At 36.2% G+C, this 276,760-nt stretch overlaps 38 protein-coding genes, 2 long non-coding RNA genes, 3 other non-coding genes and 2 pseudogenes across 56 annotated transcripts; 27 read left to right on the forward strand and 18 right to left on the reverse strand.

Annotated features, from left to right (window-relative positions):
- Positions 1-8,252: 8,252 nt before the first annotated feature.
- On the forward strand, positions 8,253-15,128 carry LOC147555180 (mediator of RNA polymerase II transcription subunit 14-like; annotated as a pseudogene). The gene is made up of 8 exons (XR_015234915.1): positions 8,253-8,462; positions 9,275-10,345; positions 10,463-10,560; positions 10,708-10,882; positions 11,109-12,629; positions 12,849-13,682; positions 13,898-14,702; positions 14,825-15,128. The product of XR_015234915.1 is annotated as a mediator of RNA polymerase II transcription subunit 14-like (transcript).
- Positions 15,129-15,624: 496 nt separating this feature from the next.
- On the forward strand, positions 15,625-19,729 carry LOC147555181 (NADH-ubiquinone oxidoreductase 24 kDa subunit). Its single transcript, XM_086662814.1, has 10 exons — positions 15,625-15,830; positions 15,918-15,950; positions 16,055-16,120; positions 17,354-17,470; positions 18,159-18,236; positions 18,340-18,445; positions 18,580-18,626; positions 19,089-19,166; positions 19,258-19,323; positions 19,424-19,729. Exons 1-10 carry the CDS (start codon positions 15,756-15,758, stop codon positions 19,529-19,531), a joined length of 774 nt encoding a protein of 257 aa, XP_086518940.1. The 5' UTR covers positions 15,625-15,755; the 3' UTR covers positions 19,532-19,729.
- Positions 19,730-20,654: 925 nt separating this feature from the next.
- On the reverse strand, positions 20,655-24,784 carry UNE12 (basic helix-loop-helix (bHLH) DNA-binding superfamily protein). Its single transcript, XM_086663568.1, has 7 exons — positions 24,036-24,784; positions 23,776-23,883; positions 22,827-22,946; positions 22,484-22,549; positions 22,205-22,270; positions 21,692-21,769; positions 20,655-21,471 (listed from the first exon to the last, which is right to left on the reverse strand). The coding sequence occupies exons 1-7, from the start codon at positions 24,456-24,458 to the stop codon at positions 21,241-21,243; spliced, it is 1,092 nt and encodes a 363-aa protein (XP_086519694.1). The 5' UTR covers positions 24,459-24,784; the 3' UTR covers positions 20,655-21,240.
- A 2,882-nt stretch (positions 24,785-27,666) lies between these two features.
- Positions 27,667-29,793, reverse strand: PNSB5 (NAD(P)H dehydrogenase 18). The gene is made up of 5 exons (XM_086661611.1): positions 29,364-29,793; positions 29,217-29,280; positions 28,495-28,557; positions 28,200-28,258; positions 27,667-28,069 (listed from the first exon to the last, which is right to left on the reverse strand). The coding sequence occupies exons 1-5, from the start codon at positions 29,598-29,600 to the stop codon at positions 27,839-27,841; spliced, it is 654 nt and encodes a 217-aa protein (XP_086517737.1). The 5' UTR covers positions 29,601-29,793; the 3' UTR covers positions 27,667-27,838.
- A 617-nt stretch (positions 29,794-30,410) lies between these two features.
- On the forward strand, positions 30,411-32,993 carry LOC147555184 (vacuolar ATPase subunit F family protein). Of its 2 annotated transcripts, none has more exons than XM_086663091.1 (5): positions 30,411-30,619; positions 31,044-31,122; positions 31,965-32,046; positions 32,337-32,419; positions 32,630-32,993. In XM_086663091.1, the coding sequence occupies exons 2-5, from the start codon at positions 31,060-31,062 to the stop codon at positions 32,792-32,794; spliced, it is 393 nt and encodes a 130-aa protein (XP_086519217.1). In that variant the 5' UTR covers positions 30,411-30,619; positions 31,044-31,059; the 3' UTR covers positions 32,795-32,993. The 2 variants fall into 2 exon arrangements, with proteins under 2 accessions (XP_086519217.1, XP_086519218.1); XM_086663092.1 differs by having other exon boundaries at positions 30,540-30,690.
- A 1,615-nt stretch (positions 32,994-34,608) lies between these two features.
- Positions 34,609-37,185, forward strand: LOC147555185 (light-inducible protein CPRF2-like). Of its 2 annotated transcripts, none has more exons than XM_086661631.1 (6): positions 34,609-35,099; positions 35,502-35,559; positions 35,834-36,050; positions 36,214-36,289; positions 36,391-36,516; positions 36,602-37,185. In XM_086661631.1, the coding sequence occupies exons 1-6, from the start codon at positions 34,734-34,736 to the stop codon at positions 37,016-37,018; spliced, it is 1,260 nt and encodes a 419-aa protein (XP_086517757.1). In that variant the 5' UTR covers positions 34,609-34,733; the 3' UTR covers positions 37,019-37,185. The 2 variants fall into 2 exon arrangements, with proteins under 2 accessions (XP_086517757.1, XP_086517756.1); XM_086661630.1 differs by having other exon boundaries at positions 34,678-35,099; positions 35,816-36,050.
- A 124-nt stretch (positions 37,186-37,309) lies between these two features.
- Positions 37,310-44,879, reverse strand: LOC147555186 (histone acetyltransferase GCN5-like). Its single transcript, XM_086661629.1, has 14 exons — positions 43,820-44,879; positions 42,602-42,666; positions 42,388-42,468; positions 42,209-42,280; positions 41,632-41,800; positions 40,890-40,933; positions 40,688-40,787; positions 39,748-39,816; positions 39,052-39,106; positions 38,761-38,873; positions 38,258-38,351; positions 37,847-37,988; positions 37,664-37,758; positions 37,310-37,567 (listed from the first exon to the last, which is right to left on the reverse strand). Exons 1-13 carry the CDS (start codon positions 44,450-44,452, stop codon positions 37,698-37,700), a joined length of 1,698 nt encoding a protein of 565 aa, XP_086517755.1. The 5' UTR covers positions 44,453-44,879; the 3' UTR covers positions 37,310-37,567; positions 37,664-37,697.
- Positions 44,880-48,642: 3,763 nt separating this feature from the next.
- LOC147555187 (uncharacterized) lies at positions 48,643-51,049 on the reverse strand. Its single transcript, XM_086661681.1, has 8 exons — positions 50,914-51,049; positions 50,769-50,828; positions 50,587-50,672; positions 50,341-50,508; positions 49,946-50,203; positions 49,592-49,804; positions 49,157-49,428; positions 48,643-49,074 (listed from the first exon to the last, which is right to left on the reverse strand). Exons 2-8 carry the CDS (start codon positions 50,806-50,808, stop codon positions 48,951-48,953), a joined length of 1,161 nt encoding a protein of 386 aa, XP_086517807.1. The 5' UTR covers positions 50,809-50,828; positions 50,914-51,049; the 3' UTR covers positions 48,643-48,950.
- Positions 50,916-54,367, reverse strand: LOC147555188 (uncharacterized). The gene is made up of 8 exons (XM_086661682.1): positions 53,870-54,367; positions 52,809-52,911; positions 52,116-52,185; positions 51,954-51,992; positions 51,499-51,616; positions 51,348-51,405; positions 51,075-51,241; positions 50,916-50,974 (listed from the first exon to the last, which is right to left on the reverse strand). The coding sequence occupies exons 1-7, from the start codon at positions 53,956-53,958 to the stop codon at positions 51,128-51,130; spliced, it is 591 nt and encodes a 196-aa protein (XP_086517808.1). The 5' UTR covers positions 53,959-54,367; the 3' UTR covers positions 50,916-50,974; positions 51,075-51,127.
- A 1,255-nt stretch (positions 54,368-55,622) lies between these two features.
- LOC147555189 (uncharacterized) lies at positions 55,623-56,099 on the reverse strand. The gene has a single exon (XM_086657520.1). The coding sequence runs from the start codon at positions 56,097-56,099 to the stop codon at positions 55,623-55,625; it is 477 nt and encodes a 158-aa protein (XP_086513646.1).
- A 3,059-nt stretch (positions 56,100-59,158) lies between these two features.
- On the forward strand, positions 59,159-63,124 carry LOC147555190 (3-ketoacyl-CoA synthase 11-like). The gene is made up of 2 exons (XM_086661680.1): positions 59,159-60,139; positions 62,186-63,124. The coding sequence occupies exons 1-2, from the start codon at positions 59,369-59,371 to the stop codon at positions 62,966-62,968; spliced, it is 1,554 nt and encodes a 517-aa protein (XP_086517806.1). The 5' UTR covers positions 59,159-59,368; the 3' UTR covers positions 62,969-63,124.
- A 1,749-nt stretch (positions 63,125-64,873) lies between these two features.
- LOC147555191 (GDP-mannose 3,5-epimerase 1) lies at positions 64,874-67,475 on the forward strand. Its single transcript, XM_086663412.1, has 6 exons — positions 64,874-65,343; positions 65,709-66,116; positions 66,220-66,313; positions 66,393-66,655; positions 66,747-66,954; positions 67,061-67,475. Exons 2-6 carry the CDS (start codon positions 65,710-65,712, stop codon positions 67,214-67,216), a joined length of 1,128 nt encoding a protein of 375 aa, XP_086519538.1. The 5' UTR covers positions 64,874-65,343; position 65,709; the 3' UTR covers positions 67,217-67,475.
- Positions 67,476-78,301: 10,826 nt separating this feature from the next.
- LOC147555192 (GDP-mannose 3,5-epimerase 1-like) lies at positions 78,302-80,813 on the forward strand. Its single transcript, XM_086661753.1, has 6 exons — positions 78,302-78,508; positions 78,997-79,404; positions 79,507-79,600; positions 79,711-79,973; positions 80,068-80,275; positions 80,383-80,813. Exons 1-6 carry the CDS (start codon positions 78,384-78,386, stop codon positions 80,536-80,538), a joined length of 1,254 nt encoding a protein of 417 aa, XP_086517879.1. The 5' UTR covers positions 78,302-78,383; the 3' UTR covers positions 80,539-80,813.
- Positions 80,814-81,072: 259 nt separating this feature from the next.
- On the reverse strand, positions 81,073-82,280 carry LOC147555193 (Ubiquitin-conjugating enzyme/RWD-like protein). The gene has a single exon (XM_086661754.1). It carries the CDS (start codon positions 82,178-82,180, stop codon positions 81,206-81,208), a length of 975 nt encoding a protein of 324 aa, XP_086517880.1. The 5' UTR covers positions 82,181-82,280; the 3' UTR covers positions 81,073-81,205.
- Positions 82,281-86,165: 3,885 nt separating this feature from the next.
- Positions 86,166-88,130, reverse strand: LOC147555194 (uncharacterized). The gene is made up of 3 exons (XM_086663667.1): positions 87,262-88,130; positions 86,946-87,135; positions 86,166-86,854 (listed from the first exon to the last, which is right to left on the reverse strand). The coding sequence occupies exons 1-3, from the start codon at positions 87,670-87,672 to the stop codon at positions 86,301-86,303; spliced, it is 1,155 nt and encodes a 384-aa protein (XP_086519793.1). The 5' UTR covers positions 87,673-88,130; the 3' UTR covers positions 86,166-86,300.
- A 9,266-nt stretch (positions 88,131-97,396) lies between these two features.
- On the forward strand, positions 97,397-99,541 carry LOC147555195 (putative histone H2A variant 1). Of its 2 annotated transcripts, none has more exons than XM_086661777.1 (3): positions 97,397-97,528; positions 97,701-97,824; positions 99,095-99,541. In XM_086661777.1, exons 2-3 carry the CDS (start codon positions 97,714-97,716, stop codon positions 99,389-99,391), a joined length of 408 nt encoding a protein of 135 aa, XP_086517903.1. In that variant the 5' UTR covers positions 97,397-97,528; positions 97,701-97,713; the 3' UTR covers positions 99,392-99,541. The 2 variants fall into 2 exon arrangements, with proteins under 2 accessions (XP_086517903.1, XP_086517904.1); XM_086661778.1 differs by having other exon boundaries at positions 97,416-97,528; positions 97,707-97,824.
- A 3,022-nt stretch (positions 99,542-102,563) lies between these two features.
- LOC147555196 (protein LONGIFOLIA 1-like) lies at positions 102,564-106,901 on the reverse strand. The gene is made up of 4 exons (XM_086661776.1): positions 106,458-106,901; positions 104,874-106,367; positions 104,571-104,772; positions 102,564-103,359 (listed from the first exon to the last, which is right to left on the reverse strand). The coding sequence occupies exons 1-4, from the start codon at positions 106,608-106,610 to the stop codon at positions 102,770-102,772; spliced, it is 2,439 nt and encodes an 812-aa protein (XP_086517902.1). The 5' UTR covers positions 106,611-106,901; the 3' UTR covers positions 102,564-102,769.
- Positions 106,902-116,748: 9,847 nt separating this feature from the next.
- On the forward strand, positions 116,749-120,108 carry LOC147555197 (uncharacterized). Of its 3 annotated transcripts, none has more exons than XM_086663929.1 (3): positions 116,749-116,964; positions 117,541-117,970; positions 119,007-120,108. In XM_086663929.1, exons 2-3 carry the CDS (start codon positions 117,572-117,574, stop codon positions 119,796-119,798), a joined length of 1,191 nt encoding a protein of 396 aa, XP_086520055.1. In that variant the 5' UTR covers positions 116,749-116,964; positions 117,541-117,571; the 3' UTR covers positions 119,799-120,108. The 3 variants fall into 3 exon arrangements, with proteins under 3 accessions (XP_086520055.1, XP_086520054.1, XP_086520056.1); XM_086663928.1 differs by having other exon boundaries at positions 116,749-117,382; positions 117,438-117,970; positions 119,007-119,918; XM_086663930.1 differs by lacking the exon at positions 116,749-116,964 and adding an exon at positions 116,968-117,092.
- An 18,278-nt stretch (positions 120,109-138,386) lies between these two features.
- On the forward strand, positions 138,387-140,935 carry LOC147555198 (2-methyl-6-phytyl-1,4-hydroquinone methyltransferase, chloroplastic-like). Its single transcript, XM_086661947.1, has 3 exons — positions 138,387-139,325; positions 139,824-140,130; positions 140,630-140,935. Exons 1-3 carry the CDS (start codon positions 138,757-138,759, stop codon positions 140,783-140,785), a joined length of 1,032 nt encoding a protein of 343 aa, XP_086518073.1. The 5' UTR covers positions 138,387-138,756; the 3' UTR covers positions 140,786-140,935.
- LOC147555199 (uncharacterized) lies at positions 139,800-141,426 on the reverse strand. The gene is made up of 2 exons (XR_015234706.1): positions 141,142-141,426; positions 139,800-141,081 (listed from the first exon to the last, which is right to left on the reverse strand). It is a non-coding gene; the product is annotated as an uncharacterized LOC147555199 (long non-coding RNA).
- Positions 141,169-141,240, reverse strand: TRNAC-GCA (transfer RNA cysteine (anticodon GCA)). The gene has a single exon. It is a non-coding gene; the product is annotated as a tRNA-Cys (tRNA).
- A 292-nt stretch (positions 141,427-141,718) lies between the features above and the next one.
- Positions 141,719-144,162, forward strand: LOC147555201 (perakine reductase-like). Its single transcript, XM_086663617.1, has 7 exons — positions 141,719-141,967; positions 142,275-142,445; positions 142,722-142,931; positions 143,041-143,213; positions 143,327-143,423; positions 143,536-143,689; positions 143,777-144,162. Exons 1-7 carry the CDS (start codon positions 141,914-141,916, stop codon positions 143,956-143,958), a joined length of 1,041 nt encoding a protein of 346 aa, XP_086519743.1. The 5' UTR covers positions 141,719-141,913; the 3' UTR covers positions 143,959-144,162.
- Positions 144,163-144,229: 67 nt separating this feature from the next.
- Positions 144,230-144,302, forward strand: TRNAE-CUC (transfer RNA glutamic acid (anticodon CUC)). The gene has a single exon. It is a non-coding gene; the product is annotated as a tRNA-Glu (tRNA).
- Positions 144,303-144,750: 448 nt separating this feature from the next.
- LOC147555203 (early light-induced protein 1, chloroplastic-like) lies at positions 144,751-145,891 on the forward strand. The gene is made up of 2 exons (XM_086663696.1): positions 144,751-145,146; positions 145,244-145,891. The coding sequence occupies exons 1-2, from the start codon at positions 144,982-144,984 to the stop codon at positions 145,703-145,705; spliced, it is 627 nt and encodes a 208-aa protein (XP_086519822.1). The 5' UTR covers positions 144,751-144,981; the 3' UTR covers positions 145,706-145,891.
- Positions 145,892-147,079: 1,188 nt separating this feature from the next.
- Positions 147,080-147,152, forward strand: TRNAE-CUC (transfer RNA glutamic acid (anticodon CUC)). The gene has a single exon. It is a non-coding gene; the product is annotated as a tRNA-Glu (tRNA).
- Positions 147,153-149,172: 2,020 nt separating this feature from the next.
- On the forward strand, positions 149,173-150,308 carry LOC147555205 (early light-induced protein 2, chloroplastic-like). The gene is made up of 2 exons (XM_086662832.1): positions 149,173-149,416; positions 149,520-150,308. The coding sequence occupies exons 1-2, from the start codon at positions 149,258-149,260 to the stop codon at positions 149,976-149,978; spliced, it is 618 nt and encodes a 205-aa protein (XP_086518958.1). The 5' UTR covers positions 149,173-149,257; the 3' UTR covers positions 149,979-150,308.
- Positions 150,309-152,274: 1,966 nt separating this feature from the next.
- Positions 152,275-153,287, forward strand: LOC147555206 (early light-induced protein 1, chloroplastic-like). The gene is made up of 2 exons (XM_086662831.1): positions 152,275-152,540; positions 152,644-153,287. Exons 1-2 carry the CDS (start codon positions 152,382-152,384, stop codon positions 153,103-153,105), a joined length of 621 nt encoding a protein of 206 aa, XP_086518957.1. The 5' UTR covers positions 152,275-152,381; the 3' UTR covers positions 153,106-153,287.
- Positions 153,288-155,692: 2,405 nt separating this feature from the next.
- LOC147555207 (early light-induced protein 1, chloroplastic-like) lies at positions 155,693-156,683 on the forward strand. Its single transcript, XM_086662965.1, has 2 exons — positions 155,693-155,964; positions 156,069-156,683. The coding sequence occupies exons 1-2, from the start codon at positions 155,800-155,802 to the stop codon at positions 156,519-156,521; spliced, it is 618 nt and encodes a 205-aa protein (XP_086519091.1). The 5' UTR covers positions 155,693-155,799; the 3' UTR covers positions 156,522-156,683.
- A 3,725-nt stretch (positions 156,684-160,408) lies between these two features.
- LOC147555208 (early light-induced protein 1, chloroplastic-like) lies at positions 160,409-161,554 on the forward strand. The gene is made up of 2 exons (XM_086662964.1): positions 160,409-160,826; positions 160,931-161,554. The coding sequence occupies exons 1-2, from the start codon at positions 160,452-160,454 to the stop codon at positions 161,378-161,380; spliced, it is 825 nt and encodes a 274-aa protein (XP_086519090.1). The 5' UTR covers positions 160,409-160,451; the 3' UTR covers positions 161,381-161,554.
- Positions 161,555-166,839: 5,285 nt separating this feature from the next.
- Positions 166,840-167,803, forward strand: LOC147555209 (early light-induced protein 1, chloroplastic-like). Its single transcript, XM_086663221.1, has 2 exons — positions 166,840-167,101; positions 167,189-167,803. The coding sequence occupies exons 1-2, from the start codon at positions 166,934-166,936 to the stop codon at positions 167,639-167,641; spliced, it is 621 nt and encodes a 206-aa protein (XP_086519347.1). The 5' UTR covers positions 166,840-166,933; the 3' UTR covers positions 167,642-167,803.
- Positions 167,804-170,825: 3,022 nt separating this feature from the next.
- LOC147555210 (early light-induced protein 1, chloroplastic-like) lies at positions 170,826-171,797 on the forward strand. The gene is made up of 2 exons (XM_086663213.1): positions 170,826-171,077; positions 171,183-171,797. The coding sequence occupies exons 1-2, from the start codon at positions 170,910-170,912 to the stop codon at positions 171,633-171,635; spliced, it is 621 nt and encodes a 206-aa protein (XP_086519339.1). The 5' UTR covers positions 170,826-170,909; the 3' UTR covers positions 171,636-171,797.
- Positions 171,798-175,017: 3,220 nt separating this feature from the next.
- On the forward strand, positions 175,018-175,981 carry LOC147555211 (early light-induced protein 1, chloroplastic-like). Its single transcript, XM_086662974.1, has 2 exons — positions 175,018-175,258; positions 175,363-175,981. The coding sequence occupies exons 1-2, from the start codon at positions 175,091-175,093 to the stop codon at positions 175,816-175,818; spliced, it is 624 nt and encodes a 207-aa protein (XP_086519100.1). The 5' UTR covers positions 175,018-175,090; the 3' UTR covers positions 175,819-175,981.
- A 6,857-nt stretch (positions 175,982-182,838) lies between these two features.
- On the forward strand, positions 182,839-191,011 carry LOC147555212 (lysine-specific demethylase JMJ31-like). The gene is made up of 16 exons (XM_086663631.1): positions 182,839-182,962; positions 183,061-183,138; positions 183,587-183,670; positions 183,779-183,937; positions 184,448-184,516; positions 184,633-184,759; positions 185,468-185,540; positions 185,698-185,814; positions 186,571-186,690; positions 186,872-186,890; positions 187,360-187,438; positions 187,575-187,870; positions 188,057-188,172; positions 188,263-188,356; positions 189,774-189,834; positions 190,500-191,011. Exons 1-15 carry the CDS (start codon positions 182,849-182,851, stop codon positions 189,831-189,833), a joined length of 1,605 nt encoding a protein of 534 aa, XP_086519757.1. The 5' UTR covers positions 182,839-182,848; the 3' UTR covers position 189,834; positions 190,500-191,011.
- A 2,005-nt stretch (positions 191,012-193,016) lies between these two features.
- Positions 193,017-195,799, reverse strand: LOC147555213 (uncharacterized; the record flags this gene model as incomplete). The annotated part of the gene is made up of 2 exons (XM_086657531.1): positions 193,017-194,223; positions 195,393-195,799. Coding segments are annotated over 2 exons (1,371 nt in total), but the record flags the coding sequence as incomplete, so codon positions are not given.
- Positions 195,800-198,620: 2,821 nt separating this feature from the next.
- Positions 198,621-206,784, forward strand: LOC147555214 (lysine-specific demethylase JMJ31-like). Of its 3 annotated transcripts, none has more exons than XM_086661951.1 (16): positions 198,621-198,744; positions 198,856-198,933; positions 199,371-199,454; positions 199,563-199,721; positions 200,229-200,297; positions 200,414-200,540; positions 201,249-201,321; positions 201,479-201,595; positions 202,352-202,471; positions 202,653-202,671; positions 203,141-203,219; positions 203,356-203,651; positions 203,838-203,953; positions 204,044-204,137; positions 205,556-205,616; positions 206,282-206,784. In XM_086661951.1, exons 1-15 carry the CDS (start codon positions 198,631-198,633, stop codon positions 205,613-205,615), a joined length of 1,605 nt encoding a protein of 534 aa, XP_086518077.1. In that variant the 5' UTR covers positions 198,621-198,630; the 3' UTR covers position 205,616; positions 206,282-206,784. The 3 variants fall into 3 exon arrangements, with proteins under 3 accessions (XP_086518077.1, XP_086518079.1, XP_086518078.1); XM_086661953.1 differs by having other exon boundaries at positions 201,273-201,321; XM_086661952.1 differs by lacking the exon at positions 206,282-206,784 and having other exon boundaries at positions 205,556-205,816.
- A 1,979-nt stretch (positions 206,785-208,763) lies between these two features.
- LOC147555215 (protein indeterminate-domain 12-like) lies at positions 208,764-215,410 on the reverse strand. Of its 2 annotated transcripts, none has more exons than XM_086661950.1 (5): positions 215,254-215,410; positions 214,533-214,638; positions 211,849-212,094; positions 211,151-211,544; positions 208,764-209,970 (listed from the first exon to the last, which is right to left on the reverse strand). In XM_086661950.1, exons 2-5 carry the CDS (start codon positions 214,576-214,578, stop codon positions 209,007-209,009), a joined length of 1,650 nt encoding a protein of 549 aa, XP_086518076.1. In that variant the 5' UTR covers positions 214,579-214,638; positions 215,254-215,410; the 3' UTR covers positions 208,764-209,006. The 2 variants fall into 2 exon arrangements, with proteins under 2 accessions (XP_086518076.1, XP_086518075.1); XM_086661949.1 differs by having other exon boundaries at positions 214,533-214,649.
- A 1,176-nt stretch (positions 215,411-216,586) lies between these two features.
- On the reverse strand, positions 216,587-222,140 carry LOC147555216 (heat stress transcription factor A-6b-like). Of its 3 annotated transcripts, XR_015234707.1 has the most exons (6): positions 221,190-222,022; positions 219,822-220,795; positions 219,647-219,699; positions 219,107-219,213; positions 218,945-219,025; positions 216,587-216,934 (listed from the first exon to the last, which is right to left on the reverse strand). XR_015234707.1 is itself a non-coding variant. In XM_086661955.1 (3 exons), the coding sequence occupies exons 2-3, from the start codon at positions 221,256-221,258 to the stop codon at positions 220,016-220,018; spliced, it is 849 nt and encodes a 282-aa protein (XP_086518081.1). In that variant the 5' UTR covers positions 221,259-221,323; positions 222,067-222,140; the 3' UTR covers positions 219,889-220,015. The 3 variants fall into 3 exon arrangements, 2 of the variants coding, with proteins under 2 accessions (XP_086518080.1, XP_086518081.1); XM_086661955.1 differs by lacking the exons at positions 216,587-216,934; positions 218,945-219,025; positions 219,107-219,213; positions 219,647-219,699 and adding an exon at positions 222,067-222,140 and having other exon boundaries at positions 219,889-220,795; positions 221,190-221,323; XM_086661954.1 differs by lacking the exons at positions 216,587-216,934; positions 218,945-219,025; positions 219,107-219,213; positions 219,647-219,699 and having other exon boundaries at positions 219,764-220,795.
- Positions 216,670-219,215, forward strand: LOC147555217 (uncharacterized). The gene is made up of 2 exons (XR_015234709.1): positions 216,670-218,390; positions 218,698-219,215. It is a non-coding gene; the product is annotated as an uncharacterized LOC147555217 (long non-coding RNA).
- A 4,306-nt stretch (positions 222,141-226,446) lies between the features above and the next one.
- LOC147555218 (DNA-directed RNA polymerase V subunit 7 pseudogene) lies at positions 226,447-228,652 on the reverse strand (annotated as a pseudogene). The gene is made up of 2 exons (XR_015234708.1): positions 228,615-228,652; positions 226,447-227,111 (listed from the first exon to the last, which is right to left on the reverse strand). The product of XR_015234708.1 is annotated as a DNA-directed RNA polymerase V subunit 7 pseudogene (transcript).
- Positions 228,653-230,518: 1,866 nt separating this feature from the next.
- Positions 230,519-235,590, forward strand: CFM3A (CRM family member 3A). The gene is made up of 9 exons (XM_086661948.1): positions 230,519-231,568; positions 232,141-232,624; positions 232,701-232,831; positions 232,987-233,337; positions 233,825-233,981; positions 234,103-234,395; positions 234,839-234,898; positions 235,004-235,093; positions 235,197-235,590. The coding sequence occupies exons 1-9, from the start codon at positions 230,672-230,674 to the stop codon at positions 235,356-235,358; spliced, it is 2,625 nt and encodes an 874-aa protein (XP_086518074.1). The 5' UTR covers positions 230,519-230,671; the 3' UTR covers positions 235,359-235,590.
- Positions 235,591-236,379: 789 nt separating this feature from the next.
- LOC147555220 (Signal recognition particle, SRP9/SRP14 subunit) lies at positions 236,380-238,742 on the forward strand. The gene is made up of 4 exons (XM_086661957.1): positions 236,380-236,759; positions 236,890-236,958; positions 238,064-238,157; positions 238,401-238,742. The coding sequence occupies exons 1-4, from the start codon at positions 236,688-236,690 to the stop codon at positions 238,475-238,477; spliced, it is 312 nt and encodes a 103-aa protein (XP_086518083.1). The 5' UTR covers positions 236,380-236,687; the 3' UTR covers positions 238,478-238,742.
- A 1,933-nt stretch (positions 238,743-240,675) lies between these two features.
- LOC147555221 (putative WRKY transcription factor 74) lies at positions 240,676-243,486 on the forward strand. Its single transcript, XM_086661956.1, has 3 exons — positions 240,676-242,630; positions 242,721-242,846; positions 242,993-243,486. Exons 1-3 carry the CDS (start codon positions 241,867-241,869, stop codon positions 243,135-243,137), a joined length of 1,035 nt encoding a protein of 344 aa, XP_086518082.1. The 5' UTR covers positions 240,676-241,866; the 3' UTR covers positions 243,138-243,486.
- Positions 243,487-249,923: 6,437 nt separating this feature from the next.
- Positions 249,924-250,807, reverse strand: LOC147555222 (uncharacterized). Its single transcript, XM_086662938.1, has one exon. The coding sequence runs from the start codon at positions 250,683-250,685 to the stop codon at positions 250,086-250,088; it is 600 nt and encodes a 199-aa protein (XP_086519064.1). The 5' UTR covers positions 250,686-250,807; the 3' UTR covers positions 249,924-250,085.
- A 17,743-nt stretch (positions 250,808-268,550) lies between these two features.
- Positions 268,551-270,733, reverse strand: LOC147555223 (small ribosomal subunit protein uS19-like). The gene is made up of 4 exons (XM_086663390.1): positions 270,533-270,733; positions 270,290-270,432; positions 270,128-270,185; positions 268,551-268,996 (listed from the first exon to the last, which is right to left on the reverse strand). Exons 1-4 carry the CDS (start codon positions 270,533-270,535, stop codon positions 268,748-268,750), a joined length of 453 nt encoding a protein of 150 aa, XP_086519516.1. The 5' UTR covers positions 270,536-270,733; the 3' UTR covers positions 268,551-268,747.
- A 1,658-nt stretch (positions 270,734-272,391) lies between these two features.
- On the reverse strand, positions 272,392-276,707 carry LOC147555224 (calmodulin calcium-dependent NAD kinase-like). 2 transcript variants are annotated; one of them, XM_086664124.1, is made up of 9 exons: positions 276,511-276,707; positions 276,138-276,306; positions 275,782-276,005; positions 275,471-275,532; positions 275,064-275,288; positions 274,360-274,486; positions 273,726-274,045; positions 273,361-273,505; positions 272,392-272,862 (listed from the first exon to the last, which is right to left on the reverse strand). In XM_086664124.1, the coding sequence occupies exons 1-9, from the start codon at positions 276,523-276,525 to the stop codon at positions 272,578-272,580; spliced, it is 1,572 nt and encodes a 523-aa protein (XP_086520250.1). In that variant the 5' UTR covers positions 276,526-276,707; the 3' UTR covers positions 272,392-272,577. The 2 variants fall into 2 exon arrangements, with proteins under 2 accessions (XP_086520250.1, XP_086520251.1); XM_086664125.1 differs by lacking the exon at positions 276,511-276,707 and having other exon boundaries at positions 276,142-276,306.
- Positions 276,708-276,760: the final 53 nt, after the last annotated feature.

Here is a 276,760-nt window from a genome sequence, read left to right on the forward strand (position 1 = left end):
TAAAACAACAAATAACTTGCTTTCAGGTCAAGAAGGAAATTCGAATAGATCATCCCAAACTCAGGTTAATAACAACAATGCTTCCCAGATCCAAAATTCAACTGTGATTCAAAGTCAGAAGGATGTAACCGAATCAGCTAGCACCACATCTGTTCCCAACCATCAGGTACCTCTTTCATTCTCGCTTATTAATCTAATTTACACTTTGCTTTACCCTAATAATAGTATTTTGGGAATTTACTTAATCTACCCTCATCCTAAGAAAAAGATGAATTCACACCTCCCTATCTCTATATTGAGTTGGAATTGCCAGGGTCTTGGGGGAAAGATTACTAGATTTCAGCTTAATAAGCTCATTAGGATTCATCAACCGGATTTTCTCTTCTTATCCGAAACAAAGCAGAACAACAATTATGTTACAAATCTCATTAACAGGGTCAGCTATGAAAATGTTATTACAGAATCTCCTATAGGTCTAAGTGGAGGATTAGTTGTGGCTTTCAAAAACTCCTTTCAAGTTAAGGTTATACATACATGTGCAAACTGGATACATATATCTAGCTTAAACCTCAGTGATAAAATCAAACAGTCCATTATGTTCATTTATGGAGAACCTAACAGCTCTAAAAGGAAAGATTTCTGGATAGGATTTCAAAATTATGTCAAACAGTTAGATGAGGAATATAAACCTCAACTAATTATAGGTGATTTAAATATCATTTTTGATCCTACAGATAAAGAAGGAGGAGCTAAAGTTTCAATTACCCAAATCACCTCTATAACCTCCTTTATTTTGAATTTAGGTCTTATGAATATTCCTTTCACAGGGAGTTCTTTTACCTGGACAAATAACAAATCAGGTGCCTCTCTGGTTCAGCAGCACATAGATAGAGCCATGGCTACTCAAAATTGGCTAGATATCTACCCTCACACTCTAGTTACTCATCTTCCTAGGACAGGTTCTGATCACAATCCAATTCTTCTCAACACAGTCACTAAATACACTCAAGGAAAAAAGCCTTTCAGATATAACCCCAGCTGGGTGGAAGACAGAGACTGTTATACTCTGATTAACAATTATTGGACTTCCCTTTCCCATGATCACCCCTCAGTGAAGGTTCACAACAAGTTAATGGGTCTTCAAATTATACTGCAAGATTGGGATAAGAACAATTACAATAGTCTTCTGACCCAAATAAACAACCTATCTGCTAAAGTGGAGAACTGCAAAGATAACACTCAATACTCTACTATGATTACTCAGCTAAACACTCTGCTGGATCAACAAGAGAAATTCTGGAAATTAAAATCTAGGGATAACATTGTCTCTCTAGGAGACAGAAACACAAAATTCTTTCATGCCCTTGCTTCAGCCAGAACTAGAAACAATAGAATAAAGGGTTTAAGGAATGAAGCTGGTGAGTGGCTAGTCAAGAACAATGAAATAGAAGACTTATTGCATCAACACTTCACAAAACTCCTCTCCACAAATTCAACCCTTTCCACACACAGCTTAGAAGAACTATTCTACCCAACTATAAGTTCAGAAACTAATTATTTCCTCACATCCATCCCAACTTCAGAAGAGATTGAAATGGTAGTTCATAGGCTTAAAGCAGATAAATCCCCTGGGCCAGATGGGTTCTCCCCATCTTTCTTTCATCAAAATTGGGATTTGGTGGCTGAAGATGTAATCAAAATGGTTCAGGATTTTTTCATTCACAAAGCCTTAGCCCCCCAGATAAATCAAACACATATAGCTCTCATACCCAAATCAAAAAATCCAACATCACCCACTGAATTTAGACCTATTAGCTTATGTAATACCACCTATAAAATCATATCAAAAATCCTAGCTAATAGGCTTAAACTGCATCTCAACTCCTTTATCAATCCCTGCCAGAGTGCTTTCATTCCAGGTAGACAGGGCACAGATAACATTTTGCTTGCTTCTGAAATTGCTCACTCCATGAGAACCACAAAAGGTAATCAGAAATACCTAGGACTAAAGTTAGATATGAGCAAAGCTTTTGATAGAGTAGAATGGAACTTTCTTATTGCTATCTTGAGTAGACTGGGGTTCTCAGAAGATTTCTGCCAAATGATATCTTCATGTATCTCCACTGCTTCATCCTCTGTGCTGCTTAATGGTGTTCCAGGTCCCCCCTTCTCTCCTTCTAGAGGACTTAGGCAGGGAGATCCTCTCTCCCCTTATTTGTTCATTATCTGTATGGAAGCATTAAGCAGAATGCTTTTACAAGCTGAATCTAGAGGTCATCTGCAGGGTTTCAAAGTCAAACACAACTCAAACAGTATATCTCATTTACTATTTGCAGATGACTGCCTCCTTTTCATTAAAATGGACATACCCTCAGTCCACCACCTCCTGGATCTCCTTAATCAATTTGGGCAAATCTCAGGACAACTTATCAATTTCCACAAGAGTGGTATATTCTTCAGCTCAAATGTCCATCACAAGCATGCTAAGTTAGCTTCTAGAATACTGAAAGTCCAATACATCAAACACAGGGACCCATACTTAGGAACAAACATCTTCATTGGTAAGGCAAAGATTGATCCTTTTCTTCCTATTCTTGACAAGCTTCACCAAAAACTTAGCACTTGGAAGAAGAATCTTCTATCTCAGGCTGGAAAAGGAGAATTAATTAGGTCTTCTCTCTCAGCTGCCCCAAGATACCAGATGACAATTTTTAATCTCCCAAAAAAGATTAAAAGTAACATCACATCTCTCCAAAGAGATTTTTGGTGGGGAAAACAATCTACCTCAAAGAAACTTTATTTGAAAAACTGGAACTCTATCTGTAAACCAAAGACCATGGGTGGACTGGGATTCAGGAACACCCATGTAGATAATATAGCACTCAAGAGCAAACTTAATTGGATCATCAGAACCAAACCTGAAAGTTCATGGGTAAAATTCATGGAAGATAAATATGGTTTCTCTAGTCAATTCAAGCTCAATTGTCCTCCTAATGCCTCCTGGGTTTGGAAAAATATCAGTAAGAACCAAGAAGACATAGACAAGCATATCAGTTGGGATATTGGAGAGGGAACTCAAGTTAATATATGGACAGATTCCTGGATACCAGGTATCCAGTCCCTGGATCTCCCTCATAACAATATGGGGGTTGACAAAGTATCTCAACTAATCAATAATGATAAAACCTGGAATCAACACCTACTGAACTCTCTTTTCCCTTTAGAAGTGGTCAATAAAATTTTATCCATCCCTTTGACTTCTGAAAAGGACACAAGAAAATGGGACCTTGCCCCTTCAGGTTCTTTCTCAGTCTCTTCCTTATATAAACAATTGATACACAACACACATCACAACCCAAACAACAAAACTGATCTTTGGAAAGCAATTTGGAAATTAAGAGTCCATCCAAGAATTCACCTCTTTTTATGGAAGATGGCTCAAAATGTCCTCCCTCTAAATAACTTGCTTCAAAGATACATAGCAAATATTCAAGATGTCTGCCCTATGTGTCATGAAACAGGGGAGTCTGTCATCCATCTAATTCAGGAATGCAAGACAACCAGAGAATTGATAAATCTTTTGTTGCCATTCACCCAGCAGGCACAACCACCCACAACCTTTGAACAATGGTTCTTCAATTTGAAAAGGATAGATCAACAGCTTGACCTTTCTAACACACTCTCTATCATAGAAAAATTGTCAATCCTCACTTGGGAACTATGGAAGCAGAGATGTGAGATTGTCTTCCAGGGTAAACAGTTCAATTTAAACAACACTGTAGCTCTGATTACTAACTCGATTAACACCCAAACAATGCTACTGCCTTCCTATCACATTTCACAAAACTCAGAAAACAGCACCTGGATGCCACCACCCTCTGGAACTTTGAAAATTAATTATGATGTAGCTTGGGATAGGGAATCTCTTTCTTCTTATACTGCTATTATTATAACTGACTCAACAGGATCAATAATTGCAGAACAATCAAGATCCAGCAGCAGCAGATCAGTAGATGAAGGGGAAGGTAAGGCCTGCTTGCAAGGGATAATCTGGGCCAGAGATCATGGGTATAGAAGCATCATTTTGGAGGGAGACTCAGTAAATGTGTGCAACTTTTTGAATGGAAGGAAGAACTCAATACACTGGACGGCGAAGCATACTCTTCTCTCCACTAGACAACTGAGTCCTTATTTTGATAAACTCACTTTTACTTATGTAAATAGAAAGTTCAATTGCAAAGCTCATGACCTTGCGGTGAACTCTAGGAAAACTAAGTCTTGTACTTCTGTTTGTTTTCCTTCATGTCGGATATCACAATGTAACATCTCAGACTCGCTCTTAAATCTCAATCAATAGATGTTATCTTGTTTAAAAAAAAAAATGTAGATTACGAAGTTCCACGTATTGGAATTGTTATTCTTGTTAAACGCATTCTCTATGTAAATTTTGTACAAATATGCAAAGCCTAAAATCTCTACAAATTTAGACACGATATGTAGAAATTATCAATCATTTTGTAAAGGTTATGGTTTTGAGGATTGAAAATATTTTGAGACATAAAAAGGTCAACAGAATTGACGGAGGGAACGAAAACCTTGATTTGAGTTCAAATATCAATTGGTTTGTTTTTACCCCCAATCTTTTTTAGCCTCACCTTTGACCATCACCACAAGTTTTGACCACCACCCACCACCTCACATCACCACCCCCAATTTTCTCTTCTTGGTTGGAACAAACTCAGAGAAGAGAGAAATGAAGAGGAGAGAGAAAATTGGCGATGATGATCAAAGGTGGTGGGTGGTTGATGGGCCTAAAAATAGGTCTTTTCCCGCAAGTATACGGGGTCAAGTTATAGTATTGAAAATAAGATCGAGTATCGTCCCAAGGGATAAGTAGGCAATTTCGAATATTGACGGCGAGTTTAGCCCAATAATCAAAATGTTAATAGCTAACTTAGACTAACACACACACCACTCATGAATTTGATGGTTGATTTGGAAGAAGTAAGAAAACGAATAAAACTAAATAAACTAACTAAGAGAGAGGAGAAGATATCTAAGGTTATAAAATCCACCACATAATTTCACTTTATAAACACAAGCACTTAATTACTTAAATCTCTTTTGTATTTACTCGGGATCCAATATAATGAACTATTTGGATTCCGGATGATATTCTAGATGAAACAATTTTATAATTAAGAATGTATGATTGACTACCATATAAAACTAATTTCCTACACTATCATTCAAGATCTAAAAGGCATATCTCATCTAATAAATCAATAAAAGCATGAAATATCTAATTATAATACATGAATGACAATAAGGTTATAGAATCAACATGAAATGACAATCAATAGGCATTAAAGCACATCAAAGGATTTAATTAATCAAGAACAAGTATTATAAAGATCCAAAATGGGTTTCATTCACAACCTTAGATTGCTAAATTAACTATACATGAAATCTAGAATAACATTCATTGACATTGTAAAGTAAATGAAAATACTAAGAAATTAATGGAAAGAAATCACCAAGAATGCTCAAATTCCATATCCCCATGTATCTCCAATTTGTCCAAGATTTGCTCCATTTATGCTCAAGAATGTTACTCCAAGAAATCCAAGTAATAGCTATTTTATTGCCACCCAAATAAGAAAAAGAGATAGAAGAAAGAAATTAGATCTAGAAAGAAGTTGGAAAGAAGAGATGAAGATAAATAGAAATGGTAGAAGAATATGGAAGAAAGAAGGAGATGACTATTAATGGTAGAAAAGAAAGTGGTAGAGAAGAAGTAGTAGTATTAGTAGAGAAGATAGAAAAAGAATGGAGAAGATAGATTTAGTAGTAGAAAAGAGAGAAAGAAATAGGTGAGAAGAGGTAGAAGAAAAGAATGGAGGATTAGGGTTAGAAGATAGGAAGAGAAGTGGCTTAGAAATTAGGTAAGGAAGCCATTGAGAGGGTTTGCAAGTCTAGGTTCTAATGGAGGTGAAATTGATTTATTTATAGGGTTAGGGTTTTGGCTAGGTTAAAGTGGTAAGAAAGGGAGAAAGTAGGGGTCAAAATTGGAATAAAAAGGGTTAAAAGGATAAAACCCTAGATAGGCTGGCGGCTAGGGTTTAAGTTTGGAAATTCAGGTGATTTAGTATAGCCGGTTGTAAGATAATAACGTGAGACGTCTCAGCAACCGTCGGACTTAAAAACGCGCGGATCTGGAGGGCTGAAAGTCTGACACGCGTCCGGGACTATCATATTAAGCAGCTTCGGTCGCACGTAATAGGTAAATAACGCGCATATCACAGGAACCGTCCGATCTAGAAAACGCGGAGGGATGCGGCTGAGATTAAAACGTGAGTATGGGACTACGGGAACTAACTTGCAACGCGTTACACGAATCAGCCTATAGCGTCCGTTTCGCTGCTTAGCGCGAACACGGGAAAAGAATATACCGGCCTCCGAAGCTCGCCACGTGTCCTCTTGTATACCGCATGCCCGAATTTCTACCAAAAGTGTCCCACCAAGTCAACAGCATTTGACCCAACTTTGACTTTGGTTAATTCCTTCGTCCGGACTCCGATTTGACTTCCGTTTTCTCCTACGGGCTCGTCTCGACCTCTACTTTTCAACCACGCACTGACCTTGGCCAAATTACCTGATTGTCCTTGCCTCCAAATGACCAAAATACCCTTCATGCATCTTTTCCTCGTTTTTAACCGTTTTTCACACCTAACTCTCCAAAAGACACCTAATCAAGAAAATCAACCATTTTATTATAATAAAGACCCGAAACGAACTAACTCGACTAAATTAAACGACTTAGATGGGACATTTTCATGACCCATCAGTGGTGGTCAGATATGTGTTAATATTCGAAGGTAAGAATGAAAATGAAAATAGAGGGTGTGTGAAAAAACTTTCTCCAAACCCAGCTTGTCTTAGGCAGGAAAAACTTTTTCACTAAAAAATTTCAGCCTAAAAAATTCAGCTCCAACCTCAGCATCTCTTGAGGCTGAAAATTCATGCATATTGAAACACGTGTGTGAATTTTTTGTGGGTGTTCAAAAAACGTGTGTGATCTTGTGTATACGTGAAACACGTGTTTTAGACTATTTTCGGAATAATATTTGTTTCTAATGTTGGGAAATTATTTTCGAAATAATAGTTTTTGTTAGAATTTTAAAAAAAATTAAAGGATAATATATTAAAAAAAAACGAAAAATTCAGACCATAAAACTAGATCTGATCGTTGGAACACATCAAACGGTTGGATTTAATCCCTAGTTGGCTGAAGTGGTCGGAATCGGGGTTGGACTCCTTGGCTGAGGCCGAAAATTTGAAATTTGGGCGTTAGTTGGGCGCAGGTTGGACGTGCTCTAACATCCCAGATGTTCATAGAAGGGAAATTTGGCCAAAACTCCCTAAAAACTTTGGCCTTTGGTTAAAAAGGATTGGACAATTTTTTATGGGCTTCAGCTCCCTGTGGCATTTTTGTAAATTATCTAATATAGGGAAAAAACAAAACTGACCTTATTGCAAACTAGTTTGCAAACCAGTTTGCAAACCAATTTGCAAAGCAGTGCAAACTAGTTTGCAAGGCAAACCAGATTGCAAACTAGTGCAAACCAGTTTGCAAACTAATTTGCAAACCAGTTTGTAAAGCTTCGCAAAATCAAACCCTAACAAAATAAGTAACTAAGAAGTAAGATTATATAAAATGTGAGGGTTTTTGGAAAATCTGAGGGTGTTTCTAAAATTTTCCTTTATACAAAGGTCAATTCAGGTATACAAAATTAAGGGATTTTTAGAATTGTCCTTCAAGCCTATTTCCAAACTTTTCATGGTGCCTAGAAGGAAAAAAAGATAACTTGTCTTTTTGACAAAAAAAAAAAAAAAATTGGGTCTCCAGCCCAATTTCCTGATCATAGAATGTCAAAAATAAGTCAATCCTTTGTCGTGGGTCCAGCTAAATCTAGTTTGAGCTCAACCCATACATATACTCGGGCGGGCGCCATACGGAAATCCCGCGTCCCTCAGCGGAACTCCATTTGGAGTTTCCCTCGCTTTTCCTCTCTCTCTCTCTATAAAAAGAAAGAAATCAAAATCAAGAAACAATTTTTTTTTGTAAAAAAAATTTGACTCAATCATTTATCCAATTTAGTTTTCTCTATATAATTACAATTGTATTACAAGAAAAACCCTAACTTTCTTTTAACAATATGTTGTTGTAGAATTTAATTGAACCGATAACAATGGAGGAATTAGAACAAAAAACTGTTGATTTCTCAACACTGGCTCGTCGAGCTAGTCAAGATGCTTATGGTTCGTTAAAAGATTTAGTTGAAGAATCGAGGTCTACTGAAAAATCTGATTCTGAGAAAAAGATTGGACTTCTTAATTTTATAAACAATACTCGTCAAAGAATGCTTCGTCTTAATGTTCTTGCTCAATGGTGCCAACAGGTTGGTGGTGATCTTATTTAGGGTTTTTAAATTTTACTAGTATATTTTGTTTAAGCTATAATTAATATTGTCTCCGCTTTTCTAATCTCAGGCCCAAGCCCACAGATAAAAGGTTTTGTTTTTGGCGAAGGCTCCTTGAGCCTATCCAAAAGACCCCGACACTTGCTAAGTTTGAGTATACACACACCTATAGGATGGGGCCAGACACTCTCGTGAGCAATGTGGGACTATCGCAATCTCCCACCGCTAAAAACAAAACCATGTACCCGTGGACTTGGGCCTAGGGAGAAAAAAGCGAGGATTACATTGTTAGCTGCTAAGGCTTGAGACATCACGCAAGATTCTACCAGGGATTTACTTGGAATTGTAGTGAACTAGGAATTCCTTTTAGACATCTGGACATTGATTATCAGCTTTCCCATTTGGTTGACGTTACCTATACACCCTTAGGTCTCTCGCCGGTAATTAGTTTTGAACGGAACTTACCGCTGGCTTTGGGTTGCGTTCCCAAATAACCCGACTCGTCGACAGCCCCTTGTGGTGCGTCAGGGTCTGGGCACGTTTGGGTTCTCCCCCGCTCCGGAACCCTCTTTAGGGTCCGTCTGTGTACTAGCTATGATGATTATGACCTGGTTATGATTGTGCAACTTTTGGATGTTGACTTTGTAGTGCTATAGCATGCACATTTTGTTGAGTTTTGCCTCATACACTAATCTAGATTCTAGACTTAGTTATTCCTACTTGTACCATGTTATCACTATCTTTTGCCGTGTTAACATCCATTGCTTATTTCTTCACGTGTACGTTTGCAGGCTCTGCTAGTTGAGCAGCATCAACAAATAGCATCTACTTTGTCGAGTCATGATACATGTTTCACTCAAACTGCCGACTCCTTGTTCCTCGTGCACGAGGGACTGCAGCAAGCCCGTGCACCTACTTATGACGTTTCATCTGCTATTGAAGTTCTCATCACTGGAACTTACAATAAATTACCAAAATGCCTTGATGGTATTGGAACTCAGAGCGCCCTAGTTGGTGATGAGCGAACATCGGCTTTGAAGAAGATAGACATACTCTTGCGATCTAAATTGCTTGAGATTTCTTTACCCAAAGAATTTTCGAAAGTCAAAGTATCTGATGGTACTGTGCTTTTACGTGTTGATGGTGAATTTGAGGTTCATATGACTCTTGGTTATCGTGGGCACCTATCTTTGTGGAGAATACTACATTTGGAGTTGCTTGTAGGTGAGAGAAGTGGGGTTGTAAAGATTGAAGAATCAAGGAGACATGCAATTGGAGATGATTTAGAACGCAGAATGGCTGTGGTGGAGAACCCATTTGTGATTCTCTATTCAGTTCTCCATGAGCTGTCTGTTGCACTCATCATTGACATCGTGGTAAGGCAAGTACAGAGCCTTTGTCAGGGAAGGTGGAAAGACGCAATCCGCTTTGAGCTAATCTCTGATGGTATTACAGGACAGACTACTGGTTCCTTGCAGATGGGTCAGAACAGGGAAACTTCAGCTACTTTAAAAACAACTTCTAGTGTAAAAATCTTATATTGGCTGCACTTCGAAAAAAATGTTGAACGCCCCGATTATGTGTCCCCATTTATTCAAATTGAACAAGGGCATGATGTGTCAATCAAATGTCTTCACAGTGCTTTTATAATAGACCCACTAACCGGCAAGGAATGTGAATTCTCACTTGACCAGGGCTGCATAGATGTCGAGAAACTGCTCCTAAGAGCTACATCTTGCAATAGATACACTCGCTTGCTTGAAGTCCACAACGAGCTAATGAAACATTGCGAGATATCTAGGGCTGCAAATGATGTTTGCTTTCAGTGCTCCGGGAATAAACCATATGTGGAAATGAAAAAGGTTGGTTTGAGAGATTTATTATCCTGTTGAATGTGTGTTTCCTCTTGTTTCAACTGCTCATGAGTTGATTCAAGCTTTCCTCTTGTTTAAGTAATCGTTTTTGAAAATTTATTGCAGGAAGATACCAAGTCCAGCACAAAAGAATATGGGCGCACCGAAGTTTTACGTGTTCGGGTACATGGGTCGTCATATATTACTGTTGGAATTAACTTCAGGTTTGCCTGCCTATCCACATGTAGTTGATTTTTCTTTGCAAGCTGATGAATGAGTATTTGCGCTTTCATGGATTGGTAGATAAAACGACACAACTGTATAATAGTCATTATTTCACGTGCAGTAATTTTTTCTTATCTATATTGCAGGAGTGGACGTTTCTTTTTCCAGTCATCAAGAAATACTCTTGCACCATCTTCTCTGTCGGAGTGTGAAGATGCATTTAACAAGGGAGTCGTTTCCGCAGCAGATGTATTTAAAGACTTGAAGAGGAAAATCATTTCGGATTTATTTGCATCTACTGGGAGATTCTTAGGTCTTCAGGTAACTTTTCTTTGTTTCTACGGTTGTTCCCACGGCCCTTCTCTAGAGCCGTGGACAATTATTTGCTGCCTTCGCATTAATGGTGCAACATTAAGTTATAGTATTTATGTATCGTTGATATAGCACGTGCCGCTTTGTTATAGGGTATAAGCAAAAAGCGGAGATGATTTTCGGTATGTTATATTCATGTGTAGATATAACATATAGACACTTGATTTTTTTTCAGGTATTTGAGCAGAATGTGGCTGCAATGAAGATACCCGAGATCGCTTTAAGTAGATCCGATGTGTTGCTTATGGGGTTCTCTCAGTGGGGAAGCTCGTATTATTTGCTGTTGGAAGTTGACAGGGACTTCAAACCTCTCTTTAGCTTGGTGGAGACCCAACCAGAAAATAGTGGACATTCACATTCCATCTGTGAATCTAACAAAGTGATATGCTCCACAAAGATAGACATTAATCAGATCCAAATGGTTGAAGACAAAGTAAATCTGAGTCTTCTTGATTGGAAAAAGCTAGTCCCCACTTTACCTTTTGTTGGGTGTACGAATCGGACTTCAAAACCTGATGTTCTCTTTTGTTCGAATGCTTCTGCTCAAATTATGGGATCCACCCATTCAACTTTTTCATCTCTGGTCGATGAAGTATTTGCACATGAGAAAGAGATAGCATTACCAGCTTTTCTAACTCAGTATCATATTTCATCTTCATTTGGCAAATCTCCTGCTGTTGCTTCCCATTTAATTGGTTCTGATAGCTCAAGTTATGGTAGTGTTCCGATACTTGATAAAAATCACAGAAAGCGATCTCTCTCTGATATTCTAAGGATGATACCATCACTCCAACGGGAAGAAGTCCGGGCAGCAGCTTATAAGAGAAGGAAGATACCAGATTCGACTGTTTGTCATTCTCCTGCATCACAAGAAGTTTGTTCATCAGACGTGATGGGTAATTCAGATAGATATACGTACGGAAATCTTCTAGCTGACGCAAGTAAAGAGCATGCGCCTTCTGGTATGTATGTCATGTACCTTCTGCATGTGGTTAGACACTGTTGCCATTCTATCAAACATGCTCGGTTGATTAACCAGATGGATGCTCTTGAAATTCCATCTGCGGAAGACACGGGTTTTGCAGATCCATCCTCTTGCATATGGTTCCAACTACCATTTGCAAGTGGAAATCCGTGGGAACAAATATGCTTACAACTTGGGAAACCTGGAAACATGTTATGGGATGTGAAAGTAAGTGACCAACATTTTAGGGACTTATCGGAACTTCAGAAGGGAAGCAGTACCACAACACCATGGGGCTGCAACGTTCGTATTGCTTCAAAATCTGATGTTGATTCTCATATCGATTACGATCTCGACGGTATTGTTCTTAGTTATAGGTGTGTTGAGGATGATAGCATTAAAAAGTTAGTGGCAGACCTGAAAAGGCTCTCAAGTGCAAGGGCGTTTGCTATTGAAGTTCGGAAGCTGCTTGATGATAAGTTAGAAGAGAGCCTGTTAAATACAGAAAGTAAAATACCGAGGGGATCAGACAAAACTCTAGATCTTATTGGAAAAATGTCAGAACATATGAAGAAGTCATTCAGAATTGAAGAGGTTGGTCTGACAAGTTTTCGGTTTAGTTATACTTCTAGTCCTTCTGGAGTTGTGACTCGTTTTTCTGTTGAATGGGAGTCAAGTAAAGAATGGTGCACGATGCATATTTCTCCAGACCAGTTTTGGCCTCATACCAGGGTATGTGCTGACAACCTTCATCATGTTACTAACTGATCTTTAGTTTTCGATCATCACCACTTTTAACTTCATCTTATTATCTGGCTTGACAGTCTTTAATCTAGTTTTTATTTTTCATTAGCAGTTCATTTTGCTTTGTTCTTTTCATAGATCCATCGTTCCTTACCAACGAGGTCTTAAAATTTAGAGACTAATATTATCTTTTTTTTATTTCTGCAGTTTTTCGAAGATTTTATCGATAGAGGGAAGGCTGTGTCTCTTTTGAAGTGCATTCATCTGACAGCAGAGCCCTTAATATATCTTGCAGGTGCAACTCGAGCTTCACGGGTTGATCCTGCTTTTGCCTTTCCCATAACAATTCCCGGTGCTCCTATCGCAAAGCAAAATGCTTTCACACCATTCCAAGGACTGTTACCAAACAGTTCATTGTCGAATTCACCACAAGATACTGCTCCTCTTGGTAGTCGCATCCTTCATAATGCGGCTACGTTAGTAGTGTCTGGAAAAGGTACAAAAGGAATTTTTTCCTAGTTCACTTTTTCCTACCGATGTCTCTGTAATATATCGTAAGCCTCACTGGATACGCATAATCTATCGGAAGAACTTCTCAGTGGACATGGGCTGCTTTTCTGGGGAGCACGTTTGGCTACAGCCAGCAACGCCTCTACAGGAGGGGAGCATAACTGGAGGCTCGTTGCCATGTCCTCAGTTTCGTCCTTTTCTTATGGACCTTATTGCTCAAGAACTCAAATGTACTGAACCTAATATCCCTAGTGGACAAAGTACTATACAAGGTTTTCCTATAGTTGTACGAGGAGAACAGAAGACAGCTTTCGTTGAGCAAGGAGATTATGGAGGGTACGGAGGTGGTTGGGTTCCCCTCGTTGTCCTTAAGAAGGTTTTACAGGGTGTCCTCAAGTATCTGGGGGTGCTATGGTTATTTTCTCATTTGCCTGACCTTGTGAGAGAGACACTATCTCCAATTTTGAAGCCAAAAGAAGGCGGACTCGTAACAACAGACCCGTACCAGCCCGGTTTCCACTTCTTCGTGGGGTAAAAAACTCTTACTTGACTATTCATTTCATAAGAAATTTCTTTTTTTCACTAAATTAATTTTTTTCAATTAATCTGAATAAATATGTATTCGTTGTTTTTATTGGGCCTTTGGTTGGATTGCAGTAATTAGCATTATGTCATCTTTTCAGTTTCCCTTTTTGAGCCACAAGTCTCATTATCCATCTCCTGACTGAATTCCTTTTTTTTTACAGGGGATATAGTTATGTTATTGATGTTCGTAAGGTGCAGCTTGTCCTACAAGTATCGTGTCGTAGGCGCATAACTCATCAACAACATGGTGTTCAGGATGAATTATCTCCTTCGGAAATATCTGAAATATGTCACTATTTTAGTTGTCGTGTTGCCTCTGCGCCTTATGTTACTTCTAAAGTTGCATCCTTCATGACTCTCCTTGCTCTGCCCATTCAAGTTTTCCGGGAGTTCTTCAAACTAATCGCATGGAGAAAAGAAGTAGCACAGATACAAGGTGGGGACATCGCAACCTCAGTAAAACCTCGAATCGAGGTATGCCTAGAAAATCGTGCTTGGTTAACTACATCGAGAAGCAACATTCACTATGACCGACTTAATAACGCGGTAAATTTTACTCTTACTGTTGTTCTTGATTCTGCTCATATACCTCGGACAAATGCTGGTGGTGGTGCTATATGGTTACCTTATTGTGTTTTCGTGAGATTGAGATATTCATTCTGCGTAAAAAATCGTACTTATTTAGTCGGAATGGAGGGGAGCCATGGTGGGCGAGCCTGTTGGCCTAGATTGGTAGACTGGGAAAAAACCAAAACGAGGGTAGCTCGAATAGTGGATTTGAACACAAGTCCGACCATTGAGGATATTGCTCAAGGTAGGTTAAGAATAGTTGCCGAAAGTGTTCAAAGAACTCTGCATCTTTGTGTTCAAGGCATAACTAGAGGATGGTAATGGCGTCGAAGCAAGAAGCTCTGATATTTTTTTCTTTCGTCGTATAAAAAGCGAAAACATATACAACTATACAAGGTACTTCAAAATCTTTGGTCTACACATAATCTTTTTTTTGTGCTTCAAACCTTTAAAACCCAATAAGTTACCATATTTCAAGTATTTATCTCTACTAGTGATCAAATTTGTATTCTTTGCAGATAAATTCCGATGAGAGTCCCGATGATGAATTAAACCTAGAAGAAACATTATGTGAGAGTTTGTTGCCGACTCTATAGAGATTCAAAGAAGCGGCTTTTTTTTTAAAGAAGCATCGTGGTACGAGAGGGAAGTTTTGTCGTCTATGAAACAATTGAAGATTAGCTAAGAATCAATTTTTGCATAACCCATTGGGGTTGTAACATTAGATGCTTTATGTTATATTTTTCAGTTTCTTACCTTTTCTCAACATTGAAATGAATATTTGAATCATCAAATTTAAGTATAAAGATTGACATTTCAGTCTAAGCATTTGATATGGGGATATACAGAGGATTTTAGCTATTATATAGCTGAATTTTTTCTGATATATTTTGTCGTATAATCGTATCTTCACGTAGAGGGGCATTTCGACTATTCAACAAGCTAAGTGAATTCCAGAACTTCCTAAGATGGTTCGTTCCCCTTTAAATTTCCTATATCGTTCTATTCTTCGTTTTGTTTGGACATTTAATTTGACTGCACCATTCCCGTGCCGAAAAGCATTGTGTTTTCTTTCTTGTAAGTCCTTTCGCGCATTTAGCGCGTGTCCACAAAACCGTTAGATTTCTAATGACTTGTGATCTTTGGCTTCCAAGATTTCTTAATCGAAAAAAAACACTCGTTAAATTTCTAATCGTATGATTTGCGACCAATCTGAAATTATAACAGATCCAAAATAAATGTAAGTGAGCGATTCAGACGAGTCAAACATGGCAGACGAGTCAAAATAAATATAAGGTGCTCCTCTAAAAATGTCATTGGCGCCCCTTTTTCTCAACTCCCCCACCAAAATAAATGTCCAGGGCTTAATAATACTCACTACCATCTTCTTCATTAGAGTCCTCTTGGGGTTGTGATTTTTCATCCTCTCTCTCTCTCTACCTCGTCAAAATGTTTACGCCAGCAGCTCGTCTCGCCGGCAAACGGTTGCTCGAGATCCGTCAAATTTTCCGTCAACCTTCTCAGGTTTCATCAGTCTATCTCTCTTTCTCTCTCTAGAATCCATCATCTGATATCGATCTAACACTATTTTGATCCATTTTTCTCTTGTAGACTTCTCGTTCTTTATCAACTGCCCTAAACTACGTGAGTATCAATTTATCCCAACATTCCCCTTTTTTTAATTCAGCTCTGATTTAACTATCAATCATTTAACCCTTGATTTTCCCCCCTTTTTATTATTTTCACAGCACATTGATTCACCGGATAACAATCCCAATGTTCCATGGGATTTTACCGACAAGAACAAAGAGAAAGTAAGTAATTTTCAGTTTTCTGATAGAAATTTTGAGTTGATTTAGGGTTGTTTTTTTTTTTTGTTAGGTTTCATAAATTTAGGGTCTTGATGATACAATGTGTACAAAAATGTCTAATTTTTTTATCAAGTATGAACCTTTTTCTACTTGAAATTGTCTTTTGTTCGCAAAAATTACATCTTTGTGATGTTATTTTGCTATGATGCAACAAGGCAAGATCTAGAGGGCAAATGGATTAACATGGTGTTTAGTGAAATCATTATTGTTTTGGTTGTGGTGATGCCCCTTAGAATATTTTTATAAAGAAAAAAGGATCGATTCGATTGTTGAGAGTGTTAAATGGGCGATATGATGTGGGTGTTATTTCCTAGTCTTCTATGAAACTGATTTTACTTGGGTATGAGTAGAGACCAACTTCGTTGTAATTCTAATTTTGAGGCGGTCTCACGTTTTTAGGTTTTGGTGTTTGTATTCAGCTATTTGCAAGTGAATGCTGTATATCGGTCCCGTTTCGCAATCACAATCAAGTTATCTGGCATATATCTTAACGTTTGCCGTTGTTTTGGAAATTGTATTCAAAGAGCAATGGGGAATTTTTGTTTCATGTGTCTGTGAATGGATAATGAAATTTAGGAGAGTCTGAAGAGTTTCTTGCAAATTTCAAAAGGACGCTGTTCTGAATTTGCACTTATGGTTAGATAAGGGGAAGGCACATTTCTTAAAGTAGAAATTGGATCATGTGGATTTGTTTAGTTACTGCATTTCTCTCGTATCACATCTGTGGCATATTGATAAGTAGCTCTTTTTTTATTCTTGTTGTTGAATGAGTTAGAATAGGTTTTTATTTTCATTATTTTGTGCCCGTGAATGCAAAAGTTTTGTCGTTTAATACATCGTTTTATAACTTTTATTTTTGTACCTCGATATGGCATATTGGGAAGTAGCTTTTCGTGAGACAATTGCCATCTCTGTAATGTGTGGAGTAGTATCCTAGAGACATACATCCACAATTATGTTTATTGGTGTTTAATTGTATAATATACACTTGTATATACGTATTCACCTATTTATTCATAATGTCTATTTGATGAAAGTTCATGCAAGTATTTTTTTGTTGTATGAGATATTTCCAGCCATCTGCTGTTTGTAGAGACATATGTTGGGTAGTATACTTTTAAGCTCTAATTTGATGATATTATATATATAGATGTATTTACATATACATATCTTCAGGTGAAGGAGATATTGTCGCACTATCCTTCCAACTACAAGCAATCCGCGGTTATTCCTCTACTGGATCTCGCACAGCAACAACATGGAGGATGGCTAACTGTTTCATCAATGAATGCGGTATTGGCAGATTAGTTCCTTAAAGTTGTTTCTCAAATTAAAATTTATATAATCTTGTTAAATTAATCTTCCCATAACATGAAATTGGGAACGACTATAAATGACAACCAAGCAACTGAATACATGGATATAGACAAACATGAAGAAGAGGTCAAAGGAAATGTATTTCTACTAATCACAAACATGAAATTGCAGTGTCATTTTCTAATAAAAGACAAAAGTTGGATAACAATGATAAGAGATTATAGTTGTTGAGTTCATTGTGATTTATTTCTAGATGAGGAAAGATATAATGCAAAGAACAGGATTAGAAAACTGCATCTTAGATATATATGTTTAACTCATTCCCGCATTCTGTAGACATTGTAAGGCTATCCAAATTATTTCCCAGGTGGCTAAAACTGCAACAGGTGCTCCAATGAGTGAAAAACGACAAGACATGTTATACTTGCTTTTGCAAGGTTCCTACAGATCCGCCTCTGTTTTCTTCATATTTGTCATTACTAAAATGTGTTGGATTATGTCCTGAAACCTGATGCTGTTTCCATGTGATATCCCTCTCATATTCCTCTGAACCTCATGCTTCCAAGTGCACGCACACATGAGGACACACACACACACGTGGAGACACATACATAAAAGCACACTTGTTGTCAAGTACTGAGGTGAAAATATTGTGTTTCTTCAGATAGCCAAGGTCATAGAAGTTGCCCCTATTCGTGTATATGAAGTCGCTACATTCTACTCAATGTTCAACCGTGCAAAGGTGAGAAATTCATGTCATTATTTTTTAAGATCAAATGTATGTCCATTTGCTTCTGCCATTATTTACTGGTGAACGTTTCCAATTGTAATTTTTGGTCATATAGGTAGGCCAATATCACCTCTTAGTCTGTGGTACCTCACCTTGTATGATACGTGGTTCACGGGAAATAGAAGATGCTTTGCTGAAACACTTAGGAGTGAAGCGCAATGGTGAGTTTATACTAAAATCTCTTTCTCTATTCTACCGCATTTATACTTAAATATTGAAGGTCGAGACATCTAAAACACAAGCATGCTGTTTGCCCTAGCCCTATTTACCTTTGTGGCTTTTTTGAAATATGCAGAAGTGACGAAGGATGGGTTGTTCTCCGTCGGTGAAATGGAATGCATGGTAAGTGTTTCAGTCTGTCATACTCCTCGCCATTTTACAACGTTTTAGCCTTTTAGGTAGTGTTAGTCTCTTTTCAAATTCAGACTTGAAATCTGACCCGAGATTTAATATCCGACTCCTAGTTGCACTTTGGAGTTTTTGTTTTATTGGTGGGACTCATGCATTGAACTCGCCTGTATGGCTGACTCGGGCTGATTTTGGGGCAATTTGAGACTTGTTGAAGAAGTCGGAATGTCTTGCCTATTGTCAGAAAAAAAAATCTGAAATGACTACAGTGTGTCCAGAACAAGTTAGACTTAGACAACTTATATTCAGACAACACAAACACAGGCAATGAGGCAAGTCAGATTCTACGTTGCTCGTTGGCACTGACCGTGTTTTGAGTGCTTTTACATTTTCATTTGACCCGAAAATCTGTCAGCACAGACTCAATTGAGATATATGAACTTCCATTATATGCAGGGATGCTGTGTAAATGCTCCTATGATAACAGTTGCTGACTACTCCAATGGTTCAGAAGGATATACATACAATTACTATGTAGGCCATCCAAATCTTCTCACATTTTAAGTTACGAGAACTTCACAAATTGAGTTGCCCTGATTTCTTCTCTGCTTTTCTGTCAAATCAGGAAGATGTTACTCCCAAGCGAGTTGTCGAGATCGTTGAGATGTTGAGAAGGGGCGAGAAACCTCCGGTGAGTCCATTAGTGTCTGTCAAGTGAATTTCTTTGTTCCTCGGAAAGTTGTTCGTAAATCATAACCAAGTTATCCATGGTATATGTTATATACTCGCAGGTTGGAACCCAGAACCCTCAACGTATAATGAGCGGCCCTGAAGGAGGGAATACGACTTTGTTAAGCGAGCCCACACCTCCTCCATGCCGTGATCTTGATGCATGCTGAAGATTACTATGATGAAAATGTTGTTTTCAATAATACAGAGGTTTTCTGTCGATTGATATCATCTTTATGCCGAGGTCAATCAGTTTATCCAATTTGGATACTTTTTGTTCATTTATTCTCCTGTACCAGATGAATTCGTATTGTTGACTTGTCCAGTAATCTGAAGAAGGAAAGACTAATGTTATTTGAGCATAAAAACCCAGTTGTTTCTTTGTCTTCTATTACATGAGCCAATTGTTGTCAATAGAAAACCTGATATTCCAAATGGTGGTTCAAAGTTCCACGAGTTAGGATCTGAAGCTGAGTCTAGTTTGTTTGAGTTTGAGTCACCTGAGTATGATTTGTTTTGATAGTCATTTTACATTATTTTGAACACTCTTTATGTAAACTTATTTTATGTCTACCTTGAGCGTCTCCAAAGGCAACATTCTATTTGGATCTCTAAGATGACGTGTCGAGGGTGGAATTTTGCATTGGAGATACAAAAGAGTGTAAGATCTCTATTTCTGCCACATAGGAGTGATAATCTCAATTGGAACTTGACATATATGAGAGATTTTTGTGAGTTTTGCATTGGAGATGCTCTACAATTGATTGAGTCGGTCAATCAAAGACACAAATCAGATAAAAAAACAAATATTTGAGATTTGACTTGAGTCGATTTAGATCTGAAATCGAATTAATTAGGGTTAAGTAGGGTCAGATGAAAAAACAAATATTTTGAAATCACAAATATTTGATATTTGACTTGAGTCGATTTAGATCTGAAAACGAATTTAGTAGGGTTAAGTAGGGTTAGAGAAAAAACAAATATTTTGAAATCTGACTTGGGCCGATCTAAATCTTGAGTTCAATTTCGGTCTAGAAAGATTAAACAGGAACCACTGTTATCCATATTTACTAGATGATTACTTTTGAACCCTAACCAACTATTTCTTTTTTCTCTCCCTATCATTATGATTTCAATCTTTAATAATGAAACAAGATACTTTTTTTTTTTTTTGTTGAAGATGAAACAAGATACTTGAAAAAGAGGTCAAATTACTTTTGAAAAACACTACCCACTAACTTCATCCAACAACAACAAAAGAGAAACCCTAGAAACATAATTATAGAGAAATAATTTGTGGATAAATAAGCACACATTTCTTTAATAAAAACACCAACAAAATCCATTTCAACTTCCTTTTGATTATATAACCATCCTTCCCCTTTTACAAGGCCCTACTTCTTCCCACTATCTCCAAGAAAAAGAAAACAAAAAAAGAAAACACCCCCCACCACCACCACCACCACCAAAAAGAAGGAAGAAAAGTGGTTTGGAATTCTTCCACTATCTCCACCATTGATTAATATAAGTTGCAGACCTAAAGATAGCTTTGACAACCTCCAACTATTACTTTCTTTCTCCTTCTTTTTCTCTAGGAATGACATCATAACTTCGTTGACTAAACAAAAATATAAGAGAAGATACCAAGTTTATGGCATCTGACTTTGATAGCAATGCCAAAAAGTAGGGAGTGAAGTCAGAATGATCAAACATAGTCTCAAGAAGGTCCAAGAAAAAAGACTTGAGACAAGAGAGTGTGGGGTAGTAGGTAAGGGTTGGATTTCGACTACTGAACAGAAAATGGACAAGTAAGGTTTTTGAGTTGACGTTGTGGATGGAATGTGAAGGTGCCCGTCCATCTTAGGTGGCGTGGGTCGGTCTAAGAATGGGCATTTGGTTCGGGTTTGATCATTCCGCTGTTGTCGGTTTGGTGTGTGTGATAAATAGCGGTGGCGAGTGATATGGGCATGATACAGAGGGCTTTGGACTGAAGGAACTGCATTGCTGCACCAACATCTTCTTCCATAAGCTTTGCTACTTGTTGTTCTGTACCATCATTTGACCACTTCTCCCATGTTTCCTGATTGCTTCCACCCTCGCCCGCTTCTCCCTTAAAAAGCAAATAAAGAAGCTTCAACCGTAAACCCTAGAAATAAGTATGTGCGTCTGTGCATTAACCGCATTGGTTACCATAGCACACGGTAATTATAGACGTGAGGACGTATATTATTCATTAAATATAATTGGCAACTCAAGTGTAAAATTGTAAATCATAAAAAAGAACAGTAACAACATAATATAGCTCAAAAAGCTTCAAGTATGACACCTACCTCAATTGACGAAAGTGGAGTGTCCGCAACTAGCTGGGCAACCGCACCAGCTCCTCCTAGCCTACTCATGCTGAGGACCTATAATATTAGAAACGAGAAGTGGATTTATTAAATCATATGTGATCAAAACTTATTTGTTTCGGGCATAGAAATGTTCAAGGAAATGATGCATTATCCGTCATAGATTAAGTTAACTATTAGAAACTACCGAAGGCTAATTCGAAACTTCAATTGGGAATGGTAGGTAAGAATGCAAGTTGTTAATTATATTGTGATAACGACCTTAAAGTAAAAGAAAGACTAATGGCAAATAATGCGAGAAATTAACGACAATGACGTTAAAAGAAATCAATAAACTGATAACGATGTATACTTTGGATGCTAAAGCTTTGAAGTTCTTAGCAATAATACAAAAAATCATCTGAGTATGTCTCGCTTGAGTTCAGTTTGCCCTCTATATAATATCAGTAGCTTATGGTTAAACTATTGAAGGCAAAGGGTAATTTACTTCACCTTGACTTGGAGCCGTAGGAACTTAACATAATCCACAATTTCGTCAAGCATAGCTGCTCGGTCAGTCTGCACAGCAAAGTAGATGTCAATACTATATTTTTGGGGGTTTACAGTAGCCAACGTTTCCTTTATCTTTGTCTATACTCGACTTCGAACTCTGAATTCACCTTCCCATAACAAAAGCTATAGGATGCATTAAGCATTCATTATGTACGATAAAGACCCACTTAAACAAATACTGTGTAGTGGGAACAAACACCCACATTTGTAGGAAATTACCTTGTTAGAGCTTGGAACCAGTTCTTGCAATGCTTTCATCCTTTCAGCTATTCTTTCTCTTCGTAACTGAGAGAACGAAATAGTTTCAGAAATACCATGCAAAAGAAATGAAACATTAGACATATAATGTTATCGAGATGAGCTCGAAAATGGTTTAGAAGAAGTCACAAAAAAGCATGGATCGGTCCAACCAAGATTATTTTGATCTAATTGGTCTTCGAGAAGGGTATTACTTGTTCTAAATCCATTAGACTACCATTCATCATAAAGATTTTCTAAAGTGGTTAAAGAACCTAAATACGATAATTCTGTGTGTTATTCTTACACAAAACTGCAATCTTACCCGCTCTGCTATGCTGTGGGGATCGGTGGCTTGCCCTCTTCTAGCTCGCACTCTCGGCCGGATTGCAGGTGGATGCGGGGCTGCAGCAACTGGTGCAGGTGTCGGCTGCCCATGAAAAGGCTATAAAAACACCCAAAAAAACAAATTACAGTTTTCCTCATACTACGATATCTGTTTCAGAAACAGAAACCATGGTTGATCAAGATAAACTGCAGGTGCCTATTATGGAACACGTGAAGCACTACCACGACTTACGAGTAATGCTGCAAAAACGTACCACCTTTACGAACTACGATACATGGTAAATTTGAATAAATTAAATAAAATCGACTTGTATCTGCCCAACCCGAAATAGACATCCATATGTCAAACAGCAGTCACAGGGCTAACTATCGAGCCTAGCTCGACTCACAAACTCTATGAATAACGTGAGACATTTATTTTTTATACATCGCCCTACCCGATCAATACAAGTAGCATTTTGACAACATAGTCGGGTACATTCAATGTCAGTCATATGTAACAATTCGAACTATAAGAGAAGGGAAAATTAGATACCCAAACTTTGTTTTTTGATATCATGTGTTGGTTTCGACTGCAAAAAGCAGAGTTCGAATCTTTCGTGACGAAATTCTTGTTCCTTTCCGAAACACAAAAAAAAAGGCGAAATCATAGAAATTCTATAGGTTACCCTTAATCAATCATGTCAAATTTTCCCTTGCCCAAAAGGACAAATTAAAAGTCAATCAACCACCACACGTGTGAAAATTCCTGACTATGAATCCACTTATGACAAACAATTTTCACATGCTAATAAACAGACACCCAATTTATTGCCCTAAAATCACGCCTCTGTTTTCTCCATAAAATAACAGAGTATCCAACAAAAAAAACTGTTATTTGGATAAAAACGGCCGTTTTTACACTATTATACCAGTAACATTTTTACCTGGTGAACTTGGTGGTGGTGAGATATTGTTGGCCGGCCGGAGTGAGTCTGTACATGTCCAAACGCCGGAAACAACCCCGTTAAATGAACTCCACCACCTCCTCTATCCTGCATACACAGAATAAACCCTCATTTTGACTAAATTTTACAGAAATGCCACTACCGGCTTAAAATGAAATAAAATGGCCGGAATTGAGAACAAAATGTATGTACTAGTAAAACCGAAGAAGAAGAAAGGGTAAATGAGTAAAATGCAATACGTTTTTCCCGCCGGAAGAAGGAATTCCACCACCAATTTGCTGAAGATGATGATGATGATCAGTAGTATTAAGTAGTAAATGATGATGATCGTCTCCTCCTGAAAACCGGTTACCACTTCCAGAAGCTTCATCTGGTTTCATAAAACCACCAGTAGCGGTTTCACCTAAACTTAACCCTAACGGAGGAGAAAATAGGGTTCCACCACCTCCATGACCATGGTGATAACTACTAGTAGTACTACTAGTAGTATCAGTAGAGTTATTAAGTTGTAAGATCATTGAAGATGTTGTTGTTGTTCCCGCCAAATTTACATCGTTGTTGGTTCCTGGGTAAGAAGGAATTGCTAAGATCTGTTCTAAAAAATCATCATTTAGTCCTTCTTGATTATGATGATGATGGTGATGGTGGTGGTTATCAGCCATGGAGGGAAGAGAGAGAGAGAGAAGGTGGAAGGAATTTGAGAGAGGGGAGGATGAAAACAGAGTTATGGGGTTCTAGTAGTACTAGTAGTTAGGGTTTGAGTAGTGAGAGAGAGAGGGGAAAGCGAGGTTGTCGGGAAAACAGGGGATAGAGATCCGTCACCCGATAAACCGGAGGGTTTTTGAGTGTTGGGTTTTTCTTTTTTAATGGAGAAGATGTTACTTATGGAACTTAGAGAGAGAGAGAGAGAGAGAAGTGGCGTTCGATTTCTAAAGAAGGCTCCCTCTTTGGCTGTGTCTTTTATTTATTTTACATCGCGCGCTTTAATGGAGAAGCTGATGAAAAGTGGATGTTTTTTTTGTTGAACTAAAAGTGGATATTTTTTTTGTTGAACTAAAAGTGGATGTTTTATAGAAGAAAAAAAAAAAAGAGGAGGTGGCCGATATTGAGATCCGGCGTGAACGACTGAATTCGTTGTATTTAGAGGGTGTTTGATTTTTTAGCACTTACAAGTGCTACCACTTACTAAGTGATAATCACTTAGTAAGTGATATCAAATGTAAGTGCTATGACGTTTGTTTTCCATCGGTTCTAAGTGCTTGATTTTAATTTTTATATTAATTCTAAATGTTATAAAAATGAAAATTGTCTGTTTTAACTTTGGTGTATTTATACATTAGCATTTTATACTAATTCCTAATAAGTTCGATAGTTTAGGTAAAAGAAAATTACGGTTTACGAATGTTATGTAAAAAATATTAATCGTAAATAATTAAGAATTATGAAGGTGAAAGAACTTAGTTGTATCATGGAGTTTGGGTGTTCCATGATTAGTGAAGGAAGAGATGTTAAAAAAAATTTAAGAGGACAACTTAGGTGAATACTGAGTGAAGATAGAGAATAGTCATAGCGAAAGTCATAAAATGATTTTGTCATAAAATGATTTTGTATTTATCAATTGTTTAAGATTTTCTTCTTAGTTAAAATTATATTGGTAATTACAATATTAGGAGAAGGATAGAAATGTCCTTTTTAGCACTTACAAAGTAAGTGCAGAATAATAAGCTCCAACTTGGAGCTTACTATTTTGCACTTACTTTGCCACCACTTAGAAGTGATTTTCACTTATTAAGTGAAAAAACAAACGACTTAAAATTGTCGGTCCGCACTTAATAAGTGAAAATCACTTAATAAGTGCAAAAACCAAACACCCTCTTAGTCTTTATCACTAGGGAGAGAGAGGGAGAGAAAATAGACGAAAATTGATCACTACATTAGATTGGAGTTAGATTTCAACACGTGTGTTTTAGGCACAGTGATATTGCTCGAAGAAAAAAACAGCGATACGAGTTCGCTTTGAAGATTTTGTCAGAAATTAGTTTGAATAATTAATTGGGTTTAGAACTATGGTTCTTACGGAGACCTGGAAAATTTCTTTTAGGGATATTCTTCAAATAGCCCCCAACTTTATGACCAGCTTCCTGCCTAGCCTCCTACGTTATTAAAAATACTTAGATGACTCCCTTTTTCAGCTATCGTTATAATTCCGTTAACCAGTCATTATTTCTCTCTCCTCCATCTCATCACCTCTCACTGCCACCTCCTCGTCTTTACCAACGACCTTCAAACATAAAAAAAATCTCTCTCCTCTCTCTCTCTTAAAAAAATATTTCTTCTCTCCTCTCTCTCTAAACAGATCTAGAGAGAGATGATGTATGTTCGCAGACCTTTGAAGGTCTGCGAACGTACCTCCTCTCTCTAGATCTGTTTAGAGCGAGACAGAAGAGAGAAGGATTTTTTTATGTTTGAAGGTCTCCTTCGCCAGTGAAGACGATGAGGTGGCAGAGAGGTGATGAGATGGAGGAGAGAGAAATGATGATTGGTTAACGGAGTTATAACGGAAACTCAATAAGGGGACCATCCGGGTAGTTTTGATAAACTAGGGGCTAGGCAGGAAGCTTGTCACAAAGTTTGAGGTTATCTGGAAAATAACTCTTTCTTTTATAGTTGTCCATCTTTCTTTTTCTTTTTTGCGTTCATCTTCTTCAACATAATCATTTTTTTTAGTTCGCTACTATTGACCACACCATTGAACCATTAGCACCCAAACTCTCTCTCCTCTCCTTTTGCTTTTTCTCTCTCCCTCGCTCTCCCTCTCATTTTTGTAAAATTAATGGCCTCCTCGATATTGTAGTCCCTATAAAAAATCTGAAAAATAACGCGACATTCTATTGGAACTATGGTCCCATCCACTTATTCATTTGCCCCAAAGTAGCAAGAAATTTATGAATTTTGACTTTTGTCATAACACCATTTTAAGTGTCTATTCTCCATAGCTTGTGAAGGGATAAAAATGGATGAATGGTTTTTTTTTTTATGAACAAAAATGGATGAATTGTTACCAAAGTAAGTTTAATATGGACAAGTTCTATTAATGGACCTCTTTCAATGGAGCTCCTTTCTTCAACAATTTTCCTAAACTACTACCGCGCACAAATCAACATGGTTTACTAAGTTTGCTTTTCGGCTCTCTTTGATATCGATATATTGTTTTGTTCTTTTAAGTAGATATCCATATATTGTTGTTCATCTTCTTCGGTACCTTTCCTTTTTTTCTCAAAAATGGAGATCGCACAAACAAAGAGGATCTTAATTATAAGTTGTCTTCCTCCGAGTTGGGGGGCTTATAATATACTATCTTGCAAATATAACTTTTGTTGGAGTGCGTCTAATAGACACCTTTTTTTTACTCTTAGGTCTCTTTTACTCTTAGCGCCCCTACGGATTGGGGCAGTCTTCGACTGAATCTAATTCGTGTTGGGCTTGAACAGCACGGACTCAGATCCGAGGCCACGAAGAGTGTCAAGAGAGGGGTGGGCTAAGAGCAAAAGAGCATGACGCCTTTAGATGCCCCATTTTTGCTGGACATAAGTTATAGGCACCACGACATATTTACTCTTCAAAATAATAAGTTCCTTTTACTGGCACAGCCCCAATTTGAACATTTGGGTGCAAAAAATTGGACTATCCATCATCAATAGTTATATAAGGAACCTAAACTAAGGTGAGTTGTTCAGAGCTAGTTAGATAAAATAAACTCTTCTGCAATCAGAAGATGTAACAAGTTAAATTGATATGTGTATTCTGATTACTGTTTTCTTTCGACAAAAGGAAGTAAGAAAACGTATTTAGAAGTACAACCCACGTACGGAGAATGAGAAACATAGATTAATAAAGTACATGTCATTATTTACAAACTCGAACACAACAAATTAAGAGACCAAGGAGCGAAAAAAGGATACATTAACTTATTAACCCTTAAAATGTAGATACATGTAAAAATACACACATATATATTTTGTTGAAGAAGAACATGAATTGATTATCTCTTAACTATATCTTCATTATTGACAGTGAAATCCCAAAGCTCACCATATTTTTCATTGAAATCCCATATATCCATGGTATTATACTCGGCTATTAGCTTATCACGAGCTCCTCGTTCCATATTATAGATTTGAGGTTCAAAGTTATGAGGTTTATCTGGTTTATCCATTTCAATTATGCAAAATATTATCACAAACAAACCCGCTCCGATATATAAGTACTCCCCCTAAAAAAACATTAACGAAAAACATTCAAGTTCGATATGTAAGTCTAAGCTCGTTAGAAAGTATATGCAGAGTTCGTACGTAAAAATTCAAAAAGTGATACTACTACTGGTTATAACTTATAAGAGTTACCGGAACATGGTAAGCTAATGCGGCAGCTACTGCTGGAAGGAAGAGCCATGAAATCAAGCCTGCACGAAGATATCAATTGATGTTACAAACACCATTAGAACTTTAGAAGTGCCTGGGTCGTATATGACATCTGACTCGAGGTCTAGATTGACTCAAATCGAATTTCAAAATGTTTGTTTTGGTCTGGTTTGTCTAAATAATTGATTAAGGCTGATTTTGGATCCATTTTCAAGTCGGGTGACTCATATTCGGACAATTGAAATAAAACAGATTACATAGAGCGCTTTGACATTACCTTGGAAGCCGGTTGGTGGTTCAGCTGAATTATATTCTTCTGCAACTGATTCCCAAAATGTGGCTGAAATGAAAGGAGAGAACTAATGGCTAAAACAAATAATGAAACAATTGATAATTGTGCCAAATTTTGAAAGGAAGACAATACTAAATAAGATCTGAAATCTGACTTATAGTCTGAATTGATGACTCGAGACCAACTTTCAAAATGTTTGTTTTTTGTCTAACGCGTTTGAATGGCTGACTTGGTTTAATTTTGAGTTCATTTTCTTCGAACACGAGTTAGATTCAGTCGATTAGAAAAACAGACATCACCTTAATATCAATCCAAATTGTTGAAACAAACTTTAAGTTAAAGAAATTCCTAAACTTTAACAAATCCATAAATGGGTTACCCAAAACTCTAAATATCAAACAGGATTTCTCAAGATCCTTATATCATCTTCTTCCTCAAAAAGAATAATTCAAACAAGTTATCTATAAATTGACATAAACTTGTAACACCCTAAGCCTTAGCAGTTACCCGCTTTTGGCACCCCAGACCCAAGTACACAAATTGGAGTTTTGTTCTTGGCGAAGGTTCCACGAGCTACCCAAAAGGCCTCGCCACTTAGCAAGTTTAGGCGCACACCTATAGCCCATGCTCCAGACCCTCTCGTGAGCCATGTGGGAGGATAATCATTAAACATGGATTTCAAAGAAAATGAAACAGAGAATTGTTACCTTTTTTTTCATGGCCTTCATGATATGTGTGATGTCCATCATATTCCCCAAAAACAAAATCCTCCTACAAAATTTCCAAAACCCCATGAAAAATACTGGTTAAGAAGATAAAGATTAAGAAGAAGATGAAGGGAGAGAGAGAGAGACAATATCAATTCCATTAGTAGCCCAAGGATCACGTTTATCTTCAACAAGATCAGGTTCAATATCAGTCAATCCAGCATTCAATCTTGTTGAGTTTTTACCCTTTCTACTCAAATTCAGACTCACAAAACCACCACCACCAACTTGTGTTTTCTCATAACAGAAGTTCAAGTTCCTAATAATGGAGCTTTTGGGGTTTGAATTGAGTGCAAGAACAGATGGGGTTGAAGAAACCACCATTGTTTTCTGGTTTCTAGTAATCACCTCTAAATTACCCACCTTTCAAATTTCATTATTGTTTGTTTTTTTTTCAATTTTTTATGAAATTTGGATTTTCTTTTGAGTGAACAGAGTTCACCATCCTGAAACCTTATCTATTAGAGATTTTACTGAGCCGCAGGATTTGTAAGCCGTGGGAGAAAAACTGGTGCTGACCAACGTGTCGTGGCGTGACCGACTCTTAAGTCTGGGCACAACAACGGCTCATTGCCGTGGCATAGTCATGTCATTGCCGCGGTAACCCTTGGTTAGGTGCGATGTATCAGCGAGCACCTCAATCTCCCGCAGAAATAATCAGTATTTCAAAGTGTATTTGTGGTGGGTTACGCACAACATGGTCGAGGCGTGTCCCCATCTTAACAAACGGTTATCGTATATGAGGAGCCAAAAGCCTAGACCTATTGCAACTAAAGGTGGTCGTCCGGATCCTTGTCCTAACAGGCAGTTGACGGGTTTGGAGTGCCAAAACCTCATTCTTGTTGTGTCTAAAGGTGGTCATCAGACCGTGTTGCACGAAACACGATCAAAAACACAAAAGTTGGCACAATACAACATATGTCGCGACAACAAGACATGTTATGTGAAACTCTGGTTGACGTTAGTCAACCAAACACACATGGGATACGTCAAATTTATCTGACATATTGAAATACAAAAACTATGACAAAAATAAGAGAGTTATGTTCATAAGTCCGATATATTTTTGTGTGTAACTTAGTTTTTGAAAAATCAGAAAATTAAAAAAGGGATGTGACTACGGTGCGCCACCCTGGGCCCGGTCTGTGTCTAGGGTACCAGAACGGGACACGAACCATTGGCCACCACTAGTCGGGCCTCGTGCACGCGGCTAAGAAACCCGCAACAAAACAAAACAAAACCCGAATATCTCTTTTCATTATCAAACCTTCCCCGATCTATATCTGTGTTTCTCTCGATCCAACAGAGGAAGAAAAAGAAGAAGAAATTACAGAAGAAAAAAGGTTTCTTCCCTCGTTCTAAATTAGGGTTTATTTCTATTTGAATCTTCGTCACTTTGTTTTGATCTAATAAGGTTATTATCATCCTCATTCAATTCAAGTCAACTTCTCTAATGCTGCCTGATATTAGTTTTTCTACTGGTTCTGATTCTTTTTAATAGTGTAGTTTTAGGGTTTATATCTATTGGGGATCTTAGGAATTAGGGTTTTTTGTTTCTTCATTGATGTTCTGTTTTTAGTTTGTATACTGAAGAATTGACTAATCAAGCATATCTAATTGTCTTAATTGATGTTCTTTAAGAACTTAATCTTGATTTTGTAGTTTCTTCCCTGTTTATTTAATTGTTGATCTGTTTATTTAATTGTTAACTGTTATTACTTTGATTATTATTATCAATTAGTCTAATTACTTTGATTTCATTCACAGAGTAGTATCAACTTAGATGGCGAATAGAGGTGGAGTTTCGTCGAACAACTCAGCTCTCATTGCTATGATAGCTGACGAGGTATGGGTGTTCAATCGAATTCCTTAACTCTTAAGAAAAATCATGTGATTGAATATTTGATTGGTTGATTATGAACATTTACTTCGCTTTAGAGGAATCGACCACTATTTCGATTTACTTTCGTCTTTAGTTTGTTCACTAAACTTAGATTTTAATAGAATCAACCAATATTTCGGTTTATTTTCATGCTACAAAGTACAAACTTTATGAGTTATGGTTCATAGTGTTTTGCTCATTCTAAGCTTTCACTTGTAACTTTGACGATCTAACACGGGAAAGCGTACTCTTACCTGAAAATTGAAATGCCCATTAAAACCTTGAAGATACATAAATAAAGTAAAAGGAGACAAAAGGATAAGGAAATATTATGTCACGTCTTTTTTTCTTGGAAGAAAAATGAATGAGATGTGAACCATCACGAACCGATCAATCCTTTTCTTTCATCCTCATTAACCCGTTTTCCATTAGATTACCACTTTGGAGTTCCCTTCTTCAACCTTATAATTTCATGAGTAGTGCTTCTTTACTTATGCTTGTTAAAGATGTTAAAGAGCTGTTTGAAAGTGTTATATTCCAACATCACCTAGAATAGTAGGTGTTAGTTCCATTACTAAACTTTTTGTGCAGCATTTTGTGTTCACATTAGTTATATGTTCTATTAGTTATTATATGGATCATTATCTTACATAGGCAAGACTTGGACTACGTGATTAGATAATTTAGATACCATCGAAAAGAAAAGCTTACTGCTTGGGGAATTACATAATACATAGATACAAATAATAAGCATATGCAGTTTTTGTTTGCTTAGCCCTTTCTGACACAGGTTATTTTCATTGTAGGATACTATTACTGGCTTCCTACTCGCTGGAGTGGGTAATGTTGACTTGCGGAGAAATACCAACTACCTAATCGTCGACTCAAGTATGTTCATGAACTTTGATGTATCTTTCTTATAATAATTCTTGCTGCAACGAACACATGTGCATGCCCGTAAGCTACTCGATCATTCGATGTAATATCGATTTTCTATACCTCCATCAGAACATAAACTATCACCTATATCATATCTATTATCTCTTTTTATTGATGGGAGAAACATGAATCTTGGAACAACTATTTCATTCTGAGAAAAGCATTCTAGTACCTCTATAAATGTACTTTACATATCACTGCATAATATAATGTTCTTTATATAATCGGCTTTGATTCAGAAACAACTGTGAAAGCAATTGAAGATGCATTCAAAGATTTTACTACAAGGGAAGATATTGCTATCGTGTTGATTAGCCAATATGTAAGTTCATCTAGATCCAAGACTCAAGTTTTATCTTTACAAGCATGACCAGTCCATCTAGATTTTCAACTGCATCATTTTTTTCCCATTTTTATGGTTTCTGTGGTTCTTTTCGATAAAATAAGAATGGAAACATTACCTTTATCTGAATTTTCACTTACACGAAGAGGCAAATTCCTGTCGATTTTATATATGTATTTGTTATTTCAGGTGGCAAACATGATAAGGTTCTTAGTTGATAGCTACAACAAGCCGGTCCCAGCAATTCTAGAGATTCCTTCCAAGGACCATCCATATGATCCAACACACGACTCTGTTCTTTCTCGAGTGAAATACCTATTCTCTTCTGAATCTGTGGCTTCAGACAGGCGTTAGGTAGAGAGATGAATACGCCTTCTACTGCATTTATCGTGGATTCGAACTTCAGCTTCTTTCGTATCTCATTCTAATGTATTGTCTAGCTTCTCTTTTGTTTATTATCCAAATAAAAATTGCAGATTGAAAACAATGGTTGTGACATTTTAATCAAACAAGTTATTGTGGAAGCCTCACTTGAGACGTCTTTGTTAAGAAAGAACTCGAGTTATTCTAGTTTTCTATTCTTATAATTTTGGGTGTGGGCTTGAATTTTCTTTAGAAATCGTTCGCAAGTCATGTCCGAAAAAGTGGCTCCATGTCCATGTATCTGATGGGACGTGATATTTTTTCGTAATCAATTCTTTTTTTTTTTTGGATTTTCGAGCAAATAGAAGCAGACCTATTTCAAAATTCCTCAATGGGGACCTACATTTTGAATTTTGAAACATTCTTGGTTTTGTGGCTTATAAAAATAGTGGAATAAAAGCAACAAAATTTCTAACCATAAACTTTGTTCACTTTTTCCCTTCCATATATTTGTGGATGATTTAGTATAAGACAAAAAGTTCTAAAAGTTTATCCACAAAATATAATTATTCTACAAACAAATTAAAAGTGAATATATTGCTGGTTGGAATAGTGTCCTTATCATTCCTTTTAACTTGCTTAGAGGAAAAGTAAATTGTTTTCGAGAGACCGTTTTAGTGAATCATTTTCAATCTAACAACATTCAAAGGGTATTTCAACAAAAAAAACATTTGAAGGGTTATCATCTTTTCTTTTAAGTTGCTTAGCTATTTCCAAAAAAAAAAAGTTGCTTAACTGAAAAGTAATTTTCTTTTTTTTTGAATATTGACTACAAAAGAAGTCATTAGAAAGACATTTATACATCGATACTTTTGATAAACGCAATAATTGCCGAATTATTACTGATCTAAAGTCCACAGAAAATACTATTTTTTATTTATATTCAAATTCAATATTCTTAAATTTTGACTTCTATGAGAAAACCTGAGACGTCCGCATTACAGAGTAGATGCACTGAACAACTAGGTTGTTGGTGATGGATGACAAGTAAATTGCATTTTCAATTCAAAAACATTTGAGAGAGAGAAAGAGGGAGAGTAGTGTTACTTCACTTTCAAGTGATTTTTAGCAAGTGGATATAGTTTAGTAGTACAACATTTTTTCCCCTTTTCTTCGTGTTAAATTTTAGGGCTATTTGTTATATAGGTGGTGGATAACTCTTCTCTCATCCACAAGGCAAGTGGTGAATTTTGGTGGCCCGACATGTCTCCCTTCCGCTTTCTCTTTTTCCGGTCCCTTAAACTCGCTTTCTATTTCATGGCCTGGGGGGGCCTTCGATATCCAATCATTTATTTTGAAATTCTTGTAGAAAAAAGAAAAATAAATATTCACATAAAATTCCTTTACCCATGTTTGATAGATTGGGTGGTTCAAATTTTTGTAACAAAATATATTTCGTAAGACAAGCGGAAATATTTGTCACTAAATTTCACAAGTTTGTGTTTTACACCAACAACACGCCGTTAGAAGCTTAACAGTTGTAAACCAGAGCCTCTAAAGAAAAATAAAATTTCGTAAAATTTTAATGATATAAATTTGTTCGGAGACACTATGTACACATAATCTAACATGACTAATTCGGAACAACAACTAAGTATTCATAAGGGTGCTGATTATACATTATATCGTGAATGACTAATTCTGAAATGTCACATTTTTTTATCACAATATTTCGTTCGAATTTTTAGGTGTTTATTTAGCATTGGCCTAGGAGGAATATTAGGGACACATAAAGATTAATGTCGTGGGAGTCAATGACAATTTGATAAACACGACTAATACAAAAAGTCTTCTCTTCTTATCAAATCGAATATAAACAACAAATACCCACCCAATTCTAGAGAGAGAAAAAAAAAATTAACAAACGAAAATGCGAATGGATAGGGTGTTTTCAGTGGAGGAAATCTCCGACCCTTTTTCGGCGGCGCCGCCACCACCACCACCGTCGTCTCAACAACCATCATTGTCGTCTTCATCAACAACAATACCTATTATAACAGTTGATACAAAAATGAGTAGAAGTTCATCAGAATGGGCTTTTCAAAGATTTCTTCAAGAAGCAGATGACACCTTACAACAAAACCCTCAACCTTCTCTTCCTCTTCCGCCGCCACCGGTTCCACCGGCTCCGCCGAAATATGATATTTCAGCTAATGTTCCAATAGATTCGGAAGAGTATCAAGAAATTCTTAAACGTCGTCTTGAAATGGCTTGTGCTGCTGTTGCTTTGTCTAGGGTACGGTGAGAATTACTGAGAAATTTTCTCTCTCTTTTTGGTTACCCAATTCTTTCACAAGTCAGAAAAATTTTCATTTCGAAATGAAATTTGGGTAGACAAATATTTCGAAATTTACTTGCTCAACAAGACATTTTTAAGAGAAATTTAATTAAATTTTAGTTTCTGATGAAAATTTAGGTAGACTTGGAAATGGAAAAATATTTCGAAATTTAATTCCTTGGTTAACACCATAATCATTCGATTCGATTGAGCTTCAATCTTGATACCCATTTGATCTAAACAAATTTATATGGAGTTTTTTGTAATGCTCTCTCGGTTTGTACCTTTCGTTTCGATGGTTTTCGATTATTATACGATTCTGTATTAATCTGATCATATGTTCCAATATCATGTTGACAGGCTTCTGCTTTAAAACCTAAAGTCTCTACTTCTTTACCTCAAAGTGGACAAGCTTCAGGTACAACAGTTCATTGTTTGTCCTAGCCAGTTTGCAGAAGAAACACTACTGTAATTGCATATCGACTTGTGTTATTTTGATCGATATAGGAAGTTCATTACTTTCTAGGTTTCATATTTGACATGTCAAAAAGCTCGAGTTTTTAGAGTTTCCATCGTTCCATGAGAGATGAAATTCATACATGTTTCTGCGTTTTATCCGATAATGACACCAACAAGAAGATAAACCCACTATGTTATAAGCTCAAGTCGAGTAGTTGTTTCTTACCTTGCAGGATCTGGACATGGTTTCTCCACTGAACAAGAAAAGATTGTTCAGAGGCCGATAGGTGTTCCAGCTTTACCTGTGCTGCAGAAAAAATCGGTAGCTGGTCAATCTAGACCAACGACTAGTGCCTCGTCGAGAGATCAGACAGATGATGATGGTGATCTCGATGGAGAGACTGAAATAACCGATAACATGGATCCTGCTGATGCGAAACGCATAAGAAGGTAACCCTTAGTAGCATTCCGCATTTGATTTTGGTTTCTATTCGACATAACCAACCCGACCTCTTTGGTAATGAAGCTTTAATTTCTGCATTAACTTGAGAAGAACTTCCCTGTTGTTTCATTGATCAGTTAATTTTTTTTGAACCCTCGTCATGTGGCTCAGAATGCTGTCGAATAGAGAGTCGGCCAGACGCTCAAGAAGAAGAAAGCAATCACACTTGAGTGAGCTTGAAACACAGGTTTGGCTCTATCTGTTGACTCTATCTGTTGACTCTATCTGCCATTTTTGGTAGATATTCACTTATTGTCCTGAAGAGTTCTTTTGAATGCCATTCTTTAGGTTGCACAGTTAAGAGTCGAAAACGCTTCGTTACTTAATCGTCTAACTGATATAAGCCAAAAGTACAACACGGAAGCGATAAACAATAGAATCCTGCAAGCAGATGTCGAAACACTCAAAGCAAAGGTGCGTTACTCTGTTACTGTATCGAGTAACTTTTGGAACTTGATAGTATCTTAGTTCTCCATCTCTTTTGCCTGCTAATTTTCAGGTGAAGATGGCTGAAGAAACTGTTAAGAGAGTAACAGGTCAAAATCCGATGATCCAAGCCAGCTCTGAAATATCGGTAGGGGGAATGCAGTTCGATGGTAGTAGCCCATCTGAGACATCTGCTGATGCTGCCGTTTACCTGCAAGATAACCCCAAACAGCCCATCTACCAGCCCTCTCCGAGCACTCAAAATGATGAGGGAGCCAACAACAGTTTGCCGGATTCTCCTCCTGTTGAAGAGGTTCAGAATTCGATTGGGGGAAACAAAATGGGCCGAACATTTTCTATGCAGCGAGTTGCCAGTTTGGAACATCTGCAGAAGCGGATTCGTGGCGAAGGAACAACAAACCAGGCTAACAACCCTGAACAGTGGGATCCAACGTGGAACTTGGAAACACACCAGAAAAGCCTAGACTAAAACCCTAAAAGGATTCTTCAATTTATGAGATGTAGATTGAGATAGTTATTGTACTTCTGTGTTTTTATGGAGTGGCCCTAACAGGGCTCGAACTCAATGTTCTTCATTTTTTCCAGATTAGTTTGTTGAAATGACAATGAAATATCTAATTGAACCTTACTGATCTTTATATACCTGAGAACCTAGTCTCTGTCTCCTTATTCAACATTGGCATTAGCCTAAGACCCTTATCAGGAAATTGTTAACAGAAACTAAACAGAACATTCATAAATCATTTAAAGGTCAACCTGCTAAGTTTGAAGCAACTTTTATTTCATAATCAGTTTGTTTTAATTTAGGTTATCAAATACTCAAGATTCTTCCTGTAAATATAAATGAACGGGTTAGGGAGACGATAACAAAACAACAATTTCGTCTCCCACCCTGAAAGTTAAATACTTTTACCACATTAGTAGACGTGATCTTTCTTGTATGTCTCTATATATCCTAGTAAATTTTCCGTCGTAATACATCTCTGATTCCCGCTCGAGTCCATATTGAACAACATGCCTGTTCGTTCAAACAAATGATAAGATTTGAGAACACTAGTTTTATCGATAACAAACAAGTCTTAAATTCATAATAGTATAATACAAGATTGTGTACCTATTCCGGAGTATGGATTATATATTCTCTCTAGCTAGTTTTTGCTACTGGCTTGAAGACCAGATTCCACTTTGCTCAAGAAGAATTTTTCCAGCCTAACATGCATCAAAGTGAACATTTAAATCAATTGACACAAGCAGCTCCTACTCTAAAGAAAAAAAAAGACAAAAGAACGAGACTCGCCTAGTAGCACATTTGTGGTATATGGTTTCTGGAGAGTTATAGGTGTGACAATTAGCAAACATCCTCTTAACATCGGCAACAAACATCTCGAGTGTAACATAATATTGCCCTGATTCAAGCCTCTTCGATAACATCTTTAAATCTGCAGTTCCAAAACAATCAATTAAATATGGTAACTATGGTTGGATATGCGGGTCTATTTCAAGGATCCAAGGTTCTATATTCGGTTCAACAGTTCTAAAAGGAAGAGCCAACTGATGCTGCAAACTTAATATATTAGCATTATTATAGGCGAGCTTGAGAAAGAATTTCGTGCAATAAATGGGTAAGCTGGAGTTTGATTTTGTTAATTTATGAAATACAGTGTACGAACTTAACATGAAATAATACCAGTAGACAGAACTATCTTACCAACAGGATCTTTGATGACATCATAGTAATCAGGCACATCCCGCGCATCAACTGGTTCCTTGAAAGGCCAGGCGTCAGGATTCTCTTGTATCATCTATTGTGAACAACAACAAAATTAAATCAAACAGTGCGAACAGAATGATACTTGAGTGGTGCCTATTTTTTAGCTTCTTAAGTGGCAGCTAATAACTTCTGAATTGAGGTAAAATCCATTATCTTCATCCAATTGAAAACTGAACCTCCTTTATGCACTTTTATTGTTCTGAACGGGTGAGGTCACGTACAATGTGGAATTGTGGATTTTTAGGTTCCTCCTATATTTACCATCTATGTTGATAAACTCCTCAAAACAGTAACCGGTCTAGTGGCAGCATTTCTTATAAAGAAAGTGAAGTTTGGATGGAAGCTCCCACCATTCGTACCAAAACTTACCTTCAGAAATAAAGGATCTAGCAATAATTTTTCTAGAAGAGGAAACCAATTAGAGGAGACCGTGAACTTACCTTGAGAAGTGTGAGCATGAAGTTATTCAATGACTGGCGATATAAGGTACTGTCTGTAGAACTTATTCCCCTACTCTGGCTATCCCACTGTTCAGGAGTCCACCCAGCTTCTCCTGTTGAACAGATTATTCTCCGTTCAGTATACTAGAATTCCAATAGATCCATATCTCTATGAACAGTTATAATCATGGATTGGAGGAAAAACTAGCATGTCGCGGTCGTGCCAAGAACTGAGAGCATCAACAGAAAGGAAGCATATGACCAAGGTATCACTAGTTTTAATTTACTTACTCAATCCAGGGATATCCTCGAGTTTGATGATTCTTTTCGGGACACCAGCTTCTTTCTGAAAGACAAAAGATACCAATGACAGTTATACACCATGACTATCACTAAATATATGTCGAATTATCGGCTTCTTTAGGAATGAGGAGTCTATATATTAATAAGAATAAAAGGCATTAATTAATTTACATTGCTTAGCTGTGACATGTGAATAAGGAACTTTCTTTTCAAAGAAAGACGTCTATAAAGAGTGATCTAGCTAATACCATTACCAATAATGTGCAACATTTGTCAAGCCTAAGCATCAAGAGACATATCATGATGAAACATACTTTGCAATAAGAGAAGCAAAACAAATATGGTGTGCAATCATGGTCCCTTTATGTATTTCAATACATTATTCTTTCCGTTCTTCAGAGAATCCGAATAAAGATAACTATAGTCTATCTACATATGGTTGTAGTCTTGTAGATACAAATACCCTGTCATAGATGTTGGAAGAAAAGGTAATAGGCTGTGCCTGAAATAAACTTAATATGCTAAGAGATGGTTTATTGCTTACCACATAAAGTTGTATTTCCTTCATGTATACACCAACTACCGTATTTATCAAATGCGAATAGCATTTTCTTGATGAGCATGCCATAAAATTAATAAGAGATTTGAAAGCAGAAAACTGTAGCAGTTAAGTAATATTAATACCTTTTGAAAGTCAATTCCTGGGTAAATAATGTGACTGTTAGAGAGTTCTCGTATCTTTCCATCAATTGCCTGGCATTACAAACAAATCAAGAGAGCAATATTTTAGATTATGTTAAAAACCGATTTCTAAGTATATCCCATCTTTCAAATAGTGACGGATCCAGGATTCAGACCTAGGGTTGCGAAGTTATATACCAAAGGGGAAATCATTGCAAAAACAGTGATTACCGAGAGAAAAATTAACAACACAAATACATTATATAGTACAGAGTACTATGGATCTATATCTAATCAAGGGTGTAGCCAAAATTTTACGTTAGACAGAGTTGACCATAAATTAAAAAGGTACAAAGAAAAATCGATTCGTATGACTAGTTGCAGAGAAGATAATATCTAGCGTGAATACAATCGTTCAACTATATATGTTAATGGTCGAACAAATATTTTTGTTTCTTTTTTGAAGGCCAAGTGATATTATAGAATGCTAAAATTCATACACAAATTATCTTCCTAAAGAAAACAAAAGGTGTATGTGAGGGGGTTTAAACCTAAGACCTGCTACCATCCTATGCTTCAAATAAACCAACAACCACTAAGCTACCACTCTTTTTATGGTAAAGTAATACACATACATAAATATGTATACATAATTTTTTTCTGACTAATATTAAGGAAAAAAATGGGCGGAGGCCAGGGGACCCCCCCCCCCCCCCCCCCCCCACCCCTTCCCCCGAATCCGCCCCTGCTTTGAGGCAGGGGTATCCTTAAAAGTAGAAAAGAATCGAGCAAGATTTTTAAAGAAGATGACTCTATGATTTGTTGGTTTTCAATCCTCATAATGGTGTCACTGCCTTATTTAGTAGCTCTACATGCTCTCTAATGTAAGAGATGATACATCTACAGAATTGTATCAGATTGAGTAAACAATGTTTGACATTACCTGCCTCTGTCGACGAACCATAGTTGACAAATCAGTGTACGGAAGCTTAGGGTCAATTTTGCATTCCATAAGGATTCCTCCATCATAGTCTTTAATAATCCTGAAAAGTGAAGAAATTTCATTCATACATCAATTTATTGAGACTTTGAGAATAGTTCATCTCGGAAGTATTTGAATGCATATCATTGAAATTTAACCATACCCTCGCCAGATATCTTTCTCCAAATAAATCTCCTTCGTGAACCCCTATCAATGAGAGCCCAGATTTTAGTATTCTTTCAAAATTTTGATAAAATCAATAATGTTAAACAAACATAAGTAGATGGATACTATTAAATAGATTACTTGCCACGCATTACTTGCCAACTATATCTGATGATGCTAAAGTAAGAAAGAACACTGTGTATGCTTTGAAGTTCATGGAAAGTGAAAAAGAAAAACAAAAATGTAAGTGGTAGTGTGGTACTGTTGTAAAGTTTTTATCCAGTATGCCTCCTAATTTTACCTAAATTATATCTTTCTTGGGTAGCCTAGGAAGTAATTTGAAATGTTTAGGTTCAGATTTGAGAGATTACTAAGAATAGTGGTAAATTATAGGAGCTAATGACTTTTCAGTTTCTCATTCTCGGTTACCTTTCTGGTTTAGTCCCATTTTGAGTGACTACAGTGTTTGATCATTCAAATAACTATATTTATAATATAGTACGATATCATGTACACGTGAATTTCTTGACTAATTTGCTATTTATAAAGAAGTCATTTTCTAAAACGTTAGAAAAATTAGACTCCTCTACCCCACTGCCCCATACATGGATCAGTTATAGAGGTCTTCTGAAACAAAAGTGAATAAGGCACACCATAAACCGAAAACAAATACAAGTAAAAGACATCAGTCGAAATAAATTGCACGGAATACATTTAAGGCGATTCAGAAAACTAAAAACCTGCTTAGCAAAATAGCCAACGGCATTGTTGTCTGCATAAGTTAGAAAATGAGTGAGCCCATCAACGTCACGAGCGTGCTGTTTTAATTGATTCATCAATCTTGTTCCATAGCCTTTTACCTGCTCATCTGCTGTAATTGCACAAAACGCTATCTCCCCAAATTTTTGACTGCAAAACTCCAAAAAATGATGTTACACGAAAAAAAAAATTAAACCCCTATCAAATAGAGTGCAATGTAAAATCATTATCTAATTGAGTAATAAGTTTTTTTCTCAAGACAAGCAAATGCATGAAGCCGAAGTAGAAGTTAAAACCCCAATTCAGTGTTTTAAATTAAGGAGGCCTCACTATCAAGATCCTTCAGAATTCCGAAAACATTTATATGTTAGCTATATATTGTGTCATAAGTCATAACACTACTAGGAGAACAGGACACATGAACTCATTCTATACATGAACAGCAAATCAGCAGTACTTTTTAATAAGAAAAAAGAATGAAATTATGGTATCATTACAAATTGATTTTAGTCAAAGAAAATGATGCACTAAGTATATATATATATATCACTAGTTTACCTGAGATAGGGACGATACGTGATGCCTCCAACTACCACATTACTCTTGATAATCATTACAGATTTGTGGCTTCTGCAAAAGGCCAACATGGTTATTTGATTATCGAGTATGAAATAATTTTTTTGCTGACAAAAACATGGCAAATTTCAAATGTTTCCCAAAGTTTTAAAGATGCCGACCTATCCATTACAAGACGAACAATGTATTCCTTGGGCATATTTGGTAGTTGCCTTGAAAAGATATTCTTCAATCCTATCAACCTGGTAGAAAGGGAGAAAGGCAAGAAGTCAGAGTAATTCAAACCGCATAAGTGACATAAACTAAGAGTAAGAACAAGTACATATGGAAGTTATATGGTTTCAGATTCTTCGTAGATTCAATTAAATGAGATACCAAATCATATGCTCGTCAATTCCGTCATTTGCAAAGCATACAAACTTGAGTCGACCTGCTTCTTCCTGCCAATAAACCTAAACATCAGCACAATAAAAATGCAATCTAGCGTATCATGTACAGAGAAATTGTAATAACTAAACACTATTTATATTCCCACAGTCCCATTTGCGTCATTCACTTTTTCACTTCGTTGAACTCATATACAAGTTTTTATCTACACTTCCCTCAATTTATAACAACATTCCTTTAGATTGTATTCAGAAGTAGCTAATTAAAACAACTTCTATGGTTCAAAAAGGTAAATACATTACGAACCAAGAACTAAACTAAGCATTATAACAAATTGCCTCATTAACAAATCAATGAATAAGTTTACACGATTTCAAGATTACCAAAAACTGAAAAAGAAACTACTGCCAATTAAATAGACTGTTATGCATTAGTAAGAGCATCTCCAATGCAACACTCAACTTGAAAAACTCAATTTGACATGTAGGATTACTTGAGTTTTTAACAAAAAACACTCTCCAATGCAACAGTCAACTACAATCTTAATATGATGTGGCAACAATAAATATTGAGATACATTTAGTTTTCTTTTGAGTATCTCAACATTTATTGTTGTATCTCAATTGGTCCACATCACCATTTTATATGTTAAAATAAGAAATAAGAGGAAATCTAAAGTAAATGTTGAGTTTTTTTTAGTGTTGCATTGGAGAAGAATTTTGAATTGAGTATCTCAATAATGTCACCTAGGAAAGAGAAACTCAATTCATACTTGACACATTGGATTAATTGAGTTTTTGTTGAGTGTTGCATTGGAGATGATGCTCTAAGCTTCTAGTTTTTGCCTCGTATAATCATACATTTAGTTGTAGTGGTTAACTAGTAGACAAGACGTACTTCTAGCAATACGAAAATGCAATTTAACCCCATCCCCAAGTATCGAAATTTATATAACAATGACATGGCTGAATCTTGAACTACAACATCTATTAGTTTACTTTCATTTCAAACTTATTAAAGCAATAACTTTAGGCATCTTCATGTTAAAGTTTAAACTTGATTCCCTAAGAGTCAATCACTTGACTAATATGTATAAACTTTTTCAAAGATTCAATTCCCATTATACTTTCAAATTATAGACACTATTATCCAAAACCCACAAAACCTAAAAATGAAATGAAAAATTGTTTTTTTTTTTATCTTTACCTCTCTCTTCAAGCTTTCTTCCCTAGCACTATAAGCTCCAGTTGACTGAATATTATCAGTGAAAATTCCCTTTACCAATTCATCCTTAACAACAATCCCCACAGATGAATTCGACCTAATTGCGGTCGAAGAATTAGTCTGTAATCCAGAACCATTACCACGTTCCCCTTTGCTAATCTCTCTCAAAGGATTAGCTTTTAATGAGTAATTTTTTTGCCTTAACTTAGCAAGCTTTGCTGGATTATTATTATTATTATCTAACCTAGAAGAAGTAAAAACCCTCATTGAATCATTATCTTCTTCTTCATCTTCTTCGTCAAGTACTTCTTCTGAATCGTTTTCAAAATCAGTAAAGACACTTCCTCCTCCTCTTTCTCCTCTTTCTCCTCTTGTTGTTATACTTTCAGGATCGTCGTCGTTTGAAGTAAGAACACCACCGTCTCTAGTAGTATCTGAATAAGAAAAGGGTAAGTAATCTTCTGATGTTGTTAATTTACGTTTATTATGAATGGATGAACAAATTGAAGCTGAAGCTGAATGTGATGGAGATGGAGTTTGTTGTGATGTTGTTGTTGTTCTAGATCGAATTGAATTAGTAATTGGTGCTGTTGAATGTGCTGAATGTGCTGACATTTTCTAGGGTTTATGTTGTTGTTGATGAGTTCTTATTAAAAAAAAAAAGTCTAGGGTTTTGAAAAGGAAACAAATTAATTGATAGAGAGATTTCAATTTCAAGTTAGGAAGATATGAATGAAGATGACGAGGAAGATGAAATTTCTGTAACTAATTACTCTACTTGCTACGTGGTTTGGGAAAAATATTTGGGACGGTAAATGGATAATATATCTGATTATATAAGCGGGACCCAGGAGAGTTTCTTTGGAACAAGGCCTGTGAGCCCGGATCCGCCCACAAACCGCCAGAGTCCGATGTATCCGTGGGCTTCCCGCGTCCCAAATGGACATTACTTGTCCGGACCGCCAAATTTAGTTGGACGGACGCGGACAACAGGCACTAATCGGCTTTCCGCTCGAGTCTGACCGATTGATTTTTTCGACTTAGGCTTCGTTTGGCTCCGCTTAAAAAAAGCTAAAAGCCAGCTTTTAGCATATTTTAAGCGCTTATTGAAAACTTTAAGCGTTTGGTTCAAAAAAGTTGTAGCTTATTTTAAGCTAGAAAAGTCATTTTCTCTAGAAAGCAGAAGCCACAATTTTGTGGTTTTTTTATAGTTGCTTATTAAAAGCTAGCTATGAAAATAAAATAAAATATTTTTTTGTCACCATCAATAAATATCCACCACCATCACAACCACCCCACCACCTCTGCCACCACAATCACTCCACCACCTCTGACAATCACCCCACCACCTATGCCACCATTCCACCACTTCCATACCACCTCCGACGCAACTCCATCACCACCACTCCACCACTTTCGCCGCAACTCCACCACCATCACAACTATTCTACAACCATCAAATTTTTTTACAACCACTCCCCCACACTTTCGTCACCACTCTACCACCATCACCGAACGCTTCGCCATCTCCCCCGCAACTCCACAACCTCCGACGTAGCTTCACTTTCGGCGCAACTCCACCACTACCACAACCACTTCACCACCATCGCCACTAATCAACCACTCCACCACCACACTATACCACCTCCACCAACCCCATTTCACTACCGTCTTGCAACTTTACCCCCTAACCACCAACACCCCCTCCATTCTACAACCACCATCACTACTATAACTCCGCCACCATTGAGCACCACCATAACACATCCACCACCATTGAGCACTATCACCACTGCATTAGGTTCAAATTTTGATCTTTATTTGTTTATAAAAATTAAAAAAATTCAATTATTTTATTTTAGTATTTAATGTTTATAATTTTTTTATTAATATAATGATATAAACATATCGTTTGATAACTACAATACGAAGATTACATTTTTTTTTTTACCAAATGTCATACTTAGCTTTTAAAGATATAAAACACTTTTTATGTAGCGTACCAAACGACTCAGACAAATTTTTGAAAAGCGCTTTTATTTATGGGCTTAAAGAAAAGCTCATAATATAAGCTATGTGTGTACCCAAATGAGGCCTTAGACATTTTAATCGTATAATAGATAGTTAAAATCAATCAATATAGTTAGCATTTAGCTACACACTTACATGTAAGTGCATGGAAAGGTTACGTTTCTTATTTTATAAAGTTTTGTATCTCTTTCATCTCATTACAATGGGGGATTATGTTATCGTTACGAAATAAGTTTTGAACTCCACATTTTGATCCCACATCACTAGTTATAAATAAAATAGTGATTGGGATACTTTACAAAAAAAAAAAAAAAAAAAGATAGAACACTCTTGTTTGGCCTACGTTTAAGTAGGGGTGGGATTTTGGCTCGGAAACACGAAACCCGCCCACGACCATCCGTGTCCGAAAGGTCCATGACCGTCCGATGCCCGAATTGGTCTATATCAACCCGACCAAAAGAACTTAAGGGGACGGACGCGAGCATAGGTCCTTACCCGGCGATCCGGCAGAGTCCGTCCGCTTATATAGTCCGCCCAACCGAACCCGTCCATACCCGTTCGTTTATCCTACCCGTTATACTCGCCCCTCTACATGATTGATTTTAAGCCTTTGGATTTGTAGGGTTAGCTACAACTGTTAGATTTCGAGAGTAAATATACATAACCCTAGAAATCATTTAAATCTTGTCTTTGCTTCTTTACTTATCCAGTCTTTCTCTCCTCTAAAATCTCAATATGTCATCAGTAACTCTAGGATTTACAATACACCGATCGTAATCCATGAGAAGAAGAATAGAACCGATCATAATCCATGAGAAATCTCAATGATTATCTTTTAATTTTGTACTCAATTACTTTTTAGAATTGTAAAGTGGGAGTTTAGAAAGTTGTATTTAGCTACTAAACAATTTTAATTTCGATTTTTTTTTTCTTTATTTGTTCCTTAATGATCGGTGCTCGACTGACCGAAACCCGGTTTGCCCGACTATCAAAACGGTCACGGACGGACACTTTGTTAGAGAAAAAATCTGAAATGTCCGTCCGTTTTGTCCGGATGTCCGAGTGGACACTTAGGACTTGTGTCCGTTCCGCCCAGACCGGTTGAGTTAGTGTCCGTTTCCCGCCCGTCCGAACTGATTCCAACCCCTGCGTTTAAGAGTTTTGCTTGGGTGGAATCTTAATGAGTATCTTTTATGGACACTATAAACATCGTGTCCGAGTCTGACCGGTCTGGTGTAGGGATTGCCCGACAATTTAGACGGGCAACGAAAAACCAAACTTTGTCAAGTGCCCGCCCGATTTGTTTCAAATGTCCGAATGGAAAAAATTGAGATTTTATGCGTTTAGTCCGGATCAGAAGAGTAAGTGACGGTAGACACTCGTCTGGTCCGTTTCCGACCCCTAGTAACAATACAGGATGGAGAAGTTTTATAGACAATGTGTTTTACCCTTAGGACGTGATCAAAACAAGTAGTCCAAATATGGTCAGCGACACACCCTGTGTTTGAGAGTGTATCATCCATTTTTTATTTTTTGTCTTCTTTCGATAAATAATCACGGGCCAACGACTTTAACTAAAAAATATCTCTTTCTTCTTCTTCTCTTCTCCTCCATTTCTTCTTTTTCTCTCTACCCTCTCTCTCCAGTGAAGATTTGGTCCCAAAACCTTGAAGGGGAGGAGCCCCTTCGTTGGAAACGTCTGGTTCTAGACAAAACCAGACTTTGAAAGGTCAAGTTTCCAAACGAAACCAAACCTTGACGAGCCCCTTCGTTGGAAACGTCTAGTTCTAGACAAAACCAGACTTTGAAAGGTCGACCAAACCTTCATGGTTTTGTTTCAAACTAGCTCTCTAACGAAAGGACTCCTCCCCTTCACCGAAGAGAGACGAGAGAGAGGGAGTGAAGAGAAGAAGAAGAATAAGGAGTTAAGGTCGTCGCCCGGAAACTCGTAGCTGGCCATAACTCGAATTGGCATTCTAAGCTCGAGGGCATTGCATATTGAGAAATAGACATAGAGACCTACACACCGCAGAAAGGATGCCTCTAACCAAAATATGTTAGAAAAGGGATTGCTTTTAGCAACATTGTCTCTAATAAGTTTGGGTATTGCCTATTAAAGTTCCCTATACAAAGTTCATCTTCTTGTAAATTTCTCGAAGTGCTAAATGGCCTAATGGCCTGAATATTAGTTGACCACAAGCCAAATGGTGATGTGGTAATGCTCCAATTGGCCAGGTTATGGGAAGAGAGAAATAATCTGACCAATTAGAGTCGCAACATCACCATTTGGCCATAGTCATCCCCTATTTTCGAGCCATTGAACAATTTTTCGGTAAACTATTATGATCTTTTTGGGGGTTTTGAGACTTTTTAGGGTTTTTGAAAGAGAAATTGTCTCGGTCTTCTTAATTTAATCAATTAGATGTACGAAAGAGGCTACATTTAGTGATTAGGGTTCTTGAGATGAGTGATTTATTTGTATATGGATTGATACGTGATTGGGTTTCTAGTAGGTTTCTCTATCTAGTGTCCTGCCTCCTCTAAATTCATTACTAACATCTGGATGGAGAAGTAAATATGCTACAATAAGATTAGAATTCTGCTTTACAAATATATACCACTCAACCAAATTGAACTTCATCGATTATCAATATAAAGCAATAGAGGTTGTCGTATTTCTCTCTTTTCCTCGTACAATTGTTACTACAGAGTTTGTTGTATTCGAAGACCAAAATTGAAGGTTCGAAGAAAAAAAAGAACAGAAACCCTAAAAATACTACACCAAGAAAACAGCAGTAGAGATTGATGAATTTGATAAATTTGTTTTTCGTGCACAGTTACAGTATTTAAACAATATGATCTAGCACTTCCCTATCACATCCTGAAATACAACAAAGGACACAATTTAAATTAAACAACTTCACCTTTCAGATCGTTCATCTGCTAACCCTTTCGAGTAAGTTACATAAAAGAACTTCAATATTCATCACCGGCTCCGTATAAAAACTAGGAAGTAGCTCAAACAGATGAATAATGAGTCTACGAACCTGCAGATAGCTTCGAGTATATTTCTTTCCATTGATTAGTCTGTTCTCTCTCTATTCTTGTAAAGAGGTAATAACGAATGTCCCCCGTGTTTCCTCCGTCCATAACACCGCCAGTAAAGAATAAATATCGCTAACAACACACAAACCGGAATCGCCCATCTATACAAAGGAATAAAAAAAAACATTGGTTATCGATTTAGACTTCTTTAGAAATTCTTAACTGAACAGAGACAAAACTCACCTGTCCAAGTCGAGGATAGGACTATAAACTATAGTCTCCCAAGTGGCGACAATAAAATGCCATGCTGGGTTGTAGTAAAGAGACTCGGCTGACCAAAACATCCTCGTGTATGTTTCCAAGAAAATAAATAATACCCAAGCTGCAATCTCCATTAAAAAGAACTTTACGATGAATCGGCCAACCACTACCATGACAAGGGAGAAAGCGACCAACCAATTAAAGAGCCTGTGGTTATATTCCTTAATAAACAAAGATCGAGACTTCCCCAACATCTGCAAGATTTGATGGAAGAATTTGCTTTCAGAATACTCGTAGGCATGCGAAAAATAACAAAAAGGTTCACAAGCAAACTACAAGGTTGCTCAAGTAAGAAAAGTGTCCTAAAAAGAAATTAGGTCAAGTAGTGAAAAGTGATGAAATAAGACGGGAGCTAACCTTTCCCATCCTTTGCTCGTAGTTTGTTTTAGAAGGCCCAACACAAACTTCTTCGAAGCTTTGATTGCATTGGAGAAAACCCGCATTAAATTTCGCCATGGATGGGAGTCTGAGGACCTGGAGCTGGTCCATTTTGTCTTCACATTGAGTAAATAATGCCTCACATAGCTTCGAAGATTTATATTCATTTGCCAAAATGAAGTTTTGGTATGTCTGCACAATGACAAAGGAAATTGTAAACGACACAAGTTATATACCTTCTGCAACACTCAAGTTTAGTCAGACACTCAGACTTCTATTATCCGTACCCATGTCTCAAATCAAGTTAACATAGTCGACTACTCTCATACATACCACGAGTATTTCTTGATCCAGTTTCTCAGCAGATTGCTTAGCATGGTGGTGGCCGAAGTGCTGTTCATCGAAGGATTTCATTGCTGCTTGTTTGGATTCCTCGTGGATTTGTTGCAGAGAACCCTCTGACAGAGGCAAATGCAACTCAGCCATCTTTTGACTGTATAACTTCAAGCACCGTTCGAGAATCCCCTTATTGAAAACCTCCACAAGGGAGCCTGTCGATGGGATCTCTCCTTTGTTTAATGCTTCGAGAATCTGAAATACCAATAAATTAATATCGGAGAAGAATCAAACAAGCAACTTAGACAGCGTAAAAGAACAATCCAAACCCCTAAAATTTAAAGAGTTTAATTGTATTAAGAACTAGAACGGACGAGAGACAAAAATGGAACCTGCTCTAAGAAAGATACGAACTCCTTCCCGTTCAGAGGTTTACTCTGCACAATTTTTGGACGAATAATAGCAGCAACAAGTTCTTTCAGTTGATCCCTTCTCTTAACATAAATAGGGTCAAGTTCACCATCCTTCATGTCGCAAAGTTTTGTCCGCTGGAGATGAGGCTGTTACAAAGTCACAGGATAAGCAACTAATTACAACTAAACATTGGACTTATATTCAGCAGTAGACTTAACAAGTACCTGTGGCAAGCTGAAGGCGGTACTACTGTTACCCATAATTTCCAAGGATTCTCGGATTTGGTTAACCTGATCAATATTTTTGTCACCTGCAATCACAATTGCCATTATCCAATAATGTGTTCAAAAAATTGTAAAAAGTAGAAATCGCATGCCTATGACTTCGCATCTACATAAAAGCTAACCGTGAAAATTGGGAACACGTTGAAGAGCTTCATTCACCATCTCTTGAACAGATTTCCCTTCTGTAACATAAAATAAATATTAGTAATTAACGAAGGCCTACACTAAAATTCCAGTACAAAGTTAAACCCGTCGTATTGTTCTTACGTAAAAAGTCACGTTGGATGAGCCACAAAAGCTTGGCAGGTTCAAATGCAACATCTTGTCCCTGCAATATTTATCAACTATTCAAATACACAGAACTAGATCATATTAAAAGCAAATATAGAAGTGGATGAAAGAAAAAAGGTAAAAAGACTATGGAGTACCTTCACTCTGTTTTCGATGTGCAAATAGGAAGGAAGCCAAAGAACAAGTTAGACTAGACTGGTGAAAATCTCCGGAACAAACTCGAGAATTTATAAGAAATAAGAGAGTTCAAACCTTCCATAGAATTCTTCTGCAAGTTCAACAGCAAATGACAACCGCGAAATATCTGCTTCGCGAATCTAAGTAAGAAACAGGACCGCAATTTTTTTTACCAATTAGATCAGTATGGAGCTATCAATAGAAATGTAGCTTAGCATAACATAATAGATTACCGTCTCAGGTAGATTATAGATTAACACGGAACTCATAACAGTTGCCAGAGCAAAAATCCTGTAAATAAAAGAAATCATGTAGGGTTTCACATGTAGAGAAACACCAATACAAACCAAATGAATGTGATATAAATATGATTTCACGTGGTACCTGTCATCATATACATTTGATTTTCCAACACTTTCAAAGCCTTCTGTATCAAGGTAAAGCACTGATGTTTTTACTCCGTCGATTGTCAATTCTATTGGGGTTCCCCATACCCATATTCCTACGACAAAAAACAAAACTAAGTCAGTAATCTAATAGCGTAGATTATATAAACACAATCATATGATACTGAAAAGCTTCAACTTCTAGGCATATTTCCAATGGATGCTTCTATTTAAGGTATCCATGTTTCCGCCTTATCCTTACTACGTACTGTTGATGTTTCTTGTAACATAGACCATGTCGGCTCTAGAACAAAAAGGGCCGAGAAGTCAAGGTAAACATAACCCAGGGTTCGGAACCAGTAATAGGTAATAATAGTACGAAAAGGACTATAACAGTATAGCACCGACCGACTAGTACATGCTATTAACAGGTTCAATGAGATTTTTATCAACCTTTTGTTTTCGTATCCCGCATGTGACCAACACCAAAACCTGTAAGAAACATAAATTTCGCTTAGTACGAAAAAAATTGACAGCAAAAGCGTACTAAATCTTCAAATAACTGTCAAGAGTACCACGAAGAAAAGGTTCAAATAATTGCATCTAAAGATGGACCTTCATAACAAGAAAGTGAGAGGAGTTGATTAAGCAAAAATGATTTTCCTGAACGATATGGACCGATTACCTGAAATGATTCGTTAAGAAAAAGTCAGAAGAGTAGTAACGGTTTGTTTAGAAAAGCATCATATTTTGTTTTCCACATTTCCCAATCATTCTTTCTCTGCGCATATTCATTCTAAAACAAGCTAAATTGGAGACATAAAATTGGACTTTCGTGTTAAGGACAATTTAGAAGCCCAATTTGCACGATCCAAGCTCAATGGATACATGTAAGAGATAGTATTTAAATTGGTAATCTCGTCACTTATAAGAGTTTACTATTTCAAAACATCGAAAGTGTCTACAGAGATCTGAACCGAGATTGTCATTCTAAACAAAATGCCAGCTTATGTCAAATTTTGTTAGTGAAAGTAAGTAGGGATAATGCTTTGCGCGATCTACGATTCTACGTCTTCATCATGTTAGGAACAGAGTTAACCATATCCCATATTTCTTACAGTATATTACTTCATAAAAGATCTTGCCATCAATGATATCCATGTTAAATGCAATTTTCACCTCGGAGAAGATTGCAACTAGCCATACATATTTTAATTTGACCCAAGACACAACTTTCAAAGCACTATTCCATTTTTAATATGAAGAGTAATGAATCCAAATTGGACAAGAAATGGGTCGGAGGCTTACAGCAACAGCTGCAATAGGGGTCGTTATTCTTTCTATTGCCTCTAAACCTTCTCTTGAAAGACGAAGTTTTGTATGATCATGATCGGGCTCCACAATAGGAAACCTGTATGGACAAGTAAAATAGGTGAGCGTTGGATGGATGTTGAAGGTAGATATATATAACATAAACGAGAGCACATACAAATATGTGCACCAGAAAGACACCAAAGAAACCCACTAGCTTAAGAACTTCTTTACAAATACTGCATTCGACATCTAGTCGAAGATGGCAATTTTTTCTTGATATAAGCCCAATATCAATAGTTATAGAGAATAAAGGGCGAATGTCGACTATCTCTAAGGTAATTAATTCATAAAAATTAATTAGGTAAGCAATGGCACATTTGAATGTCTTCCCAAACTTCCAACTCTAAACATGACGGATTAGTATAGACGATTAGACATGTCCATTACAGTGGAGCATGAAATGAGATCAGAACTACATGATCCACCAAAATCGATCCAAAAGCGAGTTTGTTAGTTTCTTTCGGAGTAGGACTCAGTTTTGTTTAGGAAGCTTTCCAATTTATACAGATAGACACCTAGGGGATCATCTTTAGGTGATTTTTTCTATCTCAAACAAATATCATAAATTGTTAGAGTTCGAACAAGTTCATTTGCTTGTTTGCATTTTTACCCATAGGTGCCCACTTTATATATATCAAGTATCAACGAGTTTCTTTCGTAATCCTATTCAATGGCGTTATTAAACTTGTTCGAACTCTAACAATGTCATCAAGGATATCTAATTCATACACCAGCATCAACAAGAACCATCAAATGAAAAAGAAAAGCAAGCAACATGTAGTTGATGAACTTTTGAGGCTCATTAATGTCTAAAATTGTGCAAAAGTTGAATCATTCCAAGTCAATTCAAGGGCAAGAGCTATCTCTTTTGGATTGAAAATTGGCAATTGGCATGGAAAGTGACCAACAATGACATAGTCAAAGATAACCAAAAATCATAGAAACCCATTAGAAGAAACAATCAAGCATGAAACTTTAATAAATTAAACACTTACGCTTGTTGAAAATTCTCAATTGAAGACAACCCAGATTTGAATAAGCAAAAGTAGATCGAAATGAAGAAAACCCATCTCCAAATCTTCATCTTTCCTCAAAATCAACAATGACAACAACACTAGAATGACTAATAAAATGAAGAGAAGAAGAAGAGAGATAGAATGAGGTAAGAAGCATTAGGGTTTCTAGACATGGGGAGGCAATGGATCTAAAAAAGAGTGTTGATTAAGATAAAGAATCCTCTCTTTGCTTACTCTCTGGATCTTCTTGCTTGGACAAGACCCGTTTTTTATGTACTTTTTGAAAGAAAAAAACCAGAAAAAACGGCTTTTTGGAGTGGGAAAATCAAGGGTTTCGTGAAGAAGATGAAGAGAGGGGAATGAGGGTTGATTCTGATTCTTTTCTTTGTAGAGAGAGAAGGAAAGAAAGAGAAAATAGGAAACAGTCAAGGTAGTAAGAAAGAAGAAAGCTTCTCTTATTTGAACCGTAAGATTGATAAAAACTATTTCTTGGGATTTTGACTTCAGTCAATATTTTCCTCGTAATGCTATTGGAACCGAAAGAAATACAACTCGATTTTGGTTTCCGGGCAGCTCGAGGACTCTGGGCTAGCATAGCATGCATTGACCGCTGGATAAACCCATCATTGATTGCTCCTGAGAGTGCCTCTATAGACACCCTGTCCTTAGAGCATCTTCAATGCATAACTCAATCTTAGAAACTCGGAGTGCCACATAAGATTTTCTGAGTTTTTTTAAAAAAATCATCTCCAATGCAAAACTCAACTAAGATCTCAAAGATGATGTGTCGAGAGTGGAATAGAGATATCTCAAGAGGACACTCTATTTTCAGAGTGTCCTCTTGAGATATCTCTAATTGTCCAACTCATCAATATTTAAATTTCAACCAATAGAAATCAAGTTTTCGTATATTTTCAAAATAACTAATTATATTTTTACAAAAATAACCATGACACGTAAGTAAAATAAAAGAGTTTAGAGTGTTGCATTGGAGACATACAAGAATTGAGGATCTCTATTTTCGACACCTAGGAGTGAGAATCTCAATTGGAACTTGACAAATAGGACGAATAGAGATTTTTTTGAGTTTTGCATTGGAGATGCTCTTATGTTATTGCGCTGGCCCTTCTCTCTTTTGGTACTTCAAGTGGACCTCGGACTGAGCTGTCCGATCGCACTTAGATAGGGTTGAGTCTGTATTGTTCAAACCCACCACGAACGGGCAAGTTTGAATCCCCTGACTGCCCTAATCAGCATAAGGGTAAAACATGAGGGACGCCTATAGACTCATGCTATCGTGTGATGAGTACATTAATAACAATTTGGGTGATCCTAAAAGCATCCCATTTTTTTGTTCTTGTGCTATTGGCATTGGCTCCCGTCAATCCAGTTTGACTGAAAAATTCTATAGTGCACTTTTCTCGTATTGGACTGTCTGAGAGAGAAAGTATAAACTCACTTAAGAAAAGTAGTAGGATATTCAGAACAGGGTTCTAATAAGAAATCATGATCTTTTGAATCCTATCTTCAGTGTCTTTCTCTTATGAGCAAAGTATGGATTATCCCCATCAAAAGAACACGAAGAAATTAAAAGATTTTGATGAAAATATGGAAAAGAAAAATTAAAAATGAAAATAAAAGAAAGAAAGAAAGAAGAAGAAAGGCTAATGTAGCCGGCACCCATTTTTTTTTTATAAAATTTGGCGTTGTCCTTATTTATTCTTTCAAATATTCAGCTACATGAGAGTAGCTCCATTTCTAACACTCTTACAATGCATTGTGGGGGATTGAATTCCTCCCACTGTTTACATAGTTTAAGCATGAAAGCCTCTTTTGCTAGATAATGAGCAATCTTATTGTGTTCTCTGGGGATGGCATAAACTTTCACCTCATCAAGCAGTTGTACTTCATCATGTATATCATTGATTATATTTCGAATTTGCCAAGGAATACTAGTATTCTTCGATTCACAAGCTGTTATAATCGATTTCGAATCTCCTTCTATCACCACTCTTCTGTGTGAATGGTTCTTAGCTAACCTCAGTCCCATTAAAACCGCTTTTGCTTCCGCCTCAAGCGCACTTCCTGCAATATAGTACTCCGTTTCAGCAGCTATGAATGAATTGTTATAGTTTCTCATAACCACAGCTGATGCCCCTTCTACATTTTTGTATGATCCATCCACATTTAGTCTTACTTCATCTTCCATTAACACACCCTTGTTGCTCTTTGTGAATTATTTTCCAAATTTGTATAGTTGTTGTCCTCATTTTCCTTTAAGTTCGTTTCATAGGCCATAAACAAATCAATTGCCTCTTTAATAGTTTTCAACACATCTGGAGTTTTACCATCAAATATCTTTCTGTTTCTTGCCTTCCAAATTGTCCAAATTAAGTAAGCACTTATTCTCACACCTTCATCTTCTACTCTGATTTCAATCCATTCTTTAATTTTCTCTTGGATGGTGTTATTATCCTCAAATCGATAGCCTAAAGGAGATCCAAATTAAGTAGCCGGCACCCATTGGTTAAGGCATTTATCTCTCCACATGCGCAAACCAATGAGACCGGACACATCAGAATCTGACATGTGGTCGACTCAAAATTTTGCACCAAATAACATTTCTGATGCAAAAATTGAGAATTAAGTACCTGATATCATTTGATTAGTGGAGGATTAAAAATTATAACATTTTACCAAATCAAATTCACCTCTTTCCTCATTGATTGACCCATTTTCAATATCTTTAACCTAAAAATCTGTATTGTACATGTGTGTTTGGAACACATGATTGAAAAACTTGTAAGATATGAATTCTAAAAGTTACAAAAAGAAGTGGAAGGTATGAAAAAAAAAAGTTAATTTAAATAATAAGTTGGATAAGGCCTACATAGGAACTTGGACTTGTGGCCTAAGAGGACTAAGTTGGGACTCACCAAATGAGTTGGGTGCATCAATTGAATAGAGATCGCAGCGAAAGAACTTAATATAGTTTAAGGAAGGGTTAGCTCTGATATTCTTTGTTACTCTGAAGTCACCTCCGGCCCTATGTAAATTCGCCCTTACTCTCATCACATTTTTAAACTTTAAGAAACCACATCACGTAATCTTTGCGATCTATCTTTCTGTCCCCGAACCCTTTCTCCCTCGATCTTTCTTGTGTTTGTCTCTCTTTTTTGTTTCTGGTCGTAGGCAGAGGGTTCCTTTGGCGATATGTTCATTTTGTTCCTTGGGCTGTAGAGGGGGCTCCCTTATAATTTGTTTTATTTTGGGTGGCCCCTAGTTGTGTGTGGTTAGGAATTGTAATTCTTCGGTCCCCTACCATCTCACACAGATGGGCCCTAAAGGTGTCTCCAAAAACAAAATATGCTCCCGCTATATATTGGGCCAAAATTTTCTTAGCCCAAAACCTTATATATGTCTAGTTATGTCTAGGGCACTATCGCGTACAAAATATAGAAATTTTCAATAAATTGTGATCGAGTTATCATATTGTCTGGTGCTGAAATGCACTATCTATGTTCTATACGTTTAATAAATTTTGATCGAGTTGTCATATTGTCTCGAGCCGAAATACACTTTGAAGAAAAAAAGGAAGCTTGATTTAGAGAGTCGCCTTGATTAGGGCCGACTTCATAACTCAATATAATTGCAATGGACATGGACACTTTGTCCCTTGCTAATAATCACTTCCATATAGAGAGAGCATGGACAATATCCTCTTTTAGTAAACCAATAAAAGTTACTTGTGAGACTTGAAAAGAAGAATCAATGGTGGAGAGTTTACGTGTGACCTAATAAATATGTGTTTATACACTTAGCCCATACCTCACAATCACCATCTAGACTGAGAAAAAGAAAGATATAGCGGACCGTTTACTATATTGGTTCATGTCATACTAATCGATCAACTATTAATAATGTAGTCAAAGCATTTATATATCTCCTCAACTGTTACCAAACTTCTATACAACTGTCTCCTCCATTTCTTTTCATTTATACACTACAAATTTTGAGCCATCCCTAAAATAAATACAATCCTTAATCTATTATGCCAAATTCTCATTAATGTCTTCATATTCTAAGGTAAGGTTTCACTTTCACCTAACCTACCAACCAAGTCGTATCAAACTAGGTCTTGCTTTCCAGTTTCCATTACCCTTCCTATGTTTAGTGTGGTATGTAACTAATAAATTTCAAGAAATAGAAATAATTACCAAGATTGGATTACTATTATTATAGTCCCTATATCCTCTTTTGGGGCAATTACGTGTCGATAGTTACTTAGTTAGGGCTGGAAAAAAAATCTGGAAATTTGAACGTTGTCATAGACATCCAAGTCCGTTAGAATTCATGGACACCCGTAATTTCAAATACGGACTAACTCAACCCGCGTAATAAAATAAAAATGTCAGGACTTGAGTTTTCAAGTGGTAGTTTGCTTACCGCCGGACACAAATCTGTTAGATTTATGCAATGTAGAGAAGGATTATATTCTAAAATGGTGAGATGGAGATTTCTTCAATTTTAATCAAATTTAATCAAATTCACTACAAAACAAAAATGTGGTCATAGTCTCAGTGTCTGTAAATTTTTTTCGTCTTTAGTGAATTGGACATTGTTTTCTTTATAAAATCGAGATCCTCGTATTCATACTTGTCTTGTGCCTTATTGAGTTTGGGAATGCTCAATTTCTGATAAATTATCTGCCTGAGTCCGCCAAATAATTTTAATGGGCATAAAATTCGAGAGCTCGACCAGTCTGACGCGATAGAAAGCAAGCTTAGCAGTCATCTTAACCCACGCGATTCCCACCCTTACAAAAAGTTGCATTTGTCATCAAATAAAAAATGGATTTTATTTTTGCCTCTGACATATCTACTAGTAGGGTGGTCGATAAGTGGTTGAAACGACACGCAATCCTATCTATATGGAAATGTATCTTTTTTAACGCGTTTGATATCAGTCGTCTAGGTTCTCTCACTGCTGGTTATACGTTCTAATTTCTATCTTGAGATAACTTACCTGAATAATCAAAACTTCGCTTAATGTAATTGACAGAACTTCTTGCCCTACGAACACAAGTTCCACCTAGAATTTTCCTATATCTGATTACTTTCTATAGAAATCCAATCAATTATATTTTTCTTTTCTCCATTTTTTTCCAACCCATAAAATAAATAAAATATTAGAGTTTTTTAATATAAGAGTTCGTTTGGTAGTTGTATCCTCCCATCTCTCTCTCTCTCTCTCTCTCTCTCTCTTTAAAACCCTAACACTTCCTCTACATTTTCTCACCATCTACTGCTTTCATTTGCTTCCAAACTTCCCACAAAAAAAAACATCTTTTATCTTCTTGGGTATCTGACCAAATCCCATATTCTTTACCTCAACTTCCGTTTCTTTCATCATTTTCTAACTTTGATCCCAATCTTGGTGTGTGTGATCAACAAACAGACCAACTTTCAGAAAGAAAAAATGAAAACAGACCCAGTCTCTGATTCAGTTCAAATTCAAGTTCAACCCAAGATAGATATCAAAAAGCTTCCTAATTTCCTCTTATCAGTAAAACTCAAATATGTCAAACTTGGGTACCACTATTTGATCTCTCATGCTCTATACCTCTTACTAACACCACTAATCTTTGTCACATCCGTTCGACTTTCGACCTTAAATTCGAATGATTTGGTTCAACTTTGGAACCAACTTAGATTCAATCTTGTCTCAGTACTTTTATGTTCTATACTCTTGGTTTTCATAGGTACACTCTATTTCATGTCTAGGCCACGAAAAATATACTTGGTTGATTTTTCATGTTATAAACCAGAACCCGATCGAAAATGTACTAGAGAAATATTTATGGAACGGTCTACGTTAACGGGGAGTTTTTCCAAAGAGAATTTAGGGTTCCAAAAGAAAATTCTCGAGAGATCGGGGTTGGGTCAATCGACGTATTTACCTGAAGCGGTTTTACGGGTTCCACCGAACCCGTGTATGGCCGAGGCAAGGAAAGAAGCTGAGATGGTTATGTTTGGGGCAGTTGATGAATTGTTGGAGAAGACAGGGGTAAAGGCTAAGGATATTGGAATTGTTGTTGTGAATTGCAGTCTTTTTTGCCCAACACCTTCTCTTTCAGCTATGCTTGTTAATCACTATAAGCTTAGGAGTAATATTTTGAGTTATAATCTTGGTGGTATGGGTTGTAGTGCTGGTCTTATTTCTATTGACCTTGCCAAACAGCTCCTTCAGGTTAGTTTCCTTCTAATCCTTCTCATACAAAATAACACTTGGCCCGAAATTTACGCGCGAGCATGGCCCTTTTGCTGACGTGGCATGCCTCGAGTAGAAAATGAGCATAGCATGTCATCAGTCTGGTCATTATTAGCCATAATTTCGGGTCATGTAACACCGTTGTATATATATATACTAGGTGTCCACCGCGTCCTACGGACGCGGTAGATCCCTTTTAGCTAACGCTTTTGGTATTGTACCTGTCGTGGTCGACCATGTCTCAGTGGTGTATGTATCTCGAGGTAATGCATATCCAAATGTGAAATGCGTCGCGAATTTCATTTCTACACCATCAAACATCATACAGGATTTGTAATTCGCATATTCTATGCGAATCACAGATCTTTGTGTCATCCTCGATGTTATAGAAATCAAATTTGTGACGCATTTCACATTTGGATATGCACAACCTCGAGATACATACACCACTGAGACATGGTCGACCACGACAGGTACAATACCAAAAGCGTTAGCTAAAAGGGATCTACCGCGTTCGTAGGACGCGGTGGACACCTAGTTGAGGGGGAAAAAAATGTTCATTAATGTTCCAAAAACTAAACAAAATAACAAATAATATCATTGAAGTTTACATCAATCCGATAATCAAATGGTTACATTAATCCTATAATCTAGTGAACATAACTTTGACTTGTTATAACAAACATCTTCAATCCTACAAATTCATCAACATATTCGTATAACTTTGAAAAATACAGGAAATGACATAATTTAAAAAACCTAAATCTGGAAAAAGGAGAGAACATGAAGATTATACATGTACTAAAGAAGAACAAAAAATAATTACATATCTAGAGTAATTGGAAGACAAAAGAAAACTACAAATAAATAATAGTAAAATTCCAAGAGAACTTGAATTTCCAGCAAAATCATATTTATTGAACTAATTAGTGTGATAAAAACAAAGGAATAGAGAATGTATAAAGAAAGTGAGTATTAGGAAGATAGATTTACTCAGGAAGAAGCAAATAAAAATAATTTACATTACCTGCAAACAATGATCATTAGAAATCAAAACAAAGAAAACCAAAGAAAAGTTGAGGATGTGACTAAGTAAAATTAAGAGAAAGATCGACTAAATAAGTAAAATTATGGGAAGATCGACTAAAGAAGAAGAAAATGTCGATTATTACCACCTGTAAAAGTAAACAAAAAATAATTGGCAAAAATAAAAAGAAGAGTTAATATAGGAAAGATTGAAACTCAAAAAAAAAAAATATCAAACAGTTAAAAAGAATGACACTAAAAAAAATTAAAACTTTACAAAAAGAAGAAAGTAAACATTCTTACATAATTTAAAGAAGAAGTCAATTGTTGATGTAGATTATTACTAAGAAGTTAATTGTTGATGTAGATTAGTAATTCTTCCTTCACTCATGCCTCTAACATGTCTATCTGCTCTCTAAGTAGTTAAGAAAATGATTAAAAAAAGAAAATCATGTGGCTATTTTAACATCCAAAGAGATATTTAACCTTGTGTTATGAGTTTGTGATTTCCTCACTCCTAAGTATTAACCTAGAGATAGTAGGAATTTCGTAGAGAATGAGAAATTTTAGGGTAGAAAACAGATAGCTTTGGGGTATGGGTAGTTAAAACCGAATTTAAAAGTGAGAGATTTGAGGATGTGGGCAGTTAGTTTGTTATTAATTTTAAATCTAGATTGTTCAACTAAAGAGATGTGAATCGTGGGTGGGTGGAGAAGTTGAAACTGAATTTAGTTTGAGTATTTTTTTTTTTCAATTCAAATTCAACCATTAGATCGTAAAGTTCTTGATGTAAATCCAACAGACGTGAATATCTGAGAGATAAATCAACGGTCCATCTCAAAAAACACCATTGTGTTTTATATAATAGATATATATTGGTGTAGCCCGTGATTGTGTCTGTTTTTATTCTATTTCACTTTTAGTCCAAATTTTTGGAGAAATGTCAGACTAGTCCTCTTTAAACGGTTCTAAGTAATGTTTTGTTAACAAAATGAACAGGTGCATCCAAACTCGTATGCGCTAGTAGTAAGCATGGAGAACATAACTTTAAATTGGTACTTTGGAAACAACCGATCAATGCTGGTCTCCAACTGCCTATTTCGAATGGGTGGTGCTGCAATTCTTCTCTCGAACAAATCATCCGACCGTCGTCGTTCAAAGTACCAACTTATCCACACAATTCGAACTCATAAAGGGGCAGAAGACCGATCGTTTAATTGTGTATATCAAGAAGAAGATGAAACTAAAAACATAGGGGTTTCCCTTTCGAAAGACTTAATGGCTGTAGCAGGAGAAGCCTTGAAGACAAACATCACAACTTTAGGACCTCTAGTCCTACCATTATCAGAACAATTTCTATTTTTCGCGACTTTAGTCGGCCGGAAGATCTTAAAAATGAAGATAAAGCCATATATACCAGATTTTAAGCTTGCATTTGAACATTTTTGCATTCATGCAGGAGGAAGAGCAGTTTTAGATGAACTTGAAAAGAACTTAGACCTAAGTGAAGCTCATATGGAACCATCAAGAATGACATTATATAGGTTTGGTAATACATCAAGTAGTTCATTATGGTATGAACTTGCTTATTCAGAAGCTAAAGGAAGAATTAGCAACGGAGATCGGCTGTGGCAAATAGCATTCGGATCGGGGTTTAAGTGTAATAGTGCAGTATGGAGAGCTTTGAAGACAGTAGATCCTGGTAAAGAGAAAAACCCATGGATAGATGAGATTCATATGTTCCCTGTCCATGTTCCTAGAGAAGTATCCATTAAGTCATGAACATGTTCATATTCATAATTTCATATTACAACTTCAACTTAAACCTAGCGTGATGATGTATAATTAAATTTTTCTTTTGTAAACCAATTTGATGTTGTTTATTTTGTAACTTTTAAAAGCATAATGGTATTGAAAAGGGATACAAAATTTATCGTAGTTTGGATTCTCGTAACTAATAAATTTGTGTATCTGGTAGCGTAAAAGTTAAGGCCTCAGAATTTGACAGATTCGTTCGAGATAACGTAAAAGAATAAATGTGAGAAAATAGTCCTCAATGCAATGACCAATTACAAAGTTGATATATATAGATGAACAAGCAACTTTTGTGATTGTATAGGTTCAGGTAGCCCTAGTTAGTTCTCCTACCAAATATCTTTCAACCATAGAACACCTCAAAACTCCCACCTAAATTTTGAAATTTCATGACCTATACTTTTTTTTTTTGTTGAAACTTCATGACCTATACTTAATAGTTTGGGTTTGTAAAATACCTAATGCCTAAAAGTATCCAAACTCATGCCGTCTTATAGGCCCAAGCCCAACATAGCATAAATAACTCCTTAGGTGTCTAATGGGCCGGACTCATTTTAAACGGGCCATACCGGAGGTGGTGGACCAACTTACACCTCTAAATAACTTACCCAATTCTCATCAATCCATAATTTGATTATCAACTAATTTTTGGTTAGATATCGCGACAGTCCTATGTATGGGGGTTGCTTTTAGCCAAAACAGGGCTAAGCCCACCAGCAATACCTAGTCGTATGTGTGGCCGTCTGGGGATTGCTTATAGCCAAAACAGAGCTGAGCTTACCAGCAATACCTAGGCCCAGAGAGAAGCTTCGTCTTAGTAGCAACTTTCCTGTCTTTTTTTCCTGTATCGTCCTAATTTTATCGAATGTCCCTAAAGAGACAGCTTTCCTATCTTTCCCCCCTTGTTTCTATCTATATTCCTTTTCCATATGATTGGTAATTTGGTACCATTAGTCTACTATTTACTAGCTTGACATTTTCTCATTTTTATTTATGTGAATCCAAATCACCTATTTCTCCACTTTCGTCACCCGATGGGAGTGGGAAGTTTCCTCCTCACAAAAAGTACAAAATCTGATTGTGGTGATTTCTAGCGAAGTATTAAAGACGTGATTTCTCCAGTTGAAAGACATATGTTATTACCAAAGTGAGTTTCACCAAACCAACACTCTTTGCTTTTCCGTTGCCACTACCATTTTCGAATTTACATTATTGGAATCCCTCTAGTTACATAAAACATAGTATGATTTTTCTAATGAATAAAAAATTATTACATTAGGAAAGAATCTACAAATTGGATCTCAATAATTGATAAGTTATCAAATGCCACCCTGTGGGTTGTTGGATAAGCATTTCTCTTTCTCTTTCTCTTCTCATGATTAACTTATTATATTTTTTAAGCACAAATAAAACCTGCTCTATAATATTAACCAATTTAATTATTGATGATTAGGTAAACCAGCTAATTATTAAGGAAAAATAATATTTTTCAATGTCCATTTGCAATTAAATCATTTCTCTAGTTAACTACTTAATGGTGATTAGTGGATCTATTTTCCATTATTAATTACTATTGGACACAAATTTTACACCCAAAAGCATGAGGTAGGGCGATTTTATGATACTAACATGCTTCATCCCCACACAACAATATTAATTTACTAATTAATAGACTAATTCATCTATCCTATTGACAAGTTAACCTAACATAGGTGAACATTACCCAATATTTAAACAAATAAGAAATGATGTTATGTCCAGCCACTCTCCCGCCCCGGGTGAATGTTGGTCAGGAGTTTTCCGTGGAGCCGATGAACCACGCGAGTTGGTTATATGCGTGGGACAGAGGGTTCGTAGTGCTTGCTAGCGTCTTTTTATACCTCTAGAGAGCTTATTTCACCATTTGGTGTTACCTGTGCTTTCGTGTCTCTGAGTGTGGTCATCACTGGGTGTTTTCGAGCAACATGACTTACACCCATTCACATTAGCTCGTCCAAAGTTTGACGTGGCCGAGCGAGATCTGGAGAAAAAATGTTTTCTCCAAATCAGACAGATAATCTCGCCTGCCACGTCACCCGCCTCGGATTCACCCGTAGAAAAAAAAATTCTCTATTGAAAGTGACATAGGTGAACATTACCCTCCATTCTAATTGGTAAGTCAAGAAAGGAATACTGGAGTAGGAAAGGAATGTAGTCCTGAGATGTAATAACAACAAGACGAATGCCATTGTTAGGATTATAAATAGTGGGAGAGAGTTTCAGAAGTTATTCAGTCCAAGTTTCTCTGAAATTCTTATCTTCTCTTTTTAAGTTCCCACAATTTCAAATTCAATATTGTTCAGGTAACTTATTATTCCTTTCATTTTGAGCTAGATTTCAATTTGATTAACTATGCCCTGTTCTTTCCTCCATTTTTGTTGTGTGATGCTAGAAATTTTAACTGGTTTCTAGTATACTAAGGGAATTTGAGAATTGAGATGATTTTGGGTTGTGGGTTGTGTTTAATTTTATGAGTTGAAGTAGATTTAAGTGTTCATCAATATTTCTAGCTTTGTTTGATTTTATGTTGTAGTTCTTGTGTTTGATTATATGAAAGTTAAAAAAGTGTCTGATTTTGTTTGATTTCTTCTTAGTTTGATTCTAAGAAGAAATTACATAAACCCAACTACCCAACTCTTTATGATTCTGATTTATTACATTTTTGCAGAATGACAACTAATGGTGTTGGATATGGCGAGTACACTTATGCTGAACTAGTGAGGGAACTTTACTGGCCATCCGAGAAGCTCAGGATTTCGATCACTGGTGCCGGTGGGTTTATAGCTTCCCACATTGCCCGCCGTTTGAAGAGTGAAGGTCACTACATTATTGCTTCGGACTGGAAGAAGAACGAACACATGACCGAAGATATGTTCTGTCATGAATTCCACCTTGTTGATCTTAGGGTTATGGATAACTGCTTGAAGGTCACTTCCGGGGTCGATCATGTTTTCAATCTTGCTGCCGACATGGGAGGAATGGGTTTCATCCAATCAAACCATTCTGTCATTATGTATAACAACACCATGATTAGCTTCAATATGCTCGAAGCTGCTAGGATTAATGGTGTCAAAAGGTATGTCATCTTCAACATGCTCGAAGCTACTAGGATTTGAGAATGTTGAATGAGGAGTTTATATATCGAATTTGAAACTCACTTGTCTGCCCTAATTTTGTAGGTTCTTCTATGCCTCTAGTGCTTGTATCTACCCTGAATTCAAGCAACTGGAGACTAATGTTAGCTTGAAGGAAGCTGATGCTTGGCCTGCTGAGGTTTGTTATTCGACAACCAACCCCCTAACTCATAGCTTAGTTGTGACATACTCTTACAAGTTCATTGTTCTTCGTGTAGCCTCAAGATGCTTATGGCCTAGAGAAGCTAGCGACTGAGGAGTTGTGCAAGCACTATACCAAGGATTTCGGGGTTGAGTGCCGTATTGGACGGTTCCACAACATCTATGGCCCATTCGGTACATGGAAAGGTGGGAGAGAGAAGGCCCCAGCTGCTTTCTGTCGAAAGGCACAAACATCTACCGATAAATTTGAAATGTGGGGAGATGGAATTCAAACCCGTTCCTTCACTTTCATTGATGAATGTGTTGAAGGAGTCCTTAGGTAATCTTTCATTTACTAATTCTCAAACTTTTATATTGAGAAGTTCTAGTATGTAATCTTATGCATGAGCTCATCAAGTTCTTGGGTACAGATTGACGAAATCAGATTTCCGTGAGCCAGTTAACATCGGAAGTGATGAGATGGTAAGCATGAACGAGATGGCGGAGATTGTCCTCGGCTTCGAGGAGAAGAATCTCCCAATCCAACATATTCCTGGGCCAGAAGGTGTGAGAGGTCGAAACTCGGACAACACACTCATTAAAGAGAAGCTTGGTTGGGCCCCAACCATGAAACTCAAGGTATCGATACTTACAAAACAGTCATTTGTCTCTTATCATTAGGAAAACTAGAAACGTTATGAACCTTTGACACTCTCTAAAAACTTGTTTTTCGAAACTTTTGTAGGATGGGCTTAGGTTCACATACTTCTGGATCAAAGAACAAATTGAGAAGGAGAAGAACCAAGGAATCGATCTTTCGATTTATGGATCATCCAAAGTTGTGGGAACACAGGCACCTGTTTCACTCGGCTCACTTCGTGCAGCTGATGGCAAAGAGTGAAGTTTAATGATTTTATGAAGATTGTGTGTATTTATAAGCACTGAGCCCTATCAAGTCTTACGACATGTAGTATTGAGATAATGCTCCGATTGCAAGCAAGTTTTCGAGTTTTTCTTATTTAATGTTGTTGTTTCGGGTATAAAGAGCAAGGATCGGTATGTATTCTTGGGTATTTGATCAAGCTTTCGATATTGATCTTCTTTTATTGTAGTGATGGTGTATCAATCTCTAAAAATATGAAAACAATTTGCCTTTTTAATCGGCTTCGCATTTAATCAAATTGCGTTTCGTTTCTGTTGAAATTTTTAATAGTTTCTTCTGAACTTTTCGAAAGTGATAGTATGATTTATCCTGAGACAAAGACAACCCTCAAATCCAATTACTGAAAAACAAAGTACGAGAGTATCTGTCTGAGTGTCGTCTCATTTCATTCTCTGTTTAAGTACGAAACATTGAGTGCAGAATTCAGACTCCTTGTGTCATTTTCTTGTATGTTTCTTTTCCAAGGGAAGCTTCTTCGGTTGTGTTGAAAGTGTTAGTGAGTGAAATTGAGCTTGCCTCAAGTAGGGCAGCCATTCTATTTATAATGTAGGGAGGGAAGAAGACAAGTAATTACAGAGAGGTCCTTACAAACAGGAACACTAGCTAACCAACCCCTACATTACATACTATTACACTAACACCCCCCCCCCCCCTCAAGCTGAACGCCATTAATAAGAGAAAGCTTGGATCGGAGCTCTGCAAATCGTGTGGAGGAGAGGCCTTTAGTGAAAATGTCAGCTACTTGGGAATCACCATGTAGATAGTGGACCTTGAGGCTGCCATCTTTTACTTGCTCACGAACAAAGTGAAAATCAATGGCAGAATGCTTGGTCTTGGAATGAAGAACCGGATTAACCGACAAGTAAGTGGTGCTGATGTTGTCACAGTATATCACTGGGGTTGAAGTAATTTTGATTCCCAACTCACGAAGTAAATTATGGAGCCATTTAATCTCAGCTGAAGTATGGGACACTGCACGAAACTCTGCTTCTGTTGAAGATCTTGCCACTGTTGGTTGGGTCTTTGATGCCCAAATGATGATGTTAGGTCCTAGATAAACACAAGAACCAGTGGTTGATCGACGATCATCCGGTGATCCTGCCCAATCGGCGTCGGAGTAGCCAAGAAGATGATGAGTTGAAGCTTTACGAAAACAGAGACCAATGTTAATTGTCCCCTTTAAGTAACGTAGGATTCTTTTTGCAGCAGTAAGATGAATAGAAGATGGCTTATGCATAAACTTGGAGACTTGATTGACAGAGTAAGTTATATCCGGACGAGTTAATGTCAGGTATTGGAGGGCTCCAACGAGACTTCGAAAAGATTGAGGATCATCAAGAGGAATACCTTCTGATTTTGATAGTTTGGTACCTGTAATGACAGGTGTAGATACTGGTTTTGAAGAATTGAGACCAAAACAATGGAGAAGATCATTAATATATTTCTTCTGTGTCAATTGGAGTTGTGTATTATCCCTTGAAGCCTCCATCCCCAAAAAGTAACTTAGAACACCCATGTCTGTCATATCAAATGATAATTTGAGGTGTTTGATAAGTTTGATGAGATCAGTGGATGAAGACCCTGTAACCAAAATGTCATCGACATAGAGAAGAAGAACGATGATCGAATTTGGACGACGAAGATAGAACATTGAGGAGTCAGAGATCGACTGTGTGAAATGTAATTTGAGAAGACAATCACTGAATTTATTGTGCCAAGCTCGAGGAGCTTGCTTTAAGCCATATAGGGCTTTATTCAATTTGCAGACATGAGTTGGAAATTCAGGATTGAGAAACCCCTTCGGTTGAGTCATGAACACATCTTCTTCTAAATCCCCATTGAGGAAGGCATTCTTGACGTCCAATTGCCTAATTTCCCAATTACCAGTTACTGCTAGAGAGAGAACTGTCCGTATTGTCTCAGGACGAACCACAGGACTAAACGTTTCGTCATAATCGATCCCAGCCTGTTGCGAATAACCACGAGCTACCAGCCGAGCCTTGTAGCGAAGAACAGAGCCATCTGGCCTCTGTTTGATCTTATAAATCCATTTCGAATCAACCAAGTTCATATTGGGATTTCGAGGAATCAAAGTCCATGTATTATTCTTCTGTAACGCACTAATTTCCTCTTCCATAGCCGAAATCCATTGTGGAACTTTTGAAGCCTGGGCAAAGTTATGAGGTTCCTGCAACAGAAAACTTGAAGAATCATTAGTAGTAAGTAGGATTTTGGGTCTTCTGGTTCCATCCCGACTTCTCGTGATCATTGGATGGGAAGAAGAGGTGGTCGGTTTAGGTGGTTGAGAAGAATTGGTCTCGATTTGATTCAAATCAGAATTAGGGTTTTGGGTAATTAAAGGTGGATGGTCTGTGGAAGAAGAAGGAGAAAGAGGAAAGTTCGCGTGGGGAACACCACTCTGATTAGGATCAGCAGTGGTTGACACGTTTTGATTAGGGACCACGTCATTAGAGGTCGGTGGTTGGACGTGGAGACCAGAAGAAGACACAGCCGTTTGTGGTGGGACCACTGACAGGTCAGATGACCGTTGAGCAGTGGGAGTGGAGAGAGTAGGACGAGTGGGACGAATATGCTCAAAGCCAGGTGGAATTTGCAGAGTGGGTGAAGGACGAGTACCTGGATTGGGCAATAACGGACGGTCAAGATTAGAAGACGAAGGAGGAGTGGGGACCGTCCGATGTAAGATAAGAGGAGAAGGTCATTTGCTTGGGGAAGAAGACGGACCAGGTGAAGAAGACGAAAAAGGAAACAGAGTTTCATCAAAGATGACATTGCGAGAAATGTACATCCTTGAAGAGGTGACATCGAGACACAAATAACCTTTATGATGGGAGCTGTATCCTAAGAATACGCATGGTGTGGTCTTGACATCAAGTTTAGAAGAACGATAGGGAGTGAGGAGAGGAAAGCAACGACAGCCAAAAATTCGAAACAGAGTATAATCTGGTTTCGAATTAAACAGAACCTCAAAGGGAGATTTGTTCTCTAGAACATTAGAGGGAAGTCTATTAATTGTATAGACGGCTGTTTGAAAAGCCTCTGGCCAGAATATTTTCGGTACAGAAGAGTGATGAAGGAGACACAGAGAGGTCTCGACAATATGTCGAATCTTCCTTTCAACAACCCCATTCTGTTGGGGTGTGTGAGGGCAAGATTTCCTGTGGTGAATTCCATTTGTGATTAGAAAATTTGAAAACTCATGGCTGCTATACTCTCCCCCTCCATCTGATTGAAGAATTTTGATAGGTTTTGAAAATTGATTTTCAACAAACACCTTGAAATTTTTGAAATGAAAAGGAACCTCAGACTTGTTTTTCATGAAATAGATCCATGTGAATCTAGTATAATCATCAATTAAAAGCAAGAAATAACGAAAACCAGACTTAGAAAGAACAGGTGATGGTCCCCAAACATCACTATGTATAATCTCATTAGGATAAACAGATGTATGATGAACATTCTTAAAAGGAAATTGATGATGTTTGCCTGAGATACATCCAATACAAATAGAATTGTTCTTTTTAGATGTAAACATTGGTAAGACATCATTTGAAATTAGGGAATTTAAATTCTTGTGATGAAGGTGAGCAAGACGACAGTGCCACACATCTGGTGTTGCTCGAGTACCAGTGGACATTGATTTAGCAAAAAGAGAGAAGGTTGAAGAAGGATTGATGGTGGTTGAGACACGAGACAGCCCATCTCTAATCGTGCCTTCGAGGAGTATCTTCATGGAGTGAAGATCCTGAACATAGAAACCACCACGATTAAAAACAACTTGGCAATTGAAGTCTTTAAGAAGATGAGAAATAGAAATTAGATTTTTCTTAAAAGAGGGAACAATAAGAGCATTTCGAAGAGTAAAGGATGGAGTTAGGGTATAGTTACCAACACCCGAGACTGAAGCAGAGGAGCCATTACCCACTATAACCTGATCAGGAGGATGAACATCAGATCGAGAGCTCAAAGAAGCATTATCAGATGCTATATGTGAGGTTGCACCTGAATCCACATACCAATTTGGATCTGGTGGGAGAGAATCAATACCCAAAGCAGCAAAAGATGTAGAGAGATCATTTTGTCGAGTGAGATGGAAACATTGACGAGCTGAGTGCCCAATACAACCACAATACTGGCAGGTTAATGGTGGTTTACCAAGAACAGAGGATGATTGGTGTCTAACATTACCTCTTCCAGAGAAAGAACCACGGCCACGACCACGAGAGGCATAGCCTCGACCACGACCACGAGATGGGTAAGAAGGGGTGGTCGATACAGGTGGAAGAGGATGCTGAGAGTAGAGGGCAGTAGGTTGTGGGTTTGATGAATGAAGAAGTTGAAGACGAAATTCATGGGTGAGAAGTTGGGAGTGAAGTTCAGAGAAGGTAGGAGGGATAAGCCGAGTAGTAATGGAGGTGACAAACCCCTCATATTCAGATCCAAGTCCAGACAGGACTATAAGAACCAGTTCATCATCTGAAACAGGGTGGCCAATAGCTGCTAATGAATCAGTAATTCCTTTGAGACGAAGGAGAAACTCTGAGATGGTGAGAGATCCCTTTTTGGAAGTTTGTAGTTGAAGTTTAAGATTCATGAGTCTAGCAGAGTTGAAGGATGAGAAGCTCTTTTCTAATGAATCCCAGACTGCTTTTGAGGAAGTCAATCCAAGAACTTGAGTGAGTATTGGCTCTGTAAGAGTGGCATTTAGCCAAGAGAGGAGCATTTGATCTACCCTAGACCAGTAGGCATAATCAGGGTTTGGAACAGGAGCAGAGGAAGAAGATGAGCTGGTTGAGAGAAACTCAGGTGGTGGAGGATGGGAGCCATTAACAAATTTGTAGAGGTCTTGTGAATGTAAAATGGGTAAGAGCTGACTCTTCCAGAGTAAGTAGTTGGTATTATCCAATCTAATGGATACAAGATTGGCAATATTAGTGAGGGTAGGAAGAGTTGTAACAGAGGTGGAGGAGGTAGGAAAGGAGGAGGTACCATCGGGAGAGGAGATTTGAAAGGTAGAGTCAGCCATTAGAGAGAAAAAGAAGAAAAAGAAGAAGAAGAAGGAGATAGCAGACGAAGAAGAAGAAGAAGATGAAAGACACAAGACCCAAGAGAATCAGAGAGGCGGCTCTGATACCATGTTAGTGAGTGAAATTGAGCTTGCCTCAAGTAGGGCAGCCATTCTATTTATAATGTAGGGAAGAAGACAAGTAATTACAGAGAGGTCCTTACAAACAGGAACACTAGCTAACCAACCCCTACATTACATACTATTACACTAACAGAAAGTGCATTAAATATGGGTCGATGTCTTACCCAGTTTGCGACCAACCCAATTATTTATGTTTGCCCTAGTTTTATAAATGGTTGTTATCAATGTAAAGGGGTAATGAAGTAATTCGGGAGGTGCCAATAACATTAGCACCTCCCATCCAATCTCCACCGGATCAAGAAGGTTTCTCAAGACCAAGATTAGAAGATTACTTTCCTTATTATTTGTAAATAGAAACAAGATGTTTCTATACTTGTTATTATATGTTCCCTATTTTCTTTCCATATGTAAGTTCATTCTTTGTACAACTCTATATATATTTGTTTATCAAATCAATAAAGCTACCTTTTGATTCTCTATTACTTGTGTCGGAATTCTTGATTTAACAAGGGGAGCATCCAATTGTTGGTTTTGGGCAGATAGTTAGAGGCGACTGACTGCGTGTTAGGGTTAGTGAGCTACAAATCCTATAATCTTTGAGAAATCTCTGTAATCTTGTTTTTCATTCATAGTGAAAAGTATTGCGCCATTGTTCGTCGTCGAGTAGGTCTCGCCAATCAAACCACTTAAGTCTCTTGTGTTTGATTGTTCTTTATCATAACAGGGTGCTGAGTAACAAGCTTGAGCAATGCAAAGGAATAAAGAACATCATTTTCCTTTTCTTTATGCCAGAAATGAACAACAAGAAGAAGAAATGAGACTCAAAATGAACTCACATACGGCTTGAAACAGGTGCCTGTGTACCTCACAACTTTGGATGATCCATAAACTGAGATATCAAGTCCTTGGTTCATCTCCTTCTCAATATGTTCTTTGATCCAAAAGTATGTGAATCTCAACGGATCTTTAAGTCTTGAGCCCAACCTAACTACTCCTTGGACACATTCGTCAATGAAGGTGAACGAACTATGAAAATAGTCCTACATTGAGAAATGAACACTCCAACAATCAAGAATATTATATCTACCTAGATCTTCTCCACTCATTGACAACTGATTTTTGAGTTGGGTGACCACAAACTTAACGAAGTACCGGAACTAAGTCCACACGTGATAGGTTTAAAAGTTGTTCCTAGTCACTTGAATGAAAAAAAAATACATGTGTTAGGCTCGAAGAATGTCAGGTCCTCTCCACCACATTTCAAACTTATCCATGGAAAAACCTGAACCTTCCTACAGATATTGTTGAACAGTCCTCCAACAGGATACTGGATCTCGAATTTTTCGATTTAATGCTTGCAAAGCTCCACTTTTGCTATAGTTTACCTAGACCATAAGCATCTTGAGGCTACAAAAAGTGAAAAGACCAACTCCATGCCACTTTCCACATAAAGGGAGAATTTCTTTTCAATAGGACCACATTCACCACCCAACCAAGTAGTGGTTTCTCCAAAAAAAAAAAAAAAAAAAAAAAAGTAGTGGTTTCTCCAAAAATAAATAAAGAAAAGTTGGGAGATTGTATTTTCTATGACTACACCAAGTATCTCCTTAGCAAGGAGGTTCATGGAAACATGTCATATAAAATCTCACAACAAAAGGTATTTGACCGGATTCCCTTGTATTTTTAATAAATATTAACAATAAGTTTGAAAAAATACCTAGTGAAATGAGCACTGGTGAAATATGTTAAGTTCGAGGCACTACTAAAATAATCTTAGGCATCTAGAGAATATGTTATATCTTACTGCATTACATAACTTTGTCGAGATATTAAAATTCAAGTAGATAAGTATTGGACAATCCTTTCTTTATAGACTTGTTTTGATTCGACATGGTATCAGATGTTTCAAGACCTCTTGTCTCATTTCTCGTCTTCTCTACTTTTTTTTCTCGTTTTATCGCTCTGGACCTTAAGTTACCGCAGGGCTAGAGATGTTAAGACCCTGGTTTGTTCCACATTAAATATGATATTTGTAATGATAAACCAATAAAGATGAATTACTGTAATGGTTTGTTGTTTGGATGGTGTCCAATGTCACTCATGATGAACTCCACCTTCCCTACTCAAGCAAATTAACTTTTTGTTTTTTTTTCTCACAATTTTATTTGTAATATGCAAACAATGTTTCTAATATTTGATTTAATATGAACCAAGATCAATGATTGGATTATTCATATTTTGCAAAATGTGACTTCCCCAATTGATTAGCATAACATGAACCAAAATTAGTATTGTGAAAACTTTTGTTTTCTGATCATTCCAATATTGATTTATCTATTTGTTGAGAGGAAGTAACGTTTGAGAATTATAGTTGAGAAATCGACTACGATTTACGTTAGTCATTCTACGAATGAATTTATTATTATTTATACTTTTAATAACCCAAATACAATAACTATGGATTCCACCTCTTCTAAGACTCGAATCTGAGACTCTAAAAGTTTTAGAGTTTATGTCAACACTATCAACCAGTTAGACAACGAATATTACATTATAACTTCAATTTTCCTTTGGTCAAGTAGGGCCCAATTTTGTATTGGGCTTTAGGCCTCTTAGAAACCTAGGCTAGCCCCTATTATGGAGAGAGGGCTTATTCTACGCTAAGCAAACTCTAATAATGACTATAATCAGATTACTTATCTATCCAAATGGAAATTTATTAATTAAAAATACACTAATTGTGAATTCCCTAGTAGTTAATTATGGTAGGTAGGATCTAAGAATCTAATTTCAGCCTATTAGGTCATGTATTCCTTAATCATATGTATGACTACCAACTCTCTCAACCTTAATAATATGTATGACTACCAACTCTCTCAACCAATTGAGTTATCAACTTTCCCAACATTTTTCAATTAAAAAAACGTTCTATCAGCTTAGTTTAGCCACCTTGTGATTGATTTAAAGGTAATACATACGTCAATTGTCAAACATTTGGTTGTTCGTTAATAGTTTTGACAAAAGTTCAGGTCGCAGAGGAAGTAGAATCTATGATTATTAAATTAGGGTTATTAAGTTTACTTATCACATCTTAATGATTTATTAATATCCTGCAATGACTAACGTAGATCGTAGTCGATTTCTCAAAAACTAACCCAGTTCCGTCGTTTTTTGTTTAAATGACGACTTTAATTGACATACAAAAAACAAAACTTTTTGAATTTGAGTGGTAAACAATTTCGCAAAGTCTGAGCACAGAAACACCCTATGACAACGACCTAATCGTTGTCAGATTCTCACCGTGGCATTTCTGGCAATGATTTGTACCACATCAAAGAAGAATAAAGGTGAGAACCTGAAAACTAAATAATTATGAAAACAAACTTCAAGGGAGCATTTGGTCAAGAGTGTAGATTACTAATACCTACCAAGGAAAATTTGGTTACTATTTCAAATGAAATACTTTGTTTAACTAATAATTTTCTTATTAATTATAAAAAGTGGGTGGTATTTTTTCACAAACTGAATAACTTTCTTACGGGTTAGTATGGTCGTGGCAGGTCGTATTGTCGTTTTTAGCTAACGTAATTGATGTATCTTGAGACTTATAATCTTAGACCTGACACGACCCAGTTGACTCAAGGTGGCTCAACACGACACAACACGAGTTGTTTCGTATCGTGTTATTTTGCTTTATAAACAAGTCGTGTTGGTCCGTTTCCGAACCGACACGTCCCCTCGGCCACTACTAACAATGTTGTCATTATTTTTTTTATTTGAATTTGTCAGCGGTTTGAAGGGACCCTACCCTGTACAAAGAGGAACTATAAAAGAATCAAACAAACTAATGAAACTGAACTTCAAATTCAACAAATGAAAGAATCATCAAACTCTTAAAAAATTCTCTAAACAACCTCAAAATTCACTTATGTCTAACTCTTATTGTTCCCTGCTTATCTTCCTTCACAATCTTTTCTGGTTCAAGCGGTAATGTATTCGGTTCTAGTTCCACATATCTCGAGTCCGGTTTTATTATCGATAGATGGTCAGCTGTTTGGTTTATTTCGCGATAAACATGGGTGATGGAACAATCCTTCATGGTGCGACACATAGCCCTGATCTCACGTACCAATCGTTCAATCCTCCGTGTTGTCATTATGATTACACTTACTCCCAAATGTTGAAACATGTTGATTTTTGGAAGACTTTATTGCAATAGGATGTGTTTGTTTGTTGTTATGTGGTTAAAGTTAATTTGGCTTTTGGAGACATATAACTGTATAAACCAAAGTGTAATAGAACTCTGCAGCCAACAGGCATATAATGTGTGGCAGGAGTTATGGAATCCATAAACAATATGGCCCTCCCAATCAGAGGCCCATCATCTCTGATTGGGACTGAATTGTGTATTTGGAAATAAGCTATCACATTATGATGCATTTGTTTGAGAATAAGGCACATTCTATTCTAATATTATAGAAATTAAAAAACACATAACTTGTTGATCAGTTTTTTATTACATATTTGTGTCTTTTACGGTTGACATCCTTTCCGGCATTTGAGAATGGACAAAAAAAGAACTTCGAGAAAATGAGCAAAAAGAACTGAATACGTTGATGCCTCCATTTCGCAATAGATGAAGAAACAGAACCGAGCCTCCTTGAACATAGCTAGCAAAAAGTTAGAACAAACGAAAAAATAAGTCATCAAACCAAACGACTGACGATTTATCAATGATAACTTATCAATCAACTTGTTGCTGCAATGATGAAAAAAATTCTGAAAAACAAGACCGCAAAGTAAAACTGAAGTTTATAAAACGAATAATTATATCATGTGTGTTAGAACTGAAAGTCGCGGAAGCTATCGAACCTATCCTAGAAATTGATCCGATTATGAAGATTAATCTAAAAGCTAAGCCAAAATCAAATATGCGAACAGAATTTAACGAGGTTCGGCTTTAAAGCCTACGTCCTCGGGCGAACAAGAAATCTTTATTGAAGGATAGATGAAGACGACTCACACAACCCGCAAGTTCGTCCCAAGATGGTACCGTATAGAAAATTAACCTTCTATACTAAATCTTCGACGACCGAGAACACCGCTCAAAACTATGAACAAATTTCTCTCTCACTTGCTCTCTCTTTAGCTCTCTCTAAAGAAGAGTTGTTGTTGCTTGTGTTGGTTAATGTTTGTGGTGATTGGATCCCCTATTTATATATTATTATAAGCCGACAATTGAAGCCAATTTGAATCCAATTTAGAAACCAATTTAGCTTCACCGACCGACTTCAATTGATTTCCAAAAAACTGCCTCCAATTGATTACCAAAACCTCAAAACAATGTGACTAGCCAGAATCTCAAAACAATTCATTTTATTTTTCTCGACAAACTAGACGTTAGTTTGATCCATGTTGGGCATGGAGAGAATTATAGAACAGACATGAGAATGATTAAGAAAAGGAGAGGATAATTTGGAAAGAAAATAATATTGGCAGTTAGAGGACTAGAAAATGAGTTGGTCACATCTTGGGACTAAACACGAATTATGTCAAAATAAAATGTGTACTTTCAAAGGGCATGCTCTTTTCCTTCTTTTTGTGGGACCACTAGAATTCAATCCTACTGTCATTGTGGTCCCCACCTATTGGCGGCCTTCACTAGCCCACGTGAAATTACAAAATACTAGGACAAGAATATTCCGTTTTTGTTGACCTAATTATAAAGTAGGTCAAGAAACACCAAATTTTAATTCTTAATCATCTACGTCGTTACTACAGTTTTGTTAACCCACTTGAATTTTGGGTCAACGACTTACCTCACTTCAGATCTGCTTACGTGAAACTCGAAAATATCGAATCGAACGGATAATAACGAGGGGATAGGATTACTATGGTGGATCTGTCATCACTAGAACAATCTGAAATTGGAAAACCTTTTTCAATTAGAAAGGGATGAAAATGGGCATTTTTGACAGTCTTGAATCTATAAATAGAATCGTGTTCCTTGGATACCCCAAAACCTTCTCTTATCATCTTCTTCTTCAATTCCTTCTAGACCCAAACTCCAGGATTCTCAGGTAAGGTTCTTACCCCCTTTTTCTTGGGTTTCATTTCATTTGTGGGGTTGTTAGTGATACTCTGTTTTTCATTTTCTTATGTGATTGTTTTTTGATATCTCAGGTACTCTTTATTTTATGGGTTTGATCTGTAATTAGTTTGATTTTGAGATATGGGTTGTGGTTTATTTCATGATTTGAAGTACTTATGACTGTTTAATTTATTAATGCTCTGTTTTTTTTTAATGTTTATTTTGGTTTAATTTCCACTAGTTAAGGAAATTTAGTGATGTTATATTTTAATTGTTTATTTAAATTAAACCCTTGATTTGTTTTCAAGGATTAAAATCTTGTTTATTGAAATTTGGGTATTCAATGAATTTCATATTTTTGTATTTGTTCTATTTTATTATGAATTCGGAGAGACTGAGTTAGAATAGAACATAATGATGTAATTTAGGTTTTTATCCCAAATGGAGTTCTGAAATTGAAATTGCATATTTTCGCAGAATGGCGACTAATGGAGCTGGTTATGGTGAGTACACTTATGCTGAATTGGTAAGGGAGCCTTACTGGCCATCCGAAAAGCTTAGGATTTCGATCACCGGAGCCGGAGGGTTCATTGCTTCCCACATTGCTCGTCGTTTGAAGAGTGAAGGTCACTACATTATTGCTTCGGACTGGAAGAAGAACGAACACATGACCGAAGATATGTTCTGTCACGAGTTCCACCTTGTTGATCTTAGGGTTATGGATAACTGTTTGAAGGTCACTTCCGGGGTCGATCATGTTTTCAATCTTGCTGCAGATATGGGAGGAATGGGTTTCATTCAATCAAACCATTCTGTTATTATGTATAACAACACCATGATTAGCTTCAACATGCTCGAGGCTGGTAGGATTAATGGTGTCAAAAGGTTTGTCATCTTACTCTTTTGGTGATTGAGTTTAAGTGCCAAATTGACTTTGAGAGTTGCCGAATGGATCACAATCTTTACTTATTTATTGTGATTTTCCAGGTTCTTCTATGCTTCTAGTGCTTGTATCTACCCTGAATTCAAACAGTTGGAGACTAATGTTAGCTTGAAGGAAGCTGATGCTTGGCCAGCTGAGGTATGTTCTTAGATAACCAACCAACTCCCTAGACTAACCCGTCAAGAAACAAAGAAAGAAACATAAAGATAAATACAAACCCTCATGTGGGTTTATCGTTTTTGTTGTAGCCTCAAGACGCTTATGGTCTAGAGAAGCTAGCAACTGAGGAGTTGTGCAAGCACTATACTAAGGATTTCGGGATTGAGTGCCGTATTGGACGGTTCCACAACATCTATGGCCCATTCGGTACATGGAAAGGTGGGAGAGAGAAGGCCCCAGCTGCTTTCTGTAGAAAGGCACAGACTTCTACCGATAAGTTTGAAATGTGGGGAGATGGACTTCAAACTCGTTCCTTCACCTTCATAGACGAATGTGTCGAAGGAGTCCTTAGGTAATAGATTGACCATTCTCGCGCTTTAATGTTCCAAAATGCCGCTATTTCCTCTTATTCATGAACTGTCTCTAATTCAACTTCTTGTGCACAGATTGACAAAGTCGGACTTCCGTGAGCCAGTTAATATTGGAAGTGACGAGATGGTTAGCATGAACGAGATGGCTGAGATTGTCCTCGGCTTCGAGAACAAGAATCTTCCAATCCATCACATTCCTGGACCAGAGGGTGTGAGAGGTCGAAACTCAGACAACACACTCATCAAGGAGAAGCTCGGTTGGGCTCCAACCATGAAACTCAAGGTATATTACTAGCAAAATTAGCTTTACTCATTAAACGTGCCTTCGAATAAATTTACCGATCTTTGGCAATTGGCATTCTTTAACCCTTTCTGTTTCAACTTTTATAGGATGGGCTAAGGTTCACATATTTCTGGATCAAGGAACAAATTGAGAAAGAGAAAACCCAAGGAATCGATCTTTCAATTTATGGATCATCGAAAGTTGTGGGAACTCAGGCACCTGTTCAACTCGGATCTCTCCGTGCGGCTGATGGCAAGGAATGAAGCTAAATGGTTTGGAAAGCGTTATTATTTATATGTAATCTGAGCAGCCAAATTTCCCTTAGCTCTATATTAGAGAAGGATTCAGTGTGAAACAATAACTCGGATTGCAAATCAGTTTGTGAGTTTCCTGTTTCATTTTCGGTTTAGAACAACGATTGTTCTTATCAGTGTTGTGCATAGCTCAAGCTTTTATTGAGCTTCTATTGTCGAATAACATAAATTCCAAGTAATGTATCTTTCATTTATTCTAGTGTCAATGTATTAATGTTCCCGCCTTTGCCTTTCTTTTCCTTCTCTCTAAAGTATAAAATAGAACATATTACGATTTTGATGCTAACTCAGTGATTGCTCAAAAGAACAAGCTTCGAATTCTTCTCGTTGAAACTAGATGAGACTAACTAGAAAAGATTACATATTCACAATAAAGAACCATGATTCCAGTGGTGGTGATTTCTTTTTTCTCGTTCTCTGAATTGAAATCGTCTGACTCGTTTGCATCTGAATTGTCTGAACCAAATGGACGCAATATCAAGCCAAACGAGTTACGAGCCTTTCGGATAAGTCAGAAACCACGAGGCAGACAAAAAACATTATGAAATCTGTCTTGAGTCAATTCAGCCGAGTCAGATTTCAGATTTGACTAGTGAAAGAAAAACTTAACACTACATTAGTATTGGACTAGATCTGAGCTCCTTAAGTGAACAAGTTTTGCCTTGCAGAAGAATTGCTCTCTTGACAAGATTCTAACCTGCTTAAGATAGTCACCAAGAGAGATCACTCCTTCGGCCATTGCCTTGTCTAACGCGTAAACCACATCTTCTATCGCCTCCTCTGCTGCTATATTGTCTAATATCTCACCTGAGGCTTCCTCTTCTGCCTCAAACATTGATTCTCTCATTTCGTTAGGATCATGAACTCGCATCCAGTTCATCAAAACATCTGTTTCTTCTGTCATGTCTCTTACCCTTTTCTCCAAGCTTGATTTTTCGTACTCAATTCCTAGCATTATTGAAGTTAAAATATCGGATCGATCAACAAGTTCAGCTTGTAATCTTGTCAATACCTCTATATCTTGTTCCACTTTCGACTCTATGTTTACCACATCAACATGAAGCTTTGCCACAAGACAGTCAATAGCTTCCATTCTTGACAAGTGAGTTGAAGTAGTTAACATTGAAGACGAAGTAGAGGAGAAGAAAGGGTGGTGGTGAGAGAAGAGATGAACGAAATTACATACGAGATCTAGGAGATTCGATCGAGGATATGCCCAAGTTGTAAGGTAAGGAGAGGTAATAAAACCAGTAGAATCAATATAAGGATGGTAATGAGAAATCGTTGAAAGAAACACTAAAGGCGGTGAGTGTGGATAGTTTTGATCAATCCAAATAGTTAGTGGAATCGAAGGTGTCGAAGACGATACATGAAGAAACCCATCCACATTCAAAAGGTTAACAGTCGCGCCATTGTTATAGGTGAAGCTATCAATTGAAGGAACAAACGACTCGAACTCTTTCACTAAGGAGATGAGATGTTTTCGAATTATTCTTCTCTGTTTTGATTCTTTATAGGATTGTGTAAGAGGGCTTGTACAAGACAAGGATGAATTGATAAATTTGATCGAAACTAAACTAGTAGGTGCCATTAATGGGTACAAAAGAAAACTATTGATTTGGGTTTTCAAATTATGGGTTTAGATCTATCGATATTTAAAATGTTTTGATCTAACTAGATGGATTTGAGAAATAGAGGAAAATGTTCCAAGTTCTTGGTAGTTAGGAGTTAGTTCCATTTCGCAGATCAACTTCTATTTCAGAACCAATGAATAGAAACCATGTTAGTCTTTGAAAATCTATTAAACAAAGATTGGTTGCCCAATTCTCAAATTAAACCATGAAAGAATTTATGATCTTCATTACCCTTTTTTCTAGTTATTTTGGAATATATGTGTGTCTTACTGTCTTTATTCATATTCTCTAACACTAGTTTATAGTTAGGTCACCTAGAAGACTATAATTTGACGTTCATGATTAAGCAACTTGAATTCAATTCCGGCCAACAACTAGTAGCCCAATTGGTAGTGCATCTCCTCCGCAATATGGAAGTCCCGAGTTTAATCTCATGGAAGTGAAGTATTATTATTGATGTATCAATCTCTTTGTAATAACTATCATAGACAATATCCAAAAAAAAAATTTGAACTCATCTCCTCGTCAAATTATATTGAAGTGTGGAAACTCATAAACTCAACTGAAGAACTAAACTAAACAAAAAAACTATTTTCATAGTTGTGGAAGTTGCACATATCTTTAACATAATTCTTGGTGCTATCATTTTATACGGTATATTCCTTTCTCGATTCCACGTTCAACTAATAACTCCAAGAATCTAAATGGAGAATAAGGAATTTTCAGAGTTCGAGTAAAAACAAAATTTATATCTTTTGATTTCTTAAAATATTAAACCTACTTGTTAAGTTAAACGGCGGTGAAATTATAATTTCTTTAAAACTTTCTAACATAAGCAACTTATTTTTTAAATTGAAAAGTGTGTGTGACTCTTTGTTCGTGATAAGTACTTTTTTTTATTAGAAGAGTTGTCTTTCTAAACTTCCAATCAAATGGGCAGAACTTAGAAGTATATAGGTTGCTTGTGATGGTAAGAAAGCAATAAGATTTTAGGGTACCCTCTTTAAGGGATGATTTTTAGTTAATTTTAATTTCTATGTTATTTTAAGGGTACCCTTTTCTTAATCTAAAACATAAAAGTCTGGCTTTTACCTAACAAAGCAAACACCTAATTATATTTAACTTTTAAAATTGTAATAAAAAACTAAAAAATCAGCTTTAATTTTATTTTATGTTTTTCGAAAATACTTTTCTCTTTTTTTATTGCATCCTCCATTTCAAACTTTGTAGGGTTTCCCCTTAAAAAAATCTCCTAAGATTTGAAAATTCATAATTCTATTACAGGTTAGGCTTCTTTTACCCCAAACTTTAGGGTTACTCTTTGTCCAATTTTTTATTATGGTTTATGCTAATATGGCTTAGTAAAGAATTAAAATTAGTTATTAATAAAAAGAATACTGGTACTTGAGAGTGTACTCTACAAGACATGAACCTTTTTTAATGAGATGAACTTCAACCGTGTTAATCGGGTTGTTATTTTAATACTGTAGGCACGTATAAAGAAATTTTCTACCTCAAAAAGTAATTTTGTGTTTAGAAAAAATTATTATGTTCCATTGTTCTAGAACTAAACAGTTACCTTTTTATTTATTTTAGGATGGAAGATTAGATATTTTACGCGCCTGTTGAATTGAAACTGAAATCACATATGCTACTGTCATTCTGGGAATTAAGTCATATGGTTCTAAATATATTAGAATACAAGATAACAACTCAGTATAATCTCACGTCACAATTTATTATTTTGACGCATTAACCTACCGTACAAGAAAAAAGTATCCATATTGCTACGTTTATCAACATATATTTTAAAATATTAATTGGATTAAGATTTTTATCAATCGTTGGATTGGAATAGTTAGCAAGATTAGCCAGGTTTTCTGTGATAATAAGATTTGATAACGACCTCAAGGACAAGGGATGTCATTGTCTTACGTTTCGTGACACTCCAATACAACAAACACGTATATATCACGTACGTAGCTCTAACACCATATATTATTATATTTACGTGTTGTAAGAGCGTTATTAACATCATTTTTCTCTCTAATCCATAAAACTTTGACTTTTTTTCCTCTCCCTATTGTATACGCGTAGAAAAGTTTCTAGAATGTTACATTTGCCATGGAATTGACCCGGTTACACCTGTTGATTATATTGTTGCGTCATATAATAGACAATTCAATATTTTGTGCTCATACTATAGTCGTTCTCTCACTACATTATATACTATCTAATTCGTCTATGGTTCTTAATCGTTTTGTGCTAAAATATACTACATGAAATTCTAGAAAATTGGATAAACTAGATTGAATTAAAACATCATAAAAAGAGAGATATCTTGATAAGAATGATAAAGATTTATGTACTTGGAGTTATTAAATGTAAAACTACTACAAATTCACTATATCTATTTGAAGTAGCAAATATAAATACCACTACTTAGCCATTTACGATGATGTTTCCTTTTTCCATTAACAATCAAATTCTGTCAGTCTTAAATACCCATTTACGAATACATCCATTCTAACAACTCAAAGGAAAAAAACAAATTAAGCTCCTCGAGATTCACATTGAAAAGAGATGCCCATCTGGAAAGAAAAGAAAACCCAACAAATTATACATTAAGGGCTTAAGGCCGCTGCTAGGAGTACCCTACAGAATTTGGTAACATTTTAAAATTTTGGGTGGAAAATTTTTAGCTGTTTTTCCTATGCATTTTAAGTAATCTCTGGCATTTTTGGATTTTAGGTGGAAAAATCTTACATGTTTGTCGAAGACCTTCACCAAAAAATTCATTTCCTTCTTACACCCCCGCTAGTACCACCGACCGACCACCACTACAACTTCTATCCTTCTTTCTTTGTCTCTCACTTTTTCATCTTTTTCTCTCTCTCTCTCATTCACGAGTTTAAGGAAAGAGAACGAGAGAAGAAAATGAAGGTGGGGGTGGTAGTAGGAAGAGATGGTTGTTTGTTGGCCATCAGTAGTACGAGGAATGCAGGACGATCAATTTTATCATACAGAGTCGTCGACAATATCAGTTTAGTGACGATTTTTTTCCATCTCGAAGAGAACGAGAGCTGGTGGGGTTTGGAAAACATCTAAAGATTATGGAGAGTAAGAGGCCGTGCAAGCTAAAAAAACTCGAAATTTTCACTACACATTTAATCTAACAACATGTAAGATTTTCCCACCCAATATTTAATATTTGGATTGTCCTAAAGTGAAGACTAAAAACAAAAGTTATAATGGAGTCTAGAAGTGGGGCCATAATCCCCATGATAATTTTTCTCATTTGTAATAAAGCAGGTGCAGTAGCATAGGACTATAAGTTTGTGGGTCCTTTAGATTTTTCTCGCTTTCTCTCTCTAAACACAATATGAGTTTCAGTAGCTCAACAACTATAGAGAAAATGCCATTTATTTGTATCAGAAATCCAAACCACCACCATCAGTTTCAGTTTTACGGATTTACCTACACACACAACCTTTTAGTAAATAATATGTACTTTAAAGGGTAATGTCGACACTTATTATTTATTTCTTTCTTCACCCCCCCCCCCCCCCACTGAACACTTTCTCTCTCTCTCAAATAAAAGAGTATGAGAGAATCTAATCATTACTATGGCATATCACAGTTTTCACGGTTACGATCAGAAAACCATAAATAGAAAAGCGGTTTTTTAATAAGTGAGTGGTTTCTGGTTTTTGGATGGAGAAACACAGCGTTTGAGATGCCACGAGACCTGCCGTCATCTCTCTCTCTAAAACTATTGTTTTCTAGAGAGAGAAAGAAAGAAATCCACGCCCAATATTGTTTCCCATTGAGGAACAATATACTGATCCTTCTTCATGTGCAAAAAATTGGAAAAAATCAAACCACACTTTTAATGAACTTTCTATGAAATTAGGGTTTTTGATTCAGTTATTCAGCAGGAACTAATTAACTAGATGATGGATTTTCATTAATACTCTTCAATATATATTTTATACTAAGAAAACTTGATTCTTGGAAACAAAAAAATTATTCAAGAACAAAAGAAAAAGGAACAAAATTTTCTCTTTTTTTTTTCTTCTAGGGTTTCTCTTCTAATACGGATGTTAGTCCTCCCTGAGAACTCTTCGATTTCATAGGTAATGAAATTTTTCCTCCATCGGAACTTCCGTCTATAGATGATGATGATTCAATCGTCTTCTCCGGGAAAAGAAGTTCAAATTCGCCGGAAAAATTTAAACTTTCTGACTTTTGAATTTGATTCGTGATTTTGTTATCAATTTTAGTTTCTTCTTCTGTTGGATTTGTCGTTTGATCGATGGTAGGAGTAATTGTTGTTGTTGATGATGATGATGATCTGGTGTGAGGTGAAAGCCATTTAGCGATCATATACTCTGATTTTCTCCATGGCGGGAAATGAAGTTCCTTCTTCTTCAAGCTTTGTTTAGCTGATTCTGATACAATTCTAATTATTTGTTGAAGACGATCAGATTTTCCGACGAAGATTGACGGTAAAGATTGAAGAACAGATTTGTAATTTCCAGTTGGTCTAGCAATTTCGAATTCTGATCTGAAATCAACATCAACTAGTAGTCTTTCGTTTTCAACAATCACATCGACGTATTCATATTCTCCTGTAAACAAATTCGATCAAATCAAAAACCTAATCGCTTCAAATCTAGAGAGAGAGAGAGAGAGAGAGAGAGAAAAGGAAAGAAATAGTACCGGCAGGATATGAAGAACATTTCTCCCATCGGGATTTACAAATGGCGACGTCATAACCAAGAGCTAAAAGTCCATCGGAGACAATTTTCCGGCAATCAGCTTTTCGTTTACAAGATTTGTTCATATCTACTATTTTAGCAGTATCAGCTAAGAGGTTTCGTTCTACTAAGCTAGGGCAAGGAACTAAACTCTGTACCAAAAAAAAAACAGAGAGAAATTTGGGGATTTTTCAGTAAAATTTCACGATCTGTTCAAAAAACTAAACGAATGATCAAAATATCGAAAAAGATAATAAATTTAGTAAGTTTTTTTTTACCTTGAGATTTTCACAAGCTTCACCAGAAAATGTAGTGATTGAGTCATTTGAACAACCGGATAAGTGAAATTCATCATCGGAACTATCATTACTACTACTCCGACTAAAGCAATTACAACGATTACGACCACACTTTGATGAAACAACTAAATGTTTATCATTATTTGTGTCTTCAATGAAGTTCTTAACCATATTCGCCAAGCAAACTGAACTCGGTTCAAAATCGCCATTATAATTCTGTAATTCCTCAACCGCTGGTATCTCAGGTGATGAAATCCTCAAAACACAAGGTAATTGCTTTTCAATAAGCCTCTTAAACCTAGATTTCACTACTGCTTTAACTGGATCTTTTCTCAGTGAACTTTCTTCTGGTGAAGAATTTACAGGTTGAATCTTCATCTGAAATGGCATCCTTTTTTAACAAAATCACACTCTCAGAACCAAAACCTAATAATCTCACCAAACACACTCATCATCATCATGTTCAATTTTCCTTTTTTTTAGGTTTACCTAATAATAAACTTCAAACTACTAAAGAAGAAAACGCAAAATTACTGAACTTGAACTAAAGATCTTCATAATTTGGCTTCCGATTTAACACTAAACCGATCAAAAACAAAGAAGAAAGAAGATCAAAACTAGAACATTTTCAAAATTTCGTCATAAACGTGACCGATCAGATGAAGAGAGTTATTACAGTTGGAGAGAGAGAGATTAAAGAAGAAGAAGATGAAGAATTGCCGGAACAATCATATCGTCTCCGATAATCATAATTTTCCGGCGAATTTGGGTTTGATCTTCCATTAAAAGAGGAAGTGATGAGTTTGGCGTTTTGAGGTTGAGGAAATAAATGGGAACTAGAGGAGTTTGGGGGGGGGTTTAAAAGGGGGAAAGAAGTTGAAGAGAAAGTTTGGTTTGATGACTAGGATTAGTTTATGCCATGTCATTTGCTTACGTGGACTGGATAAACTAAATCCCGACGTTTTTTTTCTTCGTGTCGAAGTGGTTCGAAGATAGCAGTTGGGTCACGATGTCACGTTATCTTGTTTGTAGGCTTCACCTTTTTAAGCAACATTACTGAAATAACCTTTCTTACAAAAAATATTTACTGAGGTTGGAATTTAGGAGCATAGGGAGCTAAAGTGATTTTATAACTTTATTTCAAAAGGTTTATGAAAATTTAGATTGAGAATCAGTTTATGAAAGATTTGGTCGGCCTAGATTTGTTTCGCGATTTATCTTTTGTAAGACGTCTAACCAATCTATATGTATCACATCGAGTCATCAACTTATTACAAGTAAGAGCATTCTGGACTTTGGAGGATCATTAAAATCATGAGATCGATAATTGAGGAGTGTGGTCTTTGTCAAATATAATTTGATTTTGTTTATGGATGGGTTTCAATAGCTTGCAAAGTTAATTTACATAATAGCTTATGTGTTATACCACTTTGTATCAATCTCTTTTAATGTAAAATGGTGATTTAAGTTGTAACCAATCTCTTAAAGATATTTTCTCTTGGTAAAACACTTCTTAAAATGGTGGTTTTAATTGACATTATGGCTCGACAGTTATTACGGTTAAGGAAAAAAAGTCGAATGCAGTTTGGTTTGTCTGGCTTCTAAAACTGAACAGCAAACTAAAAATAAAATTACTTCTTCTGTTGATAGTTCAAACAGTCCAACTAACTTTTATAGTCGTGTCGAGCAAACTCACAGACAATCTTATAATTTTATCACATTTGGATAGGAGCTATACTAGACGAAAGCTTATTTACTATCATTAACATAATTAAGAGTTGCCATCTGCCGATACTTAGTTGTCCAAATAGTTAATAGTGTTGACATTCACTAAGCCGACTGAATTGGCAAGGATGTGGAGACAAATCATTTTTCAATAGAGGATCAACAATTATTGTGGTTAAGGAAAGAAAGTCGAACGCAATTTGATTTGTCTAACTTATAAAACTGAACAACAAATTAAAACTAAAACTACTTCTTCAGTTGATAGTTCAAACAATCCAACTAATTTTTATAGTCCTATCGAGAAAACCATAGACAATCTTATAATTTTATCACATCTGATGGGAGCTATACTAGACGAAAGCTTATCTACTATCATTAACATGATTAAGAGTTGTCATTTGCCGATACTTAGTTGTCCAAGTGGTTGATAGTGTAAGTGGTTGATAGTGTTAGGCCTTGGGAGGGCGGTGGAGACAAATCATTTTCAATATAGGGTCCAAAAAGTAAATTAAGGGGTACTTCCGGTATACAAAAGAATTCATTCGCTTTAGCTTCGGGGCACGAGGCACCCTACCTAAACAGGCCGTGTGATTCGGGTGCCCGACAGATCCAGTAGGTTCGATGTGTACTTGTCTTTTACGATCTCGCCACGTGTTGATAGCATAAGAGGAATTGCTTTCGATCATACTTATCACGTCGTGAGTACTAAATGACGATAGTAAGTGCCATTAATGTCCTTATTTTCGAAATTGCCATCCAAGAATACGACAAATATTTATTGACGTTATTTACGTACATCTCCGAGAAACGATTCTCAAATGATCCAATTGTCTAGGGATTCGTGAATAGGAGTACGTTTTTTTTCTTTTGGAAAGTAAAGTGTAAATAGGAGTAACGTTAGAAAAATAAGAATTTGAATTTTCTTTTCTCTTTTCTTTTAGGAATTGGCTGTAAAAGATATTGAAATCTAAGACTTTCAAGATTTAGGAGTAAATGTATTTACCAAGTGAACTATTATTTGTTGGTCCAAAAACAAGATATTGAAATTTTCAATATCTTCCTTGTTATTAAGAGAATTAGAGTAATTTGTTTCCGAAGTATTGTATTTGATGGCAAAGAAATCTTCATCCGAATCCATCCAATGCTAGATAGAGAGGCGCATAACAGATCAATATGACATCATAAGTTGTCCCGTGATAAATTCAATCTTTGTCGATACTTCTTTCTCGATTCCTTCTTCCATAATTATGCAAAGTGCATCATTTTCGAGAGTTTGTAGAAATAATACCACTGGGGAAAAACTCATAAAACTATCTATTAAGTATAGTTTCATTACGATCTTGAGTTAAGAAGTTCAAATTTGTTTTTTGTGAATGAATAATATCAAAAATAATCTTCAATCCTCAAGAGTTGGAGTTTCCATTTATGCGTGGATGTGTGTTTTTTGAAGAGGAAGGTCTGTATTAAATGATAAAACATAAAATAGAATGAACCAAAGACGGAAGAAGATGGAGTACGAGAGATGAAACATAGAAGAGAGAGAAATGAAAATAAGTTCAATTAACGATAAATTTATAATTCAACCTCTAAATACAAGATTAGACGAATACAAGTGACCATCATGTATCAATCGATTTGAACACACCACATTGACGAAATATATTCATAACTTCAATGAGACTGCTTTCACGAGACTGATACTCCATAAATACTACCCTAAAGGCCATCAAGCGTGGATCTTGTTATGTCGGAGTGGATGTACTGACGCTCAAGTGCAATTTAACCATGTCCTAAACGAATAGTCTCACCAGGAATTAAAAAAACCTAATCAAAGAACTCAAATTGCTATGTGTATGGGCCTATGGGCCAACTCTAGACGTCCCGATCCGACCCGAATAGGTAATATTGACAATGGATCCCACAACTAGTGCTTGTGTAATTGGAACAAGACCTATCACTGCAAAAGACTAATTATACAAGGAGTTCGTACGTGTACCACGCACAAATCATGAAGACATAAAAGTGAGACAAGTCATCATTTCATATACATTTTTGTTTCATAAACTCTTCCCATTTCTAATGAAAGTAGTGTCACCTTAAGAATGTGTAATGGAAATGTGCACTCGTGTATGATAAATAAAATAATGTGTACTAGATAATACAAATATATACAAGTACAATAGATGAGAAAGTTACGTATAGGTGCTCGTTGAAACCCTCATTTTTCGATGTACTGGCGTACTACAATAAATCTAAAATATTATTTTATTTTGTTGTAATGTACTTTGAATTGGTAAGAAAAGAAACTGTAATAAAAAACTTAAAAAATAGAAGATTGTCACAGCAAATGAATTTTTTTTCCCGTTACTTGATGTTACACGCAATTTCTTTTATTTTTCATCCTTTTTAATGGGTTTCGAATGTATCTCATTATGATAAAACATAAACAAAGACATAATTTTATGCGTTGTGAACGATAGTTTTCCTATTTCGTATTACAAATTGATTCTTCTTGACTATGAAATTAATAGCTCGATCATTGTTTTAAGCTATGATTATAGTTTTATCACTTTCACTCAATGTTTCCTAAATGGCAAACATAAAGGGTTAACCCATCCAAAATAATATTGAACACTTCATGTTTAAGAAATAAACTAAACTAGTACTTTACTATAATGGTATGGAATGATACTAAATTCCCATTATAGAGACCATGAGACTTATTAGGCTCTGTTTGTGTAAATACATAAACTTATTTTAAATATCCTTACTTAAATAAAAGTGTTTTTCAATCATCCACTCAAATAGTTTGTCACTTAAATAAGTCCAAAGCTGGTTTAATTTTATGAAGTCCCTTAAATTAAGCTAAATTGAAGTACAGTCCTTTCCTTAATCCATGATTACAATTTGAATAGCATATCTCATAAAATATTATGAAAATAAAAGTAATTATTTAAAGATTAATGGGACAAAACAAACTTTAATGTATTTGTTTGTGAATGATGTACTCTTGAAATTATTGAGGCTCTTTAACAATCAAGTAAATCTCTTTTTAGCTTTTTGAACATGGGCTTGTTACCCAGCTTTTGAGACTTCAATAAACTTTTATATGATTCTATCTTTATCTGACTTGAGAAAAAGTTTTAAACTTTGAGAATTTAATTAGAATTATACCCTACTTATTTGCTTAACATTAAATGGAGATTCCAATAATCTTTACCTAATTAGACCCCTCATCCCAAAGCATATGTTTTTAATCCATTTGAGGTGTCACAAGTTCATAACCATGGGCCATGTCTTTGTGTGCCTATATTGCTATATAGCATTTGTGGGTATCTTGGTTTGGTTTTTTGAGTGATATGTTTATCATATAAAATTATAAAATTCATCTTCTTCTTAAGAATTTATTAGTACTAAAAATTCGCAGAAGCTATCGAACCTATCTTAGAAATTGATCCGACTACGAAAACTAATCGAAAAGTTAAGTCGAAAACTAAATATGCAAACAGAAGTAATGAGGTTCGACTTAAAGCCTACGTCATCGGGTGAACAAGAAAACTTTATTGAAGGATAGATGAAGACGACTCACACAACCCGCAAGTTCGTCTCAACATGGTACCGTATAGAAATTAACCTTTTATACTAGATCTTCGACGACCGAGAAATTAAACACCGCTAAAAAACAATGAATAAAATTTCTCTCACAATTGCTCTCTATCTCTACTCTCAATTGAATTGTCGTATTGAGTTGTAGTGTTTTTTTACCAATACTCAAACCCCCTATATATAGCATTGAAACCGACCCCTATGTCCCAAATCGGAGACTGACTCCAATTTGAGAATAAAAAACCAATTTGAGAATTAGAAATCAACTTCAAAACGGATTCTCACCTCACCAAACGACTCCAATTAGAGTCTTACCACCGACGCTCACATAATTGATTAATTTTTTTGATATTCAGATGCATGATAAGATGAATTAGTATAACTCTTTTTCTTTTTTGTTGAAAGTAATTAGTATAACTTGATTATTTATTGTTTGAATACATCCATAAATTTTTTTATTATTAATTGAAAGTTTTATCAAGAAGTCAATTTTTTGTGTAGCGAGTGCCTATTTATTGTGAGGAATAGAGTTTAAATATTTACTTTCAAAAAAAGATATTTTCCTACTGACTTTTTTTAAATAAAGATACGTTCTCTTGAATGGTCGTTAAATTTGTCAAAGTTTTTCAAATTGCCAAGTAATTATATCTTGTTATTATGATAATATTCACTTAGTAGGTAACAACTTAATCTCATTAGTTTAACTAAACAAACTTATCTTGATGCCAACATTTCTGCTCAATCAGAAGAAAGTAAAGTAAAACATGTCTTTCAATATCTACTAAATATATAAAATTAATTTATTTCGTTTAGATTGAGTATGTTATTAAGATCTATTTTATTGTGCAGAAAAAAAAATAATTCGCTATAAAAGTATCTCACGGATAGTTATCTATCATGTAATACATATATTATCAGTAACCACAAAATTAAAAACAACCTTTCATTCACAAATGGTAATTGCTTACTCCATAAATTGTAGGCAAAGATCACATTTTTTCATTGAAACAACATTCTTGTTACAAGAATGAATTCATCACCATCACAAGTTTTGTGACAAGTAATATGTTCATATGTAGTGCATCACAAGGTTTGTGAAAAATAGTATTATAAGAAAAGAGAAAATGTAGAAGTCTTTTTCCATCAAGTCTTGTTATACAGTTGAAGTTGATAAATGTAAGAAAAGAAAAGATGATGTGACCAAAATTTCTTTCTCCCTCATTGTTGTTGCTCTTGTATGTGAGGTAGATGGGGGGTCATGATGTCCATTCATGGGACCAAAATATGTCAATTCATGTGTAATTTGTGTGCCCAAGTCTCCTTGGAAGCATGGGATAAGAGACTATTTTTGTTTGGGATAAATGGATTATAATTTTCAATATTATATTATAATCTATTTTCTAATTCATATTGTAAATTTAATTTCCTTGTATAATCTCTTTTGGTATTTAGGTAAATTTTAGCAGTCTAGTCATAGTTTGGTAGTGCAAATATATTTATAACATGATCTTGACAAACTCGAATTAGCAGTTATATAATTGAAAATATAAGATAGAGTATAATAAAATTTTTTTTTAATGAAATTTAATGATTAAATATAAAGCAGAAGATAATTTTTTGGTGTATGCTCATAAAATAATTTTATCTCCTATTTATAGTAGAAAAGGAAAAAAGTGTCCCCTCAAGATTAATAAAAGTAGGCTCATGGAAAGGCCTTCAACCATTTTTATTTTTTTTGATAAATGTCTTTTCTGGAACACGAATTTTATCCTAGTATCCCTTCTTATAAGTAACATCAAATATTAAATATCCAAATCTAATCCAAGTTCATGTCAAAAGAAAACAAACACAAGGTAATTCTCAACTTAGTTTATTGATCATAGCTTTATGATAATTATGCATAACTTGTAGTGGTCATTTATTTGTAATCCATATAATAATAAAATCCTTTGGTAGAGCATTTTCAATACGATTCATGGGGATGATGATAATGGTTAACAGTAATAATAAGGGAAGAAGTAAATTTTGTTAAGCCACCACTTGGTGTCATTTGTATGGATATATCTAATATTGCCACAACTTTAAATGGTGGAGTCAAAATCATGAGAAATGGTCCACTTAGAAGTTATTCTATTAATGTTTAATTCACCTTTACCTCCTCGTTTCATTTAAATTTTTTTTTGTAAATAACTAATCCATGAGCATGTTCAACAAAAAGAAAAAAAATATCTTAATTAGCGGTTATGGTGCTTATCCAAATTCATCATATATTGCATATTATGTTCATAATGTATGTCATTGAAATGTAATGACTCTTGGAGTTTAATCTGAAAAAAAAAAAAAAATCACTAGTTTCATTTAGGATTTTTTGAACTTACCCCCTCAACAATATTTAGTAATTGAGTTTACCCGCTTCAATAATTAGTAATTGAGCTTACCACGTCGAGTTCAATTTTTTTTGGCAAAACTACTAAGGACGTGTTTGGTATGTTATAATAAAATCATAAATTAAATAATGTAGAAACAAAATCAATCTCTTCAAATCATATTACCAACCAAATCAAACAATAAAGTAAGGTGGAATAATTACGAGGAATCATATTGGAGGATAATTGCTCTTGATAGTCACATTTATTTCGCGTAGGCCAAACAACAATGTTCGTGTCTTTGTCAAAAATAGTAAATTTAAAGGGTAAGCCCAATTACTCGTTATTACGGGGGTAAACTCAATTACCAATGAGGGGTAAGTTTAAAAAACCCTTTCATTTATTTGTTAAATATTTTCAAAACATTTTCTTTTATATAAAAGGCCTTTTTGTGCGCCTCGTGTGCGACTAATGTAAATAAATAATTTTTTTTCAAAATTAAATACTTTTTCCTATGGTCTCTTATTTGTCGTTCTAACCAATAGTTGTTATTTTCACAACTGGTTGACTCTATCGTTTATTTGATCCAAACATGATGTAATAGGCAAAACAAATTAATACAAAAAAACATATGAAACTAAATAGGTTCTGGGTTCACATAGTATCTCAATTTATACGTTTTTCATATAATATGGCTGCAATTTTAACTAAAGATTAATATGTTTGAGCTTTTCTTTACAAAGATGAACTTAAATAAAAAGACAAATCACAAATCTAAATAGTTTCAATTAAATATAAACTTATAAAATCCTATGTGAAATTATACCTCAATGGGAAGATAGACATAGACATAAAGATATAGGAAAGAGACAGCTGAATAATTGTTGTTGTTGGACTATTACGAATAATATTTTATTTGGATACAACATACAAAAACACCTTTTTTTTTATCATTTTTATTTGTTATCCACATAATATTTTAAGTTTCTTATGTGGTAATTAGGTTAGACTTGAAATGATAGGTAAATGGTAACTAGATAGCATCAATAAGGATAACATATAAAACCCATTAAAACAATTGTTTTTACTTTATATTTTCGAATAATTATAACAATCTAATGTACGGCATATCTCTTCGGATATATATGGATATTCTGGAAAAGTAACACTACTTCATAAGTTTAAACTCAGTAACCAAAATTAACTGAAAATAATACAATTAAATTAGTTAAACATATTTTTCTGATCTAATAGTGCAATTTGCTGAAGGTGTGCCAGCTATACTACATTATAAGAATTTACTATACAATTTATATTTAGAAAACAACCAAACAAAACAACGTTTCAACAGAAAACAGATTAGCCAAAAATTCGATACAACATCTATATGTTTAATTACCAATTTGATATATCTCTTTATCAAATTATCGTTTTCTTTTGTTCTTCTGGCATGTCTATTTACATCTGAAAGTAACGATAATCCACCATCAATAATAGATAATAATGGACCACTCTTGGACCATGTATTTGTTTATATTCAACCCATTAAAAGAGTAAAAGGGACATGATAGAAAATGTCCACAAAATCCTAAAAATAGAACTAGTAAAGTAGACTTTATTAAAATATAATTGTGTTTGAGATGTTGTGAGCCAGCATAATATAAGTTTGGGCTGGTCCAGCCCGGCCCTTTTGAATTGCCAAAAGAGTTATTCAATCAGTAGGGAAGTAGGACCTGATTTTAATAGGCTAATGATGGAACATGGTCTAATGGGCTTATTATTCATGATGACAATGGATTCCATAATTAACAACATTATTTGATTTGATTTGTTCTTAATTATTTAATTACTCAACTAAATGACATTAATTATTCTTTTTCCAAGCATAACAATCAACTGCTTAATCCTTTTTTGGTAATAATTTCGTCAGAACGAGACTCAAATTGTTCTTCCGATTATGAAGGGTTTGGTTCAACGAGATAAAACGTTTCACTATTGTAATATGAATTTGTCCCGTTTGAATCTAACTTGTGCGACTCAAAGGAATCTAATATTAGTCAGAATTAGACATTTAGACGAGTCAAGTCAGATAATAACATTTTGTAATTGGACTCGGGCAATTCAGCCCTAGAGTCAAATTTGAGATCACCACTTGAATGTTTCTTAAGATGCAATTGAGGTTTTATAGGCACTACTGAAATGCCCAAATGAAATTCTAGGCTCCTCCCATCACAAATCAGAAACGAAATTGGCTAAAGAGGCGCCTATAATATTTAATCGAAATTATGACCGTATAAGGGTGGATGTAGTAATTACAGATTGAGAAAAGGGCAGTAATGTCCAAAACGAATATTTTGAACGGGAAAATATTCCCTCCAAAAATTCATTTCCCGCCCTTTTTCATGTCTCTTTCTTTGTTTGACTAGATCTAAATCCAATTGAAACCCGCCTAAATTCTTGAATTCTCAACTCTCTCTCTCTCTCTAAAATCTTTCCTTTCTTCAGCAGTTTCAGTTCTTCGATTCAGAGGTTCTTGCTTCCAAACCCAGGTTTTCTCTCTCTCTCTTTCTCTTGCTCTTGGTCTATTTCTCGGATTCTTTGTTTTCTTGAGTTCTTGAATCTAGGGTTTTGATGATAAAGCATTTGAGTTCTATCATGGGTATTTGATTTTTCATCGAATCAAAGTATTTAACTAACTTTCTCTGTTCTTGTTACTGAAAGAAATAGTGATAAAATGGCGGGAAAAGGTGGAAAAGGACTATTGGCAGCAAAGACTACAGCTGCTGCTAACAAGGACAAAGATAAGAAGAAACCAGTTTCTCGATCATCTCGTGCTGGTATTCAGGTAACTCTCATCTTCTTCCCCAAATCACATCCATAACTACTAGTTATGTTTTCTAGACAAAAACCCTAATCCACCTTAGATCATACTAATTTTCATTTGCTACCAAGTTAATTAGTTGATTACCTGTAAATGTATGTGAATATTTTGTCAGATCCCTAACTTTGAAACAATTTCGTTTAATGGGCACATTAACGTTTACCTCTTCGTTTTTTCCCCTGATTTTATTCGTCGTTATTTGATATTTCTGATATATTGGGTACCCTCATCTTGATTTTGTCCATGTAACACTATAGTGAGGTCTTTTATGGAATTTGGTCGACCATGTTAGATAATTGAAGATAAATGTTTGGTTTAGTTTCAATATCAACCTACAAGTTGTTTTCGAGATGTGTCGAGATTGCTTATGTTGAAGCTTCAAGCTTTTGCTATATAGACACATTTGAGTCGTTTCTGTCTTGATTGTTATTCAATATCTATGATAGAACCTATATCAATGAGCAATAAAGCCTGCTTTACTTATTGCTCTAGAAGATTTGAATAATATTCTAACTCTCACTTTAGGAGATTTGTAAGCCTCCTAAGAAAATGGTTCTTTATCTTAACGGAGTCGTATTCATGACTCTTGTTTGATGTCACTTGACTTTTGCCGTCGGTTATTTACATAATCGATTCTTTTTTATTAAGGAAAAAAAATGCCTGTTTTTCGTAAGCCACTCTTATGATATCTCCTGATTTATGTCGCTTGACTTTTGCCATGGTTCATTTCACTACATAATGGATTCTCTTTTATAGGAATTCTAAATTCCTCTTGCCCCAAAACTAAGAACACTTGTCTCCTTCACACGAGTAGAAGTCCTTAGTGGATGCTAACATGTGATCTAAATATGCATATGAGGACTCTAAATTGAGTTCTTGTTTGCCCAAGACATATATATCTTTTGATTTGGATATTACCATGAGCTAGTTTTTGCTGACTTTGATATACCCATGTTAGTTTCAGCAACGTTAATGTCTACCATTGCTCCAACATTTCATTCTTAATAGAATAGTTGATTTTCCAATATCAGTATTCAATCAACGATGGAGCGAGGGTAAAGAGCCCACTATAAGACTACATTTAGAAAGTTTAATTCAATTTGCTGAAAATGGGTTTATGTAAATCACGATATTGAAGTATAACACAACTAGATATTCATTGAAGACTTGAAGGTTTATTTCTTCTATTTCTAATAAAATAATAAATTTCACTTTCTTTGTTGTGTTATTCTAGTTTCCTGTTGGACGAATTCATCGTCATTTGAAATTAAGGATTGCAGCTCATGGGCGAGTCGGAGCTACAGCTGCAGTATATGCAGCAGCTATTCTTGAATACTTGACAGCAGAAGTACTAGAACTCGCAGGAAACGCAAGCAAAGACTTGAAAGTGAAGCGAATTACACCAAGGCATCTTCAGTTAGCCATTAGAGGAGATGAAGAACTTGACACTTTGATCAAGGGAACAATTGCAGGAGGTGGTGTTATTCCTCACATTCACAAGTCACTCATTAACAAGGCTACTAAAGAATGAAAAACTTGTTTCGCGCAAGAGCTTTGTACTTTGTTACTTTTCTTACCTTCCTTTGATTGACTCGAACTTTGGTATTTGTAAGTTGTTAAGGTGTGTTGGTGGTGTTAGATTGACTATAGTTTAGTTTTAATATCAGTATGTTCTTGGGGATGCTTCATATAACACTTCTTTCTCTTTCGGCACTAGTCTAACTCGGATTGGATTCTCTAGTTGAACAAGTGATTGTTAAGTAAATTTGATTGTTGGTAGTTTTCTTCAACATTAAAGCACTTAGCCATTAGTGTCATGTTTCGACCTCAGACCTTTGTAGCATTGGAAGTGTTTGAAAGTATGGGAATTGAAGAAGGGCCCATAAAGGTTACATTAATGGTAGAATAATTGAATGCAAGTGGGCCTATCATAACGAGCTTATCGTGAACATATGATTGAAGGCCCTCATTGATAAAAAGTCGAATCGTTAAGGTGTTGATAGGAGTCTCGAACTACTTCCAAGAAGAGAAATAAAATGTACCCTACAAAATGCAGGAAATGTCATTGGAAATTGGCAATGGCATGTGAGATGGGGTCTATGATATGGATAAGTTTTCAGACCCTTAGAAAGAGGACTATAGAAATGGTCCCATGCTTGGTTTGGTAATGACAATTTAGGGCTAATTTTGGTCCATGAAAACTTTCTTGTTGAAGGGGAACAAGAAAATAATGATAGGAGAAGTAGAGAGACAAGGTACCCCAAAGTTGAGAAGTGGTAAACAAACATGACAAATATGAGTAAAGCTTTCTAACAACTCTACCCCAACAATAAGAGATAATAATAATTGAATGACTATTAGATAACTTGAATCACATGAAATTTTTAGGGTTCTATTTTTCAAAACAAATAGCTTTAACTTGTATTACTTTTGACAATAAATCTTAGAGGGGGTAGTGGAGCAAGACTTTCGCGGACTCTTGAGAGTCCGCGAAAGTCTGAGGCATTCAAATCCAGACATTTGAGAGTCCACGAAAGTCTGAGGCATTCAAATCCAGACATTTGAGAGTCCACGAAAGTCTGAGGCATTCAAATCCAGACATTTGAGAGTCTATGAAAGTCCGAGGCATTCGATTGTAGACAAAATATGTCCCAGACTTTGGTGGACTTCATAGTTTGATGAATTTGTGAAGGATTTGGGACAAATTTGGAAGCCAAAATGTCTTTCAAAAAACAAGAGACATTTGAAGTCCATCATGTGATCAAACGACAATAATAATATTAAAATAATAAATGTCTACCAAATGTCCATCAATGTCCACAAATATTCACAGATGTTTACGAAAGTCGAAAAATATATTTTTGAAATGTTAGTATAAATATATTATTTCATGTGATTAAACAATAATAATAATATTAAAATAATAAATGTCTACCAAATGTCCATCAATGTCCACAAATATTCACAGATGTCTACGAAAGTCGAAAAATATATTTTTGAAATGTTAGTATAAACATATTATTTCATGTGATTAAACAATAATAATAATATTAAAATAGTAAATGTCTACCAAATGTCCATCAATGTCCACAATATTTACAGATGTCTACGAAAGTCGAAAAATATATTTTTGAAATGTTAGTAGAAATATATTATTTCATGTAATTAAAAAATAATAATAATATTAAAATAATAAATATCTACCAAATGTCCATCAATGTCCACAAATATTCACAGATGTTTACGAAAGTCGAAAAATATATTTTTGAAATGTTAGTATTAATATATTATTTCATGTGATTAAATAATAATAATAATATTAAAATAATAAATGTCTACCAAATTTCCATCAATGTCCACAAATATTCACAGATGTCTACAAAAGTCGAAAAATATATTTTTGATTAGCACAAATTATGCATTACACATTTTGTCAATGGACTCAAGATCTTAAAATGTCCCCAGGACATTTTGTCTATGGATCAAATGTCTTGAAATGTCTATAAAGACATTTTGTCTACAAACTCTCAATGTCTTGAAAATGTCTATGAACACATGTTGTCTATAATAACTCGTCCGAAATGTCTTGAAATGTCTACGGGACATTTTGTCTATGAAAGTCTGTGAAAGTCCCGCTCCACTACCCCCCTTACTTCATATTGTACCACTTTCACAGTTTCTTAACGCTAAACTTTGTAATAAAATACCCATTCGCAAAATTTAAGTTTAGAATTTTGTATTTTTTTTTTTTGAAGCAAAGAATCATTGTTTTTGACTACTGGAACTCTTGGTTGTCTAATCTTAAAAAAGTGATTCTTCTTTTCTCATTTAATCAAAAATTAATATAGTAGGTAAATTTTAATAGGCTTCCTTCCAGGATATGAAACTTGTTTGATTCAAAAAGATAATAAGAAGACAAGTAAAAAAGTTGGCTAAGAAAAAGCTATTAGTATAATTAGGCACCCTAATTAACTTAATTATTTTTTATAATGAGGTCATGTGGTTAAGAGGATTTTTTGTCTCTCTCTCTATCCATCTCATTGCAGCATAGCTTTTAGCACATGATATAGGACTATGTGCACGTGATCACATGATAATAGCCAATAGATTTGCTTTATTTATTTCATCTGCAAACATATTCTGGGTTTCAATGTTCATACACATCACTATTCATAGTTTTTTTTTTGATGAGAGCACTATTCATAGTTTACTTTACTCAAAAATAATAAAGTATATAAAATAACACAAATAATACTATCCAATACAAGAATAATGTTTCTTGACTAATATGTTTGGGTCAAGTAATTGTTGAATCTTTTTTTTGTTGAATTTTTTTTTTTTTTTGAATCCTTATTATCTGTCATCGTGAAGTGAGTATAATACTTTGTCGGATAGTATAAGAAACTAAGAATTGTTTAAGTGCACTTTCGACTTGTAAGAATCATCTCAAACTGTAGGTGTTACAAATATTTTTTCAGTGTTTGAATTTCAGATCTAAATTGAACAGACATCACACGATTTACTCCTACTTAAGGTTCCACTACCACATTCAAAAGACATCGTACCTACAATTTAGATTCCAATCTTTGTCTCAAGCCATGTAAAATTATCACAGTTTTAGTCTTACATTGGTCAAATCTTTAATCTTTCACCTAAGAAATGAATTTAATTTTCAGAAGTGGAAAGGCAATGACAAAAGACAATTTTGTCCTTGAAATAGTTAGAAGTTAAACACGTTAAAATATATTCTACCAAGCAAATACAATTGCTTTACATCACTTACAACAAAATCTCTTCCCAAGTCACAAACAAACACAACTTTTTAAAAAAGAAAACCAAAATAAACACAAAAGAGAAAAAAGGCGGGAAAAATAATCTCTAAAAAATAACTCAAATTTAATTTTGAACTTCAAAAGACTAACGTCCTACGAGGAGGGGCGGGAATTAAACATTTTCCCGCGGAAACTGCTAGATCTGAAATAGTTTCAGCTATTAGATCTTTGAATATTAACCGTTCGATATCTAAAATCGTTTCTGATGTTTCAATCGGAGATTCAACCCATCCACTTAAAGTATCACCACTCATATCTTTCTTCAATGCCCCACAAATTACTTCAAACAAATCTTCATTTAAATCCCTTTCTCTAATTCTTTTAAATTCCGACCATATTTGCCGAAAACAAGGTTTTCCGGTAGAGGAAAACAGTTTCCACGGCGGTAATTGTCTCTTCCGATCGAGAATTTCTGTAACCGTATCGAAAACAAGTCTTCTCTGAACTCTCGATACTTTTGAACTACAATTGTACTTTTGTTTCTCGAGTAACAAAAACACGTTTGTATCTTCTGAAAGACAATCAGAAACTCGAAGAATTTCCGAAATGTATACGAAGTCGGAATCTTCTGATTTACTAAAATCTTCGAATTTCATTCTGATTGGTGATATCATAGGACTACTCCATGATGTATCTTCTTCGAGATCCATTGATTGATGATCTGATTCTGATTATATTAAAAACAAAACAAAATAATAAATTAAATTAGTAAAGTCAGCAAAAAAAAAAAAAAGGGAAAATATTTGGTTTCCTTTCGAAAAATAAACATAAACCCTACTCCAATTTGACTACTAATATGAGAAATTGAGAATCAGAAACACAGTAAATGCAGTGATAGATAATGAGGAAGATATGATCAGAGAGTATCATCAGTGAGCTAGTAGAAGTCGTTATCATTAGGGTTTAGGGTTTTTCTATAAAATCAACATTGACACAGTGGTTTTCAGGTAATTGAAGAAGACAAAACAGGAGATTTTTGTCAATTTACTATTCAAGATCCGTTAACGTCTGTCTATATAGTAGTAAGTATTAAAGTTTGAAAAGGATATGAGCAGGTTCTTTTAATCTATCTAACAGCTTCGGTCAGTGTGTTAATGGCTGCCTGTTAGAAAGTGACTCATGTTGTGTACTACTACAACAGAAAGATATCGTTTTTTTCTACTTTTGACTAAATTTGCTAACATGAACCGAATTACTTATATATCGAAAAATTAAACAAGGAGAGAAAATCTCATCTTAGCATAATATAGATCAAAAGAAAAATAAGGGAATCGGAAAACCAAACAGACTCGAGTTAAAAATCCTATTTGGCTTGTCGTGATTCATGTTTTCGATGATTCTGATTCACTAAACAACGAATCGCAGCAAGCCACATAATAGTTTTGCTAGAATCTGCCTAGCCTTTTTTGTTCTCTAGCATTACTCTTTCGACGAACCACGATGTTCATCTTGGCTTGTCGTAACCATTTTCAGGCAGCCCCAATTTTTAACCAAAGAGGAAGATGACTCTCTCGTCTTGAGAGTCAACCATTTTCGACAAACAACGATCGTTTGGAGAGAAAGATCATATACATCATCATGGCCATATGAGACCATTTTCGGCTAGACAAGATTTTCGTCTATGGCCACTTCGGACCGAGAACTCCTAGATGTCCGAGCATAATAGCCCACCATAGTGCTCAACATTACTAAGCATGAAATATCAGACTAAGATCATCAAACCTATTATGGGTAACACTCATCCTCCACATCTATACCTATTAAGGGTAGGCCAAGATTTTCAACTTCTATAGCATTTCTAGTTATGTTTGTATGATGAAATGAAATAAAAGCTAAAAAAGCACAAAGAAAAAAAAAAATTGGAATTTTTTTGTTTACCTTTGAAATCAATGTATCTTCTTCTCATGATGGGTGAAGGAGAAGATTCATCTTTGTAGAATGAAGAATCAAGTACTGAAACTGGACTTGGTTGTAACTCGGTTTCGACCGATGTGATCTCAGCTATACTATGAAGAAGTTTACCACATCTTTCTAATAAACTTCTTCCTTCTTTATAATCCCCCATTTTCGACCCTTGTAACTAAACAACAAAATCATAGAAATGAATTAACAAAATTTCAATAATAATAATAATAATAAAATTTTAATCAAAAGTGAAAGAAATTGTATAATTGAAGTTACCTCTGATTCAATAGGTGAAGAAGTGCTAATACTACTTTCAGAAATAGCAGAAGAATCATCATCTAAATGACTTGAAATTCTCTCTCTAGGAGATAAATCAGTCATTAATTTTCTTGTTCTTGGAGACTGGTTTGGTGTTTGATCTGATGATCCAGCTCTTGATCTTGGACTAACTCTTGGTGAATTAATTGGAGAAATTCTTCTTTGATCAATTGAATCATTTCCTCTCCTTTGAGTTTCAATACTTAATGATCTTCTTTTTGCTAATGAACTTGGACTTCTACTAGTTGAACTTTCATTCGGATCTGATGATGATCTTAATAAACTTCTTGATTTCTTCTCTTTCTGAATGTTATTTCGTTCTATTTCTAAACGATTAGGTTTTGATCTTCCTACTACTGGTGGTAATGAGTCAATGAGGTTTCTCTTAATTACAGTTCTGGATCTGAATGTTGAATTTGGAGATGAAGATGAATACTCTTGTTCTGTTCTTCTGAGAAACTGTGATGATCTTGATGGTTTCATAATAACAATTGGAGATTCATCATCATCAAGATTAAATCTTCTATTATCAAAAACGAAATTCCGATTTCCAACTTGTTTCTTTGAATGTAAAAGACCTTTAAGTTGGAGAGCTTCAAAGATCTGTTTTAATGTATCAAGATCTTTCTCTGGTTCATCAATTCCTCTCATCTTCAGTCTCCTTTCTATCTCTGCATAAATAGATCCATTTTGTTTTGGCTCTGGAAAGAAATCTTGAGAATCATAAAAGATTTTACGATTTTGTTGATGAAACTGTGAGTTGTTGTTATTAGTATTCCATGGCGAAGAAGAATGAGGCTTCTGTTGATGGTCGTATTTAGGTTTTCTGACCAAATACTCCATTAATTCCGGCGACTGAGATTTGAATCTATTTTCTTCTGAAACTACATTATCTGAATTCAACATTTCAGAATCAATGAATCGATATTGAAAATCTTTTAAAACTCTTGACTCAGACGAAGATCTTCTAAGCTCAGATTTCTTAATCGGTTCCCTGCCGGAATCCGGCAAAGCTTCGAGTCCCATAAGTCTAGCAATAACACTAGGTGAACGTCTCTGTTTGTCATTCTCACCAGAATCCGATGATTCTGCAAAACTTTGACATCGATTGGAAGATAGAATTGCCGCATTTGTTCGGATCTCTCTTGGATACAATTTTCCTTTTCCATCAAAACTTGCTCTACTATCAAGAGAAAGTCTCGGAGCTTCTCGTAGCTTCCATGGAGTTCTCAAACTTTCTTTCGTATCAAAAACTGGTAATGGTAAAGGCATTCTAACCGGAGTTGATATTTCTTGACCAGGAGAACGATTCTCCGGTGACGGTGGTGGTTTCTTAATCTCAGAAGATGAGATTCGCGGTTGAGATACTTGTTGATACTCCGGCAATAGTTCTTTAGAATACATTGGAGATGCAACTGATGATACCTCCGATTGAGTCGTTGAATCAGCTATCTGAATTTCAAGAGTCAAATTTTTTTTTATCAGATCAAGAAGAAGAAGAAGTATAATCAAATTAGACTGTAAATGAAACTGAAATCTTACCGGAGATGAACCAGAGAGACGTTTAGTTGCGTAAATACGTTTTCCGGTAAGAATCTGATGGCGATCAAACAGTTGAAAGAAACCGGTCATGCATCCCATCTGCTTCTGTATTTCCTTCTCTAGTTTCTGATCGGAAATAGTACTTGCCGTCATTTTCAGACAGAAATCTGTTCCTCTCCGGTAATGATTCCTCTCTCTCTCTCACACACTCGGTATCAATCTTTCTCTCTCTCTAACTTACTGAATCTTGCACATCTTCTCTCTCTCTCTCTCTCTACTCGCTCTCTCCTAGTGAAAGGTCTAAAAAAACTTTCGCCTATTCTCCCGCTTTTGGGTACATTTAAAGCCAAAGACGAAGAAGTTAAACAGAAAAATCCTTACCCATATTTCTCCTTAGTCTTTCTAAACAATCATGAATATATCCTACTAGGTCAAATTACGATTATAACCTAATTGTTAGTGGGCTTAATTTTGTCTCTGTTAGGCTTTCGTGCAGATGGCAGGTGAACTTCCGTGGGTATGGGTTACGTGTCAGAAATCCAAGTTCCTCGACTTACGAAGTTTGACTTGACTATTGAAATTCCTAAACTACCCCCAGTCCCTTTGACTGGACCACGGTCTTCGTTGGTACCGAATTTAGGGCCATTATTATAAAAGGACGATGATGATCTAACGGTGTAGATTGAGTGGGTAGTTAAGATGAGTAAATAATAAAACACAGGATCACGAGTGAGAGATTGATAGAGGGTCCAGCTAAAGGGGCTTCATGAATTGCTCTTCGCGCTCTATGGAGTAGATTGACCAAACTCAATAGGGAGATTTTATACGGCTCCCTCATTTTTGTTAAAAGACCCCCCCCCCCCCCCCCTCAACGATAATTTACCAAGTAAAATGATTCATGGGGAGGCCTTTTAACAAAATTGGGGAGGCCTTATAAAACTTCTCAACTCAATATTTTTGACTCCAAATAGTAATTGTAAGAAAATCTCCAACTCTATTTTATTTCAATCTTGATTGTAATAGTAGTACAATGTTTAATGAAAAACTATTATTACACAACTTATGTACTAAGTAGAGAGAGTAGTGCCAATCTGTTATTATAACAGAAAAGAGAAGATTAGTTGTTAGATTAACTAACTAACTAATCTGTTTTATTAGTTGTTAGATTAACTAACTAGCTAATCTATTTTATTATTCCAGAGACACTGTGGGTGCCTATAAGAGAAGAGTTGCTGGCTTTGAACTGGACTCCTTATATTCACTTTGACTTGGGTCTTTGACCATACAAAGAGAAACATCAGAATCCTAAATTTGTAACTCTTCTTCTTCTTCTTCTTAACCCTAGTTCTAACAGTAATAGGTGCCCCTTTCAAACTGGACCAGTCTGATTGCCAGAGCAAGACATCGAACTTGGCTAGTTCAAAGGCAAAAACTGTTGGAGAAATTGAGTTTTGATAAAGTAAAAACAGATGCCCCTCTGAATTTGTAAAATTGGGGGCATCGTATATTGGTATGTAATTACCCACGTGAATAAAGACTTGGTTATAAAGAAGCAGTAGGTGGGTTGCTAGTTAGTGAGTGACTATGTGGGGTTTAACTGTCGTTTGAATGAGTGCCTTCAACCTGTGTTTGGGGTTTAGGTTGGTATTGCTCAAGGGAGCCCACATTTGGGTTTGTTGGGGTCGTGCCCCACATGCCTTTATGTGGGCTTGCACCTAATACTGGTCAGTCCGAAGATATCATATCTTAGATTGAAAGCAAACTCGAAAACCCTGAGTCGAAAGCAAACTCTCTTCAAACTCGAAGCCTAGGTCTTGGATCTTCATAAACAAGGTCAGATCTTCATAAGCAAGCAAGAATATCGATTCTTTTTGCTGTTTTTTAGTGTATAAGAAGAAGATTTTGAGGTTTTCCGTGGAGAGGAAGAGAAAGGATCGAAGAGAGAGAGAGAGAGTCGAGGGAGAAAGATGATAAAGAGCAATTTTCACCGTCCCCTTTAGCCCTTTTTCTAGATTTTGGTTTGTGGTAGTCCCGTGATGGGTTGGAAAGTGACGTATCTCATGCTAGTACACAATAAATGGGATCATCAAAGAAAAGAAGTTTGAGCAATAAGAATTTGACAGCAAAGCAAGTAAAATATATTATGTGATAATCAGATATTTCTGTACCTACAAGTGTACGAGATGATATGATAATGGACTAGTCTATAGAAAACAATTTAGGTCAAACAAATACTGTTGTACTAGAAACTGTAGCTAAAAGGGAAAATGAATTAGATAAAAATCTTAACCATCTGATTTTTGGGACCATCTCAATCAAGTTAAAGATTTTGACATAGGTCCCCTTGTTACCTTGGAAAATACGACCGGAAAAGGGGTATTTAGCGATACCCCCTCATCCCTAATGTCCAATTAGGGATGCCCCCTTTTTTATTTGGATATTAGGGATGCCCCCTTTTTTACACTTAAAAGTACTTAATTACCCTTATCTTCATTTGTTTTCTTCAATTTCTTATATATCTTTGGTGTTATGCTTACCAACAAGTTTTTGTTTCTCATATTTATTTTTCTCTTATCCATCATTTTCTAATTTCCCAACAACATTAATCGAAAATTTAAAATTGATAAATCACAACAATTCGAAATAAAAATCGTAAATTGTAATAAAAAAATTTTAACTTACTAATTTTTTAATGTATACGAGTTATAATTAATAAAAAGAACGATAGATATCAAGAAGTCTTCTTCAAATTAGTTACATATATCAATTTTAACGTAAAATGAAAAAACAAATGTGAAGTTAAATTTTTTTCTTAAAATTTACAATTTTTATTTCGAATTGGTTTAATTTATTAATTTTAATTTTTCGATAAATGTTGTTTGTAAATTATAAAAAGATGGATAAAAGAAAAAAAAAACTATGAGAAACGAAAATAAGTTGGTAAGGATAACATCAAAGAGGTATAAGAAATTGAAGAAAAAAGAAAAAATAATAAGGATAAGGGTAATTTTGTACTTTTAAGTGTAAAAAAGGGGGCATCCCTAATATCTAATTAAAAAAGGGGGCATCCCTAATTAGACATTAGGGATGAGGGGGTATCGCTAAATACCCCACCGGAAAATTGATTCTTTCTTTGAAAGTTGATAAAATTTTCTCAAAAAACAAGTGTGAAAATAATTTTCTTACTCACTTCAAGAAACACAAACTCCCTCTTTTCTCCTCGCTGATAACTTTTTTTTTTTTTTTTTTTTTTTCGTCGCAATAGAACACTCTTTCTTTCTCTCCTTCTCATTAGAAGCTCTAACTCTAACTCTCTCTCTCATTTTTACTCTCTCTCTAGTTCCTCACCTGAAACAACAACATCAACTGGAAGTTAGAATTATGAAACACTTATGAAATTTTAGATTTATGAAATTCACTCTTGACTCAAACTTAAACCAGTTAATCTCCTATGATCGAACTACCCTCGATCGAGCTCTACCTCTCTAATAGAAATATGTAGAGAGAATAATCACGCAAGTCTGATTTTCAGCATTTGATATTCCCATGTTTACAACCTTAAATCAAGATAACAACCCTAAATATTGGTCTAGTATTATATTAGATTAGTACCTCCTTATAGATCCAGACAATTTTATTTTGTAATCGCAGTATGGACTATAGAAGTGTGAAGTTGTTGGTTATCGGTTTCGGAAGGAGAAGTTAGATGTGGGGATTTCTATAGGTGCCCAGCCTTGCAGCGGCCGGCACCCCTTCATATGTTGAAAGGGTTTCTACTACATTATCTTCGGGTGTTTTCAGGGGCCCCATGATATTTATCTCTTACGTTTTCTTTAAAAAGAACTCCGTTTTAATTTTCACTGGAAAAAAATGTCATACATTTATACTTAGATAGTGGGATTCCCCAAATCCCTAATTGAGAATGTCTCTTTTCCAATGCCGATTAGCCATACCTCCTCAGTTCTAATTTGATGCAACCAGTGACTTTTTTTTTTTTAAAGATGCAACCAGTGACTTTAAAGTCTTTGTATTTACCTTTATCACTAAAACAAATGACAAAATAAAAAATGAAAATATAACCAATAAATCTATATTGGTAAAAAATTGTACTAAAGAATCATAATTTTAAAAGGCTTTTAAATCATGGGCAAGATAATGGGCCTAACCAGGCAGTAACCAGCTAGTCTAGACACTGGACTCCAGGTGCAGCTAGCTAGAGAAATCAGTAGTACCACTTTAATTCAATTATTGTATTTTGGTAGCCCTAACCGTACAATTATAATGTCGTCATACGGCGGTGACTGGTCCACTATCTCAATGGATTATGTATTTATTTGTTACTGGAAAAATTTGGACCCATTGAACATATCAACTAAATTAATGGATTATGTATTTAATCGATTTGGAATAAAATGGTAGTAGTGTTAAATTTAAGAAAATTGGTTTTTGTAGATTAACTTGGTGAGTTGGTGGTCTACAATTTCCGATCATAGTATAATTTAGGTTCCCTATATAGACGAAATAATCAGGGACGGATCTACATGCAGGCCAAAGGGGGCCATGGCCCCCCTTGACTTGCCGTAAATTGTTTTAGAAATGCTGATTGCTTTCTGATTTATCGCATAAATAAAGTTCGAGTCATAGGTATAACATATATTTAGCGTGGGTGAGATGGTAGAGGTCCGAGTTTTGGACGTGAGAGACCTGGTTCGAGCACATAGACTTAGATTTTTCGCTTTTTTTTTGTTCGGCCCCCCTTGACTACTACTCCTAGTTCCGTCCCTGGAAATAATTATCGAATTTGTGATACAACTTTTAGCTTAAGTTGTACTAGTATTCTACTTGCAATTTGGTGGTTATTGTTTTGACTTTATATACAACCTAATATCCTAATCCCTACTAAATTTTATAACTTATTGTCTAATTTAGACAATAATAATCACTAATTGGTGAAATAGACAAGATATTATTAAAGCAAGAGGTGAAAGGAATTTAGGTAGTTAAAGTCGATCAATCTTAGCCTATGAGTCTGTCTGAATTTGTCTTGCTCGAGTCTGACTTATTTTAGTAAAAAAAAAAACAGATAATTTAAAATAAAATTATCCATGGTCGAAATTATTTCATTAAAATTTAAATGAACTCAAGATGGTCATTTGAAGGAGTTATTTGATGTGCGAGTTTGAATACCTTAAATGACAAAGACAATTATTCCAAAATCTAACTAGAGCTATTTCACATTAGAATTTACAACGAAGATTAGTGTTTCTACATTAACAAAGCAAAAAAAGTCGAAATTTTATCTACCATTTTTCTTGCAGTACCTGTATTTTATTATACAATCGCGTTCAAGATGAAAACATCTGCTGAAAACAGATAGATCAAAAAGATTTCTTATTAATTAATTTGATGAAGTAGTAATTATTAATATTATGTATTAAAATTAATTTAATAGCAAGGAATCTTGAAAAAGATTCTCTGATCAGACTGATCTGTGTTTTGGTTTTAATCCCTTATTTACTTTTTTAATTACTAGATTAATTAAATGACAGAACTAAGATTAGGCCCACTAATGGATTCAGAAAGCTAACATGCTTGAAATTATGAAAACCTATTTACTAGTTGTGATAATAATCTTGGTCTTTGTGGATATCGAGGATTAACTAATCTGACTCAAAAAAAACTTTATTCATATTTCAGCTTAAAGAGTAGATATTATGAAATTTGCAGAACTACTTTTGCAGGTAACTCAAAGATGTGGTTAGCATCATCTTCTCCAAAATTAGGGTTCTGAATTGGTCTGACTTAGGGTGTTCAAAACCCTAAAACTCATCATATATAGCAATAAGAATAGATGAGCATAATAAATACTTTATTAAAGAATCTTACCACTCAGATCTAACTGCATTCAGTGTGTCAACGGATGGAGTTGTTCAAGGGTAGGGACTTCTCTTTTTTGTTGAAAGCAGTATTGGGGCTTGGTTCGTGAGAAAACTAATTGGTTGGGTGGTAACATGTGTATTTGAATTGAGCAGAGTGAATTTCGATCCGTTCGATTAAATAAATTTTAGAACGACGGATTAAGCGACAATCCTACGTCATAGTTCACAAAAGAGTTTGGAACCTTGGGTTATATGTGTACTCTCAAGTTTAGTAAGGGGCGAGATTTTTTGGTTGACTCGTGGAGTCCCAACCAAAAACGCTTTAAGTCATCAAAAATAAACCCTGTACTTGTTGTGCTTAGACCTGGTGTCTAAACTAGAGACAATATTGATAGCTGTTAAGTCTTGGAAAGTCAAAATTTTAACATTTGACTATTCTTGCTAAATCAGATAATACATGAGATAAGCCGACGATAATTTTCAAAATAGGTTACTTTAAAGTTATTTGATACGTCTATGTAGAAAATGACTTGAATATTACTAATCCATCACCTATGTAGAAAATAACACAAATTATACACTAATAGTGTATGTTGGCCTGCCGAGATTCTGGTTTCATTTAGCTAGGGTTTTGAGATTTACACTGTCCCCATAAAAGAATACGATTTTTGAGATTGGGGTAGAATTAGTTCCACATATGACATATGGCAGCCAGACCCATGTGAAAAGACCCTAGTTGAATATAAATAGGGACCATCCCCTTCTGCTATTTCATGTGGGTCTATGTTATCCATCCCACTCCTATCATTGTCTTCTCTCTTAGCTCCCAATTATTTGAAGATTAAAAATTTGATTAGTTAGACTTCCCCTTTTATCATCTTACACCAATGACTAATCTCATGCATGGGGCAAAATGAGGACACCATCTTTTCCAATGTACAAATTTTACGTATACAGACATAGACGATATCTCAAACATGATAATCTTTCTTATTTTCTAAGTCTCGGAGTTCTGAAGCATGAAATTCTAGTAATTGAAATACACTTCTTAATCCACCAATTACCTTATCTCTGAAAAAAAAAATGTTTTGACCACCGGTTATAAGTTATCCACGCACCGGACCTCTGTAAAAATATGTTTTGCCGGCATGTGCTTAGTAAACTAAATGCAATAGAGAGAGATGCACCATTCCCAACTTCATTTCCCATGTTATCTTACCTACCCTGCCCTAAATTCCTTGCTTATACTAATCTTTGTATACAGACCTCACATTCCCCTTATAACCTAAGTAATATATAAAAGTGAAAATATAGTAAAGAAAGTTTGCCCTAATTTTACTTGCATATAAAAATTTGGAAGCTCTTATAAAGTTTAATATTTTTTTACCAAATTTTATTTTGTGATTGGTATTTGAGATTTGGGAATGCTGAATCAATCATGGATAGTTTGATTCTTTAATTGCTAGGGTTTATTTCTGGACCATCCTGCCCACTGAACCCTATCTATTACTACTTGGCAACATGGGTTAAATTTTTATTAATGTGTTAGGCTTAATTAATCATATATTAATTAATACAATAAGATTTTGATAATGTTAGTTAGTCATTGAGATAAACAAGAGTTTTTTTTATACACATTAAGTAAATTTTACTTCCTAAAGATTAGATTAGTTCTTACTAATTGTAATTGTTAAACCTAATTAAGAGTCTCGATTTCATCTTTGCTTATCTATTTTAGTGCATTTAATGAGTATCGATAAACGAAAAGATATTTGCACATGAAGAACAATTAATTAGTCGAAAATTAGGGATCTTAATCAACATAAATATGTTCCTCTCTAACTCATAAGCTCAACTAATTTTAGATACTTAAATTCCATAATAAGTTAGTACAAAGCAAGTTGTTTGCCTAAAATGTTGATGACATTGTCTCAAAATAATACAAATTTAGTTATTATATGATAATATCTATTTTGGAGTTAATTAACTTTTAATCTGTTCTTCTCATTTCCCTAAATCTTGATTTTGAAGAACATATTGTCATGGTGTATCATAGATTGACTAAGACCATGTGACTCGAATACTCAATCCCTCAACCGACCATTTATTTAGCCCTAATATCTTGCCATTTTTTCTTTGTTAGATCTCGAGGTGATAACTATAAATAATCTCATACAGTTTACTTTACAGTATTGTTTTTTTCGTTTGTCACTTTTTGGGTATACTATCATCTTTTCATATTTCACTTTAGTTTGATTGCAATAAAGATGTTAATAAAAGTTAAATGAACTTTAGTTCATGATGATCATGTGTATGATTACGTGACGAACAAATATGATGGACGAAACTAGTAGAAGTAATACATTATCTCTTTTATTGGTGTCAATCAGCCTCCCCTAGTCTAATCAGAGTAAGAATTTGACGAGGTCTCACATAGATTGTATGATCCAGCTATACCAGATCGGTTCCAAAGTGAGCCAACATGCATGACATAATTGTTAGATTGGACCTGGTACAAGCTTACAAATAAGGAACGAAGTCGCTAGATCACCGTGAGAGGTCCATTAGTAGGGGTCAAGGTACTCCTAGAGATGATAATGAGAGAGAGGAAGAGAGGGGGTCCATTTCAATATGGAGAAGGAAGAGGTATGGTATAAAGGTAATGGTCATGAGGCAGTGGGCTTTAGAGAGATGGCAGGCTTTGAATGTGGGGCTTGTTTTCATTGAGCTCCAAAATCAGCACCATCAAAAGTACACATCTCTCACTCCTTTTTTGTTCCTCTAGTTACTTCTTTCATCTACCAAAGTATCTTTTCATTTATAGAATATAAACTTTTTCTTAGGGCAAATGGACTATTTATTTTTAGTGCAAGGGTAATCGATGTAGTTTTTATCTCGAGTACGACTATGGATGAGGATAAAATCATATCATCTATTATAAAAGTGTTATAAAATGAATTTTACTTGGTTATCTAAATCCCAATTGCTTAATTAATTATTGAAGCTAGTAATACGGAGTGGTAAACAAGAAATGATGACGTAAATTAGTTATATACCCTATGCTATGATTATTATAAATTAACAACCTGTGTACTACATTTTTTAATCGCAATTATATTACTCCTTAAATAGACGTCATCCTAAATCCTTTTATATTGTGTGTTTCCCGATAAAATGAACTTTGTTAATGGTAAAACATGAAAACTGTGATTTAGGTATGATTTTGTCAGGACTCCTTCGAAAGCCTTTTAGTTCCAATTCGGGCTTGGAATTTGTTTGGTAAACTTCAATCACCTCAGTCGAGTGCACTTTGGTCTCAAGAAGTTGTAGGTGGTGCCTATAGCTATATAGGGAGCTCTTATGGAATTTCTCAAGTTGTTATCGTTGTTGGGAGAGATGAAAGTGTAAATGTTTTTGTTCATGTTTGATATTGACGAAAAATCCGATGGTTTTTTGGTTTTTATGTGCCCAACCTAAATGATTTTCCCTTTTTTTGAGTTTCTGTTCATGTTCGATATTGAACAATTATTCAATTTTTTGTTTGACCTAGCGTATTTTGGTAATCATTTAACCATTTAGGACATCTTACCCTTGACTACAACAATGGTCGCCCATAGCTCGCTTCACTTTTGATCTACCTGCACCGTTGGCGACCCTTTCGAGAACATTGTGGCAATATTGTTAGGGGCACGTTCGCTTTCCATGCTTAGGCAAATCACTTCATGAGATGCTTTTAGTCACTTTTGGAGACATTTTTATGTCATCTTTCTTCACACATTCTCAATCCTCTTATGGCAACGCTTATAGGTGCATCTTTAGCGACACTTCTAAAGGCATTTCCCGGGCACATTTGGCAAAGATATTATATACTAGTCCATGACAATGCTTCCTAGACCACTTCGGGTGACTTGTCGTCATTCTTAGGAACTTTTTGAGCCATTTTCAACTAGATTTCAGAACACTTCACGGTGCTTTCAGTTAGGGACGAAACTACAGCTAGGTCTGAGGGGGCCATGGCCCCCATCGACCTAGCCGTAGTGATTTAATGTGCAGTGATAATTCATGAGGATTATTATATTAGTGCATAGGATAGATTAAATTAGCAAGAAAGTGTTGAAGGCTTTTTGGTAGGAATGTGGGCTTATAACCTAAGTGGCCTTGGGTTCGATCCCGTGAGGCTACCAATTTTTTAAAATGTAAACTTAGTTTCGAGACTACTCTCTCTCTTTTTGAGTTTGGCCCCCCTTACTCTGTAGTTCTAGTTCCGTCCTTGCTTTCAGTATCACTTTCGAACGCTCCAATTTCGGCATCACTTCTTGAGTCGCTTTTGGCATCGCTTATTTGATCACTTTTACCGACACAACTAGAGCCTCTTCTTGTTATATATTTTTTTTACGGTTTTACCCAAAACCAGGTTCTGAACTTTCGAACCCGGTTTTTGTTTCAAGTAAATTACTTTCTTCTCTCTAAAGACAGAGGTATTTATTCCTGGAAAGCAACAGCAACACAATTGTGGCACCATTTTTGTTGAGAATCAAAGATGTGGTTATGAATACAACCAAACCCCAACGTTGAATCCGTTTTTAACCCGTCACTCTACTATAGATCCAACCCAACCCCCCCAGGAGGTCAGTCCAATTTCTATTCTTATCCTTTATATTTTCAGTTCAAACTAATAATTCAATTCTGTTCTAAATTCCCCATATCCTATATGGGTATCTTTTGTTTCAATTTTGATTGCATTTTTCGATCATGGGTAGGTGTTTGTTTTGTTAAAAGTACTAGTTTTTTTGATCAACTCGGGTTAATCGGCATTTAGTACTAGTAGTTAGGAATATATGATAGTTTTTGGATTCAATTAGTTGATGAAATCTTTTTAATTGTAGTTTCCTGGTTGGTGACTAGTTTTTGGGTTTGCCCTTTATTTTTTCAGAGTTTCATCTGTTTTGCTTAAATACTTATTTCTTTTGTTAGTTTGCTTTTGATTTAGGGTTTGGGTTGTTCTTTGATTATTGGAATGATGAGTAACATTGGAACTTCGATTTGGTATATGAGCTATTTTAGCTATATCTGTATTGATAATTTCATAATCCTTATTAAGAATTCCTTGTTGCAAAGTTGAAATTTGTCGATAGTTCGATCTTCGATAGGTTTTTTCGTGCAACATTGCTTATGTATATCTTTCTTGTTGATTTGTATTACAGAAATCATAATTAAACTTAAGGGAATTGAACCATGAGTTTCAAACAAGGGAATAGAGTTGAGTTTTGTAGAACAAAGGAAAAGTTCGGTTCTTGGTTTTCGGGCAAAATAATTTACTCCGATGGATCCCGATACACCATTAGGTATGATTCGTTACTGAATTCCGAAGGAGAGTCGGTTGTTGAAAATGTTTGTTCGGGGTATATGAGGCCTAAACCACCACCTCTGAAAAGAGAAGAAGGATGGGTAAGAGGCGATTTAGCTGAGGTGTTTGATAATTTTAGTTGGAAAGTTGGGAAGATTGAGAAAGTGATGAAGAATAATCGGTTTGTAGTAAGATGTTTTGGATCAATCCAGTTAAAGGAATTTCATGAATCAAATTTAAGGGTTTTACAAGTTTGGCAAAACAACGAGTGGGTTTCCATTCTTGAGGTATATACAATGACCCGTTACTAATCTGTTTATTGGTATTGCTAATTTATAACTTTCCGCTTTAGCTATAATGGTGAACTCTTCATCTATTTCTTGTTTTTATCCGGGTTGAAACCATAATGTCTAACCTGAAATTTCTTTGCTTATGGGTTTCTGATTTTAAACATGATTTGGGTTTGTTATCTAACACTCGGCTTTGGTAGGCTTAGAACTATATGTTCGTGATACTTAGTCGCTCTTATTATAACATCTATATGGGTATATATGAGTATATGGTGATAGACATGATAAGGCCGAAAAGGCCAAAACAACAATAGACCATACACATACACACCTACGATATTTTACTTAAAGTAAAACTCTTATGATCTTAAAAAGATAGTTTTTGCCCGATATGACGGATACTATAAAGCGGAGGCTCTAGTGTACTATAATAGCTACTAAAGTTCATTATATTTCGCTGTCATACATTTTCCATAATCCTCAGCTAAGTTAAGAATCCACTTCATTTACCTTTCCTATTTGAACTATAAAGTATAATTACATGCACGACTAAAAGTGGCTCTTAAGTCTCTCTACATATATTTCGCTTGCCATTTCTCCACGAGTATCTCATTTAAAATGTCCATCTATTTTAACTCATAATCTTTTGTAGGATACCTTGAAACTTTGGGGTAACTTTCTTTCCACTATTGTCTAGAGATGGTTTGCAGGAATCAATAAGTAGTTTCGAGACATATAGTCCACTCTTATGACAAGTAATTCTTTTGCCTAATGGAAATTAGGTTTTGTACTTATTCCCATAACTGTATCTCTTACAATTTGAGGTTTTTAGTTTATTATCTGTTTCTTCGATGGAGTATCGGCATGGTCATATAAATTTGACTAAAGACTTTTGATGGAAATAAATATCAATGTCCTTCATTTACCCGTTGGGTTGATTCGATATTCTTAGTATGTTTTCATCCATGCCTTAGTCATTTGAAAGTTTGAGTCCTCATGATAAACTTATAAGTCTTTGTTAATTTACTTACAGGATGCAGGAGATAGACAAAACGATAACAGTATCGTAGTCAATCACTCAAAATTGTCTCGCCCCTTAAGAAAGAGGCACAAACAACATGATGTAAGAAAAGAAATATGTCTAAGACCTAAAGAGGACCAAAAACAGTTCAAGACATCCCACCAGATGGAAACCTCCAAAGGAAATCTCGACTATGGTTTGAAAAGTTCAGCACTCGGCAATGGATTTATGGAGACAGGTAGCAGGAAAAGAAAAATAGAAATCGGTAAAAGTGATCGACTTCCTAAGAAAACTCTATCATTATTGAAACAGGTAAATGCTGTTTCTTCAACAAAAGCAATTGTGGATAAGAAACCTAAACTTGGATTTTCCGATATCAAGGTCGAAGCAGAAAAAACTAGCGAGCAATCATTTCGCCCGTTTTCCCTGTCTGTCAGTATAACTGAAGAGAATGAAGGATGCTCGTTCGGTAGTTGTGGAAGTAATATCTTGCAGGATGATAGTGCTCAAAATTTACAAATATCATTCAAGAACATAGACGAAGATTCTTTTGACGATGCTGGTTCATCTTGCCGTCTATCTCTCTCTGATAAGAAAGATTTTTACCCCGGTGCTGAAGCAGAAGATGATGTTCATAAACTGGAGTTACATGCGTATAGATCGACCGTTCAAGCTTTCTATGCTTCCGGACCTCTAAGTTGGGAGCAAGAATCTCTCTTAACAAATCTTCGTCTATCTCTTCACATTTCAAACGAAGAACATCTCCTTCAACTTCGGCAACTCTTATCTTCTCAGGTTCTTTAACTTATCCCTCAACAGTTCCATCATTTCAAATTTTTTGAGCCAAGTTCGAAATCGTATTATCTTATTAGAATATCCTTTTATAGAAGCGAGAATCCTTTACAAGTATAGGATAGAGAAAGTTATTATCAAGTATGTTGATCAATAGAGATAATCGGGTGGTATCATTTAAATGTAAATACATGTAGATGTTTGGCAAACAATAAAAAATTTACTTCTTTAGGTTGTTTGAGAAACCATGTTTATGCTTTCATAAAACTCATTTTGTTAATATTATATTGTTTATGAAGTCTTGAGTTTCTATTTCTTGAAATGTATTGTGTAATGACTAATGATTAACACATGAGATTTACGAAGTTCGGTTGGTGAGATCTACCTCACAGCGAACAACGCCGCGATGAATATCATTATGAAAGAAAAACAAAGTTACAAAGATTTTCCGAGGGCTAATCAAAACCCTAACGCTATGTCGCCTCTTAACCCTCTCCCTTTACATGATAACACCCTCTTTTAAGATTAGGGCAGACACAAGTAAAGGAGTCGGGCAAAAATTCCGGAAGTCGCAAACTTAATTAGACATCATCCCGTATTCAAGGCACTTTCAACAAATTATGAGTCCTTGTGATAGACAATTTTGGGTCACTTGTTGGGTTAATGCTTTCTCTTGCAACTTTTATATGCTTTTTGGATCACTTTTGGCAACAGTTTTTTTGGTCACTACTTTTTGGACCATTTTTTAGTACACTTATTGGGCCACTTTAGGCAACACTTTTCAGTCCAATTTTGGATGCCAAATTTAATCCACTGTACCGTTAGGAATGACTGAATTAACGTTTTTTTGGTAATGATGTTAAAGAACGAGATGCTCGGAGTTTATGATCTAAAGGCCATCCGCAACAGCTATACAAGATTTGTTAGGACAAAGTTTCTTACCATGTAAGGCTACTTTCGGCTACACTTTCTTGCCCTTTCGGCTACACTTTCTTGCCCTTTCGGCTACACTTTCTTGTCAAGACACTTTATTGCCAATTGTGTCCATACTTTGGCAACACTTTATTCTAAATTCTGGTGACACTTTTTTATTAAATTTGGTGACACTTGCTTGTCACTTTCGATGACGCTTTCTGTCACTTTTTTTTTTCTTACTATCAACACCCTCAAGCAACTTTTTTTTTTTTTTTTTTGTTGAACTCACACCCTCAAGCAACTTCAATTTGAAGTCAAAGATGTTGGGTATTTATAAGCACCCTCAACCCAACAAAGATTGGTTAAGGGAAATTTCTCTAAGCGCCCTTATTTGGGTTCAAAGTGGGTTTTTTATTTGGGCTTGGGCTTTCAATCCGACTCAGAGTCCTATATTGCATGGTTTCCACGTAACATTTCCACACGTCATTTCCAAATTCTCTCTCTCTGTCTAATATCTCTGTTTTTAGTCTTCTTCTTCTTCACAATAACTGTGAAAACAAAAAAGAAAAGGTAGAGTGAGAAACAATGTCTTGTGCTACAATTTCTTCAATTCAATATCCCATCAACCTTATCCTCAAGAAATCAACAGTAATCTTCTTCCCACTATTCTCTTATTCATCATCTAATTCCAATACCCAAATTACAAGAAACTTGAACAACTATCACTCTTCATATCATCATTACTCATCTCATCATCTTTTACAATCTACCTCTAATTCAATTCCTATCTCTCTCAGAATGGAGTATTATGATCAAATCAGCAAATCTAAGGCTCACATGATCTCACCATCAAATACCCATTTTTCATCTTCACATGAATATCCGTCTGACCCACTGCCAGGAACACCGCCGGAGTTCACCCCACCGCCACCAATCCAAGAAGAACCAGGTTCTTTTCCGACCGAAATTCCAGTTAGACATGTGCCCCCAGAAATTGATCCTATACCTGGGCCGGACTTTCCAAGTCCAGAGATTCCTGGACCGGATGTTCCGGGCCCAGATTTCCCTGGCCCACCGATTCCATCACCACCAGGCCCTGATATTCCATTGCCGCCACCAGATTTAGTTCCGCCTCAACCACCGGATGATGTGCCACCAAGGCCACCAGGAATCGTGCCACCACCATCGACGCCACCGGATATTATACCTCCTAGCGGTCCATTTGTTGTTTAATGTGCTGGTCTAGTAGGTAGGGTTTTGGTGTGATATTTGTACTAGTTAATGACAACCATGGCGTGTATCAAAGTTTTTATAATAAAATTAAGAAAGACCGAAGTTTGTTAAGAAAGATTTTCGAAGATATTATATTTTTTTTCTGAATAAGATATTTGGTAACTCTTAAAAATTACACTACTTTAATATTCTGTACAATAAATAATAATTATATTTATTAATTTTATATTTTCGAAAGTATTTTAGGGTTTAGATTTTATAATTTTATTTGTTTAGAACTCGTTAATTATTTTAGGTTGGAGAGAGAGAGAGAGAGAGAGAAGCAATGCCCTCTTTTCCATACTCCATCAAGCTTATATTGGAGAAATCAACGAGAATCATCCCACAATTCTCCTATACATCAAATTTCAGTACCCAAGTCATAAGAAACTTGAACAACTATCACTCTTTATATCATTACCGATATCATCATCATTCACACCGCTACCCATCTCTGCCGGAATCGCCGCTCACCTCGACATCTTCGCCATGGCTCACCCCATCATCGCCGCCGGAGTTCACCACATCATCGCCGCCGGAGTTCACCACATCATCGCCGCCGATGTACACCCCATCGCCGCCGATGTATACCCCATTGCCGCCGATGTTCACCCCATCGCCGCCGATGTTCACCCCATCGCCGCCGGAGTTCAGCCTGTGGCCGCCTACCGGAGAAGTACCAAGTTCTTTCCCCACCGAGATTCCAGAAATTCATACACCAGGCCCACAAGTTTATCCTATACCTGGGCCTGGCTTTCCATGCCCAGATATCCCTAGCCCAGATGTTCCAGAGCCAGATCTTCCTGGGCCACCGATTCCATCACCACTGGATCCTGATATGATATTCCGTTAACGGCACCAGATTTGGTTCCATCTCTACCACCATCGACGCCACCAATTATTATACCTCCAGGCGGCCGATGCCGATTTTGAACATTATTTTTTCGATGTGTTAGTTTAGTAGGTAGGGTTTTGTTGCCATTTTGTTCATGTTAATGATACCCATTGCATGTATCAAAGTTTTTATAACAAAATTAGGAGAATAGTTTAAATTTGGGTCGAGTAAATAGTCATTAGTACATGCTAATTTATCATTGAAGAATGACACAAAGAATTCAGAAAGAGTTATACAAGAACAAACATTATAATATTTGAGTAACTTAGGGCTATTGTATGGTTCATTGTGTTGCAAATTTTCAGATCAAAGGTATCTATAGGCACTCCTTTTTTTTTAACTCTTGGTCTGTGAATATGGATAGTTCGAATTCAGAACTCGTACTGCACCTAGTCCAAGTTAGTCCAGTGGGAGTGCTAAGAAAGAGGCGGCCTAAAAGCCGAAGGATAGGGCGTCTATAGAAGCACCCTTCCAGACTTCATGACTCATTTTTTTTTTCGGTGGCCAATACGCGGACAACTATTTTTCTTATATGGACAACTATTTTCGGGCCCGATACGAGTCAACTATGCTTGACTTAATTGACTTTGATTTAATAAGGGGACAACTCCATAAAGTCTTAAATACTAATAATTAATAACTTGTGGACTACTAACAAAAATAATAGTTAAAGATTGAAAACCTAAACTGTCTTCTTCTTCTTCATCTTCTTCCTTCTTCTTAGTCTTATTCTTCTTTCTTCACTTCTACATAGTTTCTACCATTTTTTTATCAAACCCTAGATGGATGAATAAGACAAAATCTCTTCTTAGTCTTATTCTTCTTTCTTAACTTCTACTAAAAGTAAACTGTAGTTTCTACCATTTTTTTTTATCAAACCCTAGATGGATGAAGAAGACAAAATCCCTCAATCTGCAACTGAAGAAGTTTTTTTGGGCGTTCTATAATAGGCATTAATGACATTGATGAGGTAAAACAGAACATAACTTGCGACGAAAATCTTGCAAAATCAGACAATTTTCCAGATTTTCGTAGCAACTTAGCTTCTGTTATGCCGTATTTTCGGAGAAAACCGACGAAAATATTGCATAACAGAAGCTATGTTGCGACGAAAATCTGGCAAGTTTTCTGATTATGCCAGATTTTCGTCGCAAGTGATGTTCTGTTATGCCATATTTTTGCACAACCCGAATTACCAGATTCATCTTCCTCTTCACCATCGTTTTCAAAGTCGGAACCAACAGATCCATCTTCGTCTTCCACATCTTCTCTAATTTTCTCTGCCATCAGTACCATCTTCTTCTTAATGGTTGGTTTTAGAGTTTTAGGGTTCTAACCTTTGTCTTTGGGGAGATTCTACAACAACTCCATTGCCTTTGTTTGATGTCATAACCACCAATGCTTCTCCAAGGAGTTTCTCTCTCTAGAAATTTGGGTGATGATGAAAAACAAGTAATAGAAGAGATGAAGACTAAACTAACCTAGGGTTTATGGAGAAAGAGAGAGGTCATCAAATAATACATCTGATTCTAAGAGGACTTGAGTGAAAATAATAGAGAGTTGTCCCCTTAAAAACTGATGCCCATATAAAAATTTAATTTTTTTGCGTTATTCACATAAGATAGTTGTCCATATAAGAAAAACGGTTGTCCGCGTATTGGCACCTTTTTTTTCGTTTGCAAGGTCTTCATGTGCTTTTATAGAGTCGATTATCAAGTACAAGTAAAATGGAATGTCTACCCAATGATGGGTAAAAGCATGTGAGTTTGTAAAATTTCATCTTTCAATAACCTAACAAAGAAGATGAATTTATTAGCCTTTGTTGCTTCTTTCCGTTCCTTTTCATTTTTTTTGTTTTTGTTGAAATTCTTTCCTTTTCATTTGGAGCTGCAACTATACCTATTTAGGTATTTACCTTCTGCACATGTTTTCATACTACAATCACTACACACGCATATCTTTTTAGTGCACTAGTCTCTACACAAAAATGATTCGAAAAATAAGAATTAAATTCCTTATTTACTACAAACAAGTAAATCGTCCTATGAGTGAATGGTGTTTAGATAAACCTAAACGGTATTAGAAATAACTCATGTAAATTAGTAATGAAGTTGCTTTCTTTTTGTCCTTCTATTTTTTGTAAATTCAAATTTAGACCCCTTTTTTACAAACCCCGTCACTTTAATGGTTACATCTTTTTGTTAACTCTAAAAAAAAAAAAAAAAAAAAAAAAAAAAGTGTGAGAGAGAGAAACAATGTCTTGTGGTACATTTTCTTCAATTCAATATCCCATCAACCTTATCCTCAAGAAATCAACAATAATCTTCTTTCCACTACTCTCTTATTCATCATCATCATCTAATTCCAATACCCAAATTAGAAGAACCTTGAACAACTACTCACTCTTCATATCATAATTACCCAACTCATCATCTTTTACAATCTTCTTCTAGTTCAATTCTAATCTCACTCAGTATGAAATACTATGATCAAATCAGTTAAAACAATCTTTAAGGACATTATATTTGTTAACATTTGCCAACCAGGGCCGTGCCTGAGAATTTTGGGACCCTGTGCGAAATTTGATTGTAGGCCTTTCGAACAACAGAAAAGTACAAATAAAAATCGAACAAAATGCAAGATAATCTTTTGAAGAAAACTATAGATGAATCCAAATTTCATTATAGAACGTATACCAGTAAATAGATAAAAACTGTTGATGAATCCAATTGAATTTTGAAGAAAATAGTCGTAAGAAAAAAAATCTATCTTTTGATATCATTTTTATAAGAGATTTGGGAACGAAAGATACTTTTTATTCTATCTGAAATTATACTTTTTTTTTTATGAAAAGATCAGAAATTATACTTATAACTACATTTAATACAATAAAATTTATAAATTTTCATAAAATGTTGGATCATAACATATATATTTATATTTACCTATGGCTGGAATTTTATAAAAAAAATTTAAGATTTTTATGCTTAAAATCACATTAGATAATACAACAGTTAAGAAAAAGTGTAACAGAGCAAAAATAAAGGTTAATTTAATGATATCACTCTTGATCTCATAAAGCCACAAAAAAAATGAAAAAACACGGATGAGGGCCATGTGACTCGAACCTGTGTCCCTTGGGTGGGAACTCACGGAACTTCCCAACTAAGCTGATAGACGTTTTGTGCTAAGAGAGTTGTCTATTAATATAATATATAATATAATTTGGCTAGAGACTTTTTAGAAGTGGGCCCTTTGGTGGTGGGGTGCCCAGTGCGAGCGCCCTGCCCGCACCCCCCACCACACGACCCTGTTGGCAACGTATTGAAATTACTGTTACATCTCAAATTTCTGTTTTTTTGGATTAACCTCCCCTCAAAATGGGCTTTGATTAATTCATGAAGCTATTCATATGGCATGTCCGAATAGACAAAATTGGTTCGAGCACGAGAGCCACGTATGGACCGAGCGGCTCGATCGTATGACAAAATATCTTCTTCAGTTGTGTCGAATGTGCCGAGCCAATGCCGTTATTTCAGCGGCATATCTTCCCCAAGGCTTTTTGGAACTCCTAAGAGCCTCAATGTTGTTTCTTGATTTTGTTGTTGTTGATGTTTTTTCTTGGTTTTTTTTTCTTTGAATAAGATAGAAGATGAAGAAGAAGTGTTATTGTTGTTGTTAAAATCACGATTATGTGATAATCGGAGATAGATGAACATAAATTAGACGACACATATTTAACGAGGTTCGGTCGGATATTCACGACCTACATCCTCGGATAAAGCCTGAATGGCTACATACTTTATTAACCACAACTGTGGTGATTCGTTACAATAATCGAATAGTAATCGAATGATTTAACTCCTAGAATCCTCTCTTATTTATAGAGAAGGTTTAGGGTTTCCTAGTTTCCCTTAACTGAACTAGGAAACAATATAAATATTATCTAACAATAATATTAGATATATTACAAGAAATATTATAATATATGAAACTGAATATTCTAGATCTTCACATATCTTCAAATATCTTGCAATAGTCTTGATCGTCGGATCTTCTCATCTCGATCCGCCTCTTATATCACGTGTTTACACACGTATCTCAATACCCTCCCGCAAGTTGGAGCACGGAAGATGTGAAGTGTCCAACTTGAAAAAAAAATAGTGATATCACATCCAAAATTGTGACTTGAATCGCCTTGATTAGACGGAACAACCTACGTAATCAACGACTTCAGTAGGCTGAAAAAAACTCACTTGATGATGGGTCTTGAACATGACTTGAAGATTGATATCCCAATTATGATATGAACAAAGAAGATGATCACTTAATGTAGCAACAAATTCTAGTTCTCCACCGAAAAGGAAAATGGCTCGGCTGGATTGGATATACGGGCCTTTCTTCTTATTTTGCTAATAATAGTGTGACCATGGGAGGGAGTACTTCTTTGCTAGTGTTGTTTCTTGTGGTGCTCTATTTGGACAGAGAAAATGCATTCTTCTTGTGTCAACTCAGGTGGTTTCGGTTGCTCAATGAAGCTTGAAAAAAAAAGAAGTCACAAGACACAAACTTGGTGTTGAAAAAAGTCGACCACGAGATTGATCGATTATATAATCACAACATTTAAAAAAAAATATTAGAAAATTGCGGAAGCTTGAATCAGGATTGAACTACCTGCTCAGATACCATGTTAAAATCACGATTATGTGATAATCGGAGATAGATGAACATAAATTAGACGACACATATTTAACGAGGTTCGGTCGGATATTCACGACCTACATCCTCGGATAAAGCCTGAATGGCTACATACTTTATTAACCACAACTGTGGTGATTCGTTACAATAATCGAATAGTAATCGAATGATTTAACTCCTAGAATCCTCTCTTATTTATAGAGAAGGTTTAGGGTTTCCTAATTTCACTTAACTGAACTAGGAAACAATATAAATATTATCTAACAATAATATTAGATATATTACAAGAAATATTATAATATATGAAACTGAATATTCTAGATCTTCACATATCTTCAAATATCTTGCAATAGTCTTGATCGTCGGATCTTCTCATCTCGATCCGCCTCTTATATCACGTGTTTACACACGTATCTCAATAGTTGTTGAAATCCATGAGGTGAAAATAAGATATTTACTATCCGATTATTTGATCAAGATTCCATGACAAGCAAAGCTTTTAGAAGATATTTGCTAACTCATGATTGCTATCTAAGAGCATCTCCAATACAACACTCAAACTCTAAATCTTAGAGTGCCACATAAGATTGCTATCTAAGAGCATCTCCAATGTGTCAAGATTTACTTTAGTAGTGCTACATAAAGTCATCAATTAGTTTTTCTCTGAGTCTTGCATGGCAGATGCTCTATAGAAGTTTGTTACAAAAAGATTTTAGAAGATATTTGGTTAGTCTTAAATAAAATTAACAAAAATATTCTTTTTTTTTGTTGAATTAACAAAAATATTCTAGTCCTATATGTTATTATTGTATTTACTTAGAAGTTTTTTAAAATAAAATAATTGTATTTAGTAGTAATTTTTGAGGATTGAGTTTTGGAAATCTTGTTAATAAAATTTCGTAATGGATTAATACGGTTTAAACCTAGGGTTCATCTCCTTCTCTTACTCGTATATTCATTCTATGATTTCTAACCTAACATATATCCACGAACCCTGTCCCTGTCTTTAGTCTTCTTCTTCGTCTCACCCTGAAACAAGAAATAGGTTAAGAGACAAACAATGTCTTCTTTTCAACAATCCATCAAACTTTTCCTCAAGAAATCAATCCCACTACTCCCTTATTCATCCAATTTCAATACCCAAGTTACAAGAAACTTTAACAACTATCCCTCTTTATATCATCATTCACACCCTTACCCATCTCACCTGATGCCCGAATCGTCGCCGGAGTTCAACCCGGCATCGCCACCGGAGTTCAACCCGCCATCGCCGCCGGTGGCCTACCCGCCATCGCCTCCGGAGTCCTACCCGGCATCTCCGCCGGAGTCCAACCCGGCATCGCCGCCGGAGTCCAACCCGCCATCGCTGCAGAAGTTCTACCCGCCATCGGTGCAGAAGTTCTACCCGCCATCGGTGCAGGAGTTCGACCTGCCAGTGCTTGCGGAACTCTACCCGCAACCCATTTTGATTACTGGTTTTTCAATGCGCTGGTTTTTTAGGTAGGGTTTAATTGCGATTTTGTTCTAGTTAATGATAATTATTATTCTGTCTATCAATGCTTTTATAATAAAATTAAGTCAGTAGTTCCAAATTGAGTCGAATATTGTTTGGGAACAAGAGTTATTAGTAGGTATTAATCTATCATTCAAGTTGAACAACAAAGGTCAACACTTAGTTGCCCGAGTGGTTAAAGTGTTGACATATATTCCAAAGGTCCCGTATTCGATCCTCAGAAAAAGTGAAATTTATGTGGAATTTCTGGATTATTGAACTTGAGATTATTAGGGAATAAATAATGTAAGTTTAGGAGTGTATTCGATTCGTTCAAGCGGCTCGGGTGATCCGATCCCCCAAGAAAGGTTTTCATTCTTGCTCTAGGGGTTGTCGTAGATCACCAGAAGATATGCTTAGTATGTCGTTTATATGCTTAATGCTTCTTAAGCCAGAGGCCAATTTAATTGATCGGTGGAACACACAGGTCGCCTCCGCGTCAGAAAGCGGCTTTCATCAACAACCACCCTCCCAGCCTCCGGGTTACGCCACAAAACTTTTTCGATTCCAATGCAACTTATCCTTTTTGAGCTGACGTAACAAACTACGCGAGCCTCCCGACGAAACCAACAGATATCCTATCTGGTAGAGTTTCTAAGTGAAGGCAAGCGCGACTCTCTATTTCATATCCTAACTGTCAGCCTTGAAGTGAATGAATTAGAAAGATGCACGAGGAGATAATGGATTTGTGGATCCACGATTTTGCTTTCATTTAAGGATTGCTTAACTGACTACGGTTTGAGTTCTCTGCGACTTCCCAAGAAACCGACAGGCTAGCGTTCGCATACGATGGTTATGTCTTTTATCTCCCTGCCTTTATGGATTTCCGTGGCCGATGGACTTTAGGTCATAGTTTAGTTGGACTTTAGGCCTGTTCTGGTTTGATTTGACAATCGTGCTTATCACATCTTTGATGTATCAACGCCATTGCAATGACTGTCGTACATCGAAGTCATAGGTGTTAAAATTTTCCCAATTCCTATCAGAAATGTCTATAGGCGTTCCTCTTTTTGTTTTTTAACTCTTGGTATGTGAATATGCACAGTTCTAATTCAGAACTCGGACTGCACCTAATCCGAGTTAGTCCATAGAGAGTGCCAACAGAGAGTGAGCTAAAAGCTAAGGGACGTCTATAGAGGCACCCTTCTAGACCTCTTCCTCATGTGTTTTTTTTCTTGTTGCAAGGTCTTCATGTGCTTTAGGAAGTTGATTATAAAGTACAAGTAAAATGATCTCAACAAAAAAGTACAAGTAAAATGGAATGTCTACCTAATAATGGGATAAAAGCATGTGAGTTTATAAAGTCTGATCTTTCCATAACATTAACGAAAGTGTTGACATATACTCCAAAAGGTCCCGGGAGGTCCTGGGTTCAATCTCCAGATAAGGTGGAATTTCTAGAATATTGAACTCGGTGTTATGAGGGCATACATAATGTAGATGGGCTTCAAGGGTTCGAGACACACAGAAAAATTCAAAAAAAAAAAAAAATGTAGATGGACTTTAGGCTATAATTAGTTGAGCTTTAGGCCATAGTTTAGTTGGGCTTTAGGCCTATTTTAGTTTGATTTGTAATACATTAGTCTACACAAAAATGGTTCGAAATAAAAATTCAATTTAGTACATGCAAATAACTCTTCTGGAGAGTGAAGGGCACGTAGATAAATCTGAACGGTATTAAGAATAACTCGAGGTAGTTTATGATATTTGATTTCTAGATTCATAGTCTTCCTAAAAAAATGTAAATGGAGAATAACATAAAAGAAAAGGCTAATCTATTATATTAAAACAGCTTAGTCAGCTATCCAGGGGATAAGTCTGACGGTCAATTTTCTTTGGGAGATTTACTTTTGATTAGATCGAACGGTTGATATAAAATTCTTTTTGTGTAATTTTACTTAATTCAAAAGGATAGTAATATAAATCGACAAAAATCAGTTGGGATCCCTACAACAATAACTACTACCCACGTAATTCTCTCCCTACCTACTACGTTGTTTTTTGTTGTTGTTGTTGATGCCGTACAGTTATTTCTCTCCTTTTTTTTTTTGTTGAACTAGTTATTTCTCTCCCTTGATACCATACAAGTTATATCTCTCCCTAGCCACCACGATTTTCTCTCACATTGAAATTCAACAGGTTATTTTGTTTTGACAACTGATTTATTTTTTTTCGGACTCTCTTTCTCTCTTCTTCTAAATAGTGAAGATAAATTTTTTCATTGGTAAATTAATTTGATTCATAAATTTTAACTTATCCGTCTATTTCTCTCTTCCTTTCTTTTTGATGTAAATTTGATTCAACCTCTCTGTCTCTATATTTCTAAAGGTTAGGTTGAATTCATTTTTCATTTTTCATTTTTTGTGTATTTCTTATGGTTGGATTCATTGTGTCCCTAACAAACTCTCGGTGTATTTCTTAATTCTAATGATGTAGTGCATCATTCACTTTGTATAATTAGGTTGGATTCAATATTTACTTCAAAAATTCTGTTAAGATTTTAGGTTTAATTAAAATTGTACATTTTTTAGAGAGTAACATACATGCTTAAGTGTTTACACGCACTCTGAGAATGTTGTAAACACCTAACCCGCAAGACCGATATGTGATTTACCACAACGGTGTTAGTCAAGAGGGAGCTACCGCGCCTGTAGGACGCGTTGGGAAACTAGTGTCCATAATGTTTCGTCACCCTATGATGTAGATTGTTGCGGAAGCGTAAAACTAATAGAATTCATCGATAAAAACTAAGAATAAACGATAATAAACGAAGAATAAACTGAAATAATTAAAGGAAGAAGATGCGTTCAAGGTGATTTTGTATTTGATGTTCAATTCAATGCTTAACATGACATACCAGACTTCTCTTATATAGAGATTAGACTTTCCTAGATAGACTCAAATAAAGAAAGAAGATAACTACTAAAGATACTTTCCTTGATTGCTAAGCTACTAAAACATAGAAACCCTAAATACCGAAACCTGGAAACTATACTAATGTGGCGACTTGGCCGTTAGGCCCGTTAGTACTTTGGCCGAGAGGCCCACCATGAGGATGAGCGCCATCATACTCCCCCGCTGAGGAAAAACTTGCCCCCAAGTTGGTGTCGTCATAAAGTGAATCGTCCAGGTAATACAGATATATATATATATATCAACGATGTGGAAGGTAACTTTGGAACTTTGGTGACGATTTTAAAGGCAATCCTTAGTTCCCACTGTCTGCGAGATTTGTCGAAAACTTGAAGAAGACAAATAAAGACCACAACACCAAATATAATCGGAATCGTATGATGCCAAGATACTCGCAAAAGCAGTAGTAGTTCATAAAAGTCCCAGAAATTTTGACATTCCCGTCTTCTTTTAGGTTGACGAAAGAACCCACATCGTTCCCGATGAGACAATTAGTCTCGAAATCGTTTGACCACTTTATTACTTGAACAATCTTCCCACGTTCATCTTCGTGATGATAATAAACCGAGACTCCGTCATAGATATGCAAGGCCGTAATGAACTTAGCCAAATCAACACATAAAATCAGGATTGCACCCAAAATACTTAATGTTGCAAGAACTAATGTCCTATGGACTTCTTTATGGAACAGAAACAATCGAGTAGGGGAAACCCCGTTAAGGGACGTTGTATCGAAAACGTAATGTGCGTAGTCCCATTGTTTCCAAGAATAAAACCAAAAACTAGTAATTATTTCAAGATTATGAGGAGATAAAATCAACGACGACACAATTTGATGTGGAAGAATTTTGTGAAGCGAAACAACTAATCCTTCTCCCGGGATTAGATACTGATTAAATAAATCGTCGAAAAATGTGTTATCCAATTGGAGCTCTTCTTCTTTATTAGTCTCGTCGAAATTTTCTTCCTTTTTGGAGTTTAGTTTTTCAGACCGATTTTCAACTACAACACGATTGAAGGATGTATGTTGTCTTGGGCGATATTTGACATTCCAATAAACCTTTGAATCTAGGTACACTTCCAATAATTTGAGTTGCGGATCAGGGGGAACCTTGAGTTCATATGCATTTACATCCTCACAATGTTTTCTTGGCGCATCAACTATGAAATCAAGGACTTGAATTACTCTAAACTTCTCATTTCCAACATCAAACGCAATTATATATGTAGGTCTATAATCATTACCGAGGAATCTCCTGCGACAATAAGTGGTCCAATATATAGAACCATTCACATAAACCGATAGACAATTACAATCCACCAAATAAGGCGGGATACTATTATTATCAATCCTTCTCCATCTATTATTAAGCTTTTGATTATTGCCAACACTAGCTCCCGCGCTTATAACTGTCAAGACTTCACAAAAATTATATAAGTTCCCCATAGAAGTATCATACATAATCGGAAAAAATACCAATTTGTATTCATTGGAAGCAGGATCAAATCCAAATTGATAGTTCCAACTTGCTATATCAACATCGTCGCCATACTTTTCCATCTCTTCCTTCAGTAGAGTTGATTTTACCAAGGGTGATACTTCTCGAGTACTTAGATTACACAAATAAGGAGTGATGTCAGAAGCCAATATGTCAATAGAACAAATCAAACCATTAATGGAGTTTGTTAATATATTATAACATAATGTCATTGGGTTTTTTGTGCCGTTAAACTGAACCAAACTCCTAGTTGTTCTTCCTTCTTCTATACAACCTTCAATCATGTTACCTGTCAAGAACATCATCTCCTTACAACTTGAATTCTTTTCTTTTGGTGGAGGAGTGAGGATAAGAAGACTAGGGTTTCTTGACGTCGATCGGGTAAGGTGTAAATCAATAAAGTTTTGATCTTTTCCAATTATATAATCCCATTGTTTACAAATGGATTTGAAACGAAAAAGTGATTTCGCAGGTAATCTGCTTAGTATCTCATGTACTACTAAATCTTCTTGAATAAGAGGGTTTGGAAAAACATGACCAGATCTGTTGTTTTTCTTCTTGAATTTGAATCTGTTCTTTTTCATCTTCACGTTGGGAGGAAGAGGGAAATCAATAAAGTTTCTATCTTTTTGAACCATAGAATTCCAATGTGTGCAGACGGTTTTGAAACGAGTGAGTGATTTAACTGGTAATCTGGTAAGTATCTCGGGTACTACTACATCTCCATCAATAACGATATCACAACTATCACTAATAATATTAGAAGGAGGGTTTGAAAGAACAATACCTTTGTTGTTTTTCTTCTTTCTCTTCTTAAATTTGATGATGTTGTTGTTGATGTCGGGTTCAAAAATTTTTGGTGGAGCAGTTACCTCATGTTTTTCTCTAGTCGATGTCGGGTTTTCTTCAAGCGGAACAAGGATGACAAGTTTCTTATGCCAAACAAACTCATAAGTATTATTACGACTTCTACATACGGCATCAACATCGAGAATCCATGGTTGTCCTAGGATGAGATGACAGTTCTCCATGTCAACAACGTCACAACAGAGAGAGTCGCGGTAGTAAGAACCGACGGAGAACGTAAATATGCATTGTTGGTGAACCGATAAATCGCTTTTGTCAGAAATCCAACCGAGTTTATACGGGCAAGGGTGGTCGTAAGTAGGAAGACCGAGTGCTTTGACGAGACGAAGTGATATCATGTTTCCTTCGCTATCGTTGTCAATAATAAAATCACACACCTTATTGTTGATGGTGAGTCTTGATTTGAAAACGTTATGTCCTTCCGCAGGATCCGGAGGTTTTGGAAAGGATGAAGAATGGCGGAGAGATGAAGTCGTGGTGAAGGGTTGAGAAAAAAATTTCTCGTTTTTTGTATCAGGATTTTGCGGGCTCATGATACCAGCTGATGTAGATTGTTGCGGAAGCGTAAAACTAATAGAATTCATCGATAAAAACTAAGAATAAACGATAATAAACGAAGAATAAACTGAAATAATTAAAGGAAGAAGATGCATTCAAGGTGATTTTGTATTTGATGTTCAATTCAATGCTTAACATGACATACCAGACTTCTCTTATATAGAGATTAGACTTTCCTAGATAGACTCAAATAAAGAAAGAAGATAACTACTAAAGATACTTTCCTTGATTGCTAAGCTACTAAAACATAGAAACCCTAAATACCGAAACCTGGAAACTATACTAATGTGGCGACTTGGCCGTTAGGCCCGTTAGTACTTTGGCCGAGAGGCCCACCATGAGGATGGGCGCCATCACCCTACCAACCAAAAATGGTGGTGCCTGCAGTATCATATATATATATATATATATATATATATATATATATATATATATATATATATATAATGGTAATCTCATTGAACTTGTTGCTCATTCAACTTTTCCTTCCTTCTTGAATCATCAGAACCCATCACCGCCGGAGTACAACCCCATCGCCACTGGTGTTCACCCCTTGGCCACCTATGCGAGAAGTACCAGGTTCCTTCCCTACCGAGGTTCCAGAAATTCATACACCATGGCCACAAGTTCATACACTTGGGTCTGACTTTCCAAGCCCAGATGTTCCGGAGTCAGATTTTTTCGGAGCCAGATTTTCCTGGGCCACCTATTCTGCCACCATTGAGTCCTGATACTACGTTAACTCCACCCGATTTGGTTCCACCTCAACCACCCGATGATGTGCCAACACCATCAACACCATAGCATATTATACATCCGGGGGTAGCCCATTTTGATCACTAGTTTTTTTATGTGCTAGTTTAGTAGGTGCGGTTTTGGTGTGATTTCGTTCTAGTTAATGATAACCATTCCGTGCATCCAAGTTTTTATAATAAAATGAAGACACTAATTTGAAATTGGGTTGAAGATTATTTGAGCACGACAGTCGATACGTATTGGTTTATCATTCAAGTAGGAAAGCGAAGAATTGAGAAGTGTTATTTATACAATTAATAACTCAAGTTCAATAAACTATAGATTTCACTTCTTTTGGAAATCGATTTTTGAAATCTCCAAGATTTTAGAGTTTATCTGTTCACGTTAACATTGTTAACCACTTGGGCAACCACATGTTGACAAATTGAGATAAGTTACGTAAAAGGGGAACGCTAAAATTACTTAGAAAATGACATGTTTCCTCATCTGGATAAGAAAAACGGTCCCTATCATGGTAAACATAAAAAAAAATATCTATTAGTGAAAAATGAGTCATTATGTCATCCTCTAAGTAATTGTAGCATCTTCCTACATAAAAATATACATTATAATATTTGAGTAACTTACAGGCATGATATGGTTCATGGTGTTTCAATTTTATAGATCAGAAGTATATGTAGGCGCTCCTCCAAATCCCATGACTGGTGTCTCTATTAGTTTACTTTTAATATGTTGCAAAGTCTTCATGAGCTTTTATACAGTTTATCATCAAGTACAAGTAAAATGTTTCAAAAAAAAAGTACAATGGAATGTCTACCCAATAATGGGATAGAAACACGTGAGTTTGTAAAGTTCATCTTTACATAACTTAACAAAGAAGATGAGTTTATTAGTCTTTTTTTGGTTCTTTTCTTTTCATTTTTCTTTCATTTGGAGCTCCTACCATATCTATTTAGATATTTAGTTTTTGCACATGTTTTCATAACTATCACAATACACGTACTTATTTTGAATTTTTTTAGTTTATAGTCCAAAAAACTACATCTAATCCCACATTTAGTCCACCATAATATTAATACTCGTATAAGTTTTTAAGCCAAAATAAAAATTATAAATTTATAATAGAAATCTAGTCTAAATGTTCTCATCTCCATAGAAAACACAAATCTCTATGATTTTTATTTTATCTTAATGCCCTTTATAACATAGAAAACCGAAATCCTCTATTATTTTCTTTCTCTAAAACAATAATTTTTTTTTATGTAGGAGTTACTAAAAGATTACGAATCTTAATATATCTATGATACAAAACACATTTTATATATAACAAAACGCGTTTTGTATATAACATAACTCATTTCATATATAACAAAATTCATTTTGTATATAACAAAACTCATTTGGTTCTCCATCATCGAATTCACTTCTCTCCACCTCTATATAAGATATTTTTTGATACCAGAGTTATCAACAGATTATGAATTTTAACATATGTATGATAAACAACGCATTTTGTATATAAGAAAATGAATTATGTATAAAACAAAACGCATTTCGTATATAAAAGGACTAAAATCTCTTTTCGTGGGGAGATAAGACCTTACTCTCATTTTGGGTTTTATTTTGGACCCCTTTATTTTAGTACACTAATTTGCACAAAAAAAATCCAAATAATAAGAATTAAATTCATTCCAAGCAAGTAACTCTTTCGAAGAATGAAGGACATATAGATAAATCTAAACTGGTATTAAAAATATTCAACATAATTTATAATATCAGATTTTTAAGATTTTGGTTGGAAAAATCTCTAATGTCTCCACCTAAAAAAAATAGTTTTCTTCTCGCTTCCTCCCTCTCATGCCTCCTCCCCCTAATCTCTCTCTAGTGTAAGTAGGGGTGGGAAAAAGATCCGGAAGGCCGCTATCCGACCCGTTCGACCGAGATAAAAAGTGTCCATGGACACCCGATGGTCATAACGGTCAGTGTCCGACCGGCCCGAAAGAATTGGCGGACGGTCACGGTCAAAATTTTATGTCGAAGGACCGACCGTTGACCGACCGGTACGAGTGACCGAATAGGTTGACCGACTAAACTGTCCTCATTTTTACAAGTTGACCGTTGAATTTTATAGACATATAAATATATGTTGATCGTTGGCTATAGTCATATAGTCCTCTGGAAGACCAAACATTAGTGAATGGCTTAATTATATCTTGTCAAATGATGATCAACTGTGTTTTTTCTTTTTTATATTTACTTTTGATTTCTTGGCTAAACATCTTCATTTGAAAGTAATTTTGTTTGTGGTAATAAAAATAAAGTTCTGAATTAAGTAAATTTATTGGAAAGTCCGGACCGAGACCGTCCGGTGTCCGACTGGACCGGTAAAATAAAAGGTCTTGGACGGTCAATGGACAAAGAATTCTTGAGAATGACCGTCCGAGTCCGCCCGAGTAAATAGGTGGTCACCAACAGTTTATGTCCGAGTCGACCGGTTCGATGAAGTTAGAGTCCGATACCGACCGGTCCGGACCGATTCCCACCCCTAAGTGTAAGTCAACTGAAATTGAAAAGAGAGAAAAACAACAGTATTGTTTGACTTGAATAATTTTTTTAATAACAGTTGTCGACAATGATAATATGTCAGTGACCCTTATACAAAAATTAGACTGTAAATAAAAGCACATCTAAGATTTTTCCTCCAAACATTTTACTCTACGAAAAGACAAAAATTATGCCCTAAAGTCACGGCCAAAAAGAGTTCCAAAATTGTGTTCATCGTGTAACCATTCAGTCTACACATACGAAACAAGAAGTCGGAATCAGATTTTTGTGAGAGTATAAATAGGTCACAGAAAGATTGCCGATATCACCCAACCAACCAAAAATGGTGGTGCCTGCATTATAATCTCTCCTTCTTCTCTATCTGGTGGTAATCTCATTAAACTTGTTGCTCATTCTGGGTTTGATTTTTAGGGCTTCAATCACTCATTCTAAAGATTATTACTAGTTTCTTGTTGTGGGTTTTGTTTATTTTTTCATTTCATGGCTTCTTCAATACTTCTTAATGGACCTGAAAATCTCACACTCATCACTCCAAATGGCGGATTAGGTTTTCTTAGATCAAATTTGAATGGAAAATCAATACCCAAACTGGGTTTAGTTTCTTATAATAGAAAGATTTCAAAATCTAGAACTTTACTAGTACCAAATTGTAGTAGTATTTCTTCAACTTCAAGACCAGCTTCTCAACCTAGATTCATACAACACAAAAAAGAGGCATTTTGGTTTTATAGGTTTCTATCTATTGTGTATGATCATGTTATTAATCCCGGGCATTGGACTGAAGATATGAGAGATGATGCACTTGAACCAGCTGATCTTTGTAACCCTAATTTCACTGTGGTTGATGTTGGTGGTGGTACTGGGTTTACTACTTTAGGTATAGTTAAGCATGTTGATGCTAAGAATGTTACAATTCTTGATCAATCGCCTCACCAGCTCGCGAAAGCAAAGGAGAAGGAGCCATTGAAGGAGTGCAAAATCATCGAAGGTGATGCGGAAGATCTTCCTTTTTCTACTGATTATGCAGATCGATACGTCTCCGCTGGAAGGTAAAATCCAGTTACTATCTCTAGTTTTTGTCCTTTATTAGTTATTTTCTCAGTAATGGCAATACTGTTTGATGCTAATATAATTGGTATATCGAAGTGTTTCTCGAAAATTTGGAACAGAATTTTTAGTGTTTTCGCTGTTTTAGTGCCTGACAACTTTGATAATTTCATTGTGTGTTGGCACAAGTAAAGGAAATCTTATGGAAGTGTTTACGTAAAGAAGATATTTCTTGTAATGTTGCGAAATTTATCCAATAGCACTTTGGACGTCGGGATGATGTATCAGTATCTTACAGTCACCTTCAATTGCGAGACAAGTGATCTTTTGATCTAGCACTGAAGGAGTATTAATGAGTGAATGTGTTTGTTCTTTTCACTTTTGATGCCCCAACAATCTAGGTCATCATATTTGTATCCGAAAAAACCGAATTTTTAAGTTTTTTCCCAAGTAATTTGTTTTTGAATGAAATGCTATTTATTTTTTTTGCTTTTGTTCAGTATCGAATACTGGCCAGACCCACAGAGAGGTATCAAGGAAGCATACAGAGTCTTGAAACTAGACGGCAAAGCTTGTCTGATTGGTCCAGTGTATCCTACCTTTTGGTTGTCTCGCTTCTTTTCTGATGTATGGATGCTTTTCCCGAAGGAGGAAGAGTATATTGACTGGTTCACAAAGGCTGGATTTAAAGATGTTCAGCTAAAGAGGATTGGACCAAAATGGTACCGTGGAGTCCGTCGCCATGGTTTGATCATGGGATGTTCTGTGACTGGCGTGAAGCCTGCATCCGGGGACTCCCCATTGGAGGTAACTTATCTCTTCATCCTTTCCCCCTTCTGTTGACTTCACATCTACACCCACAAGCACACCCACACATAGAAACTTGCACACATGCAGACGCCCTAATGCACAAGGCACAAGCACAGCCGCCCAAATACACACATAGACACCAGCACACACACACCCATAGACACTTGCTCGCCCCGCGCACACACACACACACACACACAAATAAGCCTTGGTTTGCACTTGGAATTGCCCAATCTGCAAAAGCAAACCTAATGAACAAATCGAATGTCCAGACGAGTAGACTGTAGTTGATATGGTTAAGATGTGGTGAAATGAGTCAAACTTATCATGCCCTTGAAAAATGAGGTATTTTCAAAAAATATCATTGAAGTTTTTGATTGAGCGTAAAAATCAAAGAAATCCCTAGAGAAATTCTCAAAAATACCCGATACGAACTTCGTATTCTTTGTGTTTGGTGCTTGAGTTTGATATTTAGTATTGTTTGCTTTTTGTGCAGCTTGGTCCAAAGATAGAAGATGTGAGTAAACCAGTGAATCCATTGGTGTTCCTTCTTCGGTTTGTTCTTGGTGCCACAGCTGGAATGTACTATGTGCTAGTTCCAATATATATGTGGATCAAAGATCAAGTTGTTCCCAAGGACCAGCCAATTTGAGTCACTAGAATGAGATTCTTAGTTATTTTCAAGCAATACTTTGTACTCATTTTCGCTTCTTTCCTCAAACCTAGTTTTAGTGAGAACTTTGTAGCTGCAAGAAACTGGTTTTGCTAATAAGGATATTATGAACACATTATATTTCTCTTCCTTGTTGTATTGAATCTTCTTCAAATTATATTTCTTATGATTAAATTGAAGGATACGAAGGCGAACGTTATTAGTTGGGGTGAGACTAATTTTCATTTCGAAAAAGCAAATGGTGACATATAAAACTGACTTGCTAGAGAGATCGACTTGGACAACGATGGGAATTCGTAGGTTAGTTGAACTCTATATTGAATGAAATTGGGTACTGAAATGGAGTGCATAAAAATAAAAATAGGGCCCAACCGGGTTCGAACCGGTGACCTCTTGATCTGCAGTCAAATGCTCTACCACTGAGCTATGGACCCATTTGTGATATAAGCCTCCCGTGGCATAACATAGACAATATAATAAGCTCCTGCCTAAATGTGATCTTTGCAGAAACTCTGACTGAAAGACTAACTAAATTACCGGCTTAAAGCCCAACTAAATTACTGGCATAAACCTCATCTAACTACTTTATTAGTATCTATGTGAGTTCTGGATTTACACTTCTATGAGATCGAACTTAGGACTCTCAATTGCGGAGTAAATGAAATACCTAACTGGGCTACCAGTTGTTAGACATTTTATCATTATGTTGAACCTATAGAGAAAAAAAACATCACCTTTAATCTCTTATTTCACTTCAACCTTCTCTATTTGAATTTGGGTTTAGTTTGGCTTCCCATAAAACTCATGTAAGAGAGAGAGAGAGTATCAACCTTAAATAATTGGGCTGAGAGCTTCATGGGTTTGGTGAAGCTTTAAAACAACACTTTAATGAACTATTATACTCTTTTATATGTTAGTGGGCAATATCTCACTAAAAAGTCAACGTTTGTGGGGTCAAATGTATGTTGAGATGTCCATTTTTTAGGTGGGAAGAAAAACAAATTGTTTTCCATTAAAAGCTCAAAGCTCTCTGTCTGTAGATTCAATTCAATTTAGAGCCTATAAGCAACTCCACTGTTCTTGGAGAGAGAGAGAGAGAGGAGAGAGATGGAGGGGAAGGCCCAAATTGCTAGAGTCAAATTGGGAAACCAAGGATTGGAGGTACAAAATATCTTCTTCTTCCTTTTCTTCTTAACTACTTTGACTTTATTCATTCATCTGCTTCCAAATTGATCCTTAATTAACTCGAGTCAGATTTCAGAATGTTTGTTTTTGTGTGATCGTCAAAATGACTAATTTTTGGTTGATTTTAGGACCATTTGAGTCAGACGAGTCAGATTTAGACAATGAGACTCAGTGTTCATTAATGGGGAATCGTTTCGCCATTTCGGTGACACTCTAAGATGTATAGAGTACATTTTACAGAATTCATAATTATAAAATGCTGTTTGGGTTCTTTCTTTATCAGGTTTCTAGATTAGGTTTTGGTTGTGGGGGACTCTCTGGAATATATAATACTCCTCTTTCTCATGAAGCTGGTTGTACTATCATTAGAGATGCTTTTAGTAAAGGAATAACTCTATTTGATACATCAGATCTCTATGGAGATAATCACGACAATGAAATCATGGTCGGAAAGGTAAGTTCTTTGTCTTTCAAAATTTCATACCCCGTGATGTTTCTATAATAGTCCCACATTGGTAGGGAGAGCGTCTAGAGCGTGGGCTATATCTCTCAAGCGTAGTAAGTGCCGGAGGCCTTTTAAGCAGGCTCGTGGACCCTTCACGAGGAACGAAACCATGTACCCATGGACTTGGGTCTGGGTGTCACAGCGGATACAATATCTAGTACTGCTAAGTCTTGGGGTGTTACCGTGTTTGTATGTTCTATTCTAAACATTGTTTAATATGTGAAGGCCTTAAAACAACTTCCTCGAGAGAAAGTTCAACTCGCTACAAAGTTTGGGATACAAGCTTTGGGTGGGGAAGGTGGTGAATATGGGGTTAATGGTAAACCTGAGTATGTACGCGAATGCTGTGAAGCTAGTCTGAGACGTCTTGATGTAGACTATATCGATCTTTATTACCAACACCGAATAGATTCTTCCGTGCCAATAGAGGAAACTGTAAGTATCATGAACATCCCCGGTTGCTCTTTTCATTTCGATAATCGAATTATTGCTTAATCTTTGGTGGGATAATTGAGTTTGAAGTTGTTTTTTCGGAGTTTTTTAGGTTGGGGAGCTCAAAAAGTTGGTAGAAGAAGGGAAGATCAAATACATAGGTTTATCAGAAGCTAGCCCAGACACAATAAGAAGGGCTCATGCTGTTCATCCCATCACTGCTATACAAATGGAGTATTCTCTATGGAGTCGTGGCATCGAAGAACAAATAATCCCACTTTGTCGGTATATTTGCCTCTAACCTTCTATGCTTTTATTAATACGCTTATTCGTCGTAAAAACATCAAATTTTAGGGTTTGTGCATCAAGATGACTTATACTTCTCTTGGAATTCACAGAGAGCTTGGAATTGGGATAGTAGCCTATAGTCCTCTTGGTCGTGGCTTCTTCGCCGGGAAAGGAGTAGTACAAAGCTTGCCTAAAGATAGTATATTGGTATATATATATATATATATATATATATATATATATATATATATGTCTAGTTATAGTTTATAATCTAACAAATTTAATCGGTAAGGATAACAAATTCTATTCTTGTCAATAGGCTATTCACCCGAGGTTTTCGAGAGAGAACTTAGACAAAAACAAACTTCTTTACGATCGTGTTGCTAACTTGGCTAGTAAGCATGGGTGCACAGCTCCTCAACTAGCTCTGGCATGGCTTCTTCATCAAGGGAATGACATTGTCCCTATTCCTGGTACTTAGACTTTCATTCGTGTTTCATAATTCAAATTGGCCTCAACTGTTTATTGGTTTGATATAATGATATTTGACATCTATGTAGGGACAACCAAGACTAAGAACCTCGACGTTAATATTGGTTCGTTGGAGATTAAGATGTCGGCCGAGGATATGAAAGAAGTATCTGATGCAGTGCCAGTTAACGAGGTGAAAGGTGAAAGAGATTATAGCATGTTTGCTCATTATTCTTGGGAGTCTATAACTACGCCTCCGAAAAAGAGCTAGTTAAATCTAATCGAACAATCTTCAGAGTAAACTCTCTGAAACTTCTCCCGAAGAAATGTTATAATTCAGTATTAAGATTTATCACGTTCGATTCGAATAACCGATCGAGATATGGGAATATATCAGACTCAATTGCCTATTTAGGGTTTTCTTTTGTATTTATGTATATGATTCTTGTTTTGGGTTAACCCCCTGATTCTTGAAGGTCTTCTTACTCTGTTATCTGGGTCTCAATGATGAAATAAATAAAAGCCTAAACATCAACATCTGATCCGTTGTAGTCTAGTTGGTCAGGATACTCGGCTCTCACCCGAGAGACCCGGGTTCAAGTCCCGGCAACGGAACTTTTTTGTTGTTTTAAAGCTCTAAGTAGGATGGCTGGAAACTCCAAAGGTAAACAACTCAAATAAAAAACTAATTCCTAAATTTTAAAATTTTCGCCAGCCACTAATTTGAAATTATGGTTCCACCCCTGCTATAAGCCGTGTTACATCTAGTGATTAGTCTCGATATTTCTTTTAAATTCCAGAACATTTCCATATCGGTAACGTAAACATTTAATTCTCTTCACAAATGCTAGACGACCCAAAACTATTCCTAAGCATAGCCTGAATGCTTACAACATGTGCTCATGATCTATTCCGAACATGCCACGTTAGCATTCAGGTTATGTTAGGGCAAGATTTTCGGGCCAAGTATCATTTTCGAGTGTCCTTCTGTCCTATTATCTACTTGGTTAATAATTTGGCCACGTCCAAAGCTTTCAATTTGTGTGTTAGGAAAGACTATCACGTGTTTCTAAGACTAAAGGTAGTAAGTACAAGTTCATGTGGACTTCTGCCAACCATCTCCTCCTCTCTTCTACTTGCTTTCTAATTTGTTTCTTGTTTCCCTATTTGGGTATTTATACTCTTCCCCATTCCCATTTCTTTACCATCTCCTATCAAACACAACAATACCCTAACTACAACTACACACTAGATCTTCTTCCTCATCTCTAGATCTTCATCTCATTGTCTAGAAATGGCATCAGTATCAGCATTAACAGTTCAATCTAGCTTCTCTAGCCATAATGTCTCATTTGCACGAACCCAAATGCGCCCTAACCTCATTCGAGTTCCTTCGTCTCTTTCCTTCCCAAGTCTTCACAACAACAAGTCTAGCATGCGAATTCGATGCATGTCAGAGGTAACTTAATTAATTTATTATATATATATATATATGTATCTGGTAATAGAGTTAGAAGTTGACGTGACATCTTTCTGACTATATATTTCTTTTTCAGGAAAATAAAGTAGGGGAGCAACAATCACCCACAACTGCCAACACCACTGGAAAACCACTAGATTCATTTCAATCTCAAAGTTCTTCACCTTCACCACCACCACCAAGAACACCAAAAGTAAGCACCAAGTTTGGAGATGTTTTGGCCTTCAGTGGTCCAGCACCTGAGAGAATCAACGGTCGACTTGCCATGATTGGCTTTGTTTCTGCCATTGTTGTTGAGCTTGCTAGAGGGGAAGACGTTATTTCTCAAATAACCGACGGAGGGATTTCTTCATTCGTTGTGGTGTCGGTCATTCTATCCTTAGCTTCGTTGATTCCGTTGTTTAAAGGTGTAAGTGTAGACTCGAAATCCGACGGTATAATGACATCTAATGCAGAGCTATGGAATGGTAGATTTGCAATGTTAGGGTTAGTGGCTTTAGTCTTCACTGAGTTTGTTAAGGGTGGTGCTCTTATATAGGCCACTGTGGGTGAAAAACTGCCACTGGAAATTCATGTATAAACAGTATACAATGTTATTGGTACAATGTTATTGGTTTAGGGTTTAGGAAGAGATTATAACTTTTCTAAGTATTGTAAAGTCAAATTTTGACACTAAACTAGATGATTGGAAATGTGAAAGAAAATTATTAGAGGTTTTGGTCAATTTTCACAACTTGATTGCTTTTGTCATGAATGTTGGAACTATTAAGTTGAGGACTGTTAGTGTCGATTATATTATCTTAGAGCATCTCCGATGCAAGACTCAAACTAAATAATTCTAGGAATTTTAGAGTTTTCTCGAGAGCAAAATTCAAATCTAGTCTAACACTTAATTCTAAGTTGCCACAAGAAAAAACTCAATATTCAAAATTTCTCTTGGAGATCTCGAATGTTCGCTCAAAACTAAAAACAAAATTATCAAGTAATTTTTATGTTTTTAGATTGTTGAATGGGAGACGTCTTACAAAATTATCAAGTAATTTTTATGTTTTTAGATTGTTGAATGGGAGGCGTCTTTTGAATTTAGGATATTAATAGTGGCATCCAGGAAACTGAATTTCAACTCAGACCTGACGCATAAGACAATTTTAATTTATTTTTTAAAATTTTGCATTGAAGATGATCTAGAACTGAAGGCGTAGAAGAAGCAAAACTTGAATTAAAAATGAAACAAGAAATGAATGGGAGTTGATAAAATAAAAAGATTAAGAATACAAGCAGAAAGGCATGGAATTACAAATCACTAAGATGATATCTATAGTTGTAGCTTAAGAACTTCTAACTCTAATTCTAGTAAATAACTCAAGACAAAATTAAGAAACTTCTAACAAAATATAAAATCTGGAAGCTGAGATTTTATAGGGCCCCCTCATTTTTGTTAAAAGGCCTCCCCTCAGTGATAATTTAGCAAGTAAAGTGGTTCATGGGGAGGCCTTTTAACAAAATTGGGGAGGTCTTATAAAACTTCCCAATCTGGAATACTAAATCTTATCACGCAAGATCGGTTGGAGTTGCCAGCAACCCTTGGTTAGAATGGTCACCAAGTTGGTTTTCACCTTCTCTTCCTCAGGCTCTAGACGATGAGCTCCATCACTTAGTCACTCAAATCTGAAATTCTAATTCCATCGACTTTTCTTCACCGTTCGTCTCATGAGTTGTAATAGTTCAAAGATGAGCTCCATCACTTAGTCACGTGGACCGTAGCAATATTCTTTGTGATGTTTTAAGATTTCTTTGGTGGGGCTGATTGTTAATGAAAGGGTCACATTACAATTTGACGACAACAGAGGGCCAAAAAGGTATTATGAGAAATTTAGCTAACACAATTAAAAACAATTTGGTACACATATTATCCGTTGTAGTCTAGTTGGTCAGGATACTCGGCTCTCACCCGAGAGACCCGGGTTCAAGTCCCGGCAACGGAATTTTTCTTTTGATTTTTAAATATATTTTCATCCTTTACATTTGATTTTTTTATTGATATGGATTCCAGGAGTTATTATGTTCAATATGACATGGACACATCATGAATAATACATAAATTTAATGAGTCCAATAATTGTCATCATTAAAGATATTTTGCGCCTCAAATATGTCATATAAAGATCCTAACGCGTTATTCTAGGGACATGAAAGTCCATTCATACATTTACATTATTTGCACCCTTTAACATAAGTCAATAAATATTAATAGATTTCAAATCCACAACTATGTTGTTTAAGGCGTGAGGCGAGGCGAGGCGACAGACCAATCGCCTCGCCTTAGCGCGCTTAGGCGTGCTTAAGCGACCGCCTCAGACGAAGTAAGAAATTAAGTATAGTGTATACTGTAAAAGAAGAAGAAGAAAACAAGTACTATTAAAGTATTAATGAAGTCCCAAAGTGTTAATGAAGTATATACTATATCACTATGAAAGACTTGAAGTGTTAAAGTCTCAAAGTATTAATGAACAAAACAAGTACTATTAATGAAGTAATAAATATAGTTTATATTGTAAAAGAAGAAGAAGAAAGTAAAAGAAGAACAAAAACAAATTTTGTTTGAGAGAGAAAGAAACTGTGAAGGTTAGAGAGAGAAAGTGAAGTAGGATTATTTAAGGAGAAGAAAAATACAATACAGAAAGAAGAAAACAAAAGTCGACACCCGAGGAAACCAGGGCTCGCTTCCCCGAGGCGACTAAAGGCGCTCGCCTAAGCGTCTCAAGTCGACACCCGGGGAAATCAGGGGAAATCGCCTCTAAAAGAGGCGACACCCTTGTTTACCCATCGCTTTTGGCGCTTAGGCGCGGGGAAGCGTCGCCTTTGACAACATAGATCCACAATGAATCGAATTTGTGACTTAGGATTTTTGGAGTCGATGCACAACTAACTGGCCAAACAGTTGTTGGTTTTATTATGCAATACCGTCCCAAAGTATTGGTGGTTGGTCTATGAACACGACTTTTAACTTTTTTCCGGAATGTCATGAAGTAAAAAGTTATAGGAGGCAACCAATCTACCATCTGTGCATGAGATGATTGTCGTGGGTTGCCTATGAGTAGAACGACATGCTTGATTGAGAAAAAAAATGTATACAAAGGGTTGATCTATCGTGTGCACACAACACTCTTACACCATAGAACAATATAAAAATTTTGCAACAAAAAGAAAAAGATGCAAATTGTTTGCAGGTTTATTTCATATACATTGACACATATGGGTCACCTTCTATACATGTAATACACCCTAATAGAGCTAAGTTTATTCACATTCTTAATGCAGTCGACGATATCAGGGGTGTGGGTAAGATTTTGAGATCTAATGTTGTACTTTAGTCGGAGCCATTCGATCACATGATAATGTACTTGATCTATCGTGTGCACACAACACTCTTACACCATAGAACAATATAAAAATTTTGCAACAAAAAGAAAAAGATGCAAATTGTTTGCAGGTTTATTTCATGTACATTGACACATATGGGTCACCTTCTATACATGTAATACACCCTAATAGAGCTAAGTTTATTCACATTCTTAATGCAGTCGACGATATCAGGGGTGTGGGTAAGATTTTGAGATCTAATGTTGAACTTTAGTCGGAGCCATGCGATCACATGATAATGTACTTGAAAAAGAGTACTAAATTTGTTATTTATTTATTTATTTATTTTTGAGTACTAAATTTGTCAGATTAAAATAACCAAAAAAGATTGAAAAAAAAACAAGCATGTAAGTTTCTCTTTGAATATTGTATTGGTTAATATTGGGCCACATCCGAGCTTTGAATTTGTGGGTTAGGAAAGACCTTCACGTGTTCCAAAACTAAGGTAGTCAGTAAAAAAAGGTCATGTGGACTTCTCCCAACCAACTCTTCTTCTCTTTCTACTTGCTTTCAAATTTTATGCTCTTTCTTTCTACTTCACTTTTGCCCTATTTATACTCTTCCCCTTTCTCATTTCTAAACCATCTACCACCAAACACAGCAATACTAATTACAACTACTCACTCTTCTCCCTCATCTCTCTAGATCTTTATTTCCTTGTCTAGATATGGCATCTGCATCAACAGTTCAATCAATCTTCTCTAGCCATAATGTCTCATTCGCCGGAACCCAAACGCGTAACAACCTCATCCGAGTTCCTTCCTCGCTATCCTTCCCAATTCTTCACCACAATAATTCTAGCATGCAAATTCGGTGCATGTCTAAGGTAATTTCATCTCTTAGTTTATTTCTTATATTATTTTTTAACACTTACCAGCTGACATGACGTCTTTCTGACTACATATTTTTATCAATTTTTTCTTATTCAGGAAAACAAAGCAGGGGAGCCACTACCACCCACAACGGCTAGCACCAGAAGTACACCACCAAATTCATTTCAAACTCGAAGTTCTCCACCTCCACCACCACCGAGAACACCAAAAGTGAGTACCAAGTTTGGGGATGTTTTGGCTTTCAGTGGTCCAGCACCTGAGAGAATCAACGGTCGACTTGCCATGATTGGTTTTGTTTCTGCCATTGCTGTCGAGTTGGCAAGAGGTGAAGACGTTGTTTCTCAGATAACAGACGGAGGAATCTCATCGTTCATTGTCGTCTCCGTCATTCTATCCTTAGCTTCGTTGATTCCGTTGTTTAAAGGTGTAACCGTAGACTCGAAATCGGACGGTGTAATGACATCTAATGCAGAGTTATGGAATGGTAGATTTGCTATGTTAGGGTTAGTGTCATTAGTCTTCACTGAGTTTGTTAAGGGTGGTGCTCTTATATAGGCTACAGTGGGAGAATTCAAATATCTTCAATATTCTGAATTCTTCTTGATCGTCGGATCTCGTCTTCTCGATCCGTCACGTACATACACGTATATTATTTCTGCAACTTATCTTGACCGCCGGATCTCCTATTTTCGATCCTCCTTATGTAACGTATCCTATTATAATTGTCACTGAAAATTCATGTATAATCACTATACAATGTTATTGTTGTAGGGTTTAGGAAGAGTTTATAACTTTTCTCAGTACTGTAAAGTCAAATTTTGACACTAAACTACATGATTGGAAATGTAAAAGATACTTATCAAAGGTTTTTGTCAATTTACACAACTTTGTTGCTTTTGTCATGAATGCAGGAACTGTATATTAAAATAGGAACTTTAGTGTTAGTTATATTATCGATCTTAGATATGTAGGCGTAGCGAAAGAAAGATTTGAATTAAAATTGAAGCAAGAAACGTATGGGAGTTGATAAAATTAAAAGTTAAGGATACAAGCAAAAGAAATAAATTACATATAACTAGGGGGGTATATAGTTATAGCTTAATAAATTACAAAATTAAGAAACTTCTAATAGAAATCCCCAAAGATATGGAACATGCAAGTTTGGTTCAAGTGGTCGACGACCCTTGGGTGAAGCAGTTATCAAGTTGGTTTTCGCCCTCTAGGTATCGAGTTCGAGACACGGATACTATATTACCTTTCCAAAGAAAAAAGATCGATGGAGGTTCCACTGACTTTTCTTCATTGTTCTACGCCCTAATGAGTTGTATACTTACTGGTTCGGAGATGGGCTCTATCACTTAGTAACGTGGACCTTCGCAATATTCCCCTGTGACGTTCACGATTTCTTTAATGGAGCTAACTGTTAATGAACCGGGTCAAATTTACATTTTAGAAACAATAGTGGGCCAAAAACATAGTATCAAGCGGCCAACTCGATAAGAAATGGAAAAGCTAATTACATGTATTCTCAGTTGTAGTCTACTTGGTAAGGAGACTCAGACTCTCACACGGGAGACCAATCTACCATTTGTGCATGAGAGGGCTGCTTGGGGGCACTATAAGTATTCATGTTCTCAAACCGACCAGATAAACACGCCGCTATAAGTATTCATGTTTTTTCGTTTTTTCTTCAATTTGGATGAGATGTTTCAGACAAGTTTTAGTTATTTCTATGAACAAACTTTTTTGTGAATAATAGTACACTTTGCAGTAAAGAATTTTCTATTAGCTTATCTTCCTATAACAAAAATTAAAAAGAAATTTGAAGCTTAATTTAAAAATGAAATTGGAAGTTTATAATTTTTTTTTTTAAATTACTGATAAACCACCACCCCAGTGCCCCAGCAACTTTGTGACCCGTCCGGGCTCGGCCTAATAAGGACCACTCATGCTTGATTGAGGAAAGAAATGTACAAGGAAGAGGCGATCTGTCATGTACGTACGACACTCTTACATCAGAGAACAATATGCAAATTGTCTATAGGTTGAGTTCATGTGCACAAGTACACATGGGTCATCTTCTCTACATATAAAACACCTAAACAGAGGTAAAGTTATTCATATTCCTAATGAATTTACCGATATAAGGGGTGTGGCTGAGATTTTGGGGTTTCCATGCCGAACTTTAGTTGGATACTTGGATCCCTCCATATATACACTTCAAAAATAGAGAAACACTAAATCTATTAGATTAAAATAAACAAAAATGTTTGAACAAGAACTCATCTAAATAAAAATTGTCAATAACTAAGCAAAATATAAATGACGGATCAGGCCAAGTATTTGGGTTCACTCATCATGAAACCGGGTAATAGGATAGAAACTTATACTTGGCTGAAAGAAAAGTTCAAGAAATCTCTCTCTGGGTGGAAGCAAAAACTTATTTCTCAAGCTGGTAGGACAGTTTTGATAAAGTCTGTTCTAGGCTCGTTCTGCACTTATACTTTCGGATTACAGAGAGTTCCTAAATCCATCATTTACACTCTAGAAAGAGAAGAGCGTAGTTTTAATCTAATAGATTAAAACTTTCCCAAGGAAAAATAAATACAAAAATATGTAATTTTCTCTTTGGACATTGTTTTGGTTAAGAACTAGGCCACGTCCAAGCTTACAATTTGTATCTTAGCTAGCCACCTTCATGTGGACTACTGCCAACCAACGGCAGTCAGTCAGTAGAAATGGTCATGTGGACTTCTACCAACCAACTCTTTTCTTGCCCTACTTGCTTTATGCTTTTTTTTTCCCTCTACTTCACTTTGGCCTATTTATACTCTTCCCCTTTCCCATTTCTAAACCATCTCCTATCAAACACAACAATACTCTTAACTACAACTACACACTCTTCTCCTTCATCTATTTCTTAGATCTCAAGATCATTAATTGTTTCCTGGTATAGAAATGGCATCAGCATCAACAATTCAATCAATCTTCTCTAGCCATAATGTCTCATTCTCCCCAACCCAAACGCGGCCCAACCTCGTCGGAGTTCCCTCCTCATTCTCCTTCCCCCGTCTTCACCACAACAAGTCTAGCATGCAAATTCGGTGCATGTCTGAGGTAATTTCATCAATTATTTTAGTTCTGATGTTATTCCTTATAATTTAGAAGTTGATGTGACATCTTACTGATTACATGACGTTATCAACTTTCTTTTTTCTAGGAAAACAAAGCAGGGGAACAACAACCACCACCCACAACTGCCAAAACCACTAGTACACCACCAAATTCATTTCAAACTCAAAATTCTCCACCACCACCACCACCAAGAACACCAAAAGTAAGCACCAAGTTCGGTGATGTTTTGGCCTTCAGTGGTCCAGCACCTGAGAGAATCAACGGTCGACTTGCCATGATTGGCTTTGTTTCTGCTATTGCTGTCGAGTTGGCAAGAGGGGAAGACGTTGTTTCTCAGATAACCGACGGAGGGATTTCATCATTTGTTGTGGTCTCCGTCATTCTATCCTTAGCTTCGTTGATTCCGTTGTTTAAAGGTGTAACCGTAGACTCGAAATCTGACGGTGTAATGACATCTAATGCAGAGTTGTGGAATGGTAGATTTGCTATGTTAGGGTTAGTGGCATTAGTGTTCACTGAGTTTGTTAAAGGTAGTGCTCTTATATAAGCGACAGTGGGAGAAAAGCTGTAACTGAAAATTCATGTATAATGACAGTTTACTCTGTTACTGTTTCAGGGGTTTAGGAAGAGGTTTTAACTTTTCCTTGTACTGTAAAGTTGAATTTTAACACTAAACTATATGAGTGGAAATGTAAAAGATAATTATCAAATGTTTTTGTCAATTTTTCATAGCTTTTGTTCTTTTGCCACGAATGTCAAGACTTGTAAGAGCGTCGGACCTTTAGTGTCATTTTATTATCTTAGGTAGTCTTTGTTTTCTTATCTATAGATATGAAATCTGACTCCACCTGTATGACTATAGTAAATCATTCTTGTTTTCGTTTGACTCGCGATGTCTAACTCATTTCGGTGGATGATTTGTATTCAAAGTAAGTATTCTTTGTGATGTTTCAAAATTTCTTTGGTGGATGTTGTTTATAAGTCAGTAATTGATAGATGAGCCGAAATTTAGAAGATGAAATCAGTCGAAAAGAACGGAAATAATTATAGACGATCTCTATTGACTGATTTTTGACTGATTCTAGAGGATGAAATCAGTCAATAGAGAATGATAGACGATCCTATAGCAAATGGGCATCATTTCGTTTGTTAAGCACCCACACAACGCAAAGAAATACCTAAATTTGATTGATAAAACTTCATTAAATTAAAGAACTACTGGATCCACTTTATATAATATTAGAGTTTCCTAAACCAAATCTAACTATAGTTAACAACTTCTATATAAATAAGATACTAGAATTTATTTCTTACAAACTCTCTTAAAAGTAAAGGAGTGAACAACTAAAAATAATTATTCTCTATTGACTCGAAATATTAGACTACGTACTAAAATTATTAGATTTGAAGATGTCTAAAATTCTCGGAATATCTTCTGGAAATCTCCCAATATCAGGCATCAAAGACCTTAGTTGCTGATGAGAGTTTTCGACTAATATTAATTTTGAAGTATAATTACATCTTATAATCCATGATAGACTCACTGTTTTTGTGATAATTTTAAACCATGCTAATAAACAATCCTTATGATATGATACTAGAACTAAAATAATGTGCATATGTCCCTATTATTGTTTGTTGCAAACATCAAATCATTGAACTTATAAAAGGTAAGTAATTTATGGAGTTTGGTGACATGTCTTTGTATTTTATTCTTGTACTGGTGAGCCAGAAAAGCCATGGTCATGGACTCTAACTCACCCTAAACCTAAACTGAAAGGGTGGCCCATGACATTAAAGAAAACAATTAGGCAAGTGTGTTTTTTTTGTTGTTGCAATAAGTGTGGGTAACAGTATATTTCATTTATTAGGGGAAATGTTATTGTGGAACGGGTATAAGTGGGCGCACTTCAATAGAATAAGTATAGTGATATCGAACACAATTTGTGCATCTAATAAAACGAATACGTAAATTTGAAGTTGCAAGTGAGTTTATTTTCTATGGGTAACTAGTTGTCATAATTACTCAAAAAAAAAAGAATAGTAGTTGTCATATATATATATATATATATATATATAATTGAATCAATTAAAATTTTTATTTATTCACAATTTTTTTAACTTTATACTTCATTATAAGAGGGCCTCACCTAAAATTTGGCACATACCCCCCAAATCCTCCGCCACGATCCTGCTCTTACCTAACTATCCTTACAAGAAAATTCTGATTAGAATTAAGTCTTCTACTGTGATCATCTCTCATCTAGTTAGTCAGAAGAAGGATCCAACTAGCTAGAAGTCTTCTACACCACTTCATCGGATCTTGCTAGAAGCTCTTTGTTCCTTTTATCTCTTGCTAGTCTACTATTCCGCAATCCTACAATTCTACTCCGACGATCCAGTAGGCCAGTTCTACCCTGACGTGTTACTCCGTAGGATCGAGCTTCGACCACTCTTTGGGGGCGCCATACTCCTGCACCACAACCACACTGATATCATAAGTAACCTCACCTTTGCTCTCTTTGTCTTTCTATTAAAACTTGGCTACTGATTTGACCGTCGGAGGGTCTTTGGCTAGCACCATCCCGATGTCTTTGAACTTCACGATTTCGTTTATCTTATGCGGATCCATAAATACCCGTTTTCTATCCGGCCGTTCACATGTCCAACCACTTGGCTACTAGCACACGTTTACCCATCTACCTGAATGCCCCAAGCCTAGTTGTCGGTGCCCTCCTGACGATCTCTTTAATTGTGTGTCTCTCTACCCGTTCACACCCCCATATGGGAAATTATTCATTTAGAGAATTTTTTTTCTTCAGAAATGTCAATCAAACACAACCTTGGTGATTTTAGCCGTCGTAATTTTTTTAAAATTGGAGAAGTTTTCTTTGAGAAAACTAATACAAATACCAAAGATTCTTCTTTGGATATTGTTTTGGTTAACAATTGGGCCACGTCCAGGCTCTTCAATTTTGTACCTTAGCTAGTCCCTTCCCGTGTTCCAAAACTAACGGTAGTCACAAAAAATGTTCATGTGGACTTCTCCCAACCAACTCTTCTCTTCCTACTTGCTTCCAAATTTTAATACTCTTTCTTTCTTCTTCACTTTGACCTATATATACTCTTCTCCTTTCTCATTTCTAACCATCTCTCGTCAAACACAACAATACTCTAACTACACCTACACACTCTTCTACCTCATCTCTCTCTCTATAGATCTTTATTTATTTGTCTAGAAATGGCAGCAGCATCAACATCAACACTTCAATCCATCTTCTCTAGCCATAATGTCTCATTCTCCCGAACCCAAACGCGGCTCAACCTCATCCGAGTTCCTTCCTCGCTCTCCTTCCCCCGTCTTCACCACACCAAGTCTAACATGCAAATTCGGTGCATGTCTCAGGTAATTTCATCGCTTAGTTTAATTCTAATAGTATTCTTTAAAAGCTTACAAGTTGATGTGACATCTTTCTGACTACATATTTTTATTTACTATTTCTTTTGTAGGAAAGCAAATCAGGGGAACAACAACCACCCACAACTTCCAGTACATCACCAAACTCGTTTCAAGCTCAAAGTACTCCACCTCCACCACCACCGCCTAGAACACCAAAAGTAAGCACCAAGTTCGAAGATGTCTTAGCCTTTAGTGGTCCAGCACCTGAGAGAATCAACGGTCGTCTTGCCATGATTGGCTTTGTTTCTGCCATTGTTGTCGAGTTGGCAAGAGGGGAAGACGTTGTTTCTCAAATAACCGATGGAGGGATCTCATCATTCGTCGTGGTCTCCGTCATTCTATCCTTAGCTTCGTTGATTCCATTGTTTAAAGGTGTAAGCGTAGACTCAAAATCCGACGGTGTAATGACATCTAATGCAGAGTTATGGAATGGTAGATTTGCAATGTTAGGGTTAGTGTCATTAGTCTTCACTGAGTTTGTCAAGGGTGGTGCTCTTATATAGGCGACAGTGGGAGATAAACTGTCACTGAAAATTCATGTATAATGACAGTTTACTCTGTTACTGTTATAGGGCTTAGGAAGAGGATTTAACTTTTCCTGGTACTGTAAAGTTGAATTTTAACACTAAACTATATGAGTGGAAATATAAAAGAAAATTATAAAATGTTTTTGTCAATTTTCATAGCTTTTGTTCTTTTGCCTCGAATGCCAAGACTTGTAAGAGCATTGGAACTTCAGTCTCTGTTTTATTATATTACAGGTAGTCCTTGTTTTCTTATCTATAGATATGAAACGTGACTCCACCGGTATGACTAACTCATATCGACGGGTGATTTGGATTCAAAGCAGAGACCATTGCGATATTCTTTGTGATGTTTCAAGATTTCTTAGGTGGGCCCAGTTGTTTATAAGTCAGTAATGATAGACATGCCGAAATTTAGAAGATGAAATCAGTCGAAAACAGATCCAATTGCAAATGGGCATCATTTCGTTTGTTAAGCACTGACACAACGGAAAAAATTGAAAAAAGTTTAAGATCTATGTCCGAAATTTAGAACTCGAAAAACTCACGAGTAAAGAAATACCTAAATTTGATTGATAAAATTTCATTAAATTAAAGAACTATTAGATCCCCTTTATATAATATAATATTAGGGTTTCCTAAACCAAACCAAACTATAATTAACAACTTCTATATAAATAAAATATTAGAATTTAAAACTTTTAACATGTCTATATAAATAAACTTTTATATAATATAATATTAGGGTTTCCTGAACCAAACTCTCTTAAAAGTAAACAACTAAAAATAATTATTCTCCACTGGCCCAAAATATTATACTACTGAAATTACTAGATTTTAACATGTCTAAAATTCTGGAGATACTTCTGAAAATCTCCCAATATCAGGTGTCAAAGATCTTAGTTGTTGATGAGAGTTTTCGACTAATATCGTCCTCCCATTATTTTTGAAGTATAATTACATCTTATAGTCCATGATAGACTCACTGTTTTCATGATAATTTTTTTTTTTGTTGAGTAGTTTTCATGATAATTTAAACCATGGTAATAAAAAATCCTTATAATATGATGCTAGAACTAATATAATGTGCATATGTCCCTATTATTTTGATGTATTTGATGCTAAATCAAACCATTGAACTTTTTGTTTGCTGCAAAAATCAAATCATTGAACTTAAAAATGGTATATATTATGGAGTTTGGTGATATGTCTTTGTATTTTATTCTTGTAATGGTGAGCCACAAAAGCCATGGATATAGACTCTAACTCACCCCAAACGGAAAGAGTGGCCCATGATATTAAAGAAAACAATGAGGCAAGTGTGGGTAACCATATCTTTCATTTATTAGGGGAATTGTTATTGTTGAAAACTTGAACGGGTATAAGTAAACACAGTCAACAGAGTGTAGTGATATGGAACACAATTTGTGCATCTAAGAAAAGAATATATGTAAATTTGATGTTGTAAGTTATAGAGTTTATTCTCTTAATCTCTTTGGCTCCAAAATTCACTATGATTTTCCCTTCTCTTATCGCAAGTCTTGTGATATATATGAAGTACATAGAAAATAACGTCTATAGGTAAGGGAGTCCATTTGGGTCACTTCAAACTCGTATCAATATTCTCTTTCTTTCGACTTACAAAATTTTCTTTAGAAGATCTCACAAAGAGAGGTTCTGAAGGACCAAGTATAATTGTTGTAGGCTCCCCATTTATACCTAAAGTCTCCTCAAAATTTGGCTATAAAAGGTCACGTACAACAATTATACTACTGGCCTATAGAACTTCCCTCTCAAAAGTAATGCTTAGGTAAGACTTCGTAATGCTCTCATCAAAAAAAAAGGTAAGACTTTGTAATGCTCTTTTATTCTCCTCAATTGCCATCTCCAATTCTCAAAAAATAGTGCCTAAAGTCAATTAGAGTCCAATCCTATTGACCAAAGTCAACGACACATGGACCTGCCTATAAAATCATCAAAGGCAACTTTAAATTTTCGTGTTATATATGAGACTAAGGTATATCCTGTGCCCTAAGACACGGACACTTGTATCAATCAAATGTTACGAAATTTATTATTATATTTTACTGAGAGAGAGAAATTTTTATTAGTTATTATTTTTTTGTATTATTTTTTTGTTTCTTTTATCTTAAATTAGTTGTTATTTTATTGAGAGAGAGAGAGAGATTTTAATTTCTTTTTTTAACCCTTGACATTGAATTTGTTTCCTTTTTTCTTAAATTAGTTATTTTATTTCTAAGAAGGAACGGATTATTGTTTTTTAAATAGGTAACTTTATTTCTACGAAGGACTATATTTTAAATTTTGAGAAGGGCTTCTAAACAATATCCTTTATTAAAAAAAAATGTTTGTCCTAGTCATCGTTTTCGTTTCTGTTTTATTATAAGTATATAGATTTCAATCTCAGTTGAAGAATGATTTTGGAATTTAATATATGCATTAGTTTGGCCCGTCCGTGAGGTGGTAGAAAAACAAAATCTTTTGGATTGAACTTCTTTTCTATCTATTTTATTTTATTCTAAAATGGTTCACGTTCTTATTGAAGTTTAAATCAAATTATGGTTGAGCCAATCTTTCTTTAGAACTTGACACAATCTCTAAATAAATTTAGATTTAGCAAGCAGTAGTTTGTCAAATAGAATTTCAATTCATAAAGCTTTTTGGATTTTATGACCACTTGAATCTTATTTCCTGATGTATTTTTCGGCCGTTTTCTACAACTTTCATTATGTTTTGTTTCGTAGTTTACAAGTTTAATAACTTAGTTGTTTGCAAAAAAAGAAAAATTTACTTGGATGTATAAGTGTTCAGGTAGTAATTATAAACTTCACATATTAAATTTCGATTCATTCAGGGTGGGTTTTTTATATATATAATTGAATCAACTAAAATTTTTATTCATCCACAATTTTTTTTTTTAACTTTATACTTTGATATAAGAGGGTCTCGCCTAAAATTTGGCACATACCCTCCAAATCCTCAGCCACAACCTTGTTCTTACCTAACTATCCTTACAAGAAAATTCTGGTTAGGATTAAGTCTCCTACTCTGATCATCTCTCATCTAGTTAGTCAGAGAAGAAGGATCCAGCTACCCAGAAGTCTTCTACTCCACTTCATCGGATGTTGCTAGAAGCTCTTTCTTCCTTTCATCTCTTGCTAGTCTACTATTCCGCAATCCTATAATTCTACTCCGACCCAGTAGACCACATTTTACCCTGTTGTTTGGACCAAGCTCCGACCACTCTATGGGCCACGTCATACTCCAACACCACACCCACACTGATATCATTAGTAACCTCACATTTGCGCTCTTTGTCTTTCTATTTGAAACTTGGTTACTGATTTGGCCGCCGGGGGTCTTTGGCTAGAAACATCCCGGTGTTCATGAACTTCACGGTTCTGTTTATCTTATGCAAGTCCACAGGTACCCGTTTTCTACCAGGACGTTCGCCTGCCCAGCCACCTAGCTACCAGGACCACTCTTCCACCCATTTACCCATCTACTCGAAGGCCCCAAGTCTAATTGTTTGTGCCCAACTAACGATCTTTCTAACCATGTGACTTTCTGCCCGTCGACACCCTTATTTTTAAAGAAAATTTAGAAAATCTTTCTTCCCTTTGAAATACCAATCAAACACATGGAACTTTTTTGTTGAGAATTTCTTTTTTATTTCTTCAGAAATGTGAATGAAACATAACCTTTGTGATTTTTTAGTGGTTGTAATTTTTTTTAAATTGGAGAAATTTCTCTGAAAAAGGAATGTAAATAACAAAGATTCTTCTTTGGATATTGTTTTGGTTAACAAATGGGCCACGTCCAAGCTCTTCAATTTTGTACCTTAGCTAGTCCCTTCCCGTGTTCCAAAACTAACGGTAGTCACTAGAAATGTTCATGTGGACTTCTTCCAACCAACTCTTCTCTTCCTGCTTGCTTTCAAATTTTATACTCTTTTCATTCTACTTCACTTTGGCCTATATATACTCCTCCCCTTTCTCATTTCTAACCATCTCTCTTCAAACACAACAATACTCTAACTACACCTACACACTCTTCTACCTCATCTCTCTCTATAGATCTTTATTTATTTGTCTAGAAATGGCAGCAGCATCAACATCAACACTTCAATCCATCTTCTCTAGCCATAATGTCTCATTCTCCCGAACCCAAACGCGGCTCAACCTCATCCGAGTTCCTTCCTCGCTCTCCTTCCCCCGTCTTCACCACAACAAGTCTAACATGCAAATTCGGTGCATGTCTGAGGTAATTTCATCACTTAGTCTAATTCTAATAGTATTCTTTAAAATCTTACAAGTTGATGTGACATATTTCTGACTACATATTTTTATTTACTATTTCTTTTGCAGGAAAGAAAATCAGGGGAGCAACAACCACCCACAACTTCCAGTACATCACCAAACTCATTTCAAGCTCAAAGTACTCCACCTCCACCACCACCTAGAACACCAAAAGTAAGCACCAAGTTCGGAGATGTCTTAGCCTTTAGTGGTCCAGCACCTGAGAGAATCAACGGTCGTCTTGCCATGATTGGCTTTGTTTCTGCCATTGTTGTCGAGTTGGCAAGAGGGGAAGACGTTGTTTCTCAAATAACCGATGGAGGGATCTCATCATTCGTCGTGGTCTCCGTCATTCTATCCTTAGCTTCGTTGATTCCATTGTTTAAAGGTGTAAGCGTAGACTCAAAATCCGACGGTGTAATGACATCTAATGCAGAGTTATGGAATGGTAGATTTGCAATGTTAGGGTTAGTGTCATTAGTCTTCACTGAGTTTGTCAAGGGTGGTGCTCTTATATAGGCGACAGTGGGAGATAAACTGTCACTGAAAATTCATGTATAATGACAGTTTACTCTGTTACTGTTTTAGGGCTTAGGAAGAGGATTTAACTTTTCCTAGTACTGTAAAGTTGAATTTTAACACTAAACTATATTAGTGGAAATATAAAAGAAAATTATAAAATGTTTTTGTCAATTTTCATAGCTTTTCTTCTTTTCCACGATTGCCAAGACTTGTAAGAGCATTGGAACTTCAGTCTCTATTTTATTACATTATAGGTAGTTCTTGTTTTCTTATCTATAGATATGAAATCTGACTCCACCTTTATGACTAGTAAATCATTAAAATGTTTGTTTTCGTTTGACTCACGATGTCTAACTCATATCGACGGGTGATTTGGATTCAAAGTAAAGACCATTGCGATATTTTTTGTGATGTTCAAAGATTTCTTAGGTGGACCCAGTTGTTTATAAGTTAGTAATGATAGACGAGCCAACATTTCGAAGATGAAATCAGTCGAAAATAGATCCAATTGCAAATGGCCATCATTTCGTTTTTTAAGCAATAACACAAGGGAAAAGACTTAAAAAGTTTTAGATCTATATCTAAAATTTAGAACTTCAAAAAACTCAAGAGTAAAGAAATACCTAAATTTGATTGATAAAAGCTTCATTAAATTAAAGAACTACTAGATCCTCTTTGTATAATATTTTGGGTATCCTAAAATCAAAGTCTAGTTAACAACTTTTATATAAATGAATTATATAGGCAATGCCCAAACTTGTTAAAGGCAATTTATTTTTTACACGTGATTTGGTTAAAAGAAGTTGACCAAGTATAGTTAGAGGCAATGCCTAATTTGAGGGTGTCTATGTGAAGTGAATGAAGTCACTTTGATTATGGTAGAACCGTGAAGAGAGAGAGAGAGAAGGATCGGTTAACAGAGAGATAGAGGAAGAGGAGACAATTATATGAGTAAACTCAATGATATTTCTCTGTATATGTTTAGGGTTACAATTAATACTATATATAGGTTATTAAAGATAAGTACAACTAGAGATACAATTGATATTATCAAATCTAAGTTAGGTAAGATCATGGAGGAGTCCGGTTTGTGATCTTGTTTGCATGGGTGTTTGCATGGGTCGGCTTTGATATCGTCGGGCTTGTGTTCGTGTCGGGTATGTGGGTGAGAGACCCATAATACTCCCCCTCAAGTTGGAGCGGAAATGGAAAGAACGCCCAAGTTGCCAACAATCTTCGAAAACGCGTCAGCTCCTAAAGGTTTTGTGAATATATCTGCAAGTTGATCCGTTGTCGTTGTGAACTTAGTTGCAATGAGGTTTGATTTAAGCTTTTCACGTACTACAATCTATTTCAATGTGTTTCGTGCGTTCGTGGAATACCGGATTGTCTGCGTTGTGGAGAGCTGCGCGGTTGTCACAGTGTACTGTCATAGGAGAAGGATGATCAAATCCGAGATCTGTAAGGAGATATTTGAGCCATTGTAACTCACAAGTAAGGGTTGCCAATGCTCGATACTCTGCTTCCGCGGAGGAGCGTGCTATAGTGTGTTGTTTCTTTGATTTCCACAATAATGGACTTGATCCAAGTATTGTGAAATATCCTGTCGTTGATCGACGGGAGGATGGACAACCAGCCCAATCTGAATCACAATAGCCAGAAATGTGGAGAGAACTGGTTGCAGAGAGAAAAATACCGTGATCCAAGGTTCCTTTAATGTAACGGAGGACACGTTGGGCGGCTTCTAAATGAGCAGTAGTTGGTTGCTGCATAAATTGGCTTAGGTTATTGACCGCAAAGGAGATATCAGGTCGGGTAATTGTAAGGTAAATTAAGCGACCCATCAACCTTCTATATGGAGTCGGATCCGGAATGGTGATTCCATCCGTGGACGTGAGACGGAGTTTCTGTTCCATGGGAAATGGTGAAGGCCGAACTTTATTTTTATTGATAATACTAGAACGCATACAAGGAATACGGGAAATAAAATACTTATAACGAGAAACCGAAGGGTGACCTAACCTCCAATGCCATAAATCAAAAGAACTAACAAGATTATTACTAATAGAACTAGAAATTGAAAAGATCCTAGGTTCCGTGCGAAGCAAGTATAGTCCTTCATGACATTCACCAAGTCCAATCGTCCTTGTCGTCAGTAGGTCCTGAAAGACACAATGAGAAGATCGAAAAATTACTTCACAATTAAGTGATTTAGTAGTTTCGGAAACGGAGATAAGGTTAAATTTAAAGGAAGGTATATGAAGAACATTACGAAGAAATAATGTAGGGGTGAATTTAATTGAACCTATATGATGAACTCTTACTCGAGTACCATCGGGAAGCCGAATAAAATAATTTTCGGGAGCCAATGAGTAAGACGAAAAATAATAAAGGTCGGAACAAATATTTTTAGCCGCCCCCGAGTCAACGACCCAAGTGGCGAACGAAGGAGAAGAAGTACCTGTCATGTTGACTGCCGGGTCTTGCATAGTGGAGGCGCCTGTAGATAGTGATAGCTGGGTATTTCTTTGCTGGTCCAGGAGTGTCAATAGATACTTGTATTGATCAAGGGACATAGATGTTGCTGCAGGCACCCCCGCGTCAGGAGCAATAGAAGAAACCGTGGCTGCCAATGGACCTGTTTTGTTCTTTGGTGGGTAACCATGTAACTTGTAACAAGTTTGTTGAAGGTGGCCATGAAGCTTACAAAAATCACAGAATGGACGAGGTCGTTTCGGACGAGGTTTGTCAAATGGATCCACTCGGTTTCCAAACCGAGTATTGTTATGACCGACGGCTAGAGACGCCGCTTCAACATCAATGACGGAAGAGTTCACAATGTTTTGTTGAATCTCTTCTTGCTTGACAAGAGAGTGGATCTTTAAAAGTGATGGAAAAGGATCCATAAGTAATATCTGGCTTCGAATAGCCGAGAAACGGTCGTGAAGACCTTGGAGGAATTCCATGGCACGATCCTGGTTAGTACGATCAAGGATCGATTTGCCATGACCACAAATGCAAGGATCAATAGCCATTAAGGACAACAACTCGTCTTGAAGAGACTTAAGACGAGTAAAATAGGAAGAGACATCGGAAGTTTCTTGTTTAAGTGACGAAATCGCTCTTTTAAGTTGAAACACTTTCAGAGCGTTTGTTTGATAAAACCTATCGTATAGATTTTTCCATATGTCTGAGGCAACATCATCATAAAAAACAGATTGACGAAGATCGGGATCAATGGAATTTGTGATCCAACTAACCACCAAATCATTACAACGCTCCCACAAGTGGAGGTCGTTTGGATTGGTTGGTTTTGGAATGGTTCCATTGACAAAACCGAGCTTATCTTTAGCTCGTAAGGCCTTGGTCATACCTCGAGACCAAGACGGATAGTTATCTCCACTGAGTAGAGGCGTTATCATCACCGTAGTTGGTGAGTCGGAAGGATGAACAGCATAAGGAGATAAAACTTGGTTTGGAACTTGCATAGTTGTTTCGGAGGTGGTATCTTCTGGAGTTGTCATCGAAAAAAAATAAGAGAAGTGGCTCTTATACCATGTGAAGTGAATGAACTCACTTTGATTATGGTAGAACCGTGAAGAGAGAGAGAGAGAAGGATCGGTTAACAGAGAGATAGAGGAAGAGGAGACAATTATATGAGTAAACTCAATGATATTTCTCTGTATATGTTTAGGGTTACAATTGATACTATATATATAGGTTATTAAAGATAAGTACAACTAGAGATACAATAGATATTATCAGATCTAAGTTAGGTAAGATCATGGAGGAGCCCGGTTTGTGATCTTGTTTGCATGGGTCGGCTTTGATATCGCCGGGCTTGTGCTCGTGTCAGGTATGTGGGTGAGAGACCCATAATAGTCTATTACCCACCTTTTTTTCTTTTCTTTTGGCAAACCGTCGTTGGTCGGATTTTTTTTTTTTACTTCTTGTTTATCCTTTCTTTTTCTTCTCTCTCTACTTCCTTCTTTTTAGGCGTAAATCAATCTATTATATAAGATTCAAAGAAACTCATTACAGATTAAAGTTTGAGAAGATCCATGTCTTCATATCTCTAGATAAACAAATTGGAGAAAGAAGAATAATTCTAAAACCCTAACAAAAAAGGAACAAGAATAAAAATTACATCTGAGGTTGAAAAGAACGTTTAGCTTCTAATAAATAACAACAACTTAGGAAGCACAAAACATGCATCAAAACCTCCAGCAGCTGATTATGGTTCAGAATCTGTTCATCCATTAACTACATCTTTCTTCTCGGCTTTTTTAGGTTCATTTTGAACCTTTCCGAATTTGATGAGTGTGTTCGAGGTATTAGATGTTTAACTGTTCCACCTCTGAGTCCCTATCCTTCACCGACGTCCAATCTTAAGATTTTTATATTCGATGAAATTCCTCTCTCTTCTGATTTCATTCTCCAGATTGAATCTCAAAATGTTCTTGCGGTGATATCAATTCCCTAATTCTTTTCTTCTTTTTTCTTCGTAGTTACTCTCGTCCGAGTCTATAAATAGAGGAGCCTCGCTCATGGAAGGGTTCACAAATTCTCACTTGAAAATTACTTGCACTTACTCTCTAATCTGCACAACAGAAGTCTCCTACTTTGATCATCTCTCATTTAGCTAGTAAAAAAGGAGGATCCAACTAGAAGTCTTCTACTCCACTTCATCGGATCTCGCTAGAAGCTCTTTGTTTCTTTCATCTCTTGCTAGTCCACTATTCCGCAATCCTACAATTCAACTCCGGCGACCTACTCCGACGACCCAGGAGGCAAGATTATATCCTGACTTGTTACTCCGTAGAACCGAGCTCCGACCATATATGGGCCACACCATAATCTGGCTTTACAACCACACTGATATCATTAGTAACCTCACCTTTGTCTTTGTCTTTCTTTGTAAACCTTGGATATTCATTTGAGCGTCGAAGGGTATTTGACTAGCGCCATCCCGGTGTCTTTGAACTTCACGTTTTTGTTTGTCTTTCTTTGTAAAACTTCGTTATTGATTTGAGCGTCGGAGGGTATTTGACTAGCTCCAACCAACCACGTGGAAATTTATTTTTTGTAAAGAATTTCTTCTTCTTTTTTTCTTTAGAAATGTCAATTACAAACACAATCTTGGTGATTTTTAGTGGTGGTAATTTCTTTAAAATGGAGAAGTTTTCTTTGAAAAAAAGAATACAAATAACAAAAATTCTTCTTTGGACATTGTTTTGGTTAACAACTGGGCCACGTCCAAGCTCTTCAATTTTGTACCTTAGCTAGTCCCTTCCCGTATTCCAAAACTAACGGTAGTCACAAAAAATGTTCATGTGGACTTCTCCCAACCAACTCTTCTTCTCTTCCAACTTGCTTTGAAATTTTAATACTCTTTCTTTCTACTTCACTTTGGCCTATTTATACTCTTCACCCTTTTCCTTTTCCAAACCATCTCTCATCAAACACAATAAAACTCTAACTACAACTACACAATATTCTACCTCATCTCTCTCTTTATTGATCTCTAGATCTTTATTTCTTTGTCAAGAAATGGCAGCAACATCAGCATCAACAGTTCAATCAATCTTCTCCTCAAGCCATAATGTCTCATTCTCCCGAACCCAAATGCGGTCCAACCTCGTCGGAGTTCCTTCCTCGCTCTCCTTCCCCCGTCTTAACCCCAACAAGTCTAACATGCAAATTCGGTGCATGTCTAAGGTGATTTCATCTCTTAGTTTAATTCTAATATTAAGTTGATGTAACATCTTTCTGACTACATATTTTTATTTACTATTTCTTTTGCAGGAAAGCAAATCAGGGGAGCAACAACCACCCACAACTTCCAGTACATCGCCAAATTCATTTCAAGCTCAAAGTACCCCACCTCCACCACCACCACCTAGAACACCAAAAGTAAGCACTAAGTTCGGAGATGTCTTAGCCTTTAGTGGTCCAGCACCTGAGAGAATCAACGGTCGTCTTGCCATGATTGGCTTTGTTTCTGCCATTGTTGTCGAGTTGGCAAGAAGGGAAGACGTTGTTTCTCAAATAACCGATGGAGGGATCTCATCATTCGTCGTGGTCTCCGTCATTCTATCCTTAGCTTCGTTGATTCCATTGTTTAAAGGTGTAAGCGTAGACTCAAAATCCGACGGTGTAATGACATCTAATGCAGAGTTATGGAATGGTAGATTTGCAATGTTAGGGTTAGTGTCATTAGTCTTCACTGAGTTTGTCAAGGGTGGTGCTCTTATATAGGCGACAGTGGGAGATAAACTGTCACTGAAAATTCATGTATAATGACAGTTTACTCTGTTACTGTTATAGGGCTTAGGAAGAGGATTTAACTTTTCCTAGTACTGTAAAGTTGAATTTTAACACTAAACTATATGAGTGGAAATATAAAAGAAAATTATAAAATGTTTTTGTCAATTTTCATAGCTTTTGTTCTTTTGCCTCGAATGCCAAGACTTGTAAGAGCATTGGAACTTCAGTCTCTGTTTTATTATATTATAGGTAGTCCTTGTTTTCTTATCTATAGATATGAAATCTGACTCCACCTGTATGACTATAGTAAATAATTACCATGTTTGTTTTCGTTTTGCTCGCGATGTCTAACTCATATCGACGGGTGATTTGGATTCAAAGTAGAGACCATTGCGATATTCTTTGTGATGTTTCAAGATTTGTAAGGCGAACCCAGTCGTTTATAAGTCAGTAATGATAGACGAGCCGAAATTTAGAAGATGAGATCAGTCGAAAACATATCTAATTGCAAATGGCCATCATTTTGTTTGTTAAGCACGTACACGATGGAAAAATTGAAGAAGGTTTAGGTTTATATCCAAAATTTAGAACTTGAAAAAACTCAAGAGTACAGAAATACCTAAATTTGATGGATAAAAACTTCATTAAATTAAAGAACTACTAGGTCCTCTTTGTATAATATTTGGGTATCCTAAACCTAATTAAATTCTAGTTAACAACTTTTATATAAATAGGGAAATTATATAGGCAATGCCCAAACTTGTTAAAGGCAATTTATTTTTCACATATGATTTACTTAAAACAAGTTGACCAAATATAGTTAGAGGCAATCCTTAATTTGCCACTTTTTTTTCTCTTCTTCTTCCGGCAAACAGTCGTCGGCCGATGATCCCGGACGATGACTTTTTTTCACTTCTTCTTCTTCATCCTTTCTTTTTCTTCTCTCTCTACTTCTTTCTTTTTAGGGGTAAATCTATCTATTATATAAGCTTCAAAGAAACTCATTACAGATCAAAGTTTGAGAAGATTCATGTCTTCATATCTCTAGATAACAAATTGGAGAAAGAAAAATAATTCTAAAACCCTAACCAAACAAGAACAAGAACAAGAACCAAAATTACATCTGAGGTTGAAAAAACATTTAGCTAGCTTCTAATAAATAACAACAGCTTAGGAAGCACAAAACTTGCATCAAAACCTCCAACAGCTGATTATGGTTCAGAATCTGTTCATCCATTAACTACATCTTCCTTCTCTGCTTTTTTAGGCTCATTTTGAACCTCTCCAAATTCGATGACAGTGTTCGAGGTATTAGATGTTTGATGGTTCCACCTCTGAGTCCCTATCCTTCACCGATGCCCGATCTTAAGATTTTTATATTCGATGAAATTCCTCTCTCTTCTGATTTTATTTTCCAGATTGAATCTCAAAATGTTCTTGCGGTGATATCAATTCCCTCATTTTTTTTCTTCCTTTTTCTCCGTAGTTACTCTCGTCTGACTCTATAAATAGAGGAACCTCGCTCATGGAAGGGGTTCGTAAATCCTCACTCGAAAATTACTTGGACTTATTCTCTGATCTGCACAATAGAAGTCTCCTACTTTGATCATCTCTTATTTAGCTAGTAAAAAAATGAGATCCAGCTAGAAGTCTTCTACTCCACTTCATCTTCATCAAATCTCGCTGGAAGCTCTTTGTTTCTTTCATTTCTTACTAGTCCACTATTCCGCAATCTTACAATTCTACTCCGGCGATCTACTCCGACGACCCAGGAGGCCAGATTCTATCCGGACGTGTTACTCCATAGTGTTAGGAAAAATAACCTAATTAACTTGTTCAGGAATATGAAGATAAACGATGTGAAAGTAAAAGTAGAGACACCAAGATTATTTAACGTGGCAAAAAACCCCTCCAAACTAGAAGGTAAAAAAAACCACGGGACCTAGTCCAGAAATCTTCCACTATAATTAAATAATGGGTTACACAACTCTTCACCAAACCTATGGTGGATAAACTGAACAAAGAAACAAAGAAATAAAAATCTCTTACTCCTTAGGATTTGAACAAATCCTAGATTACTAAAGGTTGAAGAAGATAACCACAAACTAAATTGCTTCACAAGATTAATAATCTTCTTTTCTTCAAACCAATATTCTGCTCTTTCAATCTCTCTTGAAAGAACCACTTCAGAAATCTCTCTTTCTCTGACTTCTCTTTGTTCTGGAAGTTGTTGTGTATAATCTCTTCCCTTTCATTCCCTTTTATAATGATAAATAGGGAGGTTTACCAAAAGAAATAGGAATTCCTTTTTAGGCTTGAAAAAATAGAAACTTCTATTTTTTCCCCAAACAAGGAATAAGGGAAATCCTATTCCAACTAGGAGTCCTTTTATTATAAGGAGGGACCCCAACACATAGAACCGAGCTCCGACCACTATATGGGCCACACCATACTCCGGCGCCACAACCACACTGATATCATTAGTAATCTCACCTTTGATCTCTTTGTCTTTCTATGTAAAACTTGGTTATTGATTTGGCCGTCGGAGGGTCTTTGAATAGCACCATCCCGGTGTCTTTGAACTTCACGTTTCTGTTTAACTTTTGTGGGTCCACAAGTACTCGTTTTCTACCCAGGCGTTCGTCTGTCCAGCCACCTGGCTACAAGGACCACTCGTTTACCTATCTACTCGAAATCCCCAAACTTAGTTGTTGGTGCTCACCTAACGATCTCTCTAACTGTATGACTTTCTATCCGTCCACACCCATATTTTTAGAAAAAATGAAAAGAATTTAAAAAACGTTTCTTTCTCTTAAATACCAACCAACCACGTGGGAATTTATTTTTTGTAAACAATTTCTTCTTCTTGTTTTCTTTAGAAATGTCAATCACAAACACAATCTTGGTGATTTCTAGTGGTGGTAATTTCTTTAAAATTGGAGAAGTTTTCTTTTGAGAACAAGAATACAAATACCAAAGATTCTTCTTTGGATATAGTTTTGGTTAACAATTGGGCCACGTCCAAGCTCTTCCTACCAACGGTAGTCAGTAGAAATGTTCATGTGGACTTCTCCCTACCAACTCTCCTCTTCCTACCTGCTTTCAAATTTTATACTCTCTCTTTCTACTTCACTTTGGCCTATATATACTCTTTACCCTTTTCCTCTATATCTAACAAAACAATACTCTAACTACACACTCTTCTACCTCATCTCTCTCTATATCTACTTCACTTTGGTCTTTATTTCCTTGTCTAGGAATGGCAGCTGCATCAGCATCAACAGTTCAATCCATCTTCTCCTCTACCCACAATGTCTCATTCTCCCGAACCCAAACGCGGCTCAACCTCATCCGAGTTCCCTCCTCACTCTCCTTCCCCTGTCTTCACCACAACAAGTCTAACATGCAAATTAGGTGCATGTCTGAGGTAATTTTGACAAATTAGATTTGTTCTAGTATTATTATTTAAATTTTTAGAAGTTTAAGCGACATCTTTCTGACTACATATTTTTATTTACTGTTTCATTTGCAGGAAAACAAAGCAGGGGAGCAACAACCACTCACAACTTCCCGTAAATCACCAAATTCATTTCAAGCTCAAAGTACTCCACCTCCACCACCACCACCTAGAACACCAAAAGTGAGCACTAAGTTCGGAGATGTTTTAGCCTTCAGTGGTCCAGCACCCGAGAGAATCAACGGTCGTCTTGCCATGATTGGCTTTGTTTCTGCCATTGTTGTCGAGTTGGCAAGAGGGGAAGACGTCGTCTCTCAAATAACCGATGGAGGGATCTCATCATTCGTCGTGGTCTCCGTCATTCTATCCCTAGCTTCGTTGATTCCATTGTTTAAAGGTGTAAGCGTAGACTCAAAATCCGACGGATTAATGACATCTAATGCAGAGTTATGGAATGGTAGATTTGCAATGTTAGGGTTAGTGTCGTTAGTCTTCACTGAGTTTGTCAAGGGTGGTGCTCTTATATAGGCCACAGTGGGAGAAAAACTGTCACTGAAAATTCATGTATAATGACAGGTTACTCTGTTACTGTTTTAGGGGTTTAAGAAGAGGTTTTAACTCTTCCTAGTACTGTATAGTTGGATTTTAACACTAAGCTATATGTGTGGAATATAAAAGAAAATTATCGAATGTGTTTGTCAATTTTCATAGCTCTCGTTCTTTTGCCACGAATGCCAAGACTTGTAGAGCATTGGAACTTTAGTCTCTATTTTAGGGACAATAAGTATTTGGTTGATAAAAAACTGCTAGATCCTGTTTATATCAAAGTCTAGTTTTATATAAATAAGAAAATTTTATAATTGATGTCCAAACTTGTTAAAGGCAATTTTTTTCACATATGACTTTGTCAAAAGAAGTTGACCAAGTATAGTTAGAATCAATGCCTAATTTGAGGGTGTCTATGACCTACCTCTTTTTCTCTTCTTCCGTCAAACAGTCGCCGGCCCGTGCACTCTGGCAGGCGACTTTTTTTTCACTTCTTCCTCCTCCTTTCGTTTTTTTCTCTCTCTCCTTCTTTCTTTTTTAGTATTTCTTTCTTTTTTTAGAGATAAATCTATTTATTATATAAGATTCAAAGAAACTCATTACAGATCAAAGTTTGAGAAGATCCATGTTTTCATACCTCCAGATAAACAAATTGGAGAAAGAAAAATAATTCTAAACCCTAACAAAACAAGAACAAGAACCAAAACTATATCTAAGGTTGAAAGCACATTTAGCTTCTAATAAATAACAACAGCTTAGGAAGCACAAAACATGCATCAAAACCTCCAACAGCTGATTAGGGTTCAGAATATGTTCATTCATTAACTACATATTGTTGTTCCTGTGGTTATCAATTGATAAGTCGATTTCTGTCTTGGCTTGATTTAGACAGAGTTTCCTTTCTCTAACTTATAGAGAGATAAACTTTTAAGGAATAATGATGTATCAATATTCCTTCTTTCGGACTAACCGAGATAGGTGTTAGTGTAGTCGAGGCAAGAATAAATTCTCTTTCCTTAAGACATTTTACACCCCCGTAACAGTACCAAACGTTAGGGTGTATGCCTTCGGGATACAACGACTTTCCTTTCAGAGTTTTAAGATGGTACTTCTTTATTCTGAAAGCGGACGAACCTTTGTAAGTATTACGAGCTCTTGGACTAATGCGGATGATCTTCTATATGCTTCGGAAATTCAAATATCACTTGAAACTTCTTCCTTCCTTTTTCTAGATATTCTAGTCTAACCAGAACTTCTGGAAATACTTCCTAATTAGATATTCTAGGCAAACCAGAACTTCTAATTGTTAGGAAGGAAGATAAGAAGAAAGTGAATTGAATTGATGTTCTAGACGACCTATGATTATTACTTCACTCGAAACTTCTTTCTTCCTTTTCTAGATATTCTAGTCTAACCAGAACTTCTAGAAATACTCCCTTAATTAGATATTCTAGGCAAACCAGAACTTCTAATTGTTAGGAGAGAAGAGAAGAAGAGAAGAGAATGAATTGAATGATAAATGAAGTGAGTTTGGTTGGTTTATATAGGAGTTGAATGGGTATATAGTGTCTGTTGGGTTAAAAGATGTATCCATTCGAAAGGAGGGACTAAACAGAAAGAATAACTGAATATTGGAGTCGGTTGGACCCTGGGACGTCGGATCTGGCTAGAAAACTCGGGTGGAACGCCCACCGTTAGATCAGTCCCGAAATGTGCCCACAGATTTGGATGCGCGTGGTATTCGCTCAAACGACCCCTGATCTAACTTGTCCCGTTTGACGTTTCAGACCCTGACTTAACCGTTTTTTCACCCAAACTTCAAACTCGAATTTCTCATTCATCCGGAATCGGATTCGAGTAATTCTTTGCTCTAAATTTAAGAGCTCGACGAGACGAACGCAATGGCGCGTTCGGTTTCTGAGTTTGACGAGTCGGGTCGAGCCAAAATTGGCTCCGATTCCAACACATATTTCTTCTCTACTTTTTTAGGTTCATTTTGAACCTCTCTAAATCCGATGATTGTGTTCAAGGTATTAGATGCTCAACGGTTCCACCTCTGAGTCCCTATCTTTCACCATTGTCCAATCTTGAGATATTTATATTCGATGAAATTACTCTCTTCTGATTTCATTTTTCAGATTGAATCTCAAAATGTTCTTGCGGTGATACCAAATCCCTAATTGTTTTCTTCGTTTCTCTTGGTAGTTACTCTCGTCTGACTCTATAAATGGAGAGAGCCTCGCTCATGGAAGGGGTTCACAAATTCTCACTCGAAAATTACTTACACTTACTCTCTGATTTGCACAACAGAAGTCTCCTACTCTGATCATCTCTCATTTAGCTAGTAAAAAAAAGAGGATCTAGCTAGAAGTCTTCTATTCCACTTCGTTGGATCTCGCTAGTTGCTCTTTGTTCCTTTTATCTCTTGTTAGTCTACTATTCCGCAATCCTACAATTCTACTTCGGTGATCTACTCCGAAGACCCAGGAGGCCAGATGTTATCCTGGAGTGTTACTCCGTAGAAGCGAACTCCCACCACTTTATGTCCCACACCATATTCCGGCGCCACAACCACACTGGTGTCATTAGCAACCTCACCTTTGCTCTCTTTGTCTTTCCGTGTTAAGTTTGGTTACTGACTTGACCATCAGAGGGTCTTCGGCTAACACCGGTCATTCCCGTGTCCTTGAACTTCACATTTCTGTTTATCTTATGCGGGTCCACAAGTACCCGTTTTCTACCTGGACGTTCGCCTGCCCAGCCACTTGGTTACCAGGACCACTCTTCCACCTGTTTACCCATCTACTCGAAGGCCCAAACCTAGTCGTTGGTGCCCACGTAACGATTTCTCTAAATGTGTTAGTTTCCACTCGTCCACACCCCTATTTTTAGAGAAAGAAAAATCTAAAAAAATATTTCTTTCTTTGGAAATACCAACCAAATAAATGGAAATTAATTTTTGTAGGGAATTTACTTTTTTTTCTTCAAAAATGTCAATCAAACACAACCTTGGTGATTTTTAGTGGTCCTAATTTCTTTTAAATTCGAGAAGTTTACTTAGAAAATGGAGAAGTTTTATTTGAAAGAAGAATACAAATACCAAAGATTCTTCTTTGGGTATTGTTTTGGTTAACAATTGGGCCACGTCCGAGCTCTTCAAATTTTGTACCTTAGCTAGTCCCTTCCCGTGTTCCAAAACTAACGGTAGTCACAAAAAATGTTCATGTGGACTTCTCCCAACCAACTCTTCTCTTCCTACTTGCTTTCAAATTTTAATACTCTTTCTTTCTTCTTCACTTTGGCCTATCCCTCCTATATATACTCTTACCCTTTTCCTTTTCTAAACCATCTCCCATCAAACACAACAATACTCTAACTACAACTACACACTCTTCTACCTCATTTCTCTCTATAGATCTCTATTCATTTGTCTAGAAATGGCAGCTGCATCAGCATCAACAGTTCAATCCATCTTCTCCTCTACCCATAATGTCTCATTCTCCCGAACCCAAACGCGGCTCAACCTCATCCGAGTTCCCTCTTCACTCTCCTTCCCTCGTCTTCACCACAACAAGTCTAACATGCAAATTCGGTGCATATCTGAGGTAATTTTGACAAATTAGTTTTGTTCTAGTATTATTATTTAAATTTTAGAAGTTTATGTGACATCTTTCTGACTACATATTTTTATTTACTGTTTCTTTTGCAGGAAAACAAAGCAGGGGAGCAACAACCACTCACAACTTCCAGTACATCACCAAATTCATTTCAAGCTCAAAGTACTCCACCTCCACCACCACCACCACCTAGAACACCAAAAGTAAGCACCAAGTTCGGAGATGTTTTAGCCTTCAGTGGTCCAGCACCTGAGAGAATCAACGGTCGTCTTGCCATGATTGGCTTTGTTTCTGCCATTGCTGTTGAGTTGGCAAGAGGGGAAGACGTTGTTTCCCAAATAACCGATGGAGGGATTTCATCATTCGTCGTGGTCTCCGTCATTCTATCCTTAGCTTCGTTGATTCCATTGTTTAAGGGTGTAAGCGTAGACTCAAAATCCGACGGATTAATGACATCTAATGCAGAGTTATGGAATGGTAGATTTGCAATGTTAGGGTTAGTGTCATTAGTTTTCACTGAGTTTGTCAAGGGTGGTGCTCTTATATAGGCCACAGTGGGAGAAAAACTGTCACTGAAAATTCATGTATAATGACAGTTTACTCTGTTACTATTTTAGGGTTTAGGAAGAGGTTTTAAACTTTTCCTAGTACTGTAAAGTTGAATTTTAACACTAAACTATATGAGTGGAAATCTAAAAGAAAATTATCAAAGGTTTTTATTAAGGGCACCCACATGAGATACCCATCTGCCCAAACCGAGAAGCCCACAAGGAGAACCAAACAGCCCCATCTCACTCACTCAACTCGGTCAACCCTAGTATCTCTACTTGATAAGTATTGTTATGATTTTATGTAAACCAAATGTATCCCTACTTACCCTAATTGTAAACCTATATATACTTGTTAGATATGAATACAAAGTACAGAGAATTCAATCTCTAATCTTCTTCTTCTCCATTCATTTACTTAGTTTATTTCGATTATTACTTAAAGGCTTATTGCCTTTCACATGGTATAAGAGCCTGTTATTTCAAAAAAAATTTCTCAACTATGTCTTCTACTACCGATACCATCACTCAATCCGCTGTCCAAAACAATCAAGTATTCGATGTTCATCATTCGGATTCACCCACGACTGTTTTGATCATACCACCTCTCACCGGAGATAACTATGCCTCCTGGTCTCGTGGTATGACTAAAGCGCTTCGAGCCAAGGATAAACTTGGTTTCGTCGATGGAACCATTGTCAAACCAACTTCTCCTGCAGAATTACATTCGTGGGAACGATGCAACGATCTCGTTGCAAGTTGGATTGTTAACTCAGTGGCTCCAGATATTCAATCATCCATTCTTTATGACGAATCCGCAGCTGAGACTTGGAAAAACCTTTATGAGCGTTATTTTCAGACTAACGCTCCTAAAGTTTTCCAACTCAAAAGAGCAATCTCGTCCTTGAAACAAGAAGGACTCGACGTGTCTACCTATTTCACTCAATTGAAGTCTCTTCAAGACGAACTTCAATCCCTCACAACCGTCGAACCATGCATTTGTACACATGGTAAGTCCCTTCTTGATCGGCTAAACCAAGATCGCGCCATGGAGTTCCTTCAAGGACTCCATGATCGATTCTCTGCGATTCGGGGTCAAATTCTCCTAATGGATCCGTTTCCGTCTACATTACGTATACACTCTCTTGTCAAACAAGAGGAAGTTCAACAGAATATTGTGAACGCGAACTCCATTAACAGTGAGGCAGCAACTCTTGCCGTTAGTAATGGTCCCCGATCTGATTCTTCACGTCCAAAGAGATCACGTCCTTATTGTGACTACTGTCATCAACTTGGACATGTTAAAGCTACATGTTATCAACTCAATGGGTATCCTTCTCGGTCCACACCACATTCTCGTCCTCGAGGGCGCCTAAATAGCCGAGAAGCTCACCAAACTAACCCATTTGCTGCTGCCTCCATAGTTCCTGACTTGGAACAAATTCAAACCCACCAGGGAGCGCCCCTAGCAACATCTCTCACCAAAGAACAGTACCAGGGCCTCATCTCACTGCTGGACCAGTCCCGACCTGCTGCAGGCACCCCCCAAACAGCAGCTCCACCAACCGAACCGAACAGCTTAACAGGTATGTCTTTTACTAATTATTCTTGGGTAGTCGACTCCGGGGCGGCGAAACATATTTGTTCATCTCTATCTCGTTTCGATTCTTATATTAAAGCCCCTCCCGACTACTTTGTACGCCTTCCGGATGGGACTCGTATTCGAGTTCTTCATGTTGGATCAATTTCTTTTTCCAATTCTTTTGTTCTTCACAATGTATTACATGTACCGGATTTCAAAATCAATTTAATATCGGTTTCTCAAATTACCACTTCTTTAAATTGTGAAGTAACGTTTAATTCTACCTCGTGTGTCTTTCAGGACCTCTCGACGGAAACAACGATTGGACTTGGTGATCGATCGGACGGACTCTATTTCCTTCGCACGGACCCTAGGATTTGTTCGCTTTCTTGTTTTTCTAGTTTAGGAAGTAACGTTTCTTTCAATGTTTGGCATTGGCGATTGGGTCATCCATCGCTTTCTAGATTTAAATATTTAATTTCTACTATTCCTTGTATGAAATTTGTTTCAGTTATTAATAAACCGTGCGATGTTTGTCCTATGTCTAAATTTAAACGATTACCATTTCCAACTAGTACTTCTACCTCCTCTCGTCCTTTTCAACTTCTCCACGCCGATCTATGGGGACCCTTTTCCGTTCTTTCAAATTCTGGTTGTCGATATTTTTTTACGATAGTTGACGACTATTCAAGGTGTACATGGTTGTTTCTACTTCCTAATAAATCGGATACAACTAAATACATCACAAACTTCACAAAATATGTTTCCACTCAATTCAACACAACTATCTCTACTTTCAAATCCGGAAACGGTTCTATTTTGATTCCAAAAATTCAAACATTCCGTTCCGATAACAGTACGGAATTTATGAATCACGAATTGCAAAAATGGTTTCAAACGAACGGTATTCATCACCAAACTAGTTGCGCCTACACTCCTCAACAAAATGGAGTTGTAGAACGCAAACATAGACATATTTTGGAAGTAGCACGGTCCCTTCGATTACAAGCCCATCTCCCTCTTTCTTTTTGGGGAGAACGTGTTCTCACGGCCGTCTATCTTATAAACAAATTACCGACCCCAGTATTACATGGGAAATCCCCACATGAGAAATTATTAGGATGTCCTCCTACTTTTACCAACCTTAGAGTGTTCGGTTGTTTATGTTTTTTTCGTCATACCACCGTTAAAACTAAATTGGACTCACGAGCTTCACCTGGAATTTTCGTGGGATACCCTCATGGTCAAAAGGGTTTTCGTGTATACGACCTCACCACTCGGAAAATTATCACATCTCGAGACGTCTTATTCCATGAAGACCGATTCCCGATGTCCACAATCCCGCCTACTCAAAGGCGTCAATTCTTGTCAATAGTGGACAATGGAACCTTTGCCTTTCCAAAAAGTTCCCAACCTAACGCCTCTTCCTGGACTAACCCGAACTCCCTGACTTCGGCCAGGAACACTTTCGATCAGTCCGCTACAGGCACCCTTGTGTCTTTGGACGAACCGGTTCCATTCACTGGGCCGGAACATTCTGTTCCCACTCCAGTCGAAGAGTGCCCTGAAAATCCAACAGACTTGGACACTCTTCCTGATCCGACAGTACCCACTGTCCGACCAGTCGAAGAGTGCCCTGAAAATCCAACAGACTTGGACACTCTTTCTTTAGACATTGCCTCTCTCCAATGAGGAGAGTGCCCTGAAAATCCACCAGCCCACCTTTCCGATTACGTATGTCACTCTTCCCCTTTTATGGACTCGTCACCCAACGTCCCTTATCCTCTTACTAATTTCATGTCTTTCGATGTTTTCTCTACTTCGCATCAAATCTTCCTTACATCTGTTCTTTCCAATAAAGAACCTTCTTTCTTTTCCCAAGCCATGCAATCTCCTCATTGGAGAGAGGCAATGTCTAAAGAAATATCGGCTTTGGAATCTAACAAAACTTGGTCCATTGTTGACCTACCTTCTGGAAAACGACCCATTGGATGCAAATGGGTTTACAAAATTAAATTTCGGTCTGACGGGCCAATCGAGCGATACAAAGCTCGACTAGTTGCCAAAGGATATACCCAAATTGAAGGTCTTGATTATCACGACACCTTTGCCCCCGTCGCTAAATTAGTCACAGTTCGAATTCTTCTCTCTATTGCCGCAATTCAAGGTTGGACCCTTCACCAACTTGATGTCAATATATGCGTTCCTTCAGGGAGACCTCGATGAAGAGGTTTTTATGAAACTTCCACCTGGTTTTACCAAACAGGGGGAGTCTAAGGTCTGCCGCCTAAACAAATCTCTTTATGGTCTCAAACAGGCCTCCAGACAATGGTTCTCAAAATTCTCGTCCGTCCTTCTCAAGAAAGGTTTCACACAATCTCTTTCTGATTATTCTCTCTTTTCCTTCCATTCTTCTTCCACTTCTCTTTATGTCCTAGTCTATGTCGACGATATCATTATTACCGGTAACAACGATTCCGCCATTTCCGACCTAAAATCTTTTCTCGACAATACCTTTTCCCTCAAAGATCTCGGTCGACTTCAATATTTCCTGGGTATTGAAGTTTCTAGATCTTCGAAGGGCATATTTTTGTGTCAACGAAAATACGCCTTAGATATTCTTTCTGATTTTGGACTAACTGCTTCTCGACCATCTTCCTTCCCGATGGAGCAGAAACTTCGCCTTAGCCCCACAGATGGAGAACCTATCCCTGATCCATCCATATATCGTCGACTGATTGGACGCTTACTTTATCTAACTGTCACTCGTCCCGATATTTGCTATGCAGTAAATAATCTGAGCCAATTTTTACAAAATCCCACAAATATTCACTTAGAAGCTGCCCATAGAATCCTCCGATATCTCAAAGGGTCACTCAATCATGGAATCTTTCTTTCTGCAACCAGTTCCTTACATGTCTCGGGTTTCTGTGACTCTGATTGGGTTGGTTGCCCCACAACTCGACGATCCACAACTGGATACTTTACCATGCTTGGTTCAAGTCCATTATCATGGAAATCTAAGAAACAACCCACGGTTGCTAAGTCATCTGCCGAAGCCGAGTACAGAGCTCTGGCCAATCTTACCTGTGAACTTCAATGGATCAAATCACTTCTTCATGATCTAGGTATAAATCATTCTTCCCCAATGTCTGTTTATTGTGATAATCGTGCAACACTTCATATCGCTGACAACCCAGTTTTTCACGAACGAACAAAGCACATTGAAATCGACTGCCGTTTTGTTTGTGAAAAGATTAAAGACAATACCATAGCTCCCCGCTTCACACCAACAGCTGACCAACTAGCAGATATTTTTACAAAGCCGCTTGGTGGTGATGCCTTCAAGAAGACGATTGGCAAGTTGGGCATCATTTCTATTTCAGCTCCAACTTGAGGGGGAGTATTAAGGGCACCCACATGAGATACCCATCTGCCCAAACCGAGAAGCCCACAAGGAGAACCGAACAGCCCCATCTCACTCACTCAACTCGGTCAACCCTAGTATCTCTACTTGATAAGTATTGTTATGATTTTATGTAAACCAAATGTATCCCTACTTACCCTAATTGTAAACCTATATATACTTGTTAGATATGAATACAAAGTACAGAGAATTCAATCTCTAATCTTCTTCTTCTCCATTCATTTACTTAGTTTATTTCGATTATTACTTAAAGGCTTATTGCCTTTCACAGTTTTTGTAGTTTTCATAGCTTTTGTTCTTTTGCCACGAATGTCAAGACTTGTAAGAGCATTGGAACTTAAGGTGACAATTTTATCATTTTAGGTAGTCTTTGTTTTCTTATCTAGAGATATGAAATCTGACTCATACCTGTATGACTATAGTAAATCATGCACATGTTCCGTTTGACTCTTGATATCTAACTCGAAATGACTGTTGATTTGGATTGATTTTAGTCATTACCAACCCTTATTATTATTATTACTCATTTAATTAACTTACAAAGTTTTCTTTCGGAGATCCCAAAACGAGAGGTTCTACAGGCGCCTAATAATAATTGGTGTATTCCTCAAAAACAAAAAAAAAATGGTGTAAAAGACACCTACAACAGTTGTGCTTGCCTATAATAAACTTCTTGTTTGTTGCATAGATCACTAAATTAATAAACAAGTACATTATTACAATACTTGTGCCAAAGAGTAGATAGAACTACTTTCTAGATAAAATTACAAGTATGGGTACGAGCCGATTTAGCTTCGGCTTGAGTGTTTCCTTTGCGAGATATATGAGAGAATTTGACGCCATGGAACTGTGAAAGATTATTTCTAATTGCTTTGACATGAGCCTTCGACTGTCAGTGAATCGTTTTACTTGAGTTTTGAATATGTTTGGTTGATTGTCACTTTCAACATGTATAAATTTTCTTTCAATAAAAAAAGCATGTATGAAATTTAACATTGATGTTAGAAACCCATTCGGTTTCCATAAGAACAGCTTGGATTTCACATTCTTCAACGTTTCTTGATCTGATGGTGGTTGCCTTTGCATTTACGAGTTGAGGTTTTTGGTTGTGAATTATGCAACTAATTCCAGCAATTTCATTAGTTTTAGTAAAAGATGCACCACTTTCACTTGAGGATTTTTAGTAACTTTATGAACAGTAGTCTTGAGGAATTCCAAAATCTGGTTGATAACCTGCATAAGAGAAATGTTATGTTGTTGGAAACAATGGTCACAACGAGCTTTCCAAATAAACCACAAAATAGTTGCATAAAGCGTTTCTAGATTGTTATCGTGATGATGGGTATTGTTCCAAGACGTTATCCATTCCTTTAAAGATACAATATTACTCGACTGAATATTAAAGTAGAACCAATTATTCCTAGTAAAAGTACAATGAAGTAAAGCGTGACCTGAGTTTCAACTTCATGACAGTAAGAGCAATTCAAGATGTTGCCAACAAATTTGCCAATACAATGACGAACCGATAAGCTCTCCGTACAACACTTCCATAGGAAGAGTGAAATTCTCGGGATAGTATTAATGTTCCAAATAAAGCTCCAGTTGATCACACTATGGTTATCAGGGATATTCTCTTTCATCATCTGATGCACATCAAACTGACATTAAGTTACTCGATTTCGTAAGATATTATCATCCTCCTTCAACAATGAATAGTTTTAATAAGATAAACTATGTTAGAATTGAAAATGGAAGAGAGTAACTAAGTAAGGTATCATCCCAACTGTTATTCTAAATCAATTAAAACACTGTAATATGCGGAGAATTGTGGTTGTTGACTATTAGGGGTGGTTGATTAGGAATCCACTAATCATTCCAGATATTGACATCTTGAAATGTCAAAAGAGAGTATGCCTTAAGCCAATTAGAGTCCAAATCTATTGACCAAAGTCAATGGCATCTATGACCTGCCTATAAAATCACCAAAGACGTCTTTAAATTTCCTAAAGAAGTTGAAAAAAATGGAGAAGAATACAATGAAATCATTTGAAAACCCTATTTGCGTTCTTCAATTCGATGAAATTCCTCTCTCTTCTGATTTCATTTCCAAGATCGAATCTCGAAATGTTCCTGCGGTATTCTCAATTCCCTAATTTTTTTTCTTCCTTTCTCTCTGTAGCAAAGTGTAATTCTACCTCCTGTTTTTGATTTGTGTTCTTTTTTCTAATTTTAGGTTTTCCATGGATGTGTCAATGACTGGGAAGCATTTTCCAAATGGAATCCTTCTAATGGCGGTCTCGACTATTTACAGGTCTCTTGCTTCAAACTACTTTCATTTTGTTATGAGAAAATTAGGGTTTACATAGTAAGGACTGTATCAACTCAATATGTCAATAGGTATCGTTTTAAACCCTAGTTTGATGTTTTTTGTTTGTTCCTTTGTCGTAAGAGATGATATTTTTGCTTAATGAGAAGTACCCATTCACAAAACTATCGCCATAATACCTTCTGTGCAGAATAATTTGTAGTATCATGCAAATGTGAAGGTCTACTGCTTATAGTTAGTTCATAAAGGCGAAGGCCGCGAAAAAAGTTGTAACCCTAGACATTCCCAGGATTCTGGGAAGGAAAGGAAAATTCAAATAGACTTTCTTATACTAATAAATGGATTAACAGGAGTTTTGCTGATTCGGAGCGCTTTATTTTGTTTGATGTTTCATTTCACGGTGACGTTTTGATAATTTGCACGGGTATTTCAGGAACGAGTAGGATTGTCTATTGTGGAGGCTATGTTGTCTAGGTCTGCGCCTGTCTTCTATGGAGATCTTAGAAGTCACGAAAGAGTAATAACTTACATTCAATTGGTTTGACGTATTGCTTACGAGAAATGTTTATTCGTTAGATACACCAGGTCTTCTGTATAACACACTAGTCACGTTTATCTATTGTAGGTACCGTTACCCTTCTCCACCTTCATCACTTGTTGCAAACGTCTCCAAAATTCAGATGATGGTAGTCGTGTTTGTGTTGACCCAGAATGTATTGAGCTGACAAAGGCATCAGCAGATGAAGCCTGTGTGGCTTCTCCTGATCAAGTTTATTTAGCACAGGTAGTGACTTTGTACTTCTTGCTTTTGGTATTCATTTGTATGAGGTCTTACACAAAATCCTAGTCTGTATCTATAATCCATGAATCTAGAACTTGAGATTTGTAAAATTTACTGTAGGAAAAAAGCATGTCAACTTTAGACCTAGAAATTTGATTGACGTAGAAATTATGAAATACTGGGGACAATAATGTCTGAATTATTTCTGATGAAGTACTATCTTATGCCGAAAGAAGATTTACAAATAGACTTGTTAAGCCTAAAACCTTCCTCTATATTAACTTTCAATGACTTCAAATACTTCAAACTGTTTTGCTAAATAAAAGTGTCATATGCAAAATTTGGTCTCCCATGTATGATCATCACTCTTCACTGGGTACTTCAGAATTGCTTAGTTTTATTATATCTAAACGAATTTATTATTGTAATTCTTCTTTCATGCAATCAACAGATATCGTATTTGATTCCATAAGTATGTATCACGTATGAACTTGATTATATTTCATCTTGCAGGTCCCGATTCTGAATGTGGAGAATACAGAGAAGTCTCAGTTGGAAACTTTGAAACAAGATATTCAAATGGTTTGACACTGGTTTTGAGTTTGTTTTCTCTATTTCATGAGGAGACTATTACCATTGAGCTGACCACTCACTTTGAAATGTAATTTTATTGAGTTACCCTTTGTTTCTTAAAACAGCCCAAAATTCTTGAGGGTAAAGCATTAACTTCTATCAACTTATGGATGAATACTGCAAAATCAAGATCTAGTACTCACTATGATCCAGATAATAATCTACTATGTGTAGTTGCTGGATGCAAACAAGGTATGGGCATTACTCGTCGTAGTAGTTTATTATTTGAGTTGTGATTGCTTCATCTTGAAAAAAACTTATTTGTTTAATATGTTCAGTATTAATTTGAAGCATCGGACCTCAATCGTTTCCACTAACTTGGAATAACAGCACAAGGCTCATTTTTGTTGCTTCTGTATGATACACGTTTTCTCTTTATAAACTTCCATATAAAATTATTTTGGTCCTACATAAACGATTAACATACGTAAGGAGACATCAGTATACGCTGGTATGAACATATATGTAGTTTATGGTTCTCACACAGTTTTGTGCAAGTTAAGACAAGATATACATAGAAAATCTCACATTATACTTATTGAAGTGACTTGAGTATCCAATACGAGTGTTGGATTATCTGATACACAAAATATACAAAAGGAGTAATAACATGTTACGAAGCGTTTCCCAGTTCTTGAAGGTTAAACTACATTTCATGCTCGAGATCCGTCATGAGGAAATGGATAACAATTTCTGGCTGTTATTTAATATCAGCTATAGGTCATAAAAGGTGGTGAAAACTAAGAGGGTAAATCTCGAATATTTGCACCCAGTCGAAGTAACGAACATTCGTTTGATGTCTAAATTTTCGAAGTCTATATGATAGATTTTAGCATTGTTTTATCAGACAAGCCTTGGTAAGTGTTCATATTATACATATTCCTACATGTTCATTTGCAGTTGTTCTGTGGCCTCCTTCTGCAGTTCCATCATTATATCCTATGCCTATATACGGGGAGGCTTCAAATCATAGGTATGTTGCGTTGAGACAAGAAGATTCTAAAAGATTGAAAGTAGTTCTATATCTTGGAGATTGTTTTATTTTAGTTAAAGATACCTAGGTATTTGAAACAGTAAAACTGATACTTAACTAAAAACTGTGATGTGTGTTTTTCTTTTTCTTTTGGTAGTTCCGTTGATCTAGAAAAACCAGATTTTTCAATTCATTCAAGAGCTAAGCATTCAATGATGTACTCTCAGAAAGTGATTCTTCATGCAGGTGATGCACTTTTCATTCCCGAGGGCTGGTAAGAATATATATTCCTCTACTTTCAATCTTTTAGAATCTGGAGTTTTTCATATTGATTATTTTTCTTTGCCTTTCTCTTTTGTAAGAATTATGTTAAAGCTATCGTGCCTGATACTTGAGTTTCTTCAATCACTAAAAACTTTATAGCCTTGCAAGGATTATAGAAAAGGTTAGAGAAGAGTAAGCTTCAGAGAACAAAATATTTTAATTAAACTCAACAAAATAACAAAAAAAAACTCTGTAAGACCCGCAAATTTCTCATATCTGCATGAAAGCATCTAACTAATCAATTTGATATGTCACTTATGTTCTCATGGCTCTAACCGAGTGAATAATAGTCTTAATCTTAATTAATCTGAATTGGAACTACAAGAAGGAAGAACCTTGCATATTGTGCTATTAAGTGAGTGCTATTGAATAAGGCTTTGCTTCTAGGGAGTACGGCGAGTAGGTTAACACATAAGACTGTAGAATTCTTCTGATGTAAAGCTGTAGCACTCTTAGGGTGTCTGTTCTTAGCAAATGTGAATATGGATGTGCCCTTACTCGGCACCTATTTGGTTAGCCTATAAAACTATCGGTTTTTGCTATTGATACTTGAACTAACACTCTTTGAATCTTTTCAGCACCATGAATTAGTTTTCCTCCCTGTGGCATATAAGATCATTCCACGTCTGATAATTTTTTCAGTACATTGATTGGTCGTGTTAGACTGTTGATTCACTAGAGGTTTCTTTTGTGATTCTTGTGACAGGTTTCACCAAGTGGATAGTGATGATTTAACTAGTGCTGTTAACTTTTGGTGGAGGTCTAGCATGATGTCTAGTATGCAGGAACACATGGATGCATATTATCTTCGCGTGATTATGAGAAGGTTTCTTTATCATTTTTGTTTATTTTATTATGTTTTTAATAATAAGTTAAAAATTTCTTTTCACCATTATTACAAGTTACTTGAATAATTGAGAGTGCGTATATATAGTAGAATTGACTCTTTCTTTTTTATATTTCTTCTTTTTATGTTACAATTGCTTCTCAAATCCTGATGTATGAAGACTGGTAAACAAGGAAATGGTACGCAAATTCTAACTAGTCAGATACTTTGGTAAAATACACTACATAAATTTGAGCCAAATGGTATTTAATTATGTATCTCGTATTATGTATCTTGGAAGAACGACACTTAACATGTGATATGAGTAAAAAGATTATGTATCTTGCAGAATGACATCTAACATCGAGACACTGTCATGCACACACGCACACAAAAGCACACATTATGATCTGTTGTGTTTGTCATATGCCATGACTTCATAATATACATTATCATGGAAGGACTTAGAAATGGATACTACAGCACGTAATGTAATATCTGTAGCCTTTACAATTGCAGAGTTTGATTGAGTTAAAACTAAGTTTGAAATTGTTGTGATGCATAGATTCACATACCAATTCAGAAAAACATCTTCCTTTATCAATAATTCTTTTGTGTGTTTGAGGCTTGAGCATGTGATGAAGGTTTCTTCTTCTGGATATAGGACAGGATCAAATGTTATATCCGAGATCAATGGATAACAGGAACTTGAAGGAGGACGTCTCTTGCCAAAGTGGCTTACAGCAAGGTCACTTTGATAGTGCACGTGCCATTACTTTTGTGATTAATAATAAAACAAAATCAGCTGTCTATCTTCACGTAAGAAATATCCGCCTAATACGGACTCGTGAGAAATATGTAGATACCTTGTATTCTTTTTGCAGGCCGTGAAGAAAGTGACCCAGCATTTGGCAATGAATATGGGATTAACCAAAAGCACAAGGCTATGATGCATGAGATGGATCCTATTACCCTCCAAGCTCTCCATGGACTTGTTTCTTTAGTTCATGATGGTGTGAAGGTTGTTGGTGGAAGTGAACAAAATCACCCGGACAATGCAGAAGGTGAATGCAGAAAGAATGCTGCAGCTAATTCCTTTTGCTTGGAAGATGATGCAGTTGCTAATGTCATTTGGACTCTCAAGCCTCTTCAACTTCAGAGTGTCTTGCTGGCAATGGCAGTACGTCGAGACACATAAAACTTAGAAATGCATGTCTTTTTATTGAAGATCTTTATTTTCCACTTTAGAAGCATTCCATCCTTAGGCTGAACACTTAAAGAGCTTACAAGTTTATTTATCGAAGAGATTTCTGGGTTAAAGTGCGTTCTGTAGCGGAATACTAATTGAGGTCATCTTTTCTCTCAGCATAACTTTCCGAGAACACTGGAAGCTCTGATTTTGCACATGCTTTCACCAGTAGCGGCGGAAGTCCTGACACGGAAGTTTGATGAGATAGATGAACAGACAAAGAAAGAAGATCGGTATATAAGAAACCTTTTACTCTATCGTTTTGGTTCCCGAGTTACATATATTCAATAAAAATTATATCTCATTTATTATTTTTGTTCTAGGGATGAATTTTACCAGACTGTTTATGGTGTATTTGATGACCAATTTGCTGCTATGAATGCAATTCTGAATGGCAAAGAGTCATTTGCACAACAGGTGAATGCTTGCTCAATTATTCAACTGTCCCGTAGTATCATGAAAGATTAAAATCTGCATCTTTTTATCCAAATAAATTTCATGCATAAGCTGTCCCGTCTTTAGATCAATAGTTCTGCTCTACGGGATGTTGTATTATAAAATTGAAACAATGAGTACCAATAAAAAGGCTAATTCTCATATGATTTCATATCAAAATATTGAGTTTCAATAATCAATAATCCATCCCAGATTGTACGTCCTGATTTTTTTACAGAATACCAAGTAAGAGCTTAGTTTTTATTGGTTAGACTCTGATTTTCTTAACGGGGTTAGTCATCTAAGTGAACCCTAAAAAAGAGGTTAAAGCTCTGCTTGCAATGTACGAGCTTGAGTACAAAATACTCCGGTTTGTACATTTTTGGGGTTTTGATTACAATATGAATTGAGACCCGCTTATTTCTCTTACGCACACTTGCTTCTAGTTTAGTATTGCTGTTTCTTGGTTTTCCAATGTATCAAGCTACATAACACGGATACTCCTTTTTAGCATCGTTAGGCCTTGAAAAAAACAGTGATACTGTCTCTTACGTCCATGTTTTAAAAATGGACGTGGCGGACATATTTTAGGCTAAGGGTACTTGTTATGCTATGGTGGTAGACTTTTCACTGTTATTTTTGAGTTTTTTGGTAACACTTAAGACTTTATACTATGGTAGTAAAGTAGAAAAATGTGTTACACTATGCTTTTTCATAATTGATGTCATTGTCTTTAGCCAAAAAAAAATATCGAATTTTACGCATCGAGGCACCGCCTCAGTAACTTTCTTGTTGGTGCAGCATGAATCCTCGGGCTTTTCTTGTGGTAACTTCAATGGATAAAATATGAATTTTTGTATATACATCCTCTGTATGCTTTGCAAAAATTCATGTTTGGACTTTTGAGTCTTTGGATCATAAAATACTACCCCTAGGTTAATGTCATCGTTGTTGTATAAAACAGCAATAGTTGCTACAAAAAGAATTATAAGTAAATAAATGACATAATTACTAAGACACTAAATGTTGTGTCTCGCTCTGCCTTGTATTGGATAATATTAGGTTGTCGTATGCTATTCCTTGTCGCGTTTTCTGATATAAATATTCAATAACACCCGTACCTGTGGCAATTTTACGTAGGTGTATCAAGGAAGTAACCTATTATGTTTGTCATCCGTTACTGATTGAATTTCTATCCGTGTTTCCATCTCTTACACAATTTAGAATTGATATGCTTGTTTATGGATATGGATGATTAAATTTTGTCATTAAAACTGCACGATAAAGTAGATATAAGTCCATATCGATCGAGTAATAGGAAATACATGGTACTGTTAATTTGTTATTGAAATTGGCTAAGATACCTCCTCTCAAACAATAAATTTGGTTATTTTTACAGGCATTCAAGAATATATTGGACAAGTACATAGGAGTAAATTTTGAAGGACTAAAGTTGTGAGGTATCTTATCTTTCTGAAGTGGACTACACTACCCTAAATTTGTTCTTCACTGATTTAAAAGTAGAATTCTCAAATCACAGATGTCTTGTCTTTGTCTGTAGTAAAACCTGCAAATTTATATTCCAAATTTATGAAGAAGCATAATGATTATCTCACTGAATTCTTTAACCTACTTATTATTATAGGACAATACTTGTTCATACTTTCTCTTCAATTATCTGAATTATGATATATTTTGTCAGGCTTTTGTTTCTACTGCCTGTTGTTTTATGCACCTTGTCTTGACCCACATAGGAAAATTTGCCCTTCCCATCCACTGTCTTCTTACAACTGGTCTAATTCTTTACTCATTTTAAGGTAGTGGTTTGTTTTTTCGGGTTGTCTAAATCTGAGTCGTTTTTTCGCTTGATCTGTTCTAGTTATGGCTTATCGACACACTAGTCATTTCAAGTTATTTCATATCTTAATTAAGATACATTTTACGTTTGACTCAAATAGACTTGAGATCAGTCCGAGTAAGTCATTCAGACGAGTGAGAGGCACTAATCAAACAGAAAACATTCAGAAATATGACTAAAGCACACTAAATTTGTTTAAACTCTAACCAAACTTAGTGTTGATAAGAACTTATATTCGATGTTGATAATGATTATTTTGTTTTACAGGGGGAAGAAGAATAGATAGAATATTTTTCGAGAATGGGAAGTAAAAAGGCTATGGTGTGATAGTAACTAAATGGGTATGGTAAAATAGTTGGATGGTTATGAATGAAAGGATGTTTGTACTTCAGATGAGGAATTTGCAGCTAAGGGTGGGTAAGATAAAAGAGAAAAAGCATAAGAAAGAAAAGTAAAAGTTTGGTGATTATTAGGCATTTGAACTTTGGAAGAGAAGAAAATGAGTGAAAAGAGAATATAGTTGGGGGGACTGAATTTATTTTTATGGAGTAATGAGATTCCCATTTCATCTTAAAATTACTTTGATAAGTGTTTTTTTGGGAGACCCAAGGAAGAACTTTTAGTTTGTCTGGTTGTGTGTGGGTTAGAGAGAGAGAGATAAAAAGAGATGCAGTCTTTTTTAAGAGGCAAATGGCATGTATTGTGTACCTTAATCTGCAATACTTTCTAAAAGCTTGGGATGGATATCCCTTCCATTAACCCTAAACCTTAACTTTCATTAATCCCTAGGTCATGTCCTCTCCCTCTCTCTATATCCTCTCCCACCATCTTTATATTATGAATATTCATAGAGTTTTTCCTTTTTTTTAAATCTTTGAGACCACTTTTTAAGCTCCTTCTATGATTTCTTTTCATTCCATGAGAATGAGAAGTAACTAGTAAAACCTCCATAGGGAATCCTTACACTGAGGTGGTGTCTTAAATTGACCAACTTGAATGGAAAGATTCAAAATGTTTGTTTTCTCTGTGACTTGTTTGAATAGCTGATTTAATTGATTTTGAGTTCATTTGCCATGGTTATTATAAGTTAAATAAGCACGAAGGGTCTATCTCTTCTAGTAACTTCTTTTTTAGATAAATCTTTTGTGGTAACCTAATTTTTTTATTCAACAGTCTTCAAATTTAAACAAACTAGGCTTGAGGATTGTGGTTTGGCTTTTGGTCTTTTATTGTGGGCGTATTAACCTGTTGTCATGAATAGGGGGTAAACAGTGGTCGGGTTTCGACTATTTTAGGTCGAACTGAACCAACCGACCTCTTGGCTCTTTTCAATTTTGTACTTGGAAATCTCGATTTTTAGAGAAGCATAGATATACTAGTTAAAATATTCTAAAGAAAGAAATAATGCTTATGAAGTCCGCTTATGAAGTCAAATCAGTTTGAGTCGAGTGACTTTCCTGCCAAGTAGGCAAGCAGAGTCGAACAATATTTTGTTCAGCTCAAAAAGGTCTATCTAAACGGTTTAATTTTGTCACTTCAATTTAGTCGGTCCAATCCCTTTTTGCTCACCCCTAGTGAGGATGAATGTACTATGGTAATTGTTGAAAGAATTGTGTTCTTATTTTCAAGGAAATGAGAAATGGGTAAAAATGGAAAAGGAATAAAGTTTGAATAATAAATGTAAGTGGGGGGTGTAAGTTGGAATTGGGGAGGAGGGGCTACCAAAACTAAGCCTGCCCCCGTGTGGGGTAATTACTAGTTTTAATGCACAGAATTTAAGAAAGGTGTAGTAGTAGCCAAAACAAAAAGAAAGATAAAAAAACCACTTGAGAGAATTATTTTGATTATCCCAAGGTTTCCTAAGCATCTTTATTAGATCCGTTGACAATTCTTCTTCTTTTTTTTCTTTTTCCTTCTTTCGTCTTTCTTATTTTCTATCCTCTCTCTCTCTCTCACACTCTCTCTCTCACACTCTCTCTCTCTCTCTCTCTAAAATAGCTGCAAGCCTACCACTAAGTCCTCGGACCACAAGAACACAAACACAATTTTCAACATTGACTTATCTTTGCTTTTTTACATATCTCTCCCTAGAATGGGGCCTATGGTGTACATTTTCTAAATTTGATTTTACAAATTCCTACATATCGAAGAAGACGAGCTATTTTATACTATGTATTCTTCTCAATTCATATTCCTTACATTTTGAGGTGATGACCTATGTCAAATGCTAGTGTTATCAAGGATATCATAGGCGAGTTTATTCTATATAAGTTTATTAAAGGTTTTGTTGTTAGGAAACTAGTAACAGAGTTGTTGTTTATATAACTGGCAAGGCGTGACCAAACTTATGTCTACTCAAAAAATCTGTGATTTAAATACCGTCACAATCTAACGTGTGTCGGATTTGACCCCTTCTTTCTCTTTCTTAATGGATGTTTATTTTTCGGGACAAATTATCACCATTCAATCTTTAATACTATATCATGTAAATCATCCTCCTCCAATGGATAATTCTCAAGTCATATAAAGAGATCTAAAGAATTGAGCTAGCAAGGATGATTTTGGGCGGTGTGTTACCTTTGCCTTCTAAAAAAGGGTAGATTCGTCAATCCCAATGAAACATCATCACCAACGTGCTTACGTCACTTTCCTAGTCTTACTCTATTTGCTTTAGGGTTACACTTTTGTCATTATTAGATAACACTCCTACTTTCTTCACTTTTCCTACTTTGACCTTCATTACCACATAAAATTACTATATACACCACAAACAAACACACGATATTCATCAACTAACTAAAATTTCCAATTAAAAATCCATCAATAGATCCCAAACAAAATAAAAGAAGTTTCCATATGAAAGTAAACTAATCTTGCCCTAGCCTGAGCTAACAAGAGAAAACCCTAATTTATATCAAGAAGAAAATACTGTCTTCAAAAAAAGGGTGATAAAGGAAATTCAAACATCTCCAGGGATTTGTTTGTCATTTTTGAATTTTATGGAAATTTACCTTTATAGCCCTTGGTTCAACAATCTCCCCATGTACTAGCAAATCCAAATGCTGATGGTTGTGGCTGCTTCAACAGAGAGTGGTCATGGTCATAGGTTCTGAAATCAACTCCACCAGTGGACCAACCTCTCTGGCTCACATTACCACCACCCCCGTTGCCGCCGCCGTCACCGCCATTCCTCCCACCACCGTCGTCGCCAGCACCACCATGATGATGTTGATGATCCCCTTCTGCCAGGCCCAAGAAGTCTCTAGTGAGATGGTCATCTTTCTGCCATGTTGACTGATTATTATTACCTGCAGATGATGATGTAGTAAACCCTAGGTACTGATCCGGTCCACCCATTTGACTCAGTGGTCCAGTTAACTCGTTCAAAGATTGAGGGGCTGTAGTCATATGACCTACTGACTGAGTTTGACTTGGTCTTGTTGTTAATATGGAAGCTGAACCAACAGAAGCAGCTTTTTGGAGTAGAGCAGTAGCTGACATGTGAGGAGATGCATTGGGGTTTGGCAATACAGAATGATTTGTCTGGTCAATGAGAAAGTTGGGTGGTGGTGATTCATGAAAGTAAGAAGAGATAGGTGTTGTTGGGGTATTAGGGTTATGATGATGAGGAGGGTTTTGATGATGAGGAGGGTTTTCATGAGATGGGGGTTTCCATGATGATAGAAGAGATATGGGTGGTGGTAATGGAGTTGGGTTTAAGAGAGGGAAGATGTTTTCTTGGTGTTGGTGGATAGTAGAAGTAGTAGTGAAGGAGAAGAATAGAGAAGATGATGAAGGTGGTGGGTTTTGTAAGTGCTGTCTGTTGAAACTATGGAGAGGGAGAGAGAGAGGGTGGTGAAGATGATGATGATCTGTTGATGTTGGAGTAGGGTTTGTTGGTGTCAAGTTAAGATTAGGGTTAGAGGAAAGTCTTGCACTCTCCTCTGCCAATGCATCACAAAAGGCTCTGTGGGTAATGAAGCTATCCTTCCTGAAATTAATCACATTAATTAAGAAACAAATCGGTATAAGTTAAGAATAATTACAGAGAACAAGAAAAATTAGACAGACTCTAGACAGAAAACCTATTTAACTTGCTGTAATCGGAATCATCGAAAAAGAGAGGGAAGTGGGGTTATGCATGCAAAAAGTAATGGGTAATTGGGTATGGATGGAACCATGAATTTGGAACCCTAAAATACAAATGGGGCACTATCCTATTATGTGTAAAGTGTCTTTTAGAAATCTTGTATGAAATCTAGGGTATAAATTTTCAAATCCCCAAGATTTTAATCACTACTATATTTTCTTTTTCAGAGACCTAATAAAGTTGTAGCTAGAGCTAGAGAGATACAAATCCAAGTAATGAGTATCTCATAGCTAGATAGCTTGCATCATGACATATAATACATAGTCTCACTTAGCATATTATGAAACATGAAAACTCCAAAAACAAGAATACAAAAACATCTTATTTTGGTATCACTTTTTCAGTAGACAAATTCAGAGATTCATCATTTTTCTTGAGATTGCAGGCATTCCTTTCATTACTAAGTACCAAAAAGAAACAAACACAAAAATACATAAAAAAACAAACAAAATCAAGAGAAAGAGAAAACCTAGCCTTGCATGAAAATAGTAGATAATAAGTAATAGGCAGTGTTCAAAACTTATACTATTATCAATTGGGAGCTAATTTTGAACTAGGCAAAAAATTAATAGGTAGCCATTAAATCACATAAAGTTGTACAAATATTCTATCTAAATAAGAGTTAGGCAAAACAACAATTAAGATTTTAGGGCAATTTATTCCATGAGTAGGTATAGTATATAGTCTTTATTATTCAAGAGTGATAGTTTGTTCGGCCAGTATTCCACTAGCCGGGATTCAACCGGAATAATGGCGAGGCAGAGTCTCATTTTCCTTAATTATTCATGGAAGCTTACTATTCTTGTGTACTAGAACCATAAATGAGACCCTCATTCAAACAAGAAAACTGAAACCTACTGACTCCTCCAAGTCATTAGAGTCCAAACAATGAAAAACCTAAGTGCTAAGAGACACACAAAAACTAATGAAAGAATCCCAATGTTAGAGAGACAAACAAACATACCAAAAAGGACCATTTTAGTGAGTGAGTGAGAGAGAGAGATGGATACCTAGAGAAAAGAGATCCACAGTCACATCTATATTCTTTAGTCCCACAAGTTTTAAGATGAGCTTTCCAATCAGATTGAACTGCATATTTCCTTGCACATTTCTCACACTTCCATTTCTTTTCACCATGTTTTCTACCAAAGTGTTTCTTGATTCCTGTTAGGTCACCAAGTGCTCTAGAAGGATCATGATGAACACATGAAACCTCAGGACAAACATAGACTCTTTTCTTATCAGTAGTGCTCTTCTGTTTCAACTTCCATGGTAAGTTATGACCTCTCCTATGAAGCTGAAGATTTTGATCTCTTTGAAAACCCTTGTTGCAGATCTCACAAACAAATCTATTTGTAGCTAATAGAGATTTTGGTGATAAAGCAATCACTTCAGCATCTGGGTCTAAATCACACCATTATCACAAAAATTAATCAGATTAAACACAAATATAATGTTAGGGAACGAGAATAGTACAGATTGTCTATATAATTTGTAGGCAATAACATCCATATAACTATTTCTTTCCGAGGGGATCTGTTATCGAGGAACTTATAAGCGAAAATACTTCAACAGAATATGTGGAGTCATATGAAACACAATCTATGCATCTAGAAAAACAGCTATGTATATTTGATGTTGCGAGTTAGTGAGTTTATTTTCCTTAAAGAACTAGTTGTTTAACTTCTTTATCTCTTCAACAAAAAAAAAAAAAAAATTCTTTATCTCCAAAATTTCTATGCTTTTCAACGGCTCTACTCTTTCACAAATAGATCAGAGTATAAGTGCTTCTCTCTTCTCTTATTGCTAGTCTTACTACATATAAGATGTAAATATAGAATAACATCTTTGGGCAAGATAGTCCATTTGGGTCATTACCAACCCATATTATTATTGTTATTATTCATTTTAACTTACAAGTTTTCTTTGGAAGATCCCAAAACGAGAGGTTCTAAAGGCCCCTAATAATATTGGTGTAAAAGACACTTAAGACAATTATGCTTGCCTGTAATAAACTTTTTGTTTATTACATGAAAGCTTCGTTGCATCTCATCAAATTCTTCATCGTTCTTCTTCCTGGATTAGTGATCATCCGATAGAGAATCATTGAAGTAATTACAGATCAAATTCAAAACCACTTTGTCTAGATAACTTCAAGTTTGAATCATGGCATCGTCATCAACTAGACACGTTTTGTTCTGGTCTTCACTCGGCTTCTAATTGTGAAGAACTTTCCCAAACCCTAACAAGTTAGTATTTTCTAATCTCATCTATAAAATTTGTCCAAACCCTAGTAGGAACAACTGCTATATATATGTGGTGGTGTTTTGTAATGGTGGTGTGGGGGAGTGAATACTGTGGTGGTGTAAGTGATGGTGGTGGAGTGGTGGTGGTGGTGTGATGGTGGCAAAAGGGTGGTGGTTTAGGGTGGCAGGGATGCTGGAGTTTAAATTATATTATAACGGCAGCGGCGACGATTTTCTGTGATGGAGGTGGTTCTCCGGTGATGCGACGATTTCCGACGATGAAAGCAGTTTTTCCGGCGACGGTCTTCCGGCGACAATGGCGGTTTTCCGGCGAATTTGGCGGTTTGCCGGTGAATGTGATGGGGATGTAAATTAGTTTATTCTTATTTTGTATTTTCTGTTATTTTGGTGACCTTTAGGGTCTTTTCATCCGTGATCTATAGGATCCTTTCATTTTCGTCCTCCTTTTTCTTGAGTCGTGTCTAGTCCAATTTCTTTCTCATTATGAGGCACTTTGCATTTAAAGGTATGCAACTCTCATGATGTTTGAAGAGAGAAATTATTAACATTATCCATGTAAATCAGTGATTTATTCACTTATGAATGAAAAGGGTTTCAATGGTTTCAAAAAAAAAATAAACTTTTTGTTTTGTTGCATAGATCATTAAATTAATAAACAAGTACATTATTACAATACTTGTTCCAAAGAAAAGATAGAACTATTTTCTAAATAAAATTACTAAGTATGGGAACGAGCCCATTTAGCTTCGGCTTGAGTGTTTCCTTCGCGAGATATATGAGAGAATTTGACGCCATGGAATTGTGAAAGATGATTTCTGATTGCTTTGACATGAGCCTTCGACTGTCAGTGAATCGTTTTACTTGAGTTTTGAATATGCTTGCTTGATTGTCACTTTCAACATGTATTAATTTTCTTTCAACAAAAAATACATGTATGAAATTTAACATTGATGACAGAAACCCATTCGGTTCCCATAAAAATAGGTTGGTTTCACATTCTTCCACGTTTCTTGATCTGATGGTGGTTGCCTTTGTATTTACGGTTGAGTTTTTTGGTTGTGAATTATGCAACTAAGTCCAGCAATTTCATTAGTTTTAGTAAAAGATGCACCACTTTCACTTGAGGATTTTTAGTAACTTTATGAACAGTAGTCTTGAGAAATTCCAAAATCTGGTTGATAACCTGCATAGGAGAAATGTTATGTTGTTAGAAACAATGGTCACAACGAGCTTTCCAAATAAACCACAAAATAATTGCATAAAGCGTGTATAGATTGTTATCGTGATGATGGGTATCGTTCCAAGACGTGATCCATTCCTTTAAAGATACAATATTATTCGACTGAATATTAAAGTTGAACCAAATATTTCTAGCAAAAGTGCAATGAAGTAAAGCGTTACCTGAGTTTCAACTTCATGACAGTAAGTGCAATTCAAGATGTTGCCAACATATTTGCCAATACGATGACGAACCGGTAAGCTCTCCGTACAACACTTCCATAGGAAGAGTGAAATTCTCAGGATAGTATTAATGTTCCAAATAAAACTCTAGTTGATCGCACTATGGTTATCAGGGATATTCTCTTTCATCATCTGATGCACATCGAACTGACATTAAGTTACTCGATTTCGTAAGCGCCCATTTAATATTTTCATCCTGCTTCAACAATGAATAGTTTTAATAAGATTAACTATGTTAGAATCGAAGATGGAAGAGAGTAACCAAGTAAGGTATCATCCCAATTGTTATTCTGAATCAATTAAAACACTGTAATATGCGGAGAATTGTGGTTGTTGACTATTAGGGGTGGTTGATTAGGAATCCACTAATCATTCCAGATATCGACATCGTGAAATGTCAAAAGAGAGTATGCCTTAAGCCAATTAGAGTCCAAATCTATTGACCAAAGTCAATGGCATCTATGACCTGCCTATAAAATCACCAAAGACGTCTTTAAATTTCCTAAAGAAGTTGAAAAAAATGGAGAAGAATACAATGAAATCATTTGAAAACCCTATTTGCGTTCTTCAATTCGATGAAATTCCTCTCTCTTCTGATTTCATTTCCAAGATCGAATCTCGAAATGTTCCTGCGGTATTCTCAATTCCCTAATTTTTTTTCTTCCTTTCTCTCTGTAGCAAAGTGTAATTCTACCTCCTGTTTTTGATTTGTGTTCTTTTTTTTTTTTTTTTTTTCTAATTTTAGGTTTTCCATGGATGTATCAATGACTGGGAAGCATTCTCTAAATGGAATCCTTCTAATGGCGGTCTCGACTATTTACAGGTCTTGCTTCAAACTACTTTCATTTTGTTATGAGAAAATTAGGGTTTACATAGTAAGGACTGTATCAACTCAATATGTCAATAGGTATCGTTTTAAACCCTAGTTTGATGTTTTTTGTTTGTTCCTTTGTAGTAAGAAATGATATTTTTGCTTAATGAGAAGTACCCATTCACAAAACTATGGCCATAATACCTTCTGTGCAGAATAATTTGTAGTATCATGCAAATGCGAAGGTCTACTGCTTATATTTAGTTCATAAAGCCCGCGAAAAAAGTTCTAACCCTAGACATTCCCAGGATTCTGGGAAGGAAAAGAAAATTCAAATAGACCTTATACTAACATATGGATTAACAGGAGTTTTGCAGATTCGGAGCGCATTATTTTGTTTGATGTTTCATTTCACGGTGACATTTTGATAATTTGCATGGGTATTTCAGGAACGAGTAGGATCGTCTATTGTGGAGGCTATGTTGTCTAGGTCTGCGCCTGTCTTCTATGGAGATCTTAGAAGTCACGAAAGAGTAATAACTTACATTCAATTGGTTTGACGTATTGCTTACGAGAAATGTTTATTCGTTAGATACACCAGGTCTTCTGTATAACACACTAGTCACGTTTATCTATTGTAGGTACCGTTACCCTTCTCCACCTTCATCACTTGTTGCAAACGTCTCCAAAATTCAGATGATGGTAGTCGTGTTTGTGTTGACCCAGAATGTATTGAGCTGACAAAGGCATCAGCAGATGAAGCCTGTGTGGCTTCTCCTGATCAAGTTTATTTAGCACAGGTAGTGACTTTGTACTTCTTGCTTTTGGTATTCATTTGTATGAGGTTTTACACAAAATCCTAGTCTGTATCTATAATTGATGAATCTAGAACTTGAGATTTGTAATTACTGTAGGAAAAAGTCATGTCAACTTTAGACCTAGAAATTTGATTGACGTAGAAATTAGGAAATACTGGGGACAATAATGTCTGAATTATTTCTGATGAAGTACTATCTTATGCCGAAAGAAGATTTACAAATAGACTTGTTAAGCCTAAAACCTTCCTCTATATTAACTTTCAATGACTTCAAATACTTCAAACTGTTTTGCTAGATAAAAGTGTCATATGCAAAATTTGGTCTCCCATGTATGATCATCACTCTTCACTGGGTACTTCAGAATTGCTTAGTTTTATTATATCTAAACGAATTTATTATTGTAATTCTTCTTTCATGCAATCAACAGATATCGTATTTGATTCCATAAGTATGTATCACGTATGAACTTGATTATATTTCATCTTGCAGGTCCCGATTCTGAATGTGGAGAATACAGAGAAGTCTCAGTTGGAAACTTTGAAACAAGATATTCAAATGGTTTGACACTGGTTTTGAGTTTGTTTTCTCTATTTCATGAGGAGACTATTACCATTGAGCTGACCACTCACTTTGAAATGTAATTTTATTGAGTTACCCTTTGTTTCTTAAAACAGCCCAAAATTCTTGAGGGTAAAGCATTAACTTCTATCAACTTATGGATGAATACTGCAAAATCAAGATCTAGTACTCACTATGATCCAGATAATAATCTACTATGTGTAGTTGCTGGATGCAAACAAGGTATGGGCATTACTCGTCGTAGTAGTTTATTATTTGAGTTGTGATTGCTTCATCTTGAAAAAAACTTATTTGTTTAATATGTTCAGTATTAATTTGAAGCATCGGACCTCAATCGTTTCCACTAACTTGGAATAACAGCACAAGGCTCATTTTTGTTGCTTCTGTATGATACACGTTTTCTCTTTATAAACTTCCATATAAAATTATTTTGGTCCTACATAAACGATTAACATACGTAAGGAGACATCAGTATACGCTGGTATGAACATATATGTAGTTTATGGTTCTCACACAGTTTTGTGCAAGTTAAGACAAGATATACATAGAAAATCTCACATTATACTTATTGAAGTGACTTGAGTATCCAATACGAGTGTTGGATTGTCTGATACACAAAATATACAAAAGGAGTAATAACATGTTACCAAGCGTTTCACAGTTCTTGAAGGTTAAACTACATTTCATGCTCGAGATCCGTCATGAGGAAATGGATAACAATTTCTGGCTGTTATTTAATATCAGCTATAGGTCATAAAAGGTGGTGAAAACTAAGAGGGTAAATCTCGAATATTTGCACCCAGTCGAAGTAACGAACATTCGTTTGATGTCTAAATTTTCGAAGTCTATATGATAGATTTTAGCATTGTTTTATCAGACAAGCCTTGGTAAGTGTTCATATTATACATATTCCTACATGTTCATTTGCAGTTGTTCTGTGGCCTCCTTCTGCAGTTCCATCATTATATCCTATGCCTATATACGGGGAGGCTTCAAATCATAGGTATGTTGCGTTGAGACAAGAAGATTCTAAAAGATTGAAAGTAGTTCTATATCTTGGAGATTGTTTTATTTTAGTTAAAGATACCTAGGTATTTGAAACAGTAAAACTGATACTTAACTAAAAACTGTGATGTGTGTTTTTCTTTTTCTTTTGGTAGTTCCGTTGATCTAGAAAAACCAGATTTTTCAATTCATTCAAGAGCTAAGCATTCAATGATGTACTCTCAGAAAGTGATTCTTCATGCAGGTGATGCACTTTTCATTCCCGAGGGCTGGTAAGAATATATATTCCTCTACTTTCAATCTTTTAGAATCTGGAGTTTTTCATATTGATTATTTTTGTTTGCCTTTCTCTTTTGTAAGAATTATGTTAAAGCTATCGTGCCTGATACTTGAGTTTCTTCAATCACTAAAAACTTTATAGCCTTGCAAGGATTATAGAAAAGGTTAGAGAAGAGTAAGCTTCAGAGAACAAAATATTTTAATTAAACTCAACAAAATAACAAAAAAAAACTCTGTAAGACCCGCAAATTTCTCATATCTGCATGAAAGCATCTAACTAATCAATTTGATATGTCACTTATGTTCTCATGGCTCTAACCGAGTGAATAATAGTCTTAATCTTAATTAATCTGAATTGGAACTACAAGAAGGAAGAACCTTGCATATTGTGCTATTAAGTGAGTTCTATTGAATAAGGCTTTGCTTCTAGGGAGTACGGCGAGTAGGTTAACACATAAGACTGTAGAATTCTTCTGATGTAAAGCTGTAGCACTCTTAGGGTGTCTGTTCTTAGCAAATGTGAATATGGATTTGCCCTTACTCGGCACCTATTTGGTTAGCCTATAAAACTATCGGTTTTTGCTATTGATACTTGAACTAACACTCTTTGAATCTTTTCAGCACCATGAATTAGTTTTCCTCCCTGTGGCATATAAGATCATTCCACGTCTGATAATTTTTTCAGTACATTGATTGGTCGTGTTAGACTGTTGATTCACTAGAGGTTTCTTTTGTGATTCTTGTGACAGGTTTCACCAAGTGGATAGTGATGATTTAACTATTGCTGTTAACTTTTGGTGGAGGTCTAGCATGATGTCTAGTATGCAGGAACACATGGATGCATATTATCTTCGCGTGATTATGAGAAGGTTTCTTTATCATTTTTGTTTATTTTATTATGTTTTTAATAATAAGTTAAAAATTTCTTTTCACCATTATTACAAGTTACTTGAATAATTGAGAGTGCGTATATATAGTAGAATTGACTCTTTCTTTTTTATATTTCTTCTTTTTATGTTACAATTGCTTCTCAAATCCTGATGTATGAAGACTGGTAAACAAGGAAATGGTACGCAAATTCTAACTAGTCAGATATTTTGGTAAAATACACTACATAAATTTGAGCCAAATGGTATTTAATTATGTATCTCGTATTATGTATCTTGGAAGAACGACACTTAACATGTGATATGAGTAAAAAGATTATGTATCTTGCAGAATGACATCTAACATCGAGACACTGTCATGCACACACGCACACAAAAGCACACATTATGATCTGTTGTGTTTGTCATATGCCATGACTTCATAATATACATTATCATGGAAGGACTTAGAAATGGATACTACAGCACGTAATGTAATATCTATAGCCTTTACAATTGCAGAGTTTGATTGAGTTAAAACTAAGTTTGAAATTGTTGTGATGCATAGATTCACATACCAATTCAGAAAAACCTCTTCCTTTATCAATAATTCTTTTGTGTGTTTGAGGCTTGAGCATGTGATGAAGGTTTCTTCTTCTGGATATAGGACAGGATCAAATGTTATATCCGAGATCAATGGATAACAGGAACTTGAAGGAGGACGTCTCTTGCCAAAGTGGCTTACAGCAAGGTCACTTTGATAGTGCACGTGCCATTACTTTTGTGATTAATAATAAAACAAAATCAGCTGTCTATCTTCACGTAAGAAATATCCGTCTAATACGGACTCGTGAGAAATATGTAGATACCTTGTATTCTTTTTGCAGGCCGTGAAGAAAGTGACCCAGCATTTGGCAATGAATATGGGATTAACCAAAAGCACAAGGCTATGATGCATGAGATGGATCCTATTACCCTCCAAGCTCTCCATGGACTTGTTTCTTTAGTTCATGATGGTGTGAAGGTTGTTGGTGGAAGTGAACAAAATCACCCGGACAATGCAGAAGGTGAATGCAGAAAGAATGCTGCAGCTAATTCCTTTTGCTTGGAAGATGATGCAGTTGCTAATGTCATTTGGACTCTCAAGCCTCTTCAACTTCAGAGTGTCTTGCTGGCAATGGCAGTACGTCGAGACACATAAAACTTAGAAATGCATGTCTTTTTATTGAAGATCTTTATTTTCCACTTTAGAAGCATTCCATCCTTAGGCTGAACACTTAAAGAGCTTACAAGTTTATTTATCGAAGAGATTTCTGGGTTAAAGTGCGTTCTGTAGCGGAATACTAATTGAGGTCATCTTTTCTCTCAGCATAACTTTCCGAGAACACTGGAGGCTCTGATTTTGCACATGCTTTCACCAGTAGCGGCGGAAGTCCTGACACGGAAGTTTGATGAGATAGATGAACAGACAAAGAAAGAAGATCGGTATATAAGAAACCTTTTACTCTATCGTTTTGGTTCCCGAGTTACATATATTCAATAAAAATTATATCTCATTTATTATTTTTGTTCTAGGGATGAATTTTACCAGACTGTTTATGGTGTATTTGATGACCAATTTGCTGCTATGAATGCAATTCTGAATGGCAAAGAGTCATTTGCACAACAGGTGAATGCTTGCTCAATTATTCAACTGTCCCATAGTATCATGAAAGATTAAAATCTGCATCTTTTTATCCAAATAAATTTCATGCATAAGCTGTCCCGTCTTTAGATCAATAGTTCTGCTCTACGGGATGTTGTATTATAAAATTGAAACAATGAGTACCAATAAAAAGGCTAATTCTCATATGATTTCATATCAAAATATTGAGTTTCAATAATCAATAATCCATCCCAGATTGTACGTCCTGATTTTTTTACAGAATACCAAGTAAGAGCTTAGTTTTTATCGGTTAGACTCTGATTTTCTTAACGGGGTTAGTCATCTAAGTGAACCCTAAAAAAGAGGTTAAAGCTCTGCTTGCAATGTACGAGCTTGAGTACAAAATACTCCGGTTTGTACATTTTTGGGGTTTTGATTACAATATGAATTGAGACCCGCTTATTTCTCTTACGCACACTTGCTTCTAGTTTAGTATTACTGTTTCTTGTTTTTCCAATGTATCAAGCTACATAACACGGATACTCCTTTTTAGCATCGTTAGGCCTTGAAAAAAACAGTGATACTGTCTCTTACGTCCATGTTTTAAAAATGGACGTGGCGGACATATTTTAGGCTAAGGGTACTTGTTATGCTATGGTGGTAGACTTTTCACTGTTATTTTTGAGTTTTTTGGTAACACTTAAGACTTTATACTATGGTAGTAAAGTAGAAAAATTTGTTACACTATGCTTTTTCATAATTGATGTCATTGTCTTTAGCCAAAAAAAAATATCGAATTTTACGCATCGAGGCACCGCCTCAGTAACTTTCTTGTTGGTGCAGCATGAATCCTCGGGCTTTTCTTGTGGTAACTTCAATGGATAAAATATGAATTTTTGTATATACATCCTCTGTATGCTTTGCAAAAATTCATGTTTGGACTTTTGAGTCTTTGGATCATAAAATACTACCCCTAGGTTAATGTCATCGTTGTTGTATAAAACAGCAATAGTTGCTACAAAAAGAATTATAAGTAAATAAATGACATAATTACTAAGACACTAAATGTTGTGTCTCGCTCTGCCTTGTATTGGATAATATTAGGTTGTCGTATGCTATTCCTTGTCGCGTTTTCTGATATAAATATTCAATAACACCCGTACCTGTGGCAATTTTACGTAGGTGTATCAAGGAAGTAACCTATTATGTTTGTCATCCGTTACTGATTGAATTTCTATCCGTGTTTCCATCTCTTACACAATTTAGAATTGATATGCTTGTTTATGGATATGGATAATTAAAGTTCGTCATTAAAACTGCACGATAAAGTAGATATAAGTCCATATCCATCGAGTAATTGGAAATACATGGTACTGTTAATTTGTTATTGAAATTGGCTAAGATACCTCCTCTGTCAAACAATAAATTTGGTTATTTTACAGGCATTCAAGAATGTATTGGACAAGTACATAGGAGTAAATTTTGAAGGACTAAAGTTGTGAGGTATCTTATCTTTCTGAAGTGGATTACACTACCCTAAATTTGTTCTTCACTGATTTAAAAGTAGAATTCTCAAATCACAGATGTCTTGTCTTTGTCTGTAGTAAAACCTGCAAATTTCTATTCCAAATTTATGAAGAAGCATAATGATTATCTCACTGAATTCTTTAACCTACTTATTATTATAGGACAATACTTGTTCATACTTTCTCTTCAATTATCTGAATTATGATATATTTTGTCAGGCTTTTGTTTCTACTACCTGTTGTTTTATGCACCTTGTCTTGACCCACATAGGAAAATTTGCCCTTCCCATCCACTGTCTTCTTACAACTGGTCTAATTCTTTACTCATTTTAAGGTAGTGGTTTGTTTTTTCGGGTTGTCTAAATCTGAGTCGTTTTTTCGCTTGATCTGTTCTAGTTATGGCTTATCGACACACTAGTCATTTCAAGTTATTTCATATCTTAATTAAGAAACATTTTACGTTTGACTCAAATAGACTTGAGATCAGTCCGAGTAAGTCATTCAGACGAGTGAGACGCACTAATCAAACAGAAAACATTCAGAAATATGACTAAAGCACACTAAATTTGTTTAAACTCTAACCAAACTTAGTGTTGATAAGAACTTATATTCGATGTTGATAATGATTATTTTGTTTTACAGGGGGAAGAAGAATAGATAGAATATTTTTCGAGAATGGGAAGTGAAAAGCTATGGTGTGATAGTAACTAAATGGGTATGGTAAAATAGTTGGATGGTTATGAATGAAAGGATGTTTGTACTTCAGATGAGGAATTTGCAAGCTAAGTGGGTAAGATCAAAGAGAAAAAGCATAAGAAAGAAAAGTAAAAGTTTGGTGATTATTAGGCATTTGAACTTTGGAAGAGAAGAAAATGAGTGAAAAGAGAATATAGTTGGGGGGGACTGAATTTTTTTTATTTTTATGGAGAAATGAGATTCCCATTTCATCTTAAAATTACTTTGATAAGTGTTTTTTTGGGAGACCCAAGGAAGAACTTTTAGTTTGTCTGGTTGTGTGTGGGTTAGAGAGAGAGAGATAAAAAGAGATGCAGTCTTTTTTAAGAGGCAAATGGCATGTATTGTGTACCTTAATCTGCAATACTTTCTAAAAGCTTGGGATGGATATCCCTTCCATTAACCCTAAACCTTAACTTTCATTAATCCCTAGGTCATGTCCTCTCCCTCTCTCTATATCCTCTCCCACCATCTTTATATTATGAATATTCATATTGAGTTTTTCCTTTTTTTTTTTTTTAATCTTTGAGACCACTTTTTAAGCTCCTTCTATGATTCCTTTTCATTCCATGAGAATGAGAAGTAACTAGTAAAACCTAGTCCTTACATTGAGGTGGTGTCTTAATTCAAATTGACCAACTTGAATGGTAAGATTCAAAATGTTTGTTTTCTCTATGACTTGTTTGAATAGCTGATTTAATTGATTTTGAGTTCATTTGCGATGGTTATAAGTTAAATAAGCACGAAGCGCCTAGCTTTTCTAGTAACTTCTTTTTTAGATAAACCTTTTGTGGTAACCTAATTTTTTTATTCAACAGTCTTCAAATTTAAACAAACTAGGCTTGAGGATTGTGGTTTGGCTTTTGGTCTTTTATTGTGGGCGTATTAACCTGTTGTCATGAATAGGGGGTAAACAGTGGTCGGGTTTCGACTATTTTAGGTCGAATTGAACCAACCGACCTCTTGGCTCTTTTCAATTTTGTACTTGGAAATCTCGATTTTTAGAGAAGCATAGATATACTAGTTAAAATATTCTAAAGAAAGAAATAATGCTTATGAAGTCCGCTTATGAAGTCAAATCAGTTTGAGTCGAGTGACTTTCTTGCCAAGTAGGCAAGCAGAGTCGAACAATATTTTGTTCAGTTCAAAAAGGTCTATCTAAACGGTTTAGTTTTGTCATTTCAATTTAGTCGGTCCAATCCCTTTTTGCTCACCCCTCGAGAGCATGAATGTACTATGGCTATGGTAATTGTTGAAAGAATTGTGTTCTTGTTTTCAAGGAAATGAGAAATGGGTAAAAATGGAAAAGGAGTAAAGTTTGAATAATAAATGTAAGTGGGGGGGTGTAAGTAGGAATTGAGGAGGAGGAGGGGCTACCAAAACTAAGCCTGCCCCCGTGTGGGGTAATTACTAGTTTTAATGCACAGAATTTAAGAAAGGTGTAGTAGTACTGTAATAGTAGCCAAAACAAAAAAGAAAGATAAAAAAACCACTTGAGAGAGAGTTTGTTATTATTTTGATTATCCCAAGGTTTCCTAAGCATCTTTATTAGATCCGTTGACAATTCTTCTTCTTTTTTTTCTTTTTCCTTCTTTCTTCTTTCTTATTTTCCACACACTCTCTCTCTCACACTCTCTCTCTCTCTCTCTAAAATAGCTGCAAGCCTACCACTAAGTCCTCGGACCACAAGAACACAAACACAATTTTCAACATTGACTTATCTTTGCTTTTACATATCTCTCCCTAGAATGGGGCCTATGGTGTGGTATTTTATACTATGTATTCTTCTCAATTCAAATTCCTTACATTTTGAGGTGATGACCTATGTCAAATGCTAGTGTTATCAAGGATATCATAGGCGAGTTTATTCTATATAAGTTTATTAAAGGTTTTGTTGTTAGGAAGCTAGTAACATAGTTGTTGTTTATATAGCTGGCAAGGCGTGACCAAACTTGTGTCTACTCAAAAAATCTGTGATTTAAATACCGTCACAATCTAACGTGTGTCGGATTTGATCCCTTCTTTCTCTTTCTTAATGGATGTTTATTTTTCGGGACAAATTATCACCATTCAATCTTTAATATATCAATGTAAATCATCCTCCTCCAATGGATAATTCTCAAGTCATATAGAGAGACCTAAAGAATTGAGCTAGCAAGGATGATTTTGGGCGGTGTGTTACCTTTGCCTTCTAAAAAAGGGTAGATTCGTCAATCCCAATGAAACATCATCACCAACGTGCTTACGTCACTTTCCTAGTCTTACTCTATTTGCTTTAGGGTTACACTTTTGTCATTATTAGATAAGACTCCTACTTTCTTCACTTTTCCTACTTTGACCTTCATTACCACATAAAATTACTATATACACCACAAACAAACACACGATATTCATCAACTAACTAAAATTTCCAATTAAAAATCCATCAATAGATCCCAAACAAAATAAAAGAAGTTTCCATATGAAAGTAAACTAATCTTGCCCTAGCCTCAGCTATCAAGAGAAAACCCTAATTTATATCAAGAAGAAAATACTGTCTTCAAAAAAAGGGTGATAAAGGAAATTCAAACACCTCCAGGGATTTGTTTGTCATTTTTGAATTTTATGGAAATTTACCTTTATAGCCCTTGGTTCAACAATCTCCCCATGTACTAGCAAATCCAAATGCTGATGGTTGTGGCTGCTTCAACAGAGAGTGGTCATGGTCATAGGTTCTGAAATCTACTCCACCAGTGGACCAACCTCTCTGGCTCACATTACCTCCACCCCCGTTGTCGTCGCCGTCACCGCCATTCCTCCCACTACCGCCGTCGCCAGCACCGCCATGATGATGTTGATGATCCCCTTCTGCCAGGCCCAAGAAGTCTCTAGTGAGATGGTCATCTTTCTGCCATGTTGACTGATTATTAGTACCTGCAGATGATGATGCAGTAAACCCTAGGTACTGATCCGGTCCACCCATTTGACTCAGTGGTCCAGTTAACTCGTTCAGAGATTGAGGGGCTGTAGTCATATGACCTACTGACTGAGTTTGACTAGGTCTTGTTGTTGATATGGAAGCTGAACCAACAGAAGCAGCTTTTTGGAGTAGAGCAGTAGCTGACATGTGAGGAGATGCATTAGGGTTTGGCAATACAGAATGATTTGTCTGGTCAATGAGAAAGTTGGGTGGTGGTGATTCATGAAAGTAAGAAGAGATAGGTGTTGTTGGGGTATTATGGTTTTGATTATGATGAGGGTTTTGATGATGAGGAGGGTTTTCATGAGATGGGGGTTTCCATGATGATAGAAGAGATATGGGTGGTGGTAATGGAGTTGGGTTTAAGAGAGGGAAGATGTTTTCTTGGTGTTGGTGGATAGTAGAAGTAGTAGTGAAGGAGAAGAATAGAGAAGATGATGAAGGTGGTGGGTTTTGTAAGTGCTGTCTGTTGAAACTATGGAGAGGGAGAGAGAGAGGGTGGTGAAGATGATGATGATCTGTTGATGTTGGAGTAGGGTTTGTTGGTGTCAAGTTAAGATTAGGGTTAGAGGAAAGTCTTGCACTCTCCTCTGCCAATGCATCACAAAAGGCTCTGTGGGTAATGAAGCTATCCTTCCTGTAATTAATCACATTAATTAAGAAACAAATTAGTATACGTTGAAAATAATTACAGAGAACAAGAAAAATTAGACAGACTCTAGACAAAAAACCTATTTAACTTGTTGTAATCGAAATAGAGAGAGAGAGAGAGAGAGGGGTAAGTGGGGTTATGCATGCAAAAAAGTAATGGGTAATTGGGTATGGATGGAACCATGAATTTTGAACCCTAAAATACAAATGGGGCACTATCCTATTATGTGTAAAGTGTCTTTTAGAAATCTTGTATGAAATCTAGGGTATAAATTTTCAAATCCCCAAGATTTTAATCACTACTATATTTTCTTTTTCAGACCTAATAAAGTTGTAGCTAGAGCTAGAGAGATACAAATCCAAGTAATGAGTATCTCATAGCTAGATAGCTTGCATCATGAGATATAATACATAGTCTCACTTAGCATATTATGAAACATGAAAACTCCAAAAACAAGAATACAAAAACATCTTATTTTGGTATCACTTTTTCAGTAGACAAATTCAGAGATTCATCATTTTTCTTGAGATTGCAGGCATTCCTTTCATTACTAAGTACCAAAAAGAAACAAACACAAAAATACATTAAAAAACAAACAAAATCAAGAGAAAGAGAAAACCTAGCCTTGCATGAAAATAGTAGATAATAAGTAATGGGTAGTGTTCAAAACTTATATAATTATCAATTTGGAGCTAATTTTGAACTAGGCAAAAAATTAATAGGTAGCCATTAAATCACATAAAGTTCTACAAATGTTCTATCTAAATAAGAGTTAGGCAAAACAACAATTAAGATTTTTAGGGCAATTTATTCCATGAGTAGGTATAGTATATAGTCTTTATTATTCAAGAGTGATAGTCTGTTCGGCCAGTATTCCACTGGCCGAGATTCAACCGGAATAATGGCGGGGCAGAGTCTCATTTTCCTTAATTATTCATGGAAGCTTACTATTCTTGTGTACTAGAACCATAAATAAGACCCTCATTCAAACAAGAAAACAGAAGACTACTGACTCCTTCAAGTCATTAGAGTCCAAAGAATGAAAAACCTAAGTGCTAAGAGACACACAAAAACTAACGAAAGAATCCCAATGTTAGAGAGACAAACAAACATACCAAAAAGGACCATTTTAGTGAGTGAGAAAGAGAGAGAGAGAGATGGTTACCTAGAGAAAAGAGATCCACAGTCACATCTATATTCTTTAGTCCCACAAGTTTTAAGATGAGCTTTCCAATCAGATTGAACTGCATATTTCCTTGCACATTTCTCACACTTCCATTTCTTTTCACCATGTTTTCTACCAAAGTGTTTCTTGATTCCTGTTAGGTCACCAAGTGCTCTAGAAGGATCATGATGAACACATGAAACCTCAGGACAAACATAGACTCTTTTCTTATCAGTAGTGCTCTTCTGTTTCAACTTCCATGGTAAGTTATGACCTCTCCTATGAAGCTGAAGATTTTGATCTCTTTGAAAACCCTTGTTGCAGATCTCACAAACAAATCTATTTGTAGCTAATAGATATTTTGGTGATAAAGCAATCACTTCAGCATCTGGGTCTAAATCACACCATTAGCACAAAAATTAATCAGATTAAACACAAATATAATGTTAGGGAACAAGAAAAACTGTGCAGACTCTAGCAGAAATCTTATGTGGTTTCTCGTGATTCGCACTTCAGGGATCAGGATAACAAGAAGTGTTAATCATAGCAATCCACTTAAGCACAGAGTCTGCCTGGTTTTTCTTGTTCCCTTTAACAGAGAGATAATAAACAGGAATAAATCAAGAACCCTAGCTAGCTAGCTAGCTAGAAGAAAACTCTAGCTAGGGTTTTATTAGATAGGTTGAAAGTATATATACCTGGGTTACCAGGGAGGTTTCTTTTTCTTTTGATCTTTTGCTGCTCTTGTTGCTGATGATGATGGGATTCAGGAGGAGGAAGAGGAGGAGATATAGTAGTAGTAGTAGGTGATGAGAAGATGGTGGTGGGGTTATTAAAACAAGTTAGGTTTTGGAATTTAGTAGCAGAAGAACCACCACCACTAATGTCTTCTTCTTCAGATAAAGAAGTTGAGTTATTGGATAAAGCTTCAGGAAACATGACTACTGCCCAAACAAACAAAGAACAAATCAAAACAAAAGTTATTATCAATTACACAATGGGTATTTCTTGTTTCTTTCTATCACCTCTTTCTCTCTCTCTAAAACTAAAACTAAAACTAAAAGGTGGCTGGCTAGAGATGGTTATTAAGGTTAAATACAAAAAAACAGAGGGATGAATTTGAATACTTCCAGCTGCTGCTGCTGTTGTTTGAGTACTATAAGTACTATAGACCTAAAACAGATGGCAGAGAGATGGTTCAGTGTGACAGAAAGGTATAATTCAATGGGTGGGGAAGAAAAAAGCAAATTAATCTCGTGAAGAGATGATGATGATGATAATTGCCTGGATGATTCTCCAACTAAAGGGTCACTATCTGTTTCTGGATTTCTTGTCTGTCTACTTCTGCATGCACAAATTAGAACTCTCTTTCTTTCTCTCTCTAAAATAAAGATTTAAAATGAACACATGAATATCATCATCCCCCCACTATTCAATTATTAAACATGTATTTGTGAGTTTCTCTCTCTCTCTCTCTCTCTAGTCTCTACCATTAACAACTATGGATGAAAAACTATAAGTGTATCAACTAAAGTGGATTCGTAAAACAGAGACAATTTCAGTAAACTACTTAGTGTTGGAGAAATGGTGTGTGCTTTTATGTGACTACAAGTTAATGATTATAAATTCAGACTTATAAGGTGAACATGAGTAGGGAATGGGTATCGGGCCGGCTCGCGTGCCCATGGGTACTTCTGGTCTGGATTCGGGCGTTCCGGTAGCTAATACCAAAGAACAGTAAACTTGGCAGGTGGGCTCGGACGCCCATAGGTACCTCTGGTCTGGGTTCGAACGTTACAGGTAAATAATATCTTTGAACAGTAGACTTGACAGGCGGGCTCAGACTGGACAAAACAAAAAAAATTCCTAACAAAAACCCACCATGGGCGGGCGTCGGGCGTCGGGCGGGCCGGATTTCACAATATGTCAAAGATGAGAAAAACAATAAAAATAAAAGAAACCCAAACAGAGGAAAAAAAAAGGTGAAGAACTCTGTTAAAAATAAAAGAGAGATATGGATGAGGAAGACCTAAAGTTAAGACCACCAAGAATACAAACCCCACCTCCTTCTTAAGTTAACAATATTTTTTTTTAATAGTTTCTTTTTCTCACTCTATGAGGTAAGCACTTTCTGTCTTATCTTTGTTCTTTGTTACTATAAAACACCCAAACCCTAAAAGGACCTTGATTTGAATAGGATAATATTAAAAGGAGTTGTTTACTAGAGAGGTTAGTAATAGTAGTAGTAGAAGAAGAAGCTTAAAAAGCTATGGTGGTAAAGGCATATATATAGTCTATGTAAAAGCCTCTACAAACTAACTTTGTAATCTTTTTTAAAACCCACAAACAACATCATTTATTTAGTGATTGACTTCTTTCATCTTTATTAGCTAGTTTTTTTTTTTTGAAGTACTTCCCTTCCCACTTTCTCTATCTACTCTCTTTGCTTATATCTCTAAACTTCTTTTAGTAATTTTGTAATAAAAATTCTTTGTAAGTTATTCGATTGTGCGAGAGTTGTCGGTAGATTGAGTTCGAAGCAGATCTACCTACAATCTTCTAAGAGAAAAGGAGTGTGTTTTACCGGCAAACAAAAAGAAAAGAGCAAGAAAGTAGACGTGAAGCACGGAAGGAAAATCAATTTAACTCCTTTATGTATTTCGATATAGTCCAATAAATTGGAGCCACAATACGCCTTTTCGGTTGTACAAAAAAAATTTGTCTGGTACCAATTATTGGTAATTTTTTAATTCATTACCTATCCCTATGATATCTCAAGAAAATGAGAATATATAGAAATTAAATGAAATGAATAACCAAAAAATGTTAGTACATTTTATTGATTCTTACAAGCTATATGATTTTATCTTTCTTTTGTTATTATTCTCTTTTCACCCTAGGTTCATAAAAGTGCCCTATCTTAACCCCACCATAACGAATTTGGAAGGTCCCTTCTTTTCTCTTTTCCTTTTTTTTATTCCAAAACCAAACTCAAAGCCTTGAGGAGCTATGTAGTAGAGTCAAATTACCATTTTTACCCACTATGATAGTTTAAGAATCTCATGTAATATTAGTATAATCACTTATAGCATAGATAAGGGTAAGATTGACACTTTAAGTGGTGGACCGGATTCTAAAGGGCATGCGTGCCCTTGACATGGCAACACTTTCCTCTTAACAATTGACTTAAAAGGATGCTTTAACCTCAACTAAATCCTCTAGAATCCAATGTGAGTATTTTCATTCAAATTCCCAAGTGGTTAACCCTCAATGATTTAGTTGTTCTGTAGATTGATTGAGTTATTCTAGGGAAAAATATTTTCCCAATTAGAACGAGAGAAATTTTAATAAATAATTCGGTTTTAATTAGTTTGATGTTTACCTGTAAATTGAACGTTTGCAGATGGCGATCTTCTGTTTTCGTTCATGAAAAATCTCCTTTCCGCTTTGTTGGTGGCAGATCTTTGTTTGCCTATGCAAGCCCTTTCCTATCAAAACACTATTCAAGGAATCTTCATTGTTTGCCCTTTTCAAGTTGCTAGACTAGGTATTTCTCAAAAGAAGAATGATATATCTCTATTTTAGTTATAAGTAGCTTCTTCTTTCTTGTAAACATCGCCGGTTAAATACCATTCATGATAAAGTATTTCAAAGATAATAAAGAATATCGAGATTCAAAATTACTCTGTTAAGTGTTTGAAACTGATAAACACAAGTTTACTTTTGACACGGTTCGACAGATGCAGCTATTTCAAATTTCAAAATTTAAGCGGTATTTTTTTAGAAAAAAATCTTAATAAATGCTTATATGTCCCGCAACATAAATACACCAAGACCTTCATAACTAGACTAAGGTCCAAGGATTAGAGCAATGATATCCAAAAACAAAAGGTTATTTTCTTTTTGACCCATAGTTTGTGACTAGCTTCCTCTTGGCTCCATATTTTTTTTGTAATTTCATTCAAATTTCCAAATGGTTAACCTCAATGATTTAGTTGTTCTATAGATTGATCGAGTTATTCTAGGGAAAAACTTAATATATTTTCCTCAATTAGAATGAAAGAAACGTTAATAAAAAAAAATGGTTTTAGTTTGATGTTTACCTATAAATTAAACGTTTGCAGATGACGATCCTCTGTTTTCGTTCACGAAAAATCCCCTTTCAGCTTTGTTGGTGGCAGATCTTCGTTTCTTAAACCTTTGCAAGCCCTTTCCTTCAATATTCTTCACGAAATCTTCATCTTTTTCTCCCTTTGAAGTCTAGGTATTTGTCAAAAGAAGAATGATATATCTCTATTTTAGTTCTAAATAGCCTCTTCTTTCTTGTAAATATCGCCAGTTAAATGCCATTTGTGATGAAGTATTTCAAAGATAATGAAGAATACTGAGACTCTGAATTACTCTGACGCGTGTTTGAAACTGATAAATACAAGTTTCTTTCGACACGTTGACACAGACAAATGCAAATATTTCAAAATTCAAAATTTAAGCGGGAACTTTTATAGAAAAAATGCCCTGATAAATGCTTATATGTCCCCCAACATAATATTCCATCATGACCTTCCTAACTAGACTAAGGTCCAAGGACTAGATCAATGTTTCCATGATGATAGTGAAAATGTTTAACTAATGACTCAAATATGCCCGACCTAGTCATATAATAGATTATATTGAACCGGACAAATACATAGAAAGAAACTCTTAGTAACCACTCAACTCGAGAAGGCGGAGTGCTCGCTCTGTTTGAGAGCTCACAACCTAGTCCGTTCGAAATATGGGTTTAAACATTTTCGGCTTCAAAATTGAGAAAATAGTTTCACAAGTTCTAACCGGGTCGAAGTATGAGTACACAAAGGTTTTCTAGTTAGGTCCTTAATTTCAAATAGCCCGTAAGTTTTATGACTGTTCAAACCGTGAAAGGCAATACATTAGGCAGCTGAAATGGGTGGCCGCCCAAAGCGCATGCTATATAATGCAGGGCCCAAAATCCCAATTTGTGTGTAATCCGAAAGCCTACCGCATTTTCGTCGGGGGCCTTTAGCCGCACCCAATACTAAAATACGCAGTAGCAAAATAGCGATGACTAAAAAGTGCACGGCTTAAAAGTTAAAACACAATAGGCTAAATTTTGCGGAAGCGCAAGCTACCCGTTGCTAAAGTGCGCTGAGGCACAGACTAGCATTCGCTATAGTGCATTTTAGTTGATGCTGAGTTGCCCTGCGGCTTAAATTAGGGTTCCGAGGTATTCTTGACGGGCAAGTGAGCATACTCTCTTTCAACAAAAAAAAAGTTAGCATACTCATGTTTTCCCTGGCCCTAAACAAAAATCACTGTTCAGGTCCATGACAGAATTGTTTCGATTTTCCGGTCCAATCCGGAAACAAAATAGTGCCATAACCAAAAATAAAATAAATTTCTCAACAAAAAAAAATAACCAAAAATAAAATTCTATATTTTTCCTTGCTGAAATTGTGTTATTTTTCTCTCTGTAAACTTCCATTTACAGGGAACTTAACAATTATATAACATATTTGAAGAATTATATCCGCACCTGCATTGTCAATGAAAATGTACATATCCATACGATCAATGTTCATCGACCACATTTGAACAATCATTTCCCCTCTTTACGTGAATGGATCAAGCTCCATTATTCTACTACAACGTCAATGGTTTGCTCTCTCTATCTCCCTCCAAGTTCTTGCTCCATTCTTTCGCAATCTTTAAGTTAAATCAGTTTATAAACCGATATCCGAAGAGGTGATGCTCCGGAGTTACCGGAGCCTACACTACACTAAGAAGTAATTTAAGTGAGAACAGAACATTAGTGAGTAATTTGGAGAAAGAAGTATGATTCCGCAGCATCTTCGAGTAAGATACCATCTTTCGAGATTTTGAGTGCACCGTCGGCCATAGGGTGGAAATGGGATATGACTCCGACTTCCGTGGGCACCTCTGGTCCGTGCTCTGGTGTTTCAGATAGCTTAGGTCAAAAACTGCTAAACTTAGTAATCGATGTTTCCGATAACTCATGTCAAGGACCACTCGGCTTAGTGGAAGCATTCGACCCAAAGAAAAAACATTCCCTTCAAGAAAGCCCGCCATGGGTACTAATTAGCAACAGGTAAGGCTTTGGCCAGGCCAAGTTTTGGGTCAAACATCCCAAAATATAACAAAAAGATTAACAAAAACAGAGTGGAAAATCTCTCTACACAAAACATATAGAGAGACAAAGAAACACAAACACATACAGGTCCGAGAGAGGAAGAGATATACATATCGAGACAAATATGAAAGAGAGAGAGAGAGAGAGAGACTTAGAAACTGAAGAAAGTGATAAATCTGCAGTCATCTTCATCATCATCCAATTTAAAAACGAGCTATACTTTGAAGCTTGAACCATAAAAGAATATAGTTACAAAAAGAATTTACAGGAAATTGAAGAAACTTATAGATTCTTCTTCGTTTCTTCACTTCATCTGAAACCATCATTTCTCTCTCAGCTCTCTCGCGGAAGACTTACAGAGGTCTCTCATTTCCATCAGAAACCTCTCACTAGGTCTCTCTCTAATTCTCACTCATGGAAGCTTTGCAGGGGTTTTCATTTCCATCAGAGAACTCTCACTAGGTTTTTCTCTCATGAAAGACTTGCAGAGCTCTCTCGTTTCAATCAGCCTCTCGCTAGGTCTCTCTCTAACTTCCTCTCATTGAAGTCTTGCAGAGGTTTCTCGTTTCCAATCGAAAAAATAAACAACTAGACCAAATGTCCTTACCTATTATGATATGTGACCTGCACAAATCTTTTTATAACAAGGTCAAAGCCGACCAACCAACACATGCAACTTATTGTCTATCTAAAGAACCTGAAATTATCTAACTCTGGAATACAGAACATCCACCTGTCTAGCCTGGCAGGTTCTACCACCATGCTGAACACAAGTCGGCCGTGACAACTACAGAATCTCAATCACAATAGATGGCACAAGGAAGAGTAATTGTAAGCGATTTCCTTACCCTCCTAAAGATTAGGCCTTTTGATGTCAATGACGATTCTCTCAATCACTTCGTCTATAAAAATTCAGAGCTTCAAATTTCTAATGGATCCTGCAGTTACGCATCCATGTCTATCGCACTAATGTTCTAAGATAAGCATTAAAGGCGCCTCTTGGAAGAGTGAGCAGACTTCACTAAATCTGAGTTGGAGTTCTTCCTAACCCCAACTTATTTCTGCATATCCTGAGTATTTTTTTTTTTTTTGAATAATGATTGAAATAAGAAGAAGAAAGGGAAAAGAATGTACACGCCCAAAGGGCAGAAGGCGAGAGGGACGCCAAGGAAAAAAGACGAAAAAGAAAACTAACAAAACGCAGCAAAGCGAGAAATAAACCCACAACGCGCGATTACAGCGACAAGATAAACGCCCCCCCAATTCCCCACTATATCCGAAAACGATCTAAATTTAACCCTAGTGATGTTGCGACTCCAATGGAACACGTAACATTTGGCTGAGAACACTATATCTTCCACCGTCCCCACTATATCCTGAGTATTTGGAATCAGATAATATGAGAATTAAACACATCACTTCCTCTTGAAGAGAGATTGCAGCAGCAGAACCTTTCTAGAAGAATTTAAAGAGAATCGTACCTAGGAGAATGCTCTATCCTAGACTGTGCTATGAGAACTATGAAGAAAACAACGAAAAAGGAGTACCATAATATGCATGTGACTATAACTTCAGATATGCACCGACCGCCATTTAAAGAAAACATAAATGAAACAAGAACCGTGTACCCGTTAGAAGAAATCTGAAATCTTTATGAGCTTCAGAACCATCTCTTATCATCAAGTGTCAACCATCTGATGCTAAAATATCTACATTAACATAAACAGAACATCAAACATCCAAACTGAAAAACGACGTATTATGCATGAGAAGTGAGAACTTTTAACAACCTAAACCAAATTGTTCAATTCTTTAAGCTCTTTTGAGCAACAGATAGCTGCATCCTGCAAAGATAGATAGAGAGACGAGTAGCTGCAAACTGCTAACTGTCAACCATCTGATTCACGAAAACAAGCCATCAAACGATTAACTAAAAGAGGAACCAGTATGCAAGATAGACGAGAAGTCCAACAACCTAAATCAAATCTTTTTGAACTACTTAAGCCCTTCTTAGTAATGGGTAGCCGTAATCTGCTAAATTATATATATAGAGAGAGAGAACAATGGGTAGCTGCAGTAAACAATCCATCATACAGACTTATGTAAATGAAGATTCATCATGCCCGATGGCTGCAATCTGCTAGGTCTATATATACATACGTATATACATGTATACATATACCGATATATAGAAAGGAGAGAGAGGGAGAGAGAGAGAGTGGTAGCTGCAATCTGCTCAAGCAGATGATGCTACGAAATCTACAAATCATGTAAGCGAAACATTAAACTATTTGAGTTATTATGCAAGAGAAGTGAGAAATTTCAAGAACCTAAATAAAGCTTTGTATTCTTTAAGCTCTTCCGAGCAATGAATAGCTGCAATCTGCTAAATAAAATAGATAGAGAGAGAGGAGACAAGAAATGTTTATCAGAAAGTAGAACACTAGTAAACAACAATGGAAATAGACAGTTAGCCATTAAGAAACAAGTTATTCGAAGCATTACACTGTAGTCTTGCTTAGTCTCTTTTTGCATATCAGATGATCTTTGAACTGTTCCTGTGAAAGCAAACACAAATGTGATATTCGAAACTAAATTCAGCTATTTAAACACAACAAGACACTTATGAGGACAATCCAATAAAAAACAAGACAGAAATTAAGTCACCCAATATATAGTTCAATTCAACTAGAAAATTTTCATTTTCTTTCCTTTGGGCTAGAACCCAAGTAGCCCAATTGATCTGCTAAATCATTCACATCTTCATCTTCTGTTACCTCAAAGTCTTCTTCCCCGATTTTCTCATTCAGAAGCTCTTCCCAAAACCTATCATTTAGTTCTTTATCTTCATGTCTGAGTTGTTGTTGTTCTTCTCCTTTTGCTTCTTCTTGCTCCCTTCCTACTTGATTCAGTCCTTGTATCTCCAATGCAAGTGTCTCTAGTTCAGAGACTTCGAAGCCAAAATGCTGTAACTCAATCTTAATGTTGTTATCTTCTCCAAAACTATGGCTCGACTGTCCGAAATCAACATTATTAGTCCCTTGATTGATTGGCCTTCTTCTTTTTCTAGTAATTGCATCTTCAAGTTCCTTCCTTCTTTCCTTCTGTTCCACCAACTGTTGGATAAAAGTTGGATTCTGCATTGCTTTTGCTAAAAAATTCATCATCTGTTGTTGTTTCTGCTCAGTTCCTTGAAGTCTTTCCTCCATAGATTGAAGGTAGTCTCTGGTGTTCTGTTGTTGCTGCCTTAGCTTCACTAATTCCACCATTAAAACTTGCTTATCTCTTCTCAACCGGTCGACTTCTACGTCTAATCCTCCGAACCGCCCAACTTCAACACAAGCACCCAATGGTTGTTGTTGACTAGGAACAAAAGAAGATGCTTTTCTCCTTCTAATGTTCTTCAGAAGATGTTTATGCCCTCTTAGAAACCCTTCATTGGCAAATTCCCATCTATCTGGATCAACCTTTCTAAATCCCTAAACCCACAAAACTCGAAACCTTAAGAATATAGTACTAAAATTAAACTTCATAAAAGCAAAATTCACCAACCTTCACTAAATCATCGAACAAGAACTTCCTTTAAATTTGAGAACTCTACTGAAAAAACAAGAAACCCAAAAAAGATAGAAGCATTAAAACATCAACTAGGGCATTTTAACATGTTTGCAATGATATGTACCAAAACCATCAACAATAGAACGACCAATCAACCACAAGAGCAATGGGATTTAATACTGATTTCAATGTGCTTGAAGAAGATAAGAAAATAAAAATCCAAACTTTAATATGAAACAAAATGAAATTCAACTAGAATCATCTTCAAAATCAAATATAGATAAATAAAATCTCAAATGAAAGTAAGAGACTTACATAAGTATTGAGTTGCCTAACAAAGCTGGAGAAGTTATTGTGCTTGAAGTATCTAGGAAGAAGATCCATTGAGAATGTATGAGGATCCCAAACAACAAAGCTATTGCTTCTTCTACTCCAAGAAACAATATGATCTGTAGATGGGTTATCAACCATATCAAAAGTTTTTGTTAGAAATGGAGGAGGACCTGGGTCATGTAATCCCTCAATTGGTTGGGGAAGAGAAATCATGGATGAACTTAACCCAGGAAACTCTTCTTTCACAGGTACCAATGGATTCATTCTTTGAATCTAAAAGCTCAATTGTATAGTATGAGAGATTAAATTCACAAGTATTGATGAACAAATTGGCTTTAAAAATGGTGCCAAGCTTAACTAACAACAGTTCTAGCAGAAGAACTAAACAACTAATCCAAATGGGTTGTGAGAACAAACCCACAATTCTCTTCAAGATGAAAATCAAACAAGTTAGATAAAAAGGGTATATCCAATTAGAAATACTAAGAAATTATTTGAACCCTTTTGAGTAAATTACTGAAACAGAGGAAATTTGATGAGAGTTCAAAAGACAAACTGAAAAAGTTTATGAAAAAAGAAGCAAAAGGGTTCATGAATGAAGGAATAACAAGTAAGATAGTTTTGCTGTTTTAGGTAGGTAGTTAAACTAATTAGGGTTCCAGATTTTTTGTACTAAAAACCAGAACAAGAAAGAACTAGATAATGAAAGTAAAGAGTTTGATTTATATATAATTGGAAGTTCTTAAGCTTCTTAAAATTTTAAATTTTGATTCTCAAGACTCCATTATTGGAGAGTAGAAAGAACTAGAAAGTTCTGGAACTATGGGCTATTGAGCAAATTGGTGGTATTAGCCCATACCTAAACCTGGTTTTGGAATACCATTGGCGGTTTCTGATCCACTTGGAAACCATCTTTGGCGTCTGACTCAGGATAGAGTAGATAGAACTTAGAAGTATCTTGATTGGTGGAAACAAATATTTTATTATAAATCTAAAAAGAAGATCTATTAAAGAAGATATTATTAGTGGCTGATAAACTCAGGAGTCAGGACCACCATCACCTATGGCTCCCACATGTCATGGTGTCATTAAAATTGACAAGTGTAATATTACCTTGACAAATGGCCAATACTGATACGAAGTTATCATCGATAGGACCACTAACTCAGTAGAAATCTTGGTCGGAGTTTATAGTGCGGCAAAATATTTTCTCTCTAAATTCTGCACATCTATCTGATCCAGATTCAAACGTCCATGTACCTGATCAAAATTCAACCTAGATAGTAGTAAGCTAGATGAACTTTATAGATGTGGCTCATTGGTCTTAGCCAAGTTTGCCAGTTTTGGTCACTTTCACCAAATTACATTTTTCTCCGTATAAAGATCAAGTTACCTAGTGTCACGGCCATCTTGTCAAGCCATGTTGGTATTGCCGATGGCCCGTGTCTTTTTGCTATTTTGATGCATTGTAATATGTCTAGCATATGCCTTAGGCTATCTTGGCATATGTCTCATGCATTTAGGAAAGTGCCTCTTGTATATAGTAGCTTTAGTTCCGGATGTGGCGCCTGTCTTTGACCCTGTGCCATCCCGGTTGGGGTACCCAATATACTTGTACCCATCTCTTGTAATATTACTTTTGTTAGGCTGACTTGTACCTAGAGTGCGCACAAGTGCCGCACGACACCTTCCGAAGAAGTAAGGTCGTGACACTAGGGCACAGCCTCACTTCTACTATCTACTTGAAGTAGACCTAGTCACCTAGATAACCTAATCTTCCTTTCCTCTCTAACAAAAACATGAAGGGAGTTCCATAGGCGCCCACATTTTCGACTTGAAAACCTTGGATGAGGGAGCGCCTATAGCACTAAAAAGAGGTGTCTTTAGAAAGTCCCAAACCTAAAAGATAAACACAGTCGGAAACTTGGATCGGTTGAAAGAGAGGTTGAAATCAGAGACCTAGATTATAAGCAAAAGGGTATCTAATTCGATACTTCTTTGACTCGAAATAAGAATTACTTATTGAGGTGGCATTAAGCGGGCGATAGATTTAGAATATTGACTACCGAGAATTGGTTAGAGCAAGCAAACGCTGATATGTGGTACAGAAGCGTGACAAATCATTACGTAAATAACATATTTTAAATTAATGAAAGTGGGTTAGGTACCTGATATAATAAGTTGAGTGACATGTGAACAATCTTTAAGGGTTCATGGGAAGGGCTTCTGCAGGAGTATACTCATGCGTCAAATCTGAAAATCAAGTAATGAAAGCAACAAATCCCATAAAACAAAGAGATCAGCACAATAATTAACAACTTCATCAGTTGATTATAAATTAAGCAAACAATCCATACCTTGTATGTCTGAAAATGAACTTGTCCATTGCACTACCGAAGTCTATAACGCGCATGAAAAAGTAGGAAGTTACGAATTAATCATGATTAGAACATAAAATTATCCAAGTATTAGTTGCAGAAAAAACCAAACCAAAAGGCCCTTTCAGCAACACATGTCAGTAAGTTTGTCTATTAGGCAGACGTATCATATCAGTAAGTTCTTTCATACAATTGTCGACCTCAAAAGTACACACTGTAATACAAAAAAATGCATCCTTATCCAAATAACCAGCTAAGTAGAAAACATTCAGCGTGGAAATTCATGTCCTAGGTGAGTAACACTACTTGATGGAAGTTCACCATGAGGAGGATTGGAGGAAGACTAAACGGATCCATACTGGTTCACCCACAAAAAGTAATTGCTTCAAGATTATACGATAATCCAAACTAGAGAATACATAAGTAAACTGTTGGGTGGTTTTGGGCCGCTCTCACCCCAAAAGGTTTTTCTTACACTTATAAATTCACCATGTGCCCCTTCCACTATCAATGTGGGAGTATCCTAACAATCTCTCTCTCACACATTGGCTTTAACTTCAATGGTTATTGGGCTGAGACATGTTATGTCCTGGGCTCTGACACCACTGTTGGGTGGTTTTGGGTCTCTCTCACTCCAGAAACTAGCTCAAGAGGTAAGGCTTTCCCTCCGCTTATCAATTCACTCCATGCCCCTTCCACTACCAATGTGGGATTATCCTAAAATAACTTCAGGTTACAAACTTCATAAAATGAACAATTTAGATTAAAAATCTTAGGTCTAAACAGACTCTATACATTGACACACAAATGGGTTTGAAGGATTAACTTGTCCTCAGGTAATATGCAAGGAGCGCAGTCAACTTCAAGACTTGACAGAAGTCATTATAACTTAATATTTTCTTATTTTCTTCAAATATGGCACCAAGAAAATGAAAAAACTCATCTTGGAAAGTGCTTTTCCAACTCAAACTCATACGACATAAAGATGTTACCTGAGTTGGTATAGAATAGCACAACTCTATCAAATCCTTCCTTGTGTCCTAGCACAGCACAAGGAAACAAAAGAGCTGCAATAAAATCCATGCTGGCTCAAAAACTAATTCAATATAGAGTCAGCCGATGAGAGTTTGCATGACAAGGAAATATCAGCTTTTTCACTATGAACGCACCATAATAGATCGCTGTATACAGCATCTTGTCGAATGCACCATTTAATGCAATTAGGAAGTAGGTATAAGCGGAAGGTATAAGTTGACAATTTTCACCTCAGAAGAGATAACACTTTAATTGAGTCACTGAAAAAATAAAAAATGAAGACCGAGGAAAAAAGACTGAGGAAAAAAATTCCAAAAATCTAAGTATAAGATGAATTATGATCACCATGGGAATTAGTCTGATGTTGCAAGTTAATTAGGCATAGATGGAACCAAATGCACCATCATCATATGGCTTCGTGCTACTATTTTCATGACAAACTTCAATGGAGAGGGATAATTGTAGTAAGTTATTTTTAACAGGTTAAGTATTTCACATCTTTTAAAGCACTCATCACAATAGTTTGTGATATAACTAACTTACCGTCTAGAAACACTGTGAGACGGCTAGCTAAAAGTTGATCGAACGCACACTAGATGATGGTATATAATCAAATCTTTCCCAGAAAGATACTTCTGGTAGTCACCAGCACTTCTCTCTTTACATTTCTCATACTTTTGAGAAAGATACAAGCATTACGTCTTCTCCATTGTTAAATATTTAAATCTGCAATTTACAACCTTCACGCATTTGTTAAATGAAAATTTGATACGTCAAAATCTTCATATAAAAACCTCAAACCCAATCCAAATCCTAATTACAAAGAACAAACTTATAAGTTGATGAGAACACATTCACCTGAAGCTGCAGTACTGTTTACCCATTAAGCAGAAGTGTAGCATTTTAGTGTGTCCTTTCCTATAAATCGTCAAGATGTCTTGTCCTGCAAAAGCAGAATCTGTAATAAAGAAAGGGGTATATCATTTATCCAAATCCGTAAAGTAGAAAACATTAAGCATGGAAATTCATGTCTTAGAGGAGTATCCTTACCTAAAGTGAATTCACCATGACTATGAGGAAGACTAAGCAAATCCATACTGGTTCACCCACCAAAGGTCACACTGTCTTCAAGATAATATAAAATGGTCCAAACTATAGAATATTATTACAAGTAAGGTTCCGGATATCAAAAAAGAAAGTAAATAGACTACTTGTATTGAACGCAGAACTGGATTTGAAGACTAACCTTTCCTCACATCAAATGCAAGGAGGGCACTCTGCTTCAGGACCTAACACAACTCATTATAACTCAATGCCTTATTTGACCAATATCGACCCAAGAACATGAAAATGCTAATCTTTCGAAGTGTTTTTCTAGCTCGAAAGATGAAAAGTGTTACCTGGATGATCTGCCTTTTAACTATGTACACCCCATGACACATCACAGATATATTGCGTCCTATCTTGTCGATTACCATCTCATGCAACAACAAAGTAGGTGTATAAGTGGAAACTATAGGTTGCCGATCTTGACCTCAGAATATAGAACACCTTGGTGAACTATAGGTTGCCGATCTTGACCTCAGAATATAGAACACCTTGGTGATTAAATGACAATAACAAGATAAAGAAAAGGGAGAAAAATATGGATTAAATTATTTAGGACTGGCCCCTTCTCCCTTCACATAATTTCCCATATTTGAATCAATGAACAACAGAATCGTAGTTCTGCAGAAAGATCCACCGAAACAAAAGATTTACATAACAATTATAACAATTCCAAGTCGAAGACTCAAGTTAGAAGAATATAATAAGAAAGAGAAACATTTCATTAAATTCAATATCATATATATATAACTTCATTTTAGTTTCAACTTTTCCTGTTTACATAATTCAAGTTCAAGATCATTTGAGACATACACATAATGGATAAAACACTTTTTTAACAATACATCAAACTGGTCCAAGATCATCACCTTCCAAGCTACCCAAAACCTGAAACTCCCTATCGGTCTCGATCCATTTTGTGCCCAGAACCATAAAACGAATCTCCACATCTTTCTCTATCTTCGAGAGTTTATCGTTCAAGAAGATGGGATTTTCACCAGAGACATGGTGGTAATCAGCCATCTTCTGAGCTGCAAGAAATACTTTCTCGATAGGCCCACAAGTAAGGAAAACCCCTTGTTTCATGATCTTGTGGACAACACCCTTTAAAATCTCTCCCTTGAAGGGTTTGAAGGTGATGCAGTTAAAGACTACAGGGAATAACACATCACCTGAGTCTTGCCTCACTCTCCCCTCGCTTATGCTCGTCAAGGTAGTCGGAGCAACAAAATAGCCATGATCATGAGTAGCTTTGCGGTTCATAAAGTCCTCGAGTAAACGTATGATGATGCCTCTTTGAAGAAGAAGTCGCTTGCCATGTTGCTGCTCCGGAAGAATCACAACATTCCAGGGCAATTCAACCTTGAGATACATAGTTGTTAATCTGTTCAGAAGAGAAATAAGTTAGTTTTAAGACATTTTCGTGATTCAAGAAGAAGCAACTTATCAAAGGTATTGAAATTTGAATCCGGAAGTATTTGACTGTTGATGCTTAAATATCAAACAGTGTGCATATATGAGGTGAAACAGGCGATTAAAACTAGGTGCATGATTATTTACTTCGAAACGGTTAACGAATACTGTATATAGTATATACAAAAAGAATGTAAAAAGAAATGTGCAATACAATAAAGACCTGCCGCACCAAAGTAGAAATCAACGTTGTTGCTAACGTCGCTTCTCTACTTAATGAAGACTACATAACGAAGGTATCTCATTACGATTTTCATCTGCTCGAGAAAAATAAGAATCCTAGTATGAAGCAAATATGACGCTGAAACCTATTTTCATTTCCTAGAACATGGAATGGTTTCTGGCTTTTCAGAGCGTCTAAATAATCTAGTCTCCCTGAGGATGACCTGATTCATGTCGAGTTACCAGCCAGCACACAACATATACTTATGATAATAAAAGGAAAGTTAGTTTAATCAATATACAAACGAAATTATATGTTCATAAACTAGGTTGCGTTAACAAAAATAGAGTAATTATATAGACCAATAATTTCGAAATATTTCGGTCGAAATGACTAAATTATTGCCATTTCCATGCCTGCCGAAATTTAACTAAGTTTCTTTTAACAATGCCTTGTCAAGGAAATAAGTTTCGAAATATTTTGGTCAAAGTGACCGAAATGTTTCTATGTCCATTCCTACCGAAATTTTCATCAAAACCAAAACTCAACTAAGTTTCTTTCAACAATGCCTTGTCAAGGAAATAATGACCGAAATATTTCGATTTCCACCGAAACTGAAACTTCATTCCTTGAAATAACCACATTGCTAAGATCTAACCATGGACTATTTCTAAGTTAATTTCTGTTTATATAAACAATCAGAGTTATTAAATCATATTAGAAATGGACTTTGAGTACTTGAATAAACGCCACTGCGAGTTATTATCATACAGAAAACAAAGAACCAAACAGGATCAAAATTCCTAATTAAATCATACACACATAATGCACTACGGACAACAAGTTTAGGGTTTTTACGAATTTACATTATGGTGTTAGAGTAGTTACACTCAACTAGTTAGTTTAGTAGCTAAAAACTTAAAACAACAAACACATTTATAAATTCAGGCTAATAACCCTAGAAGAATCACAAGTGAACTACAGAAATGCACCCAGAGTAAAGGAATTGGTTAGAACTTAGAAGCCAAAAATCATAACATTAAACCCTAAATTTATTAAGACAACTCAGTCGAAAAAAAAAATACCCATATCAGATAATAACAAATAAAAATAACCCAAAGGGAATTGAACCAAAATAAGAACAATGTGAATACATATAAGGGTTTTAAAAGCTTGGAACAGTGAAAATGGATAACATGCACGTAAATCAGTACTCAGCAGATGCATAGAGAGAGAGAGAGAGAGAGAGACCTGGAGAATGTGCACAATAACAGGGGATTCGGAGAGTAGGTATTATGGTCACCACATGAAAGAGTTATATGTATCCATGTTGTGTGTGCCCTTAAAGATAATTGACTACTCACAAGACCGGCTAGCTACCATCTGAGACCCGACACACCAGATTGGATGGCTATTCATGAGAATTAAATAATAAAAAGATCAGCGCTTTAGGGAAAGCTAAATAATTTCCGGGGTGTGAAGACTTGGTCAAAAATTGGTCAATTTTGTTTGACAATTTTATTTAGAGGGAAAGCAAAATACTTCTCCACCTCAGCTCTCTCTCTCCACCTCACCTCACTCACTCTCCACCTCACCTCACTCTCTCTCCACCTCAGTCTTCTCCGATTAGGTCGCCGGCCGGAAAATTATAATAAAAAGATCAGCGCTTTAGGGAAAGCTAAATAATTTCCGGGGTGTGAAGACTTGGTCAAAAATTGGTCAATTTTGTTTGACAATTTTATTTAGAGGGAAAGCAAAATACTTCTCCACCTCAGCTCTCTCTCTCCACCTCACCTCACTCACTCTCCACCTCACCTCACTCTCTCTCCACCTCAGTCTTCTCCGATTAGGTCGCCGGCCGGAAAATTTTCCGACCGGCGAACATAAAAAAAAAATTCACTCTCTCTCTCTCTAGAAACTCCGGCGAAGGGAAACCTCTTCGCCAGAGTTTCTAGAGAGAGAGTGAAATTTTTTTTTTTTTTTTCATGGTCGCCGCCCTGAAGGTGGAGAGAGAGTGAGGTAAGGTGGAGATAGAGTGAGGTGAGGTGGAGATAGAGTGAGGTGGGGTGGAGTGTTTTTTTTATTTCCCCTTAAAATTTATTTCCCCAGAAAATTTCTAAAATTCTACATATTCCCTTTAAAATTTCACACCCCAGAAACTATTTAGCTTTCCCCAAAGCGCTGGCCTAATAAAAACTCACGATATAGTCAGTCTAATAGGTCAATTGATTAGAGTCAACGGATATGGTTTCGTATGGTTTTAGGTAGTTTTATAGTCACTCCTAACCCGACTACACCGATTCTGCAATGCGATTTGTGGAACTTAAACATTGTAAGAAGAAGACAACATCTTTACCAAATTATAACTCCATGTTGAGAGATGATCAAGTAAGTTATTCTTGTTTTTTTGTTTCGGTGAAAGGAGTTTAATACCTCAATTTATTAGCTATTAAAACTTGAATTCATGTTGGACAAATCTGTCTCCAACCGACTTACAAGATAACTCGAAATCTGATAAATTTTCCTAGTCTAGTTTAGATCGCTATTATAAGCACGTTTAGCAAGAGTGTGAGCTACATTATTAGCTTCACGGTTACAAAAAAATAATCATTATTTTGTAGCCTCGAAGCTTCTTCTGTAATCTCCATGATAATTGATCTGATTCTCCATGGGATGTTGACCTTCTCCTTCGAACAAGCCTTTATAACATTGCATCCCCCTCTAATAGACAACCATATTCCGACAAATTAAGCGCTAGTTGAACCGGCAATCGAGCTGCAATAGCCTCGGCCTCCATTGCTGGCGATGCGTCTGTTCTACTTGATAAAGCCATTACAAAGTTTCCCTCTTCATTTCTACACACTGCAGCTGCTCTCCGCTATATTATTGCAATACGCCGCATCGAAACTGATTTTCAATAACCCTCTTGGAGGCGGCTTCCAAAAATCCACTTCTTTCCCCACCAGATGATCCATGTGATGTTCCATTGGAGAATTCAGTGCTCCTAATAGGCCAGCGCTTTGGGGAAAGCTAAATAGTTTCCGGGGTGTGAAATTTTAAAGGGAATATGCAAAATTTCGAATCTCAATTTAACCAAATAGTACTACTCCATATAGTATAGTATATATCCCTCATTTTTCATATTTCCCTCCCCCGTCCAAGTGGATAATTGAGGGACGCAAAAGTACTCAAACTCCTCCCATACGCCAAAACCACAAAAAATCTAAAACCCTTTCAAGTTTCAACTCAACCTCCTCCCACAGACTTAATTTTTCTTCAATTCCTTCATTCTTTGTTTACATGAACTGATGTCTCTTATACCCACTTACCAAATCTACCAAACCACCTTTCTCGATTCATTTCAAACCTCTTTCTCAAAATTTCATGGTTCTCGTCTGCAATTTCTAAGGTATGGTTCATCAATTCACCTCAAAAAGGAAAATTTCTCCACAACCCACAACTCAATCAGCTCAAATTTGAGTTCTGACCAAAACCCACAAACCAAATCCAACTTTGTTTCGAAAACCAGTGATTCTCACTCTTCCTCTAATGGTGGATTATCTGGTAGTAGATGGATTGATGGGTGGAGAGAAACCCATAAGTTAAATCTTATGAAGAGGCCTCAGGTTGTATTAGATTATGAAAATGGCGATGGTATATCAAGTGAAGATGATAATGATGATAATAAAACCAGTACAAGTACTGGTAGTAGTACAATGGAGAGAATTGTTGAGAAATTGAAGAAATTTGGGTATGTTGATGATTCTAGTGAGAGAAAGGAAGGAGTAATTCAAAGGGTTCCTGAGAGAGGATCAGTTGAAGATATTTTCTATGTAGAAGAAGGGATGTTGCCAAACCCTAGAGGTGGGTTTTCTTTAGATACTCCTTTAGGTATAGAAAATGGGTTTGGGGGAAATGGGGATATTAGATTTCCATGGGAAAAGCCTATGGTGAAAGAAGAAGGAAATTCGGTTCGTCGGAAAAGCAGAACTTCATTAGCTGAATTAACACTTCCAGAATCAGAATTGAGGAGGTTGAGGAATTTGGCAGTTAGAACTAAGCATAAGACTAAAGTTGGAGGTGCTGGTGTTACTCAAGAAATGGTGGAATTGATTCATGAGAAATGGAAGACTTCAGAAATTATTAGGCTTAAATGTGAGGGTGCTCCTGCTCTTAACATGAAGAGGATGCATGAAATATTAGAGGTTAGTCTTTCACTGAAATTAGTCATCTGTATTTGTTGTTAATCAATGTCGGAAACTTTATCGAAGATATTGTAGTTAACATTGAACGATGAACTTATCACATAAACTATCGAGAATTGAGCAATGTACTATAGGATTTCGGATTATAGAGTAGTTGCTAACTATTACTTTCAGATAGCATAAAAAGTGATAGCTGTTTTTAGTGTATTGTTGGGTATTTTCTGAGCACTATATATAGGACCGATGGATTCGTCTTATTTTAATTAATCACGAAAAACATGTAGGGGACTTTCATTTCGCAGGACTTGTAAGCGAGAAAAGAAAGAAACATGGGTTCTTTCCATTTCACCTCTTTCCCATTTAATGTTACCAAGTATCAAACCCGTCGTGTTGTTGATTTGTTTTACGCACTTCTGTCGTGTTAGCATCTAAAGCACTAATGGTTACCATTGCTTGGTTTCTGGTATTTTTTTATAGTTTGATCATTAAGAGTACACAAAACACTAAATTTATGATTGTTGTTAGGTTTCCTAGCGTGTTTTCTAAGATGGATTCTTGTATCCTTTTTTCAGAGGAAAACTGGCGGGTTGGTAATATGGCGGTCTGGAACTTCTATATCTTTGTACAGGGGTGTTAGCTTTGAGGTTCCTTCGGAATATCATCAAAAACGCACTCGAAACCCCAACAGTATTGACTATAACTCTTCTACGCCACCTGGTAATAGAAATAGTAAGTATCAGGTGGATCGTGCATCGGGTGTTGATATGCAAGTTGGTGAAGTGAACTCGAGAGACAGGGAAAGAAAAGATGAATCAGTCCCACAAGTCAATTATGAGCATGAAGTTGACAAGCTATTAGAAGATCTAGGCCCACGATATACAGATTGGCCTGGGTCCGACCCACTACCAGTAGATGCTGATTTGCTCCCAGGTGTTGTTCCAGGTTACAAACCCCCGTTTAGAATACTTCCTTACGGAGTGAGGTCTAATCTCGGACTCAAGGAAGGTACAGCCCTACGACGGCTTGCCAGAGTACTTCCTCCGCATTTTGCCCTAGGTTTGTACTGTTTATTTGTTCACTTATTTGTTAAATCTTTGTAAGATTGGAGTTCGACCATTAGTTTCGAATTCAGGAAGAAGCAGGCAGCACGAGGGATTGGCTATAGCTATGGTCAAGTTGTGGGAAAGAAGTTCAGTTGCAAAAATTGCTCTGAAACGAGGCGTGCAACTTACTACCAGCGAAAGAATGGCTGAGGATATCAAGGTATCTTTGATCTTCGTGTTCCTATCTGCATCCATTTAAGTAGTCTATACTAATTCATATCTCTTCATCAAGTAAGGGTTTCAACTTACTTTGCTTTCTTGAGAGATCTATGTTATAGATTTGACTATAGATGTTTTGGCGATTCTTGTTTGCAGAAACTTACAGGAGGTACAATTCTTTCTCGAAACAAAGACTACATTGTATTCTACAGAGGAAAGGATTTCTTGTCCCACGACGTGACAGAAGCTCTTTTAGAGAGAGAAAGGTTGGCTAAAGAGTTGCAAGATGAAGAAGAGCAAGCGCGATTAAGAGCCTCATCCTTTGTTATTCCAAGTGTTCCTACAACTGAAGAATCACGTACCACTGGTACACTTAGTGAGACCCTAGAGGCTGACGCCCGATGGGGAAAGAGGTTAAATGACAGTGACAGGGATAACGCGAAGAGAGATGCAGAATTAGCACGACATGCAAGCCTCGTCAGAAAGCTCGAACGGAAGCTTGCTCTCGTAAGTTATTCACTTTGAGACTATCAGTAGATCCTCTCTACATCGACTGACGTTAGATCTGGTATCTGACTGGAGGTCTCAATTGACTCGACCATTCGAGTCAGATTGAGAATTTTTGTCTGACTAGTCTGAATGGATGATTGGAGTTGATTTTGGATCCATTTGAGTCCGATGATTCGGACGAGTCAAACTCTAAAACAGTGAGGAAAAAGCAATCTGCAAACTCAACTGTTCGTGAAAACATCCATCCTACTCCCTGTTTTAGAGCTTCATATTATTCTGCTTTTACTTAAAAGTAATCTCAAGAATCTCAAACAAGTCCAGAAACTTGGATTCAACTGCCTATAAAAGTCAGCTTTAATTAACTTTGTTCTAATTTTCGTGCGTTTTTTAGTGTGTAACAATTGAAGATGCATTTTTCACATATACTAGTGCTCAGTAATCTACAGAATAGTTTCATTAGCTTTTTGTTGCTCGGTTCAAACAGGCTGAACGCAAAATGATGAAAGCGGAAAAAGCTTTAGCAAAGGTAGAGGGATTCTTAAAGCCAATCGAAAGACCAGTAGATCCTGACAGCATAACTGATGAGGAGAGATTTATGTTTCGTAAACTTGGTTTAAGGATGAAAGCCTTCCTACTCCTCGGTAATGATCTCTCTATTCACCAAAAACTCGAGAAAAGGAAAAAACTTTTATCGGTTTTATCTTCTTGTTTTGTTTTTCTCGAAATTGAAGGATTAATGGGTTCATAAATTTCCATTACTAGGGAGACGAGGTGTGTTTGATGGTACTGTGGAAAACATGCACTTGCATTGGAAGTACAGAGAGCTGGTCAAAGTTCTTGTGAAGGCTAGAGATTTTGAGCAGGTCAGAAATGTTGCATTATCGTTGGAAGCTGAGAGTGGGGGTGTCTTGGTTTCAGTAGACAAAGTTTCAAAAGGGTTTGCGATTGTCGTGTTCCGAGGAAAAGACTATCATCGTCCTTCTACTTTGAGACCCAAGAATCTTTTGACGAAACGGAAGGCTTTAGCACGATCTATTGAGCTTCAAAGGCGTGAGGTATCTATCTAATTACCATATCTATATGTAAATGTGTGTGTGTGCATGTATATATATGAGAGAGAGAGAGGGATGGTACGCATACAACCAAATTGTGTATGACAGGTCGAGTCGGCGCGGTGTAACCCTGTAAGCCAACTAATGTTAACCCATTGCATACAATTTGGTCGTACAAGTAGACATTCTCACGAAGGAAAACAAACTTTGTTAAGTTGTCATCCAACTCAAAACCAATTGGCAATGAGTGGAGAGGACCTAGACATTATATTCTTGGTTGTTATGTCGCCCTTCTCCCATGTGCGACTATTCTGATGACTTACTTGTCTCTTGAACTATGATTGTACGAGATCAGTTATATTTGATTCTTCGTTTTCAAATTTTCGTTAGTTGTTTTATTTTCCAAGGACTTGTAAATTGATTCTTCTTCTCATTTTGATGAACAGGCACTTTATAATCATGTTTCAGCTGTGAAAAGAAGAGTGGACTTGCTAAAATCAGAACTTGTATGAGTTCTAAAACTATTCTATCTATCTAGTTAAGTAGTAAAGATTTCTTTTTTTTTTATCAAGTTTCTTCTTATTTTCTCTCATTTTTTTTTTTATGTTTAGGATCAAATGGAATCAGTGAAGGATAGAGGAGATGAGGAGTTATATGCAAAACTTGATTCGGAATACTCGACTGAGGACGAAGAGAACGAGGTTCCTTGTTCTTTCGATCTTCTCGTATAATTTTACTAATTCCTCAATTGCCACTTGACTATTCAATCATTTTTCTTTCTCTTCTTTGTTTTTCCCGAAATAGGATGAAGGCGACGAAGCCTACCTTGAAACTTACGATGACGGCGACCACTTCAAAGAAAAGGATGACGACGACGACGATGACTCCGACCATGATGGTGGTGAAGGTGATAGTGACAAGTCAATCCCAAACTTCCACCACGAAACCAATTTCCCTTACGATTAACAGAATTGCTAGTTGGCATAAGATCGACAACCATATGCGTTCTTCGAGCCTAGTACTTAAAGCACAAGAACAGATGAATCAGAAACAGAAGACATAGGTTTTCATGACTTGTATTTTTTACGGTAAGGGTTTGAAAATGGTCTTCAAGTTTTTCAGAACCAGTATACTTATATTCCCATCATCCCATGTAGATAAAACTCTGATAAATCAGCAATGTATCAGTTCTTCATCATACTCATGACTTCATCCTCTCACTTTAGTGTTTTGTTTTCTTCATTCAGTTCGGATAAATTCAAACTAACAGAATTATTACTATTGATTCTTCTCCAAATTTGGATTTGAACTGTTTTCTATCTGAAAAGTAGAAGTGGTGAGATAAAAATGTACAACCGCGATGTCTCTGAAATTTAGGTCGGCCTAATGTGGTCAGCTCAGGTTTTCCAAGCATCTTCTCTCTAAGAAAATATCGGCCGACCACAACCTGATTCATAAAGTAAAAGTGATGATATAAAAATGTACAACCTCCATTTATGTCTCGAAATCTAGGTCGGTTTGATGTGGCTGGCCCATGTCTCCTAAGCATCTCCTCTTTGAGACCTCCATTTATGTCTCGAAATCTAGGTCGGTTTGATGTGGCTGGCCCATGTCTCCTGAGCATCTCCTCTTTCAGACCTACATTTATGTCTCGAAATCTAGGTCGGTTTGATGTGGCTGGCCCATGTCTCCTAAGCATCTCCTCTTTGAGAAATCTGAGGCGACTACAGTTGTGTTGCACGTCTGAAAATCTAGATTAACATGATGTTGCGGACCTAAGTTTTCCAAGTATGTTCTCCGAGAAAATCTAGGTCAACTACATTAGCTTATAACGTGGTAAGTTGCGGTTTTAAGGCTACACATTGTTTTTTCGAAATGTATATCATGAGTAACAAATATAAAACTTCATCTTTTCTCTATGGAGTGGGGGATTCAGTTTAGGAGTCGGTCACAATTTATGAATAGTCAACGGGTAAATGTGGAAGTAGAAATATTGGGGTTTACTTCTATTTACAAGAAAATTTGGAGGTAAAACAAAATGGAAACTGTTAAAGGCGCCTTGTATAAGTAATAGACGCGCTTCGGCTTTAACAGTTACAGGCGGCACCTTTAAAACTTCCCAAACAAAATTACCCCCCAAAAAAAGTTGAGTCGTTCAATTGTTTGACGGAATCGGAGTTGAAAGTTTTAAAACCCTAATAAAACACAATCAGACGATTTTGAAAACCCTAGATCGAACTGAAACTTGGGTTGTTTGATTATAGCTGCAGTTTCGAATTTGATTCAAGTTCTTCAATGGTTTACATCAGTTCATGGGACGAGTTCGTTGAACGATCCGTCCAGTTATTTCGCGCCGATCCCCAATCTGTATTCTTCTCCTTTTTCTCCTTATAATTTCATTATACTTGTTTTTCAATCTTATTTCTGAATCTCTAGATCTGAATATAATTGAATTCTCTTGATTAAATCTTCCTTAATTTTGGGTTAAAATTGGCAGTCTAGGTATGTGATGAAATACAGACATTGTGATGGGAAATTGGTGCTCAAAGTTACTGATAATAAAGAGGTATGAATTTTAGGGCATGAATTGAGTTATCTTAATCTTTAGAATAATCTACATTACATGGGTAAGTTTCTATCTGTTTATTTGATCTTTAATTGATCATCTGAATTGTTAAAGATACTAATTATGATCCTCGTATTGTTTTTATAATACGATTTTGTTAGGGTTTCTTGATGGTATTTTTTATAAGGATTATTAGTCTTTTGGTGTGTACATTGATCCGATTCTTAATCCATGCTATTGTTTAGTTAGATAAGATAGTAGATTTTGAAAAGTTAGATAGTGATCTCATGAATTAATTATGATTTATCTGTTGGACCAGTTTGCGAGGATGATTCCTCGCAAAGTGAGTTGATTATGGTTGATGGGTATGTCATCTCTACCATACCTAGGGTTATGAATGCGTTAAAATTAGGATGGTTAGGAGTTTCACACTGAACTTGAGCTTCTAGAAGTTGGATACAACTATAAGGATAGGGTGAATGACTTATACCATAGGCAAGGTTACCTAGGTTTCTTAGGACTTCAATGAGACTTAGGAGTATGAGAGTTAGGGTTATAATGTGTTCAAATTAGGATGTTTAGGAGTTTCACACTTAATTTGAGCCTTGAGAAGTTGGCTACAGCCATAAGGATATGGTGAATGACTGATAGCATTGGCAAAGTTACCTAGGTTCCGTAGGACTTCGACGAGAATTGGGATGAAGAGACTCAGAGAAAGGGTCTTAATATTTTGTATGAATTAATAGAATACAAATAGTTTTGTAAACTGCATCTGCATGTAGTATGATCTCGTGATGGACTTTTTATATGAAAAACGATTACATGCGGAACTGTTATAGGTGATGGATAGCGGTGTTGTAGTTGTCACCGTTCTTTATACGTATAAATTCTTGATGCGACTATCTGTTATATATTTTGTTAATGTTTATCTTTTAAAAACAGTAAGATTCGAACTCTGGTCTCTTTAGTGGAGAGGCAAACATATTACCACTCTATGATATAGTCAACCTATCTTATTCTCTATCTTTAAACTTTTCTTGTAGTTTTGTACGCTCTTAATGGTTCAGTGACACGATTTTTCAGTTTCTAATTTTTTCTTTTTCAGTGTCTGAAATTCAAGACCGACCAAGCACAAGATGCTAAGAAGATGGAGAAGCTCAACAATATCTTCTTTACTCTGATGGTTAGGGGTCCTGATGGTACTATTCTTTTCTCTTGGTCTTTTTTCGTTAGGTATTAAACACTCTAGCAAAACGATAAAATATAACAAAAGATCCATCATCCATTGCTTGGTGTGCATTGATCTGATTTACCTCTGCTATGGCCTATGGGGTACCAAGAGTGCATTGATCTGTTTGCCTTGTAATACTAATTTTGTTTTTTTCGGTCTATATTTAGTTCGAACTAAGTTCTAAACACACGTAAATTGGAATATTTTGCAGCGGATATAACAGAAGTAACTGGAAAAGAACAACCGGAAACACAACCATCCAAGAAAGGAAGAGGAAGAAAACAATAATGTATTCATACTGCAGATTCAGGTATTGTCAATTGTGAAGACGGTTTTGAAATACATTTATCGGAACTCGTATTGAATTAGACTCTCCCCTCCTTTTTATGACCCTCTGAGGGCTCCTTAGATTTAGAAAGCACTTTAATGTACTAGATCTCTTCATTATTTTTATGAATGATTTTGGCTCTCGCTTGCTCGTAATTTTATGTTTCACTTAGTATAGAGCTTATTACCATGAAAGGAAAATGAAACTCGATCACCATTTACTGCATTTCCATATCTTTCATATGTTATTTATCGTATTTCTATTCTTCGGTGTTTACATTGTATAATGATAATATGTTTGTGTTGTGAATTCGTTTTTGATCTTCTAGTTATTAGCTTTTCCTACAAAGAAGATAAAACATAAAGGAAAGAGGGAAAAGAGAGAAAAGAAGAAAACATATATGCTCTTTCTTTTGCTTTTTCAGACTCTTTCCAAAGCCATTCTATCTCCTTGGACTTCGGATCTCCTTTTCTTTTTAGTCTTTGGGTGAATCTCGAGGACATTATTAGGTTTTGATTACCACCAAGTAAAGAGAGTTGCTACTTGCTAGTAATAACTCATAGTTGTAGGATGATGCAGATCAACCTTCTGGGTTGCAAGTGATTTGCTTTGGCACACTTTAGCCTCACAGTTTTAAAAGGCTCACGGGAAAAAATGCTTAACCTCTTAAGAGGAGAAGCACCACACTGTTTGTTTATAGCACACCCTCCCAAGACCACGTCAGAGTAGAGCGAATTGTGTTGATAACGTGTTGTAGGATTATGGGGACTAGCCTTCTGGGCTGCTAATGATACTGTCTGTTTTGACACACTTGTGGGCCTTATGGTTTCAGAAGGCCTCACTAGAGAAGGGTGTTTAACCTCTTAAGAGGAACACTACATTCCGTCTCACCAACATTGTGAGATTCAATAGGCCATTTGATTGATATTTGAAACAATTGAGTTAACCTGGTCCATGATCAAGTTTAATGATTTGGTGAAAATAGACTAGTATCCATCATTGTTTATCCATCTAATTCCCACATAAGGGTAGGCACAAATGTTGGGAAAAGATTTTGAAACGTAAGCGAACATATCCTACCTATTGGTTAGATTATTAAAAACCTAAACCACCATTAACTTGTTAATTACGAAAATAAAAGTATCAATGAAATGACCTAATTAGAGATAAATACAAATGAAGATAATGATCTTGGACTTTTGTGTCATGTCTCTACTTTTTATAAGTAGAAAAATATACAAATTGGGTGACGTACTGAAAAAGTATATCTTTAATAGAAACATACTTTTATTCATTTTTGTTATAGCTTTGGAATTTAAAAATTATGTCTTTACACAATTAATCTAGTAAGTGGTGGAATCATTAAGGGTACTAATTCTGTCACTAAAATGATTGCTTTCTAATAACTAACATAATCTTGAGTCGTTTTGAGTCTCTTTGTTAACAACACTCAACAGGAGGAGGAGTTACTAATTTGGTTTCTACCTTCTAGACTTAGGATTCAAAACAAACCGTTCGTATACGGTGACACTTAAAAGAAAATTATCACGACTAAATGGTAGTAGATAACTTTTAAAGTTAACCCACTTCATGTATTCGTCCATACTTAGGTTGTTTATGGTTTCAGGCTAAACCCTAAAAACGACATTAAACAATATAAGTAAGAAGTTAAAAATCAAATTGGTTTACCAACTGTTGTACTTTGAAGTTCTGAAGTAGTACCTCATCAAACAAGAATTCTTTTTTTTTTTCTTAACTAAAACACCAAGTTTGTTTGTTTAATGTCTTAATAAAATAGAGAATTAAATAATAGTAGTAATGTTATTTAAATTTTAAAAGGAATAAAACAGACGGCGTTAGTTTAAAGTCAACGTTAGTCGAACCTAATGGACCCGTCTAAGACAACGACGTTTCTTCGGCCGCGAGAATAACTGGCTCTCCGTTGATCCGTATAGTCAACAGACTTTGGCAACCGTGTCAATTATTTTGAGTCTATCCACGTGTCCCAATCCTGTCGGCTAATAATGCAAATACTTGTTTCCAAGTCTTTTGTGGTTCCACACTAGTAAATTAATGGGCCCAATTTTGACAGGACATTATGGGGGCGAAAACCCCTAATAACCTCCAATATTATGGATTTTATGAATCTAATTGGTTCGAATCTAGTTTGATCGAATGTTAATATATGGGTCTGAATCAGCTATTCATGCGAGTCAGTTAACTAAGTTTATCTGATATAAACAGTTATATCGGTACCATCTGCTGTTTAAACAAACGAAGATACGTTGAAGAACTATAACTCTTTGTCTGACAATTAGACTAGTAGAGTCTCGACAGACTAAGACAAATGGTCAAATCTAGAAGAAGAACGAACATTTATTTGGGAAAAGATAGGGGGGCCGCATTTTTTTCGCATGAATCGTTGTTGAATTGTGCGTCATTTTCTCTCTCCTGGTGAAATCAAGGTGAATCCAAATTGTTAGATGACTACTCACATCAAATTCAAGCCTAAAACGTCAGTCTTTCTGTCACAGTTGAATCAGTTTCTCTCTAAATCTTGTTCGTCCACATAAGTTACTCTCGATTCTAGTCGATCTACGGCGTCTAATTGTCATATTGGGTAGTGAAAATTCGAAGAAAAAAGGGAGAAAAATAGGAAATAGTGAAGTTGGGGAAGAAAAGAATGAAAATAGGTGTATTATATAGGTTGGGCCCACCGGCAGAACTGTGAAGATGACGGCAGTTTCTCGTTCTTTGAAGACCTTTCTTCCTCTCTCTTTAACTGAGCAGGATGGAGACGAATGCTTTCCCTCTCTTTCTCTCTCTCTAAACTTTAAAGTTTTAGTTCTTTCATGGATTCTCATTTAATACTAATAAAGAGATTTATAATTCTTCTTCTTTGGGTCGATTAAATTCTCTCTCTCTGTGTGACCACTAAAGTCTTCCCTTTCACACCTTCCAATCTTTTACAGACATGGGAGAGGAATCTAGGGTTCTCTCTCTCTCTACTTATATCTAACGACAAGGTCTGATTTTTTTTCCCTTATTTCTATTCTCTCATTAATCTTATTCTCTCAGCTTTTACATGCTTAATCAAAACCTTTAAGGGTTTTCCTTTCTTTTATCAAGAATTTTTCCTTTAGATAGATACCCATTTCAAAATCTCACTTTTCTTCTTTGATTTTTAGTTTTCTATTTCAGATGAAAAGTTGAATTTTAATCAAAACCCTATCTGGGTTTTTGTTTTTTCTAGTATGGGTATTCAAAGATCTAATCTTTTTTTGATTTCTAAGGTGATGGTTTTGTAATCTGGGGTTTTACAAGTTCTGAAAGTTCTTTTAGGGTAATCATGGAGGAAGTTGAAGTAGCTAATAAATCAGCTATTGAGACTTGTCATAGAGTTCTTAACATTTTATCTCAACCTCAAGATCAGATTCAGTATAGAAATTTAATGGTGGAAACTGGGGAAGCTGTAATTAGGTTTAAGAAAGTTGTATCTCTTCTTAGTTGTAGTGGATTAGGTCATGCCAAAGTTAGAAAACTGAAAAATTTTCAGTTTCAATCTCATCTTCCCCAAAATATCTTTTTAGATTATCAAAATTCTGAACCAGAAATCAAACCCCTTCAACTTTTTCAGACTAACCCATTACCAAAAACAAAGAATCCTATTCAACTTACTCAAAAAATGTTCTTCGAAAATCCGACATTAGAAATGAGTTCATCTCTCCAACTTGCCCAAGCACCATCAACTCATTATCAGTTCCACCAAGAATCGCAACGTCGACAAATCTTACAAATTCAGCAGCAACAGAAAATGAAATTTCAAGCTGAAAATGTGATGTTTCAGAGAAGCAATAGTGCTGTAAATTTCAAGTTTGATAGCTCAAGTTGCACACCTTCTATGTCATCGAACCGATCTTTTATCTCATCTCTTAGTATGGATGGTAGTGTGACGAACTTCGATGGAAAATCCTTCCATTTGATTGGGGCACCACAATCGTCGGATTGGAGCTCACAACAAAGTTCTAAAAAGAGGTGTTCTGGTAGAGGAGAAGATGGGAGTGTGAAATGTGGAAGTGGAACTAGTGGCAGATGCCATTGCTCAAAGAGAAGGTAAACTTTATCACAAACTTAACTAAAAAGTTTATATATGTTCATAACAAATTATTTGATTTTAATGTTTGATTCGATTATCATGTATAGGAAGCTAAGGGTAAAGAGATCAATCAAGGTTCCTGCCATTAGTAACAAACTTGCCGATATTCCACCGGATGAGTTTTCGTGGAGGAAATATGGGCAAAAGCCAATCAAGGGTTCCCCACACCCTAGGTATATCGACACTTCTCTTTCTATAGCTTATAATATTTCCTAGTAATGATATTTTATCTTGTCAAGAATCAAAACATTCTATATTTGTGAGTTTGATTAATGGAGAAATCCGCTGAACTTAGATAGCTTGGATGATCATGGTGCAGGGGATACTATAAATGTAGCAGCATGAGAGGTTGCCCGGCTAGAAAGCATGTAGAGAGATGCTTGGAAGAACCATCGATGCTTATCGTCACTTATGAAGGTGAACACAATCACTCCAGACTACTGACTCAATCTACTCAGACATAAACGTCAAAGAGAGCTAAAAAGAAGTGAAAAGGACTTCATAGAGAGTTTTGTCAAGATCACTTCAAAGGCTATGATGCTAACTTTCATTGAAGCCTGGTTTTCAGTGGCAATTTGTGTTTCTAAACATTGTATCTGTGGTTCAAAAATGGAAACTCAGAAAGGGGGCGAGTGTTATGTGAAGGAGGGTAGACAATTCGACTCTCGTTCTTTTTTTGGTGCAGGAAGTTAGAAATGACAATAGAGCTAGATCCAAATGTACATAACAAAATGGGTTCAGAATTGTAAGAACTCAAGCTCTTCCTCCATTGAATGTTATGTTTTCTTCTCAATGAATTCGATCTTTTTGGAATGATGATCTAAAAATGTCGTCGCTTCTTTCTCCTGTGTATGTTACTATAGTCTACTGTCTTTTCGCTTAGGTTATGTAAAACTACGTCACATTTAAATAGGTTTTTATTAAGACAAACACCCGTAGTCTTAATAGTTATCGATCTTGTTCGTACACTCAAAACCGAATGTTCCACAAACCCACCCAGAAAACTTTGACACTCTGCACACCAGTAGTTTAAGCTTGACACGCTCCGCAACGCGATGTGGGACTATCACGATTCGATACCATATACAAATATTACCTCTAAAACAAAGAATTTGTAGACATACTGAAACAAATTTGTTTTGAAGACAAGTAACAACCCTTTGCAATTGAAAGTGCAAACAAGAAGAATCATAGAGAAACTTCTTAAGCATTCAAACCAATTGATCCAAAACTAAAACTACACATTTTCTCACCAAGACTAGGATTGAAATACCCAAATTTCACCAACTATTACTATTCAGTTTCAAACTACTCCATGAGATGAAAAGAGATCAAAGAAAAATTTCCAATTTCTAATACCCATTTGAGTTTACATAGATCTAAAGATAAAGAACAAACAAAGATCTGTTTTTTAATTCTCTTATCATTAAGAAATGAAAGAATTGAATAACAGAGGGGAAAAAAATGAAAATTTGATCAAAATCGATTTCAAAGTGAACAAACAACTAACCATATAAATCAAGATCAATTGGTTGATTGATTTCCACGAGTCTTTCTCTTCCATGACTGAATTACTGAATCTTGATATTTAGAAGGCAAAGCCATAACTCTCTTTCTCTTCTTCGGCTTAGAAATCTCTTTCTTCTGTTCTGATTTTTCTTCTTTGTTGATGAATTCATTAATAAATGATTCTGTAAATCTGAAAGCTCTCTTTCTTCTTCTTCTGATAACTTTTCTTTGAGTAAAAGGAACAATTAGAAAGAAAGATCCTGTTACTTGAATTACAGCTTTAACCAATAGATCAAGACCTTCACAACGAGTACAGTAATCATTTTTTGTTGAAGATGAATCAGTTGGAATTGAAGAAGTTATAGATTGGGTTGAAACTTTTGAATTAGAAAGAGAAGAAGATGAAGATGAAGGTTTTGAAGAACCACGAATCCTCATTGGAATTACAGTGAACTTTGAATCAAAAATCAAATCGTGGGTTTATCAGAGAATACAATTTCTCATCTGGGTTTTCAATGAATTGGGAAGATTTTGAAGAGGGATTGAGGAATCGAAGAAGAAGAAGAGGAAGAGATGAAGAAACAGTGGATTGAAGATCGATCAGAAGAGAGTGGAAATGTATATGGTTAATTCCGTGTTTGCCCCCTAAAGATGATAAACTCACTATAATGAGCCCCTAACTATGACCTTCTCAATATAATGATCCCCTAAATATTGCCAACTCACTCTAATCATCACCCCCTAAATATGACCAACTCATTGAGATGACTTTCTGGAGATGACAAGCTTCTTAAATCACCCCCTTGTCTATTTTCCCCTCCGTCGCTTATAACATTTGTTTTATTTCCTTCCTTTTCAAAAAAATTTTGTGTATTCGTTCACCTCTTTTTTCTTCGTTGAAACATACAAAAAAGACGATTGTAGAAACATACAAAAAAGACGATTGTAGAAGTTTGGGAGATGGTCCTCTTTAAGAAGAAATTTTAGTGAAACCGTCCATTTTAGGGACCAAAATAGAATTAACTCAAACGTTGATTGGGGGTGAATTATTATTTTTCAAGAACACCAAAGTGGTATTGAAATGGTCCAGCTGAAGCTTTATCAGTTGCCATGTGTAATCAAATCAAGTTTCATTTGGATATCGGACGGCTGATGTGATTGGATTCCGAATCTATCTTAAAACACTATTTTTGAGGGCATATCCATAAAATGTTTATAGGGTCTACCCACCAAGATGAGTGGGATCCATGTATTATTGCGTTTCCTCAAAACCATTGATTTTTGAAACTCATGATTGAAATTCAAAATCAAGTGGTTTGCTTTAAGAGATGAGGAGTAGGTTTAACCTAAAATTGGAATTATTCGTTCTATTTAGACCCGGAACTGCAACAATTGGTTCCATTTAGAACTAGTGACAAAGTCTAATCCCTCATTGGTAGATGCTGGAGTCGCGAGGCCTACGGGTGAGATGGGCTTCGGCACATAAACCCCCCACCCCCGAACTTTGACTAAGGGTAGACAGGCGCGGCTGCGCTGGTACTTCGCAAAAGAGCTGGCGTTTATAATTTTTGTTGTGCCTCTAAAGTAACCAGACCCCAGAAGTAATCTTTTATAGGTCTAAATTTGAGATATAGCCCAATGGCCCAAGAAGATTTGAGTAATGAGTTGGAATTAGGGTCCTTGATATGAATGGCCCAACGAGAATCGACATTTCCACAAACATTTGGAACATATCGTGTTCAAGTAATGTTCGATTAAAGAATGTCAACTATCATCACATAGAGACAGTTTTGTTAATTGATAAATTATCAAGTTACGTGCATTCCGATATATTCACGAAAATATAAGAATAGCAAGTTAAAAGAAATATGTTAGATTTCACCATACCACATTTGAGAGATACTTTTTTTTTTCTATAAATATAATAACTTTATTTTACTATAAATATAGTTGAATAAAGTTATACCATAATGTCTATGATATGGGCGTGCATTATTAGATGGAAATGAATCAGGTTAAAGTAGTGCCTCTCTATAGGTGCCTCACTTTTCTGTAATTGGCGCTCGGCTAGTCACTTTAGTTATTTAGCATGACTGGAAAACACGGTAGGTGTATCTTTTCGGATTGTTAGTCCAAGAGAATATAGATACACTGACACAGGTTCCAATCTGAAGCTTGGAAATAGTCGAGAAGTTGTCTATGGTAACGGACAAGTTCAAGAACGAGTCCAAGTGTATTCAAATTTTCAAATTTGAAAGAAAACAGATAACATATATATGGTGATCTTATAGAACTAGCATTCCTTCGCGTCCATATAACGTGGTAGATCCTTCTTAGCTAATTTCGATCATGATTTTATTTCATTTAAACCAAAAGAGAAAAGATAAGATGACGCTAACTCTTTATATATTTTATATCGATTTACATAAAGAGAATTGTTTATCAGTCTTTAACTTTAATCTCTATCAAACTTCCAACACAAACGAACGACCCGACTTATGCCTCGGATGACACATATAGTATAGTGAGGTCCGTTAGAGCCGCTCTAGTTATTTATTTATTTTGTTGTTGTTGTTGAAAGAGTCAAACACGTGACGGGTATGGTCCCCGCAGAAGAAGAAGAAGACAGACAGCCAAGGCCAGTATCCGGATCGCCACAAGCACGGAAGCGCCACATTCACACGTGCTCAGTCAAACTTTATGGTAAGAGAACCAATCAGAGGGCGCGTTGCTATTGTGCGCAGGTAGCGTAAGGCATCATTTAGGCGTGGATAGCTGTCGCTGATTTTCCGACGAGTGATTTACTCGCTTTGTCTTTTGGGTGAATATTTTGTCCTCTTTTCCTTTCCTTTCTTTATTGCTTTTTTCTACTTTCTTACCCTACCAAAACCAAAAGAGGATTGTTTCTACCTTCTTTTGCTTGCAGTAAAAAAGCCTGTTTACTCAACCATCCATCACCCCCACCGGATATGCTACAAACGTGTTATACATTAATATTTTGATTTGGGCACTTGGACCTTCAAGTCAAACAGTTCGCTTACTATCTTTGACTATCAAGTTCGAACAAGTCAATTTCATTAGTTTTTTTTTTTTAACTTGTGACTCCAAATTCTAAACTGGGAGGTCTTATAATTGTCCTTTTATTCAATAACCTACCTCGAGGAGGTTTCAATCGCAAAAAAAAAAAAAAAAAAAAAAAAAAAAATTTATTGTATGAAGCTAAACATTTTGAAATAGGTGCTTTCTGAGTATAGTCTCGAATGGGAGAAAGACGATTTGACAACTAATCGTATACTCATGTTTAGGTATTCTCCCCTCATTGATAATCGATTGAAATCTTCAATAAACCGAAAAACCAAAATAACTTTGATTATGCGATTGTATTTCTCAAATGATGGTTTTCACAAATGTCATTCGGAAATGATGGAAAAATCGAAGGTCTGGCCAACCCATAGACAATTTTTAACGTGACAACACGACGTGAGCATTCTGGCCAACTGGCTAGACTTACGGTATGTCTATCAAGATTACCAACTTTTTCTTTATCTATGTTATAAGCATCGCCATGTCGATAATCTGCCAAGGGTCTGTTCAGAACTTCGGATTCTCTATGGTATCAGAGTTTTATTAAATGGGTCTCAGGGTCTGTAAGTTGTGTGGTAAATTTGGATAGACCTTAATGTTGTGAAACTCTTACTTAATTAGATGGACCTTGGTATTTCTTAAGAGAGAGGAAATTTCAATTTATTTGTATTGATTGATTGGACAAAATTTAAGCACTAAGAAAGTCAAAGTGAGGGAAGTGTGAAAGGTTCATAAATGCAAATGAAGACCTAAACAACCATCACACGCTAAAGAAAGAAAGAAAGGCCATCACAATGACTTTGACTCATTGACTGACTCATGCTAGTCCTCAGGACTTATGTGTGCTGCTGCCGTCTGTCAGAATATCACCTGTTATTATTACAGTATATTATACTGCGCCTCCCTCCTCTTTAATGCCCCCCCCCCCCACCTACTCCGCCCCCACCACATAACCTCTATCTGCTCCCCAACTGGCCAACCACCACCACCACCACTTTTAAGTACGGCGATTGCCGGCTCTCGAGAAGTGCTCCAATGCTCCCCCCCACCTCCCTTCCTTTTTCTCTTTACATCTTGAATGGAGATCGGATGGTGGTTGTGGTTAGAGTGGGACAGAATTCACCCATTGAAATTAGACTCTTTTTTAATCTAGAAATCGATATGTCATTGTATTTGTCTCGCCCGAGCTACTTAATTTAGACTTGAGTAATTGTCCTGTTGTCCATCAAGATTTTTGATGAATGAGATATTGTTACTTCACCATCCTGATAACAAGGGTATCTAGTTGATGGTAGATTGGATTTAACGAACCTTAAGAAGAGACACCAATAGTCAAACTGGTACGAAATTTGAATTTCTAGCATAAGTTGGGATGATCCCCTTCGACATTTGGATCTAAGGGACATTTAAAATCTTTTCTCTCATTCACCAAATTTTTCATTAGTATATGTTTCTTGAATCGGAATTTATCTGATTTTAACAAATTACTATCAGAAGAGAAAAGGAATACACATCTTCCTTCACATTTTAAATCAATAACGAATATATATAATTTGTTCTGAAGAATGGAGGTTGCTAGTTAAGGGGACAAAAACACACGGAGGTATTAACTTCTTGAACTTTTCTATGTTAATTCATCACTAAGGCATGTCGTATATAGATCCAACCAAAGTAAACAACATGTCAAGTTACTCAACTACCACAAGTTTATAGTTTGAATTAGTACTCCAAATACAATATTGGTGGCGCAAGACTCACTATATCACTGGAACATCTTGTACTATACAGTTAGGTTCTTAAATTAGTTAAAAGTAATACAAGAAACATTACAATGTAGAAGATAAGTTGTTTTGTTGCATAAAGTAGATACTACATGATTGGTCTGAGTTTAACTGCAAATCATACACTATTGCAATTTTTGCTTTGAATTCCATCTTTCGAAATATGAAGTGAGTGTTCTACTGCTACACCATACAGGAGTAAACAATTCTTGTATATCATACCGAGACAAAATTTTCGAGTAAAAACGAAAAATAGTTGGATAATGTAATAATTTGTATACACTATACATGTTCCCTTTTATGGTAAACAAGATGCAACTTCATCTCCCTAAATTCATTTAGCTTTCACCTAACATTGATTTCTTTGGCCAAGCAAATCAACAATTATCTTTATTTTTCATTAAATATTAATAAACGATCGCTTTTGCTAACGTATGTCCTAGTCTAGTCGAAAAGACAGCCACCTACATTGTCTGCGAGACTGCGGTTTTAAATATTGCTGACGCATACACACCACGTTTGGTTTGACCTAATTAAGAAACAAACAAAAGGGTGTTTTCGTCACATTATATCTATCCTGATAAGTTTTTACCGCAGTAAATAACCCAGACAGGCAGTTTCTCGATAACATATCTAACCCATAATTTATTACCGTCTCGAAAACAGTCCAAACTTAACTAGTACATTTTACCATTTTTTACCTCTCAATATGAATGACGAAATTACCCTTTTGTGAAATTTTTTAAGGTTCTTGTGATTTACGAAATTACCCTTACGTTTACTGTCGCTTTAAACTCAGACAACTAGAATTTTTGACTCGTTAATGGTGATGTAATCGTACGGATAATACAGTAACTCGTTCTAAATAGATGGAAATAACTCGGTAAAGATTTTTCATTCATCAAAACTGTACATAGAGAGAGAGAGAGAGAGAGAGATATAAAACCCTAAAAAAAAAAAAAAAAACTACCGATTCGATCAAGTAAAGAAAAGATCGAAGAAATTGATTTAGATGATGATGAAATCATGACCGTTAGATTAAAAGATCGGAGGTGGTGGAAGATTAAGATCGAACGATAATGGAGTCGTCTTCTTCTTCTTGTTCTGATCTTCTTCTTTCATATCATTTCTCATCATCAGTTCATTTCTCATCCTTTTCTCTTGTTCTTTTCGAACTACAACTTCAACTGAATCAAATTTATATCCAGTAAAATCCGTACCTTTTTGAATCATTTGAGATCCGGCCGATTGAAATAGATTCCGGTTGTTATCTCCGGCGGAAAATGAATTTCTCCAGTTTTGAAACATTAGATCTGATCCAGCAGAAGATATAGATCCATCACCGAAGTTAGTTTTAGCTTTAGGTCCTCTAAGATTTCTTGCTGCTTCATCATAAGCTAAAGCTGCTTCTTCAGCTGTATCAAAAGTTCCAAGCCATTTCCGTGTTTTCTTCCATGGATCTCGAATCTCAGCTGCAAATCGACCCCACGGACGTTTCCGTACACCTCTATAATGTGCTTCTTTCACCGGCGCCACCACCGGAACTGCCGTCGAAATCATCGGATGATGATGATCTCCGGCACCGGAAACTGTGAATGGTTGGTTACGGTTACGGAGATGGATCGTGTCGACCGCCATTATCAAGTAAAGTGGTGAAGAAGGTACAACTGTACGGTCAGGTTATTCTGGTTTAGATAGAGAAAGTTAGAGAGAGAAAGAGAGAGAGAGAGGAGGAAAAGTGGAAAACGAGGGAGAAGGAGTGAGGTTATTTATAGGTAAAAAAGAGACAGTCTTCGTTAAAGCCGACAGTGGAGTTGGTGTGTAATTTATTCTATTCTCAGGGGTTATTTTGGAAATTGTTAAAGTTTTTTTGGTACCGGCTAAAGAAATTAATGCTAGAGTGGAAAAGCATTTATATGATGGCGGACTAGGTGGGCCAAGGTGGGTTGTGTTCACATCAACGGCCCGGGTTGGATTATCCGAAGTCTATTGTATTTGAGTTATTAAGAAATTGAAAAAATGCAGTAGCCATTCAATTCGTTAGACTGTAAGCTAGTAGTTTAGTTGGACTTTAGCCCAATTTGTTTCAAAAGTTCGATGTCGGCGCAGTTATCGTCTAAGATCAAACCCTTTTTACTGGATATTTTGTTTATTTCTCAATTGGTGATTTACAAGTTATTTTTACGTAGTTGTACTATCAACATATTTTCTTTTTGTATTTAAATTGAATCAATATAATTTCTTTTGCACTTAAATACTTATAAATCTAAAAAAGATTGAACTAAATTTAGACATGTTGTAGTTTCTTGCTGCATCTAAATATGTAAGAACATTTTGTTTTGTAGGTATTAAATATCATTCATCTAATTTCTGTACGTTGGTTTTAGTAGGTTCATTTTGCAATCGTTTTTGTTAGGTTATAGTAATTTATTATGGAAGTTGAATGAATTGTGAGAGAAGCGGACCTCCATAAATTTTTCCAAAATGTACCTACTCCAAGTATAAAAAGAGTAGACATAAAAAGTTCAACTTACAATGTAAATATAAATTGGTATTATTCCCCAAACCCCCAAATTAAGGACAAAAAGTAAAATACGTAATTAAATCTTCCCCATGCAATGGGTGATAGTCGAATAAAGTTTATTTAACCAAGCTATTCAATTTCTAATTCTAATAAAGGTATACTATATGCTGCTGAGTATTATTTTATTTGTCTCTAAAAACAATAATTTAGTGTCACCTTTCTTTTTTCTTTTTTCGTTGAGATAATTTAATGTCACCTTAGCAGCCAGTTTTTAGTTATTGTATTGTTTATAGTGCATTTTGGGTCCTCGTTACCCACAAGTTTTTATTTTAAATTGCCTCTGGCTAAACTAATTGATTAGACGGCGCCGCCGAATTCATCATCTTAGGCCAGCTTGTTCTTCTTTCTATAATGATTAAATTATTTAGTTAACATAAGATTTGGATCCATGAAATGCTAACTGAACATAAAAAAATAGCGAACACAAATAATTTTTGAGAGAAAAATAATAACATAAGCACATTATATAGTGTACAGTACTATAATGTATATTAAATTAAAGACGAAGCTAAAAAAAAATATGAAAAACGATCGATTTGTAGGAAAAAAAATCCTATCTTTTTATTCTCGTTAAACATATAATTCTCTTTTTTCCTAAATATTTCATCAATGTGTACCAACCAAATTAACACGTAAAGATTATATATAGGAGTAATGACCTTGATGATGGTGTTATGTGGTAGGGAAGTGCAAGAATATTGAGTGAATTGATTTTCATCTCATAGTGTTGATCTCTAGGAAATACATAGATAGATCGCCTACAACAAGAAAAGGAAAAGACCTTAATTATGGCCCAAGTCAAAGCTAATTTATTGTCTTGAATGTATATTTTGAACCCTATTGAGGCAACAACAAATTTATTCCATTTAATACCCACTTAATTACAACTTTGACTATTCTTGCCTATCCGTTTTCTTTCTTTACTTATCAATTATTTTTGACAAAAGAAACTTCATTTGATTAATGAATAATCATATCACCATCACTTGAGAAGGCCAACAAACAAATGCTTCTATTTCCAAAATTTGGTAGTGGGGTGAGAAATGAAGAATTTCTAAAGATGACTCCATTTACTAAATGACAATTAGGGTGTTATGCATACGTGAACAATGTAAAGTCAAATGTTACATCTCCATATCCCAATGTACAAGTGTTAGTCTAGCATCGTCCTCGACTATTTGTTGTGCAAGGCTAGAAATACGGTGACATTACTTGGACTATATTTCTTCCGGTGCTAAACTGCCTGAAAAATGAATGTGACCATAAGTTGAAGAGCCCGACTCCCATGGGACAAGCTGTGGTGAGATATAAATAGTTCGTCTAGTGAAAACCAGCCTCGTCAATTTTTGGAATGTGATCGACCATAGTTTTTCACATTGCTCAATTAATAATCAGAACACCAACCTATTATACAAGTTTGGTCAACAATATGACGGATTTAATTTATTCTGTATATTACATTATTAACATTTCCGCGGGAAAAGACATTGAATACCACCTATCACAACTTCTAATCGCCTACTAAGCCACAAAAGAAGACGAGGGATTTACTTTCTTACATACTTACCCTAAGGACTAAGGGTGCGTTTACTAGAACAACCAGACTCTCTTGCTCAAAACAGAATTTGGTTCAACTAAAATCTCATATCCACGAGCAACCAACGCCGATCACTAAATCACAAGGAAACCATCACTACAAACACTCACTCTCTTTAGTTACAGACAACAATAGTAGCAAAAAATCAAAAGTCCGTAGCAAATGGGCATTTGCTACAGACCATAATTCGTGACTAATACTTCTGTAGCAAATAGTTTTAGTTACGAACTTTTTGCTATGTTCTTTCTGCCGTAACAAAATATCACCTTTTAGATAGGACATATTCCATAACAAATGTGATCGAATTTTTCAAAGAATTGTCCTTTGAAGATTATTTACTTGCAGCTTTATCTATAGCAAAATGCCCAAAGTAAATAAACTGATTTAGTTACAATCACTAGTTGTAGAAAAAAATCAATATACACAAATTTTAGATATCAAATAAATCATTCATTTATTAACCAACAAAGCCTTTGTTCAACTTAAACACAATACTAACAAAAAAAAGGAATCTTTTTTATATATATCTACAGTCAAACACAGTATAAAAGAGTCTTCTTATAGAGAAGAAACCAGCCACCCTTTATATTGGTTATATGCAGGGGCGGAACCAGGATTTCAGGTCCGGGAGGGCAGACTCTTCACTTAAAAAAAAAAGTTACCAAGCTTTATGTATTAGGATTAATTATGTGTTTATCTATTTATTTTGGTATTAGAGCATGTTAATGTCAGTATAAGAATCTATAATGCTGAAAATTTGTTAGTTTACTAGAAGAGATCAATGTGGTACCTAAACATAATGTTTAAGACTTGAACAACAGAGACTCCGAAGCCAAGTAAAAAACCTAATTAGGCTTGTAGTTCATTTTCATGGAAATTAAAACTTATGGTGAGGATTTATGGGTGACGGGTAGAATTAAAGAACTCAATATATGAGAATATAGAAGCACAAAACTTCTTACTTCATAATATGAAGAACCAAAATCAGAAAAGCGGAGTTTGATATCCAGGCAAAACCAAAACTAAATTTAGAACTTATTGGCTTCTGAAGAAGATTCACAAACTTATTAGTAAATCAGAAACAAGTGACAATGTTAATAAAATAAAGTATACCAAAACTTGAGCATAAGATAGATTTACCAGTAAAAAGAAGTTGAAACACAAAAATCTTAAAAAGAGTAAACAAAGTGAAGAAAACAAACACATAATTAATCATAACCCAAAATGGAGTATTAAAGAACTAAATACACCAACAAAAAGATTATTGAAAGATTTAAAGAGACATAAAATTTCTTCTTGGTTGAAAAAGTACAAAGAAGAGGATCAACAACCAAAAAGTACCAAATTTACATTAGAAAAAGAAGACTTTAAGACTAGGTTTAACATATGTCCAAATCATTGGAAACTAGGTTTTATGTAGACCAAAATTACCAATCTTAACTTAGATTTTGATCTATGAAGATTAAGACTGGAAAAATCCAATTGTTTGGTTGTTCCCAACTAGGGTTTTCTTGGATTACCTCATCGTTTTCTCCTTCCTCAACACTAAATTACTTCCAAAATTAACCACCCGTACAAACCCTCAACCCTGGAAAAAAGGTATGGTAGGAAAGTACTAAACTGCCCTAGTTTTGTACAAAAATCACGATTTCCAGGCCGGGCAGCTGCCCGGCCTGGTCTCTTAATGGGTCCGCCCATGGTTATATGTGTATGTATGAGTTGAAGACAGTAGGTAGGTCTTAACAAAAATTCTCCCTGTCCACCACCCTTTGGTGTAACGGTTGGACGTCCCTCTTAAGCCCATGAGATCGTGGGATCGAGTTTCAGTGGAAGCATTTGTCATCAAGATTAATCCTATGTAATTTAGGCTATAAATAATGAAATAATTTGTCGGGCTTTAGGCCTCTTCGTTGTCGGGCTTTAGACCTCTTTCATTCTCGGTTTAAATTAGGCGGTTATCGTGCGTATTACATCTCTATGATGCATCAATGCCTTGTAACGACGAACGTAGATCGTTGTCGAATTCTCAAAAAAAAGAAAAAAAAAAAAAACCAAAATTCTCCCTCTTCTTTCATATATCCTCCTGCAACATGAGAATATATAATGTATGTTATGGGAGAGTATGATCAATGGAGAATAATAGCGTGGTAATTATGGGAGAGTATGATCAATGGAGAATAATAGCGTGGTAATAAATGAAAATCATATTATCTTTGAGCATGTGCGAAAACACGAACACAAACAATCACATTGTACTAAACCATTAATTTCTAATACAAAAAACATTTCCCTCATCTTCAAGATCATTGAAAACTCGTGTAGCTTCACCAACACTTACATTTGACATACATATCTTAGCCGCCACGGGCCAAATTCGTTGAGAAATCGAACTAAAATAATCCAACCATGTAATCATACAAAGATTACTTACTAAGCAACCAAAAAACTAGCTAGCTGTATGTGGTGCAACATACATCAATGCATCTTTGAGAAAATGATAAAACTTGGCTAAAAATTGTCAGTCTTTGCAAAAATTAAACCAGTCAAAGAAACTAATACGTCGATCTCTAAGAAGCATTTCATCAAATAGGTTTTTTGATGAAATGCTTCATGGTAAGCTAAAGATGCTTCTTCACCTGTATAAAAAGGTCCAACCCTTTGCCGAGTTTCCTTCCATTCAATCTCACCATAAAATCGTCCACCATGCCGACGTCGTCTCCATACACCTCTATATTGTGTTTTCATCATCCCCGGAAATACAGTCGAACCAGTCGTCATATGGTGGTGATGATGATATCCGGCGCCGGTTGATGGGCCTAAAAATAAGTCTTTTCCCGCAAGTATACGGGGTCAAGTTATAGTATTTATAATAAGATCGAGTATCGTCCCAAGGGATAAGTAGGCAATTTCGAATATTGACGGCGAGTTTAGCCCAATAATCAAAATGTTAATAGCTAACTTAGACTAACACACTCACACACCCCATCTAAATTTGATTTGATTTGCATGTAAGAAATAAGAAAACAAATGAACTAAATAAACTATCTAAGAGAGGGGAGAAGAGGATATCTAAGGTTATAAAATCCACCACATAATTTCACTTTATAAGACAAACACTTAATCACTTAAATCTCTTTTGTATTTACTCGGGATCCAATATAATGAACTATTTGGATTCCGGATGATAATCTAGATAAAACAATTTTATAATTAAGAATGTATGATTGACTACCATATAAAACTAATTTCCTACACTACCATTCAAGATCTAAAAGGCATATCTCATCTAATAAATCAATAAAAGCATGAAATATCTAATTATAATACATGAATGATAATAAGGTTATAGAATCAACATGAAATGACAATCAATAGGCATTGAAGCACATCAAAGGATTTAATTAATCAAGAACAAGTATTATAAAGATCCAAAATGGGTTTCATTCACAACCTTAGATTGCTAAATTAACTATACATGGAATCTAGAATAACATTTATTGACATTGTAAAATAAATGAAAATACTAAGAAATTAATGGAAAGAAATCACCAAGAATGCTCAAATTCCATATCCCCATGTATTTCCAATTTGTCCAAGATTTGCTCCATTTATGCTTAAGGATGTTACTCCAAGAAATCCAAGTAATAGCTATTTTATTGCCACCCAAATAAGAAAAAGAAGGAGAAGAAAGAAAGTAGATCTAGAAAGAAGTTGGAAAGAAGAGATGAAGAGGGTTAGAAATGGTGGAAGAATATGGAAGAAAGAAGGAGATGACTATTAATGGTAGAAAGAATAGTGGTAGAGAAGAAGATAGAAAAAAGATGGATTTAATAGAAGAGGGATTGAGTAAGAAGAAAAGAGAGAAAGAAATAGGTGAGAAGAAGTAGAAGAAAAGAATGGAGGATTAAGGTTAGAAGATAGAAAGAGAAGTGGCTTAGAAATTAGGTAAGGAAGCCATTTGAGAGGGTTATTGAAGTCTAGGGTTTAATGGAGGAGAAAGGGACTTATTTATAGGTGGGTTTTGGTTTTGGTTGGGTTAAATGGTAGGAAAAAGTAAAAGAAGGGTTACTTTTGGAATTTGGGAGGGTTTAAATGAGAAAAACCCTAAAAGCAAACAAGTGTCGGCGGCTGGTAGGGTTTCGGATGCTATGGTGCTTCTCGGCTGAGCAATTAATGTGCGGCATCAAGCTCGGATCGTTGGATGAAGAAAACGCGGAAGGGAGCGGTTCGGATTGAGCCACCTGTCCGGAAGTATCTTATTAAAGAGCTTCGGGTTATAAGGAAACATTAGTAAATGAGTCAAACGTTCAGAAGCCGTTAGATTTCAAAAACACGGAAGGAAGAGGCTGAGATTAAAACGTGGGATCCGGACTACCAAGTTAAACTGCAGCGCGCTTCACCGGATCTGGCCTATAGGAGGAGATGCACAGGAGCCGTCAGATCTTGATGACGCGGGAGGTTGCGGCCAAGATTATAACGTGGGAAGGGGCTACGGATTCTAAGTTGCGACGGGCTACACGGAATAAGTATAAAACGCGGGACTTACTGGAGCCGTTGGATCTGGGACACGCGGAAGGGAGAGGCTGAGATTAAAACGTTGCCCCGGGACTACCGTATTAACTTGCAACGCGCTCCACCGGATCAGGCCTATAGGGTGCGCTTGGATGCTCAGCGGGAACACGGGATATAGATGCACCAGCCTTCGCTCATCGACACCTGTCTGTTGGGACACCGCGCGCCATAAATGTACCCGAACTTGTCCCGCTAGTCAACATCTTTTGACTGAACTTTGACCTTGGGTTATTCCTTCGTCCGGACTCCGATTTGACTTCCGTTTTCTCCTACGGACTCGTCTCGACCTCTACTTTCCAACCATGCACTGACCTTGACCAAATTTCCAGAATATCCTTGACTCCAAATGACCAAAATACCCTTTATGCATTTTTTCCTCGTTTTTAACCGTTTTTCACATCTAACTCTACAAAACACACCTAATCAAGAAAACCAACCATTTTATTACAATAAAGACTCGAAACGAACTAACTCGACTAAATTAAACGACTTAGATGGGACATTTTCATAACCCATCAAACATCCCCAAACTTAGATTTTGCTAGTCCTCGAGCAAAACAAAATAAAAGAAAAACCTAACTCACTTTCGGAGGAAACCCGGTTGCATTTAGCATATGCAACAAGCCGTTAAACCCCTAGGTTACCCTAGTGGACGAGTGTGGTCTCGTGAGGGTTTCCATAGATGATACCCACAAACATCATGGTTTCAAATACACAAGGGTCCAAAATCCAAATCGTAGATAAGCATGATTGATATAGTGAAGGGTTTAAGCATGTCAAAACATTATGAATCAAGTAAACAAGATCATGTGAAAGCTAAAGGCCCCTTCACTAATGATCTTACCCTAAAAAGCAAGTGTCATACCATAATAAGCACATCTATGTTCCGAAGTCACAAAACCTTGATTCCCAAGTTTGTACATTTCGCCTCGACTTCGGCCTCACGGACATACACTCCAAAAATGAAATCACTCAAGAATGGTTCGCTCGTATGTGTGAGTGTGATCACTTAAATAGGACTCAACACATAAAAAGGGGTGAGGACAACATTTTGGAACGAATGATCTTCGAAAAGGAATTAGCTACTATATAGAGTGGGGAAGCTCACTCGCCCTTCTCACCCATTCTCCCCTCTAAAAATGCATTCTAAAGGTTAACGGATACTAGAGATGGAATAATGATGGTGGATTCCCGAGAATGTCGACCTCTTCATGATAGAACCTCTTAAGCATCTCAACATTTGTTTCTTGCTTCGAATACTTATTCATGAACAAAAACACCAACACATATATACAATCACATCACTCACACAAAAGAGCTAACACATGCTCAAACATACACAAAAAATCACTTTTTTTCACTTTTTTTTTCTTTTTATATCACTTTTTTTTCGTTTTTCATTTTTCATTTTTTTTTCATCATTTTTTTTTCTTCTTTTCTTTTCATAACACAAATACAATCAACCAAAATAAAACACTACACACATAACTCTATTCTTGCAATCAACTTTTCATTTCATACTTGCTTTTGACATTCTTCATTCTTTTATCTCATGTCTTCATTCTCGGGATATAAGATGATGAATGGTGATGGAGTATCCGCTTTCCTATAGTTGGCATTCTCATTGGGTTTCATGGACTACAAGGGCAAGGTTAATTCGCTATCCTAATGTCACTCCTAGTGGCTAAGGAAATTGAGCACATGAGATCAAATGAGCTCTTTTATAAGTTACGAGGTTGAGTAGCTCTTCATTCTACTCGGAGTTAGCGCGGAAGAGTACACTTGAATGGCAATTTAGGCTTTGAGCTCTCACATGGGTTAAGTCTCCACTAATGACTACTTTAGGTCTCTTAGAAATGTTTCTTCTTCACTAAGATGTAACTCACATGGCACAACACAAACACTAAAAGACTCGACTTTTATGCAAAGGCCATTAGCAATCACAAAACTCATCAACTCGACACATATGCATCAAAATTCTTAAAACTATCACTAGAATCACATGCAAATCTACTCAAAATGTTCAAAATTTTCAAATTTTGGCTAATTTGAACCCTTTTGTCTTTGAAACCCATGGTCATGCATTGGTTTTGGTCACATCCCCGCATCCCCAAACTTAAAACTAACATTGTCCTCAATGTTCTAAGCATATACTCACCAAGAGATAAAGAGACACATCAATCTAAAGAGAAGAGTGGAAAGATATTACCATAACCGAAGGAGATAAAAGATGATACTACCAAGGCTCATGTATAAAGAGGTTCCAAGTTGATGCCAAGCTCGCGCCATCCCCAAACTTGGAACAAACAACGCCTCGGAAGTAAAACATATAAGAAATGCTCCTAAAATATCAACAAATATCATGAGAATGAAGCACATAAAACATATGACCATATAAAACTAACCACTAACGCGGGTATACACGATTGCATTGAGCTATGCAATTAGCCTTTAGTTCTCTTGATTTCACACAAGAACACGAGTTATGTCTCGTGGAGGGTTTCCAGAGATGATACCCACAAACATCAAGACCCATCAATCGGCCTAACGATCATAAAGCAAAAGACGGAATATTTGGGGGTCAACCCAAAGAAAGATATATACAGGTGCTAATCGTCTCAAAAAAAGATAAAGAATACGAAGTGCACATGAGACGATAAAAGAAAACAAGCCATCCCCAAACTTAGTGGGTGCACAGTCCACTAAGTAGGTATAAATAGAAGGAACGACAACAAAGAAATCATCTAAAGGATCGACATACATGTGAAGAGTCAAAATATCAGTCGAAGGCAAAAAATCATCTGGAAGCTTAGTGGACAGAATATCCACTATGTCCATAGACACTCTAGGAAAGAGGTCTGAAATGTCCCAAAAGGGATCAACAACCGAGTTTGAGATTATGTGGAAAGTCGAACTAGACTCTAAGGGTAAGGCAGTATGCTCGGGGACCAAGTCAAGGTCCATGGTTTCCTTAGGCAAATAGTCTGACAAACTATCCAACATGTCACTAACTACTACGTCATCAATATCCTCAAAGACATCTGGGGCCTCGCAGTCAGTTATAATATCAGGCCTTCTTAGCATTGCATCTAAGACTGACTCCTTACAAGTGTCAAAAATTGGATAGTTCGGAATCGTGTCATTCTCAAAATTGTTCGTAGAGCAACCATGAACATCAACGTCTAATGTAGTCCTATCATGATGAGATGACACATGTTGAGGAAACGAGACAACAAGGTTATCAGTTTGTTCAAGCTCTTGGGTCCTCTCAGTTGATTCGTCGACATTTAACTTAGTACTAGGGTATGACGTATTACCCTCGCCATCGGACCTAGTACCCTCTTGAGTTTGGGGTGGTAAAACCCCTTCCTCGTCGGCTAATAACTGTGATGTAATCATCTGTACTTGATGATTTAGAGACTCAAACTGATGATTTAGAGACTCAAACCTCTGCTGTAACTCTTGTTGCATTTGAATCTGTGTCTCTTCATGTTGTAACATCATTTCAGTCAGGCGACTCGCAAACTCTAATTGAGATCTATCTTCAAGAATCTCTTCATGATAAGGCTCACAAGTGTAATTAAATGAAGACTCTTGATAATAACTCCCACCGTACATACTAGGATCATACCTGCCTCTAAAATCATTGGTCTCAGAATAGTGTGGACTGTAAGGTCTCTCATACATATTTAGTGTCGGACCATATCCATCACTAATTTGACCATCTCTACACATCCATCGGTATTCTCCTAGGGTCATACGAGATCGGTCAGGCTCAAATGGTCTATTCCCCTCACTAATCGAAGCATCCCTACACATCCTTTGGTATTCACCTAAGGTCGTATCAGGTCGGTTAGTGCGGGGAATCCTCGAAATAAGCTCATCATCATCATCAAATGGCCAACCGTTATAAGAACGTGCCATGATCTCACAATGCTCAAGGAACTAACAAACAAGCTATCAATGCAAATCAAAACTTATCCAACCAATCACACACAAGTAAGAAAGAAAGAGATAGAATACGATACTAGCGGATGCTCCTCTCGTTTCATTCTTCCTTCCGATTCCTTTCTGATTCTTTTGTTCCCCTTCGCTCCTATGTTCCTGTTTTTTGGCTTTTCTCTTAAAGTGGTACCTGAAAAAAAAAAAAATAAGAAACTACGAAAATAAAGAAAGAAAACGTCTAAGTTAACAAATAACACTAAACTAAAGAACAAAACAAGCAAACAATATCCTAACTACTAAACCTATCCCCGGCAGCGGCGCCAAAAACTTGATGGGCCTAAAAATAAGTCTTTTCCCGCAAGTATACGGGGTCAAGTTATAGTATTTATAATAAGATCGAGTATCGTCCCAAGGGATAAGTAGGCAATTTCGAATATTGACGGCGAGTTTAGCCCAATAATCAAAATGTTAATAGCTAACTTAGACTAACACACTCACACACCCCATCTAAATTTGATTTGATTTGCATGTAAGAAATAAGAAAACAAATGAACTAAATAAACTATCTAAGAGAGGGGAGAAGAGGATATCTAAGGTTATAAAATCCACCACATAATTTCACTTTATAAGACAAACACTTAATCACTTAAATCTCTTTTGTATTTACTCGGGATCCAATATAATGAACTATTTGGATTCCGGATGATAATCTAGATAAAACAATTTTATAATTAAGAATGTATGATTGACTACCATATAAAACTAATTTCCTACACTACCATTCAAGATCTAAAAGGCATATCTCATCTAATAAATCAATAAAAGCATGAAATATCTAATTATAATACATGAATGATAATAAGGTTATAGAATCAACATGAAATGACAATCAATAGGCATTGAAGCACATCAAAGGATTTAATTAATCAAGAACAAGTATTATAAAGATCCAAAATGGGTTTCATTCACAACCTTAGATTGCTAAATTAACTATACATGGAATCTAGAATAACATTTATTGACATTGTAAAATAAATGAAAATACTAAGAAATTAATGGAAAGAAATCACCAAGAATGCTCAAATTCCATATCCCCATGTATTTCCAATTTGTCCAAGATTTGCTCCATTTATGCTTAAGGATGTTACTCCAAGAAATCCAAGTAATAGCTATTTTATTGCCACCCAAATAAGAAAAAGAAGGAGAAGAAAGAAAGTAGATCTAGAAAGAAGTTGGAAAGAAGAGATGAAGAGGGTTAGAAATGGTGGAAGAATATGGAAGAAAGAAGGAGATGACTATTAATGGTAGAAAGAATAGTGGTAGAGAAGAAGATAGAAAAAAGATGGATTTAATAGAAGAGGGATTGAGTAAGAAGAAAAGAGAGAAAGAAATAGGTGAGAAGAAGTAGAAGAAAAGAATGGAGGATTAAGGTTAGAAGATAGAAAGAGAAGTGGCTTAGAAATTAGGTAAGGAAGCCATTTGAGAGGGTTATTGAAGTCTAGGGTTTAATGGAGGAGAAAGGGACTTATTTATAGGTGGGTTTTGGTTTTGGTTGGGTTAAATGGTAGGAAAAAGTAAAAGAAGGGTTACTTTTGGAATTTGGGAGGGTTTAAATGAGAAAAACCCTAAAAGCAAACAAGTGTCGGCGGCTGGTAGGGTTTCGGATGCTATGGTGCTTCTCGGCTGAGCAATTAATGTGCGGCATCAAGCTCGGATCGTTGGATGAAGAAAACGCGGAAGGGAGCGGTTCGGATTGAGCCACCTGTCCGGAAGTATCTTATTAAAGAGCTTCGGGTTATAAGGAAACATTAGTAAATGAGTCAAACGTTCAGAAGCCGTTAGATTTCAAAAACACGGAAGGGAGAGGCTGAGATTAAAACGTGGGATCCGGACTACCAAGTTAAACTGCAGCGCGCTTCACCGGATCTGGCCTATAGGAGGAGATGCACAGGAGCCGTCAGATCTTGATGACGCGGGAGGTTGCGGCCAAGATTATAACGTGGGAAGGGGCTACGGATTCTAAGTTGCGACGGGCTACACGGAATAAGTATAAAACGCGGGACTTACTGGAGCCGTTGGATCTGGGACACGCGGAAGGGAGAGGCTGAGATTAAAACGTTGCCCCGGGACTACCGTATTAACTTGCAACGCGCTCCACCGGATCAGGCCTATAGGGTGCGCTTGGATGCTCAGCGGGAACACGGGATATAGATGCACCAGCCTTCGCTCATCGACACCTGTCTGTTGGGATACCGCGCGCCATAAATGTACCCGAACTTGTCCCGCTAGTCAACATCTTTTGACTGAACTTTGACCTTGGGTTATTCCTTCGTCCGGACTCCGATTTGACTTCCGTTTTCTCCTACGGACTCGTCTCGACCTCTACTTTCCAACCATGCACTGACCTTGACCAAATTTCCAGAATATCCTTGACTCCAAATGACCAAAATACCCTTTATGCATTTTTTCCTCGTTTTTAACCGTTTTTCACATCTAACTCTACAAAACACACCTAATCAAGAAAACCAACCATTTTATTACAATAAAGACTCGAAACGAACTAACTCGACTAAATTAAACGACTTAGATGGGACATTTTCATAACCCATCACCGGTGCCTGTCAATGGTGGTTCCTCCATTATTATCAAGTATAAGACAGGTCATGAGGTTATTGATTTATAACAATTGATTCAAGAAGGCAATTGATTTGACAGTGCCAGCTTGCCCCAACTTTCTTACATGGACAACTATTTTATATAGACGAATAAAAAATTAAATTTTTTTATGTGGACAACAATTTCAAGGGGATATAACTCTACTGTTTTTTATTCTTGTCGTCTAAAAATTAGAGATTTTATTTTAAGTCCCCTCTCTTTTCTGTCATGAACTCTATACTTTATTCTACCCCTTCTTCATCACTTACAAATTTATAGAGAGGGAAACTTTGGAGAGACATTATATTTTTGGATCAAAATCTACTTCTCTTTTCTTCCAAATTTGTTCTTCTTCGTGAACCCTAGAACTCCTTGAAATAAAAAGAACCTAGAAAATTGTATTTTTGGATCAAACAATAGCAATTACTGTTCAAGCGACAATCATGAGTTTGAAGTTCCAAAATCTAATACACATCCTTGGATTAAGTCAGATTGATGTCGGGGTCGTTTTCCAGGCTCCATCTCTGTTCTGGCTTATATTCAAACTATTTGGAATCGCCCAAATAAATCAAGAGAGATCGGTGCAATGTCTGATGGAGTTAAATCTGCAGAAAATCATGGAGAACTTAGCAGGTTGCTTTCTTTACTCAATTCTGACTCGAAGGGACGGAGAATTTATAGTGATGGAGAGCACGTGAAAAGGATTTTGGTGCTTTATGTTCCCTCCAAATGAGATTCTTGATTAGTAATGACAGTGAATCGGTGGGACTCGGTTAGAGTGCTACCCAAGTAAGAATCTCGGGAATATCCTTTGAGATATTATTGCATTTCTTGTATATCAGGTCTTTCCTTTATGCGTATCCCTTAGTATGTAAAGTTTCCGTTTAGTTGTAAACCCTACTAGTATAAATGTAATACAAGAGATCGGTATACAACCATCCCGTTTTACTGTAACTATTGAATCCTTTCAATGAGGAACAATACTGGGTATCTGCTAGAAATTAGGTTATGTGATCTTTATTGTTTTGAAGATCCAAAACCAGTAGTATAGGAATGATATGGATGTGTGATGGAGTAAATTTTTGTACACTTATAGAAGTGGTGAATTGTAATGAAATTGACTCTTCTATAAAAAAACACAAACTCTTACATGACCTTCTGGCATACTATCCTAATTAGACGATCTCCTCTTCATTTCACAACACACTACTGTCTTCATTAAACTAGTCATAGTGTTTTAGAATTGATGGTGGTTTAGAGAGAGATGGGTAATAGTTGTTTATGGAAGAATTAGAATAATTCTAGGTAGAAGAGATTAAGTTTTCTACTTTAATCAATGTTTTTGTTAATGGTCCACAAACTAGTTTTTGTTGTCCCCTTATTAAATCAAAGTTAACTAAGTCAAACACAATTGACTCGCACCGGACACGAAAATAGTTGTCAATATAAGAAAACTGGTTGTCCATGTATCAGCCACCTTGCTTTTCTTGCTACAATGGTCAGAGTTATTTCCTTTCTGACACCCTAATTTGTGACCAACTTCTTTTTTGACCCCCTGGTTTTCGTAAATTCAAATTTGACTCCTTTATTTCTAACTCCGTCTAGCTTCCATTAGACTATATATTTCACTTCCAAAAGTGCCCTTATGTGTGTCAGCGTGTTTTCCCTGTTCAAAGTTGTCAAATCAACCACATATTAATCATTTTCATTTTCGAGAAATATAATCCATTTTCCAAATGAAGCACTCATCATTGAACTACATATTTGCTTCAGTCATTTTCTTTTCAAGAAATAACGAAAACTGAGCAGAGATTGAGTTTCATTGATCACTTTGTGGTTAGAGAGAAAACTAGTGGTGGCGCAGTGTGAACTAATTGTGCAACGAAAACCTTTTTTCAGAAGATATCCATTGGAAGAGAGTATTGAAGGTGGGTCTAAATAGAAATGATATGGTCAAATCAGTAATATGACTAGCTGTAAGAGAAGGATGAGTTTCTTGAGAGGGGAATCAGGAGGTTTTAATGGAGTATTTGTTATTGCTTGGGAGATGGTTGTGACAATTAGGTCGTCTACTTGGCGTTGATTCACGTGGGAGGATGATGATAATTGTGGTGGGGTGAACCAGGTGGGAGAAGAGAACTAATGCAATCTTTGGAAGGGATTGATTGACATGGAGAGGAGAGAGAAAGTAATGTTATTCAATTTCTTGAAAATGAGAAAAATGCTAAAATCACAAAAGATTTCGACAAAAAAAATCACCTAACTAATGTTGCGGTTGTAGTTTGAAAGTTTGACTAAATCTAGACTGTTGAAAGATAAATATCACAACCGCCACATTAGTTGGGTAACTTCTTTTATCAAAATCTTTTGTGATTATAGCACATCCAGGAAAACACGCTTACACACGTAAGGGCAATTTTGGAAGTGAAATTTTGAGTCTAAGAGTAGGTAGACAGAAACAGATAAAAAAGAGTTAATTTTGAATTTATGAAAAATAGAAGGTAAAAAAGGAAGCTAGTCACAAACTAGGGGCCAAAAAAGAAATACTATAACTCCATTGGTTTTTAATCAATAGAGGAGTGATGATAAGGGTGAAGCTATTTTGTGGTTACTCTAAGGAAGATGTAAGAATACTAAGTAAATTGATTTTCATCTCATAATGCCAATCTCTACTATATATATAGCCAGATGAATCATCTATTGCTTGAAAGAAAAAACAATCTAATTATGATATTTGTAATTTCATCCACAAGAAAAAAGGAACAATCACCTACTGCATACCAAAAAAAAATGTTAAACCCATGTGAAAAATGGGTTTGGTTACAAGTTGAAAGTCGATGCGGCAGGCTCCCAACGGACCAACTCCGATGAAATATAGATAGGCCGCCCCGAGAAAGCCGCCCTCGTCGTCTTTTGGTTTGTTATCGGTCCCATTTCTTCACATTGCGCAACTGATAACCACAATACCATAGCATATTATTAGTTTGGTCAACCATATGCATTTTCGTACACACCAAATCTAAATATTTTGTTTGATCTAATTTAGCTAAAAACAAACAAAAGGGTATTTTCGTGTCCTCAAATCGGATGAGTTTCTTGACAAAATATCAAATCCATAATTTATTTGCGTGGAGTTGGTATGTTATTTATACTCCTACTAATTATAGGAACTAATTTGAGAATTATTCAAGTATTCCTAGGGACTGATGAAGAAATTAATGCTAGTCGAGTCTGGATTTGAGATAAAAAAAAAGTAGTACTAGTATTCTAGAGAGAGTATAGTACAATATTGGCTCATGAGACCCCCTGATAAAATTAAGATTCGAAGAAGATAGAAGGTGGAAGATTAAGATCGTATGGAGTCTGGTACTTCTGATTTTCTTCTCTCAGTTCATTTCTCATCATAATCATTTTCTCTTTTTCTTTTCTAATATCCACTAAAATCCCCACCTTTTTCAGTCATAATAATCTGAGAAGATCCGGTGGTGGCTTGAAACAGATTCCAGTTGTTGTGTTTGTCTCCAGCGCCGTCGTATAATGATGAATATGATGTCCAATAATGTTTCTCTGATCCAGCAGCAGCAGCAGCAGCAGCAGCAGCAGCAGCAGCAGCAGCAGCAGGTATATATCCATCAGGGAAGTTAGTTATAGCTGTAGGTCCTATGATATGTCTCGCTGCTTCATCTTAAGCTAAAGCTACTTCTTCAGCTGTATACAAAGGTCCAAGACATTTCCTAGTTTCTTCCATTGAATCTCAGTTAAATTTCGTCCACCATCCCGACGTTGTCTCCATACACCTCTATAATATGTTTTCATCACCCCCGGAACTACCGTCGTCGAAGCTGTCGCCATATGGTGATCATGATATATGACTCCGGTGGCTGTGAATGGTGCTTGGTCGGCCATTATCAAGTAGTATAAGACAGGTCAGGTCATTCAATCGTTTTAGAGAGAGAGAGAGAGAGAGTGGAAAACGAGGGAGTATAAGGGGCAGGTCGGGAGGTTATTCGTTCACACTGCCTGCTGCTCAAGTTTTATACTAATGAGTACCCACAACTCTCTCTCTTAATCAAAATTTATCAACAAGTTATCAACTCTACTCACTAGGGTTATCAAGGGATTTATGGCAACAGAGTAGCAGATTTGCAAATTTTTCAAAAACCTTCTAAATTCAGATTAATTCACCCCGAATGTGCAGACTTAAAGCAACAATTTCTTCATATCATAAAAAAAAAACTTCTAAGAGTTGAAAACTCTAAACAGATAGAACAACAAATCCGATCATCTCGCTAAGAATATAAAGAGTGTCAAAACAGTTTCCGTTGCAAGAGCAGTACCAAAGAAACCTCATTTGAGAGGAATGAACCTGGAAGAGTGGGTAGCACCAATACCAGGACGCCCGTGCTTAACCGGTTTGTACGAGATTGAGAACTCTGCAAGATAGTGGCTGATCATTTCAGGCTTGATTTCAACCTGGTTGAAGGTCTTGCCGTTGTAGACACCAACGATGCTTCCAATCATTTCAGGAACGATGATCATGTTACGGAGATGAGTCCTTACTGGTTCTGGTTTCTCACCTGGAGGTGCCTCTTTTTTCTGGTCCAAAATAATCAAAACAAACAACAATAAGAGAAGCGCTTAAAGCACTACAAATAAGTAAACTAAAGGTAGTTTACTAACATTTGGAATGAGACGTATAAGGTGCTTACTCTAATATATGAAGGAAATACACAACGCCGAAATTAAGTTAACATCAAACCCAAAAACTAAATTAACATTGATATTAAATGAAGAGAAATTAACAACCAATATTAAGGCAACAAGGCCAGTCATTGGTCGCAGAAATTAAGTTAACATCAACCCTCTGCATTAGAAATCGGTGACTATGCTCGACTGGGCGGTATATCCAGGAGCTAGGTACCATTTGGTCGAAGGGACCTCTACTCATTTCATAAAACAACAGCGACTAACCCGAGTTGAGCTAGTCATTAGTGGCCAATTTAATCTATTGGCTCGTATACAAAGTACTAATGTGGTTAGTTTATTCTAATTATATCTGCAGTGTTAGGAGTTTTGTCTACAAAAGGGCAACAACTATATGTTTGTATAACAATGACTAAAATACTGAAAGTCGTACATTATATTAGAACTGTAATGTGGTTGTAAGGTAATCTGTGTTGTGGGAGAGTTTTGATACTACAATTGGAGACTCAAAACCAAAAGTTTTTTTCCAGCATATTCACCATATGAAGGTTCTTTCCGATGTCTTATATAACCTCCACTTCAATTCCTCTAAAAGATATATCGACAGGTTTACTATATTTTCCTACTTGAAATACAATATCGAAACTAAAAGAACCGTAATGATATTTCTCGTTCTATCTAATCATATGCCTTTTTCTATCTAATTATATTCAAAGTCATTGCTACCCTAACAATTGTATCCTGGACATGAATAATCTTTCCCATCCGAGGAACCACATTCATGAAAATACAAAACCAAATCACATTTCTTGTTTAATTGAACTATGTTAATACCCAAGTTCAAATCCCATAATATTTCAAAATTTCAAACAAGTAGCAAGGTGTAAACAGAAAACCTAGCTAACTCTTCAAATCCCTTAAACCCTAATCCACTAAAAATGGGGCATTGCTCATTTTTCAATTACTTGTTAGAAATTCAGACAAATAAACAACAATTAAGGCATGAAAAAGTAAGAAAGTTACCGCCTTTCGAAGTTTCTTGATAAGTGCCATAGGCTTCCTCTTCAAACCTCGTTGAAACCTAAAAATAAATGAATCAAAATACAACAAAAATCAAATCATGAATCAAATTTTTCATAAAATTGCTCAAAGATTTGAACTTTTTTGAAAAGAAGAAAAATTTACCTTCTACGAGCCCTAGCGGGGAAGAGCTTAACAAGTTCATCAGTAGACATATCAAGCAAAGCATCTAAATCAACTCCTTTGAAACTGAACTTACGGAAAGTTCTCCTCTTTGGGGCATCTACAGCTACATCTGTTTCTGGATCCTGAAAAAACCCCAAAAATGGGAGAAACAGTATAGTTCAATGGTAACATTCAATTAGGGTTTTGAAAATGAACTTTAATTCAAGGGTTTGTTGAACTCACCATGACTGCAAATGAAGAAGCGAAAAGATGGAAACCCTAAATCCGCTGCTGTAGCTCTGAAAACTAACTAAAATTAGGGTTCTGAACGATGAAGAAAAGTAGGATTTTATAGGTTGGAGTTGGAGGGTTAGAAGAAGAAGCCCAATAGGGTTTTGGATTTTGACATTCCGAAGCCATGGTGGTGGTGGTGGTGGTGCGTTTAAAAATTCCTTCTCGATATCCAACAGATGGATGGGCTTTATGGTTTGGTAGTTCCTCGAGTGGGTGATTGGCGCCCACATGAGCCCAACCCCATTTAGTAGAGTATTTAGATGGGCCAGGTTGGCCCGGCACAAACCGACCGAAGACCGGGTTGAGCTTTGAGCTTGTCGGGCCATTTCGACTAGACTCGAGATTTGAGTCTGCCATGCCATTTCGACTACACTCGAGATTGGAGCTTGCCAGCTCATTTCGACTAGGCATGAGTCCCGACCAAAAGCTCATACCTTCCGAAAGCCCACCTAGTTGGCCCATAACCCATTAGGCACCAATAAGTTGGACCAACACGATCCAATCGGAATGACACCTCTAGAAGGTGAGTATTTAATGAGCTGTTACTATAATAAGAATTCTTTCAACAAAAAAATTACATGATCTTTTCGTTCCACCACTCTTTGGTGCAACGGTTGGACACCCCCCTCTCACGCCTTTGAAGTCGTGGGAATGTGTCTCGGTGGAAGCAGATTGCTATCAAGATTTATCCCATGTAATTTAGGTAATATATTATAAAGTAAATATTGTAATATATTTGTCGGGCTTTAGGCCTCTTTTATTTTGCCGGGCTTTAGGACACTTTCATTATGGTTTAAATTAGGCGGTTATCGTGCTCATCACATCTTCGTGATGTATCAATGTCTTGTAACGACTAACATAGATCGTAGTTGTTTTCTAAAAAAAATTAATTTTTCCGCAAAGGTACTAATAGTGACCTCAAAAAAAAAATTATCAGTTCGTGAGACGTATAGTAAGACAGAATGGCCCTTGTTTTCATGATGCAAATTTCCCTCTTCGCATTTTATTTACTCGTGTAGTCTTCTGTCTTTCTTGAGCGTGACAATTATTGAACTAAAAAGGGAAATTTGGCCAAAACTCCCTAAAAACTTTGGCCTTTGGTTAAAAAGGATTGGACAATTTTTTATGGGCTTCAGCTCCCTGTGGCATTTTTGTAAATTATCTAATATAGGGAAAAGACAAAACTGACCTTATTGCAAACTAGTTTGCAAACCAGTTTGCAAACCAATTTGCAAAGCAGTGCAAACTAGTTTGCAAGGCAAACCAGATTGCAAACTAGTGCAAACCAGTTTGCAAACTAGTTTGCAAATCAGTTTGCAAAGCTTTGCAAGGCAAACCAGATTGCAAACCAGTTTGCAAATCAGTTTGCAAATCAGTTTGCAAAGCTCTGCAAGGCAAACCAGATTGCAAACCAATTTGCAAAGTAGTGCAAACCAGTTTGCAAATCAGTTTGCAAACTAGTTTGCAAAGCTTCGCAAAATCAAACCCTAACAAAATAAGTAACTAAGAAGTAAGATTATATAAAATGTGAGGGTTTTTGGAAAATCTGAGGGTGTTTCTAAAATTTTCCTTTATACAAAGGTCAATTCAGGTATACAAAATTAAGGGATTTTTAGAATTGTCCTTCAAGCCTATTTCCAAACTTTTCATGGTGCCTGGAAGGAAAAAAAGATAACTTGTCTTTTTGACAAAAAAAAACAAAAAATTGGGTCTCCAGCCCAATTTCCTGAACTAAAAACCTCTCATCGCTTTTAGACACATGTATAATGTCTTTATCACTCAACCAATTCTTACGGGTCCGTTTTCAATTTTTTTCTAAAAAATTGATTTTTATTCTCTTGAAATCTATGTACAATTAAACTTGTAATAGAAATTTGGAACTAAAGAATTTCCAAAAAAAAAAAATGTTACAGACATCTATCTCGCTTAACAAAAATTTAGCACAAAGTTAAGAACTAGACTGGACCCAATTCTAATGGATCACTAATCTAATCCTAATTTTGATTCATGTTGTTCTCTGGTTCTTGTTCTTGTTGATTTTCTGCATTCAAGATTGCAGTTTTGAGTTCTTGTTGTATAAGTGTTCTTGAAGGTGATGACATGATGCTTTTCCATGAGGAACGAGGCTTTGTTACTAGTTCATAATCATCTAGTTGTTTGTGATTATATAGTTCATTAATGGAGTCGGCTTCTTCATTAAGTACACTTAGTCTCCTTAAACAATTGATTTCTTCTGGATCTAGCAATAAATTGTTGTCACCATCTTTCCATCCTATCAACTTCACAACATCAAATCATGTCAGTACTCAACCGTAAAAAAAAGAAAAATACAAATCATCATAAGACAAATCTTACGTACGTAAAACATTCTCAGATGATACGTACGTTTAACTGATACAAAAACATTCTAAGGTGATGCCTACGTCTAACGGATACAGAAACATTCAAAGATGATATGAGCTCAAAATGTAATGATTCTTGTAGTATTTAATCTCACATTGTCTAACAAGATTCTAGAAACGTGGGTTACAAAAACCTTTTTCCCTTAAATATCGGTTAGGTCATTTGGGTCCAATCGACTAGACTGGTTAAGTGAAGAAGCCTAAGGTAGTGCCCAAAGGCTGAGACGAAGACATTTGTAATTTGTCTCGTATTGAGACAAACGTTACATGATACGGTCAAATTGACCTAGTCGGACGGGCCAGGCCGGACCCAGACCACCCATCTCTACATGTCTAAACAAGTAGGATGACTCCTATATATTAGTGAAAGATTACCTTAGGTTGGACTCCCATGGCATCACTGCAATAAAGCCTAGCATTATCAACTAGTTGTGAATATCTAGGAAAAGCCTTTGCAAATCTCTTATGAGATTTCAATTGTGAGTTCACTCTCACTGCTCTTCCCATTAGTATAGCTCTCCTGTCAAAAACCCAAAAGACGTATAAGAATCAACCTGAAGAAGAGGTGTCGAACGGGCGGGGTTTAGGGCTAAACATCTTGGCCAAAAAACAGGGCCACGGGCTGGACTCAGTGGCCCAGCGTGGGCACGTTCCAGGCCGAGCTACCCAGCCCACTTTGAACCTCTAAAATGAAGAAAGCCCATAATTTTCCCTTTAAAAGAACAAGTACTATTTCATACCTCAAACCTCTAACAACAGCAAGATAGGCATCACAAACAACTCCAACCATCTCTATTCTATATGGTTTTCTTTTCCCTTCTTTATGTTCTTCATTTTCTTCTCCTACTTGCTCCCAATAATTTTCGATTACAGTTCCATCTTCGATTGTTTTATACCCGACCCCCATTCGATAACGATGACGATGAACATTTCTTGCCATGGCAATAGTTTGCTCGACGAATGGCTCCCATGACAGTGTACCATCCATTATCACGTCTCGCCCTTCGTTTAATGCCGTAACGAGAAGGGATGAAGCTGCATCTGTTGATGATTTATGGACCTGTTTTTATCCATTGTTATCAAATTTAGTTTCAAGAAAAAACATCTGAATTTGTAGGATAGCAAGGTCCATATAGTTGCCTAAATTGTTTTTTTTTTTGTGTTGGGCCTATTGGAAAATTGCCATCCAACATCTAACTGTGGGTGGGGTCTTGGGCCTTCCTTACCCCAAATTACTCTTGGGCCACTCAAGCAGTGCGATTTTTTTTTCTCAAGGTGACCACCACCCTCTCCGGTAACTAATGTGGAACTAACCCAACCCAGGCCCATAAAAATAAGTTTAGATGGAGAAAGCGAGCGAGTGAGAGGACGAACCAACTCGGCAGTTTGGAGCATATCATGGTGTCCACGAGAGCTAAGAGCTTTATAAATGACATCGGTCTCTTTGAACGCATCTGCCTCCACCAACACCGCATTCGCAGATGCTCCGGACCAAAATGATCTGTTGCATCGACATTCCAATTATTCAACAAAGTCAACTTCAATGCAATAAAATCTTGAGAATTTACTCAGAAGTGTAATATGAAGCATAGGGGGCCCAACTTGGACCTGGTCCAGTACTAGGTCAGCCTGTCAGCCTGAGCCGCCTTAATGAGGCCGGATCCGGGCCAGGCTATTCAAACCCAAAGGTTAGTTTGTAAGCTTTATTTTGGACAATGTTTATACTTTCTTTGCATTGGCCTAGTAGAAAAAGAAAGCACTAGGGTTCTTTTAGATAATACTTAATAATAATGCCCACTAAAAATATTTCTTTTAATTAATAATTCAAGTAGGATATAACAAATGTGATTGATTGTCCTTTTTTTGCTTTTATTTTTTTATTTTGAGTATTTAATATGGATTTGAAGTATTGCTTGTCAATGTCAAATGTAGCAAACATGTATACCACACCTTTTAATGACAATTTCAATTATTATCTTCAAATTTTTAGTTAGAATTTCTTTAAAATAATTAAATAATCAACAACCATTCTTTTAACAATAAATACTCCAATAATAATAATAATAATAATATCTTACTCATTTTGGAGAATGTCTTTAAGCACAGTACTTTTTCCCGCACCCATTCCACCACCCATGAGGAGGAGGACGGGGCTCCTCTGACTATGAGCTACTGGTGCCATAACATCCGTACAACGTGACTCATCATTTCGTGGGGTTCGTATCGCCTTCATTTCCTCAACCAGTGTCAAGAATACTCTCGCTACTTTTAAATCCTTCGTAATTCTCTCGAACCTTTGTTTTCTAATAACATCACGATAAATCAAATAACTATAAGACAATAGCAAAGTCAAATATGCATATTGATAATCAAATTAAATTTTGCCTTAATATGAACTTGGCCACTTGGGTGTTTGATTATCACAGGAAGACATTATCAGGAGTAGCTAACCTAGGTGAATCGAAAATAAACAAAATAAACTCACCTCGTAGCTGCCATGACCATGTTTTTGAGCTTTCCTGGTGGCTCAGAATCTACATTTAATACCTTAAAAGTTACCAAAATTGGAAGTTAGATACTAGGACTTCAATACATATATATGTAGAACAAGAGTGATAGTCCGTCTGATCATTATCCTGGCCCAATCCTGATCAGGGTATACCGCTAGGTAGGATTTAGAGAGAAAGTACAACACTATCTTTCTCTAAATCTTGTCCAACCACATACTAAGATACAGGTGAGTATTGCGGATGGTCATAGTCCCATTTTCCTATGTAGAGAGAGAAAGTAGAGTACCTGACTAATCATAAGAGTAGCATGGCTCCAATGAAATGCAAAATAACCAAGTATGCACCTATCAAACTCCTCTAAAAGCTTCATATATAACAAATCAGCATCTTTGTTTTTAGCAAACAATCTATACATATTTGCTTCAACTCCTTTGCTTTTCTTCAAGTATTCTTCTGCCAATTTACCCACCTCTCTACATTCATTTGTGTTCTCAAATCCAATCTGTCTTGCTATACAAACACAATATGATGTCATCATTACTCAACTTAAAAATGGGTAACTAATCAAAATTCCTCAACACTAATCTGTTCTTAATCTAAATTAAATGATTGGGTATTGAAAATATATAAGAGAATAATTACCTACATATTGGGAGAATTTTTCGAGTTTATCGACACGACCGGTGTAAGTCAAGTGTAAACGTGGGACGATCTTATCGATTGTTCCGTCTCTCATTGAGTTCTTTCGGTTGTGCCGAAAATGCATTACAATGACAATTATGGCTAATCCTATTGAAGAAGCTGTGAAAATCTGCAAAAAGAAGAAATTAATATTTGCTAATACTAGTCTTCTATATATATATATATATATATATATATACACATACATAATTGTTGATGATTAAGAAAGAGAATGAATGGAGAATAAAGAAAAGAAGGAGAAGAATAATATAAGATAAAGGGGAAAAGTCAACAAAAGGTGGGTGACTTTCATTTATTGATTTTCTTGACTTACTTCTTTGCATTGCATGACCTTCTTAGAAGAAAAAACACAACAATTCAAAGATCAAAATGTGTACAAATTAGAGAGAGAGCAAAAGTTTGTTGAATGCAGAGAATGAGACTTTTAGAGAGAGAAAGAGAGAGAGAGGAATCTAGGAGAGAGAAAGAAAATTGGCATCTTTTTTTGGTGTAATTGATATCTGGGTCAACAATTTGTTAGTGGTTAAAGACATACAAGCCACTTATTTTGAGTAAATTTTGGA

Source organism: Eschscholzia californica, unplaced genomic scaffold (assembly GCF_041429995.1).
Source record: "Eschscholzia californica isolate CP2 unplaced genomic scaffold, dmEscCali1.0.p SCAF_2, whole genome shotgun sequence".
NCBI classification, from domain to species: domain Eukaryota; kingdom Viridiplantae; phylum Streptophyta; class Magnoliopsida; order Ranunculales; family Papaveraceae; genus Eschscholzia; species Eschscholzia californica.

Excerpts from the sequence above, each read along its gene's own strand:
- PNSB5 (XM_086661611.1), bottom strand. The coding sequence starts at position 29,600 with ATGGTGGTTTCTTCAACCCCATCTGTTCTTGCACTCAATTCAAACCCC. Across the intron at positions 29,281-29,363 it reads CTACTAATGGAATTGATATT|GAGGATTTTGTTTTTGGGGA; the intron begins GTCTCTCTCTCT and ends GAAATTTTGTAG. Across the intron at positions 28,558-29,216 it reads TGAAGGCCATGAAAAAAAAG|CCACATTTTGGGAATCAGTT; the intron begins GTAACAATTCTC and ends CTTTCATTTCAG.
- LOC147555212 (XM_086663631.1), top strand. The coding sequence starts at position 182,849 with ATGGAGAAGAATACAATGAAATCATTTGAAAACCCTATTTGCGTTCTT. Across the intron at positions 183,671-183,778 it reads ATCTTAGAAGTCACGAAAGA|GTACCGTTACCCTTCTCCAC; the intron begins GTAATAACTTAC and ends TATCTATTGTAG. Across the intron at positions 187,871-188,056 it reads GTGTCTTGCTGGCAATGGCA|CATAACTTTCCGAGAACACT; the intron begins GTACGTCGAGAC and ends CTTTTCTCTCAG.
- LOC147555209 (XM_086663221.1), top strand. The coding sequence starts at position 166,934 with ATGGCAGCAACATCAGCATCAACAGTTCAATCAATCTTCTCCTCAAGC. Across the intron at positions 167,102-167,188 it reads AAATTCGGTGCATGTCTAAG|GAAAGCAAATCAGGGGAGCA; the intron begins GTGATTTCATCT and ends TTTCTTTTGCAG.
- LOC147555224 (XM_086664124.1), bottom strand. Across the intron at positions 274,046-274,359 it reads TGCTCCAAACTGCCGAGTTG|GTCCATAAATCATCAACAGA; the intron begins GTTCGTCCTCTC and ends GGATAAAAACAG. Across the intron at positions 273,506-273,725 it reads GCTGTTGTTAGAGGTTTGAG|GAGAGCTATACTAATGGGAA; the intron begins GTATGAAATAGT and ends GGTTTTTGACAG.
- LOC147555221 (XM_086661956.1), top strand. The coding sequence starts at position 241,867 with ATGGAGGAAGTTGAAGTAGCTAATAAATCAGCTATTGAGACTTGTCAT. Across the intron at positions 242,631-242,720 it reads TGCCATTGCTCAAAGAGAAG|GAAGCTAAGGGTAAAGAGAT; the intron begins GTAAACTTTATC and ends TATCATGTATAG. Across the intron at positions 242,847-242,992 it reads AAGGGTTCCCCACACCCTAG|GGGATACTATAAATGTAGCA; the intron begins GTATATCGACAC and ends ATCATGGTGCAG.
- LOC147555198 (XM_086661947.1), top strand. The coding sequence starts at position 138,757 with ATGGCTTCTTCAATACTTCTTAATGGACCTGAAAATCTCACACTCATC. Across the intron at positions 139,326-139,823 it reads CGATACGTCTCCGCTGGAAG|TATCGAATACTGGCCAGACC; the intron begins GTAAAATCCAGT and ends GCTTTTGTTCAG. Across the intron at positions 140,131-140,629 it reads CCGGGGACTCCCCATTGGAG|CTTGGTCCAAAGATAGAAGA; the intron begins GTAACTTATCTC and ends CTTTTTGTGCAG.
- LOC147555181 (XM_086662814.1), top strand. The coding sequence starts at position 15,756 with ATGTTTACGCCAGCAGCTCGTCTCGCCGGCAAACGGTTGCTCGAGATC. Across the intron at positions 18,237-18,339 it reads CAATGTTCAACCGTGCAAAG|GTAGGCCAATATCACCTCTT; the intron begins GTGAGAAATTCA and ends TTGGTCATATAG. Across the intron at positions 18,446-18,579 it reads CTTAGGAGTGAAGCGCAATG|AAGTGACGAAGGATGGGTTG; the intron begins GTGAGTTTATAC and ends TGAAATATGCAG.
- LOC147555208 (XM_086662964.1), top strand. The coding sequence starts at position 160,452 with ATGTTCATGTGGACTTCTTCCAACCAACTCTTCTCTTCCTGCTTGCTT. Across the intron at positions 160,827-160,930 it reads AAATTCGGTGCATGTCTGAG|GAAAGAAAATCAGGGGAGCA; the intron begins GTAATTTCATCA and ends TTTCTTTTGCAG.
- LOC147555201 (XM_086663617.1), top strand. The coding sequence starts at position 141,914 with ATGGAGGGGAAGGCCCAAATTGCTAGAGTCAAATTGGGAAACCAAGGA. Across the intron at positions 141,968-142,274 it reads TGGGAAACCAAGGATTGGAG|GTTTCTAGATTAGGTTTTGG; the intron begins GTACAAAATATC and ends TTTCTTTATCAG. Across the intron at positions 142,932-143,040 it reads CCGTGCCAATAGAGGAAACT|GTTGGGGAGCTCAAAAAGTT; the intron begins GTAAGTATCATG and ends GGAGTTTTTTAG.
- LOC147555197 (XM_086663929.1), top strand. The coding sequence starts at position 117,572 with ATGAGTTTCAAACAAGGGAATAGAGTTGAGTTTTGTAGAACAAAGGAA. Across the intron at positions 117,971-119,006 it reads AGTGGGTTTCCATTCTTGAG|GATGCAGGAGATAGACAAAA; the intron begins GTATATACAATG and ends ATTTACTTACAG.
- LOC147555216 (XM_086661954.1), bottom strand. The coding sequence starts at position 221,471 with ATGAATCCATTGGTACCTGTGAAAGAAGAGTTTCCTGGGTTAAGTTCA. Across the intron at positions 220,796-221,189 it reads TTAGGCAACTCAATACTTAT|GGATTTAGAAAGGTTGATCC; the intron begins GTAAGTCTCTTA and ends TTGTGGGTTTAG.
- LOC147555186 (XM_086661629.1), bottom strand. The coding sequence starts at position 44,452 with ATGTCAGCACATTCAGCACATTCAACAGCACCAATTACTAATTCAATT. Across the intron at positions 42,667-43,819 it reads AAGAAAGCTTGAAGAGAGAG|GAAGAAGCAGGTCGACTCAA; the intron begins GTAAAGATAAAA and ends GTTTATTGGCAG. Across the intron at positions 39,817-40,687 it reads TGGTTCGTCGACAGAGGCAG|GCAATTGATGGAAAGATACG; the intron begins GTAATGTCAAAC and ends TTGTAATGCCAG.
- LOC147555195 (XM_086661777.1), top strand. The coding sequence starts at position 97,714 with ATGGCGGGAAAAGGTGGAAAAGGACTATTGGCAGCAAAGACTACAGCT. Across the intron at positions 97,825-99,094 it reads CATCTCGTGCTGGTATTCAG|TTTCCTGTTGGACGAATTCA; the intron begins GTAACTCTCATC and ends GTGTTATTCTAG.
- LOC147555188 (XM_086661682.1), bottom strand. The coding sequence starts at position 53,958 with ATGAAGATTTGGAGATGGGTTTTCTTCATTTCGATCTACTTTTGCTTA. Across the intron at positions 52,186-52,808 it reads CCCCTATTGCAGCTGTTGCT|GTAATCGGTCCATATCGTTC; the intron begins GTAAGCCTCCGA and ends GAATCATTTCAG. Across the intron at positions 51,617-51,953 it reads GCGGGATACGAAAACAAAAG|GAATATGGGTATGGGGAACC; the intron begins GTTGATAAAAAT and ends TTTTTGTCGTAG.
- LOC147555203 (XM_086663696.1), top strand. The coding sequence starts at position 144,982 with ATGGCATCAGTATCAGCATTAACAGTTCAATCTAGCTTCTCTAGCCAT. Across the intron at positions 145,147-145,243 it reads GAATTCGATGCATGTCAGAG|GAAAATAAAGTAGGGGAGCA; the intron begins GTAACTTAATTA and ends TTTCTTTTTCAG.
- LOC147555215 (XM_086661950.1), bottom strand. The coding sequence starts at position 214,578 with ATGAACGAAAACAGAAGATCGCCATCTGCAAACGTTCAATTTACAG. Across the intron at positions 212,095-214,532 it reads TGCAAACGTTCAATTTACAG|TAGTCATGTTTCCTGAAGCT; the intron begins GTAAACATCAAA and ends TTGTTTGGGCAG. Across the intron at positions 211,545-211,848 it reads AAACCTCCCTGGTAACCCAG|ACCCAGATGCTGAAGTGATT; the intron begins GTATATATACTT and ends GGTGTGATTTAG.
- LOC147555206 (XM_086662831.1), top strand. The coding sequence starts at position 152,382 with ATGGCATCAGCATCAACAATTCAATCAATCTTCTCTAGCCATAATGTC. Across the intron at positions 152,541-152,643 it reads AAATTCGGTGCATGTCTGAG|GAAAACAAAGCAGGGGAACA; the intron begins GTAATTTCATCA and ends TCTTTTTTCTAG.
- LOC147555194 (XM_086663667.1), bottom strand. The coding sequence starts at position 87,672 with ATGCCATTTCAGATGAAGATTCAACCTGTAAATTCTTCACCAGAAGAA. Across the intron at positions 87,136-87,261 it reads AAGCTTGTGAAAATCTCAAG|AGTTTAGTTCCTTGCCCTAG; the intron begins GTAAAAAAAAAC and ends TTTTTGGTACAG. Across the intron at positions 86,855-86,945 it reads ATGTTCTTCATATCCTGCCG|GAGAATATGAATACGTCGAT; the intron begins GTACTATTTCTT and ends ATTTGTTTACAG.
- LOC147555222 (XM_086662938.1), bottom strand. The coding sequence starts at position 250,685 with ATGGCGGTCGACACGATCCATCTCCGTAACCGTAACCAACCATTCACA.
- UNE12 (XM_086663568.1), bottom strand. The coding sequence starts at position 24,458 with ATGGCTGATAACCACCACCATCACCATCATCATCATAATCAAGAAGGA. Across the intron at positions 22,947-23,775 it reads ACCACCACCAAGTTCACCAG|CCTTTTCATGGGCAGCCGAC; the intron begins GTAAAAATGTTA and ends GTGTTTTTATAG. Across the intron at positions 21,770-22,204 it reads TCCTACGGCTCCAAGTCAAG|GTCCTCAGCATGAGTAGGCT; the intron begins GTGAAGTAAATT and ends CTAATATTATAG.
- LOC147555214 (XM_086661951.1), top strand. The coding sequence starts at position 198,631 with ATGGAGAAGAATACAATGAAATCATTTGAAAACCCTATTTGCGTTCTT. Across the intron at positions 199,722-200,228 it reads ATCAAGTTTATTTAGCACAG|GTCCCGATTCTGAATGTGGA; the intron begins GTAGTGACTTTG and ends TTCATCTTGCAG. Across the intron at positions 203,954-204,043 it reads CAGACAAAGAAAGAAGATCG|GGATGAATTTTACCAGACTG; the intron begins GTATATAAGAAA and ends TTTTTGTTCTAG.
- LOC147555210 (XM_086663213.1), top strand. The coding sequence starts at position 170,910 with ATGGCAGCTGCATCAGCATCAACAGTTCAATCCATCTTCTCCTCTACC. Across the intron at positions 171,078-171,182 it reads AAATTAGGTGCATGTCTGAG|GAAAACAAAGCAGGGGAGCA; the intron begins GTAATTTTGACA and ends TTTCATTTGCAG.
- LOC147555207 (XM_086662965.1), top strand. The coding sequence starts at position 155,800 with ATGGCAGCAGCATCAACATCAACACTTCAATCCATCTTCTCTAGCCAT. Across the intron at positions 155,965-156,068 it reads AAATTCGGTGCATGTCTCAG|GAAAGCAAATCAGGGGAACA; the intron begins GTAATTTCATCG and ends TTTCTTTTGTAG.
- CFM3A (XM_086661948.1), top strand. The coding sequence starts at position 230,672 with ATGTCTCTTATACCCACTTACCAAATCTACCAAACCACCTTTCTCGAT. Across the intron at positions 231,569-232,140 it reads GGATGCATGAAATATTAGAG|AGGAAAACTGGCGGGTTGGT; the intron begins GTTAGTCTTTCA and ends TCCTTTTTTCAG. Across the intron at positions 234,396-234,838 it reads TTGAGCTTCAAAGGCGTGAG|GCACTTTATAATCATGTTTC; the intron begins GTATCTATCTAA and ends TTTGATGAACAG.
- LOC147555193 (XM_086661754.1), bottom strand. The coding sequence starts at position 82,180 with ATGGCACCTACTAGTTTAGTTTCGATCAAATTTATCAATTCATCCTTG.
- LOC147555220 (XM_086661957.1), top strand. The coding sequence starts at position 236,688 with ATGGTTTACATCAGTTCATGGGACGAGTTCGTTGAACGATCCGTCCAG. Across the intron at positions 236,760-236,889 it reads TTCGCGCCGATCCCCAATCT|TCTAGGTATGTGATGAAATA; the intron begins GTATTCTTCTCC and ends TAAAATTGGCAG. Across the intron at positions 238,158-238,400 it reads GATGGTTAGGGGTCCTGATG|CGGATATAACAGAAGTAACT; the intron begins GTACTATTCTTT and ends AATATTTTGCAG.
- LOC147555211 (XM_086662974.1), top strand. The coding sequence starts at position 175,091 with ATGGCAGCTGCATCAGCATCAACAGTTCAATCCATCTTCTCCTCTACC. Across the intron at positions 175,259-175,362 it reads AAATTCGGTGCATATCTGAG|GAAAACAAAGCAGGGGAGCA; the intron begins GTAATTTTGACA and ends TTTCTTTTGCAG.
- LOC147555184 (XM_086663091.1), top strand. The coding sequence starts at position 31,060 with ATGGCGAATAGAGGTGGAGTTTCGTCGAACAACTCAGCTCTCATTGCT. Across the intron at positions 32,047-32,336 it reads CTACCTAATCGTCGACTCAA|AAACAACTGTGAAAGCAATT; the intron begins GTATGTTCATGA and ends GCTTTGATTCAG. Across the intron at positions 32,420-32,629 it reads TCGTGTTGATTAGCCAATAT|GTGGCAAACATGATAAGGTT; the intron begins GTAAGTTCATCT and ends TTGTTATTTCAG.
- LOC147555187 (XM_086661681.1), bottom strand. The coding sequence starts at position 50,808 with ATGGTGAATGAAGCTCTTCAACGTGTTCCCAATTTTCACG. Across the intron at positions 49,805-49,945 it reads TGGATCAAGAAATACTCGTG|ACATACCAAAACTTCATTTT; the intron begins GTATGTATGAGA and ends GTCATTGTGCAG. Across the intron at positions 49,429-49,591 it reads ACGAGCAAAGGATGGGAAAG|ATGTTGGGGAAGTCTCGATC; the intron begins GTTAGCTCCCGT and ends CAAATCTTGCAG.
- LOC147555196 (XM_086661776.1), bottom strand. The coding sequence starts at position 106,610 with ATGACGGCAAGTACTATTTCCGATCAGAAACTAGAGAAGGAAATACAG. Across the intron at positions 104,773-104,873 it reads CTTCACCTATTGAATCAGAG|TTACAAGGGTCGAAAATGGG; the intron begins GTAACTTCAATT and ends TTTGTTGTTTAG. Across the intron at positions 103,360-104,570 it reads AAGATACATTGATTTCAAAG|AATCAGATCATCAATCAATG; the intron begins GTAAACAAAAAA and ends TAATATAATCAG.
- LOC147555190 (XM_086661680.1), top strand. The coding sequence starts at position 59,369 with ATGAAAACAGACCCAGTCTCTGATTCAGTTCAAATTCAAGTTCAACCC. Across the intron at positions 60,140-62,185 it reads TTGCCAAACAGCTCCTTCAG|GTGCATCCAAACTCGTATGC; the intron begins GTTAGTTTCCTT and ends CAAAATGAACAG.
- LOC147555223 (XM_086663390.1), bottom strand. Across the intron at positions 270,186-270,289 it reads CCCGCTAGGGCTCGTAGAAG|GTTTCAACGAGGTTTGAAGA; the intron begins GTAAATTTTTCT and ends ATTTATTTTTAG. Across the intron at positions 268,997-270,127 it reads TCAAGAAACTTCGAAAGGCG|AAAAAAGAGGCACCTCCAGG; the intron begins GTAACTTTCTTA and ends ATTTTGGACCAG.
- LOC147555192 (XM_086661753.1), top strand. The coding sequence starts at position 78,384 with ATGAAAATGGGCATTTTTGACAGTCTTGAATCTATAAATAGAATCGTG. Across the intron at positions 78,509-78,996 it reads CCAAACTCCAGGATTCTCAG|AATGGCGACTAATGGAGCTG; the intron begins GTAAGGTTCTTA and ends ATATTTTCGCAG. Across the intron at positions 79,405-79,506 it reads AGGATTAATGGTGTCAAAAG|GTTCTTCTATGCTTCTAGTG; the intron begins GTTTGTCATCTT and ends GTGATTTTCCAG.
- LOC147555205 (XM_086662832.1), top strand. The coding sequence starts at position 149,258 with ATGGCATCTGCATCAACAGTTCAATCAATCTTCTCTAGCCATAATGTC. Across the intron at positions 149,417-149,519 it reads AAATTCGGTGCATGTCTAAG|GAAAACAAAGCAGGGGAGCC; the intron begins GTAATTTCATCT and ends TTTCTTATTCAG.
- LOC147555191 (XM_086663412.1), top strand. The coding sequence starts at position 65,710 with ATGACAACTAATGGTGTTGGATATGGCGAGTACACTTATGCTGAACTA. Across the intron at positions 66,117-66,219 it reads AGGATTAATGGTGTCAAAAG|GTTCTTCTATGCCTCTAGTG; the intron begins GTATGTCATCTT and ends CTAATTTTGTAG. Across the intron at positions 66,314-66,392 it reads CTGATGCTTGGCCTGCTGAG|CCTCAAGATGCTTATGGCCT; the intron begins GTTTGTTATTCG and ends TTCTTCGTGTAG.
- LOC147555185 (XM_086661630.1), top strand. The coding sequence starts at position 34,734 with ATGCGAATGGATAGGGTGTTTTCAGTGGAGGAAATCTCCGACCCTTTT. Across the intron at positions 36,290-36,390 it reads TGAGTGAGCTTGAAACACAG|GTTGCACAGTTAAGAGTCGA; the intron begins GTTTGGCTCTAT and ends GCCATTCTTTAG. Across the intron at positions 36,517-36,601 it reads TCGAAACACTCAAAGCAAAG|GTGAAGATGGCTGAAGAAAC; the intron begins GTGCGTTACTCT and ends GCTAATTTTCAG.
- LOC147555189 (XM_086657520.1), bottom strand. The coding sequence starts at position 56,099 with ATGGAAGATGAAGTAAGACTAAATGTGGATGGATCATACAAAAATGTA.